Source organism: Lonchura striata, chromosome 4, assembly GCF_046129695.1.
Source record: "Lonchura striata isolate bLonStr1 chromosome 4, bLonStr1.mat, whole genome shotgun sequence".
NCBI lineage: Eukaryota > Metazoa > Chordata > Aves > Passeriformes > Estrildidae > Lonchura > Lonchura striata.
In genome coordinates, this window is record NC_134606.1 from 2,983,568 (window position 1) to 3,230,603 (window position 247,036).

Below are 247,036 nucleotides of genomic sequence, written 5' to 3' on the forward strand. Positions count from 1 at the left end.
CAGAGGGGATAAAGACCCCTGGGTAGTGCTGGGGTGGGGATCCAGAAGGGTTGAGCACCCCTGGGTGATGCTGGGGTGGGTTTGGGATGGAGACACAGGAGGGATGACCCAGCATCACTTTGGGGTGGGTTTGGGATGGAGATCCAGAGGGGATGAGCACCCCTGAATGGTGCTGGGGTGGGTTTGGGATGCAGATCCAGGGAGGATGAGCACCCCTGGGTGATGCTGGGGTGAGTTTGGGATGCAGATCCAGAGGGGATAAAGACCCCTGGGTAGTGCTGGGGTGGGGATCCAGAAGGGTTGAGCACCCCTGGGTGATGCTGGGGTGAGTTTGGGATGGAGACACAGGAGGGATGACCCAGCATCACTTTGGGGTGGGTTTAGGATTCAGATCCAGAGGGGATGAGCACCTCTGGGTGCCTTTGGGGCTGGAGAAGCTGGAGGGGCTCAACACCCCGGGGTGCTGCTGGGGTTTGGATCCAGCATGGGGTTTGATTAGGGGCAAGAAGGACCCCCCACCCCCAACCCCGGGCCCAGCCTCACCTGGGCGGTGCCGGTGGTGCCGGTGGTGCCGGTGCCGGTGGTGGCAGTGCCGGTGGTGGCAGTGCCGGTGGTGGCAGTGTCCGGCCGGGCAGGCTCCGCTATTTGAAGGGTTCGGTGACAGTGACGTCGGCCCGGCCACCGCTCCCACGGGGGACCGTGACCTCGCTGACGGCGTCGGCCTCCCCGTGCCAGCGTCCGGAGCCTCCTTCCCCCCAAATCCCCCCGGCACTGCCCTGAGACGCCTTTTTGGGGTCTCAGCCCCGCTGACCCCTCTGTCACCCAGGGCTGGGGACCCCCCAGAACGGGCTCATTCCCAATTTCCTGGCAGCTGGGAAAGGGATGGATCCACATTGTCCCTGTGCAGCTCCAGGGACGCTCTTGCTGAAAGGAGAGGAGCAAATTCCCCGTGCCTCAGTTTCCCTACCCCACCCCAGCCCTCATTTCCTCGGTTCAAATTTGTCACCCCCAAACTGGGGCTGGATGCTGGCAATGGCCATGGAGCCCAAAGCTCCCAGCTCAAGGGATGTGGCAGAGCTTGGGAAGGGGATTTAGGCAGGATCTGGCCCTGGAGTATCTCCAGCAGCTGCTCATCTCTCTGATATTTGCAGTTGGATGCAGGATGGGGCCGTGGCAGATGCTGTGGCAAAAGCTCAAGGCAGCTCCTGGCACCCCAAAATTTCCCAAAGCCTTCTGAGATCCTGGGAATGATGGAAAAAAAAGGGGGAAAATCTCATTAACAGCCCCAGGGAGCAGGGAGCACCCATTGGGCAGTGGGATGGAGGGACTTGTTGGGGTGGTGTGTGTTCCTCAGTGGAGCACCCGTGAGGACAAATGAAGCCTCCCTGTTCGAGGAGGGTCCCCATTGCTTTGGGGTCACCACATTTATTTCTGAGTGTGACTGACAGCCTTGCCCCAAAGCCTCCAAAATTTAGGAGCTGGAATTTATTAGCAATGGGGTGATGTTGGTGTGGGGATGATGGCAGCATTAAAGCAACTTTTGGGGGTGTTGTGGGTGGCTGAGGGTGTCCCCGTGCCTGTGTGCCTCCACTGAATCCCCCTGTGAACCCTGCCTGGATGGAAAAAGCTGAAAAAACTTGGATGCTCTGACTCATGGGCTGCTTTTACCCAGAATTTCCCAGATTTCAACCCCATATCCTGAGCTCAGGACATCCCTGTCAATATTCCTGGGCCCTGCCACCCACCCTGTGCTGCCCATCACTGGAGTGCAGAGAAACCCTTGGGGTGAAGCCTCTGCTCCAAACCAGTTCTCCCAGTGCCTGCAGTGGGGATGGAGCTCCCCCCATTAACCTGGGCATGGTGGCCCTGACTGCAGGAGGAACAAGGTGTTTCCTCAGGCACTGCTTCGTAAGGAAGAAAATAATAAAATCAACCATATTAACCTGCTTTTTTTCCCTAATATACAAGCGCTGCACCCCTGGTCCTCAGGATATTTCTTGACTCTTTGGGTTCTTCTTGAAAGAGAGCAGGCCTGGAGTAGGGATTTGGGAGAAATCCTTCCCTGTGAGGGTGGATTTGATTTCCCAGAGGAGCTGTGGCTGCCCCTGGATCCCTGGAAGTGCCCAAGGCCAGGCTGGACAGGGCTTGGAGCAATCTGGGATGGTGGAAGGTGTCCCTGCCATGGCGGGGGGTGGGATTGGATATTCCATGAGATCCCTTCTTCCCTAAACCATTCCCTCATGGTGTGATCTCTCAGGATGCCAGGAAAAAATCAAAAAATCATCTGACAATGCCTCCAGGAGCTGGGGATGGAGCTCACCTGCACAGAGCAGCAGCAGGGGTGCCAGGGATGGCCACTGTGATCCCCCTCAGCTCAGGGCCACAGGGCCAACCCCCATCCCTGCTCTAAAATCCAGCTCCAAACACACAGACATTTCCTTCTGGGAGCAAAAATCCTTTTGTTTTCCTGGGGTTTTCTTTTTTTGGGGTTGAAATCCCAACATTTGGGTGCTGCTGTGTGGGAATTACAGTTTCCAAACCAGCAGTACATGGTGGCCTGACCCTGAGAGAGGAAAGTTTTTAGCTTTTGGTACAAAAATGAGGGTATTTATATATAAACACACACACAGAATGAGTTGTTTTTTTTTTTTTTTTCTCCTTATTTTTTTTTAAGAGCTGACCAGCAGAAAAATGTGAAACCATTTCCCTGCAGGTTTGGAAAAGCTTGTGCTGGTGGGGGGGTTGTGGTGGGGTGGGTTTGGGTTTTCAGATGAGATCCAGGATATCTTTCTTTCATTTTTTTTTTTTTTAAAAAGCTTTACTCCCTCAAGAAAAAAAAAAAAAAAAAAAAGATTTACAAACAAAATAACAGCCTGTATCAACTCTCCAGAAGAGAGATGGTATGACAATATTAATCCAAACATCACGCTATTTAATTCCCCAATAAAACATTGGAAAAAAAGGAGCCAACAGTATCTGCACTAACACTTTGCTACATATAAAATCTCCAGCTAATATGAAGCTTATGGTACCAACCTCTAAAACAGTTAAGATATATACACATAGGTTTTTTTTTTTTGGGGGGGTATATTAACAAACAGAATATTACAAAATATTAAAGAAGGCAACTCTTCTGTCATTTGTTTCGGGGAGGGTGGGTGTGGATTTTTTTTTTTTGTTCCTGTTTTTTCTCTTCACTTGAAGTTGGCGTAGTCTGAGAAGGCGTCGATGTATTCCTGCACCACCTTGTAGCAGAATTCGTACTGTTCCTGTGGGATTTGGGAGAGAACGGTGTCACAGCAGGAAAATCCACACCTGAGACAGCACCTCGTGCTTGCTCAGGTGTCCAGAGCAGGTCCCACCTCCCTGTGACCCCCAGACCCCTGCTGGGGTACTCACGGCAAAAGAAACTCTGACTTCTCCTCTGCTCTCTGAGGTTCTGCTCGGATCCCAAAAGATTTTTCTTCTAAAACCTCACCCAGCCCCACCTGCTCCAACCCTACCAATGTGCAGGGTTCCACAGCCACCCCAGGACACTTTTCCAGGTGTTTCAGCCCATTAATGTATGGACTGTGGCTGAGGAGATCTCCAAGGAGGTTCCTACATCTTCTGTCAGTGCTTAGAGGGCACTTGATGCCGTAACAAGAGGAAGGGGAGACAGCTCCCGGCCCACCTTCATGGATCATGGATCCTAGAATGGTTTGGGTTGGAAGGAACCTTAAGGATGACCTTGTTCCAACCCCCTGCCACAGGCAGGGACACTTTCCACTGTCCCAGATGGTTCCAAGCCCCATCCAACCTGGCCTTGGGCACTTCCAGGGATGATGAACCCACATCTTCCCTCACTCCCTCTTTCATGGAGAGCAAAAACCTTGAACCAAAGAGGTTGTTGCTCAACACTGAGTCCCCAGCACATTCTTGCTGAGGATCTGGTGGGGCAGGAGGCACCTACCAGTGTCTGCACCATGTGTGGCCTCTGTAGTCTTAAACTCTTGACAGTCTGAAAGACATCGAGGATCGCCTCTGCCTTCACCCTCTCCAGGACAGTGCTCAGTGCACAGAAGGTGCCTGTTCTTCCTGCTCCAGCACTGGAAAGAGAAACCAGGGGGTGGGAATCCAGGGCTTCCCTCTGGCTGCCCTGGGACCCTGGCAGGGGTCAGGAACCCCCCTGGACAGAGCCCCCAGAGACACTGGCTGTGATCTCTGTCCATGGAAAAGAGTTTGCAATCTTACAGGATCAATTACCAGCTCTGAGTGTTTGATATCAGTAATAATTAAGTGTGGCACAGGTGGAAAAGTAAAATTTTAGGATTCTAGATGAGGGGTCCAAAGGGGACAAGATGGAGGAAATTGGGTGTGCCTTGTCCTTTTTCTCCTTCTTCATGCCCTCCATGTCTCACTGTGGTGTTGGCATTTTTCTGTTGGTTCAGGCTAGGGACACACTGTCCAACGTAGGTGACAGATATTGGCACGTTCTTGTAAATGCAGCCCAGGGAGTTTCTGGTATTTAATGTTTGTCACATCCCACTGAGGGCAGAGCCCCACATGCTGCCCTGCAGGACAGAGCTGGGCAGGGCAGCAGAACATGTTAGAGATAAACAGAATAAACAACCTGGAAACCAGCACAGACCAATTATGGCTTCTGCTTTGGCAGCGGGGCTGACAGACAGAGACTTTCTACAATCTGGGAATCATCAATACCACGGATTCTGACAGGAGGGTTGAGGGAAAACCCCTGCTGCCTTTGCCCACAGGACAATCCCCACGTGGGAAGAGCTGGAGAACGGGAGGAGCCAGCCCTGCCCCAGCCTCTCCCAGTTTATCCAGTTTGGGATCCTGACCATCTCCCAAGCTCCTGGTGGAGCAGATCCCCTGGCAGGGGTGGCCCAGCTGCCCCAGGCAGGCTTTACCTGCAGTGCACAGTGATGGGGTGGTTGCCAGACTGCTGCTGCTGCTTCTGCACCGCTGCAATGATGTTGATCATCCCCTTCCCATCCCCGGGGATCCCAACCTCTGGCCAGCCGTGGAAGTGGAACTGCCGGATCTGTCGGCTCTTGTTTTCCTGCGGGGAAGGCACAGCTCGAGGTCAGGCAGCTGCTGAGAGATCTGTACCAAGGAACCCACGGGCTGACAAGCCCTGCAGGAAAGCTGCTTGTGGAGGAGTGGCATTCCCAGGGCAAGGAGTGGGGAATGGGGAGCAGGAGGGAGGCTTGGTGGTGGTGAGGACAGCAGAGGGGACGGTCGAGGAGCGAGCAGCAGGACAGGGATGCAGGGATGAAAACCCTTTGGGACAACGGGGAGCTCATGGAGCTGAGGGAACACCAGCAGGGGCTCATTGCAGTGAAAGAGGAGCAGCCAGGGGTGCAGCCAGGCTCTTACCCTGGTGTTGGTCACCAGCAGGTCCCGCACTGTGTAGCTCTCACACTCCTCCTCCTTCTTCAGCTCCACCGTGATGTCTCCGTAGGACACGGAGCCGTCGGACGGCCAGTACTGGGCACACTTCTCCTGAGGAAGCATCACAGGAGGCCACAGGGTGAGGAGGTGGGTTTGGATAGAACAATCTCCTGGCAGCTGCCCAACACCAGGGTGGGATCCCAGAGACTGCACAAACTCCCAGAATCACAGACAGGTTTGGGCTGGAAGGGACTTTAAGGGTCATCCCATTCCAAACTCCTGCTGTAAATTCATTTAATTGCCTCCCTGATCCCAGGAGCTTACCTGGCCCCTCTCCTCCAGCTCTGTCAGCATCACTATGGAGCAGGATTTCCACTCCCAGATCATCCTCCAGAAGTCCTCTATCGTGTGCTGCAGAGGCCCTTGGCTGGCGATGTAGGAATCCTTCTGGCGATAACCCTGGAATTTGGGAACAGGGTCAGTGGACCAGCAGGAGGAATCCCTTGGACACAGCTGGTCTACCCAGCTCAGTTCAATTTTGGGAGGATTATCTCCCCTACACACACCTGGCTTTCTCCATTTGGGTTTCCAGCACACCTAAGCAATATTGCAAGCTCTGAGTGCTGGAGCAGAGCTTTGCCTTAGCTCCAATACTCCAGCTACGATTTTTATTGGGGATTTTTGGAAGAAGCAAGCAAAACTAAATGGCACTAGATGATCTTTAAGGTCCCTTCCAGCCCAGACCATTCTGTGATCTGTGAAAACCAGCAGGAAGGCTGGATGACTCTGGCTTTTGCACAGCCACAAAGAGTTTTTGTTTCCAAACCCCTCAAACTCCCCTGTGCCCTCCCTGCAGACTGTGACTGCAGATGCTTCGTCATTTGGAGTTTGTCATTTAAGCAAAGTTCAGCAGAGGCAGGAAATTGAATCCTCAGCCCAAATTGCTTACGTGCCACGGGCGCTTTCTGATCTGGATGCACAACAAGGCAGCTGCTCCTGGCTGCTCCTGCAGCCACAGCAGGGACTCAGCAAAGGAGATTTCAGGGAGCAATTAATTAAGGATGTTAGAACTGGGAATAAACTGGTTTTAGTGGGCAAACCCAGTGATTGCCTTTTTTGGGGAAAAAAAAAGAAAAAAAAAAGCCTTGTGTCATTAGAAGATGAAAACAGGAATTGGGCTGGAAAAGAACAGGGGCTGTGACTTGGCCAGCACTGGCATCACTGTGTGGAGATCAATACTCATCCGAAATGTCTCCCTGGAGTCAACAGGATTGCTCAGGAGAGGAGGATGTTCAATCACTTATCTCCCCCTCGGAGTGAGGACAGCACTTAACCTCCCTGCCCCTCCTCCTGCTGCCACCCAGACAGGTGTAATGGGATTGACCTGGCTCCTCTCCAAGGTTTTGGGATCTTGTCTTGCTTCCTGATCGAATCTGGGGGATGTTTTCTGACCAAATGGCCAGTGCTGTGTTATTCCCATGGATATGTGGATCCTTTCTCCACAGCCATCAGCAGAGCCCAGAGGGGCAGAAGTGAGCCCAGGATTTGGAGGCTCTGCTCAGGCTCTCCTCTCCCACAAGGAGCTGGATATACCTGGGGGTTTCTTGGAGAAAGAAACCAGCACCAGCTGGTGACACAAGGCAAAGTCACGTGGAGGCAGCTGTACAAAACCCATGAAAGGAGTGTTTGGGATAAATCCTTCCCAAAGGAAGCAGCACGAGGTGGTTTCCACTGGGAGAAGATGGAAAGAAGATTGGAGAAGACTCACATCAATGAAGGAAGCGTTCACATAGTCTGTGTTCTCTTCCCCTCTCTTCACTGGAATGATTACTCGGTTGAACTCATCTGGAACAGAACAAAATCACCTGAGATTTGGGATAATCTGCATGATCTTTAGCTGAGGAGTCACCAAGCCCCAGGTGGGAGACAGAGATGAGGGAAGAGGAGCACAGTGCACCTGGCTGGGACAAGGACAGTCAGCTCCACCCTCTGCCATGCCCTGGTTTGGGGCAGAGGAAGGGGATGCTGAGCTCTCCAGGGAAAGGACCTGCTCAGCACTGGATCCCTTCCCCTTGAGGCAGAGCAGAAACCAGCAGAGAGGGTCATACAGGGCTGGATGCCCATCTGGGTCCAGAGAAAATCTGAGTATCTTCAGGCATGGAGACTCCACAGCCGCCTTGGGCAACCTGTGTCACCACCTGGTGACCCCCAGAGCCAAAACGTCCTCCCTGATGTTCAGAGGGACCCTCCTGTGGTCAGTGTGTGCCCACAGCCCCTTGTCCTGTCCCTGGCCAGCACTGCCAAGAGCCTGGCTCTGTGCTCTCTGCACCCTCCCTGCAGGTGTTGATGGACAGGGATGAGGCCCCCAGAGCCTTCTCCTCTCCAGGCTGAGCATCCCAGCTCTCCCAGCCCTTGCTGGGAGCAGAGATGCTCCAGCCCCCGCCCTGGGCTCTCCCCAGTCTGTCCTTGTCCCTCTTGTGCTGGGGAGGCAGAGCTGGACCCAGTGCTGCAGGTGTGGCCTCAGCAGTGCTGAGCAGAGGGGCAGGATCCCCTCCCTGGACCTGCTGGAAGTGTTCTGTCTCACACAGCCCAGGCCACCACTGTCCCTTTTGTCACAAGGGCACTTGGCTGCCTCAGGCTCAGGCTGCAGTCTGTCAGGACCCCCAGGTCCTTTCCTGAAAGCTGCTTTTCCACCCAGCTGGGTGACCCCACTCCAGCCTGGTGCCTGGGCTTGTCCCTCCCCAGGGGCAGAACTTTGCCCTTTTCCTTGAACACCACAAGGTCCCTTTTTGTCCCATCTCATCAGCCCAATTCCTGTCCCCACACCCACCAGACACTCAGCCAAAGGAGCCTTACATGGAATTATCTGAAGCACCCTGTTCTTCTTCATGTTGGCTGGCAAATTGCCCGTTCTCATCTTGTCATTCTGGATTTTGATTGAAGTGAGCTTCTGCAGGGCAAGGAGCAAAGCAGAGGGGAGTTTCAGAGCCACCCAGTGCCAGGTGATCCCTGCACCCTCCCAGCAGCTCCTCCAGGACAGCAGCCACGCTGCTCACCTTGAACTCCTCTTCCAGCCCGTTGCTGCTGGTCCCTGGCACTTTGTTGTAGATCTTCTGGAGGTGGATCTCTAAGGAGGTCACCTCCAGCTCCGTGTCACCGTAGAGATAATGCTCCAGAAGTGCTTGGTATATGAACACATACTGCATCTGCAGAAGGAGTAAAAGGAAGTCTGAGTCTCTCTCAAATCTTCCTTTTTAAAACTGGTCTTGCTGCTCAGAACTACACCTCCCCCTCTAACCATAAAAGCTACTTTGCTTTTATTCTGCCATGTTCCATGCCCAGTGAACACATGCTGAGTACAAACCCACCACCTCTCTGCCCACCCTCTGAAACCCCAGAAAAGCGAGTGACAACCTTTTTGCTACCACATGGGGACTGTTTATTTATTTACCACACCAAGCAAAGCAGATGTGACATAAAATGTTCTCCAAACCTTGAGAAAAGGAGGCTCAGGGAATCTTCTGGCTCCACAAGATTCCCTGAAAGGAGGGGGCATCCAGGGGGCAGGATGAGAGGGAATGGCCTCAAGCGGTGCCAGGGGAGGGTCAGTTGGGATACTGGATAAATTTCTTCATGGAAAGAAGAAATTGCCCAGGGTTGTGGTGGAGTCCCCATCTCTGGGGGGGTTTTAAAGCCGTGTGGATGTGGCACTTGGGGACATGGGTCAGTGCTGACCTTGGCAGTGTTGAGGGAATGGCTGGACTCTATTTTAAGGATCCTTCCCAACCTAAACGATTTAATGATTCTACAAAGTGCATTCAAAAGAGCAGGACCCCGTGAAGGACTCACTTGATGCCGCATCACCCACAGAAAAGGAGGGATGCCACTCAACCCTCCCAGGGGCTTTGAGTGGGTGAAGGAAAGGCATGGCCAGGGGCAGGGCAGCAGCACACTCACATCTGTCTGTACCATCTGGCAGCGCTGGGCGCGGATGCGGCTGACGAAGCCGTACACGTCCACCTTCCTCTCCGTGTGCATCATGTCCAGCATGGCGTCGATGACGATGAAAGTGCCCGTGCGTCCCACCCCGGCGCTGCGGGACAAGGGGTCAGGGCAGATCTGGGAAGGAATTCTGCCCTAGGAGGGTGGGATGCTTCCCAGAGAAGCTGTGGCTGCCCCTGGATTCCTGGAAGCGCTCAATCCCAGGTTGGACAGGGCTTGGAGCAGCCCGGGGTAGTGGGAGGTGTCCCTGCCCAAGGCAGGGGGTTGGATTGGATTGTCTTCATGACCAGCAGACATGAAGGGAAGACAAAGCTCTTGGAATCAGCTGCTTCCCAAGAAGGCAAGAAAAATGAACTTGGGATGGTGCAAATGTGACCATCTCTGCCTTTATCGTGGGGCTTCTCCTCATTGCAATGTGGAAGCCCCTGTGGGTCCCCCAGTGCTGCTGCTGTGTCTGAACCCACTCCAGGTGAGGCCAATCTCCTTGGCCCTTGCTCCAGGCAATCTGGCAGCTCAGTACTGCCTTCTCCCAAAGAGGGATGTTATCTTCTCATGCCAGGGCAGTGGAGAGCCAAGGGAGAGCCACCAGAGCTCACCTTGGCTCACTCAGCATGCAGCCAACCCAAATGACCCCTCCAGATGGGCTGTAACACCCTAACATCACTGATTCCAAGAACTTCCTTCAATTAATTATTTCTTTTTGCATGTCCCCATGAGGAACATCCCCGTTTAACACAGGAAAGTCAAACAAAGCTAATGAAAAAATTTCCTTTTAAATAGGAGATGCTTTCCAGGTGACCCAAAGGTTGGCTGTGAGCAGGACTCACCTGCAGTGCACCACTATGGCTCCTGCATACTGGGGGTTGCAGGTCTTCACCTTCTTCAGGAATTTCAGCATCCCGATGGGGGTGAAGGGCACCCCGAAGTCGGGCCAGCTGGTGAAGTGGAACTGGGTCACCAGGCGCTGAGGCTTCTTGTTTGTGACATCTCCCACCTGCAGGGGAAAGGAGGACTCAGGTTAAGGAGAAATACTCAGGTTTCCCTTCTTCCCTCAAAATGAAGAGAGAGACGGAGCTGCAGACCTGAGATGGGGCTGGATGGCTTTAGAAGCAGCATCCACAGCTGAAAGGGCATGGGCTCAGGCTCTGGGACAAATCAGTCTCTGAAAATGTGACATTTTAACCACCCAGCACCACATCCCACATCCGAGGGCTATGAGATGCCAGCCTGTCCCTGCCTGTGGCATCCAGCCTGGCAGCAGCTGCCATATTTCATCCTCAGCAAGCCCAAACAGAAGCTCCTGCTCCATCCTTTCCCACTCTGGCCAGATCATCCTCGGATTAAAGGCAGGGGAGGAAAACAAACACATCCAGGCCATTGGAGTGAAGGATGAAGCTCAGGAGAATCCCCCTCAAAGTCCAGACAGGTTTTCAGGCACCAACTCATCCCTGCCTGCCTCTGAGAGAGGCAGGAAAACAAACAGAGTGACTAAAACACCCAGAGTCTCCTTGGAGGACAAGGAAATGTGGTGACAGATGGGAAAGCAATCAAACCCAACACATACAGCGCTGGATTTTGTCTCAGCTGAGGGGATAAATCTGATTATTTTCAGGCATTAAGTGTCTGTGGGTGAGAGCAGGGACCAACACTGCTAACAGCAAGTGCTGGAGTACTGCAGGATGGAATTTCAGCCTTGGCATCCCTCAGCTTCCTTGCTCTCAGCACAGCCACGCTGGTACCACTGGGAACAGGCTCTTGGGAGGAATAAATTCTTAACAACTCTGGTTAAAAATGGGTGCTGGGGGTCATTTCATCCCAACTTTGCTCTCACAGAGCTTTGGAGGAGTTGAGCCAACACCTTTGGGATGCCCAGTGTGGAGAAGGGAGGGCTGGGATGGGGCAGGAAGGGATGGGGGAGGTGATCCCTGGCACCTGCTGGATGCAGAACTTGCGCACGGTGTAATCCACCAGCACGGTCACGTCCTCCACGGAGACTCGGATGTTCCCGTAGGTCCAGCAGCCCTGATCTGGCCAGTACTGAGCACATTTACACTGTGGGGGGAGAAAAGAGGGGCAGGTGAGTTCTGGACACCCTCACAAGGCTGGGGATGGCTCCAGGACACACCCATAAGCACAGGATGAGCCCCAAACCCAAAATCTTCCAGAACACACCTCTTTCCTCTCCTTCAGGTTGGTCACCATGACAATTGTCGCTGTGTTTTGCTCCCAAATCATCCTCCAAAAATCATTCACTGTTTCTTCCTTTGGTCCTGAGGGGAAGGTAAAACAAAAAGTCCTCTTTGGGATCAACCTCTCACAATTTGGGGCCGAAACCCAGCGTGTGAGGTCGCACGTCACGGATGATCCAACACATTTTTTGCCAACAGGTCACAGGAGGTTGCTGTGGTGTCTGGGCATGCCTGATCCAAGGAATAATCCCATCACACAATAGCTGGAATTTCTGGACTTGTTTCATGGTCAGGAATCCCATATTTAGCTCAAGATGGGGAAACCAGACAAACACAGCATGGAGTTGCCCAAGGTCACCCAGGGAAATCATGGCTGTCCCAAAGTCTGCAGAAGTCCTGCCCTGGGATTTTGGGTTTCAGCCATGGGATCCCATCTCAGTGTGGCACAGGAATAGTTCCCTGCTGCCTGCCAGACACAAAGCTAACTCAGCCTACACTCCCTTGCCAAGCCTGAGGCTCAGGGTGAGCCAAGAGAACAGCAGAGCCAAAGCTTAACCTGAGCCTGGAAGTGCTGACAGACCTGATCCAGCCTCCTGCTCCAGCCAGAGCCAGGGAAACCTGCCAGGAATGCCCCGACCCACTGGCAAGAGCTGAGAGGAAATACAAAACACTCCCATGGGCAGGTAACATCCTGTTGCTGACACAATCCCCACCCTGTGAGTGGGAAGTTTGGTTTTAGGGATGTGTTTGGACTTCTGAAGATCATAAGGACATTTCTCTCCATCCCATCCCTGGGAGAGTTCAAGGGAGCTTGGAGCAATATGGGATAGTGGGAGGTGTCCCTGTCCATGGCAGTGGGGTGGAATGAGATGAGCTTTGAGGTCTTTTCCAGCCCAAACCATTCCATGATTCTGTGATTTGGGGAATTTAATTAAGCAGCTCCCTGGAAGAATTTCCAGAGGTCAGAACCCCCTCCAGCAATGGGATTGCACAGGTAGGACTTCTCTCTGCCCACCAAGACATCCAGCACTGCTCTTTGACTGGGAAAATAATTTTGGGAACAATCTGTGAAGCAGCCAGGCCTCCTTTTAACCAGGGGAGCCCTGCAAGGTGCTGTGCTGTAGGCAGAGGGCACAGCTCCACTGAGCAGAGGGACCCAGCCCAGCTGCCCCAAAAAGAGCAATGGGAATAGTCAAAAACTTACCTTGTGCAGCAATGAACTTGTTTTTCTCTTGGTACCCCTACAAGAAAAGAAGAAAAAGGAAGATAAATTAATGTTTCTCTAACATAAAAGTAATGAGATGCATTTACTTCAGGAACAGAGCTGGCATCTGCTCTGCTGCTCATTCTCCCTTGTGCAGACAAGGGGCTGCTGCCTCTGAGGGGAGAAATCAGCTCAAAGATGGGCTGAAATAATTGAAAATCCTTGTGCAAAGGGCTGTTTTCCCACAGGAACACTCCCCATGCTCACATAAAGCAGGAATGACCCCACTTGCTGGCACGAGGCACTGATGAAGTGGTACCTGACAGCCCTTCCACTGACCCTGCATCCAGAGCATCACGTGGAAATCAGCACTGATCCTTGGAAGAGGGGCTGTAGAACTCACAGGGATTGATTTTGTGTATTTGATTTACTGGGGAGGGAAGGAAAAAGCTCTTTTGAGTCTTGCTTTGCTTGATGTGCCTGCATCTCTCACATGACCCTTCCAGCTGATTGGAGCCACACGGTGACAGCCACAAAGGACCCATCTCCTCCCAGGGGCAGAGCAGGGAAATGCTGCTCCCATTTCAGCTGGATTCCTTCATTTCTTCTCCATCCCCTTCCCACATCCAGCCCTGCAAGCTGGGAAGCACTGATGACCAACTGGCCACACTCTTCCAAGGATTTAAAACTGTGTGGATGTGGCACTTGGGGACATGGCTTAGTGGTGGCCTGGCAGTGCTGGGGGACTTGTGGGTCTTAGAGGGCTTGTCCAGCCTCAAAGATTGTGTGATTCTTCAGCTGTTTGTTGCTCAGAAATGCCCAGCTCCAGCAGGAATGGTTCCCCAGCACTCTCCAAAGCAGCCTGCCTGGCTTTGCTCCTGGCAGGGATTTCCCCTTCATGTCGCAAAACTCACATTAATGAAGGAGGCGTTGATGTAGTCGGAGTCAGGGACCCCTTCCACAGGAGTCAGGTGAACCCTGGAATGATCATCTGGAGGGAAATTAAAACTCTGCATTAAAGACAACCCCCTCCACTCTGCTGGTACCTGGCATAGTGAGAATCCAGGAGCTGGAGTGGAGCCCACCCTCCTGGCTCTGCTGCAAAAACACCTTTATGCCCCCAAATTCCTCTTGTTTAAACCCAGAGAGGCCCTAGATCTTGTCCAAGGTAGTTTTTTTTCTACACAGTGCATATCTGAGGACACTCCAAGCATCCCACTGCCCAGTGCCCCCAGGCAAGAGTTGTCCCTTCTGGCATTTCCCAAACCTTTCACTCTGCACGGCCTCCTGGCCGCTGAGGGCTCCATGGACCTTCTCCTCACAGGTATCCAAAGCTAAAGCAGACACAGCCATCCACCTGGGAGGTGAAATGCCCTCATCTGTGCCCTTGCCCATCCCAAAACCAGGAATGGGGAGTGCTAGCAGGAGTCCCTGAGTGTTTCCCCCCCGTCTAACCAGCTCTGACACGTACAGGGCAAAATGTTCACATATCTGTTCTTCTCCTTGTTCTCCTCCTTGGAAGCAGCTTCACACGTGGCCTGTATGGGACACGCTGGGAGAGCCTGAAATGGCAGCAGAAAAAGGGTTTTCCATGATGTTTTCATGGCACAGCAGGAACAATGTGCTGGATAATGCCACCTCTGAGCATCCTGTCCCTCTGGACGTGTCCCCACCACCCACACCCCTCACCTCCACCCCAGCAGCAACTCTCAAAGTGACCATTTAAATATCTGGGCTGGACCAGAGAGAGGCAATCCCCTTGGAAAGATGAGGAAAAGGATCTGGAATCTCTTGCTCCATGGACACGAGGTGGCAGCAAAGCCTCCAGCTCCGAACCCACCCGGCAGCACCAAGGAACTCATTCCTGATTCCTGTCCACGGAGCCTCCTGTGAGATTCCCTCATTAACAGCGCTGCTAATTGTGACCTGATTAAGCCCCCACCTCCCCAGCCCACCCAGTGATGGCAGGAGCAGCCCCAGGGGGTCTTTGGTGGGGTGACAGGGGACACTGTCCCTGGGTTTCCCAGTGGATCACTGTTATTCCACATCCTCTTTGGACAGCAAAGAATGTTCTGGAGGTATCCACCATCCCTTCCTCCAGCTGACAGGATGGCAGGAAGTGTCCAGGGCAATCAGGTATTTATAACCCTTAAAATCTCCCTCCCTGGGCATTCATTGCACCTATTTGGTTTCATCACAGCATGGCCAGCAAAGGGATCAAATTTTGTAGCAGCTGGACAAAGCAGAGTGGCTTTTTTTTAATCTTCTCCTATCAGGACTTGGACCTGGGCTGGGAGCACAGGTCTGATGAGGAGCAGCTGAGGGAGCTGGGAAGGGGCTCAGCCTGGAGAAAAGGAGGCTCAGGGGGACCTTGTGGCTCTGCACAGCTCCTGACAGGAGGGGACAGCCGGGGGGTCGGGCTCTGCTCCCAGGGAACAGGGACAGGAGGAGAGGGAACGGCCTCAGGCTGGGCCAGGGGAGGTTCAGATTGGATATTTAGGAAAATATTTTCACAGAAAGAGCTGTCCAGCCCCAGCACAGGCTGCCTAGGGCAGTGGCAGAGTCACCATCCTTGAAAGTGTTAAAAAAAAAAAGTGTAGATGTGGCACTTGGGGACATGGTTTAGTGGTGGTATTGGCAGTGCTGGGTTAATGGTTGGACTCAATAATCTTAAAAGGGCTTTTCCAACCTTAATGAATCTATTCTATTCTATTCTATTCTATTCTATTCCATATTATATTCTATTTTTGTATATTCACAAGGCAAAACAGACCCGTTGTCACAAGCTGCAAAGCTCAGCAATGTCCAGAAGAGGTTGCAGCCATCCCTGAAGAAATGCTGTGGGCTTGTGGGACAAGCCCAATACCTGAACTCCTCACAGCTGAAGGCCAGCCTTTGTCCCATACTCTGTCACCATTGTGTTTCAGGGTCAGCAGCTCGCTGAAAGAAGATGGGCTCATTGCTGTTTCTCTGTCCAAGCTTTTTTTTTTTTTGTTTGTTTGTGGATTTAAGACCATGAGGACTGGGAGGTGGGGAGGCAGAGCTTGGGAAGCAACCAGCAAGCAGGTGAGCTCTGGATGACCCCAAGACCCAGCAAAACCTAACTCTGAAGAGATGCTTGCTAGAAACTGAGCGAGCGCGGGGGCGGACGGCTTATCAGAGACTCCAAGGACAGAATCAACCCTTCCTAAGAAACCCCCCAAAAAGCAGATCCTAAACCCCACGCTGAGGGCAGCCTGTGGGATTTGGGGGCAGCAGCAGAGGCACTCACGTTGAACTCCTCCCGGAAGAGCTTGTTGTCGTCGGCCATGCGCCGGTTGATCTCCTCCTCCAGCTTGTCCACGGGCAGCGGGGGGTACTTGCGGTTGGTGCTGGGGGAGCGGGCGAGCAGGGGCATACTCTGGGGCTCTGCAATGACACCCGGGGGGTCACAGGGGCCACCAGCTGTCCCCCGTGGCCAGCAGCGCCAGGGGAAGCACGGGGACCCCACGTGTCGCTGTTTTGTCCCCATGTGTCCTGTTTTTGTGCGCAGAACGGTTCGGGTTGGAGGGGAGCTTAAAGAGCTTCTTGGTCCCACAGCTTCCACCAGAGCAGGCTGCTCTGAGCAAGGTGGCACCTGGATTGTGGCAGCAGGGCCAGGGCAGTGCCTGTGCCCTGTGCTGGCATTGCTGGGGCAGCATCTCCAGTCCTGGGGAAACTTCTGGGCCTCTCACAACAAGATTTTGAGGGTGTCCAGAGAAGGGAATGGACATGGGGAAGGGGCTGGAGCACCAGGAGAGGCTGAGGGAGCTGGGAAGGGGCTCAGCCTGGAGAAAAGGAGGCTCAGGAGGGACCTTGTGGCTCTGCACAGCTCCTGACAGGAGGGGACAGCCGGGGGGTCAGGCTCTGCTCCAGGGAACAGGGACAGGAGGAGAGGGAACAGCCTCAGGCTGGGCCAGGGGAGGCTCAGGTTGGATATTTCTGAAAATTTCTTCATGGAAAGGGTTGCTCAGCCCAGGCACAGCTGCCCAGGGCAGTGTTGGAATCCCCATCCCTGGAGGGATTTAAAAGCCATGTGGATGTGGCCCTTGGGGACATGGGTCAGTGGTGGCCTTGGCAGGGCTGGGGGAATGGTTGGATTGAGTGATCTTAAAGGACATTTCCAATCCCAAAAAATCAGTGATCCTACAATGGTTAACACTCTGATCTACACTCTCCCAGAGGCAGGACAGGGCACTGAGGACCAAGTCAATGCTGGGGTTGGAGACCACCTGGCTCAGAATTCCAGCTTCTCCCTCTCTCCCATGGAAAGTCAGGCACCACCACTGTGAAACACTTCCCAGGAGGGCACAGCAAAGGCTGAGCTGCTGCTTGTGCTGCTCAGCAGAGCCCAGAAAGGCCACGGGAGGGTTACACCAACACAGCTGAGCGTTTATGAACTTCACACCTCCGTTTACAGCGATGTAAGACGGCAGGGAAGGCCTCAGCAGCCAACATAAAATCAAAAAGGTGATGAATTCCAGTTAGTGCTTCTCAGAAGGTGTTTGGTTTATGTGGAAGCAGTGCTGAAAAAGCATCTGAACTGAGTTTAAGAGGTCTCTTCAGGTCTTAATCAGTGCCTACACATGGATAGAGATGCCCAAATTCAGACCCCACCATGTCAGCTCTGGCTCACAGCTCAGGGGCAGAAGAATTTAGACATTACACAAAGCTTTAAAATTGCATGTTTAGGAGGTACAAAAATGTTTTTATAATGAAAATAGGTGTATTCCCTGTATTCTCCTGGAAATCTTAGTTTGGTGTCCAGAATTAGTGTGAAGATCTGAGTTTTAATCAGAGACCATCCTAATCTGAAAGAGCAGAAGAATGTTTAATTATTCCCCAGAGATGTGGTTTTTTTTTTTTCAAAAAAGGTTCTCATTTGAGTCAAAGAAACACTGTGTAAAATCAAGAGGAATGTGAGCAGTGATTTTGGAAGTGATCACCCATTTTAATATCAACCCCTTGAGGGCAAACACTGTGGAATGAAAGCTGGGAAATAAACCTTCATTCTACGAAAGTCTGCCAAAACCATGGAAAACATGGAAAACATGGAACAAAGGAGGTCAGGAAATAACAAAAACAGCAACACAACAGGAATTAAAAAAATATCTGCCTACAAACATAGGAGGTGGGAGAGACCAGGTGGACTCACCTGTGTCGTCCGTGCGGCCGTTGGACAGACGGAAGGAGTTGGAGTGGCTCCCTGCCTGCTTGTATTTCTTGAACCTGCCAGGGAGAATTGGGGTGGAAAAGTCAGTAAATATCCACCAGGAAACCCAGTTTCCCTCCTAGATAAGACCTAAGTAACAATGAATATTGACAAAAGGAGTAGGACACTAAAAGTGAGCAAAATTCTGAAATTCTCCAAAAGAAAGTTATTGGTTCAGCTTTTACCGATTTTTTACTTTGATCTAACAGCAGAAAAAAAAATGAAAAGAGCAGAAAAAACTTCTGGAAGTAGCAATATCTCACTCCTTCCTTATGATGGGGGAGAACTCTTTATCTAGTTTGCTCAAAGGATATATGCAAGACAAGTTTGATCCAGCTGCCTATTACTGTGTGAAAAAGAACAACAAATGATGTGGAGAAGGTCAAACAGGAATGCAAGGATGATTTTGATAACAGCACACTGACAACTTACTACAGGTGAGAATTTATGAACATAATCATAAATAACCATTTAGAAGCACCCAAAAAGCTTTCCCTTTTTTTTTTTTTTGGCCACGCTTTTCCAAGGCTTTATGAATGAGCTGGTGGGTCCAGGAGGCTGCAGGACCTCTGAAATCCTGCCTGTGAGCAGAGCTGTCCACTGAGCACATCTGGAACAGCTGCAGGAGCCCAGGGAGAGGTGGAAGGCAGGAGAAGCTGGAAGGGTGCTCTTTACAGAGGACACCCCAAGGAGTCCCTGCTCCCTGGGCTGACCCAGCAGAGCACATAAAGCCCAGGTTGATCTGTCCTGCAGCAAATCCCTGCTCCATGTGTTTTTAACTTGGAGCAGCTGCTCCATGTGCTCCCTTTGCCTGAAATTTGGGAGTTTTGCTGAATCACTGGGCAGAGAACACAAACCCTTTCTTTCAGGGCTGGAAGCCAGGTGGGAAGGACTCAAAACTCTGTTGCTGCTGCTGAACTCCTGAGGCAAAACTCTCCTCAGGTTCACTGCTGTGAGGGCAGGCCTGGAGCCAGGAGACAGAGGGAAGTTTTCCACTGCTAAGGAAATTGTTTTTTCTTTTTTTTTTTTTTCCTTTTTTTTTAAGACTTACTTAATCACCAAACTGGTGAGCAAATTGAAGTGTTTACTGCAGGTGAATAAAGACATTCTTAGTTATGCTTTCAGGAGCTGGGAATGCTTCATTTTAAGCAGGGCAGATGCTTGGATTCTAAAAAATGGCCCTAAGAAGGCTTTATTGTGTGGCAGCACATTTTTACAACATTATTGTGCTGTAATTTCAAGCACAGCATCACCTAAAGCTCCTCACAAGCTCCTGCCATTCACAGTGAAAGGTGCTCAGGGACCAAACAGAGTTTGGATGTTGGATCCAGCTTGCTATCGAGATGGGCATCAAGGAATAACACACTGAAAGCATTTTGTGTTCAGCCTCCCTGGATTACTCAGTCCATCATCTGCAGCCTCACAAGGAAACCTCACCTGCTTTTCCCCACACTGAAAAGGCTTCAATTCAACCTACCCTGCTAAATGTGACATTTTGAAAGGCAGGACAGGAATTCCCCACACGAGGAGCAGCTTTGCAGAGAAAGGAATGAGCATCATTCACCAGATAACCCCAAACATCATTTTCATTCATTGTCCTTACAGGTTTCTTTTCAAATCACCAGCTGTGTCAGCCTTTAGCTTGGGAAGACAGCACAAAAGGCTCATTCCTGCTCATTCAGGAATTGTTTCTGTCAAACAAGGGAATCCAGCATTAAAGCAGCTCTTACCTCAACATGTACAGAACAATAATAATAAATACTATGACTAGGAGGGAGGACAGGGCCACCATCACAGCTATAATGGGAGTCTCATCTGCAAGAGGAAGAGAAAGGTGTGGTTATGGACATTGGAAAACATCCCGAGCCATCATTTAACAGGGCAGAGTTCTACAATTTCTGCTTGAAAAACAATTCTGATGATGATATTAGTAATAAAAACATAATAAATAATAAATAGTATTAAGTGATGTTGCAATTTTCCAGACTGAGAGTGAAGCAGAAAAGGATGAGTGAGCACCACGTGCCTCAGACACTCCCAGGTCAGATTAAAACCTGAAACCACCACTCAGAGCACCTCAATCTTCTCCAAGAGTTGATCACTGTGAAATTGTGACCTTGGAGATGAAAACAGTGATGGGGAAAGTTTGGACTGGGCTATTTTGGGGTTCCTTCTGCATACCTGAATGTGCATGTGGTGGCCCAGCAGCCACCAGGAGAATTTTCCTCTGTCAGCTGGTGATCTACAAAACTTTCTGCTTGAGATTTAAGGGTCCAGAGAGAGGTTCCTAATAAGCCCATGAGTTTGGTGTAAAGAATGTTTGGTACATGATAAGGAACTTCATATTAAAATGGGTGAAAACTCTGCAATCTCTAAGATCCCAGATATACATTTTTAACCACCATTGATTTTGCTTCTAGATCTTCGTCAAACAGGACAAGAGAGCAAAGCTTCCTGCTGCACCTGGGATCTGAACACCTCCAAGGGGGAGATTTGGTGTGGACCAGGCTGCCAGAGAAGCTGTGGCTGCCCCTGGATCCCTGGAAGTGTCCAAGGCCAGGTTGGACAGGGCTTGGATAGTGGAAGTTCTCCAGGGTGGAAGTGGTTGAGTTTTAAGATCCTTTCCAACTCAACCATTCCATGATTCTGTAATTATAGAATAATTTGGGTTGGAAGTGACCTCCAAAGACCATCTAGTCCAACCTCCTACTCTTTCCTCCCTGGGAAATACAGAATTTAGAGAGCAGGAGAGGTCAGACACCACCTGGCCACCAATTTGTGACCCAATTTGGCTCCCTTGCAGAAGCTCCTCAAGGGCAGGTACCTCACAATTCCCTTGTAAAAACACTTGAATTAGTCTGAAACACCCCCATCCCTCCATGACCCACAGCAGATTTTACTTTTCCTTTAAATAAACCATTTCTGTCTCCTGCTGGAGGTCAGTGGTTGGTGCTGGCAAATCACCCAGCTGGGTTGGAAGCCAAGCAGCTCCAACCAGGGAGGAGAAGAAAAATGCCCTGAAGGGCATTTTTCAGATAAATGTGGATGCCAGCCATGCCAGATGGGGATATTTCCATTTTCCATCAGCTCCCTCCATCTGATGGGGCCACCACACTGTGTCTACACAGCCCCAAGGGGCTGCAGGGCACGACCCCTCTTCCCAAATTCTGTGCATCCATTTCACTGCAGATCCCTGCTCCACGTGTCTCAGCAATTTCAGCCAGCAGATTTCCTTAGCTGGGGTTTATTTTGTCCATCTCTGAGCTACCTAAGGGCACTCTTGACTGTATTTCTGTGTTTGTCCCTCTGTGGTGTGAGGTCTGGGAATGTTATTTCTATTAAAACATGATTTTTCTGTCATGATTTCAAGGCAATGGCCCTGTGTGGCAAAGAAAAAAATTGAATTATCCTGATTTTGCTTGTTTTTATCCTCATCTACTGCTCTAATGTGACAGCACCTCTCAAAAGGAAATTTTTGGGAATTTTGCCTCAATCTGTCTCCTGCAGAAAGGTGCAAAGATCATAGAATTATGGAATTGTTTGGGTTGGAAGGGACCTTAGAGATCATCCCATTCCACTGCCTGCCACAGGCAGGGACACCTTCCACCATCCCAGGCTGCTCCAAGCCTCATCCAAGCTGGCTTTGGACACTTCCAGGGATGGGGCTGCCACAAATCTCTGGACATCTTGTGGCAGGGCCTCACCACCCTCACAGCCAAGATTTTATTCTCATTATCTAATCTAAACCTACTCCCAGTTTGAAGCCGTATCCCCTTGCCCTATCTATGCTGTTAAAAATGCCTTATTTAATCTGATTTCCTAACTATATTTATAATAGTATTAGCAATATTCATATAAATCTTGTTGGGAAGTCAGATGTATTGCTATTTTTAAAAAAATTTGCTCTGATTGCACAATGGCAGAGAGAGCACAAAATCAGGCCTAAGCCAGGCCAGATCTGAGGGAATTGTTGAGCATTTCTGCAGAGGCTTAGCCACAATTTCAAACAAGTTCCTTCAGACCTGCATCCCTTTTATTCCCTCTGCTAAATGTGTGCTGGCAGTCAGTGCTCAGAGCATCTTCTGTTCCCTGGACCATCAGTGGGCTGGGTGAGCCAGGCACAGAGAGCAGCACCAGGCAGAGTTTGCAAAGCTGCACCACCCATCAGAGCCAGGATGAAAACACACAGAGGCAGCTGACTGCTCCTGGAGTGCTAAAGCCATCAGTAATTGCAAATATTCTGCTAGAGATGCCAGTTCTCAGAGCTGAGAGATGGGGAAATGTCCCTAAAGTGCTGTTCTCTTACAAGAAATGGATTTGTGTTACTGCTTGCCAACAGAATGAAGGAGAACAATAATTATTCCCATCATCTGCAGGATGGGTTTGGATCAAATCATGTAAGTCACAGTCAATAAAGGCAATTCAGCAGCAGAAAAAAAAAAATAAAAACCCAAAAGAAAATTTCCTGAATGGCTTCTTAGACTTTGGTCATCCAGCTCTAGGGACGTGCTGACATTCTCAGAGCAGGAACAATTCATACCTAACAGGACATGTACAAATTGGAATGGGATTATTTAATTCTAAAAATAAAATCCCAACAGAAATAAAGATATCAGTGTGTCACCAGCTCTTTTAAACAGCTTGGGAAGCTTCATAAAAACACATTTGGAAGTCCTAAGGAGAGTTCTCTAATAGCAGAATGCTTCTGGAATTGTTTTTACTGAGTAAAGAGCAATGAAATGTAACATTCTTACCTCTTCTGTCAGAGTTACCTGCAGAAAAAGAAAACAAAAGTCTCTTAGCAACAAAGGAACAAGACATTTTAGTAAGTCAGGAAGGATCAAAGACCAAGACAGGAACAAATTTAGTAACTCTCATCATCTGCCTGTAAAGCTTTCCTTTAAAACACTAGCTATAAAACCAGGATGTTAAAATGAATTCCTGAGTAAGGAAAAAGGAACAAATCCTGAGTTTTTCTCAGCAGAACAAGGAGCTGAAGCCAAGTTTAACATCAATAAACACAACTTACTGTTTAAACCATAAGCAGCAAGTCACTGGTGTAATTCATTAGCACTTAAATATCAAGAGATAACACTGGTGCATAATTTTAAGAGTGTGGCTGAGCCAAGAGTTCAATTAAGAGCAGCTGGGCTCAGGGATGGGGACGAGGATCATCCAAGGAAAGTCTCCACCTGCTGGGTTGGATGTCTCATCCAGAGGGCACCGGAACAAACCTGTGCCAGGAGAGCAGAGCCTGGCTCTGGCAGTGCTGCTGGCACAGGGCTGAGGACAATCCTGGTGGGTTTGCACAAGGAGGAACTGCCCCTACAACGTGTGCCCTTCTGCCCCAGTCCCCTTCTCCAGCACCACTTAATTCTTCCATGATAGCACCAACATTTCCTATTAAATCTAATGCCAAGGGCAGCCCTAAAACTGATTTTGTTCCTTGGCTGTGGGAATCCAGAGCTCCCCTCTGGCTGCCCTGGCACCCTGGCAGGGGTCAGGAACCCCCCTGGACAGAGCCCCCAGAGACACTGTCTGTGATCTCTGTCCATGGAAAAGAGTTTGCAATCTTACAGGATGAATTACCAGCTCTGAGTGTTTGATATCAGTAATAATTAAGTGTGGCACGGGTGCAAAAGTAAAATTTTAGGATTCTAGATTAGGGGTCCAAAGGGGACAAGATGGAGGAAATTGGGTGTGCCTTGTCCTTTTTCTCCTTCTCCATGCCCTCCATGTCTCACTGTGGTGTTGGCATTTTTCTGTTGGCTCAGGCTGGGGACACACTGTCCAACGTAGGTGACAGATATTGGCACGTTATTGTAAATCCAGCCCAGGGAGTTTCTGGTATTTAATGTTTGTCACATCCCACTGAGGGCAGAGCCCCACACGCTGCCCTGCAGGACAGAGCTGGGCAGGGCAGCAGAACATGTGAGAGAGAAACAGAATAAACAACCTGGAAACCAGCACAGACCAATTGTGGCTTCTGCTTTGGCAGCGGGGCTGACAGACAGAGACTTTCTACAACCTCAGAATCATCAATACCACCGATTCCAACACTGGCACATTATTTGAGATAAAGAAAGAATTAGGTTTGATCATTTGTTCATCAAGTGAGAAGCCACTTCTGGCCCTGATGGTGCAATGGCCAATGTGTCATGGCATACAGCACGGGAGTTCACCCAAACTGGCAACCCAAATCACAAAAAGGCAGTGGAGACACAAAAATGAATAAATTCAGCCCCCCATGAGCAGACATCATCTTACAAAATCCAGATATTAGCAGCACTGAAGGCTTTTGCCTCCATCTCTCCTATGTGTAGGCTACATTTATACCACACTTGTCCCTGTGTGTGAGGCTATGTCAGACTCCTTCACTCTGCAAAAAAGGATTTGGGTAGGGAAGGAAGCTGGATGAGCTCAGGGGTGGCAGAATAAAAGCTGGGTTGTGAACTTCCTTCAACCACATCCCTTCCTATGCTGGTGTCAAAGACAGCTTCACTGCAGCTTCCCAGGCTGTGGTTTCCAAAGATTCCCAGAGGAAGAGGACACACACATCTCACTGAGGTGCACGCACACCCAACAGCCAACATCCCTTGGGAAATTGGCTCTTGAGGAATAAACACTCGACACCTCCCTGCATTAACTCCACCATCAACTTGTTTCAGGGTTTTCTAATCCACAACCAAGTTACCAATCCTGTTTTTTCACTAAATCCCAAGCTCTAGCAGCATGCCATCTTCATTTTGCAAGCTGGAGACATGCAGTACCCAAACTGGGTCTCAAACAATACAAGGAGCCAACCATGGGTGAAGAGCCACAGCTCAGCAAAGATTTCTGGTCACCTCAGCCTCTTTTTACCTGATTTTTCCCTCTTAACCTGGACTCAGCAGCCAAAAAAATGCTTTAACGGGGTCACTTTCCTGATGTGCTAAGAGGGGAATGAGATCAGGATGTGTCGTAGTTTGACACAAAAAAAAAATTCTCAAAAAAAAAAAAAAGTCAATCCAGTCAAAAGTCAAAATTAAATATTAACACTTGAAATAACCAATTGAAAATAAACACGCCTCTGAGAACACAGAAAAATTAAAAGCAAAATTCCCAAAAAAACTCCCCCTCTTTAATTCCAATCAGAATACAGTACAAAACTCTCCCCTGCCCAGCCCATAGCTAAATAAGAGAGGAGAGCCATACAGCCCAGCTTAAAATAAGCCAAAAAAGAAAAAAAACTAAAAGCAAGCTAACCCCCTACTAATAAAAAAAGTAAAAAAATCGAAAATATCTACATTCCTCCCCAAAATCTCTCTCAAAAAAAACCAAACAAACAATTTATCAACAATACACCACAAAAAAAACTCACCAAAAAACCAACCAACCACCACCAACAACAAAACACAAAAAACCCAAACAAACAAACAAACAAAAACAAAAAAACAAAAAAAACCCCAAAACCCAAAAACCAGCCAATCAAAAAAGCCACAAATACCCAGCCATAAAAACAAAAAATCCAAACAAAAAAACCATCCAGGAAGTCGGGACTTTTAACTTTTAATAAAAAACTTTTAATAAAGTTTTTTCCCCCTTATTATTAAGCATAGGCCTACTTTACTCTATCCCCAATCACATTTCACAACATTCAATTAAAAAATTACGTTTCCATAAAAACACTAACATTATACCAATATCAAAACATAACAGGATGGCAACAGAGACAACTCATCTGGACCTTTCAAAGACTGAAGTTGCCCAAGTAATGGGGAAAATCACAAAATAGTTTGAGTTGGAAGCAAAGATCATCTAGTGCACATGTGGATATCTTTCACTAGAGATGATCTTGGCCCAAACCTTTGGTCAGACAAACCTCTTCTGACCTGGGCCATCCTGGGAGTCCTCTTGTTTTACATCACCACGGAATTGCCCCCAAAGTGGTTTTTTTTTTTTTTTACTCCATATGGCTCAGCCAGACAAAAGAAAAGCAAAGAAACAAAACCCAGAGGCAGGGTGGCCTGGAGAAGAAGAAGTGGAGGAGGTGCCTACCATTGTGGGAAGCAGAAGAGGTCTCCTGTGTTGTCACCACCATGCTGAAATTCCTCTCGGTCGTCTCTGCCTCCGTGCTGGGGACGGTGGCGTGTGGGGCCGAGGGCGTCGCGCTGGGGAGCAGGGATGGGGCTGGAGGCACAGGCACAGTTGTCCCCAGGGTGGAGGAGATGTTGAGGCTGCCAGTGGTGGCGTTGGGGGAGATCCTTGGGGATGTGGTTGGAAGAGGTTTTGGCGCTGTGGTAGGAACAGTCCCCGGAGTGCTCATGTTGAGTCTGTTTGTGTCGGGCGTGGTCCCATCCTCAGGACCTGCTGTAGGAGCTTTGGTGGGGCTCCTGGGGGAGGTGGACACTGTTGTGGGTGGCTCTGAGAAGGGAAAAGCACAGGGAGACCTCTGTGAGATTCTTTTCTGTGACACTGAGAGGTTTAGATGCTGAAGATTCATGTGATTGTAACAATAGGGATAAAACACCCAACAAATCCTGAGTGCAGGACAGGAAATGCTCTGCACAGAAGATACAAGTGTCCAAAAAATATAACCTGGGCAGGTGCTATTTATGGGGATGTACAAACATTAGAGACCCTGGAGGTGGGATCAATATCTGTCAGAGCTAAATCTATGAGCACCTGAAGCTCATTGCCCTCTCTCCAACATTTTATGTTACAACTATGTGGCAGGCAGAAGGAATGAGACACTGAGCACATTCAGTCTTTTGATCCTAAAGATGGGATAAAATAGAGATGAGGAGCACAATTTACCTGTTGTAATGTTGTTAGCACCTACACTTATCAGGCCACTTCCGAGCAAAAGGAGAAAGAACCACAAATCCATGTTGACCTGGGGAGGAAAGCACAGAACACTTATTTAAACCCTCGTGCAATATCATCCCAAAATATTCCAAAGTGGGGACGTTGCTGTGCATCTCCTAATGCTCAGAGGAAGGAGTGGAAGTGTGGGTGGAGTCCCTGCAGGCATCTGGATGGGAAGGATTTATGGGTGAGTTCATACAACCCCAAGGGGAAAGAACATGGAGAGATCCCACTCTGGTGGAGCAGCAAAAGTGTCCATGGATGAAGCAGAGAATGGATGAACTGTGGGAGAACATGAGAAGAACAAGCTAAGCACTAAAACCAAGTATCTGGTCTTAAAGGAGATTAATAAATAGTTCATACAGTGGTCTGCAAATGACTGTACTCTGAGCAAACCCAAAGGCAATTTTGCTGAAGACCATGGCAAAGAGCCTTGATCCCAAATGCCCCAGAAGTGGAGGCAGGAATGAAGGTGAGGTTAGCTCCCCCTGGCTCACTGACACCTGAAATGAACATTCAGCTCCATTCAAACCCTGTTGGACTCCCTGTGTATGTGGTCAGAACAAACACTCACAAATAATCCAAGAAGATCAGCAAGTTCAGGCTGCACGCCCATACTGTACGTGCTTCCCAGGAAACGTCCAGCAAAATTACAGGACGATGACATCAGTAAAATCATTTCCCCCAGCCCTTTCTAATACAAGATTTTGATGGTCATTTCTTTCCTCTGGAGACCTCAGAAAGCTCCTGAGAAATGGGTATCATTATCTCCTCCCAAACACCTATGGACCCAGAGGCTCAGAGATGTGAGACGTCATCGTGCTGGCCAGGACAGAGCCCAGAGCTGCCAAGTCCAGACCTGCACGTGGCCACGGGGCCTTCCAAGGATGGTCCAACACCTCTCCTCTGCTCTGAGCCCAGAGAGGGCTGGGACACAGCTCTGCTCCGTGCCATGGGCCAGCAGCTGCTGCACGACTCCCGTCCTTTAGGCTTTTGTCCTGTGTCCAGTTACGTCTCCAGGATCTCCCAGGAGAGAGCTGTGAGATCTCCCTGCCAAGTCAACCTGAAGCGCTGCCAAGAACGGGTTTTATTCCCTCCCCCTCTAATAGATCTTGTGTTGTTTGTGCTTCTTCTATTTATTTAAATCTGCTTCATCTAGACCCATCCCAAACTCCGGGCAGAAGGACAACGCTGAAGTCATCCACGCGCTGGAAATGGTATCAGCAGTACAAGATCCTCCCACCAGCACCACCTACTTACATGTTTTTCCTCCTCCTCCAAAAGAAAACCTGGCAAAAATCGACCTTACTCAGTGACCAAAAGGTCAGACAAACCCTGAACCAGAAGGAAACCAAGCTCTGGAGATAAGAGCTTTCCACAGGCTCTGTCCACGGCCAGCCCTGCTGCTGCAAGCAGGGCAGGGCTTTCTCCAAGGGTCCCACTGGTGTGAGCAGTCAGCATTCCAGAGGGTTTCATCGCCAGTTAAAATATCTGTCTGTATGAATTTGAACTGATTCAGTCCTCCTGTCACTGGTGAGAGCAGCACTGGTCCTGCAATGCCTCCCCCAGGCTGTGCTCCAGGGTGGGATGTCAGGAAAAACCCACAACCAGCAGTTTGATGGTTTGATGACATATTCCACTCATGGTGATTAATACGCCCCACTCAGCTTGGTCAGACACTTGCCAGAGTCTAAGACGAGCCTGGTCTACACAGGTTTGGCTTTGGGGAGAAAATTTATTATTTATAAGGAATAAATTCTTCCCTGTGAGGGTGGGCAGGCACAGGGTGCCAGAGAAGCTGTGGCTGCCCCTGGATCCCTGGCAGTGTCCCAAGGCCAGGTTGGACAGGGCTTGGAGCAACCTGGGATAGTGGAGGGTGTCTCTGTCTAGAGCAGTGGGGTGGAACTGAATGATCTTTAAGGTCCCTTCTCAACCCAAACAATTCCATAATTCTATGATCTTTGCACCTTTCTGCAGGAGAGGCATTGTCCAAGCATCCCACTGTGGAATCCCACAGAAATGAGGTGCTCATCCTGACAGGATCCACGTGCAAAAGTAGGAGGAAGTTAAACACACTCTGAAACTCCAGAGAATGGAAATGATGGCAGAGAGATGCTATGAAAACCTCACAAAGGCTGATGAAAGCACCAAGATCTCATCATCACAACCACTTCCCTCACTGGGAACCCATCCCTGCCACAGCATGGACACCATGGCAAGGGAAAGGGGAAGACTCGGCTCCTCTGTAAGAACTGCTAGGAAAAGTGACCACCTGCTGTGTTTTGATGAATATTTGCAGAGAAACACCATTCACTGAGGTGGATATGGCTCCTTTCTCTTCCCCCAACTTGCTTCTCAAAACAAGAGTTCCCCTTCATTTGGGATCCTGATCATTTGGAATCCCAATTCATTCTGAATTCTGTTTATTTGGGATCCCATTCACTTGGGATCTGCAATCATTTGGAATTCCCATTCATTTGTGGTTCTGTTAATTCATGATCCCACTCATTTGGAATCCCATTCATTTGGCATTCCCATTGATTCAGTATCCCATTAATTTAGGATCCCTATTCACACTGGGTCTTTGTTCATTTGGGATCCCACTCATTTAGGATCCCTGTTCATCTGGGATCCCACTCATCCCATTCCTGCTCCTGTTCTGGGCAAGCTGTGCCAGAGTCTCCCCACGTCCTCACCACACTTTCCCTTGGTATTAAAGCAGGACATGGAGGGTGGGAGCAAAGAAGGAAAAGCCACGAATTCCCTCTCTGCTCTCCATTATCGGGAGATAACCCACAGAGGACAAAGGAGTTTGGGCTTATTTCCATGAATCGTGATTGCTACACGGATGAGAGCTACAGGAGATTCCTGGACTGGCTGCAAAGCCCCTTTGGGATGCTCAGATGATCACAGAATGGTTTAGGTTGGAAAAGACCCTTAAGCTCATCAAGTCCAGCCATCGATGAGGGTCCCTCCTTCGCGGAGCTGACAGCACAGCTCTGGGATTACATCAGCGGGCAGGGAGCTCTAAACCCCCCTTGATTCTACATTTAATCAGTTCATTGATCCACGAGTGGATTGCAGGAGGAGGAAGGGCTTGGCAAAGGGAGATAATGCTGGATTTCCCCAAGCCTTGCCCTGCTTTTGTGAAGAAAGCTGGATGCGGGTGACCAGTGCAGAACCTGAGTTTTTATGGCTTTATCACTGTGACTGTCAGAAGGAACGGGATGCTGGGAGCATCCCAGCTTGTCGTGCACATCATCACCCAAAAATCCAAATCCCTGGAGCTGCTCTTGTGACCGGCAGTCAGCTGCTAGAGCTGCTTTATCACCTTAAAACAAGACCTGGAGCAGGGAGCAGGCAAAGAGCCCTGTGCCAGCCCAGCTCCCAGTTCCCTGCTCTAAAACACTCCTTATTCCCAAAAGCAGCATAAATAAACGCCAGCAGTTCATCGCTCCCCGCTCTTTAACATAAAAGGCCTCGAGAGTCCTACCCCAAAGCTGGAGAAACCCGAGTCTCCCTTCCCCCTCGGCTCCCCCTCCCTCCCTGCTGGTTTCGGAAACGGAGAGGAAATACTTGTAATGTTATCAACATAAACACAGCTCTTGGCCGGCTGCAACATCCTGCGAGCTCTGCAGAAAAACACCCTGACGTCAGGGCGCCGGCTCTGCCCGGGAGAAGGGAGCTGGAGCCTCTGGCACCGCTGCTCCGGAGGCTCGGGATGCTCGGCATCGTGGCTCCTTCCCTTCTCAAAGATCAGGCTTGGAAAACTTGGTAATTGCCACTGGTGTGCCCATAGATACTGTATATGTATGTATTATTTTTGTGTGTATAGATATAGGTATTGATATCAATATAGATATATATATAGATATAGATATATATAGATATATAGATATATATACATAGACATGGATATACTATATATAGATAGATATAGATATATAGATATAGATATAGATAGATATACATAGACATAGATGTAGATATAGATATAGATATAGGTATAGATATAGATATAGATATGGATATGGATATAGATATAGATATAGATATAGGTATAGATATAGATATAGGTATAGCTATAGATATAGGTATAGATATAGACAGATATAGATATAAATATAAATATAAATATAGATATAGATATAGATATAGATATAGATATGATAGATATAGACAGTGTATGTACACTGCATTCTTCCATAAACTGCTTGGGATCTTCCTTATAGGAAAGGCTGGATTTTAAGCTGCAGGATGTATGTTTTAAAAGAAGCAGATCTTGTCGAGATGATTGATGCCAGAGGAGGGAGAGAGAAAAAAAAATAAAGGAAATAATCTCTTTATAAAGTAATAAGTGGATTCAAAATGCCTGTGCTGGTGCTACAGGGGGAGGTCAGGCTGCAGGATCACCCCAGCATGCTTCCAGAATGCAAAGAATTAGAATTTATTGCTGCAGAAACTGCCCAGATCCAACCCGGATACAGCCATCCACAATCAAAGGCAGGATTTACCCCCACCTCTGACATATTCCTAATTCCTGGAAAATGAGGCAATCTTTTTCTGTGTGCACCGAAGAGACACAACCTGAATTCTAACCAGCTTTCCCTGGACCCCAGAAATCCCTGCTGTCATCAGGAGGATGCTGAAAGGCAGTGGCTCAACTGAGACTGCTTCGTGCTGGCTCCAACTGCAGTGAAAAATAAAAATAATTTTCATTTTTCCTTTTTATTTGTTGGCAGGGAGAGAGGGTGCAGAACTGGGAGCAAGGTTGGCTCTTTGAAGCAGCTCACAGTAGGGCGAGAACAAGCACGAGCATAAAGAAAGGGGAAAAAGGTCATTTTTTTTATTCTTTTTGGTGGCAGCAAGCCATCAGCACGGCTCAGCCACCCTGGAAAACAAACCTGCCATTCCCTCTCCTCCTCCCTGTTCCTTTTAAATCCTGTTTGTGGATTTCCAGCCTCCCACTGGAGCTGCCATCCACGGCAGAGGAGTTTGTCTGATAGCAGGGCAACTTCATCATAACACAAACCTCTCAATGAGATGCAGAGGATGCAAAAACACACATGGAATAGCTGAGGGCTGTGGCGAGTTGGCCATCGCAGGCAGAGAAGAATTGAATTTAGGGAGGAAAAAGGGTTTTGTTGCACTAAAACGCAGTGACTAATTCCTTGCATGTGTCTCCGAAGCCTAAGCGAGGCCTTTGATGTGTCACTGAACATTATCCCCCACCCTCTGCTGTTCCACTCTTCACCAGAAAAGATGAATCACAGCAGCCATTCACCCTTTCTGAAAATCCATTTAGTTTTCTTTCTCTCTTTTTTTTTTTCTTCTTTTAAATAAACAGGCAGCTTCCACATGAGTGACAGCCCCTGTACGGAGTGGGGCAGGAGGAGGAGGAGGATGAGCAGGGGCAGGGCCTGGGCTTTCTCCACCTGCTCAACCTTCCACAAATCACTGCTTTCCTGCACATCAGGATTTGCTCGTGGATAGTTTGGAAGGCACCTTAAAAACCATCCAGTTCCAACCTCCTGCTGTGACAACTTCTACTCAGCCCAGGTTGTTTCGAGCCCGGTCCAACCTGACCTTGGACACTTCCACGGATCCAGGAACAGCCACAGCTGCTCTGGGCAACCTGTATGAGGGCTTTAACAACCCCACATTAATGAATTTCTCCACCTAATTCTGCTTTCTGGTAGTGTGAAGCCATTTCACACTGTCCCACCACTCCAGGCCCTTTTTCAAAATCCCTTGCCAGCTCTCCTGGAGCCCCTTAAGTTTTGAAGGTCTCTCTGAATTCTTCTCTTCTCCAGGTGAACACCCCCAGCTCTCCCATTTATCTCCAGAGCAGAGGGGCTCCAGTTCTTGGAGCATTTTCATGTCTTTCAGTTCAACAGGTGAACACACACTCACCTTTCAAAGACAAATATCGTGACATGTGCAAGGAGGGAACCCAACCCTATTCCCACATGGATTTCTGGGCACCTGGAAATATCTGCCACTGTTAGGATAAAGTTAAAATCTGCTGGTCTGAACCAGGATCAGTCTTTCCTGTGGATATGAACCTGAGTGAGAGTTAATCCATCCTATGGTGATCCTCTCCCAAAGCCCACCCAGCACCTCCTTAGAGATCCACCTCCAGAAGATCTACAACAAAGTGCCAGGGACCAGCAGCAACGGGCTGGAAGAGGAGTTCAAGGTGAGCAGCGTGGCTGCTGTCCTGGAGGAGCTGCTGGGAGGGTGCAGGATCACCTGGCACTGGGTGGCTCTGAAACTCCCCTCTGCTTTGCTCCTTGCCCTGCAGAAGCTCACTTCAATCAAAATCCAGAATGACAAGATGAGAACGGGCAATTTGCCAGCCAACATGAAGAAGAACAGGGTGCTTCAGATAATTCCATGTAAGGCTCCTTTGGCTGAGTGTCTGGTGGGTGTGGGGACAGGAATTGGGCTGGAGAGATGGGACAAAAAGGGACCTTGTGGTGTTCAAGGAAAAGGGCAATGTTCTGCCCCTGGGGAGGGACAAGCCCAGGCACCAGGCTGGAGTGGGGTCACCCAGCTGGGTGGAAAAGCAGCTTTCAGGAAAGGACCTGGGGGTCCTGACAGACTGCAGCCTGAGCCTGAGGCAGCCAAGTGCCTTTGTGACAAAAGGGACAGTGGTGGCCTGGGCTGTGTGAGACAGAACACTTCCAGCAGGTCCAGGGAGGGGATCCTGCCCCTCTGCTCAGCACTGCTGAGGCCACACCTGCAGCACTGGGTCCAGCTCTGCCTCCCCAGCACAAGAGGGACAAGGACAGACTGGGGAGAGCCCAGGGCGGGGGCTGGAGCATCTCTGCTCCCAGCAAGGGCTGGGAGAGCTGGGATGCTCAGCCTGGAGAGGAGAAGGCTCTGGGGGCCTCATCCCTGTCCATCAACACCTGCAGGGAGGGTGCAGAGAGCACAGAGCCACGCTCTTGGCAGTGCTGGCCAGGGACAGGACAAGGGGCTGTGGGCACACACTGACCACAGGAGGGTCCCTCTGAACATCAGGGAGCACCTTTTGGCTCTGGGGGTCACCAGGTGCTGACACAAATTGCCAGGGATGTTGTGGATTCTCCTTCCATGGAAATATTCCAAATTTGTCCGGACACCGTCCTGTGCAGCCGGATCTGGCAGCTCTGCTGGTGCAGGAGGTTGGATCAGATGACTTCCAGAGGATCCTTCCAAAATCAATCACTGTGATTCTGTAACTGCCTGTCCTGCAAACTTTTCAAAAAGCAAAGCTGCAGGGATTGAAGCTCATAGTGGAGTCAGAAATCACCCAGCACTGAGAAGGAGATCCCTACACCATGCAGGATGTTGGAAGGGATTCACAAGGATCACCAAGTCCAACTCCTGATCCTGAACCCAAAAATCACACCATGTGCCTGAGAGCATCATCCAAACACTTCTGGAACTGAAAAATAAACTGACTAGGTTTTCAGCAAAAACAAAAACAAAAACAAAACAAAAAACCAGAGAAGAACAACAAATATGGATGTTTTTTGGACATGAAATAGTTCAACTTCCTACAAAGATGCAGAAATGGTGACAGTGGGTACCAGTCACTGCACCACAGAATGGTTTGGGTTAGAAGGGCCCCTAAGGATCATCCAGTTCTAACCCCCACAATTAATCCCCTGTAACTGGCACATCAGACCTCTCTCTTCTGTAATGTCTTGCTTTTAGGAAAGAATTCTATCCCTACATGTTTAAAAACAAGCAGCTACTAACAAAGAGCCTACAGACTTGATGGTGTCATACTAGAATCATGAAAGTAAAAGCCAAGGGATGAGGCTACATCCCTGGATGAAGCCAGGAGCAGATCTGTGGCACATCTAAGACCAAAGCCCTCAAAGATCCCTGCCCATGGAAGGGCACCCCTGCCACAGCCACCACCTGGAAACCGCCCAAGGTGCCTCGGAGGGAAAGAACAAATACAAATTATTTTCCTAATAATGATTTTCCTAGTAACTCTCATAATTAGGACAGGTTAAATTTGCCCTCAGCCACTCTTTTCTCCTGGCACCACATATGTGTGATCATGGGAATACATGCCAGTTGCTACTGCAGAATAAACTTGTGGGTGGCTTGGGGAACAAATTATGGAAGAGACAGAGGGGATGAAAAGCTTCCTGGGCCTGTAGCAATGGAGAATAACCAGCTGGAGAGGGTTTCCCAAAGGACACAGCATCAAGGAGGAACAGGTGAGTGCCAAGAGAAGGGGAAGTTTTGAGGAGGGAGCTGTCAGGGCACGGAGGAGGACCAAGTCCAAGCCTTGGCCAGGACGAAGATGCTGGGATGGAGGTGAGGGATGGAGTGCAGCAGGAGCTGTGCTGCCAAGGGGAAAGGGAGGTGAGAACTTCTCTGAGATGATTAACACAGACCTGTCAAAGAAACTCCCTCAGAGCTTATAAAAACCCCTGGCTGGTACAAGACCACTCTCCTGGTGTGCCTTCCCCACGGGATCAGCACTGCAGCTGCAGCACGGCACCGGGAAGTGGAGAACAACTGCCAGAGAGGCACGGGAGAAGCTGCCTCAACTCATTATTCAAAACCATTAATTAATAATCAAAACAAAAGAAGTCAAGGCACACAGGAACGTATTTCCTTAAATATCCCGTTCTAGGGTGTCCCCTCCTAAGTCCCAGGCGTGTACAAAGGAAACACGAGCACGGTTCACATTCCAGCTATGAAAAGGACAGCTTGATTTTGATGGAGGAGTCAGGATGAAGGATGGCTATTATCCAGCATGACAGCATCCCTACCTAGCAAAACGCCTTTCTGAGGGAGTGAACGGTGCGTGGGGAGGAGAAAGGAGGCTTAAAATAAAAGAAACCCCCACAAAGAGATAAAAAAATTAAAAAATTTAAAAGCCCAGCGTTTGGGCTCAGCCCTTTCTGCAGGACCGGGATGAAGTCCCAGCTCCACGGCAAGACTGAGCCGGGGTCGTTCAGGCGCTGAGGGCTCGGAGCATCCTACTTAAACAAAGGTGTCGGAGGGGGATCGCTCGCATGACAGCCTTCAAAAAAAAAAAAAAATCTCATGAGAGAGGCTCAGCCCCAATTCAAACGCATGCGTTGGGTCATGCAGCTGAATCTCCGTGGTTGTGCTTACCCTGAAATCCACCCGGGACACCTGTAGGTGCGGGGAGCAGCCAGCCCGTCCCACGGAGCAGCCCCCGGGGCTAAGAAAGTGCCGCGGAGCCGGGAAATCACCGCTTTTACCTGCGGAAATTCTGCACCGCTGCTCCGTTCAGCCCTGTTGCCACAGTAACACTTGTGGTGTAGCCGAGATCACTGATTATGAAACTAGGGAAAAAAAAAAAAAAAAAAAAAAAATCAGAGGCTGCTAATTAGGATATACTCCAGTTCTCCAAAAGCTCCATATTAATGACATTACGATTGCGAGCGCAGGGAAAACAGATGCCAGGAGGAATCACCTCGGTCAGCAGCACCCCGTGGCCAGCAGCTGCTTTTTTTTGGGTCTTTTTACAGACAGATCTTAAAAATTCAGCCTGCAAATTCCCTGTAAGATCGACTTGTTTTCCTCCTCTTTGAACAAACGTGCAAGACTCGGTGGAACAGTCTTTACTCTTTACATATATTTGCATGTATTACACTGGGAGGAAAAAAAAAGAAGGGTTGAGGATGAAGTACAAATGGTGACAGCCAGAGCGGGGCCAGAGATGCATCCCCTGCATCTCTCATTAACAGTGTTGCTCTGTTTTCCAGATAAACCAAAATCACGATTTTACCAGCGGCTGCGAGGGTTTATAAACAAGGTTTGCAAACGAGAGGATCTGGATTTGAAGCGTGTTCCTCCCTGACTTCTGTGAGTGCCAAAAGCATTGTGAGGCACGTCTTCTGCTGAAGGTTTCAAGCTGAAAAGTCTGACTGGAGCAGTTGTGCTGCCAGACACAACTGTTTTTCAGCACAATCCACAAATAAGACATTGGAGCGTGTTTCCAGGTGAAAGGAAAATGGCCTGACAGGTATTTCTGGAGCTGCAAGCCCAGGGAGATGCTGCCTTAAAAAGTCAGCTCATCAAAATGCCACGATTTTTCCATCTGCTCAGATGGCCAATCTAGTGAGCGGATGAAATGCTGCTGAACATGCAGGGCCAGGGAAAAGTGAGTTCATGGGTTTTAGAGAGTTTAGAAGAGCTTCCTATCCTGGAAGTGTGCAAGGCCAGGTTGGACAGGGCTTGGAGCAACCTGGGATTGTGGAAAATGTCCCTGCCCATGGCAGGGGGTGGAAAAAGATGGTCTTGAGGTCTTGAGCCCATCCCTGGCTTTGAGGACTTCCAGGGATGGGGCAGCCACAGCTTCTCTGGGCAACCCGTGCCAGTGTTTTACCACTCTCATTGTAATAAACATGTTCCTTACATCCAGGATTTGGAGAATAACTGGGAAACCCACCTCTTTATTCCCTGTTTTGAGGCAGGAAAATGAGATTATTTTTTTTTTTCTCCAGCAGCATCACCTAAAATGTTTAAAGCACTGAGTCCCCCACTCACAACTGCACAAAGCAGTTTCTTCTCCCACTCATCAGCAATACTGAGGAAGTGTTAGATGGAGTATTAATTTCCTATAAATGTGATTTATTAGCTGGAAACAATACAAGATACCCACTGACCACCACATACGAACAACTGGCCAAGCATGAGGGCACCCAGTTCTGGGCAGAATGGGATTGGCATGTTGCAGATAACAAATTAATACAACCAGTGGGATTCAGCTGCATTTGATGGTTTAGTTGGAGGCATTATTTCCAACCTTTTAATAGGCTTATTTACAGGAATTAGCCCTTTAATGCCCTGTGCTCGTGTATCCAGTGCAGTGTAAGCTGGCTGGATGCGACCACAGAGAGAACATCTGCTTTTGTGAGCACTTAGGGAAATTATTGCCAATTACAGGGACGGCAGGTGAGGGCAGCTGGGGAGGGAGGATCTGCCAGGAGGGATGAGGAGCCTTGCTGGAAGCTGGTGTGAGCAGGAAGTGCCCGTGGAACATCAATATCTCAGCAAAAAGGAGCTGTTGCCCAGAGTGCCACCAAGATACCCTCAGCAAGGAAAGGATTTCCAAGGCCTGGGGAGTTTAGGGTGATCCCTGTTCTCATTCACACTGTCAGCATTTTGAGCACATCAGTCTCCCAAATATTTATTCCCATCATACTGTGCTCCTGAAAGATGACCACACCCTGCTTGCCTCCAGTGGCTCTATTTCCACCTTTATCTTTCTTTCTTCTTCTCCATCTGTTTTCTATCAGTTTTTCTAATCTGCCTGTTCTTCTCCTTTCCATTTCCTATGCCCAAGAGACATTATTATTTAAAGCAAAGTGATGCTGCAAGCTCAGGTCATGGAGCCAAACCAAGCTGGGCACCTTCTATCATTGCTACTGGTGTAAACACTCATGTGAAAATGTATTTATAAGTGTGACCAGAAGGTCAAGGGAGACGACTCTGCCTCCAGTGCTGTGTCCAGGTCTGGAATCCTCAGTACAGGAAAGATGTGGAGTTAATGGAGCAAATCCAGAGGAATCCAGGAGATGCTCCAAGGGCTGGAGCCAGGCTGGGAGAGCTGGGAATGCTCACCTGGAAAAGGTTCTAGGGAGAGCTCAGAGCCCCTTGCAGGGCCTGAAGGGGCTCCAGGAGAGCTGGAGAGGGACTTGGGACAAGGGATGGAGGGACAGGACACAGGGAACGGCTCCCACTGACAGAGAACAGGGATGGATGGGATATTGGGAAGGAACTACTAACAAAGAGCCTACAGACTTGAGGGTCTCATACTAAAATCATGGAAGTAAAAGCCAAGGGATGAGGCTACATCCCTGGATGAAGCCAGGAGCAGATCTGTGGCACATCTAAGACCAAAGCCCTCAAAGATCCCTGCCCATGGAAGGGCACCCCTGCCACAGCCACCACCTGGAAACCGCCCAAGGTGCCTCGGAGGGAAAGAACAAATACAAATTATTTTTCTGTGAGGCCTCATCACCCTGTGAGGGTGCTGAGCCCTGGCACAGGGTGCCCAGAGAAGCTGTGGGTGCCCCATGATCCCTGGAAGTGCCCAAGGCCAGGCTGGATGGGGCTTGGAGCCACCTGGGACAGTGGAAGGTGTCCCTGCCCATGGCAGGGAGGGGAACTGGATGATCTTTAAGCTTCCCTCCAACCCAAACCATCCTGTGATTCTATATTTCTGAGATTTATACACCTATAAACCTATTATAAACCTAATATAATATAGCTACTACAAATTATATACTGATTTTGCTATAAACCTACCATAAACTCAGTATCACTGCAATAAACATATTTCCTGCTGACTCAAGATTGTAAGAACTACTCCTAAACACCATGGTAGGTACAAGCCCCTGCTGATACCAACACAAAACCTAATGTTCAGTGGTTCTGAAAAATATATAATTAAAATACAGCTTCTTATCTTTGAAGTGATTAACCAACATCCTGGGACGACTGACTTTTAGCCCTCCCATGTTATTCACAATTCATCCTCTATTTTCATCCCTCCAACAAAAGGCTGAACTCAACTGTATTATTGTCAGCCAGGGCTTTTATCTCCAGCCTTTGGAGCAGTCAAGGCATGGCACAGAACAATGGCTCTCACAGGAGAACAAATACAATCTGAACAAAAATACCCTGTTGCTAAGGTCTAAACCAGCCCTTTTTTTTTTTGGGCACAGCCTGCTAGCTGGGAATTCCAGAGCACCCTATATTAAAAAAAAAAAAAAGGAGAATTAGGACTCAGATAGGGAAAGTAACCTGACATTCAGCACTGCTGCGCTCTTCCCCCCAGGATGGCATTTAAAATTAGAGTATCACATAAAAACAAAGCTCATGGCTGGGAGGAAAGCTGAAGTTGGAGGAACAAGCCCAAAGGTCCATGGAGATGTTGGCCCACATGGCCACAGTGCAGATGTTGGGGAGGTCCAGATGGGATCTCCTCTCCAGGAAAGCCCTGGCACAAACCACAGCGATTTCTCTTGTGAAATCCACCCCAAAAGCAACCACAGGGCAGCTGAGTGTGGTTTCCACATCCTCAGCCAAGGGAGCAGCACCTGCTTCTGCTTTTGGAGCTCAGTAGAGAAATGCTCCTCGCCAGCAATGGCTGGGCAAGGAACTGGGTCTGGCTGTGGTGTCCTCCCCACCACACACACACGGGTTTTCATCAACAATGGGGCTCTGGGATCAGGAGTGACCCCAAGGGCAGGAAAAGCATGACTAACAGCCCTGGCAAGGTGGGATTTTGGGTGAGGGGACAGCAGAGCCATGGTGGTCCGCAGAGGCCACCAGCCTCCGTGACCAGCCCGTCTTCCTCCCCTCTAGATGGAGCTGCAGGAGAAGCCTGAGGTCCCCCCCAAAAGTGAAGGTGGATGCACCCCATCATCTCCAAGAACAGAACCACAGAATCATGGCATGGTTTGGGTTGGAAGGGATCTTACAGACCATCCACTTCCACCCTGGACACCTTTCACTATCCCAGGTTGCTCCAAGCCCTGTCCAACCTGGCATTGGGCACTTCCATGGATTCTGGGGCAGCCAGAGTTTCTCTGGTCACCCTGTGCCAGGGCCTGCCCACCCTCACAGGGAAGAATTTCTTCTCCATATCCAACCCTGCTCTTTGTAGGTTTGCAGCCGTTCCCCTTTGTCCTGTCACCTGCAGCTCAGTGCTAGAACAGAGAACAACAAATTCGAGGCAATTTCATCAAAGCCAGCAAATTACCAGTTCAATTATCCTGTCCTGCCGTGTACCAGTAAAAAACCCATCAATCAAAAAATACACAGCCCCCCAGAATAATGCTCCCATCCTCTGGTGAGGCAATTCTGTGCTGAAAACCTGCTCAAAAACCTGGAAGAGCTGCTGTGCCTGGGGGCACCACAGTGGCAGCAGCTGCCGGAAGGAACAGCTCCTCTGGAGTGTTTGGAGATTGTGTTTGCACTGGGGCCAAAAATGTTTTTGGACACACGTAGGTAGGGGTGAAGAGATGAATCTTGGCCATTCCAGGTGCAGAAGAAATACAGAGAGGGAATTTCAAGTTTTCTTGATGACAGCAGAGCCTGGACGCATTTGAAAGAGACAACAGAGTCAAGGTAATGCTGGAATTCAGTTTTTTATGACCCATTTTGCTTTTTTTTCCAATAAACAAGGTCTCTCTGAGCAGCCATTAAACATCACCATTTATCACGTAGATTTTAGTGATATGAAAATAAACATTAAGAGGCTACGACAGAGCTCAAATCCCCCTGAGTTAGGCACGTAAACCAACCAAAATGATGCTGAATTAAATTCATATCAATCCCATCCAGAAGGACAGAGCTCTCCACTCAGGTTAAATCATTCCAACAGCAATGAAGACGACAGCACCCGAGACATCCCCATCCTTGAAAGTCCTTGCTGTTCTTTTCAAAAGGCTTTGAAAAGCAGCTTTCCTACAAAAACACCCATTTCCAGCATGCCCTGGAGAGGAACATAATACACAGAAGGCTCCTCAGTGTTGCTGTTAAATAAGAGACCCCCCAAACCAGGCATGAAGTGGTACAGGAGCTCCCACACAACAGAAAAGGCTTTCTGTGCCTGCAGGGACACAACACAAACTCTGTTGCCCGACGCCAGGACGGTGTTTGGCTGCGGGAGGGCTCAGCCTGACCAACTCATCTCGTTTTTACAGAGTTGTGGCATGGCTTGGGTTGGAAGGGACCTTCAAGACTGTTCAGCTTCACCTCCCCGACACAGACAGGGACATCTCCTGCCAGACCAAGTTGCTCCAGCCTGGTTTTCAACGTTTCCAGGGATCCAGAGGCAGCCACGGCTTCTCTGGGCACTCTGAGCCAGGGTGCCACCCTCACAGGGAATGATTTATTCCCAATATCCCATCCATCCCTGCCCTCTGGCAGTGGGAAGCCATTCCCCGTGTCCTGTCCCTCCATCCCTTGTCCCAAGTCCCTCTCCAGCTCTCCTGGAGCCCCTTCAGGCCCTGCAAGGGGCTCTGAGCTCTCCCTGGAGCCTTCTCTTCTCTAGGTGAGCACCTTCAGCTCTTCCACGCTGGCTCCAGCCCTTGGAGCATCTCCTGGATTCCTCTGGATTTGCTCCAGCAGCTCCACATCTTTCCTGGACTAAGGATCTGGACCTCCTGGACACAGCACTGGAGGTTCAGCATCTTGAGAGCAGAGTAGAGAACAGAATTTCTTCCCCTGACCTGCTGGACACCCTTCTTTAGACACATCCCAGGGTACAGTTCTATTTCTGGGCTGTGAGCTGGCTCACTTTTCACCCACCAGCACCCCAAATCCTTCTGGGCAGGTCTGCTCTCAATCCTTTCATCTCCCAGTCTGTTCTGATCCTGGGAATGCCCCAAGCCAGGCACAGGACCTTACACTTGGCCTTGTTTGACCTCATGAGGATCACGAGGTGCCTCAGCATGGCATCCTGTCCCTCCTGTGCATCCCCTGCACCTCTCAGCTTGGTGCCATCACTTCTCACCCCATGCCATGCACCCTGAGGGATCCTGGCTCAAATACTCCTTGTTGCCCTTAGTTCAAACCAAATCCAGTCCCATCCTTCAGGGACACGCATCCCCAAGCCGTCCCAAATCAGACATTTCTGGATAATTATCTATGGGATTGGCTCGTCCTAAATGGGTGGTGTTGTACCCCAAGCCATCCTGTGCCTGCACAGCAGTGGGGGAAGATCTCCTGCAATCCTTCCATAACCAAATGCAGGGATGCTCCAAAGAGGAAGGAGAAAAGGAGAAGATGTCATTTTGGGAGGTGCAAAAGGCTTAAAACCAAAATCCTGCAGATGGAAAAGGGGCAACATGTAAAACATGGACAAAGCAATCAGTTCATTACAGGGTTTTTTTTTGGACACAGCAGTGCTGGGTTAATGGTTGGATTCAATGATCTGAGGTATTTTCCAACCTAAATTAGTGTATGATTCTATTTCTACCTTAATAACACCCTCATGTTAGGGCACTGTTCTCAAAGGAACCATCTCCATATAATTCAGAGATCGAGACATGATTTCCAGACGTGCCTTAACTTAAACATGAACCAAGCAGCCTCTACACTGTGGAGTACTTTCCTCTACTCCTCTCCCCCACAGCTTTACAGGCATCCCATGGGTTCTGGCTGTGATTTGTCTGCTTTTAAAACCCAAATTTGCCAGATGTTATGAGATCTCTTTATATCCTGTGTACATCCCTGATGCTCCGATGTACAAATGTGTGTACAATTCTACATTTGGATGCTGGCTGCTCCCCACCTCCCACTCTGGGAGCTGTAGGAAAAGCACACCTGGAGTCTTTGGAAAACACGGTGCCATCTTCATTCTCAGTTCATGTATTATCCCATGAGCAGTGCAAGGAAGGATCATATCTCCACCACCACTTTGCAGAGGATGAAGACAAAGGATGCCTGAGTGGAATTCTGACTGCTCCCAGCTCCAAAGCAGTGAAGATGACAGGTAGAGCTCAGCCTCTAAAGCAGATTTTGCACCATTGGAAAAGATTGGAAGGGGAAGGCACAGGGAAAAGCAGGGCAACCCCTGCTCTCTCCTGGTGGCCTTTCCTGGCAGCAGCAGAGCATTTCAGGTGTGGGATACTCTTAAACCACCTGGAGGAACCAGTTATTCATGGCAGAAGCTGAGACATTATTAAGAGTCAAGAAAGTGGGTGACTTTGAATCCTCGCTGGCGTGGACTGGAATTAAAATTAATGAGTTTGAAACGAAAGACCACCCATCCCAGCTCACACCCCAGCACACCTCTGGCTATGACATCAATGTAGGGCCAGAATCAATCCAACACCATCTTCCTCCTGACCTATCTGGACACAGAGATAAGATCCCCAAAATCACCTCACAATATCCAGCCTGGTGGCACTGCCATGGACTGTTTTTTATCCCCACCACTGATTCTCCCACTGCTCCTTGACGAGGACACAGGAGAAGCTGTAACCCATCTCTGAAAGCTGCTTCAGTACAAAGGGAAAGACCTGGAGGGAAGGGAAGAAAAGTTTCAGGTGATTTGGTTGAAGGATGCAGCTGTTGCTGAGCAGCTTTAACTCCTCTCATCCCAGATTAGCTCCTCAGAACTCACCAGGACCTTTCCAGATGTTCCACTTGCTGGAATGATGCCATGTTTGTGTGTCAGACTAAACATCTGTGCTTTTAAGCCTGGGATTTTCAGATCAGATCTATGTGTTTGGAGGGGAAAAATAACAACACAAACTGTCTGTAAGGGGAGTTCCATTGAACAGTGCCATCATTATTTCTTCCTCCCCATCCCCCACATGACCCTTCCTCCCTCCACAGGCAAAGCAGTTCAACAGATTTCAGGAAAATGTGGAGAAAAACAATATTGTACATTTTCTGTGGTCAGTCTTTTCCTGTTTAGTCAGAGAGAAGCTACCAGAAACACAGCCTGCAGTTGGCATCTTCCCCTCCTGCCTCACCACTTCAGGGGAGCACCAAGGTGGGATCTGGGTTTTGAGGACCAGCTGGGCAGCCCAGTATGACTGGGAAAGGTGCTGGTCTACCCCATGAGTGTGTGCACCACTCCTGCTCTTACAGGGCACTCACTGGAAGTGATGATGGGATCCCTCCAGTTTGGGCTTCTGGGGCTCCATAAATCTCCATCAGCTCCACTTTTCCACCCTCCCAGCTCTCCATCAGCCCTCACTGCTGAAGCAGCCTTTGGTCCCATCCCCACCCTCACTTGAAGACAAGAGTTAAATATTTCTGTGTTGACAGCTGGTTCTAATTTGGGGTCAGCTGTGGGGAACATGATCTGAGCTTCTGGCCTGATGCCCCATCAGAGAGACACCCAGTGTCCCACCATCAGCATCACCTCGTGCTTCAGCATCTCTGTCCTCTCCCTGAACCTCCCTCACAGGGAAGAATTTATTTCTAATATCCACCAAAACCTGTCCCTGCTGCCCAGCACCTCTCCAAACATTTCCCTGTGTCCCTCATGCTCCAACAGCATTTTCATGTGGGGCTTTTGCTTCTTGCCCATTTCTAAAGACCTGAAATATTACAAGAGCTGGGATGTGGAACACTAAAATTGGGGGTTTAAGAGCCTGGCAGGCAAAATCCATGAGTCACAAAGCACAGGAGCACTCGGGGACATCAAATTGCACAAGCCCTGCAGTAACCTGAGGACTCAGGGGGGTGGGAGGAGGGAAATCTGGCACCTCTTGCTCACACTGAGCAGGTCCCTGGAGCAAAGCATTCCCAGAACCACACCTAAAAGGTTCTGGGAATTCTCAGCTGCCATGAGTCAGGGAGCCAGCTTGGAAGCAGGTGACAAGCTGGGCAGCCAAGGACAGCGAGGTGTCCCAAATCTTTGCCACCACCTCCATCCTTCCTCGCTGTGCAGAAGCTTTGGTGTCAGGGAGCCAGATATTGTTTCAGCATGACAGAATAACAGCAACAGGTTTTTGTGTGTCTCACTGTGTACCCAGCCCAAGGAGCTGCCACTTGGGCTCTTTCCACTCTTTTTATAGAGGAAAGCAGCACCAGGATCAAAGGAGGCTGATGGGAAAGGGCAGGAATTGGAGAGGAGTTGGAGAAAACCAGTGAGGAGATGGGGCTGAGCAAAGTGAGGGGTTGTTCCTTTGTGCTGCAGCCTCTGGCTGTGTAATCTGAGTGGCAGCACAGGTTATGCTGAGTAGCAGAGGTAGGAGAGAAAACCACCTGTGCTCGGGTTGATGAAAATAAAAATGGGGGACTGCATGAAAGAGAGAGCTCCTGCTTCTCCTGAGTGTCACTGCTCTGAGCCATCCTCAGATGACCCCAGGTTGTACTGGGAGAGGAAAATCTGAGTTCAAATCTTAACCCTGGAAGTCCTTTGGTTGCACTAGATGGAAGAAGCTCTATTGGGAAGTGAGGCAAACACAATGAGATCTTAATTCCCTGCTGAACCAAGCCCTGGCATTTCCACAGAATGGACCAACAGAAGTGGTCTTTTTCCTTTCGTTTTCCTTTCTTTTTCCTTTCTTTTTCCTTGCTTTTCCCCAGCAAAATGAGAAGCATCTCCAACATTTGGCTATTCCATGCCTGCCAGGACATCTGTGGTTTGGGTGGAAGAACTAAAGGTTCCCATGTAACTCCTCAGTCTCCCCACACACCCATCTATCTCTGGGGTGGTTTGAGAGCAAAATCAATGTTAAGGCAGAGAAAAGTGGATTTTTTTTTTTTTATGGATCCTTTGCAGTGCTTTGATTCTGAGGGATCTTAAGAGCTCTGGGAGCACAGATCCCAGCTTGCTGCTCATTCCCATACTGAGGGAGAGAGGAAGTCTCTCAGGGATCTGCATCACCTGCTCATGGATGTTCAGAGTTTTTTTATTTACCTTGGGCCGTGTTATTCCAGTTCTTTTCAAGGAGAACTCCTCATGAAAGTCAGTTAAAGGCTGGGCCAGTCTGTATTTACTCTGGCACCTGATTGCCTTCCAGAGTCCTCCTATTTCCTCCCTGAGTAATTAATTAATAGCTTGTCAGTGAGGAGAGGAGTAATAAAGAACTTCACCCCATTATTCCCAAGTCTTTTGCCACTGTGGCCAAACCCTTGACCATGCCCAACATTTCAGTTTGTCACAGTATTGCAAAATACAGACGCTACCAATAAAAACCCTGAGATCCTTCTTTTGGGATGCTACAGGGATTAAGCTGCTTCCACAGATGAGATGCAAGGTCACCCAGAAGTGCTGGAGCTGATAAAGATCCCTAGGACTGCTTTGTAATCTCTGCCAAACAAGTCCAGTATATCAGAATAAGGTTCAGAAAGGTGAGACACCTGTTATACATCATTTCCAAAGCTCCTGTTGAGGAAAAAAAAAAAGACATCACTCCTTCAATCCCAAGCTCCACTAGCTTTTCATCCCAAATGCAGCACACCGAAACACGCCGCCGTTGCCCAACTGACCCATTTCTTTTTTTTCCTTCCCTTTATGAACTGGGTGAATAAGTACAAAACCATCTTATTTCCACTGAGAAAACACAATTCCCTCCGAGCAAGGTGCGAGCCCACCTCGCTCTCCCGACGGCGAGTCCCCTCCTGACCTATTTATGGAAGTGCAGCAGCGAGGATTTCAAGGATTTCGGCGTGACCCGCCCTGTAAAAGCCTAAAATTACACTGCCCTACAAAGAGCTGGGATAAATGGACCCCTCTAAGCAAAGGGGCTGCCAGGCTTTTATCTTCCCCCCATTGTTGGCCGACGCTGGAGCGGAATAATGAGACGATGCGGGGCTCGACGGGGCACGATTGGAAAACTCTGCCTTAGCAACTCAATTGTATTCCTGATGCCTGTGCTGGCTTTTATACACAGCCACTGGTTTGGAAAGCTGCTCCTGATTTCACATGTTCACTCCATAAAGCTGCATTTATGATTTTCTTCCATTTATTTTTGCCCGGTGTTATGGCAAAGGGAATTAGTTGTGGGGTTCGGGGCTGGGATGGAGAAGTGTCATCATAAAAAAGTCTGTGGGGGGATTGATCTGGTTGTATTTTTGTGCCCTTCATCCAGTCTAGACATGAAAGTCTCAGGATGCAGATGATTTCCACCTCTCTGCAGAAGCTGTGCCATGGTATTAAAAAAAGGGATGAAAGGAACAATAAGCACTGAGATGTGTCTAAAATTAGAGGTTTACAAAACAATCTGAGTTTATAATATCCCCAGTACAATAAAAGCCAAGAGCAAGCAGGCCAATTATTTAAAAACTGCAGGATAAAAGGAAACCTTGATCAAAACTGTTATCAGGGGAACAAATCTATCTTTATTGTGTTGCAGTTTCACTGCTGACTGAAATAACTTTTCTAAAATTGCCACTGTGCTGCTAAGAATTAGCTAAATAGAAACAACACACCAAAATCAAAACTGCCTTGCCCAAACCATCAACATGACAGCAGCCCACAGTTCTTCCCTATTTTCTGCCAAGGTTTAAATTCCAGTGTGGTTTTCCCTCTACGCACCTTCACTCATCACACAGAAAATGGATGAGTTGATTTCCATGTGATCTTCAGTTAAATTTGCATTTTGGGTCTCAAGTGGTAGCAAAGCTGCAGTTCCAGGATTTTAAGTGAATGGGTAAATGAAGAGGAAAACACCGAAATTGTGTTTGCTTTGGTGCTGTTATTATTTTTAATATTAATCTTAAACAAGGAGCAAAATTGATACAACAGCAGTGCCAGAAATATCCTCCTCCTTCTGCCAAGGGAGATGAAAATATCCTTTAAAATACTGGGGGGAAAATAATATTTACAAATCACTGCTGAGAGGAGGGATGCAGAACCGGCAGGGGATAGGAGATTATGCAGCATCCAACTCCTGCTGTCCCTGACCACTGGGAGAATTCAGAAGGAATTAAGAGTTGTCAAGGGGATAAAGTCAGTCTAGGAGGATGGACTTTTCCTTTGAAAAGCCATTTTTTCTGAGGGCAAACCAGATCCTTCAGAAATCTGACCTTGCTCTGGTGTAAGGGAGTGAATGTGCTCTGAGCACAGATCCTGGGGAGAGCTCCACAGCCTTTTCCTGAGGAGAGGACAGAGGAGCTGAGGTTCAATTCTTGCACGTGAAATAAGAAAATGTGAGCTCTGAATTAGAGAACCAAATACAGATGGGCACTGCAGTCCCCACAGCCTCAAAACCAGGCACGTGTGGAGTGTGCTCACATGCAGCCCCGTGTCTCCAGAGCAAACACAACCACGGAGATGGACTGGCTCAGCATCCCACTGCTCAACTGCACCACACAAGTCACTCCTTCATCCAGTGTCTATAATCCTCATCTTCCTTGCTCCAGCTCTCACTATCCCAAGAATCCACATCCTTGGGATAGAGAGAAGCCAAAGAAGAAACCAAACTCAATCCATCTCCTTCCTAAACTCTACACACAGTCCACTTACACACCTTTTCTCTCTTCCCACGTCCTACAGCTGTTTCCTCCATCACAACCATCCTTCCTAGATAAGGAATGATTCCCAGATCTCCCCACTTCTCCTTGGAAATCCATACCAAGTCACAGATCCTTGCTTTTCTTCCCATCAACAGGCACAGCACTCACCTTGGTAGATAAACAAGGTTGGTGGCATCAAGCTGTGATTCAGCCATGACACACCAACAACCAGCAGCCACAAAATTTAATGTTACAGCTGGGTCAAATCCTAACCTGCTTCACAAGGGTTTCTCACCACCAACCTGCACGACGGCCAAGGAGAAAAGAGAGGGGAAATAAAATGTTCATGGCCAGCTACAGGGTGCCCAGAGAAGCTGTGGATGCCCTTGCGATGCCTCAGGTTTTTGCTTTTATATCTTTCAGATTCTGTGCTGATTTAGTGTGTGGGTCTGGGCTTCATATGAGGGGAAGGTGAGCTCTTTTCACAGAGTAGGGGGACAAAACAATTCCTTCTCCAGCTGGGGACCAAGGACAAATGATCCAAATCTCAGCCCCCAAGAGCACAAACAATGTGGGCTGGAGAGAGAAAAACAAGAAGGATGGGACTGCCTGGGCTAAAGCTGGAATTGGGCAATGAACTCCAACGTGCAAATGGAGCAGAACTTATAAAAGTGAGACACCCCATGACTGGTTGTGCATTTTGTGACCATTTTGGTTCATCTTGCTGCCCAAGGTGGATCTATTGAGCCTTTTAATAAATCCCTGCTTTATTCTTTAGCTTTGTCCAGCCTCTGTTCTAGGTCAGCCTTCACAAGGCATCACCTGGATCCCTGGAAGTGTCCAAGGCCAGGCTGGAGCAGCCTGGGGTGGTGGAAGGTGCCCCTGGATGAGCTGAGCTTTAAAGCTCATTCAGTGATATTATGATAATACATTCTGCCCCAATTTCTTCCCCATTCCCAGAGCTCAGTCCCATGGAGGAAATAGGAAACAGGTTTTTTTTTGTTTTTGTTTTTGTTTTTGTTTTTGTTTTTGTTTTTGTTTTTTTGTGGGTGAAAGCCAAGAAAAAGCTGTTCAGATCTCAGGGAAAGCATTTTCAGTTCACAAGCTCCAGAGCTGACACCCATGGACACCAGAGAGTTTTGGGAGATGCCTCAGCTGCAGCTTCAGGGAAGGTGAAGAGCACTCCCTGCAAAGATGGTTACACCCTCCTAAGCCTACAAAGAGTCACAGCAGGGAATAAAAAGAATCTTTTTTAACAAAAAATATTTCAGAGTAGCAGAATCACAGCCCAGGACAACGGCAACCCTTTAAGCAGTGACAGATCTCTAAGGCCACCACACTCCTCAGCCCAGGGCCCTTCCCAGGAGGAAAGAAGTTTTTTTGTTTTTTTTTTTTTTTTTTTTTTTTTTTCCCCAGGAGGAAATGAAAACCACATGGACTGACCAGGGAAGGGATCAATTAGACCATCTGGTCCTACCCACCACACAGCAAAAACTTCTTCCTACAAGAAATTTCCCAAATTGCTCTATCCAGTCTTGCTTATAAAAGTCCAAAGCCATGGAGTTTCCAGCTCTTCTCCTGGGATATGATTTCTCCCTGCAGGAAGCCTTTCCTAGCAAGACTTTCCTTTTGAAAATGTCTTCATTTCAATTTGCTGCCCCCCCTCTCTCCCCTGCCTGTGTGCATTTGTGAACTACACTAATGAAACAGATTAATACCAAATATGAATTACAATTTAGGAATAAATTAGTTTATTTTCCTTTTATCCTCTAGCAAAACCCCTCAACATGTCAAAGGAAGTCTGACTCTTCCTGAAATCTTCCTTTTTAAATTGGTCCCACTGCTCATAATTACACCTCCCCTCTATCCATACAAGTTACTTTGCTTTTCTTTCCCTTTCTCCTTTTTTAGGGAGGAGGGAAAGAAGGCAGAGAAAAGAGTAAAAAAAGGGTGGGATATGGGGAGAGAGGAGAGGGACCCATCCCATCTGATCAACCTTAATTGCTTCCAACACTCCCCAAGTGTCTGAAAATGAAGGTGATGATATTGGTGTTGCCTGATGAACATTCCCAACTTCATTCCAGATGCAGGATCTGAGTTTACCCAATAATTGAGTTTTCTGCACCAGGAAACAGCTTCCACTTCCCAGAAATACCAAAGACAGAGGCTGAGCTGTGGCCAAATTGTGGGCAGCAGCTTAGAGAAAAAAGGACTAAGGGCTCAAATGCTGCTCCAAAAAAATGATTGCTCACAACTGTTGGGAAGGCTGCAAGAGACAAACAATGCCCCAAATATCCACCAGGTTGGAGGTTAAGCACATACTGATAAAGGGTGTCAAAAATGCAATGGCTTTGACTGAAAATGCCCTTAAAAAAGTACTAGATGGGAAAACTCTGCTCCAGCCACCATCCTATTTTCCCCAAAGGATTTCATACCCGTGTCTGGTAGTAAAAGCTATTCTAATTTATTACAAAAAAATGGTTATTTTGGCCTTGATCATCACTTCAACAAATAAAGACCCACTGGATCCAAGAGCCTGCTGCCACTTCAAGGTCCTCCCTCTGGGACAGGGACATCATTCACCAGCCCAGGTTACTCCAAGCCCCATCCAACCTGGCCTTGAGCACTTCCAGGGATGGGGAGATACAGGGATGGGGAATTAGAAGTCATTCAAGGCTGTCCCCATCCCACAGGTGCCCAGCTCAGCGTCACTTTTTAAAGATTTCCACTCCTGCCAGGAGTTTTGCTAGAGATCTTCATTCCCTCTTGTCCAAAAACATTCAACCATGTGTGTGAATCCTTGCCACAAAAGGATCTGAAGGCCTTTTTGGGAATTTTTTAGGTAGGAGGGTTGCTCCAGGTAGGAAAATGCATCGAGGAAGATGTGAGGGGAGCTCACACTGCAGAGGAACTCTCTGCTTGCTTCTGCAGCAAAATTTAATTCCCAGCCTTGTACAGCATGTTCTGATATTTAAAAAATACTCAGTCGACTTCCACATCTCCTGTGCCCTTTATTTTTCTGACAGCTTCTCCTGGATGGGAAATACAGGAAAATCCAAACTGCAGCAACAGAGCAAAGAGCCAGGAACCACTGCAGCCACTGACCCAGGGCCAACTTGGGGGTGTTTTTGTTGAAAACACAACTTTTAGAGAGCTGTAAGAATAAATATATATTCTAAACCCTCTAACACTTATTAGAGGTCTAAAAAAAAAAAAAAAAAAGCAGTTTTGGAAATAGGAAGTGCATATCCAAAGGGAAAGCCAGAGCACAGGGAGGCAGCCTGCCCTTCCCTGGCTGCACCTCTCCCTTTCTTGGCTGCAAGGAGCAGCAAGGAAGTGATTATAAAGCATTTATTTGCAAAATCACAGCCAATAAATCCAAGAGCAACAACACCCTCCCTCACACTGGTCCTTGGGTGGGGGGGAAATGAAGGAGAGCTGTAGGTCTGACCAGCAGGCAGGTGCATGGCAGGAGGGCTTCACTCCAAAGATTTTTGGGAAGAGTTCAAGCCTATAAAGTGGAATATTCACCCAGGTTTCCCTTCACCTCTGCTGTTTTGAAACCCTAGAAAATAAAAAGCCTTAGAAAGGCAATTACAGTTGTGGAATGAAAATGCCTGAAAAGGTTAAAAAGGAAAAAAAAAAAAGGACTGAGCTGTTGAATGAGGAAATGAGTAAGGGAGAGCAAGAGAAAATAAAACAGTACAGAAAAAGCCATCTAAATTCTCCTCCCCTTTCCTGGATACAAATACCATCACCAGAAAACCGTAGGAAGCGAATCTGACTGCTTTGAAAATCACTGAGGTCAAAAGCCTGACAGAAGAAAGGAAAAAGGATTAAACAAAGGGATGATATAATCTATCCAGCTATAATTCAAACCTTCGAGGTATAAATAGCTCCACTACAGGGCTCAAGTCAACCACTAATTTACACTGCAATCAGGAGGGGGAGGCAGATACCCATCCCCACAAGCAGATTAATCCTTAATTGCTCATTTTTGCATTTCTGACACCTTTCTTTGAAGTACCAAAGCTGGTAGCATCTCACAAAAGGCGCTGGAAATTGGAGAGATGAGCCTGAGTGCTGCTTGTTTGAATCTGTGGTATTGATGATTCTGAGGTTGTAGAAAGTCTCTGTCTTTCTGCCCCTCTGCCAAAGCAGAAGCCATAATTGGTCTGTGCTGGTTTCCAGGTTGTTTATTCTGTTTATCTCTCACATGTTCTGCTGCCCTGCCCAGCTCTGTCCTGCAGGGCAGCGTGTGGGGCTCTGCCCTCAGTGGGATGTGACAAACATTAAATACCAGAAACTCCCTGGGCTGCATTTACAATAACGTGCCAATATCTGTCACCTACGTTGGACAGTGTGTCCCCAGCCTGAACCAAGAGAAAAATGCCAACACCACAGTGAAACATGGAGGGCATGGAGAAGGAGAAAAAGGACAAGGCACACCCAATTTCCTCCATCTTGTCCCCTTTGGACCCCTAATCTAGAATCCTAAAATTTTACTTTTGCACCTGTGCCACACTTAATTATTACTTATATCAAACACTCAGAGCTTGTAATTCATCCTGTAAGATTGAAAACTCTTTTCCATGGACAGAGATCACAGCCAGTGTCTCTTGGGGCTCTGTCCAGGGGGTTCCTGACCCCTGCCAGGGTCCCAGGGCAGCCAGAGGGAAGCTCTGGATTCCCAGTTTGGGGCCCCATGCACAGTCTCAGATGCTGCCGTGGGTCCTCAGAGCAGAGAAGAAAGGAGATGGCCCCAATCCATGGGGATAAGAGAGGATCAAAGGAAGCATTTGCCAATTTGACACAAAGGGAAGCAGGACTGCACCATGGCTCGTGTTTCACAATGTTTTTCCAAGGCTTTAAGTGCAGATAAATACTTACTGGGATTGTCAAATACTTGTGAGCACTTCAATCACTTCAGAGGCTCTGTGAGTCCCTCTAGGAATAGTGGTGAGGATGGGGTGGGTGTGTGGTAAGAGCAGCAGGAACATCAGGATCATCAGCTGCTGGTGGCTTTCAGACAGGGACACCCAACCCCTTCCCCAGTCTTGTGTCCTTGATTCATCTTGATCCACGTGAGGAAGGCAATGACAGTGATGGGAAGGAAACTGTAGGGGAGTTTCTTCATCCCTGACACATCCTCTATGCAACTGCATCGATTTTTAGGGGAGAAATTCCTTCATTCTCCACCACATTGTCAGCTTCTGAAGCTGGGCTCAAGAGCACAACCCTTCCTGTCCCTGTGTGCATCCCGTGTTCCCAGGTGGAATGGCTGTGTCCAGACACCCCCTGCACGTGTTCCGTGGGTTAATTAACCACCCTGCCCCTGTTAATGACCCTCACAGCATCCCAGCCTATCTGAATTGAATGAAAATGCCAATCTAGAACCAGGATCACAGAATGGTTTGGGTTGGAAGGGATCTTAAAGCCCATCCAGTGCCACCCTGTGCCATGGGCAGGGACACCTTCCACCATCTCAGGTTGTTCCAAGCCCTGTCCAGCCTGGCCTTGGGCACTTCCAGGGATCCAGGGGCAGCCACAGCTTCTCTGGGCACCCTATGCCAGGGCTGCCCACCCTCCCAGGGAACAATTCATTTCCAGTATCCCACCCATCCCTCCCCTCTGGCAGTGAGAGCCATTCCCTGTGTCCTGTCCCTCCATCCTTTGCCCAAAATCCCTCTCCAGCTCTCCTGAAGCCCCTTCAGGCACTGAATCCCCCCTTCCCTGCTGCCCACAGTGTGGGATCAGCCAGGACATGTCCATCCTTTCACCCACCAACATCCCTAAAACTTCCAAGGCTGTCATATCCCATATCCCTGCTATTTTTTTTACTGATGAGAAGCATCCCATATAAAAATTCCTATCCTGTAACACATCAGACTTTGTTTAGCCAACAACTTTCTCCTAATACCATCCCATCAGTCACCAGCCTCGATTGTGCCCAACTTCTGCTACACAAGACTTTGACTTATTCCTTTTGGGAAGCATCCAGCTTGATCCAGGGGTGTTTTTGGTTTTTTTTTTCCTGGTGTCCCAGTGGGTTATTTCATTAGGTTGTGCCCCTGGAGATCTTATTCCAGGCTGAATGTGCAGCTAGTGGGAAGAAAGACTTCTTGATGATGCATTTTCCTACCAAAATAGAAGCAGCATCTTTAAACACAAACAGATTTCAGCTTCCAGCACGGCAGTCCCGGGGCAGGAGACTGAATCAGTTTTAACTACTGAAATCACACTGGGAAAAATTTGTGGAAAAAAAAAAAAAAAAAAAAAAAAAAAAAAAAAAAGCGTGGTTTCTGTATTACAGCAGCCACGTGCTCCAGATGGATTCAATGCCATGTAGGCTGGTGAGAAAAAAAATAACTTTGCTCCTCCCCCAAAACAGAAGCTGGGACAATTCAAAATTGGATCAAGCACAAAGCAAAAGTCACCAAATGCTTCAAAAGCATCAAATTGTACCAAATTCAGATGTTAAAGCATCACTGGAAAAAAAAAAAAATCCACAATGGCCTGTGGTATGAAACTCTGAAAATGTGTGTTAAAAATTGTGTAACAGGGAATTTTTCCATATTTTTCCTCCCAAGAATAAAGACTGGGATAAATCAACAGCTGAAAAGGCTGAAAGCCATCTTGCTGTGAGCCTTTGTTAATAAAAATCAGAGTATGGATGAAATCATTCAAGCTGAAAGGAAGTGCAAATGTTTTAAAAGGTATTTTCCTTTGAAAAGCAAAAATCTGCCTCACGGTGAAGAGAAGAAGAAAATCAGTTCATGACATTTCTTCCTTTTGTGACAGGGAAAATGTATTAAAATTATGATTGCTGCACAAGGAAATAAAGTCATTTAATTACAAGCAAGGCATGAAGAAGTGAGGAAGAATTTTTTTCTCCTGCTAAGGCTCAAACCCCAGGGCTGCCCCCATGAGATTACAAGGCAGGGATGCCCAGAGCACAGCGTGGGGACCAAAGGTGAGGCTGAGGGGAGACCCCCTTGGAGCAATTCTGTGTTAGGAATGAGAGATGCATTGGACTTTTTTTGGTCTTCAGCTTCTGTTCATTGTTATCTTATTAAAACTTTAGCACACTGTCTGTACTAGATTTAGTGTGTATGAAAAACAGCAAAAAAATGGCTAACAACTTTGTGTTGTAAGGTTTTTTTAAGTCTAATCAAAACTAAACTGCTTAATTAAGAAGTGACACAAATTATTTTTCTTTCTAACACAATAATTGACTCCTAAGGACTCGGAATGTGGATTTTTCTACTCAAGTGCAAGATACCACCTAAACCCAAGAAGAAAGAGGAAGAAGAAGAGAGAAGAGAAGAATTTGAGACAACACTTTATATCTTCTATCTTGAACCCACCTATAACATACTAAAAATCCTAAAACTTAAATTTCTCACCCATGTGACATACTAAATTACCCTCTACAATCTACTTCACACTTTGGTGGTTTCTAGTTTACCTTGAGGCTTTGGAAGTTTTCTCCATGAACAAGGGTCAAATTCAGAGTTTTCTTGGGAGTCAGGGCACCTCAGGGCATATGGAAATATTTCCCCTGCCCTGGGTTCCCACAGCTGAGCATCCTGTGTCCCATCACTTAACCAGCATTTCCAATTACAGATTCATCATGGACTTGAGCAAGCTGACAGCCCTTCCAAAAGCCCAGAAACAGCCTCTTTAAAAACAATGAAGACTCCTGAACACCTGCCTGAGGGATGAACAAACCGGTGTCTAGCAGATATTATCTTTTTTATTATTATTGTTATTATTTAAGAGCAAACAAACTTGAAGTGGGGAGTAGATGTTTTAAAGCACTTAATGCAGAGCTGGGTTGCCAGCCAACATCTCACTCAAACATCTTCCCAAATGGTACATTTCAGGATTCAAAGCACATAAAAATAAAGAAATAGATATTAAATGGGTTTTGATCAAGTCTCTGGCTGCTTGGGAAAAGGACTTTGAACAGATTGACCTCTAAAACAAAACAGCAGCTGGGAAGCACCTCCAGCAAAGCTGATCAAACTGGCTCAAAACCAGTGCCATACTGGGCTTCCCAATTTGCTGTGGACACCTGTGAGCATCCCTGGTGCAATATTTAGGGGTGGTTTCAACACCGCTCGTGGCACCTGAGGAGAAGAAAATTCATTTCCTGTGACCTGTCACTTGAGCAAACAAATCTCCACCTGCCCAAAGTGTGTCTGAGCTCCAGGACAGCCAAACTGAGCCTCTGGGAGGGGCTGGGGCAGCAGCACAATGTGGGGCTCCAGGTCTTCTTGCCCCCCAGCACCTGCAGGCTGCTGCAGGACCAGGGTTTTTCTTTCCTCTGCAGATGTGGTGAGCTGGCAGCAGCATACACTGATCCACTGCAGCTGGAGTTTCAGGATGGTTTTTTGACAGAAAATGATGTCTGTAAGGGACACCTGCTCTGAAAATGTGCCAAATTTTCACCCTCTCCACTGAGTGTTCATCCCAAGACAGACTGGGAAGAAGAAAATCCAGCCAACACCACCCTCCATGGGCATCCCCAGGTGTTTCAACCATTCCTGGGGCTCCCTGCACCTTCCAGTTTGGGAAGCATTAAAGCTCCAGCCCTTCCAAATAATTTCATTTTTGTTCAGATTTAACTTTTTCCTGATCTTGGTCATCACCTGTAATTCTGAGCTCATCTTTGGGATGAAGGCAGGGAGACACTGAACATCCAAAACATCCCAGCATTTCCACACACCTAAGTCTTCTGACATGGATTAAACCACCAACACAACGCGAATCCTCACCAACTTCTCTCCTGAAAAACCCAACTCAGCTCCCACATTACTGCACCAACTTTCTGCTGCTTAATCCCTTCAGCCATTTCCCCCTCCTGCAGAGCTCTCACCTCCCCACAAGTTTCCTCTGCAAGGAGGAACCTTAAATAACTAAACCCAAATGTGATGCAGCTGCAGAGAGACCTCCCTGCTCAGTCCCACCTGCATCTCAGAAACTCAGATGTCACTTTAGATGCCATAACATCCACTCATTTTGGGAGAGAAACAGCAATATTTAATCCTCAAAACTACCTCATCTCAAATACAAAATTTTTTGTGATATCATGGTCTTGTTGATTTTGCTAGCTGGTCTAGTGGATTTAGCTAGAACATGGCATGGGGTTGGATTAAATAATTTCTAAGACCTCTTTCAACCCAGAACATTCTGTGGTTCTGAGATTCTCATGACTTCTCCACCCCCTTGTACAAAAAGGGGCTCAGTATGGGCTGGAAGCAGCCCATACTAGTATTTTTTGTTTGTTTGCTTTTTAGTTTTTGGGTTCTTTTTAATTAAGGACCAAATCTAGTTGAATTTTGAACCTACAAACTTCTTCAAGAGCAACAGCAGCTTGACGTTGTGCTTCCTCAGAAGCTCAGATGTCATTTTAGATGCCATAACGTCCACTCATTTTGAGGGAGAAACAGCAACATTTCATCCTCAAAACTACCTCATCTCAAATACAAAGTTATATGTGATATCATGGTCTTGTTCACATGATCTTGCTGATTTTGCTAGCTGGTCTAGTGGAAGGTGTCCCTGCACATGGCACGGGGTTGGATTAAATGGTTTTTAAGATCTCTTTCAATCTAGAACATTTTGTGGTTCTGTGATTCTGTGACTTCTCCACCCCCTCGTACAAAACTGGAAGCAGCACATACTAATATTTTTTATTTGCTTGCTTTTTAGTTTTTTGAGTTTTTCTTAAATTAAGGATCAAGTCCAGTTGAATTTTGAACCTACAACAGCTTGACCTTGTGCTTCCTGAAAGCTCAGCCCAAGGTTAAGACCTGAAGTTGCCAAGAATCTGCTGAGTGAGGTGCAACCAAGCTGGGCACATTCCATGGGGGGAAAAAGAGCCATGAAGAGGTAAAACACAGTTTTATTGTAGCATAAACTCCATCTATATGTGAAGTGTTTCACTTTAAAGAGCTTCTCCCCTCCCTCCAGCTCTGCAAAGAGGGAACTGCTCACCAAGGCACGCAAACCACATCAAATTGAAGCAGAACCTGGCCAAGCAGCTCAGACACAGCCCCCATCCCACAAATGCTCTCTGCAGTAGAAAAAAATGTGGATTACAGTATTTCCTTCCCCAAATATTGTACATTTCACCTGGTACACCACCCACTTCCTGCACTACAACTTACACCTGGGTAAGAGAGGATGGGAAAAGGGAAAATGTCTTGCATAAGAATGGGCACCTATAAAATGCATTAAAAATCGAGTTTGGGCATTAAATTTCCTCAGCGATGGTCAACCAAAATCTGGTTTCTCTCTAAGGCTGTCCTCCTCCTCCTCCAGACCACCCTTCCAGATTCCCCAGGCAATAATTTACCTCCTTCCCCAGCCAGCTCATCCCTTGGCTCCACAGGTACCAGCCGTGCCCTCTCTCACCCCGAGTGTTGCTGTATTTTGATGAAGCTCAGAGAAAGTGGCGGAGTTTTTAAGAAAAAAAAATCTCACATTTTGTGTCAGAAAGGGAGGATTTACGCATCAAAAGCTTGTCTGGCTTCTGCTGCCAGGTATCACTTCTCATGAAATGCACCCACCTGAGGCCACCACAGCTCAGGGATCACTGCTGGAACCCTGGATGCTGAGAATTTTAGGCTGTCTGAGTTAAAAAGCACAGACCCTCAAGAAAACACTATATTTGAACTGAAGCTGTAGGAAAAGCTTCCAAAATTGATGAATAACACCAAGATTATAAGTGTGTAGTTTGAATAGAAGTGTGTTATACCACATAGTAGAAAGCTTAAAGTTGAAAGTTTTGAAATATAATAATTACATATAAAACTACAATAGAAGTTTTAAAGCAGTAATAGTCCTTTTTCTTCACCTTCATCTTCATAAATTTAAGCAATATTTTATAATTAAACAAAAAAGTCCACACTACAAGACATTGGTAATTAATTATTAACTTAAAAGTAAGAATAATTTAAGTGTCATTTCTTAATTAAATAGTTTTTCCTTTAAAAAGTTTTTAAGGAAATTAAATAGTTTTTCCTTAAAGAGAAAGACAAAACCATTTTATAATGGTTTAATTGCTACCAAATGGTTAGTAAATGGTTTAATTGTTAGTAAAATACTATAGAACTCAAAAGTTGTAAGACTGTAATATAAATAAAAATTAATAAACATCTGAATCCAAACACAAAATACCACCTCAAGACATTTAATACCAACCCTAACTTTAACAAAAAAACAAAAAAACAAAAAAACCACCACCCCAAAATAAAAACAAAAATCCCAAACAAACAAACAAAAAACCAAACAAAAAAAAAATCAACAGATCACAGCCCTGGGAAGGGAAATACACAAAATTATTAATTTTTCCAGCCTGCCTTATCTCCCTGTGGACATCCACATACAAAAATCCCCAACCCAGATACCTGCCTGCCCTCAGAATGACTCTGTGTGAAAAGGGAACAGGTCCCTGACCAAGCCCTGGTGGTTCTGCACCACCTCCATGTGTTTAATCCATCACAAATCCATCCAACCACCAGCTGGAGCTGCGAGGGGTCCACGTCTCCCTTGCCAAATTCCTGTGTAATTTTTCATTCTTTCTTCTTAATCGTTGCATAATCCAGGGCAGATTTGTGCAGCAATATGAAAGGAAAAGTCGCTGGTGCAGAGAGGAAAACACCGGCGACGGTGCCAGCCTGACAGGGGATTTCCACGCTCTGCTCTTGGGAAGGCCTGATAAGATGGATATATTTGTTTTAGCTTTCAGCAAGGAACCTCAAGGATTTGGATTACAAAATATTTCAATAACATCACGAGAACTGAGCTCTGGAAAAGGAGACAGGAGAAGTTAATGGTGTTAGCAACTGACCTGGCTAATCCCACTGCTGACCTGTGTCTGGCTGGGCAAACGTGCTCCTGAAACCTCCTTGTGGTCTTGGGGCAAGACACTGCAATTCCAATTGTACCATTCTTGGGTGCAAATCCAGAATTTCACAGATTTTGGTTTGTATCAGCTGGGACCAGATGTTCTCCTCTGGCCCCCCCACCTCCAGTGCTTGGTACTGTGAAAAAATGTCACCAAAGCAGCTGCACTTGTGTTTTACCAACAAACCCAAAGCACATCTGATTGAATTCCCTCTTTTTTTCTGTTGGAAGGGATCTTAAAGACAATTTAGTTCCACCATGGGATGAGATGCTCTCCACTAAACCAGGTTGCTCCAAACCCCATCCAGCCTTGAGCATTTTCAGGGATGGCACAGCCAATCTGCCCAAAATGAAGGATCTGTTTTATTGAAAATGTGAAATCAACTCAACCCTCCCACTAGACCAAACCCACTCAAAACAGGGATGTGTTTGGAGACATCAACATGAAAAAGATTTGCTCCTATAGGTGCAGGCCCACCAGTGTCAGCAGCAGCTGTGCTTAGCAGCAATTAATTAAATTAGCATGGCTTGATCTCACTGGAGACAAGTTGTTGAGGAAGCCCTCAAACTTAGCAAGAAAACACCACTAAAAACCTAACCTGCCTGCAGCTGCAACCCTCCTGAAAGTTGAACCTGTGGTTGCTACGCCCTGGCAACGTATTTGTGAGGCAACCACCCCTTTGGTGCAGTTTCCCATCTGTTCAGGCAACAGGTACATCAGTTACTGGTAGTATCGTTTTTTCAGGACTGAATTTCAATAAAAATCGCTCGTCTCAAAAAGATGTGAGAGCAGTTGATGTCTGTGCACTGATAGTTAGGCCTAATTAACATAAAAATGAGGCTTTCCTAATCACCTGCAAGAGGAAACCTGCTTGCAGAACAAGCTACTGGGAAAAAAAAAAAAAATTACTCCTCAGGGAGGCAGTTGTCAGAAATAAGGCGGAGGGTGGATGTGTTTATTTATACCCAGCAGCTCCAGGTAGGGGCTGCAGGTCCTGACACGTTGCCTGGTGTGGTTTCTGCAAGGAGTTTTCTCCTTCCTGTCCCCATTCCACGCTCAGCTTCAACCACCCAGTGCTGGAGGTGTGTGCTGGGAATGAGGTTTGCACTCTGTGCAGCAGTCCCTGCAAATCCCAGGGTATTTTTTAGGAAGCAGCAGGCCAGGTCAGCTCACCTCAGCAGTATCAAATTTTATGTAGAAGTTTGAAGCTTCACAGGAAAGAGGTGGGGAGAAGTGCCAGTGGGATTTAGGAGCACCATTCACTTGTGATTTATGATCTCTGGGCAAACTCTGTGTTTCCAGAACGTACTCCAAGGATCAGCCTGCCCATCACCAAGTCCCAAAATGTGACAGCAATCTTTAAAGGGTTCAGAAGCACTGCATCTGGTGGTGGCTTTGACCAAAACTGCAAATCCGAGTGGGGGAAAAAACCACTTAATGCCTTGGCCAATTAAAGCAGAATCCACCAGGATGAAGCAGTGCAGGGATGAGTCCTGACCCACCACCTCCTGTCTCATCTCATGATGTCTGCTCACAACTGTACGTGCCTGGGGAGAAGATGAAGCTGTGGCACTTTTTTGAGGAGCAATCCTTGAGGGAGAGGCTGTGGGAATGTGGAGGATACCCCTGGAGGGGAGCACCAGCAGCACCCCGGTGATAAATGAACCTTCAAGTTGCTGAGAGAACAAACACCAGAGGAAGGAGCCAACCACAATTACTGACTTATCTCTCAGGAAAGACATTTCAGTTATTGTGGGTAGCACCGAAAACAACAGCTCGGTGACGGGCGCTGCTGGAACCGGTGGAGGAAACCACATGGGCTGAGCTCTTCTGCAAATCCACGCCAGCGTGGCTCCCACCTCCCCAAAAACTGCTGGCAACACAGCTGGAGGAGGAGATGGACGGTGCAGAGGTTGTGGATGGCTTTGGATTGGGCTTTGTTGAAACAAGATCTGTGGTTTTAGCACTCCCCCTCTCAAAAACAGAGCACCCGGCACCGCAGTGCTGTCAAGGGAGCATCCCCTCCACACCCTGATGGTTTCAGCCCCTCTGAGCAGCTCTGGAAGTGTTTTGCACACTCAAAGGCAGCTCCACACAATGCCATGTTGCACACTCAAACGCAGCTCCACACAATGCCATGTTGCACACTCAAACGCAGCTCCACACAATGCCATGTCTCCATCACACTGAGCACCTCACTCTGATTGCTTTCAACACACACGGGTGCTTTTCCCAATTCAGGACCTCATAAATTTATGTTCCACCTGTCCCATTGCTCACACCTGCCCCCGATGCTCTGGAGGCAGAAGTTCCCCCAGCTTTCCCCACCAAACTCAATTTTACACAAAATAAATACATGACACAAAGTATTGTAGATGAACACACCAACGTATTTCCCTTAACCTTTTCTACTCTCTACAAAAAGGAAGTAAGAGAATTACAAGCAAATTTTTTTAATGCCATCAGATTTAGTCAAATTTAGTGAGGACACCAGATTTAGCATCAATGTAGAGTTCAGAATTACACAAAGAAACTTGATTTTGTATGTCAAACCTCAAGTCATCCAAAATTCCAGTAATTCTTTCCTTGCTTTTTCTATTCCTGTAAGACACCATAATTTTAAATATTGGATAATTTGAGTCTGCAGCTTGAAGGTTTCTCTAAGACACCAGCTCTTTTTGGAAATAGACTGAAGTCACTGTAGCTCATTTGCTTAATTAGTGATTTACAGAAAAATCTCTCTAGGAGATGGGGGAAACTTTTCAAATAAAAAGCTCCAAGTGCAGAATCAAGAGACCATTCCCAATGACTGTTTACTCCCATCTTGTACATAATTTTGAGCCACACTATATCAATCAGCAGCTGTGACTGATGCCATTACACTTCCTAAATAAAAAGTGAATTTTGCAAGGGGCCAAGCACAACTGCCCTGAGTTTTCCTAACAGGAGGATGTTGCTTTTACAAAATCATGCTGGGATGAGAAGCCAGCACACAGAATAAACACAAAAATCCCGACGCTGCTGCACAGCCCTGGAGGAGTTTTCCCCTTATTTCAGCACTTTGTTTTTATCACTGCAGCCTTCCTTCCCCCAAGCACTTGGCTTTTGCTGACCGCTGCACCCCGGCACACAAATCCTCCTCCAAAGAGGTGCTGGGGTACCATGGAGCAAGGGGAGAGGGTTTGCACAGATGTGCACGTTGCAAGGAACAATAATTCATGCAAATCCCTGCTCCAAGCAAATTCCACAGCAGCGCATCTTATCGTAAGCCAAACAAAAAGCAGGAATACGCTGGAGAACAGCAAACCCGCGTTCAAAGAATTTGCTCTTGTTGCAGCTTGAATTTCCCCCTCTCCTTCCAACAACTCTCTGCCGACACCAAAAACCAAGCAGCCATCAACTGAAGCCATTAATCAGAAGTGAAAACCCAAATTGTGAGAGGAAGCAAAGCTATGTTACAGTAGATATTTCGGAGTTTCTGTGGTGACTCCTAAAGGGGTGAAGACCCTCTTTGCTTCAGGAAGAGGCAGAGACCAGCAGGGATCATCTCTCCCTCCTGATGATGCCTCCAAGCACAACCACCATGGCAGAAACAACCCAGGAAGGCAAGAATTCAGGTGTAAAAGCAGCACAAAAACTATTTTGAAATCCATTTAACTCTGCTCACATTTGTATTTTCTCCTCCAAGTTTGTACAACTGTTTACTGCTTTTAAATCAGGGATTTTCCTCTGTTTCATCCATCAAGAATTGAGCACTCTCTTGCCACATTTGGAGATAGACCAGCTTTCCACAGACGCTCAAGATGATGAAAATATGTCTTTAGTTTGAGTTTTCTTCTCTTTTTTTCTGAGATTGCAAGTTAGAACCTAGATTCCAACCCAACCACTGGGTTTCAGCAGAACAAAAAAATCCCTGTGCTGAGTGCTCTCAAATAAGAGTCATGTCCCTTCCAACTCCACACCAACAGAGACCTTATTATCCTTTGGGGGAAGGAAGTCAGATTTTTTCCACTTAGTTACGTTCCCAGGTAGTTCTTAAATAAGATTTCCCTTCCATCTGTGTTTAAAGGGACACTTTAGCACAAGTTACTGCTTGGCCATAGCGCCATGGTTGTGTACAGCACCATTTTATTTCAAGGACAGGACAAATGAGAAGATGCCAAAATTAAGAGAGCCTTTTCCTACCTTAATTATCATCAGTCAATTGTCCACCTGCATGTCATTAGGAGCCCATAAAGGTTCTTCCAGTGCTGTCCCCTGGAAACAAACAAACAAAAAAAAGCTTTTAAAACCAAAGAGTTCAAATACATCAATATCTTAGGGAAACAGCATTTTTACTGCTGCCAGCAAGGCAATTCCACTTCATTTTACCAGATGCAAAATGCAATTTTTTATTATTGCTCAAGCTATGGACACGCTTGAAAAAATGAAAATAACTTTTAAGTAAAGAAAGCAAAATTGGGAGTTTCCAGAGTTAAAAGTGCTTTTGGGAAGAGGTGGCAGGAGGGAATTACAAGGGAATTAAAAGGCAGCAACAGCAGTTACAGATGAAGGGACTCTGATATTCCCACCTTGGCCTGATAGATGCACTACTTTTGGGTAAAAGCAAATAAAGTTTAGGAGCATCCAGAGCCAGAGGAAATAGGTAATTTCTGTCGTATTGAGGGCTCTCCTGAGGGTGTGTTTCCCCAGACATTGGGAAAAGCATTTCTGTGTGTTCATTTATTCCCATCCCAAGGCGAGGGGACAGAAAGCCACATGGAGGTCACCAGGATTTCTGGTGGCCACATACACGTGGGACAGCCACCAGCAACTTCCCCAAGCCCAAACCTCTCTGGATACAGACTTTGGCTGTAGGATCAAGTGTGATCCTATAGGGAACAGGCTGGAGACCTGCAGGGATGTTTGTGATGTTCTCACACTTGCACAAACCACCTCCCTCCCCACCAGCTCTCGGGTTTGGGTTCCTGGCTCCATCAGCACAGCCACAAGGGCTCACAGCTCACCTGCCATGTCCACACTGCTCCTGGCTCTTCCCCAGTTTTACCTGACCAGCCAAGTTGTCTCCACTCCCTCCATCTCAGTTCCCCTTCCCAGAATATTTTTTACCCACATCAGCTTTAAGGCAGCAGCAGGGCTCCTTGCAGGAGTCTGCAGAGCCAACCCCCAACTAATCCCATTTTCTGGGCTGCTGCTATAAAGTACAGAATTAGAGACCTGAGGCACTTGTAGATTTCGAGTTGAATACATTTAAACCAAATTAATTTTTTTTTTTCCTACTGACATCTTTCCTGCCCAGCCTTGGGCAGGATGTGACCCAGCCATCTGCTCCATCGGTGCCAGGAGCTGTGGAGCTCAGACATAATCCCTGGGTGATCTCCTCATTGTTTTTCATCCTGCTCAAGTGTTGACTCGAGCCCTTGTTCAATTAGACAAGCCTCAGCACTGCAATCAGATGGGCGCACGGGGCTGATTTTCTACCTCCACAGAGAAGCAAAAATCTGATTTAGTCGAGTGTGATAGAACTGGGAGCTTCAAAGCAACGAGACCTGGAGATCACGTCTGCTCTCAAACCTGCCAGAATTGCTGCTTAACCCGAGCAGACCACCAGCAACTTCCATTGTAAGAGAAGCTGAGACAGAGCAGATTAAAAGACATTGGATCTGCCAGGAAGGAGGAGAGCTGGGTTATTTTCCTGATCATTCTTCTTTAAGGGAACTGGAGAACAGCTGAGGCATCTGCTTTCTCTTGGTTCTGGCTCTAAATGAATGACCCCAGATATGTCAGACTCGTTGGTATTCCCACATACCACTTGCATTTTCTTCCTTAAGATGCAGCATTTCCCAACATCTCCCAGGAGAGCTGCTGTCCTAAGGGCAGAGGGGTCTGAGGGCTACAAGAATTCAGTCCAGCCTTCAGCCTGTCTTTTCCTCCCTTTGGTTAGCTTTGTGCATTTAAACAAAGCAGTAAATTTTATGGGACCGAGTCAGGAAGTTGGCATAAGCAAATATTGCTGACAATATTTTCATGGCCAATTTACTCCTTCATTCACAAGGCTGACAGATTCCAAACACAGCTTTTGCATGGTGCTAAGTGAAAGAGAATCACAGAGTTATGGAATGGTTTGGGTCAGAAGGGATCTCTGGAGATTATCAAGTCCAGTGTTGCTGCCGTGGGCAGGGACACCTTCCACTAGCCCAGGTTGCTCCAAACCTGTCCAACTTGGCTTTGGACATTTCCAGGGATGGGAAGGCACAATCTCTCTGTGCCAGGGCCTCATCACCCTCACAGCCAAGGATTTCTTCCTAATATCCCATCTAAATCCACTCTCCTACAGCTCAAGCTCATTGCCCCTCATCCCATCACTCCACGCTCTTGTCCAAAATCCCTCTCCAGCTCTGTTTTAGCCTCTCTAGATGCTGGGAAGTCTCCCCAAAGCCTTCTCTTCTCCAGCCCCCCACTGCTGCCACTACCACCATCTGAGAGTTCAAAGGGAATAAGCAATGAAGCCAAGTTTTCCCAAAACTTGGTGCTCACAGCTCCTGGTAAGACAAGAACAGCACCTCCCAAAAGACGCTGGGAGATAAAAACCAGCAAACGCAAAGGCACAACGGACACAAGAGAGCTCATAAATGTCAGAGGCACGTGTGTGAACGGGGTGTAGAGCCAGCTGTGCCTTCAGATGGCTCTAAAGATGGATTAGAGGGGAATTTGGGATGTGTGGCTTGCAGTGACTCACAGCCCTCATTCCCTGTGACAGGTACGGAGCACGGCTGGGCGGGCACCGGGGTATGGCAGAGTAGAAACATCTCATGTTGTACACGCTCACAGGAGTGTCTTACATCCACGTCTGTTCTTAGAAATTACTCACTGGCCTCAGGAACCAGTTTCTGTGCAGAGAGGAAGTGTGAGTGCCAAGGAGCAAGTGTGGCACAGGGCTGACTGAGAGTGTCCCACGTTTGGCTCCTGCAGCCCCACACAATCCTTTCCACTCCTCTGCCTTTTCCTGACCCCACTGCAGGGGTGTAATCCTCTTGCCAGATAACCCTCCCAAAAAGCTGCATCTGGAGGATCTGGTGCCATTAGCCGAGTGTGGAAAGCCATCCCTACAACCCACTGACTTCGGGAATACCATAATAATTCATAATTCTTATTTGTAGAACGTTTGTATGTATTTGGATGAAAGCATGTTACACCACTGCTGTTACACTACACCAATGGTAAAGAAGACTTGCTAGATATAGGAAGGAACTCCCATATTGTACCATGAAAATTCAATGTTCTAATCCTGGCAGCACTGGGAAGTCTAACACTGACCTGATCCAGGTATTTCTGACAATTCTGTTACACAAAGCTGCTTAAGAAAGATACTCCAGTTATGAAAAAGACCATTGGACTCAGAGTCAAGTGTGTTCCAGGATGGTTAGAATCGTGGAATATCCTGAGCTGGAAGGGACCCATCAGAATCGTTGAGTCCAGCTCCTAGCCCTGTGCAGAACACCCCAAGGATCCCATCCTGTGCCTGAGAGTGTTCTCCAAAAACTTCTCAAACTCAGGCAGGCTTGGTGCTGTGACAGCTTGTCCTGGTTTTGGCTGGGAGAGAGTTAATTTTTGGGATAGAATTCATTTTCTTCCCAGTAGCTGGTACAGTGCTTGGGATTTACGATGGGAGTATTGGTTAGCTCTGTGCATTTAAACAATGCAGTAAATTTTATGGGACCGAGTCAGGAAGTTGGCATAAGCAAATATTGCTGTCAATATTTTCATGGTCAATTTACTCCTTCATTCACAAGGCTGACAGATTCCAAGCACAGCTTTGGATGGTGCTAAGTGCAGGAAAATCACAGAATTTCACAGGTGATGGAAACCATGACAGATTAATAGGAACAAGATGATCTTTAAGATCCTTTCCAACTCAAACCAGTTTGTGTTTCTATGGAAAAAAAATCACCTCTTTCTTTTATCAAAATCAGGAATACAAGGTTACAATCTGAGAAGGGCTTTTTGGAAGAACCCTGCTGAGAAAGTGCTCTGGGAATTCAGATGATGACAGCAGTTTTGTTATTCGGGAATATTAATGGTATAAAACGTTCACAAACAAAAATCCTCAAAATCAGGGGTTGGCAAAGGTGGCCCACAGTTCCAGAGTCCTCCATCCCTTATTAAAATAATTAAAATAACAGGAAGGCAGGTATTATTTGTTGGCTAGACAGCCCCAAATCCTGCCGCCTGTTAATCCACCTGAAACCCAAGTGTATCAAGGCAAATTAAAGCTGCCTTTAATCCATGCAAATCTCAGCCCAGGAATCTTTTATTCTCTTACCTCCTGCCATGAGTTTAGCCCTGCCCTGCACCCCATTCATGCTCCCAGAACAAAACAACACAAACTTCAATATTTTAGTAATAGAAAGAAGGATTTTTTTGGACCTTTCACATATTTTGGGATGGATGCAGCTTTGTGCTTCATTGGCTGGGTGAGACCAAACCCTGTTCCACCTGTGCTTGGTTTAATCATATGTATCGACACACATAAATTAGGGCAATTTGTGCATAAATTAGGCAGCATCATTATGCTAATTGGGCTGGTATGATTGTGCTGAGAGTGTTTGCAATCTGCCACAGTCCTCTGGGACAGTGCTGTGAGGGAGCTGCTGCCTCTGAAAAGGCTGGAGCTCCTCAGGGATCCTGCTGGGGCAGGCACAGCCCCACAGCAACCCAAAACAAGAGGAGAAGGGGTGAGGAGAGCTGGTGTGATCCTCTGGAATGCTGCTTTCTGCTCTCTATTTCCTAAATATCACATCCTAAACTCCCCCTGATGCACGAAATAGGTGGAGTTATAGGTGGCTGTAGAGAGAGGCTGCTGGAAAACCACCCCCTGAGGTGTGTGTAAACCAAATAAAGAGCAGGAGACCCAAATCCCTTGCATTTTGCTGTATCAAATTTATGTGAAGAAACAAGTCATCCTCACAAAAACCAGAGCCACTCCACTGTACCTCTTCCAATTCCACCTGAATTGTAACAGAGGTAGGAATGGTTGCTGCGATCAGGGAGGTATCACAAGAGTAACTTGATGATCCCTGCCCTAAAAGAAAAAAAAAACAAACAAAAAAAAAACCCCTAAATCTTCCCAATTGAATGATCAAGGATACAAATAAACTGCAAAGTGACTGCTTTTCCTTCTGGAATTGTAGAATATCCAGTGTTGAGAACCAAAAGGATCATTGAGTCCAACTCCTGGCCCTGCACAGGACACCCCAAGAATCACAGGTTAAATCATTAAATCACCATACACAGGTAGGTCTACCTGGAGTAGGCAGCTATGAAGGGATTTTTATTAAGAGCTTCAGGGGCTGTTACCAAAACATGGAATTCTTTAGCTATCCCACAGAAATCCTGCAGCCAGGTTGGTGTTCTTGTCCAGAGAATGCCTCTGCTGCTGCTGGTGATGCTCAGCTCCAGCTCCATGGGCTGGTGTTGCACCACATCTCCCTCCTCCTTATGGATACCAGGGGATGCTCCCAAAGTCATCCAGTTTTCCTTCTAAAACTGGTCACTAATTTACCAAATGGGACCATTATGCTGAAAAATCCTCCCTGTGGGACTTGAGTTCTCTCTCTTCAGAGGAAATTCAAGCTTGGTTTATTCTCCAGGATCCAACCAGGAGTTTTTCCTCTGACAGTCATGCTGGCACTTTGCCTGGCCAAAAAACATACAGCAGAAGAGCAGGAAGCATTAAGCTACTACTACTAGAAGTGTTAAAAAAAAAATCAACTTTGAGCAAACCATCTGGTAACACTCACTGTGCCACAGGTGAGAGCAAACACAATACGCTCTGTACAGCACCAAAAAACCATCACTGCTCAGAAAATAAGGGTGTGAAACACCAAACCAGCCCAGGGAAGACTTGGAACAAGCTGCCCCATCCCTGGAAGTGTCCATGGACAGGCTGGACAGGGCTTGGAGCAACCTGGGATGGTGGAAGGTGTCCCAGCCTGTGGCAGGGGTTAGAACTGGATGATCTTCAATAAAGGTGGAAGGATGAAACACTAAAAGGGCAGAGCCACATGGGAATTGGGAGATGCTCCATAACCAGCTGGAGCAGGGAGCAGAACTGAGCTGTTTCAGCTGCAGGGAAAAGGAATTAGTGAGATACAAAGGGAAAAAATCTGTAGTCAGCTTCCTTCTGCTCTTCTGCTGCTCCCCTTGAGCATGAGTGGCTGGAGGGTGGCTTTTCCCCCCATCTATAAGCAGAACCTTCTCTAAGTAGTTTAGCAGTGAAAGCAAACTCCTCTTTCCCTCCCTGTGATGGAATATGGATACTGGCATGGGCAAACATCAGCATCCTAATACCCAGTAATTCCCAAGCCTTTCTGAACACCCACCATCTTATCAAAACAACAGCTTTAAAACCTCTTCTCTGCACTCTTTGGTGATAATTAGTTTTAGTCTGTCACCAGCAGATCAGTTTAGGATTGCAGCTAAGCCAAAGGGATATGAAAAGGTTTTGTGCAAAGCCTCTCCACACCAAATCAAGTTCGAAAAAGGGAAAGACAAAACACGAGCTGGCTGCACCAGCAGCTCCAACAGTTTCTGCTGCTCAGAAGGGAACACAGCAAGATTTAATAAACAAGCTCAATAAAGTTATTCTTCCCTGTTTTATTTCCCCTTAAAGCATCAGCCCAATTTGGTTTTGTTTCCATCACAAACAGCTCCTTTAATCGTTCCTGACGGGAGCACAACGCGGGGCCCCGGCGTGCGAAGCCTCCCCCAGCCCCTGCCAGCTCCCAGTTAATGGAGCTGCTCTGCCTCACCACAGCAATTCCTGTAATTCAAGTCTGGCAAACAATTCCTAGGCTGAAAATGGGACAGCATCCAGTCGTTATCTCCTTTCTTGTAGAAAAAGAACTTAAAAAAAAAAAAAAAATCCAGCGTTATTTACTCTACCTGCCTGTTTGCCGTGCTGGCAGTGCCACCATGCAGGTGTGACAGCAAGAAACGCTGGCAGTTCTTGCAGTTTTGCCTGTTGATGTCTCTCCTTTCATCCCAGCAAACAGCCTGTCAGAGCTAAAGGAGCAGCTGAGAGCAAGGAAAGCATCCGCTCTCTCCTGACAGCTGAACAAGCCAGCAGTTTTCAGGAGGAAAAGCTTTCCTACGCTTCTGAACCATGGCAACTCCTTCCAGAGCTGATCTTAAAAGTCTTTCCCAGCCTTAATGATTCTGTAAGTCCCATACTCTATAATTCTAATCTAATTAATTTTGGTCCTGGTCCTTCCATGTAGCCTCATTGGTGTTTCTAACCTCATTCATTTGTACCAATTCATCCTAGGATTTCCACCTCCGAAAAAAGTATTAACAACCAAAAACCCATCCGTTTTCTTACAGACACATTAACTGGACCAATCCCACCCTGGGTGCAGACACCAAGCCCTGGCCAAGCGCAGGAACTGTGCACAAATGGAGGTGAAAGGCTTTTGTTTGAATGGTTTCGCTCACCAGGACACACCTGATAAGAGCCTGCAGCAACGCCACACCCCGAGATAAACCCGGCGAGTCTCCCAAAGCCAGCTCTGCATCCCGGGCAAGGGCTGGGAAACAAACACCCAAAGAAAACACTCTGTGTGGAACAGGACCATTTCCCTTGGCAAACCTCTCTGCTTTCCTTTCCTCGCCCTCTCTGTGTGCACGGAGAAACCATTCCCTGGCTTTTTCCGAGCTACAGTCTAGGTCTGCTCCATGGATGGGATGCCTGAACCTGGAGCAGGAGCACCCCAAGATCTCCTGGTGCCTGTAAAATTTAGACCTTGCTGTCTTTTAGACTGGAATGTGCAAAGCTGTTTGAAAAGAGGCATCCTTTACAAATTAAAGTGATGCAGCTGGGAAGAAAAGAAATCCCAGGATGCAGAGGTGGCTGCTGGCCCTTAAGAGGCAGACTCTGGGAAACCAGTGGATGCACAACTGAACGTCAGAGGCTTTCACGAGTGAAGATCTGACAAACATTGGCTTACAGAATCGTGGAATGGTTTGGGTTGGAAGAGACATCAAAGATCATCCAGTTCCACCCCTTGCCATGGGCAAGGACACTTCCCACTATCCCAGGTTGCTCCACAGCTTCTCTGGGCAGCCTGTGCCAGGGCCTCAGCACCCTCAGAGTAAAGTATCTTTCACAATATCTAGTCTAAACCTACTCTGTGTCAGTATAAAGATCATTCCTCCTGTGCTGTCACTCCAGGCCCTTGCCCAAAGTCCCTCTCCAGCTCTCATGGAACCTCTTTAGGCACTGGAAGCTGCTGGAAAATCTCCCCTGAGCCTTCACTTCAACAGGCTGCCCAACCCCAGCTCTCCCAGCCTGTTTCCATAGGAACCCTGAGCCATATGGATGCAAGCAGATACTAAAACAAGCTGTGACCCTACCTGAGCACACCTTGGGAGGGGCACCTTGGTCTTCCCGAGCTCTCACCGGGGCCACCGGAGCTGCCCAACGTATCCCACGCAGGGCAACGTGCAGCCCAGCGACTGAGGTCTCATTTCTAAGCAAAACATTTGCAACCTTTCTATTCCTCTTCCTCTTTTGACTTCCTTAATGAATAAACAAAAGTATGAAGGGGGGAAGAAAACCCACTCGCACGACCAGTTGTCCTCTGCACAGCCCAGGGTCTGCTGGGAGCAGCTGGGAAGGAGGAGTGGACACGAGGTTTTGAGAAGTGCACTGGGGGCAGAACCTCACAAAATGCTTCAACTTCTTGGAAGAGACATCAAAGATCATCAGCAACTTCTGCTGATGGCTCAGGGCTGGTTTCATTGTTGGGAAGGTGTCTTAATCTGACCCACTCCATGAACAGAGCAGGTGGGACACACACCAAGAGTTTGCAAGAGGCTGTGCTGTGTCCTGTGCATTTTGGGAGTGGATGAATACAGTGGAACAGCCTGTCCAGAGAAGCTGTGGCTGCCCCTGGATCCCTGAAAGTGTCCAAGGCCAGGCTGGACAGGGCTTGGAGCAATCTGGGATAGTGGAAGGTGTTGCTGCCCATGCCAGGGTGTTGGGATGAGATGGTCTTCAACGTCCTTCCAACCCAAACCAATCCAAGACTTTATGATTTGTGCTTCCCTAGAAGTTTTGGGAAATAAGTCCCATATCCCTTCGTGCTTTTTGCTTGCCAAATGTCAAATTCAAGAATTTCCATGTCTGACCAAGGGACACATGAGTTGTCTCTAACCCACATCCCACCCGTGTTGCCACTCCCTGCTCTGCTCACCAGTGCAAATCACATCCTGGTTCCTGCTGGGAGAGGTTTCAGTTGGGTTTTCCTGCCCATCATTCCACCAGATCCCAGCCCACAGCCTGCCAAGCCCTGGGCAGAGATTTATCCACTTGAAAGCAAACAGGATCTGGTTTTAAGACAGATCCACATAATGCAGCAGTCAAGTGGAGGTTTTGGCTGGGATTTTTGTGCGTGAAGGAGTTGGGACAGGGATGGGAACAGGGAGTGACCATTCAGGAAGCAATCCAAGGATCAAGCTCCAGCAAGTTATAGCACTGGACAGCAACAGGATATTCTTCATTCCTCCCACAGATGGATTTCTGAGCTGTGGATTTAAATACAACATTGCTGTAGCCAGGATATTGTGCCTCCCTCCTTCGGACACAAGATGAGAGTTACAGCAGCTCAAAAAGCTGCTTCTTTCTGCCTGTCATTGACACCTGGGTTCCTCAGAACCCTTTTTGGTGGCCCCTTTCTGAGGGTCAGGTGTCTGCATCTCCAGATCTGTTATCAGTGCTGATCAGGACACCCTGTTACACACCTATGTTATCAGTGCTGATCAGGACACCCTGTTACACACCTATGCACTTCAACCCCATCCTGCTCCAGCTGAACCTCAAACAAACCTTCAGCAGATGATGATGGTGCAGAGTAAGGCTTTTAACAAAGATAAACTTGAGAAAAAAAAATATCAATACCAAAAAAACCAGAGCAGCAGAGACCAAATAAAATGGGTTTCACTTCTGCCACTGTCACTGCACCACTTCAGCGTGTTCATCAAAGAGTTTCATCTCCAGGCCTGACCATCAGGCTCCAAATTCATTGTCAAAGTAAAGTTTGTGAATAAATCCAGTCAATTTTATAGAATCATGTAATTATTTAGGTTGAAAAAAGCCTCTAAGAACATCAAGTTCATTCCCCCAGCAGTGCAAGGCCACCACTAAACCATGTCCCCAAGTGGCACATCCACTTGGCTTTTAAATTGCTCCAGGGATGGAGACTCCACCATGGCCCTGGGAAGCTGTGCCTGGGCTGGACAACCTTTTTGTGAGAAGAACTTTTCCCAGTATCCAACCTAAAGCTGGACACAACTCTCCCCACACATGACAGGGGTGTCCCTGTGGTACCTCCAGAGAAGGAAGGGATGGAGATCCTGCAGGACCAGGCTGTTCTCTGCTGTGGATTGCTCAGCACTTTGCACCAAACAATAATGTTGGCTCTGTTGTAGCTTTTAGGCTGGATGAAATTCAGAGCTTTGACAATCCCCCTGCCCCACAAACACCACTGAAGTCCTTGGGGACTCTGCAGGCATGAGGATCAGGAGAATTGTGGCACAAACCCTCATGGACATCAGGCCTGGAAGCACAAAGGGTGTTGTTACAATACAAAGGGGCTACAGGGCAAATTCCTGGAGGTGCAGGAGCCACCTCTTGGTCTACTCCACCCAGATTCCCAAAACCAGCAAGAGATCCAGGACTTGATTTTTTTCCTGCCAGAGGTTTTGATACCTCTTTTTGGGGGGGATACAGGACTAAACCTGCAGGATTCATCATACTGGCAGTAGGATCCTTCCAACTCTGCACAAGAGACCTACCACGGGAATTCTGTAACCTTGGGACGTACTGGAGATGGAAAGTGGAGCCAAAAAGTCACGGATGAGACCTCCTCATGGATGGAAAAGCTGTGACAGAGCTGTGGTGGCAGGTGTTGTGTGCAGCTGTGGAGCTTCCCTTTAATCCATCACGGTGATCCCCTGCAGGCTTCAGGCCACCACAGGTCTCAGTTCCCTTTGGGCGTTTCAGTTTTGTTTCACCAGTAAAGACCCTGCTCCAACAATAATTTTTTTGCTTTTCTGGAAGTCTGCCCACAGCTCTGTATTCTTTTTTAAAATACAAAATGTTGTTTTAAAAACTTTGTTGTTGTTTTGTTTTTTTTTAAATTAAATTTAAACCCACAGATTTTTGGTACAAATTCTCTCAGGTCCTTCCCTCAAGTGAAAGCCAAGTGTCCAGCCAGGACTGTGCTTTCCCACACAGATATTCTGTCCTACCTCAGCTACCAGGCCTTGTTTGAGATTATTAATTACCTAAACTTTAAAAAAATAATGAACAGTGAAGGTGCCAAGTACTCAGATCCCAAACAACGCAGGATCACAGAATATTTTGGGCTGGAAGGGATCTTAAAGCCCATCCCAGCTGTCACAGAATCCAGGATGGCATCAGAAGATCCTGCATGTGACATGTCCACCCTACCAGAAGCAGCAGCTGGAATATGCCAGGCTACAAGGAGACATCTAAATCTAACTCTTGAGGTACACAGCTGCTCCTCCAAAAATCCTGGATGCTTCACAAGCCTGAAGAAAAACAAAGAAATCCATCTGCCACCTCTTAGGAAAGGTACATGCTTCAGGTAGGGCAGTATCCTGGGAAAAAGGAGGTTAATTTTCTTTTTTCTTTTCCCACTATTGCCCTGCAGCAAGAACAAACCCAAATGGTTTTGCCCTAATTTATGCCTGTTTTCCTTACTATCCTAAACCTCCTCTATTCAAAGGAAGGTTTTGCTGCAGAAACTTTTACAGATGGTAAAATAAAAACAATCTTGTGAGCAGGCAGGGTTGCACTCTGCATCCATGTAAATCAACAGCAAAGCTTCCAGCATTTCCAGGGGACAGGTTTTGCCACAGCTCCAGCTGGGGCTCAGTGCACCTGTGCTCCCACAATACCACAACAAACCAAACTGGAGATGATCCCTTCTTTATCTCTGACACCTGAAGCTCTTTTTTGCCTTCTAATAAACGAGATAATGATGTTTGAGTGAGTTTGCCCCTGATCTAAACAGCTGTTTCTCCAGTGCTGTTGATATTCACAATGAACTGGAATTTTTCTCTCTGGATGCTGTTTATTCTGGTTGAATTTAGTTAGGAGAGTGCCATAAACTGAGAACAAGTAAACAGAATTGAAGTGCCAAGAAATTATGGGTATCAAATAGTTGGCCTCAAAGAGGAGGAATTTCTGGGATGAATAAAGGTAAAAACTGTGCTCTGAGGGAGATCCCTACTTCCACACAGTGGGGAAGCAGATGGGGAGGAAAGGATCTTCTTGAGCTGTGCAGAAATATCCTGGATTATCCCAAATGCCACACTGCAGCCATAAAAGCTTTCCAGGGGAATGAGTGAGTGGGTGATGGACACAGACATCCAAAGCTGTTGTTTTCCATTTAAACAGGAGAGTGAGGGTGGCTTGGAAACCCTACATGCTCCTAAGGAGTTAAAAAGTAGTTCTGGAGCCTGGCACAATTAACATTCTGGCAGAGTCTATTTAAATTGCAGGGAAAGTTGAGCTTGTCCAACTGGATAGTCAGAGTGCAGGTTCCCCCAAACAGGGCTTTGATTCTCCAACACAACACCCAAAATCCTCTCTGGCTTACATAAAACACATGTGGAATCACGCTCCCTGTTGCACAACACAGCTCCAGGGAGAATTCCAGGTATATAAGTACAAACTGGAGGTCATTGCTCTGTGAGGGCTGAGGATTTCTCTGAAAACAGAGGGAAGGACAGGGTGGTCCTGGTGGCAAAGCTGCCTTGAGAGCTACTGAGAGCAGCAGCACCTCCCAAGGACAGGGCAGGGGGGTTTCACTCAAGCACAGCAGTCCATGACAAAAAATATGAGCAAATATCTGAAAAAAACCCTAAATGGAAATAGTTTTTGTGATCCAAACAACCCCAACCCAATAGGATTCTTACTTTTTCTGTATCCTTGCATTCCCCATGCTGCTCTAACACTCCCAGTAATCACCACTGCCTCGGCATCTTTTCTGTTCTCAGGTCCACTGCTCTGTCAGCCTGGTTTGAAAATATGCTGCCAGGGTGAAATAAAACCTGACTGTGCTTTTCTCAGCCTGCAAAGGGCAGGTCAGCACGGGGAGGGGAGATCTCCCTGCAGCAAAAGGTGTTAGAGAATCATGGAATGGCTCGGGATGGAAGGCACCTGAAAGATCATCTCATTCCACTCCCCTGCCATGGGCAGGGACACTCCACTATCCCAGGTTGCTCCAAACTTCATCCAACCTGGCCTTGAACACTCCCAGGAATGGGGCAGCCTGTGCCAGAGCCTCACAATAGAGAATCTCCATTTAAAATCCAATCTAAATCTCTCCTCCTCTATTTTAAAACCACCCCCCTCTTTGTCCTATCACTATCTGCCTGTATAAAAAAATCACTTTCCCTCTTTAAGTCCCTTTAAGTACTAAAATGCCACATCCCCTGTGCAGAGACCACACATGGAGCTCCCAGTGATTCTGGAGGGGATCACACCCCACCCTGTCCCTCGTCCACAGAGCAAGGCTGCAGTTCAAAGCTGGCTTTATTAGACTGAGTCTGGAGAGAATGAATGGGATCCAGGATAAGAAAATTACTGAGCTCTGCTACAGATCAGAGATGCCAGATTAGAACCACAGAATGCCCTGAGTTGGAAGGGACCCAGGAGGATTATCGAGTCCAACTCCTCCAACAGGCAAAAATGGCAAAACTGACTGGAGGTGGGCAGCTCTGCACACCCCCAAAGCCAGCAGAGCAGACACAGACACATTCTGGAGCTTTGTCCTGCACACTCATTCTGAAAGCACTGCTGACTGACAGGGGCCAGCTCAATGGGCTGGCAGGAAGGCCAGGGGAGGAAAGGGCTGAGCACAGGGCTCAGCTTCCCTTCTGACAAGCAGAAAGCAGCACACACCAGCCACGCTGCACAAAGGCTTTTGTTTTACATCTCAAAACCAAGCCACTGTCCTGCTCTGGGACTGACAACTGCCCATGCAAGCAGCGGGGCTGGAACCCAAACCGTGTAAAAACCCAGATTTTTTGGGGTTTGACTCCCGAAAAATTCTTTTCTTCTTCTTTTTTTTTTAAAGAAATGAAGCTAAGAACATTACAGTTCAAAGCAAATGCCAGAAGGAAAAGCCTCCCCTGGATGCTGCTGGAGGTCAAAACCCAGTAAGTGACATTTGGTGATGCTGGATGGGGCTCGTCCTCATCACCCCATCCTCTCCCCAACCTCGCTGCTGCTTTCAGAGCATCCCAGAACGGTTTGGGTTGGAAGGGACCTCAAAGATCCTCCAATTCCAACCCCCTGCCATGGGCAGGGACTGTGTTTTGGAGAGGAACAGCCTCCCTGAGCCGGGCTCTGCAGTTTCCAGTAGCAACTGTGCCTAATCCAGCCCCGAGACAAAACTGCCGGCGCTCATTCATACCCACGGCACGTGCTGGGCAGACTCTGGGCATGGCCACAACTACTGCATGGGGGATTTCTTTCCCCTAGTTTAAGATCATTTTTTAAAATAAAATAAGCATATTTAAGTAAGTGTTTTGGTTTTTCTTTTAACAAATATAAAATTTTAATAGATGAGGTTGGGATCGGGTTGTGTAAGCTTTTCCCTCTGCACGTTCATGGTACAAAAAACATTTATTTAGTGCTTTATTTTCACAGTATTGGAGAAGTCAACAAAAAAAAATAAAGCTGGTTTGGTGGTGAAATTCTTGACTTAAAAAAAAAAATAATTATAAGAAAGAAGATACAAATCATATTGAAGAGGATTAAATTAGCAGTTGCTCTGCCCTGTATTCAGGTCACAGCACCAAAAAGATGCCTAATTATGAAAATAATGCTGGGATCCCATCACCTCTTAGGTACTGACAGCAAGTAATGTAAAGACTGAAGCAAAATTAAAAAAATAAATATTTTTCTATGAAAGTTTCAGAAGAGGCAACTCACCAGATACATGGGATAATGAACCAGGAAGAAATATCACTGAATTGCTAATACATCTTTTTGGTAACATCTTCAAAAAATTTCCTTTTCTAATTTTAATTTGAGATATGTGGTAGGTGCAAAAGCACAAATTTTAACTCTTTTTCTCTCTGGGCATATTTAGCTACCAGCACCAGGTGAGGAAGGGGGCTTTGAGCAGCTTTCCAGCATCTCCAAGGACATTGGGGAGAAGGGAGAGACCGGCTCTGACAGGGTGGGAGGACAGGAGGTGATGGGGAGAAGATGAATCGAGATGTTCAAGGTGCAGGGAGAAGCTTTTCCACCACGAGCTCAGCCAAGCTGGGTGCCCAGAGGTTGGGCAATTTCCATCCCTGGGGGTTTTTATTAAGGATAAAATCCTGGGCACAATCACAGAATCAAAAAGTTTGGAAAAGCCCTCCAAGATTACAGAATCCAACCATTCCCCCAGCACTGCCAAGGCCACCACTGACTCATGTCCCCAAGGGCCACATCCACATGGCTTTTAAACCCCTCCAGGGATGGGAACTCCACCACTGCCCTGGGAAGCTGTGCCTGGGCTGCACAGCCCTTTCCATGCAAAAATATCCAATTTAAGCCTCCCCTGGCCCAGCCTGAGGCCATTCCCTCTCCTTTCCCTGTTCCCTGGGAGCAGAGCCTGACCTTCCTGGCTGCCCCCTCCTGTCAGGAGTTGTGCAGAGCCACAAGGTCCCTGCAAACACACAGAAACCTGGAATTATCTTATTCTGTATAAAAACGTGTGTAAAAAGGAACAGAGGCCCCAGTATCTTGTTTGAGAGATAGCCCAACACCGTGATGTTAAAAACCTTCTAGAAAACAACCTCATCCCCTTTTTCTTTGTCACCCCTTCCTGAGTTTCCCCTCCAGATTCCAACAGTGCCTGTCCTTCGCCTCCCCAGCCAGCCTGGAGAGATGTTATTCTTACAAAAAATCCCAAAAACCCAAAAAAAACAACAAGAGGAAAAAAAAAAAAAACAACTCGATTATTTATGCTGCTCTTTGAACAACACAAGCTATTGTCAGGGAGTGTTTTACAGCTCTGAATGTCACATTGAGAGTCTGGTCATGCCAGGAGAAAAGCCTGCCACTGCCATGTCCAGGCTTAAATCCCTTTATTCAAGAAACCCTGAGCCCAGAACTGGGTAAAACCTAAAAGGAAGCTGGTGGGTGTGACAGCTGCGTTTTGTACAATGACATAAAAAGGAACAGGCAAAGCTGCTTGGGTGTTTTGTTTTGGGTTTTTTTTTTAGGTAAAAGGTAAAAAATCTCCAAGAAGCATTGTGCAGAATCAGGTGAGGCCGAGCTTGGGCTGGATGCTGCTCTGGAGGAATTGCACAGAGAAGCACGGGGGTGAGCAGAGCTGGAGAGTTTCCCAGCAGGACCCAGGGAGGTTTTGCTGTCGAGAAAACCATCCTGGCTGGACAAGAAACCCATTTCCTTCCCGACTGTGTCTGTGTGAAGGGAAACTGGGCTCTGGAGGCAAACAAAGCCCAGCCACCTTTGGCTGGGGAGCGCCCCAAAACCACTGAGCCATTACAAAAAAAAGACAAAAAAAAAAAAGTTAAAAAAAAACCCAGTCAGGACCTTTTCTGCAGTGTGTTACGTTATACAAGGCAAAACTGGACAGGTTGCAATCTTCCTCTGCCACACCCCAAATGCCAGGTTTCAGGTTACTTCACCTGCAGGAATTCACTAGGAAGCACAGCATTTCTACAGAACTCTTAGAGCCAAACTTTTATTCTGCAGCTCTTCCCAAAGTCCTGCAAAGAAAGCAAGTGTCATTTCCTTCTTCCTCCCACACCCCCGTGCGCTGACGAGGAATTATAACCCGTGTGAAATAATAAATATGGCCCAGCAAAAAAGGGAATGTGAGGGGCAGTAGGAAAGGCAGCGTTCCTGCATTAATCCAATCTATGGAATCCATCCTTCCAGCCTCCCACTCAGGAAACAGCTTTTCAACGCTGGCTATCAAAGCTCCTCCCAGATTTGGCATCTCTACCTCTTCTACCCTGCAGAACTCATTTTAAACACTGAGGGTTTGGGGATTTTTTTTAACCAATTTGTGGCTGTTTGCATCGTACTCGGCATCGGTACTCATGGTTTTTTTTGTTGCACATTTCATGGGTATATTTACTATCAGTAAACATCCCAGCAGTAATGCTGGATTTATCTCTTTGTCTTTCTGGTAACTCCCCCATAGCTGCACCCTCAAAGCCCAGAAATCCAGTTTGCCACCCTTCACAAGGAACCTCCAGGCATACTGGAGAGCTCTATGATTTATCTCCTCCACAATCTCAATTCACCATGAAAATATTTGGTGAAACCCATCAGCAGCTTCCCTGATACAAGTGCAGAGACTCTGCCACTACTTCTGCCCACACAATTTTCTCTAACATCCAAAAAAAGCGATGGACTGTGGGGTTTTTCAAATACAACCCTATGGTGCTCAGAACTCCTATTCCTCTTATCTTTGAGGTCCCCATGAATTTTCCAAGCAATGGCACCGCGCTGCTGCAAAGATCTCTTGATTTATGCAAAAAACTTGATCCCTTTTCTGCCCTTTTTATGAGCAAAGGGTTTCTCTTTTTCTCTGGATGTAGCCTGGTGATTTAAATGCACACTGCAAGCCCTGTGCACTGCAGTCCTTTGCTGAACGCTGCCACAGAACCTTTAGATTTCTGAGGATGAGAAGGATGTGGGGAATACAGACACCTACAACAAAGAGAGCTACAGGCAAACATCACCTTCAGACCTTCCTTTTTATGAGATACTGCCTTTTCATCCTCGATTTGAAGCGGCAGGAGCAGGGAGGGAGGCTTTGCTGAGGTCACTGGTGAGGCTGGTGGCACAGTGCCATGATGTGCTGTATCCATCGGGAACCGCTGCCTCCTGAGCCATGGGATGGAGAGAGAGGCTCTCAACAGCAGAAGGGAGTGATCTGCAGCAGGCAGGGAGTGTGGGGAGAGTGCTCAGGGAAGGGCAGGGAGGTACAAAGGACCTGCACCCTGCAGCCCTCACTGACCCCCTTCTGCACCTGCAGAGCTCCTGGGATGCAGTTGGGTTCTTCCACATTTCCCAGCAGCGTGAGGAAAGGGAGCCTGGGCTGAGCTCAGTAATTCCAGCCAGATCCCAGTGCCAAGAATTGCAGGGTGGTGCCAAGGCATTGATCAATGGCATTTTCTGGGCTCTCCAGCAGAAGAAAGCCATAGATCTATTAAAGCAAGTCCAGAGAAGGCCATGGAGATGCTCCAGGCTGGGAGAGCTGGGAGTGCTCACCTGGAGAAGGCTCCAGGGAGAGCTCAGAGCCCCTTGCAGGGCCTGAAGGGGCTCCAGGAGAGCTGGAGAGGGACTTGGGACAAGGGATGGAGGGACAGGACACAGGGAGTGGCTTCTGACTGCCAGAGGGCAGGATGGATGGGATATTGGGCAGGAATTGTTCCCTGTGAGGGTCGGGGGCCCTGGCACAGGGTGCTCAGAGAAGTTGTCCCTGGATCCCTGGAAGTGTCCAAGGCCAGGTTGGATGGGGTTGGAGTAAGCTGGGCTAGTGGAAGGTGTTCCTCACAGGGGCTTGGAACTGGATGGTCTTTAAGGTTCTTTCCCATCCAAGTGATTCTGTAACTGGAGCCACCTCATGCCCATGGCCAGGACAGATGGAAAGAGGAGCAGCCCTGAGACCACCCTGACCTGGGGTGTTGACAATCCCTTAACTCAAAGCCACTTGATTTGCCCCTGCTCACAACTTCTCCTCTCCTACATGAAAGATGTCCAGAGCAATCCCACTTAGGGAAGAGCTCCAGTTTCCTTCCAGGCACCCAGGCTGGAGAAATGGGAAGGATTTAAAGCAGATGACAGAGCTCTTAGAAGATGATCCTTTGGTCGTAGTGGTTTGGTGTTTTTAAGTCATGTGTTGATTTCCTCAAACAACTCTGGTGGCACAAAAATCACAAGAAGCCTCTTTGAGGGACAGTGCACTACTTCTAATCAAAATATTATTATTGAGCTAATAAAATACTGATCAAGAGATAACTTCATTTTCTCCCACTCAATCCTTCCCCATTGCCACTGGGGTTCATGCTGGCATATGTTATTTTCATGCAGGCAGAAGGTAATGATAGGAAAGCAATTACTGGGCAATGTTTTTAAAAATATAGTAAAATATTTATGAGCAATCTAATTTTTTTTTCATGCCTGGCTGCTCCATGCACTGGGTCTACAACTCCACCACATTTTGGATGTCTTTTCACAACAGACTGGAATCCAGACAGCAGAGCCTCCCAAAACCACGTTGAACAGCGTGGTTGGTAACTGTGTCCTTTGGAACAAAATCCTATGAGAATCCCAGAATTTTTTGGGTGGGAAGGACCTTAAAGCTCATCCAGTTCCACCCCCAGCCATGGGCAGGGACACCTTCCACCATCCCAGGGTGCTCCAAGCCCTGTCCAGCCTGGCCTTGGACTCTTTCAAAAATCCAGGGGCAGCCACAGCTTCTCTGGGCATCCTCTCCTGCTTTTTTAAGGGATTGATGGATTTGAAACCAACATGAAAACCAATTTTTTTTTTCCAAGGTATTTTATCACTAATCCCTGGATCTGGACCACAGGTTTCTTCCTGGTCTAAAAATGCAAAATTTTCAGATCCAGTCAAGCAAAACAGAGAAACTATTACACACAGAGGAAATTTCAGCAGGAACATTTTAAAGTTGTGTTGAGTGACAAGGAGGAGGTTGCTGACTCAAGATGTGTGAATATGGTGACCATAAACATCAGACCATGAGGTGCCTGTCATGGGGACAATTTAGAAAGAGAAACTGAAGTTCAGCTCCCGTGGGTGTTTAATTTTCAGATACAGAAAAAAAAGAAAAAAAAAGAATAAAGAAAGAAAAAAAAAGAAAAAAAAAAGAATATGCTAAATATTCCCTGTATAAAACTGACTTGAGTGAATGCTACACTACTTTGGCCCCACAAATGAATAAAAACTTAATTTTTATGCTTAGAACCAGAGATCCATTAAGGTTGGAAAAGCCCTCTGAGGTCATTGAGTCCACTGTTCCCCCAGCAGTGTCACATCCACAGGGCTTTTAGAGGCCCAGGGCTGGACCACCCTTTCCATGAAGGAATTTTCCTAATATCCAACCTGTCCCTTCCTTGAGCCACTGCCTGTCATGTGGCTCTTTGAGAAACTATTTCAACCCAACTCTCCCCACAAGCCTCATAAAAGGATTTCACTGCAACAAATGCCACTGCAAAGAACAAGAATTACTTAAAAATCCAAATAAAGCTCTTTTTTTTTTCTTTCCCATGTAATTGCAAATAACAAACATATCTGTGGTTCACAGAGGAGGCAATAAATTCAAGCTACAGTCACAAACCAGACCAGAAAAAGATACTTAAGTCATTCAATCCACCACCCTGGGATGGCTGTGGCCCCGTGGGATTCTGCTCAGTTTTGTGAAAGGCTTGGAGTCCTGAATGGAGGAAGCACAACACGAAGAGCTCTCTCTGAAGTGTTGTTTTTTTTTATTTTTATAAAATGAAGCCATCCCTCTGATGCTTCCTGAGCACAGCCTTGTTGGTCTGGCTGGAGAAAAGCAAATGATCTTCAGCAAATAAGCTTTTTATGTGTGAGAGGAGCACATCATAAATAAAAAGGAAGTTTGATCCCCGGCAAAATTTTGGTTGTGTGTGTTTCTTCTGTAACCACCCTGTGATGGCTGTGACATTTCAGGTTCTAGAAAAAGAGACAGGTATTTAATATCTTTTGTGAATCACAGAGTGGTTTGGGTTGGATGGGACCTTAAAGATCATCACAGGCAGGGACACCTTCCACTATCCCAAGTTGCTCCAAGCTCTGTCCAACCTGGCCTGGAACACTTTTTAACTTTAAGTTTATGCCAAAAGATGCACTTCAAGCCATTAGGAAGCTGAAGATTCCAAAATTTTAACTTCCTCACTGATTCTTCTGCTCTCACCAGACGCTGAAGAATAATTAAAACAAAAAAGCCAAAAAAAGCCAATATTTTTTCATTTTTCATTGAGCTGTACCCCTCAACCAATGCATTAGGTGCCTATTTCCATAGCTCTGGTGAACAAAACTATTTTAGGAATGATCACTAAACAAAACAAGTTGAGGGTTTGGCTGTTGCAGTGGCTTGGGGTTTTAATTTCTGGGGCTTTTTTATATTTTGAGGACAAGAGGAAGTGACCTCGAGTAGCATCAGGGGAGGTTTAAATTGGGTATGAGGGAAAATTTCTCCATAGAAAGGGTCATCCAGCCCTGGCAGAGCTGCCCAGGGCAGTGATGGATTCATCACTCTTGGAGAGATTTAAAAGCCAAGTGGATGTGGCACTTGGGGTCATGGGTTAGTGGTGGCCTTGGCAGTGCTGGGTTAAGGCATTCAATGATCTTAAAGGCATTTTCCAATCCAAACAATTATATAATTCTGTAATTCTATGAAGGAAAAAAAACCCTGGAACCACAAAGCCATGAACTCTGCACTAGTTTGCATTGCATGTCCAAAGAGACACGTTTTGGGAGAATTAAAGACATTTTGCCAGAGATGGGTTTGAACAAACACACAGTGAGTAATTCCTGTCCCTCAGCTGGGTGTAGGTCTGTAGAGACAGGTCTGGTTTCAGAGCAAGTCCAACCAATAGGACTTTCTAACATGGTAAAAGCAGGAGAAATCCCAAAAAACTTGACTGAATGAGCTTTTTCAGTGATCTGGGCTGTAGCTGGAGCCATCTCCCCACACCACAGATGTGACAGCACACAACAGAACAAATAATTCCAGTAACTCACTCCGAACCCAAGGACAGCACTGAGAGCCTAAATTAGCAACGTGAAAACCATTAACATGACCAATTAACCTCTGCCCCACCCTCCCCACGCCACATAAAAGCCAAATAACAATCCCCAAGATAACATTGTGTGTCAGAAATATCACACACAGGAATACAGCAGTGCCTGTGCTTGTTTCCTGGCCCGGGAAAGCTGCTATAATTGTAGTGCATTGTGCTCCTGGAGGATTTCGAGTTGGAAATTGGTTGCCAACAGTCCTGGTTTGCTGTTGGAATTTCCAATCAGGCTCCTAAAACTCTTTGGGTTCCCTGAGCAACGCCGTGTCAAGGTGCTGCTCTGAGTTCTGGTCTGCGTGGTCCAGAAGGAATTGAATTTTTCTTGGTGGAAATAAATCAAGATCATCCCAAGGATATAAAAGCTGGATGTGGAGAACACAAGCAAATCAAGCAGAATTTTTGTGTTTGTGATTTTTGATGCACATTTCATTGCTAAGGGAACCTAAACCAAAACCATCTTGGCTTTTGGAGGCTCCCCAGCTGAGCCAAGAGGACAGATATTCAGGAGACGATCTCATTTTAAGGAATTTCTTCATGGAAATGGTTGTTAAGCATTGTAGGTGGCTGCCCAGCAAGGTGGTGGGATCCCCATCCCTGGAGGTGTTCAAGGAATGAGGAATGACTGCACATGGCACTTGGTGCTCTGGTCTGGGTGACAAGGTGGGAATGGGTTGGACTCAATAATATTTGAGATCTTTTCCAGCCTAAATAATTCTGTGATTTTTCATTAACTCAGCTATTACATTACACATAATTCAGAGGTTTGGGTCTCCAACCTGGCCAGCCTCCAGGGAAATCTCAAAAATTCCCAGAAACCACCACACCCTCGTGCACAAGCCTTCAGTCCACGGCATCCTCCCCTCCTGGTGGAAGCTATCCTGGCAAGCAAAATTCTCCCAAGAAATCCCCTACCTCTTCCTAGAGAATTTAAACTGCCCAGATGACAAATTTGTGGAGTGTAGAGAATTCCTCTCTCCTAGCAAAGCCCAAAGGATGTGGCACCTGACAAACACACAGAATTTTGAAGTCCTGTCTTCATAAAGAGGTTTCATCTCAATGAAGCCTTCTCCAGTCAGTATTTCCAGGTACCACCACCAGCTTTTAGTTCTAAGTGCTTTTTTACCAAGCCCAGAAAAGGTTAAAAGTGACACTTTCACTCATTTTGGTCCCTTTGCAATCAAAATGAACAGATGTCAGTGACCCAAAGAAACAGTGCTGGAGAAAGGCTTCTCCAAAGGAAAACAACATTTTTGATGTCCCCAGTGATGCCAAAAGCTGATGGCATCTTAATTTTATCTTTGTGGTGACCTGTGGGCTTAGCCCACTCCTTAGTTTCACCCTCATTTTCTCTCCATGAAAAGCAACAATTTCCACTTCAATCCTTCCTACTACCTTCCTTAAAATCTTTTATAAACAAACATTTTCAAATACTTTTAATAATATATTTTGTAATAAGAATATTTTAATAAAAATAGATAAGAATTTTAAAATTAAAAATTAATTAAAATGATTTTATAAACTATAATAATTTTGGAGCTATTTCCTTGAAAGTTGGGCTTTTTCCCCCTGCCACTTGCCATGCCAGTTGTTTGCCAAGGACTCCACGATGCCCATCCCGAGAGGAAAACCATCCTCCCGGGAATTTTTCAAGGGTGAAGCTCAGCAGCAGCCAGACCCTGAACAATAAATATTTCCCTCATTAGTATGCTGAGCCACATTAGTTCTGCTGCTCACTGAGCCAAAGCATCAAAGTGGGGCTGAATCTTCAATTTCACACTTTGCAACGTGATGCATCAGATACTCCCAGGGCTCTGGGCGCCGAGGGGATTCACAAAGAGTTTGAGATGTGTGAGGTGCTGCTGGTAAATCTGCAAAATGTGAAAGAGGCAGCACGTGCCTCTGAGAGAATGGGGATGAAGTCATCCTACATAAAAAATTGGGGTTAAGGCAGCGGAAAGGCAAAGTGACTGCCCAGCATCGCACTCGAGGCTTTGGTAATACCATGACCTCAGCTGAGGAGTTGGCAACATCCTAAAAATCACACATGGATTACCTAAGAAGTAAATTTAGGCTGCAGAATTTGCATCAAGTCTGGGAAGTCTCAAGGTCTCTCCACCCAAACCCTCCTCCCCGCTCCCCTCCACTGCTACTCAGTTTTCACAGAATTTTCAAGATTTGAGGATTTTGAACTCAAATTGGGCTGGAAATGCTCAGAGGTTCTGGAGGTTATTTGGGATGGAGGGGCCTGTAAACACAGTCTGTGTCCTGTTACTGCTCTCCTGTCTTTAGGAAATGAGTTTTAAGAACACAACATGGTACTCATCGCTGCAAGAAAACTCTGATGCTGTCATGGCTACAGTTGTATCTGTGCTTACCAAATGCATTTCAGCTGATTCTTGCACTGAGAACTCTTTGTCCCTTATGAAAACAGAATTCCCCCAAAAAGACTCCATCAGCCCCGATGATTTGAACAGAGAAAGACCAACCAAGGCCAGGGAATGTTCCCCTGAACTCAATGTTGAAGCAAAAAGGCATCAGGGATGGCAGGAGACTCCCAAATACTCCAACTGGCAGCAGCATTCCTCAATACATGTGCAGCATTATGGTTTTAGAGGCTTTGGAGGCATTGCACGGATTAATCACACAGAGTAATGATCTCACAGAGAAGTGCTGAGCTGGAATTAGAGAGATTAATGCTCAGGTCCCAGCTCTAAAAGTTCTCACCCTTGGGGAAGTCAGATCAACTCCTGCATCTCGCCTCCCCACAAAACCTCCTTTGAATTACTGATTGCAGCACCAGAGTGAAGATGCCAGAGGGAAAGACCATTCCAAAGGCTTTTTAAAAAGTATTATTTTTTTTCCTTAATACCTGCTGTGAGGCACTGTCGTGTTTAATTCATGACTCTTTGAAGAAAGATTTGCCATCTTAAGGGAATAAAAACAAGTCTGTGTTATCTTTTTAAAAAAGTCATGTGTTTCTGCTGTTGGTAAAGTCCAGAACAAATACTCACATGGACCTCCCAAAAACTGCAAGTTCAGGTAATAATGAGTTGGATGGGACACGGTTACAATGTGCTTGGAGACCCAAAGGTTGGGTCAAGCAAAATTCTAAAGTTAGCAGAGTATTTTGTGACCCGAATTCCCTCAGGAACAGAAGGACCCAGCAAGAAATACTGTCCCATACAGCTTTATGTATTTTGTGACTCCCATTGCTGAATCCCTCAAGACTTTGGTTCTTCTGGAGTTAAAAGTTAGGCTCTTCCTTTAATTTTCCAAGCTCACATCATAGAAAATAAGACATTTAACTGTGACAATGGATTTCTACACCACCTCACCTGCAACCCCCTGAACATCCCACATCTGGCACTTCTTTGGTCACATCCCAATTCCTCTACAAACCAAAGAGATACCCAAGATTTCTTGAAACTTTCCATCACCCAAAACACAAAATTCACTTTTTCCCACCGCCCAAAACACAAAATTCAGGCCAGGTTTTGGTGAGGATGGGAAGAAATGGGCAAGTATGTAGGTGGAAAAAGAACAACAAAGTTCAGTCATGCACAAAATGTTTTTGTTTTGTTTTGTTTTTTTAAGTTTACCTCAAAATTTCTGTGAGGAATCTGCCATGAGACAATAGCTGTGTTTTGGTGGTGGCATCTGTGCTGTGCACAGCCCAATGGCCAGAGGTGACAGTCACAACTGAGACATCTCCAACCACAGACACCAAACATTCCTGCCCACACTGCACCTGAAATTGCACTGGGAGGCCTCAGAAATCCCACAGGATCCCAACCAATCTCCAGTTGCCTTGGAAGTGTAATTAACTGCAATTGCCTTTTTGATTTTATCTCCATTTTCTCAGGTTCTGGGCAATTTGGGAAAGCTCTCTGTGTACCTACAGGTGAGAATGCACACCAGTGCATGCACCTACTTGTCTGGAGCTACAACTTCCCAGAGGATCTGCTTTTCTCAGGGCCTCCTTGGAGAATGAAACTTAGGGGAAAAGCCCATCCTTTGGGAAATTCTCCTTCTTATCCCGTAAAGTCACTGATAAAAAGATTTCTACTCCTGCTGGTGATAAGAGCTCCAATCAAGGGAATGTTCAAGCTAAACTTGGCTCCACTAGGCTCAAGCTCTGTGCTTCCCACAAGGTTTTCTGACAAATTGCCCTCACTGGGATTTAAAAAAAAAGATGCTGACTTGGCCCTTGCAGTAAGAAAAGAGATTTTCCTTCCTTCTCCACATAATTTTTATAGTTTCCCCAAAAAAAAACCAAAAAAAAAACAAAAAAAAAAAAAAAAAACAAAAAAAAAAAAAAGAAGGGGAAAGTTTCACCTGGGTTAAGGAGTAATTGATACTCCAGGCTACAGCTTCATCCATTTTCAAAGAATCATAAAATCAGGGGATGGTTTCAGGGAATCCCCAGGCTGAATGGGGCTTGGAGCAACCTGATCTAGGGGAGGATGTCCCTGTGTTGGAAGCAGGTGGTCTCTAAGGTCCCTTCCAATCCAAACCATTTCATGATTTTATGAAAATTCTTGCCCCTGCAGGAAAGGTTCAGCACCAGTTTCATTCAAAAATACAGACTGGGTATAGTCAATGGCTTGGAGAAATCCATCCAAAATATTAGAGAGCTGTTTCAATCCAAAAAACTTTCCTAGTCAGTGGAAAATTCAGCTTTGCTGCAAAGTCAGATGGAAGTTTCTGAGCCAGCCCAGGCAGGAGTTTGCCCGTACAGCCCAAGGAGAAAGGACAAGAATGAGGCATCTGAGCACAGCCCTGCCAAAACCTCCCTGGTTTTATCATCCAGAGTTCAAACCCAGACCTCATGTCCTGCTGTTCACACTGCACACAGAAAGGTTTCCAAGAAATGTTGCTTGGCAGCAATCCCAAAAAAACCCAGCTTCCGACCCGCTGCTGGGAGCAAGGGTGGCTTCTCTGAGGATTTTGAAAGCTGAATTTCCAAAGATATTCCAGCATTTCTGAACAAGGCTCTTGATTTTCCCAAACAAAGCTATTTCTGTGGGCCTGGGCTGGTGGTCTGAGGATCTGGAGAAGATGATCCTGCCCACATTTCCCATCTCAGGTTTAGCATGGCATCAGGAATGCTTGTCCCACTACTCTTCCTGTAAACCTGCTGGGATTGTGAAAATAATTATGATGGAAAAAACTGGGTGAACCCAGATTTTAGAAGGAATTTCTTGACTATGAGAGTGTTGAGGCCCTGGCACAAGGTGCCCAGAGAAGCTGTGGTTGCCCCTGGATCCCTGGAAGTGCTCAAGGCCAGGCTGGATGGGGCTTGGAGCCCCCTGGGATGGTGGAAGGTGTCCCTGCCCATGGCAGGGAGTGGAATGAGATGACCAATAAAGAATCTTTCCAACCAAATATTCTTTAGTTCCCACTCATCCCTCTGGGACAGATAGCACCTTTTTGGTAGTGGGTCAGTTCCTACCTCCCACCCTCCTTCCTCTCCTATAGTAAGGTATTTTAAGCCAATTTTGATTTGAGAACACCATGATCTCTACTCAGAGCTGCCACCAGGATCCCAAGGTTTCCAATTGCACAAGAAGAACCTTTTAGGAGATAATCAACATTTCAGATCTAAATTCAGAGGTTCTCACCTGTGCTCTGCAAACACAGGCTCCCTGCTCTGCCTGCACTACTCTACTCTGCCTGAGGTGGAATAAATGTGTGACACTGCTGAAAGAGCTGACAAAAAGGAGACAGTAACTTGTGACAAGTGAATGTGACCCGTGCAAACAAAGCCCAGAAATCTGAGTGGGCAGCTTTGTATAGGCTTCATGCATCACTTTTCCCCTACACAATCCAAATCTGAATGCTCCGGCCCTGTGACACCGACCAGGAAGTGATGGATAAAGAAACACAAGCAGAAATGGGTGCAGAAGCTCTTCCAGCTCCCATCAGCTGTTTTATAACCCACTTTTCAGAGGGAGAAAAACCACTCAGCCCAAAATGTCTTTCCAGTAGCCCACAGGAAAGACTCTGAGTATGATGGACACCTCTGACACTCCATCTCTGAATCCCAGCTGGAATCCCACACTACCTGAGGCAGCTGACCAAGTCCACCTCAGGGTGGACTTTGCTGTCTTATTCCAAAAGGACTCTGTTAAAGAAGCTGCTGTTTTAATCCAAGTTTTAAAAGGAAGGTATTGTGGGACTATTTCACTTCAGCCAACAGAGTCACATCCACATGGGGCTTCATCAGGCAAGACAAAAGTCTCGCACACAAGCAATTCTGTTGGGACAATTTCACCTGGCCAGTCACAGCAGTGGCCACAGAGATCACCCCTTGGTCACTCCTCTTCATGTGGCTCCAGACATATCCTGCCAATCCCAGCAGCTTCAGGATTCCAGCTGGCCACTGAATTCCAACCCCAAAGAGCTCAGAAGCCATGATAGGCACATTCAAGATCTTGCTTCTCTAAAAAATCCTTTTCTTATAACTAGTAAAAACTTAAAAATAAATGGAATTTAGTCTATTAATGTTTATGCTGAGCATCATATATTAGTTACTTCTGAGACTTCAGTCTCATTGAATTTAATTCTTTTCTGGGATCAGCTATGGAGAAAGCAGGCACCAAAGACAAAGTCTTTCTCCTAGGACAGGGGGCCACTTCTCAGTAAATTATAATCATAGAATACCCTGAGTTGGAAGGGACCCTCAAGGATCATCCAAGTCCAACTCCTGGCCCTGGACAGGACAACCCTAATTCATTCAGCTGTTCACCTCAACATTTTCCCCAAATCAAAAAGTGAGCAAGAAAAACATTTTAAAAACCAACTTAAAAATACAGGTATCAAACCACAATGTGAAATTCAGTGAAGTACAGAGAGGAACACACACGAACAGATCTGAAACTCACTGCTAAATATCACACAGATTCCAAGGGAAGGATTTAGTCAGCCCTAGAAGTTAGGATTGGCTTCAGTTTGGCACTGAAGTATCAAGTCAGATTTGCAATGAGTTCAAAGAATTTTTATACAAAACCATAAATTGGTTATGTTTGTGAAGCAGGCAGTGTCGGCAGGACCTTGTGTGGAGGCTTTAAGGAAATATCAAACCACAAATACAAACTACTTCTCCAGACAGGGTGAACCTGTGAAAGCCACAGAAACAAGAAATGCTTTAGGAAAAGACCTTGTTTGTACAAATCCCCAGGTTTCACAGGCACATCTCCCTCTGCTACTCCAGCAGCACCATCCCAGCACTGAATCCACCTGGGCTGGAACGAGTCCTTCGAAACACCCAACAAGAAACCTTACAGTAGGGTTTTTATTTTTAATTTTTAAAAGCATTCCTCAATCTTTTCCACAGGTCAGACCAGGGGAAGAACTTTGACCAGAAAAACTTCCCACAAACTCCCTGATGGATGTTGGGTTTTAATTCAGCAGTGTCCTGAGTAACACTTCTTACTCTGGAACTTTCTTACTCCTTCCTTTCCTCAAAAAGACTCTAGGTTTTTTCTTTCTCCTCCTTTATAAATCACTCATGCAAGAATTCTGTGCCCATCTGCACTAAAGTAAGACTCTATTTCAGTCTAATACTAATTCAGTATACTTTAGTCTAATAACGGTTTGTCTAGACAAGAAAAAGAAACTTATTAAAAATTCTCTTCAAAATAGCACAAATATTGATGTCCAAACTCTACTCATGACACAACCCAAAAGTTTCATCAATGAAAGACTCTTTAAAGCAAATGGAGAGAAAACACTGGATCTATCCAAGTTTACACCAAAGCAAAGCCAACACTAAGAAGAGTGTTCACTAGGACTGAACAAGGAGTGCACACTTCTCCATGTAGGACGGAGGGCTGTGGATCCATGAGGAAGCTGGACACCCTGGAACCTCCAAAGGCTACACCAGCACCAGCTCCACAACCCAAATATCTCATCCATGCCTCTACTGTACCTTGAAAGGGACGTTCATTCACCTCTTCACCTCCCCGACGCGACGGCCAAAACTTTTTCTGGTTAATACCAAACCAGGAGGATGAGGAGCACACAATCAATCCTTGTTAAGGCTGATGATTATTCTCAATGCACCCTAGAAGAGAGCAACGCCCAGTGAGTGGCTTGTGCCAAGGTGAAACAGCCTTTTTCTGCCCCAAATGCTTGTGTTCTGTTGTGGATGACTGGGATTGTCCCATTAAATTGAGATTGTCCCAGCCATTATTGTAGTCCCCATATAAAATAAGTTTACCCCAGCCATTATTGTAGTCCCCATATAAAATAAGTTTATCCAAGTATTCCAAGCTGAGATGGAGGAAAACCAGCTTGCAGAAGACAGGGAGATGGTCAAGGAGAAGCCTGAAGACTACAGCTCATATTTCAGGGAATAACCCAAGTTTACACGGCCTGTTAATAGAGCAGCAATTAATTAACAACAAAAACGAGTCTTGAATTGTTCTGTTTTGCAGAGAAGACAGCAAAGAACACACACCACTTGGCCTGAAGCTGGAAAGATCTCCTTTTCTGCAAGATTTTACATCAAGATCTAGACTGCAGCCTTAAAACGCCCTTATTTTTGGAGAGGAAAGTGAAAGTTTGTGGGCAGGAGCCAGGCCAGCACCAGTGGAAAGAGAGGACAAACCTCTGGACAGCACAAACCCTTCTGGAGGCCTGGAACAGGGGAAGGTGCCTTCAAAGGCTCCTCTGCTCATGAAAACAGCCCCAAGGTGGAATTAGGAATGTATCAGTTAAAGCATCTACAGGAGTGAGAGTGGCTCCTCTGGAGCTGTGGGTACGCCGGCAAGGAGGAGAGGAAAACAATATTCCATCAGGCTGGGGGAAAGACTACTGAATTATTCCCTTGGCAACCAGCTTCACGGGACCTGGTTCTCTCCTCAGTTATTCATATTTGGCTCCTTGGTTACTCTGTAGGACTCCTCCAGTTTTAGATCTCATTTTCAAGTTGGTTACATCTTCCACATGCTGTGCAAAGCACAAACAGGCAAGGTGCATTTTTTAAGGTGAGTCTGAAACAGCTGAAAGCACCTGTACCGTGGGAACATCTGACAAAATCCAATGGAGCAATAGAAAAGCTGATGCTCTTTGTTCTAATGCTTTATTAGGGCATTAAAGCCTCACACAGAATGAGCACCCAAACCACCCACCCACGGCAAAAGCAGCAGGAGAACCAATACCTATGAGCTCCAGTTTCCAGGTATTCCTTAAGCATTTTGGTGAAGGTGATGGAGACTGCCAGGCTAGAGAGCACCATGAAAAAACCAATATCCTCACATCCAACATCCCTGGAAGTGTCCAAGGCCAGGCTGGATGGGGACTGGAACAATCTGGCTTAGTTGAAGGTGTCCCTGCCACTCGTCTTGGAATGAAACCATCTCAAAGGTCCCTTCCAACCCAACCATTCTGTGTTTCTATGGATTTATTTTAAATTGGAGAAAGGAGATGCTTTCTGCAGGCACAGGGAAGGAGCAGCAGAGCATCTGCTCCCTGGTGGTGCAGCAGTGCTCCCTGGACACCCACTCCACCGCTCTGCATTCCCCGAGAAATAACCCAGCCTGCTCAGGGCAATGTGGATTCCCAATCCGGCTCTGCAGCAAAACAGGCTCCCTCTAATTATCCCTCAGCCTGATGACATTTGAATGGTGGAACAGAAGCATGTCAGAGACACAAAATGAGAGAGTGTGAAAACAAGCCTGTCTCCTTTCTCTGTTCACACCGCAGGTCCCAAGCACAGGGACTCACTCCTGCCTGAGTCATTCCCAGCAACGCTTCCCAACCACAGAGAATTCCCACACAGGAGGCTTTTTTTTGCAAAATTATTTAAAAATGAGAGGGCAGCGAGAGCGACTCTGGGACTGGAAGGAGCAACAGTGTGATGAGAAGGATCAGTCATGCCTATGGAGCCTTATTAGAAGTAATTTATATGCAAGTAAAACAAATATCCCCCCCCACTTTTCCAGGAAAACGCCGAATTCCATACTGATTTACACGCTTTCCAATCTCATTGACTTCAGAGGGATTGCCTACAGTAGGAATCACTAGGCTGTGGCCTCCCAGCAATAGAGTAATCCTTTCATATTCCCCCTTCCCAAAGCCCCATCATCGGAGCAGGTGCTGCAGCTCAGGCCCCACGAGCCGAGTTCCAGCCCTGCGGCGACACTTCTCCTCTTCCTGCAAAAACCTGGGAAGGGGGGGAAAGGGAAATAAAAGTCTGATGATGGAAATGCCTCATAGAGCGTGGCTGAGCTGGGGGAGAGAGGCCCAAACCCTCCTTCCACCTAATTAAATCCAGATCCAAAAGCTGTTCTGATCCGAGTGCATTAACTATTTTTGTTAGGAAGGGCAGGGATAAATTAACTCCTAACTCTGGCCCTAATCTTTTTTTCATTGTTGTTTAAATTCTCCCACTTCCTACCATTTCAGCATTTCCTTGTGATAAAGAGGAGCTCTGACCTGCTGGCTCATCTGCCCCGTTTCTCCATGGCATCTGGGCAGATGCTCCCTCCAGCCAAGCTCTTAAAAATCATAGGACCTGCTTCTGCATTACAAACATCGGTGCAAAAGGCAACTGCTGACCCCATTCTTTTGTCACAGCTGTTATTTACACCACCAGCAGCACGTTGGAGAGATGATAATAAATGTTTAATGGTCCAGTAAACACCAAGGGCTTTATCTCTAGCCCATTTCCAAGCCTGATCAAATATAATAATCCTTTGTATGTCTGTCTGCCACTTCCCTGGCTTCCTATGGGATGGGAAGAGATGGACAGGGCTGATCAATATTCAGACATGATAAATATAGAGAAAAGGGGTTTAGTTATAGGGACATAAATGCTTTCCCTGCTTCCATATCAATTCTTTGCTCCCAGAAAGTCAAGACTATCCACCAACTTTTGTTGGACCTCAACTTCTATACAATACAGAAATGCAGGCAGCATGTGCCTCTAAGATTCAATGCAGCAGTTATAAATAACAACAATATTACACAGAGGAAGTGGGGAATATGTGGAAGGAAGTTGAGAGAAGAATCATCCACTTACAGACTGGGCAGATAAACCACTTCCTCAGATCTGAAATGGAAAATCTATTCCTCCTCCAATTATAGCTGTGGGTCCATTACTCAATATTCCCTCCCCATGCAAGTCTTATCTCACAGAGCCTCATCTCTCCCAGATGACACTGTAAATGAGTCATTTGACACATTAAAGTGAAGCAGTTAGGGTTTTATTATGCTATTACACATTGCCATTGTGACAAGCTTCCCTAAAGACTTGATCCTAAATCACAGTCCAGTTCTGGAGCTCTGGTCTGGGAAACTGATCCTAAGTCACATTCCAATTCTGGTTTGGGAAACTGGTCCTAAACCACATTCCAGTTCTGGTCTGGGAAATTGGTCCTAAATCACATTCCAGTTCTGGTCTGGGAAATTGGTCCTAAATCACAGTCCAGTTCTGGTTTGGGAAACTGATCCTAAATCACAGTCCAGTTCTTGTCTGAGAAACTGGTCCTAAATCACAGTCCGTTTCTGGTCTGAGAAACTGGTCCTAAATCACAGTCCGTTTCTGGTCTGAGAAACTGGTCCTAAATCACAGTCCGTTTCTGGTTTGGGAAGCTCACAGAAACCCAGAGATAAACACATGATAAAAAGCCACCTGGACTCTGCAGGTGAGATCTCCCCCATACAGGGTTGCACTTATTCAATACACAGGCTCCAGGACCCAGACCTGTTCCATAGCTCTCCAGACCATGTTCAAGGTTTGATTTCTTTCTTCCAACCTCCAAAAGAGCCCCAAAATCAAGTCCTGGCACTGGTGAGGTCTTCTGATACAGCCAAAGCCACCTGATTCCACCAACACCAGCACTTCTTGGCTCAGATGATGGGAGAGACCTGCTTCCCAGTTTGATCTGGTCAAACTGGAGGGTCTTCTAAGGCTGATCCATGCAGAAGATGAGGGATCAGGGTAGGATTATGTAAACTAAGGCTCCAGGCCAAAATAAAGGAGCCTGGAGGCAGGGCTGTCAGCAGGGCGTAGCTCAGCTGTGCCTCCACCACGCACCAGCCCTTCCCTCCCTCCCTCCCTGGGACATTTTCACTCAGCGTGGCCAGGAGACTCTTGCAGAGGGTGTTTGAACTCCCAGAGCTGCCAAAAATGTCCAATTAAAGCCCAGTGAGAGCTCATCATAAATGCACCCCAGTGAACCACAGCCCTGCTCGGCTGCCTTTCTGGGTGAACCCAAAAATCGTGAAAGCAAAGACCTCCCAGCAATTACACCCAAAAGGTTTCCTGTCTCTGCACAAATCTTTGTTTGCTTTGGGTTTTAGTGGTAGATGGGAACACAGACTACAACTTGTGGGAGATAGGTTACTGCTGCTAAAGCAAAGAGCTTTTTTCCTTCCCACCCCCACCCCCCCAAACAGACAGCGCATTAAAAATGCTGCTCTGAAACAGCTTGGTCCTGCATTCACAGATGGCAGCAAAAATTAGCATTATTTATCAGTGGCTTTAGTCACTTTTTAAAAGAAAAGAAGATAAAGGAAGACATGCACCTGAATTAAGATTCCTTGCCCTTTCTTTTGCAACTAATACTTTAAAATGCACCAGGGAAAGGACATTTTGTAGAGATTTAGGAAACCACACTTAAAAAAAACCCCACCAAACATTTATCCAAGAAGGAGAATGAAAACAAGCAGAACAATAAGAGTCACGGAAGTTTGCTCTGAGGAGACAGCTGGGAAGGTGAAAGGAGGAAGCAAGCAAAGAAAACACATAGCATAAAGATAGAAATTAATCCAAAACAGCAGGAGAAGAATTATTAAGCCATTTTACATTCTTACAGCAAAGGAGATGTGATCACACAGTGCTGTTCGGTGCCAAATGTAGCTGCATTTGTGCACGAGTCACACCCCTGCAGAGGGCTCAGCCCAGCCCTGCATCTCCTGAGGACCTTGAGCTGTGGCTCAGAATCAGTGGTGGAGGTGAGAAGAAGCTTCTGGAGATTGTCTGGTCCAACTCCTTGCTCAGCAGGGTCACACAGAGCCAGCTGCCCATGACTGTAGACAGATAAATGCTGAATATTCCCAAAGATGGAGAATCCACAACATCCCTGGGCAATTTGTGTCAGCACCTGGTGACCCCCAGAGCCAAAAGGTGCTCCCTGATGTTCAGAGGGACCCTCCTGTGGTCAGTGTGTGCCCACAGCCCCTTGTCCTGTCCCTGGCCAGCACTGCCAAGAGCCTGGCTCTGTGCTCTCTGCACCCTCCCTGCAGGTGTTGATGGACAGGGATGAGGCCCCCAGAGCCTTCTCCTCTCCAGGCTGAGCATCCCAGCTCCCCCAGCCCTTGCTGGGAGCAGAGATGCTCCAGCCCCCACCCTGGGCTCTCCCCAGTCTGTCCTTGTCCCTCTTGTGCTGGGGAGGCAGAGCTGGACCCAGTGCTGCAGGTGTGGCCTCAGCAGTGCTGAGCAGAGGGGCAGGATCCCCTCCCTGGACCTGCTGGAAGTGTTTTGTCTCACACAGCCCAGGCCACCACTGTCCTTTTTGGGCACTTTGCTCCCTCAGGGTGAATTTGATGTCCAGCAGGACACCCAGGTCCTTTCCTGTCCAGCTCCTTCCCAGCTGGGTGGGCCCAGCACAAATTTGTGAGGAATTGCAGGGAAACAGCAAATGCAGGAAAGAAAAACACTTGTAGGCCTCTACAAAAAAAAAAAATCTGCTGTCAGGCAGGGAAGCTCATCACCAAAGAGCTTAGTTCAGACGAAGGACAAATAAAAAAAGGCACAGAGAGCATCATATGATAAATAGGCATCATTTTCTCCAGCAGTGAAGCCTGTCCTCACTGCAAGAACTTGCCATTTCCTCCCAGCACAAATGGATTACTCATGGACAGAGAAGTTGGGAACAAAATTAACTCTTGGAGCTCAGCGTGTCCCAAGAGATGAGCTCAATCCCAGTCTGCTCCTTCCTCCACAGCACACAGACCAGGAGCCTGATGGCCTCTGATTGCTTCCATCACCACAATAATTGCTTTAATTTTTAGCTTCTTGATTTTGGCAGAGACTCTCTTAAAAGCCAAAGGAAAAACAATTAAGTGCGAGAATTAAGTGAAATAAGGTGCCAACAGGGTTTGGTGTCTGTCCCTCTTCCCTTAAGTGGGGTGGAAGATTAAATGCTCAGCACATGGGCTCCTGAGAAAGCCTCCAAAGGGAGGCACCCTCAGAAGAGATCCAAAAAGCCTTTTTCTTAATAGAAACCATCTAGAACTTGCCAAAAAAAACCCGAAATCCTGCAGGACTGGCGGGATGGAGCCTTGGCTTCAGCTCCCACGTGGGCTTAGCAGTACAAATCTACATCCCACACCCCAGGGAAAGCAACCCAAAGTCTATTCTGTCCTTCCTGTGGTGCTGAGCAGCCAAAATGAGAGTCACTCCTCCAGAAATGACAGAATGAGCTGATTTATGGACTTACCAAGGAGGGAAGTTCTGATCCTGAGGGAAGTCCTCTTTCTCAGGGTTTTCATGTGTTTTACATTAATTATTTATTAGACCTGAGGAATCCACGATGCTGAGCAGAGGGACAGGACACAATTCCTCCCCTTTCATGTTATCACCTGCTCAGGTTTGAGTGGCAAGGAGGGGTTCAGCACCTCTGCTCCACACAGCCAGACAGTGCTGCAGGTTTCTCACCAGGGATCAAAGCAATGGGAACCCAACACCTCCACCAGCAGCAGCTCCCAGTGTTGGCTGCCCAACGAGCTCAGAGCCCTGGGATCACAGTCCTCATCCTAATTTATTTTTTTAAAAGAATACAGTCATCAAAAATTGTCTCTTGCTCAAAGGCTAACAGCTGCATGACAGCCACATTCCAAGTTTTCTACTCATTCATGAATTCAAAAGTCAGGCTGAGCAGATGCACCATTAAGTCCAGTTTCCTTATTTTTGACAACACATGTAATTATCCCCAACTTCAGAGACACAAGCTACTCCTGGAGAAGTGACTTGTCAAACAAGGAGATGACAGAGGCAGCAACAGGAGCCCACTCACCCTGCCACTGGTCTCATGTCTCACAAAATAATTGCCTTCCCACCCAGAACTAAAGGTTACAACTACAGACAGAATGAGTCAAGCCAGAAAGACATATTTAAAAAATGGGGAAAAGATGGAACAAAAGAAGTTTTATGAAAACACACTGGCATGTGTAAGACAGGAGGGAGACCATTTCTGCATTGCACCTTGTTTGCTCATGCTTTGTCTCAGCTGCCAACCACAAATGAAATACCTCAGTTAAAACTTTGCTCATCTGGTACCTTTAATACTTACTCAGTCACTAGAAACTGAACATCTGTTTTGCTTTGAGGCTTTCAGCAGTGACTCAATGTTATCTGCAGTGTCGGACTGCTGAAGATGAGTATTCCTGAGGTTTTTTCCCCCCCCTCCATCCCACTCCTAGCAACAGGGCTTCTCGCTTTGGGGAGGATCAGCTGACAAAGTTGGGTTATAAAATCGTTAAAGCTTGACATGAGCTGATGAGGAAGCGCAGGGCACAGAGAAATTTCATCCTCAGCTGGAAACAACCCAGCTGAGATCTCCACCAGCGTGTACCTGGGTCCCACAGCTCCCTGGGATCGATACACCTTTGGCTCCCAGGCTCTGGAGAAGCAGCAACCTCCTGCTGTGTTTACAGCCAGCTCGATAAACACAACACAATTAAAATCCCTCCAGCAACCTCTCAGTGTGTGCATCCCTCCCCCCCGGGGCTGTGAGCAATCCCAAAGCTTTATCTGGGATTTAACCTCCGCTGGCTCCGGGCACTGCAGAGAGCTCAGCATCACCTCTGCATCAGCAGGGAAGTTCCCCAGGTGGAGGAGTAGCTCCGGGAAGAGGATGCAGCAGCAGGAAATATCCCAGCACCCAGGGACCCAATTAACTCGCTGGTAGAACACACCAGCATCCTATTAGCAGGGTACACGCTGTGCCTGCACAAAGGCATGCCACGCCTGGGAAAAGGACTTCAAGGATAACATATTCTGAGTGTGTGTGTGCCAGGGAAGAGCCTGGATATGGTCATCATTTAGTGCTGCTGTAAGAGAAGGGATCTGGGCAGTATCCAAGCCAGCCCATTGTTAAAAGTCATTTCCCTGCCATGAGCGCAGGGATGATCCTGCTGCTCCTTCAGTGAGGGGGAATTTTCCCTGGAAGGGCATCAGACAAAGCAAATCCATAGGTCTTCCCTTCACCTCGCCAAATGGTGGCCATAAAACAGACCCAGGTGTCAGAAAGGATACTCAGGTTGGCTTTATAGGGTTTTAGAGAATCACAGAATATCCACAGCTCAAAGGGACCCACCCAGGGATGACCGAATCCAACTCCTGTTTCACCATCTCCCACCTCAGAGATGGGCACACACACAATCACCCAGGCCCTAAAGGACCTCCAAGATAACTGAGTCCAATCTGTGACCTGTCACCACCCTGTCAACCAGATCAGAGCACTGAGTGCCACTTCCAGTCTTTCCTTAAGCACCTCCAAGGATAGGGACTCCATCACATCCCTAGGCAGTCCAGTTTAGTGTTTTAACACCTTTTTCTATGAGGAATTTCCTCCTAATGACCAACCTGAACCTCCACTGGGACCAGCTTGAGACTATAAGGGGTTCACTCAAAGGGTTTTATGACCCACTTCACCCTTACATACAGATAAAGGGCACTAATATTGAGGATTCAGATGTTAACCTGCTGGGAGATAAAGGTTCAAAGGGAAAGCTGAGAAAAATCCCTACTCCTGGCTCCTACCCCAGCACTTGAAAAGCCTTCTCCCTCTTTCAGTAAAATTTTAAAACTGAGTGTGCACAGGGACAGGCTGACACTGTCCCATCAGGCACAACAGATCCCATCTGAGATCTGCTTAATTCAGTATCTCCAACAGTGATCAGCAGCAGGTCTAGAGGCAAGGTTGGAGCCACACCAGTCTGTACCATTTTCTCCCCAGAACACTTCCCAGTCTTCAGCTCGGACTGTTTCTACCCAGGGATCTTTATACTTGCCTTCCACCAGTTCATCCAGTCACCCTCCTGATCCATGTCAGTTTTTAAGCATCCTACGGAAATTAGCAGCCATAGCTTTCCCAGAGAAGCTGTGGCTGCCCCTGGATCCCTGGAAGTGCCCAAGGCCAGGCTGGATGGGGCTTGGAACAACCTGGGATAGTGGAAGGTGTCCCTGCCCATAGCAGGGTTTGGGACAAGTTGATTTTTAAGGTCCCTTCCAACCCAAACCACTCTGTGGTTCTGTGATTAACATATGTGGAAATTCTTACAAACACTGACAGTACACAGGGGGAAGATGTGCTACCAGGACAGCACCATCAACTCCCAAAATTCTGATCCCCAGAGCTCACAGAACTCCTCTGAGACCTCTCCCCAAAGTTTTTACAGTGCTAACACACCACAGTGAACAAGTGCTGCCATGCACCTCTCAGGGATCCAAACTGGGCTCCTCATCAGAGGCTCTGCGGGCAGCGAAGCAGCAGAACTGGTTTGGAAAGGAGAAAAGGAAGGAAAACACAGATGACTCTGATAACATGTCTAATTAATAAAGCATGAACGAGACGGGCTGGTTCAGGCTGCGTGTCCCATCTGCTTCAGCTTCTGTCAGGATGGTTCCCATCCCCAAAAGCATCAGTTTCCATGCAGATATTCACACATGCCTACAAGACAAAGATGTGCCTTCAGCACCCCAGCACACAAGCTCTGCTCTGGCATTCCTGCACATCCCTGAGCTCCTTTCTTTAGGAAAAAGGGATGAACAATAAAAAATACGAGTGCCCAGCATGCAAACCGTAGTTTGGGACATCAAGGCCATATCCCAGAGACCAAACACTAGAGTTTGGTATGAGTTTGCCATAACTTCATGGTCATTAATTCTCTGTGACCTAACCTACCATTAAAGCTTTACCCCAAAATAGTTAATGTGTATTGTTCTGCTCCACTTTGAGCAGCTCTGCAATCAAGCTGTGTGAATTTCTACAGTGTAAATGCTGATTTATAAAGATTTATTTGAGGACCTGATAGCTCCCTAAGGCCAGCAGCTAGAGTTATGATTCTGGAAGTTGAGATTCCGACAAGGTCTTGATGTCTGCATCTTTCTGGTCCTCCTTTTGAAAAAAATAAGCAAAGAAGACACACACAGTAGTTTGAAACATCCAGACACTCTCACAAATGTGCACCCAGACCCTAAAAGCTTCAACAAAAGAAAAAAGAGAGAAACAAAAGGGAGCAACAGGAAACTGGTGGTAAGTGGTGCTGATAGTCTTGTGCTGTCCGAGGACAGGCTGACTCATTCTCCCCAGTTAAAAACCCAAACAACACCAACACCAGCCAGCCTGCTGGAGGTGGGAATTCATGGCTTTTTCAGGTTTCATTGCTATGGGTAGATTTAACAAAAATGGAAAGCTTTCAGAGAGGGTAAATCCTTCAGTGGCAGAGAGGAAGTTATAGTCAGTTCTGTATAAGCTCCTCCTGTATCACTTCATTCATGGCCACACCAGATGCTGGCACCTGCTCCTGAAAAACCAGCAAGAGTCAGGCCCTGAAAAGATAATCTGTTCCATTCTTTTTTAGAAAATGGGACTGAATAAGCAACGTTCTGTTGGGAAAGTCCACACCACACCTCTGATGACACAGAAGAAAGAAACCAGCCTGGCATTCCAGCCAGCCAAACGGGGAACAGCAAGGATTTATTAGAGGAAAACCTTGAGGAACTTGAATGCAAACAAGCTCATCTCCACCTGGGATGCCAAGATGCTTCCACTGCCTTCATACTCAGGAGCTGTGAACATCACAAAGATCTGATCTGCACTTGAGGAAGGACCAGGAGGACATGCCATGGCAGAAGCATCCCTCGCCCAAGCCACCGGGCTCCAAATGTGACTTCCTTCAACACTGCTACATCCAACCCCTGTAGCTTGCTCTAGCACAATTCCTGTCTCCACACACTTCAAAATCCAAGAGCAGTAAACAGTGGGGAGCTACTGCTTGTAAATCAGTTGCCACATCGAGGACGGTCACATATTGCAATGTCAGAGGAACAAGACGGCGATGGCGAAACCCTACAGCAGAGATTTGTTCTCCACACTCAGAAATAAATGCAGACAGCTCATGTGGGTGGCTGGAACTTCATCCCAAGAAAGCCAACCAACACAGGAAGCCTTAGTTTCACTGGAATAGTCAAGATTTCAGGCAAACTACTTAAAAGCAAGCAGTTCTCCTCAGGAAATGGACAATGAGTTGCTGGCAGCATCCTGGAAGCCTTTCCTCTGACAAAGAGCTGGTTACTGAGGAAGGCAGCTAACTCAGGTACAGGCACAAAATAAAAGGCAGAAGTTGAACTGGAACTTGCTGACTAAGCTGAGCTGGGTCAGGGGGGCAGGGGAGATCCGGGCAGCAGCCAGTGCTCTGGAATAGGCACGGAAACAAGTTTCCACGGGAGCATGCTGCTTTAAAGTCAGCTGTATGAGATCATCTTGTCCCCTTGAGTATGTTGTTTCCTAATATTTTGCCCAGACCAATCACAAATGGCAGAAGCAATGGCTGGGTCTGTTGGTTTGGGGTTGGTTTTTTTTTTTTTTGGACTACCCTTGAGTCCTCGCAGAGCCTGTGGAGGATGAGAATTGTAGACCCTGTTCTGTCTTTCACATTACAAATGCAATTACCTCTGCAGCCTGATTGCAGCATCCCCTGTCAGAGCGATTCTGCAAGAGGCTGAAAGAACAGCTTGCCTTTCAAAGGGAGTTAGGGACGTTCCTGCGAGTCCTTCCGTGCCCTCTGGTCACGTGCTGGTGAAATTTAAGCAAAGCATGTGCAGTCCCAAGGGAAGAGCATCCCTTGGAGAGAGCTGTTCTTACAGCCTTCAAAAAAAAGGATGTGATGAAATGTCCTTGCAAAGTACAAAATTTCCTGGGCAAAAATCCGATTCTTCTTGCTTTTCAATCCTCTTACCCACTGTGGGAATCCAGGGCTTCCCTCTGGCTGCCCTGGGACCCTGGCAGGGGTCAGGAACCCCCCTGGACAGAGCCCCCAGAGACACTGGCTGTGATCTCTGGCCATGGAAAAGAGTTTGCAATCTTACAGCATGAATTACCAGCTCTGAGTGTTTGATATAAGTAATAATTAAGTGTGGCACAGGTGCAAAAGTAAAATTTTAGGATTCTGGATAAGGGGTCCAAAGGGGACAAGATGGAGGAAATTGGGTGCGCCTTGTCCTTTTTCTCCTTCTTCATGCCCTCCATGTCTCACTGTGGTGTTGGCATTTTTCTGTTGGTTCAGGCTGGGGACACACTGTCCAACGTAGGTGACAGATATTGGCACGTTCTTGTAAATGCAGCCCAGGGAGTTTCTGGTATTTAATGTTTGTAACATCCCACTGAGGGCAGAGCCCCACACGCTGCCCTGCAGGACAGAGCTGGGCAGGGCAGCAGAACATGTGAGAGATAAACAGAATAAACAACCTGGAAACCAGCACAGACCAATTATGGCTTCTGCTTTGGCAGCGGGGCAGAAAGACAGAGACTTTTACAATCTCGGGATCATCAATACCTCAGATTCTGACAACCCAGATGATGAAGAAAAAAATTCACTGTAAGATGATTTTGAGATAGAAGGGACAGTTTGGAGATGGGCAGGCTTGTCCTACCTGGGTGCAAGAGGTAACATTAAGGTCAGCTGGACTCCTCTTTCTAAAGGCAGCAAGCATCTTGGATTTGTCTCTTGGATAACTGCAAGTGGAAATTAGCACTACAAGCTAGAAACATCTGGAGATAGGGTGTTAAACAAGATAGTGTTGGTGGGCCACATCTGGCTCCCACATTTTCCTTTCAGCCTAACCAGAGGCAGGAGTCAGGCACACAGGGCACCAAATGGAACTGGAAATTCTGTGCTGGATGATCTCACAGGCCACTGCCACCAGGTGACAGCTCCCTTTTCCTCACCTCCCACCTCAAGAACTCCCAGAACTGCCCGTGCCAGGCTCTGTGTCAGCCACAGTGGGACACAGCTCGTTTGCCAACCTGCCAAAACGCTGGCCAGGCCAGGGTGCCGCGCCAGAGCACGGCGTTCACGCCAAGGTAAGCAAGCTGAGCTGCCTTACTCACCACCAGACGTGGTCCAACACGTGCAGAAAGGAGGGAACAGAAAAATCAGCTCTCCAAAACAACACCAGCTCCATCTTACATCAGCTCACCCCTGCCATGAAACAACTTGTCAGCTCTTTGCACCTTCGTTTCTTTTCGGGATCGGGCCAGCATCACTCCCTGCTCAGCCAGGGACTAATGGAGGGGCCAGTGCTGCCACAGGGAACACCCAACTTGGATAAGACAGGGCTTGACCCCCTCAATTATTAAGCAGGAAATGGGAATTTTAAGTGCAGATGTTAATGGTGAAAGAGGCACAGCTGACAATAGGGTGAAAGGAAGGTTGGAAGACAAGATTGAAAGAGTTTGGATTGGATATTGGGCAGAAATTATTCCCTGTAAGGGTGGTAAGTATTGGCACAGGTTGTCCAGGCTGTTCCATGCCTGGAAGTGCCCAAGGCTAGGCTGAATGGGGTTTGAAGCAATCTGGTCTAGTGGAAGTTGTCACTGCTTGTGGCAGGGTGTTGGAATGGGATGGTCTTTAAAGGTCCCTTCTAACCCAAACCATTCAGTGATTCTGTGACTAAACCACTGAGTCCAGCTCACAGCACTTGAAATCAGAGATCACAAGATTTCACAGATTATTATTAAAGATGGAAGTCCCTGCAGGATGTTTTATTCTAGGAAAAAATTCAAGTGTTGCTACACAGCCCTACAGTGGGCTGAACGAGCCCCATTTTAAGGGAACAAATCCCTTTTGGGCCAAGCAATAGGGAACTGGAGTGGGAAGTGGTCAGCATCACTAGGCACATCAGACCTTTTCTCCAAGCATGAGACTTCAGGCTTAGAGCATCTCAAAAGCCAGCATTTCTCAACAATTGTGGAAGCACTGACTCCTCCTTTTATCTCACAGCTATCCCCTTTTCCCTGGGGACAGCAGGCAGCCTGGTGTGACACAATGGGAATAACCCCAGCCCTTCATCAGGCACCAAATCTGGGAGCAAGGCAGGCTTTGATAAATGGGAGGAGGATGGCCCATGAAGAAAGGTTCATGGAAGAGAGCTCACAGAAGACAGGAATATTAAATTTTCAACTCTGCAGCCAGGAAACCCTTAACAAATAGACATCTTTGCACTCAGAGCTGTTAAAAATCAACCCTACCCAGAGGAAAGAAAAATAACAGATGTGAGAATTAAGTGGGCAAGTGTTTGGTGTAAGTGTGATTTTGTCCACAAAGACCATTTAGGGGACAGGTTTTCAAAAGCAGAGGGTGTTTGTGGCTTTATGGCCAGGTTGGATGTGGGCTTGGAGCAACCTGGACTAGTGGAAGGTGTCCCTGCTGGTTGGAATGGATGCTCTTTAAGGTCTTTCCAACCCAAACCATTCCTTGAACAGCAGAAACACTTGGGAGCTCTCTGGCATGAAGCTCCCAAGGTGCCTGTTCAACATCACTGGGCTCTGACAAAATCCAGTACAGACAAGAAGGTTTTTCTCAAGTCATCATCTTTTTGTTGCTTCCAAAATTGAGACCTGCACGAGCTCAGTGCCTCCATCTGGCACATCTGCAGTGCTGGAGCTCAGGATGCTGCAATTCTGTGTGCCAGGGCACGGGGGAGAGAAGGGAGGGTTTGGCAGCTGAAGGCCAAGAGGGAAGGAAGAGATAATCCAAAAAGTAAGTAATGCATTTAGCTCCAGAATAGGATGGACCAAAATTGCTCCCAAAAATAAATTCAAGTGGCTCTTAGTAGCAAGAACAGATTTAACCACCACATTTATTTTCAGTTCTTCTCCACCAAACCATCATTCCCAATGTTCCCCAGGCCTCTGGTTTCTCTTTGGAGATATATCCAAGTAGCTCTGCAACCTGGGCATAGCTCAGAGCATATCTGGGGTCAGATCCAGGATGGAGATGACTGAGAATGTCTGAGGGAGAATGTAGTTCAAATGCTTTGAAAGCTTTGGAGTGTTTTAGTCAATGTTTTGACTGTTTCAAAGTAAAATCATGGCACAGCTTGTAAAATATATATGAAGTAAAACCATCAGCAACGAGAAAAAATTATTCTAACACAACATCCAACACCACAGTTTGACAGGGTCATTTGGAACTGCACATCAAGTGCACACAGGCAAATTTGGGTAGCCAGAGATGCTTCAGAACTGGCTGAAAAGCCACAGGAGGGTCACTGCAAGAGCTTCTTAGAGGAATGACACAAAATACCATCCTGTCTTTGGCTAAAGCCACTGTCACCTGAGAGCTGGCCCACGGAGGGAACTTGGTAGCCCAAGTCCAAAGGTGGGTTTGTGCCACAGCACCTGTCAGAGACCTCCCAAGCTTTGACATAGGATTGGTTCTCCAAAAATCCCACCAAAATTAATGAATCCAGTGAAACTCTGAATCTCCCCAGGGCAGAGCCTGCAGGACCTTAAATAAGGATTTCGATAAGGACAGGGAGAGACACGGAGGCCTGAGCTCTGCATTCCAGGTGCTCCCTTGGGAAGTGGTCACAGCATCCCAAAGGAGCTGAGCTGCCATTTGTCACCTCCACAGCAAAACAATCCTCATGGAAATGCCCTGTGCCAACAGCCCAGTCCTGCCAGAGAAGACAAGGAATGCTTGAAGAGGTCAGCAACAATTCCTGTAACAGGAAAAAAAGTGGAAGTGGGAATCCTGTTCCTATCCCTGGGTTTGGGATCTGATGGCAGCACTGGGAGCCTGCCTGAAATCCCATTCTGGAGGGGGCATGGAATGCACTGCCATGACCATCCAAGGGACTGGAAGCAGCTGAAGTGGCACAGAAAATGTTGGATGTGGGATGGGACAGTGACAGCCATGATGGGTGTGGCAGAGGTGACCTTTCCATGCTGGATTGAAAAGCCAGGAAAACAGCCGTGCACCCATGGAAGCTGGTAATGCTCTACCACCATGCCCTTCATTAGTTAATTACTGACATTTCTGCAATTCCACTGCCTGAATGAAGCAGCAGGGGAGGGAGAATTCAATAAAAAATATAAAGCAGCAATCTCAGCTGGGCAGTGATACCTTCTCTGGTACAGCTGGGTGGAATTTCAGGGTTTCAGGAACTCAAATTCCTTTAAATCCATGCCACTTTTCTTGGCCTGTGGGGCACTGAACAGCCCAAAATGAAATCCCCCTGCACACACACAGCGTCAGGAATTTCCTAAGAGGATGAATTCTTAAAAGCTTCAAAACACAATTTTAAAGTTTGTCTCCCAAACTGAGCCAAATTGTAGCTGGTGAGGTTTGCACCCTTCAAACACAAAAGAAGCTGTGGCTGCCCCTGGATCCCTGAAAGTGTCCAAGGCCAGGTTGGACACAGCTTGGAGCAACCTGGGATGGTGGAAGGTGTCCCTGCCCATGGCAGGGGTTGGAACCAGATGATCTTTAGGGTCCCTTCCAACTCAAACCATTGCATGATTCAGTAATTCTATGAAACTCTGGCATTCTGGGCAGCAAAAGGCAGGAACTTGTTTTGTGCAGCAGAGACAGTTTAATCTGATTAAACTCCAAGACTGGTGTTCTAGCCTGCTGTGCTGCCCAGAGGCTGCTGTCATGTCATCTCCAGTGAAGCCACAGTCACCAAGGCAGACCCCACCTCCCAAGGACCTCTTTCCACAGCAGCTAAACACACTTATCTCCAAAGACCCCACACTGGGAGCTCTGAAACCATCCTACAAAATAAAACCATTCCAAATAACCCGTGCCAAAGCAGCTGAGCAAGTATTGAGCAACTGCAAAGTTCCTGGCTTCCTAAAGACACTCATGATCTTGCAGTAACTTCCAAAAACCCCAGTGAATGGGTCAATTCCTGGGTTTGGATGTGGGGGAGCTCAGTTTTCCTGGCACTGCTGAGGCTGCCTGGCTGTCCAGGAGCCCTGGCTGAAGTTTCCAGCCAGTTATCATCAGACCTGGTGTGGCTCATCCCTGAAGCACTTTTTCCCCTCAGGACTTTCCACCTCTCCCATCCACTTGTGTACAGAGTTCCTCGTTCTCTGTTCACCAGTCAAACATGAGAAATTGTCAGAGGCCAAGTTCAGTTCTCAGCCTTGAAGTTCAAAAGAGGAGTTTGTTCAGTGGCTTTGCTCCAGGGGCCTTGGAGAGGGAATGGAAAGGGTTTTTTTTTTGGAGACCCTAATTACACACAGTGTAATTCCTCAGTGGAAGGCAGGCTCCAAACTCCGCCAGCATCTTGCCTGCAATTCCTCTTGCACTTGGGACTGAACCATTTTCAAAAATGATAAGCAGAAATGGCCTGGGTGATGAGTGAAGGGCTTTGTTCAAGTCTGCAGGGAACAAGAGCCATAAATCTTCTACCAGCTGCTGAGCTTGTGTCCCACAGGAACCAATAAATGTGGATCTGCAAGAGACTGAGCACCCTCAGACCCTCTTGATTTGGGCAATAGAGTTGGGGAAGGGTCTGGAGCACCAGGAGAGGCTGAGGGAGCTGGGAAGGGGCTCAGCCTGGAGCAAAGGAGGCTCAGGAGGGACCTTGTGGCTCTGCACAGCTCCTGACAGGAGGGGACAGCCGGGGGGTCGGGCTCTGCTCCAGGGAACAGGGACAGGAGGAGAGGGAACAGCCTCAGGCTGGGCTAGGGGAGGTTTAGATTGGACATTGAGGAAAATTTCTTCATGGAAAGAGCAGTCAGGCATTGGAACAGGTTGTCCAGGACAGTCCCATCCCAGGAGGGATTTAAAAGCCATGTGGATGTGGCACTTGAGGACATGGGTCAAGTGGTGGCCTTGGCAGTGCTGGGGGAATGGTTTGACTCAGTGATCATAGAGAGCTTTTCCAACCCAAACAATTCCATGATTCTATGACACACATGGGAATGCAAACCAAGCAGCACCTGGCAATATCCAGCCCAGCAAAGTGGTTCAACAAACACTGACATAAAGCTCCACCTGAAACACCCTCTCTGCTGGGCAGAGGGGCACTGCAGGGAACGCAGCAGCTTTGCAAAAAGAAAAGAGCTTGAAGGGGATGCAGCCCCTCCATGGAGAAACCACCACCTGTAGGGAACGCTGGGCTCCATGACGGCTTTGATGAATGGAGATGAGAGATCTCTGAAGGCTGCTCTTAGATTATCAGGTTTATTAGGAATGGTGAAAGGTCTTGCTTGGAGCTGCCAGACGAAGCACGTGGCAAGGCCTGAGGGATGAGGGAGGGGAGAGACAGGGTAGAGAGGATGCTCTAGGAGAGGGTGGAAGTTCCAAGAGAGCGGGGATTCCAAGAAAGGGGAGTTCCAAGAGGGGAAGATCCAAGAGAGGGGAAGTTCTAAGAGGCTGTCTGGCCCCTCAGAGACCCCTTATCAGGGGGCTTCAAGGTGGGCTGGAACAAGACTTGGGCCAATGGGGTCACAGACTCCTGATGCTTCAGGGGAGGGTTACAGGTGTGGGATGAGCCATACATTTTGGGGGTTGAGATGGAACAGTCCATTTGACTTTTGGACTTATCTGTAGGTAAGGGTATTGTCCAGCCAGTAGGGGTAGATTGTTTTCATCCTGGCTGTACTATTGTGAATCTTTTGCCAGGCAATTATATTTATCCATCCTTTCCAACAACCACCCTCCCAGCATGTGCCTGCTCTGGGGCCTGCTGCCAGCTCACCACAGCCTCCTCCTGCAGCAGCACCCCAGCGTTGGGAAACGGGGCAGCATCAGGTGCTCCATCCCATGCTGCTCACTCAGCTGTGCCAGAGAGGAAACAGGGACAGAGGGCTCCCAGGTTCCCCTTTTCTGGCTGCAAACAGGCCAAGCTCCAGCTGAGGATGCATCCTTTTAAAGCAGCTCCCTGCATTTCACAATTTATCTTCAAGTTTCTACAAGATGAGGGCAACATATGGGAAGTTACATAAACTCGAACAACCCCCACAGAACATCCTGGGGAAAAAAAAAGGCAAATACCTCTGCACAGACACAGAAATTGCTCTAAAACATTTTAAGGAGAGTGAGGAGTAAATCCTTCATGATGTCATGGATAAAACCTGGACACAAGAAGCAGTATCAGATACTCAGGTGCCTCCACAGCCTCTCCTGGTTGGATCAGATGATGTGTCACCTTTGTGGAACATGCACCTGCAGCACTGTTTTTGCACATTTATCATGGAAAGTTCCGCTGCAGCCCTGGCTCAGGGACATGAGATCCCACAAGGACCCTCACAACAGCCACCAAGAGGGATGAAGACACTTGGAGATCCTCCAAACCATCCTTAAAACTGATGGATCCAAGGTGGAAAATGCTCAGGCAACCACCAGGTTTGTCATCCTTTGAGGCTGAGGAGGAGATGAGAAAAGAGGATTGTACCTTTTATTCACCTCTCAGGAGAGCAGAGCACCTTAGCCCTTCCAAAGCTGCTTTTCTCTCTCAGCTAGCCTTTTTCCTGTTTTATTATCCCTGTTTTTATTCGTTTGGATTTGGATGCTGGGAGGCCAGACCTGCACAGCCAGAGGTGAAGCACAGCCCCAGTTCAAGCCCAAACAGCTGGGCCACAGATTTCACCTCCAGGTACCTGCTGGAGTCAAAAAATAACTCCCACACAACCACTGAAGGCCAAGACAGGTGTAGAAAGATGATAAATGATTTGGCTGAACACAACTCCCTGGCAGAAGGTTGGAGCCAGGTGGGGGTCATGCTCTGCTCCCAGGGAACAAGAGACAGGACAGAAGGAAATGGCCCTAAATTGCACCAGGGGAGGTTTAGATTGGATAGAAGGGAAAAATTCTTCATGGAAAGGGTTGTTAAGCACATTCCTAGATAAGATTAGAAAATAATTGAACCTCTCTAATCCCAGTCTCAGTATCTAAAGACAAGCTGCTGCCACCAAGTCATCCAAAGATGCCACCCAGCATTTCCACCCTGCCACCAGAATGAGGATGCAAATTCTACACAGCAACTGGGATTAAAAACATCTATCTGCGTGTAGCCAAATAGGTTTAAAGTGTCCTCAAGAGAAAATCTCGAGGATTATCCATGCTTTCCAATTTATTATTAATTTCTAGCTCATCTCCATTCATCTCTAATTCATCATTTAGGGCATGGCATTAGTGTCTGCTGTGGAAGGGGTATGAAACTGCAGCATTTGGACTAAAGTTGTACTTCTGAGATTTTAAGAGTGGCCAGTTTGCAAGAGAGTGAAATCCAGAGGCTCTGAGACACACCATGTGTTCAACAACACTGGCAAACACATGTGAATATATTTTATTTTCAGGCTTCTCAAACACATCCACATGAGCTTCGCTTCTGGAACATGAGTGAGATGATTATCTGCTGGTGTGATAAAAACATGATTCAAATTGTAAAGCAGCAGGAAAAGTTTTGCATGCTGGCCTGCCATACACTATCACCAGAAAAATTTATGGTACCTCTCGACCTGCAGGTCGAGAGCCAGGATATTCCTGTGCTGAACATGGTGCCTGGAACGGGAGGCTGTGCTTTCCCAGAGCGCTGCTGGAATCTTTATAAACCACTAAAATGCTTTTTAAAGAAAAAAACCAAAACCCCCCACACAAAAAGCAATTCCTGTTCTTCATATTTCTCCTCTTACTCAGTGAGATTTACTTATTTGAGGGTTTCAGCCTTCTAGAAAGCTCTTACAGCATAAGGATTGGGAGATCTGTCCCTTTTTCCTCCTGGTTGGCTGAGCAGCCACACCTGACTTCCTTCCTGGCTTTTTTTGCCACCTATTTCCCTGCCTTGGTTGGTCATTTCTTCCTTCAGCCCTGTTGCTCCTGTCCCTGGCCCAGGGCTGGTCTGCAGTGGGTATAGCTGAGATTTTTGGGGATGGGGTAAGAGATGCCTGGCTGGAAGCAAGCAGTACCTTGAGCAGGTTGCAATCACACTGGGGCCAGGAACAGATTTCCTGGCTGCAGAACCCTCTCTGACATGGACCATGACAGCATTTACTGACACAAATCAGCCCTGAGGTTGTGACTGAAGTGTTTGAAATCCCTGGAGGTTGAATTGCCACACTACCTCTAAAAATCCAGGTGGAAAGCAAGGGATGGAGCTCAGACAATGCCAGGGATTCGAGGAGGATCTGCTGCTTAATTGGCAAGTTCACCACTGCGGCCTGTTGGAATGAGGCCAGAGGAGGCCACCAAGATGATCAGATGGATTGAACAGTTCTGCTGTGGGGAAAGAGAGAGAACTGGGACTGTTCAGCCTGGAGAAAGATTTGGGATGACCTAACTGGGGCCCTCCAGTACCTGAAGGGAGCCTATAGGAAAGATGAAGAAAGACTGGAGCAACAGGAGAAGGGGGAATGGCTTCACACTGAAAGAAAGTAGGTTTAGATTAGATATTAGGAAGGGATTGTTCCCTGTGAGGGTGGGCAGGCCCTGGCACAGGGTGCCCAGAGCAGCTGTGGCTGCCCCTGGATCCCTGGAAGTGTCCAAGGCCAGGCTGGACAGGGCTTGGAGTCACCTGGGATGGTGGAAGGTGTCCCTGCCCATGGCAGGAGGTGGAATGAGATGATCTTTGAGGACCCTTCCAACCAAACCATCCTGTGATTCTGTGATTCTGTCATCAGTGAGGATGGTTGGGTGTCAGTTTTGGGAAGAACCTCTGTAAGTTCTCTTTTGGGCAGATGATCTCCAACTCCCTGGGGAAGAGCACGTGAGCACAGACCACCCTGCCCTCAGCAGTCACACCAGGAATTGCTGCTCTCCTCAGCCCTGGAGCAAGGGCACCATGATGGGGTGGAGCCCAAAGCCAGCTAAGCCCCTGGGGTTTAGATCATCAGAACAATCAGAGGTGATTGTGAAACATCAGGTGTGCTATGGGGAGGACAGTCATCCCAGGGGGCTGGTTCAATCCCGGAGCAATCCAGTGCTGATTGATTCACTGCTCAAACCTGGATCCAGCTTTCCTGTCACCTATTACTTAATACACAAAACCTACAAGCTCCAACAGGCCTGTTTTTCAGACAGGTATGCTGCTGCAGCACTTCCACAATGAGCCTACAACACACCTTGACTGATGGAGTTTGGAGTGTCAAGAAATGTCTTAAACCCCCAAGTTATGAATCCAGGACTTAAAACTCTCTGTCTAAGCAGCATCCATCAGCCAAGGTGTCTGGTGGTCAGGTATCAAGCCACTGAAAGCCCATTTTCTGCCAGCTGGGATTTCCAGGCTGGACATCTCCTATTTGCACTGCCTCCAGGACTCATCCTGAAGAGATGTTCACGGCCTCAGTGCTCACAACCCCATCAGCAAACACTGAACCTGCCAGAACCAAGACAGGCAGCTGGGAGACAGGCAGGGGAGAGGCAGCTTCCCACTGGAATTCATCTCATGCTTCCTGGGTAAAACCAAGAAGGATGCCTGCACCTTCCCTTCTTCAGACATGCAGGGATTTGGGGCAGGGAAGGGATTTGGCTGGTTTCCCTTCCCTCCACAAAGAAGGCAGAGCAGGGATATCTTCCTGGAAGGACCAGAAAATAGCTGTGGATCGAGTCAGACTGCGGGGCAGGATGAGGAAGTCCTCGTTATGGCAATAAAAAGGTCTCAAGTACTTGGCTGGGGCGCCAGGAATCCACCAGCAGGCCAGGCTGGCTCAGGAGCAGCTTTTCACATCAGTGCGGTGAGAACATTTCTGTTTATTTGTTCCTCAGCGTCAGCCAAGAAGGAAGGAGGTGCTGCTCCGTTCCCCCCCTCACCACACTTGTCCTCAGCTCCCTGCAGCAGCAGAAAGCTTAAAATTGGTGAAACCTGCACCTCCTGCTCCCTCCTACCACCCTGGAATGTTTGGTCTCATGGACAGGTTTTAATTTTGCTTCAGAGGAGGGATGGCATGGCACGACCTGACTCAGGCGGGGAAAGGCAGAGGTTATGCTCTTGTCTGCTCCTCTGAAGTCAGAGAACTCTTGTTTTCCATCCCAGGCCCAAATTAGTGCTAATTATCCCATGCAAAATGAAGTTGCTTCAACAGGAAGGAATTAGGACAACAAATTAATCTGGAATAAAGAGTCGCTGCTGCCTAAGCAAGTGATCTGTTTGTTTGCACAGAGAATAAAAGGAGCCTTCTCAAGGCCAGCTTGGACAGGGCTTGGAGCAACCTGGGCTAGTGAGAGGTGTCCTTGCCCATGGCCAGCCCAAACCATCCCCTGATTCTCTAATTCTTCCACAGGTCTCTTGGAGGAAAAAAAGTAGTCCTAATTTTAAAAATATTTCCAACCTCCATGCCTGTTACAGTAGACACCAGGATTTTCTGCATGACCAATATGCCAAAACCCAAGCCATACTCAGGTGTTTTGACTGCCACCATCAAAAGTGCAGTTGCCACAAAAACACAGAGGTACCACATAAGCAACCACAGCACAGTGGGTTTGAAAGCTGTGGCTGATGCTTTCGGCCAGGAGAGCTCAGATTTGGGGCAGGCACACACCCTCCTGCAGCCCAAAGGAGGGTTTCCCTCCATGGAGACACAGCCCTCAAACCTGCAGGACATGGGGCTGTGGAGGTGCACTATTTGAATGCCCTGGCATAGAATCACAGCATGGTTTGGGGTGGAAGGGAGCTTAAAGCTCATCTCATTCCAACCCCTAGCCATGGTAAGGAATACCTTCCACCATCCCAGGCTGCTCCAAGCCCTGTCCAGCCTGGCCTTGAGCATTTCCAGGGATGGAGCAGGCACAGCTGCTCTGGGCAACCTGTGCCAGGGTCTCACCACCCTCATGGGCAAAAATTTCTTTCAAATATGCTGTCTAACCCACCCTCTGCTAGTGGGAAGCCATTCCCCTTGTCCAGTCCCTCCATCCCTTGTCCCAAGTCCTTCTCCAGCTCTCCTGGAGCCCCTCTTCAGACCATAGAAGAGGCTCTGAGCTCTCCCTGGAGCCTTTTCTTCTCCAGGTGAGCAACCCCAGCTCTCTCAGCCTGGCTCCAGAGCAGAGAGGCTCCAGCCCACAGAGCTTCTTTATTGCTTCTTCTGGAATTACTCCAAGTCCTTGTTGTGCTGAGGACCCCAGCCTTGGACACAGCACACCCAACCATCACCTCCTCCCTGCACAAACCCAGCAATCCCCTTCCCAGAGGGGCAGCCCCCACCTTGCTGTACTACAACACCTCATGCTGCAGAAAAAACCCACGTAAGGCAACGTGGAGCAGCTGTGGAAAGCAGCACCACTCTCATGGGGAGTTCTAGGACCATGGTGGGAGCCTGGAAATGACATGAAAAACCTCCTAAAGGGGTTAGACAGACAAAAGAATGAATGAGCTGCCTCTGCACTAGTGTGTGGGCAGATGTATGTGACTGTGACAATGTCCATGGATCCCACAACTTGTTTCCCATGAGCTCTGGCCACACACAGAAGTTTCAAGTGCTGACAGGTACCACTGCTGACAGTCCAGCCACGTGAGCTGCATCAGAGAAAAAGGGTTTCCAGAGCATTTGGGAGTTTAATGAGAAACGAGCACTCGTGATGCAAGCCACTCTACCCACTTACAGAAACTGGAGACATCAGGAAGAACAGGATTGCACCAGCCTCTAGCGATATCCAGGACCAGCTGCTCCAGAGGAAGATGCGAGAAATCATCCTGGACAGCTCAGGAATCACTTGCTTATCACTAAATCTCTTCCTAAGCCCTTCAGATAGTGATTAAGCACAATGGTGCATACCCTATATATTAAATATTAATCCTCCCTAATGTGGCTGCTGATGTTCTGGTTATCCGATTCGGATAACCACACACCCCATTCCTTTTCCACCCCAAACCACGTAAACATGACAGTACAAAACCCAGCAGTATTCTGTGATCCAGCCAGAGCCTCCTTGGGCTCTGAGCCTTGAAGGAAACCAGCTGGATCCCACTGAAACCAGGGAGGAAAGAGTTAAGAGCAGGAGATGAATCAGCCCCTGCTCTAAATGCGGACATTTCACATTTCCTACCTCTCTGCTCAAGTGTCTCTTCCTGTCCACAGGCTTTGGGGATGCTTACAGACCTGGTCGCCTTCAAATGACTTCCACCACAAGGGGAAAGCCCGGGGATTTGTTTTATTTCCATAGGAAAATGAGATTTGTGAATGAACTCAGAGAGCAGCCGGGCCAGGGATGACCGACCTCCTGCCCGTGTCACACCAGGAGGGGAGGACCAGGCAGCAGCTGGTGCCACTCCTGACCCCATGGCAGCACTACAGGTGCTCTGCTCCACAGAAAATATCCCCCACACCATGCTCCCCAGTGTTTTGAGGCATCACACAGACCACAACAGTGACACTGGCTCAGCCAAGCACAGCAGAGGTCGCACAGCCTCTGGATTGGGATCCACCACCCTGCTGGAAACACAGAGGCTTGGAGCAGAACAGATGTAGGCTGGCAGCAGGAGGAGACAGGGAGAGGGAGAATTCAAGCTGCTCCTCCACGGGGATATTGATGTTGGACATGGAGCAGTGTCACGGAGCAGCACAGAGATGCAGTTATTAGTGAGGGATGTTTCAAGAAGGCAGGGCTGTGTCTCCTTAGTCTGGGAACAACACAGCAGCACCAGCAGCCTGGAAATGGGAAATATCTATTCCAGCACCCCCCAGGATCCTCCACTGCTTTCACAGAATCCCAGAGTCATTTAGGTTGGAAAAGACTTCCAAGATCATCACCTCACAAGTCCAAGCTGTGACCAATCCCCACCTTGCCACCAGAGCAGAGCACTGAGTGCCACATTCCTTCAACACCTCCAGGGACGATGACTCCACCACCTTCAGCCAGCTGTAACCAACCAGTTGCTTTAACCAACTGCTTTAATAAAGATCAGGCAAAAACCCTGGAGCTTCCCACAGGCACTCCCCCAAGAAACTCTCCAACAGGGATGAAAAGAAACACATGGAATGAGAAGGTGGCAGTGCCCACTTTCTGCCCAGCACAAAAACTGAGTCTCTGTCTCCCCAGCACCCCCAGGGCCTAGGGGAGCTGTGGTCCCTGTTCCCCAAAAAGCATCCTGGCTCTTCACCCAGCCACAGCAGAAGCCATCAGAGAGCTGGCAGTGCCATGATCATCCCTGTGATCCCATTTCTCCCCCCAGAGCTCCACACCAAGCCTGTTTCCCAATTTCTCTGGCAATAACAGCGTGAGTTTGCATCTGATGCTTGACAGACACAGACAAATCCTCTCTGCAAACCTGGCTGCAGCCCCCACCCCTGAGCACATCCTTCCCCTCCCTGCCACTGGCTGCTGCAGCAACAGGAATTAAAATAAAGATGAAAAACTCCTGTTGGGGCCGCAGTTTTATTTCCTGTCGTTTCTAGAACTCCTTGTACAGGAGGAAGAAATCCTTAAATATTTCCAAGCATCCTGCATGCTCACAGCAAGCTCCCCCCAGCCACGAGCAGGCAGAGAAGGGATGACTAATTTTTTTTTAGCATAAGACGCTGGGAGAGCGTCCTGTGAACAAGCTCAGTAAATTCCTGAGGCTCCCGGCAAGGACTCCACCACTCCTTGCGAAACTTCCCAGCTGGAACCGAAAAGGCAGAAACCATCGTTTTCTCTCCCTCGACAAACAGAGTTTGGGATTCCTTTCGCGACAGTATTTGGATTTTTAATGTCAGTCCATATTTAGCAGGAGAGGAAAAAAAGCCTCCCTTCCTTCCTGTCACATTTTCCACCCTCGATGACATCCAAGATCAGAAACAAGCAAGTGCTGGCCGAGGAGGGAGGATGCAGCTAGCCGAGCGTGGGAGAGCTTGGAGAGGGGCAGCACTGACATTCCCGTTTGGGATTCCCGTTTGGGATGCGAGGAGGGGACACACCCTTTGAGGAGCAGAAAGAGCCAGGGAGAAGGGGACAGAGCTCTGAAGGAAGGACAGAACCCTCAGACCCCACAGCAAAGATGGTGTCCCTTCCAGTGCTACAGCCTGGAGCATCTCTGAGAGGGATGGCCCAGGGGGCAGCCAGGACACAAGCCCCCAAGCTGGAATATCGGTCCCAAAAGAAGCTTTTGGCCACTGGCATGGCCTGGATTTGCCAAGGGGGACATGGTCTGACCGTGGGTCAGGAGTAGAAGCCCCAGAGTCCTGAGTGGAGGTGTCCAGGGAGCCTGGCCATCCTGCAGCAGGGTGGTGGTGGGTGGTGGCAGGAGATGGTGGCCATGGTGGCCCTGCCCTGCAGATGTTTTTTGGGTCTTGGATGGGTGTCCTCAGCTTGGACTTCCGTACCCAACCCCGTGGGTCACTGCAGACCCACAGGTGCAAGTTCACAGAATCATGGAATGGTTTGGGTGGGAAGGGACCTTAAAGCTCATCTTGTTCCATCCCCTGCCGCGGGCAGGGACACCTTCCACTAGCTCAGGTTGCTCAGAGCCCCATCCAACCTGGCATTAAACACTTCCAGGGATCCAGTGGCAGCCACAGCTTCTCTGAGCAACCTGTGCCAGGGCCTCACCACTTGCCTAGGGAAGAATTTCTTCCTAATATCTAATCTAACCATACTCTCTTTCAGTGTGCAGCTATTCCCTCTTATCCTGTCACCCCAGACTCTTGTAAAAAGTCTCTCTCCATTTTTCTTGCGGGCTCCCTTCGACTACTGAGAGGCCCCCATTAGGTGTCCCCGGACCCCTCTCTCCTCCAGGCTGGACAATCCCAATTCTCCCAGCCTTTCCTCGCCGGAGAGGTGCTGCATCCCTCCCATCAACTTGGTGGCCTCGTCTGGACTCGCTCCAAGGCAGCAAACCCAAGAGCCCCAGCCCGCGATCACTCGTAGAAATCACCATTCTCCCTGCCAGATACACCCCCAAAAATACAGACGCTAACCCCCCACTTCAGCGTGGGCAGGGTGGGGGCGACCCACCTCCACGGACGCGCGTGGGTCGCGCCCCCCGCCCCTTCCGCCACCCCCGGGCCCCCACAACAACCCGGTGCGCCCCCCCGGCGCTCCCCGCGACCCCGTCCCCGCTCACCTGCGCCCGCCGCTCCCTCGCCGCCTCCCGCCCGAACGGCTCCGCTGCGAGGCCGCCTCGGCCGCCCGTCACCATGGACGGCGCCGCGCGGGGAGGGCGCGGGGTGGGGGGGGCCGGGGGAGAAGGGGAGGGGGATATGAGGGAAGGGGAAGGGGTGCGGGAAGCCCCCGCCGCCCCTCGGGGCTCTCCCGGCGCTCAGCGGCGCCGCCGCCGCCGCCCGCCCGCTGCCGCCGCCATCGCGCGGCTCCGGGCCGGGGGCGTGGCCGGGGCGTGGCCATGGGCGTGGCCAGGCGGGCCCCGGGCGCGGGGTGGTGCCGCCCCCTGGTGGCGCGGAGGCGGCGCTGCGCCTTCGCCCCCGCTCCTCCGCTCTTCAGCTCCCGATTCCGCTTCCCAAAATTCCGGAGTGGGAAATTAATTAACTATTGACTGTTCATTAGGGAATTAATGACAAAGGAAAAGCTTTGGTGGGATACTACGGGAATGACGGAGAGAGACTCTTAGGAAGGAGGTGCGGAGACAGAACAAGGAGTAACGTGTACGAGTTGAAACAGGAGGAATTTATATTATTTATATTGGATATTATTATATCCACTAATATTGCTGTGACCGCGGCGAGAACAGGAACAGGTTGCCCAGAGAATTTGTGGTTGCCCCAAGGCTGCAAATTTTTAAACCCAGGTGGGATAAGGCCTTGAGCAACCTGGTCTAATGGGGGTTGTCTGTACCCATGGCACTCAGCTTGGGATGATTAAAGTCACTTCCAAACCTTTAACATTCTGCGATTCTATGATTATGATTGTACCATTCTGCGATTCTATGATTATGATTGTACAATTCTGCAACTCTGTGAACACGAATTACTGAGTGGCTTTTTTTTCATGTGGTAAATTTTATCATTATACTGATCTCTTCTTAATTATAGAAACAACCCAGAAATATGATCGATTTTTATGACTTAGAATGAGAAAAGCTGGATTCAATTAATTATAATCACAGAATGGTTTGGGTGGGAAGGGACCTTAAAGACCATCTCGTTCCACACCCTACCATGGGCCGGGACAACTTTCCGCTATCCCAGGTTGCTCCAAGCCCCATCACCTGTGGCCTTGGACACTTCCAGGGATGAGGATTTTCTGGATAAACTGTGCCACTGCTCACATGAAGGACCATATTCCAGCTCCCAGAATCACAGAAAACTGAGGTTCAAAGGGACGTCTGGAGATCATCCAGTCCAACCCCCTGTCAAGGCAGTGTCACCTGGAGCAGGTGACACAGGAATGTGTCCAGGTGGGTTTGGAAGGTCTCCAGAGAGGGAGACTCCATGGCCTGCCCGGGCAGTTATTCCAGTGCTCTGCTACCCAAAACATAAAGAAGTTCTTTGTCACATTGAGGTGAAGCTACCTGGGGCTCTGCCCCCAGGTAACAAACAACAGGATGAAGGGAAAATTGTTTCATGGAAGGTTTAGATTGGATTGTAGGGAAAATTTCTTTTTGGAAGGGGTTTTCAAGCACTGGAAAAAGCTGTCCAGGCCAGTGATGGTCAGCATCCCTGGAGAGATTTAGAAGCCATTTGGATGTGGCATTTGGGGATATGTGTTAATAATGGCCTTGGCAGTGCTGGGGGAATGGTTAGAATGGAATGGAATGGAATGGAATGGAATGGAATGGAATGGAATGGAATGGAATGGAATAGAATAGAATAGAATAGAATAGAATAGAATAGAATAGAATAGAATAGAATAGAATAGAATGGAAGAGAATGGAATCATCCATCTTCATTTTAATTTTGTTTTGTCAGTGGAGCAGCTTTGGGGTGTGAAACTTCTCCCGTTCCCCTAGTTTTCAGACATCTTTGTATTATTCCTTGTCCAGTCGCTGGGCATCACGGGAAAGAGTCTGGCACCATCCTGTGACCTTTGCTTGGAGATGTTTTTATGGATTGGTGAGATGGCTTTGGAGTCTCCTCTTCTCCGGACTCAGCAGGCCCTGCTGCCACAGTGTCCCCTGGCAGAGGGGGACAGTGTCCCCAGGCTGGCCACGCTCCGGGATCTCCGCTCCCGCTGTCCCGAGGGACTGGGAACCTGTCCATGCTCCTGTTGTGGGTTTGGGGTCCCAAATTGGGCAACTCCCTGGAGCAGTTCTGTGTCAGCAAAAGCAGACACACAGGACTTTTTCCGTCTTCATCTTCTGTTTATTGTTACCTGATCAAAACTTCAGCACGCTGTCTGCACCAGACCTTGCATGCTGGAAAACAGCACAAAAATGGCCAACAACCTCGTCTAATCAAAAGCTGCCCAATTAAGAAGTGACACCTAAATTATTTTCCTTTCTAACCCAATAACTGACCCCTAAAGACCCGCAATGTGGATTTTTCTACCCCATTACAAGATACCACCTAAACCCAAGAAGGAAGAGGAAGAAGAGAGGAGAGGAATTCGAGACAACACCCTATATCCTCCATCTTGAACCCATCTATAACACACTAAAAATCCTAACACCTAAATTCCTCACCCATGTGACATACTAAATTACCCTCTACAATCTACTTCACACTTTGGTGGTTTCTAGTTTACCTTGAGGCTTTGGAAGTTTTCTCCACGAATGAGGGTCACAGTCAGAGCTCCCCTGGGGGTCAGAACCCCTCAGGGCAGACAAGGGCAGTCCCCTGACGTGTCCCCACGCCCTGTCAATCACGGTGACGGGCGTGCGCCGCAGCCAATCAGCGGCGGCCGCGACGCGAGGGGGCGGGGCCGTGGCGGCGGCGGGCGCGCGGCGGCGGCGGGCGCAGGTGAGGGGCCCTGAGGGGCCGTGAGGGCGGCGGGGGGGGATGGCGGGACCGCACCGGCCCCCACGGCCGCCACAGCCCCGGCAGCCACCCCCGGCCGCCCTGACAGGGGGATCTGCGAGCGGAGAACCTCCCGGAGATCCCCCGGGGGTTGAAGGTCGCGCTGAGGGCGGCGGGGCCCTCCTGGTGTGGGCGCGCCTGCGGGCCGCTGTTCCCTGTGGAAGGAGCTCTGTGCCTTCCCCTTTGGTTTTTACATTGCTTATGCGGGATTCCAGCCATGGCCCCTGGCGCTTGTCTTGGCCGTGTCGCCTGTTTTTCCTTTGTCGTGACGCCCAACCCGCCGGGTGAATCCAAACAAGCAGAGTGGGAATAAACACGGCGTTTATGGTGGGAAGGAGCGAGGTGTGTGTGGAAGTGAAGCTGAGCGTTGAACTTAAAGCCGAGCGAACTTTGTGCGCGTGGTTTCCGACAGGATTTCCCGTCTCATCATGGCAGTGTTTGTGCCAGGGCACTGAGGCTCGCCAGCAGCCTCTGCTCACCCGAGGTCTCTGTCCCCCTGCAGGTGCTGAGCCACGATGGGTTTGGCTGAGGACAAAGTGTACACCCACATTACGAGAAACCTCAAGAAATTCAGCACTATCCGAGTGGCGTCGCTGGCCGATTCCCTGACCTGCCTGGTCGATTCTGACAGAGTAATTTCCTATTTTCCTGAGCTCTGCCAGGCTCCTTCCCCCATGGCAGCATAGAGTTATCTTACCTCTAAGCCAGACCCTCTCTTAGATACCCTGTGTGTTTTTCCTAGGATGAACTCCTTGCCCGGGAGGAGATGCGGGGCAACCAGGCAGCTGTCTTTAGATTCTATCAGCACTTGAGGTGCCGGAAGGGCTGGGTGCAGGATCTCATCCAGGCACTTCACCAGAATAACGCAGGGCACTTGGCTGATGAGCTGCAGGAAGTCTATGATACCTGGCAACCTCGACCTCGTATGTAGCCTCATCCTTCCTGGGTGTGCCCCGTGGGCTGCTGGAGGTGGGGACATGACATCTCTGTCCCTGCTTCAGCTTCCGAGGGTGCTGGAGGTGTGTGTGACTGTCCCAGGGATGTCCTTCACTGTGTGACATGTCTGAGGATGATTTGAAGGTGCTTGGGTTGGTGGTGGGCTGGGGTTCTCACCTGAGGGAAGATGGAAAGATAACAAAGGGGTGCTGTGGGCTTGGCTGATGTGGGGACAGAGCATGGACACACACACAGGGCTGCCTCAGCCCCGCACTTATCCTCTGCTTCCTCAGTTTTTTCCACAATGATCTGCCTGTCTCTTCCAGGTTCCTCAGCTCCTGCTGCTGCCTCCTCCCTTCCCAGTGATGCCCGTCCCACTGCCTCCTCCATCAGTGCCCAGACACCATCCCAGGGGCCAAATCCTGCCCCTTCGGCTGGGCGGCTACGCCCAGACCTGACCACTGGTGACCATCCACCTGTCCTTCCCAGTGCTGGCACCACCACAAGTACGGAGCTGGAGGCCAGAATGCCGGTGCAGGAATCGGTGAGCAGGGCACATGTTGGATGGGGACACCAAGATCCCTTTGAGACCTTTTCATTGGGTTTTGGGAACCTGTGGTAGGGCCAGGCTCCTTTAGGGCCACCCCGAGCAGCTGCTTGCTGCTGATCTCTGCTGCATCTGGTAATTTACTGCTGATATATGGCCCTGTAACTGCTCCCTCTCATGTCTCCCTCCATGGGAGCAGTGCAGGCTCTGCTTTGCCACCAATCCAGGCTTCTCTCCACAACCCCAGACCCTTGGGTGGGTCCCAAAGAGAGACCCCAGACCCCATTCATAACCAGCCTTGCAGGGGTCACTGCTCAGGCTTTAGAACACCGCTGTGAACCCCCTCAATCCCAGTGATTTAACACAACCCATTTCCTTCCAGCTCCCCAAAAAACTCCCGGAGCAAGAGAATCCCCGGCCGGTTCCACCTGAGAGCAAAGTCCACAGCGGAGTGAGCGGCGGGCACAGTGGAGAGGGGAATCTCTCGCACCCCTCCGGGACCGTGCCGGTGTCAGAGGGGACATCAGGGGTGGCCGTGCCACCGGCCGTGTCCCCAGAGCAGGGCCGGGACTGGCTGAGCCGCCGGCCGGTGTGTGTGGACAACGGATTTTTTGGGAATGCAAACCACCTGCACCGCGGCACGCCGGGCCTGGCCCTGGGCAGGTCTGTTCCATCGAGGGATGCAGGTGCCACTCAGAGCCCTGGGCAGGCCAGGAATGAGCCCGAAGAGAGCTCGGATATCTTCACAGAGTCACCACCAAGGCTGGAGGGAGCCACTCGTGGTGTGGGGCAGCAGCCCCCAAACTCGGTGCCAAAAAAGCAGCCTGTGCCAAGCTCTGGGCATGGTGAGCCCACGGGCAGCTTCGTGGATGTGCGCAGCCCCCTCCTCATACAGGAGCAGTTTGATGTGGAGAAGAAGCGGGTTGGGATGCTGCAAGAACACCCAGGGAGTGGAGGTGGGTTTCCCTCCTGGCAGAACCTGGCAGCCACTAGGGAGCAGGAGGTGCTGCTGAGAGCCCCTCACTGCAAGAAACTGGGATGCTGGAACACATCCAGAGATGGGAATGGGACTGGGAGGGCTCTAGAGCATAAGTCTGATGAGGAGCAGCTCTGAGAGCTCATTCTGGAGAAAAGGAGGTTCGGGGGAGACCTTCTCACTCTCTACAACTCCCTGAAAGGAGGGTGGAGAGCAGCTCTGAGAGCTCATTCTGGAGAAAAGGAGGTTCGGGGGAGACCTTCTCACTCTCTACAACTCCCTGAAAGGAGGGTGGAGCAGGGTGGGGATTGGGCTCTGCTCCCAGCTAACAATCAACAGGATGAAAGGAAAATTGTTTTGCGGGAGGTTTAGATTGGATAGTAGGGAAAATTTCTTTTTGAAGAGGTTGTCAAGCACTGGAAAAAACCGTCCAGGCCAGTGATGGTCAGCATCCCTGGAGAGATTCAGAAGACATTTGGATGTGGCATTTGGGGATATGGGTTAATGATGGCTTTGGCAGTGCTGGGGAAATGGTTAGAATAGAAATTGAATAGAATATTTAATTTGGAAGGAACCCAGAACAATCATTTCATCCATCTGCATTTTAATTTTGTTTTGTCAGTAGAGCAGCTTTAGGGTGTTAAACTTCTCCCCTTCCCCTAGTTTTCAGAGCTCTTTGTATCCTGAATGTGGGGGAATTTTAGCATCTCCTACCTGTGGGCATCATAGAATCAGGATAAAGCCCTGACCTCCACTCCAGGGTCTTGGAGTGGGGAAAAAAGACATCCAGCCCTCCCAGCCCTTTCCCCTCTGCCATGTGGGGTCAGCACCTCCTGGCTGGGTGGCCATGGAGTTTCAGGAGCCTTAAAAGCCTCTGATTGCCTTGGTGCTCTCCAGCCCTGCAGCCCACCCTGCATGAGTTACCTGCAGCTGCAGGGAAAGCTCAGGTGCCGCAGCAGAGCCAGAGTCAGGGCACTGGGTCCTGCTCCCTGTGCCACCCCCTCAGCTTGGGGACTGTCCTGTCGCAGTTTGCCCGAGGAAGAGCAAATCTCACCTTTTAGGCCCCCTGGTTAACACAAAATGCTTTATTTTCTCCCTGACAGGTGCTTCAATGGAAAGAACTACCCTGGGTGCTACCCCTGTGCCCAGAGACACTTTCCCATCCCGTGACACCTCGGTGAAGTCTCTTACGCAAGAGAAGAAGCTGCCCATTGGGAATGCAGCCAGCAGCACCCCCTCTGTGCCAACGAAGGAGAAAGTAAGTGACCTTTTCTCTTGCCACTTGGATTTCGTTCATGTCCTTGTGCACTCCCTGTGATTAGGAGACTTTCTGTTGCAGTGTCACACTGTGAGCTGGTGATGAGTTTATTCCAGGATTTTTTTTCCCCTCTGCTGTGTTCACATTACCATCCACACGCTGTATGGTGGAGCATGGGAGAAGAGAGCTAAACTCTGTTGGGCTTTGACTCCTTATTTCCCCACCTTACCTTGCCAGTCAGTTTTCTTGCTTCCAGGTGCTGTTTTCCACTGCTCTCCTCATTGCTTGGCTCCCCTTCCTTCCTGCATGCCTCTCTCCTTCACCTCCCTGTTACCTGTGACCCAACGTTAGTGCAGATGTGGGACTGTGTTGAAGTGGGTTTGTGTGGGACCTGTGTGCCCAAAACCAGGCCATTGGATGCTTCCTTTGACACCCAGCCCCTCTCCTTGTTTCCTAAAGGTGCTCCCGGCCTCAGCAAACCCTGTCCTGGGCACAGCTGTGGTAGGCAGTTCCGAAGGCATGGCTGGGAGATCAGCTTCCCGGGGGAGCTCTGCCACGAGCATCTGGGCACCTCACAGTGATGAGGAGAGGGAAGAGGAGCTCAACAAGCCAGGCGTCCTCATGTCCATGCCTCGGGGCAGCCCAGAGGTGGCTGGCAAATGCCCGAGCTCTCAGGAGCCCGGCAACCCCTGTTCCACCCTCTCCGGTAGCCTTGGCTTCAGCAGTGACCCAATCCTGGTGAGCAGGGATAGCCTGAGCTCAGGAGCAGCGTTCCACAGAGCCTCCTCAGTTCCTGCAGGCCCCAGAGAAAAGGAGGCATCTGGAGCAAGCAGAGACTCCTGTCCTGCTCCAAGCTGGGGCAGCACCTCCCTGGGCACCCACGAGGTCTGTGTGGATCATCACCCCAGCGTCCAGCTTGGAGCCGGCAACAACGGAGTCAGTCCCCTCGGAAGCTCCGTGAATTCCAGATCTGGCAGTGGCCGTGGCGCTGCCACCAGCTCACCTCAGGCCAGAGTCCCAAAGGGGGACAGCAGTGGCCTGTCCCTGCTCTACATCCTTCCAGCCGTCGGCATCATTTCTGCCGTGGCATTCGCGGTGTACGTCCGGCTGCGGAAATAGTGTGTGGGATGCCACGACGGTGATGCAGCCTGGGGGATTTCTCTGGCAACAGGATTTTGTCCAACGCATTTGAAGCCTGAACAGTAGCAAGGGGCAGTAGGGGCATTGTTATATCTTTTTCTGGGAGGTTCTGCTGGAAGAGGCCTTGGTACATGATGCTGTTGGGTTGGGTCCATTCCCTCCAATTTCCCAACCATCTTCTTTGCTGTAGCCTTCTGTTTTCCTCCACCCCTGGAGGAGAAGATTCTGCTCCAAAATGATCCATTGAGTCAAAAAGGAAAGCAGTCATGCTGATTCTTCATGTCTTGTTTGATCCCAGGAGCCCTCAGGGAAACATGTACTGGTGATCCAAAGGGTGACCTCCAGGTCTCTTTGTGCAGTGCAGCCAGGAGAGGTTGTGCAGGTATCTGATAACAGCAGAGCTGATTTTCTTGGCTCTGCTCGTCTTGGCTTGAAAATGTGTCCAAGGGTGGGTGCAGCAGCCTCCACTGGACGTCTCATGTTCAGTTTGCCTTACTTGGTGTTTCTGGCTCTGCTGCCTCTTCTGGGATTCCTTCCTGTAGTACTGACCCTGGGGATAAACATGAGGGTCAGGAAAGATCTGTGTTGAACCAGCATTATCAAGGATCAGCCTCACTTCACCCCCTCCAGGCAGGGAAGGGGGTTTCTGATTTAAGAGGAATGTTTCAGGTAATGCCAACTTCAAGCAGATTTGGTCCCACAAAAGGTTGTTGGGTGTCTTTGTTTTTTAGGCTGGATTTTTGGAGCTTGCTTGGAAGGGTGGATGGAGTTCTTGCCCCTCCTGATACCTGTTGCTATAGGGTAGGAGTATAGGAGTCTTCTGCACAGGCTGGGACACAAACAGGATCAACTGTGCACTGCAGGGAGGCCATACCAGAGTCTGAGATGCTCTGAGCTGTGGGGGAGATCTTCTAGCACCTTCCAGTATCTAAAGGGCTTGGAGCAAATTGCTCTTGGGGAAGGTGTCCATGCCCATGGCAGAGGGCTGGGATGACATGCTCATTAATGGCCCTTCCAACCCCAGCCATTCTGTGATACTTAAATACAGTGAAGCAGTGAAGAAGCAACAGCCTGGAGTAGTTACATTGCTCCAAGCCCCTTTCAGCTTGGCCTTGGACTCTTCCAGGGATGGGGCAGCCACAGCTGCTCTGGACAACCTATGTCAGTGTTTCACCACCCTCACAGGGAAGAATTTCTTCCTTGTATCCCATCTATCCCTGCCCTCTGACCCTGGGAAGCCATTTCCTTTTGTGCTGTCATTCCAGGTCCTTGTCCAAAGTCCCTCTCCAGCTCTCTTGTAGCCTGTTTAAATACTGGAAGCTGCTGGAAGGTCTTGCCCAAGTGTTCTCCAGTGGAACGCTCCCAACTCTCCCAGCCTGGCTCCAGGCAGAGGGGCTCAGTTCTGTGGCCTCCTCTGGACTCACTCCAGAGGCTCCACATCCTTAGGCTGGACACAGCACTGCAGGGGGAGTTTCACCCGAGCACAGCAGAGGAGCAAAATAATTTCCCTCATCCCCCTGTGTCCAGTAACTTATTCATCCTAAATTCCTGCCATCAGCACAACTTCCCAAAATCCACTCTTCCTGCTGGCAGGGAACTCAGCCCTCTGGGGCCTGGCTGCAGAGTGCAGCCATCTCACCTGGAGCTTGGCCTGTGGTGGGAAAGGTCTCTCAGCCCTTGATGGCTGCTCCACCCTCCCAATGGTTTCCTACTGCCCAAAAATCCAAGAAGTGCCTCCATAAAACTAAGGACAGCCAATAGATGCAAGAGGGAGGTGTTGACTGTGGTCTGTCAGGGCTTCTTTCCAGAAGAGCTTGAGGTGTTCATTCCATGCTCAGTGCCTGCTGCTGAAGGAGAAAGGGACAGTCCTTTAAACACAATCAGCCCCCTCTGTCAGGAGAGGGAATGTGGGGGCTGTTCTTCCCATTAAAAACAAAACAGTTGCCACTCCCTAACAGGAGAGACAGGAAGGGACTTGTCTTCTCCACACTTTCTGTAATTCAGGGCAGATCCACGAGATCCCAAACCAGCTGCATCCATACCAAGGCCATCTTCTCTGATGCTTTACTTGCCTGTGAAATTCTTCCCATGTTTTTCCATATATTTAAGCAACAGCTTGTATGCTTTGCTTTTTCATGTCAGATTGCTCGTGTGAAACAGCTGGTTTGTCACCACCTCGGAGTGGGGAAAGCACACGTTCAAGATTGCTGCTGTGAAGTGCCAGGATTTTCACAGTTGTTATGTAGCACTTTAAAGCCTCATTGGCAGGAGATGGTACAGGAGGGAGCTGTGTCCCAGCACATTTTTTACTAACAGGCTAAAAAGCCTTTTACTAACTATAATAAATTGGTTTGATGCTTCACTCTTGACTTGTTGTGATTTGTGGGACAAAGAGTGTGGGGTTGATGATGCTGTGGTGGAGGCAGTGCTCTGAAGGGCTCTGTTGGAAGTGACACTGAGAAGCCATTGGTGCCAGGAAGAGGTGATGAAGGGACACCTTCCAGATCTCATTTTGGAGCAATCACGGTCTAGAGGATGCCCACCATGGCAGGTCTTCCTGTTGCTGGTAGGATACCCAGGATGAAAATAGGGAAGGTGGATCCTGAGGCAGCAGACAGCTGAGCTGCACAAGTCAGGATGTTGTCACCAAAGAGGAACTGGACTGTTGCAGTATATGTCACAGTTGAGATGGCATGACACAGCTTGCCACCATACAATTTCAGAAGGCTTTAAGCATTTAGCCATACAGAATGGCACACATCATGGCACTTCAGAAGGCTGCAAGCATCTGCCCTTCTTGTTCTTTAGCCCAACCTTTTATACCCCTCATGTTCCTGCGTTGCACCTGTGTGCCCTCTGTTCCCTTTGGTGGTTGGTCAGTACAGCTCAGCACTCCGTGGCTCATTGTCTTCAATGTTCACCTCCTTCTCACAGCTGTACCCACTGTGGATGAGGCTCGGCCACAGCCCCACTCCTAATCACCACAAACTGTGTGCCTACACCTGACTACTTCTGGGAAGAGAAATGCACCAAGCATCTCCAAAGTGTTGCAAACTTGAAGGGTGAAACAGAGCCACAAGGAGCTGTGGCTGGAAGAGAAGGGACTGGATGTAGCCAGGTGGACACAGTGCACAGATGAGTGCTGAGCTTGGTACCCACCCAGGCCAAGATGGTGCTTTATTAATTATCCAGCTTTTCTGGAGGAATTCTGTCCTGGGATCCTGCCTTTTCCATGCTGGGCTGCCTTAGCCACTCTGGGTTCAGCTCTGGAGGTGGCTGCTCCCCAGATTTCCTCTTTTTGTGCCCTGAACAGCTCTGACTTGCAGAACAGAGGCACCAACATCCTCAAACCACCCTGTGTGCAGTCTGGGGACAAACAGGAAGCTTTTGGGAGGGAACAGCGCTTTCCTGTGCCCTCTCCATGCTCCCAAGGGCTCTGCTCTGTCCCAGCAGCTGAGACACCCCACAAGCTTCCAGCTCCAGCTGTTACAGCCCAGGTGTGTCCAACACAATCAGCAGCAGCTGAAAATACTCAAGAGCTTCGGGCAGCTCAGCCAGTCCTTTTATCACCCGAATGCAAACAACACTGCTCTGTGTTCAGAGAGCTCATCCTTTATCTCCTGTCACTGCCAACCCCGTTTATCCGTTTCTTCCACTCACCCAACAGGATATTAAAATACACCAACTGAATCTGACCGATCCCTTTGTCCCATTTTCACTCCAGCAACCAGAATTCAGCAAATTTTCACAGAAATTATCACACCTTTGTGGAATGTTGGTTGATGATCCCTCAGGTATTGAATTAATGCCTGAGGATTGTGGTGAGCCGGGATTACCTCGGGGCAGGTGAGGAGCACCGGGCTTGGTTTGAGAGATGACAATTAACATTCCACACGGGAATCTCCACAGCGGGAGCTGTTATGGCATCCTGTACTCTGGGAATCTGTGTTTTCCTTTTGAATTTTCATCCTGTTGGTTGTTGCTTACACCCCTCGGTTGTTCCGCCACCTGGGGTTTTCCTACTGCGCTTGTTGATAAACGCAGGATCATGGTTTAAAGAGCAGGGATGTATCCACACTAGAATTATGTCGGGATGTAAAGGAGAACTGAGGATTTTAAGATCTTCGGAGGAACTTCTTCCTTGTGAATGTGGTGAGACCCTGGCACAGGGTGCCCGGAGAAGCTGTGGCTGCCCCTGGATCCCGGGAAGTGCCCAAGGCCAGGCTGGATGGGGCTGGAGCACCCTGGGCTAGTGGAAGGTGCCCCTGCTCATGGCAGGGGGTGGAACGAGGCGGTCTTTAAGGTCCATTCAGGCCCGCCATAGTGGGTGGCAGACCCGCCCCACGTCAATATACATCGTTATCTGCATATGCAAATCAGATTAAAATAACCCCACCGCGCGACCCTGCCCAGCTGAGCCTACTGCGGTTCTTCCCTTCGCCCCCCCGAGTTGCCATAGTTACCCGGCTGTCAATCACCGCGCCTTTTCCCGCCCCACCCGGACAACTCTCTCGGTCATTGGGCATTTGCCTTGTCAATCTTGCCGCAGAGGAAGCCCATAGGCCAGAGCTGCCGCATATCGACCCGCCTCACCCAGGCGCACGCTTCCGATTGGCCAGCCGCTCTTGTCACTCTACGCGGCCGAGAGCAGGAGGCGGGCCCGGCTCCCCGCTGCCGAGCACTACCGCCCTCCCATTGGCGCATCCTCCTGTCGCTCTGCGCCGCGGGGGGCGCGGATTGGCGGCCGCCTCACGGGGTGTCCCGCCCCGCGGGGCCGTGCGACGCAGGCGCGCCGGGGGCGGTGGCTGCGGCGGTGGCGGCTGAGCGGGGCCGGAGCGGGGCCGGGCGGCCCATGGGGCCGGGCCGCGCTGCCGATGGAGCCGCCGCGCAGCTGCGGCGATGGCGCGGAGGACGAGAAGAAGCCGCGGCGGCGGGGCGGCGGCGCGGACGCCGGGCCCTCCCAGCTGCGGCGGCGGAGCAGCGGCGGCGCGGCGGGCGCGGACGGCGCGGCGGCTCCGCAGCCCCGCGAACGCGGCGGGTCGGTGAGCCGGCAGCGGCGGGACTCGGTCCGCAAGAATCGCCCGCGTGAGTGCGGGGGAGCGGGAGCGGCAGCGAGAGAAGCGGGGGGAGAGAGAGAAGCGGGGGGGTCTCGGAGGATGGGCGGGACTTATGGTAATGAGCGGAGTGGGCGGGGCTTCGGTGGGCGGGGCTTCGGGGCGTGGTCTGGGGAGGTGGGGCCGGGGGCGACACCGGGGAGGGATGGGGACACTGCGACAGCGCCGGGGGGCTGAGATGGGCACGGCGGGGACACGGTGGGCAGGGGTTGTACAGCGTGGGCAGGCTGGGGGCGACACGGTGGGGCGATGGCATGGGCACAGCGTGGCGGTCTGGAACACGATAAGGACACAGGGCGGTGGTGACTTGTCCAGCATGGCCGGTGTGGGGACAGCACGGAGGGACACGGTTGGTGATAATTGTCCAGCGTCATCGCTTGGGAACTGCACTATGGGGTGGTGGCGTGGGCACAGCATGGCTAGTTTGGGGACTGCACGGTGGGACAGGGACATGGGCTCGGCAGGTTGGGCTGAACTCCGAGAGCTCTAGGAGGTTTAGGGTGAAGTGACATCTACCTGGTGGGGCAGGACATGGGGCTGTGGCAGATGCTGAGGTTCCTGAATTGGGGACCTTGGATGGGAAGGCACCTGGTGACAGAAGATGAGGAAAAGGGTACAGCAGGACAGATGGAGGGATGAGGGTTGAGGTTGTGAGGCTGGACTGGTAACTGTGAAAGCAAAGCAATGAGAGAGCAAAAGGGATAGTTTAAATTTTGGGAGGGAAAAACCCAACAGGTTTGGCAGGAGCTGGATACAGATCAAACCAGGCTTTCTAAGGGAAAAAAAAATCCCTAGAACCATGTTTGTAAATGTCCTACTGGAAACAGCAAAATGGATGGCAGCCTTCATTTTGGGAGCAGCAGGAGCTGCTGTGCAGGTGCCGTGGCTGTCCCTGACTTCAGCCATATTTGAGGAATAACTGAGGGATTATTCCTTGACTTCTGCTGGAGTCCTTCCCCCTGGAAGGAAATTGCCATACCCTGAAAATGAATTAGCCTCGGTGCAATTCTTTGGTACCTGCACAGCTGTTAAAAAAGGTGTGAGTGAGGAATCTGGGCTGAAAACAGGGATCAGGATTCTGCTGCACCTCGGCTGTGCCTGGCAGTGCTGAGACACTGCTGGTACCATATTTATGGGAAGTTTTAAGTGTTCCTGCTCTTTTTTTTTTTGGTTGCTGGTGAAAATGGCAGCTTCCCTTCTGCCCTTAATGTGAAAAATAGGAATAGAGGACTGTGAGGCTGTTAATTAGAGACTTGTTAAAAGGCTGCAGGGACATGAATGAGATCTCTGGTATGAAAATGAGGGAGGACTCGGAGCTCTGCATTAGGTGATAATTCTCCTCTGCCTTGCTCGGCAGTTTCTGTGTCTTCTCTGGAAAATGTGGATTCAAGTTGGTTGCTGAGAGTGGCATGGGATACTTAAAGGAAAACAGGGATTTCAAAAAAGGGTTTGGATCGAGTCTGGAAAGTCAGCGTGGTGGGATTTGGGATTACAATGTAGTCTGACTTTCCTAAATTAATCTTGTGATAAGTGGAAGAGAAGTGTGCTGGAGCAAGTGTGTCCCTTAGCAGGGACAATGCCTGATGTCACAATCAGTCATGTTTTGGAGTTAAAATGCTCTATCCCACTTTAAGGAAGACTCAAGCTGAAATGAAAGGAAAGCACTTAATGGATGTGGGGTCCAAAATGTCCTACTTTAGCTCCCACTTGTCTGCTGCTGGCATGTGGCAAAGGAGCTGGGTGACCTTGAGGCTTGTCTTGCCTGGCTGTGCTGGCAGATGCCCTGGCAGATGAGCCCCACTTCCCCAGGAATGAAAGGATTTTGGCATCCTCGTGATCCTCCTTCCTCCTCAGCCCTCTGAGCCTGTAATGTACAGTCACTGCAGAAAGCAGGGAAGAGGATTGGATTTGGGATAGATCTGAAATAAACTCTGCACCCAAAATGCCAGCTGTGTGCCTTCATGCACCTTGGGCTTTTAAATTCCCTGGAAATTTGAATTTCCTGTTCGAAATTCATGTGGAAGTGGTGCTTGGGGACTTGGATTAGGTGTGAAGATGCCAGTGCTGTGTTAACACTTGGGATTGATCTTGGAGGTCTTTTCCAGCCTGAATGATTCTGTGGAATGTTTCCTGGTGCCCTCGAGGGGCTTTGCTGCAGAGGGAGAAGTGAAGGACACTGTTGCTGTCAGAAGGGACTGAGAAATGTCCCTGAAAACAGAGATTGTTGCAGCTTTGGAGTGTTCATTGGGAAGGGGAGTCTGACAGGGTTATTAGTGCAGGCAGACATGTCATACACAAAAACTTAATCAGTTTCAGGAACAATACAGGAAAATTCCCTCCTGGTACTGAATTATCAGTGTCACTATTGAAATCCATACTTAAACATTGGACTGGGAAGACTCCAGATGAGTAATGAGGATATTCCCTCCATGGTTCTTAAGGGAGCTGTGGCTGTGGGCAGGGTGAAGTGCCAGGCAGAAACCTGATGATGGTCATAATGAGTAGGGGAATGTTTTTTTAATGAATCTTTTTTATAAGAGAAAGAGATCAGTGTTTCAGTTCATCAACTTTCCCCCTTTCCCCCTTCCTCCACTCTCTCCCTGCTCATCCTGAAATCTTGGGGTATTCAACACACTGGTGAATTTAGGTTATTTTCCTAGTGAGCAAAATGTGCTTTTCCCTTCTGTAGCTTGTTTGTTTGTTCCCCGAGAAAATACTGTTTCTCTTCAACTGATGCCTTTTTTGGAAGTTCATGTATCTTCTGTCAGGATCATGCAAATACATAATGGACAGAGGACTTTAAATTTTCAATTTACAAACTATCCAAGAAAAGGTAAGAATAAAATGCTGTTTTGTCACCTCTTTGGTAGTACAAAATTTAAGCTTTGATGTTTAAATACCCTTTTCTGTTTTGGAATGGTGCATGAAATATGAATTCCTATCAGAACCTGTTTTTAGGGATGGGAGGAGATGTAGACTTAGTGTCACTTTATATTAAATGCTAATGAGTTGCATTTTTTTCTCAGCTGTAAAATTTCTAGCATGGTGTAACACTATTAAAATATAATGTTGAATATTTCAGAGTAAGCCTAGAGGTGCTGTCACACTTTGAACTAAATCATCAGACTAATCTGTTTAGCTCCTGATATAATAGGCTCAGAAGTTAAGGATCACTCTGAAATACAACTCGAGCTGCTTGTTTTGTGATGAAAATCCACCATGGAGATCTTTAATTATATCACCTCTTTCATCTTGACAGTTCTACAGCTTTCAGAATAAGTCTGTTGAGGGCTTTTTTATTTGCACAGTGTCCAGTTTTATGAAGTAATTTACATATCAGATAAAGGCAATTTCTTTTTATTGTCCTGAAGATCTTACAGTCTGACTGCAAAAGGGATTTGAAGGGAGGGTGGCAGCCCTTGCTGTGGGCACAAAAAGTATCCTGGAACTTTTCTGGGATTGTTTAGTCAGACCTGTGAGCCTCTAACTTTGTTGGCAGACAAGTCTTTTGTTTGATGCTGCATATCCATAGATCTGCTCCTGAGAACAAGGTTTGTTTTTAAGACAAAGAGCTGTCTATATGAAAATATATGGAGAGAGCTGCTTTTAAAATTGCTCAAGGAAAGCAAAACTTTGTCAGGCCAATGGTTTGGGTTGGGAGGGACCTTCAAGACCATCTTATTCCACCCCCTGCCAAGGGCAGGGACACCTTCCATCAGTACAAGTTGTCCCAGCCTGGCCTTGGACACTGCAGGAATGAGGCAGCCACAGCTTCTCTGCCCAGCTCACCGAGAATGAGCTTCATGGTCTTCATCCTCCAAAAAAGCACAGAGTTTCTGTAAAGAGACAGATTGCAGGAGGTTTGGAGCTGAGAGGTGAGGATTTCCTGCCTTTCCTGGAAATACCCAAACAACTAAACACTTCCCAGAAGGTGCTGGGCAGGAGGAGAGCCCAGAGGTCCATCGTTGCCATCCTTCCTGTTGGTCTGCAGCTGGTGAGAGCTTGGAAAGGAGACCGGTGAGGCTCTCCCCTCACAGAGAGCTCCAAGTAGCAGCAGGGAGGAGGTGATGAGAGGCAGAGTTTGCATCTCCTGCTGCTGTCTGGTTGTTCCAGCAGAACCTTCTGACTGAGCAAATTCACCCTCGGGGATGCCCAGAGAGCTCCCGAATGCCAGCAGTTCTCCTGCTGCTCCTGGAGATCTGCAGCAGCTCTCTTGGAAAAATTGCTTCAGAGGCTTAAAAGGGAGAAATCCATCTCTGGATGGCTTTCATCTGCTGGGGAAAAAAAAAAAAAAATCAGTGTTTCAGGAGAAAATCTTGGTGGCAGATGGTGATGGCGTTGATCCAGGAGAGCTTCCTCCTCCCTCCTTTGGATTTTTCTAGTTCTCAGACATGGAGGAGCTGTTGCTGCCCTGCATGTTCCCGTAAGTCTCAGGGAAAAATCCCCAGTTCTTCTTGTCTTTGGTATAGTTTCTTCCTCTTGTTTGTGTGCCATTCCCCTTTCCTACAAAAATGGGTTTATAGGGAAGTTTTGTCCCTGTAATGGATTGAGTTCTCCAACAGGTGTTACTGCATAGGGAATCCTTCACAGCCTGGGAAAGAAGTACTTAATTTTGAGCTCGCACACTTCTTCCTTGGATTCTTAACCTGTGGTTGGGATGTATATAATGAGGCCTCCATAATTAACAATCATTTGAGTAAGATAATTACCTTAATAGTCTGTCTCTTTGAGTTTATCCCTGGTGACTTAGGGAAGGTAGAGCCGAGCTGCTGGCAGATGGGGAGCACCAGCTGCTCCGTGTGGAGCCTTTCCAGCTGGTGCCACTGGGAGGTGTGAGCCAGCTCTGCTCGGAAGTTGTGTCCCACCTCAAGGGGTTGGATTTTCTTTTTAGGGCCAGTGCTGAGTGGTGGTAGTGACCCTTGAGCCCAGCCTGGCCTGCACTGACTCCAAGCTCTGCTGGCATCATTCCTGTTTTCCTGTTCCTGGTAAGACAGATAACTGGTGTGGTTTAACTCCATGCCTAAATGTTCTGCCCAAATAAAAACTAAATTTATGTATAATAAAAAATCAAAGGTCTTGGTGGTACTGGCTTTGGGATGAAATTTCCAAGGAGCTACTCTGCTTTTTAGGACCAGGAAAGCTGCCTAAACTGGTGGACCCAGTTGGTGTTTGCCCTGAAATCTGGAAGGTTTGTGTCGCTGAGTGTAGGAATTTGTGAGCTTCACTACCAACTTCAAAACAAATATGTTATTTTACTGAAGCTGTGCATGTGCTACCAGCTGAGTGCTCGGAGGTGGGAGCCTGTTGGCCTGTGATGGAGCAGCCCCTGTGGCATTTTCAGGCTTGTGGCTTCAGAGCACAGTGGTTTTGGATATTTGTCTTTCCTGCTGCACATCAGTGAGGCCATCTCTGAGTCCCCAGCCTCTGCTCTCTCCCCATTTTTAGCCCTGTGTAGCCTGGCAGAAAGAGTGTGGAGGAAGATTGTTGTCTAAATCTGATGGTGGGGATGCTTTAAAAAAAAACCCAGTGGACTTCAGAATGCAGAAATCAAATGGCATGTTCTGACAGGAACAAATGCATTCCAGAAATCACAGAATCATGGAATTGTTTGGGTGGGAAGGGACCTTAAAGACCATCTGCTTCCAGTCCCCCTGTCTTGGATACAGGAACACCTCCCACTATCCCAGGGCACTCCAAGCCCCATCCAGCCTGGCCTTGGGCACTTGCAGAGATCCAGGGGCAGCTTCTCTGTGCCAGGGCCTCACCATCCTCACAGAGATGAATTTCTTCCTAATATGTAAATGCTCCTTTTAGTTTAAAACCTTTTCCCTTTGTCTTACCACTCTCTGCCTGTGTAAAGTCTTTGGATTGCTTCCGCTCCCTCCCTCTGTTGTGCTGCCATTCAGATTCCTTTCCCTCTCATTCATGAAAAGTTATTTTTGTGTCTCTTCTTGTTTGAAGTAAATGCCTCCAAAATGGAGAGTGTGATTGGGGTTTGGATGTGTCTCCGAAAATAGAGTTTGCATCTTCTTTCAAAATTTCTTTGGTGATGGTTGGGGGTGGCCTCTATGGAAATACATAAAAATAACTTGGTGGATTAAAAATACTGTGGGGAGCTGCTGGTGCCAGCAGCTCCTGGGAGCTGGAAAGCTTTGGAAGGGCCTGTACAGCTACCAGATAAATCTGCCTAGGAGAAAATGTGTCCTCTGACTTGTCAAGCTGCTGCAATCTTCTCCTGCATGTGCAAAGTTTGTTCCTTGAAGAGCCTGGCACGAGGGATTCTTGCACTAAAGGGAGAGGAATGAGGGCTTCTCCATGTTCCACCCTTATCTGTTTGCAGATAAGGAATTTTACTAAAACCCAAGATCCTGTTTTCCAAAGTAATGTTGGTAACATCTATGCTGGAATGTGTCCAGAGAAGGGAACAGAGCTGGGGAAAAGTCTGGAGCCCCAGGAGCAGCTGAGGGAGCTGGGAAGGGGCTGAGCCTGGAGCAAAGGAGGCTCAGGAGGGACCTTGTGGCTCTGCACAGCTCCTGACAGGAGGGGACAGCCGGGGGGTCGGGCTCTGCTCCAGGGAACAGGGACAGGAGGAGAGGGAATGGCCTCAGGCTGGGCCAGGGGAGGTTTAAATTGGACATTTAGGAAAATTTCCACCCCAAAAGAGTGGTCAAGCATTGGAATAGGCTGCCCAGGGCAGCGTTGGAGTCTCCATCCCAGGATGGATGTAACAACTTGTGGATGTGGCACTTGGATGGATCAATGCTGCCTTGGCAGTGCTGGGTTAATGGTTGGGATTGTGGAGGTCTTTTCCAATGTTTATGATTCCATTATTTGGGTTTATTTTCTAAGAGCTCTTTTTTTCCTTCTGGAAACTACCATAAGGATTGAATGCTGCTCCCATATGCCCTAAGATGTGGCTACATTTTTCCCTTTGCTCTGGATCCTGTGCATCTCATTAGCCTCTCCTTTAGCTCATTAATAGTGATATTAATCTGTTCCAGTTCCCAGCTCTAATCGCAGATTCCATCAGATCAGGGGTTTCTCTTGATCTTTTCCAGGAAGCTCATTATCTAACACAGCTGTAAATGTTGCTGGGCCTGACACTAATGCATATTTTGTACCATGGGGGAATTTGACTAATAAAATAATCCAATTAGACATTTGTTTTTGTCTCCCTGCGGCATCTTAGATTGCTTGTCTACCTCAGCTCTGTGTTGTAATTAGGGAAGGTTTGTACATCCCTTTGATGTAAAAACACTGGTGTTATCCGTGGCTCTGGCTCTGGTTCAGAACATGGGAAAAGGAATAGCTGAGGATTAAACCTGCAGCAGGATCTGGCAGGGCTGTGGAAGCTGTCAGACCTGTGGGGAGGGATGTCAAGTGTTCGAGTGTTGTACAGCAAATATTCAAACACAAGGGATCTCTGAGGAGCTGAGCTCCTGTTGGAGGAGTCTCTTGTGAAAGACAGGATTCCTGAAAATGGAGAGATCACACGGGTCCCTAGAGAACTGCATTAATTAATTAAATGAAAACTGTTTTCAGTGGAATCACATAGGTGGGAAGGGACCTTAAAGACCATCAAGTTCAAAGGTGCTCATGCTATGGCTGTGCCACACCCTGTCTCATTTTCTCTTGTCTTCTCTCTCCAGTCTTTCCCTGGTTTGGCTTGGACATCGGAGGCACCTTGGTCAAACTGGTTTATTTTGAACCCAAGGACATCACGGCCGAAGAGGAAGAGGAAGAAGTGGAAAACCTCAAAAGCATCCGCAAATACCTGACATCAAACGTAGCCTATGGCTCCACAGGCATTCGGGATGTGCACCTTGAGCTCAAGGACCTTACCCTGTGTGGACGTAAAGGCAATCTGCACTTTATACGCTTTCCTACTCATGACATGCCTGCTTTTATCCAAATGGGAAGCGAAAAGCATTTCTCGAGCCTCCATACTACCTTATGTGCCACGGGAGGTGGAGCGTACAAATTTGAGCAGGACTTTCGCACAGTAGGCATTTTTGGCTTCTATACCATTAGGATCTGGTAGTGATGTTTCTTTGAAAGCTTAAAACTGGAAACTTTACTCTGCACGCTCTAAAATTTCTCTAAATCTTCGTTTTGGTGCTGTCTCTAACTCCAGTTAAACTTGGCATGTGGAGTCTCCAAATTAAAGCACTTCCTGCACTGAATGTAACTCTAGAATTGTTCAATAATGATCTTTCTTACACATCTTCCTCTCTGTTTTTAATCTCTTCTTATGCTAATCTCAGGGTTTTTTGTTTGTTTTTTTACTCATTTTCCTGCTTTATTTTCTTCCTTTGCTCACCTGGTTTCATTTCTAACACCTGTGTGAATGAGCTGGTTGAGGTTCAGGCATATTTGTTGTTAAATGTAACTGTCAGGAAGTTCATAGTTGGGCTTAGTCATCATCATGTGGCTTCATTCTAAGTGGGATCATTCTTCAAGGTGAAAAATGTGTGATAAATATTGTTTCAGTCAGGGCTTGGAAAAATGCAAATGAAGAGGCTTTTAGAGAATCATTAAGGGTGAAAACCCTCTAAGATCATCCAATCCAACCATTGCCCCAGCACTGCCAAGGCCACCACTGACCCATGTCCCCAAGTGCCACATCCACATGGCTTTTAAACCCCTCCAGGGATGGAGATTCTACCACTGTCCTGGGCAACACAACCATTTCTGTTAAGTTTTTCCTAATATCCAATTTTGTGTAGTGACGGCAGTGACACGAGAGGAAAACAATTTTATAACTTCCTAGCTTTTTTTTGATGCTCCTTTGGATGGATTTTGTGGGATATTTTGCTCAAACATTGCAAGTCCCTCCTCATTTTTCACACCAGTGCCTCAGCATCAGGGCCTAAATCAGGTGTGTGAGTTGCTGGAATTTTCTCAGTGTCCATCTGTAGATCCAGAATGTTTTCCCCTGTTCCTCACCTGAGGGCTGCTGTACTTAGAAGTCCCTGTGCTCTCCTGTGATCCATTCTCCCTCATCCTCTGCAGGGAGCAGGGACATAGCTGGATTGAGCTGGCAGTGAATGCATTTTTCCAGCCCTGAGCATAAATACTTCAAATCCCTGGCTAATCTTCAATATTCCTCTTTTTTCCTTCCCACCAGATGGGTGACCTTGAGCTTTGTAAGCTCGATGAGCTGGATTGCCTTGTTAAAGGAGTGCTGTACATCGACTCCGTGGGCTTCAATGGACACTCGGAGTGTTACTATTTTGAGAACCCCACGGATGCTGAGAGGTGCCAGAAGCTCCCTTTCAACCTGGAGAATCCCTATCCTCTCCTCTTGGTGAACATTGGCTCAGGGGTCAGCATTTTGGCTGTCTATTCCAAAGACAACTATAAACGGGTAACAGGCACCAGGTGAGCGCTGCGGGGTAAAGGGACTTGGATTTTAGAGTTTGGAGCACATTCCTGCTTTGTAAATGGCTTTTTCAGGGACAAGGTGCAATAAAGGTGGTGAGGGGAATGACCAAGCTCCTGCTCTTACTGCAGTTACTTCCTGCCAAAAAAGATTCCTCTTGGAAAAGAGGATCTGGATTTTATGGTTTAGTGTCTTTACAGCAGCCAGTCTCCATCAAAGCTGGTTTTTCAGTTGCTCTGCTGCAGGAATTTAAGGGCTTTATTTATTTCTTTTATGAGATCATGTAATTTGGGGTTCTTAACAACTCTTAGCATTGATCCAAGAAGTCAAGATTTCCATTCTGGCTTCTAAAAGTTGCTAGATTTTGGTGGAAGGGATAATGGAATAGCAGTCATTCCCCCATTATTGCCCATCTTAAAGATGTGGGTTTGTGTCCTGGCAAAACCATAGAGTTCTGTGGCTTTAAGCTTTCCTGGATTCCCCAAGACGTAATAGTAGTAATGATAATGATAGTAATTTTAAATTCCCTCAGTACATTTCTTACTCTTACAAGACGTTATTGGTAGCATCTGTGCCCTGTAAAGTGAACAAGACAGGGTTTTCCCCCCAACTTTTGGATATCTCTGCCCTGACACTCCAGTTATCCCTCAGGACTAACATTTATTTTAAGATTAATATTTCTGGATGCTGGGAAGAAAGTGGACAGTGTAACATAAAAAAATCGAGGTCTCATTTCAGAGGGTGGCCTGTGCAGAAGGCTGTGAGGGATTCCTTACAGCCTGTAGGGCACGTGAGAGAAACAGACTTGAAGGAAATGCTGCCTTTCCAAGATGGTTTTCCCTAAAAAAGAGGTCAGGAATGGGGTGACTTCAGCTAACTGGGATGCAGAATTGAACAATCTGAGCTTTCATTTTCATTTTGCTTTACTTGCAGCCTTGGAGGGGGAACCTTCTTTGGTCTCTGCTGCCTTCTGACGGGCTGCTCCACGTTCGAGGAGGCCCTGGAGATGGCATCCCACGGGGACAGCACCAAGGTGGACAAACTGGTGAGGGACATCTATGGAGGAGACTACGAGCGCTTCGGGCTGCCAGGCTGGGCTGTGGCATCCAGGTAATGCCCTGCCTGGGTCTCATTTGGGTTGTGTTTCCCCTGGAGATGCTGCAAGGATGAAAAACTGGATGTAGGTGCCTTTGGAGAGCAACCATTCCTAAGAGATCTAAGTTATGCACTGCAGTGCTTTTTGAAGTTAGAAATCAGTCCTTCAAGATGAATCACTTTGGTTAAATTAGCTGTCCCCATTTTCTCCTGGAATTCTGGTGGGACTTTTAACCCCAAATCTGTCTTTACAGCTTTGGAAATATGATGAGCAAGGAGAAGAGGGAATCTGTCAGCAAGGAGGACCTGGCCAGGGCCACTTTAATCACCATCACCAACAACATCGGCTCCATAGCACGGATGTGTGCCCTTAACGAGGTATTTTGGGAATCTCTTCCCTTGCTCCCTGCCTGAAACATCACCTGTGTGCTGCTGCCTGCTTGAGGAACGTGCCTCTCTCTGGGAGCAGCTTTGGGAAGCAGTGGGAGAGGAGGGATAGAGGGTGTAGAGTTTGGGTATCTTCTCCTGTGCTGTTTTTACGAGTTGCTCTGGATTTCTTGGCCAAGCCCCAGCACTGCCACGGCCTTTGCTGCATCTTTGTGCTTTCAGCTTCTTTACAGTGCTGCCTTGTTGCATTCATGTCAAGCAGCATTGTACAGGGCTATGAAAGAGCAGAGACATGCTCTGCACTCCATCCTGAGCCTGCTTCCACGGGATGGGCTGATGGAATCCAGCATCCTCCTGACTCCTCTGGCTCTGCAGCCAAAATGAGGCAAGACATGTCCTGAACGGCCTTGCTCATAAATATATCTGCTAATTCCTTGCTCTGGAGCTCAGCTGAATGAAAAGAGGATCCTGAATAATTCAGGGGAAGTGTTAATCAATGTGGGGAGGGAAGGAAAATCCACAGAAGGATACGAGTGCAGGGGCAGGTAAGACTTGATCTGATTCTTCAGAAAGAGGAGGAACTCAATTATTTTTGTATTGGAGAACAAGAAAGCTTCAGAGCTTGGATCAGAACTATTTTGAAATGGAAAAGTAAGGCTGGAGGTCTGGTTTAAATCCAGAATAATCACTACTGGGTTGGTCTTTTTCTTTCTTAAAAAATTGTGTTGGTTATGGACTCCTAATTAGTTCCCCCCACCCCAGTTTAACAGTAGAGTCACTCAGCTATTTCATAATGAATCAAACGCCAGAGCTGAGAGGAGGGGAGGCAGGTGGCACTTCATGATCAGTGTTCCCAGGTAGGATGAGGATTTTATAGGAAAATCAGCTATTCTCTCCAAATTCCTGAGGTAGAAAGGCTGTAGTTTGGCCTGGGAATTTCTGGAGGTGTCTGAGGAAGAGGGTAGCTTAAAATGGCCTGATCCTTCTTTCTGATGGAATTGTGTGTGGTGTTCTGCACATTCTGCCAGAGGCTTTCAGCAGGAACTTAATTCATAGAATTTCAGAGCCATTTAGGTTGGTGAACTCCTCTAAGACCATCCAGTCCAACCATTCCCCCAGTGTTGCCAAGGCCACCACTGACCATGTCCCAAAGTGCCAGATCCACATGGCTTCTAAATCCCTCCAGGATGGGGATTCACCCTGGGCAACTGTGCTAGGGCTGGACAACCCTTTCCAAGAAGAAATTTTCCTAAATATCCAATCCAAACCTCCCCTGGCCCAGCCTGAGGCTGTTCCCTCTCCTCCTGTCCCTGTTCCCTGGAGCAGAGCCCGACCCCCCGGCTGTCCCCTCCTGTCAGGAGCTGAGCAGAGCCACAAGGTCCCCCCTGAGCCTCCTTTGCTCCAGGCTGAGCCCCTTCCCAGCTCCCTCAGCTGCTCCAGACCCTTCCCCACGTGGCGTTTTTATCACTGCAAGCAGAAAATAGAATTTAACCTTAATACTCATTTTTTTTTCCTTCCCTTAACACTTGGCAGAACATCAACCGTGTGGTGTTCGTGGGCAACTTCCTTCGGATCAACACCATCTCCATGAGGCTCCTGGCCTACGCCCTGGACTACTGGTCAAAGGGACAGCTAAAAGCACTTTTCTTGGAACATGAGGTAATGTTCCTTTTTAAAATTTGTCTCATGGCAAAATACAAATCCTTGGAGCACTCTGGAAACAGCCATGTGGAGCTGTTGGGTGCACGCAGTACAGGAGCTCAGGGCTTTGCTACTACAGCCACAGCTTTATTTTATTTTATTTTATTTTTTAATTTAATTTAATTTTATTTTTAAATTTTTATTTTATTTTTGATTTTATTTTTGATTTTTTATTTTATTTTTAATTTTATTTTAAACATTTTATTTTTAATTTTTATTTTAATTTAATTTCATTTTTATTTTATCGTTATTTTGTTTTATTTTTATTTGCTATTTTATCATGAACCCTGTAGTTGTATCTTTCCCCTCTCCTTTATATGTTGTTAAAACTACACCGTGTGTTTCAATAGCCTGGAGAAAGGAGGGCTCCAGGGAGACTTTCCACTGCCTAAAGCAGCTCCAATAGAGCTGGAGAGGGACTTGGACAAGAGCCTGGAGTGACAGGACACAGGGAATGTCTTCCCACTGCCAGAGGGCAGGATTTGATGGGATATTGGGAAGGAATTTTTTCCTTTGAGGGTGATGAGGTTCTGGAATAGATTTCCCAGAGAAGCTGTGTCTGTCCCTGGATCCCTGGGAGTGTCCAAGGCCAGGCTGGACAGGGCTTGGAGCCACCTGGGCTGGTGGGAGGTGTCCCTGCCCGTGGCAGGGGTGGCACTGGGTATCCTGAAGGTCCTTTTGTTCCTGTGTCAGGTGAGTGCCCCTGGGTTTTCACCGATGTCCCCATCTGCTCCCCAGGGTTACTTCGGCGCAGTCGGCGCTCTCCTGGGACTCCTGGACTCAGCCTGACTCCGTGCAGGATCTGTGTTGGACCTTTGGATTCAGGGCACTCCCTGGGCCACCGAGCCCGTGGTTTGGGGGTCACTGAGCCCGTGGTTCGTGTCACAGCCCCCACTGAGACCGTCCCACTGTGGTGGCCCGTGGGGACAGCGTCGGGATGGGTGTCTGCAAGAGTTGAAATCCATCTGGGATTACAGCGCAGGTCTGTCCCAAAGGATGTGATTGGAATACACTGGCTGGACATGGGGGTGTCTGGGAAGGTCAGTGGGGCATTTCAGTCACATGGAATTGCCCTTTTTAGGGCAATTTTTTTAGTTTTACTCTGTGTTTAATGACGGTGACAAAACAGGGCGGGGGCACTCTGCTCCTTCCACTGGGATCCCTTGGAGTGCCAAGTGCCCAGTTCAGTTCTGTGTTCACAATCAGAGGTTCTCCATGTGCTGGAAAACGGTCTGGGAAAGGAGAAGAGCATCAGCACAGCCCTGGTGTGTGTGACTGACTCCATGTGGCCCCCTGGATCCACACTGGGACACAGCTGTGCTGTCAGCCAGGCTTTATTGATCCCTGTTCCACGTGTCCTTGTCTCTGTCCTAGGCATGGAAGGCACAGCACAGGTTGTGCCTCAGGGTGAGTCCCATTTCAGCCTCCAGCTCTCCTGCACTCCTCAGCACCCTTTGGGATGGTGTCAGTCAGCCTCCAGCCTTGAGATCTAAATTTGAGGGTGGAATAGAGATATTTGTTGTTTGTTTGTCTGGGGTTTTCTCTCTCTTACCGAACTCCACCAAAGAGACACTTCCTTCAGTCGCACTTGGATCTCTGTAATACTCCATGTTACATTTTTAATGGCTGCACTCCTGTCGTTTTGGGGGAATTCTCCCCTTTCCATGCATGCTCTACTCCCTCTTTTCCCTGTGCATGCTGCCACACAGCCTGAGAGCAGGATACTGCAGTGTGGAGCCCCCGTGGAAGTTGCATCCTGGGGATGGGGGGGTTGCAATGGATCCTGCACGCTCAATAAACGCTCTCTAAAAGCAATGAGGTATCTGCACCTTCCCTCGGGATGGGAGCTCATGGAGACACAGCTTTGGAAGTGCTCTGGCTTCCCAGCAAGGAGCTCCATGGAGCACAGGGAAAGCTCCTCAGATCCTTCAGATCAGGTCATGGTGTCAGGTTTATCCCAGGATATCAGAATGATCATCACCCTGACCCCAACACATCCTTCCAGTCCTGGTTGCTTCCCAGAGAAACCAGTTTGCAGCTCTCTGATCCCCCTGTGAGCCTGGCTGGAAGTGCTGAGCAGTCCGAGGTGGGTTCCTTGTGTGGCAACTCCCTCTGAAAAGGGAGGAACCTACAGATTGAGAGGGTGATTGCTTTGCTGTTTGTCTCTAAGCCTCAGCTGCCTGTGAGTTGGGATTGTGGACACAGCCAGGGATTTGATCTCAGTAAAATCAGGGAAAAAAGAACACAGGGCCCCTGTGCTGGCAGGGGAGGAGAACGTTTGTTTTTCCTGCAGCCTTACACAAGTTGCACTTGTGTCCTGCTCTGTGTTCCACACGGTGGGACTGGACAGCTGAGGGCTGGAGCAGGATCATGCAGCTCGGGGAATGGTTTGGGTTGGAAGGGACCTCAAAGCCCCTCTCATTGCACCCCCGCCATGGGCAGGGACACCTCCCACTAGCCCAGGGTGCTCCTGTCCAGCCTGGCCTTGGGCAGGGGCAGCCACAGCTTCTCTGTGCAGCATGTTTGGGATCAGCTGAATTCAAGTTTCATTTATTCTTCATTCCTTGTGAAATCACATAAAGGTTCCCAAACTCTCTGTTAAAAAATCTCCATTTCCAGAGTGCTGACTGAAGGGTTTTGGGACTCAGCTCCTGCTGTCCCACCTGAAATTTAACACAAATTTAACCTGGCTGGCCTTTCACCCACCCTCACAGCCAAAACTCATGGAAAAGGCACAGCAACTTTGGTTTTTTGGAATGTCTGTGTGCCTGGGACCTGTGTGGCTCCTTGATTTAACAGGTCAGCGATAGGCTGGGCTGGGGAGGGTGTGGGAATCCTTGAGATACACAGGGAACAGCCTGGCTTTTATTCAGCATGGCAGCCTTGGGAACAAAGGCTGCCTTGCCAGGTTCTGCTGTGGAGAGCTGGGGAATCTCTGCAGGGCTGGGAATTCCCAGCAGCAATCCCAGAGCCGGATCCACCCCAGTCCCTGCCCCGAACTGGTGTCCCTGGGCTCAGCATCCTGCAGGTTTTCCACTTCCTCACTCCGTCCATGTGTGTGTAAGTCCTCTGGATTTTGGAGTAGATCCAGCACGAGCTGATCCCTGCACCAAAGTTCCTGGCTTATTGTCTATTCCTTTTTTGTAAACGGCTTGATTTTTTTTCTTCTTATATAAAATATTACAGTTATTTTTTATATGCTTCAAACCCTTTGGTTTATGTCTCGTTCTTGGAGCTCCAGCACAGCGGGATGGATGTTGGTGGGAATGAGCAGGAATGTGCTGGGCAAATTGGGGTTGATCTCACTTGGGTTTTACCTTCTTGAAAACAACTGTGGGCAATCCTTGATTGTTGCTCCCTCCCTGCATGTTTCAAGTTCTGGGAACCAGTTGAATTTCAAAACATTTTAAAGGAGGGGGGATTCTTTTTTTAAAGAGCATTAATTATTCTGGGGAAATTGCAGCAGTTTTGGCTTTGATGAAAAATCAAATGAGGAGGGGAGAGCATCATTCCAGAGCAGGAGCTGTGGGGTAGAAGCACCAAAATTAACTGTTCTGTGCAGCTCGGTGGGAGATCCAGACTTTGTCCCAGCAGTGGGCGAGCTCATCATCCCAAAAATGGCTGTAAGGGCAGCACAGTCCCTGTGGATCCTTCAGGAGAAGGTGAACAGAACATTGAGGGAACATTCCCACTGCCAGAGGGCAGGGAGAGATGGGATAGTGGGAAGGAATTGTTCCCTGTGAGGGTGGGCAGGCCCTGGAATGGATTTCCCAGATTTGCCGTGGCTGCCCCTGGATCCCTGGGTTGTCCAAAGCCAGGCTGGACTGGGCTTGGAGCCACCTGGGAATTGGAACCTGTCCTTGACCACGGCGGGGGGGTGCAATGGGATGGGATTTGAAGTTCCTACTGGTCCGGAGGATTCCATGGTTCGGGTGATGTCCGGGTGGGATCCGGCAGCAGAGGGCAGCAGCCCCACAGCAGGGACGGGGACAGCGGGACAGGGACAGCGGGACACGCGGGGATCCCACCCGGGGGTGACCCCGCTCAGCCGCCCCCACGGGCACGACCCAACGGGGCTTCACCCACCTGGTCAAGCCTGGAGGAGGAGGAGGAGGAGTGGAACAAAAAATGAGCGGGAGGTCGGCATCGGGCTTGGGCTGGGATTTGGGATTTTGAGTTGGTTGGAGGAATTTCCCTAAGCAGGGAAGCTCCCTCACATCTGGATCCTGTAAAATCCCTCTGAGCTGGGGGTTTTGGGGTGCTCTGCAGCCAGCCTGTCCCCACGGGATGCTGTCCCCCCCAGGGAAGGGATGCTGCTGGGGCAAGGGGGCATGGACAACGTGAGCCCAACCCTAAACCCGCCCCTCTTCCAGCCCTGTGGTGCCTCCCCTGCTGGGGACATCGCCAGGGTGACAGGGAACAAGGGAGGGGGACAGCCCCCCTGCAAACACACCCCCACTTCCAAAACCTGCTTTTATTTACATTTCAAGTCAAATCACATGCAAACTCTTGGTTGTTTTTTTTTTTTTTTTTTTCCTTTCCTGGTTTTTCCTTAAGAAGAGTGTGATTAGCAAAAAAGATGCATTATTAGAATTTTCAAATAGCAATTAAATATACAAAAATAGAGCTTACAAAAAAACCAAACAAACAGAGAAAAAAAAAAACCAAAAACAAAACCAGCGAATGTTTTAAAAAATATTCTGCTGCAGAATTTGTAGTGTTCAAACACGTCTATGAGGCTCCACGCTCCATAAACAGTCCCGAGTTTTTTGGGAGGGGGGGACGGCACCAGGAGGCCCCCGGGGAAGCCGCTGCCGGGTAATACTGACACCCCCCTCCCCAAGGCTGGGAATGCGACTGCTGAGGATGGCAGGGACACCCAAAACCTGTGGGCGAGAGGCCGGGGGGCGGCCCGGCTCCCCCGGGCGCTGCTGCGGGGTTCGGGTGTTTTGGCAAAGGGAGCCGCTGCCCGGACACCCCCGGGATCCACGGGCTGTTCCCAAGGCCGGGATTTCTGCCGTGGCTCTCGCTGCTGCTGAGGCCAGGATGGTGCCCCTTTTACAGGGGCTCCAGGCCCCTGAGGTAGCCGAGGAGGAGCGGCAGCCACCCTCGATGGGTGGGGGGAATCCAAACCGGGGACACCCCACACAGCCACCGCCAGCGGGGTGACGCCGGGTGCCGAGGGGACACCCGACCGCAGCACGACCCCATTTCCCGCAAAGGCAAAGGAACCGAAGGCGAGGAGAGGAGGGAAGCAGGAACCGGCCGCGACGCCCCGAGCCCGCCCCGCGTCCCGGGCACGGGCGGTGCCGGAGCTCGGGGGCCGCGGCGCTGCTCCCGGAGCTCGCTGGCTGCCACCGCGGGGCTGGAGAAGGGAGGTGCTGGAAGAAGGATGTCGTGCCGAGGACGCCGAGTCCCCTCTTGGCTCTGGCGGAGGATCCCAGCCTTCATCCCGGCGGGATTCGGGGCTGCGCAGCTGCGGCCGAAGTGCTTTGGCGGAGTCCGAGCGCCGCGGGCGGGCGCGGGCCGGGCGCGGCCCGGGCGGGACTATACGATGTTCTGGGAGCCGGGCAGCGGCCCCTGCGGCGGGCCCGGGTCCGGCTTCCCGTGCAGCTGCGCCAGCTGCAGCACCGGCATGTTGCACAGGGGACACACCTTCCGCACCTCCAGCCACTTGATGAGGCACCTGCGGGACACCGGGGACACGGGGCGTCAGCGGGGACACGCCTGACGTGGGTGGGGACACCTGACATCAGTGGGGATACACCTGACATGGTGGGGATACACCTGACATGGTGGGGATACACCTGACATTGATGGGGATATGCTTGACATCACTGGGGACATGCCTGACATCATCGGGGACACACCTGACATCACTGGGGTCACATTGGGCATTGATGGAGACACACCTGACATCTCTGGGGTCACATCTGACATCACTGGGGACACCTGACATCACTGGAGTCACACCTGACATCATTTGGGTCACATCTGACATCACTGGGGACATGTCTGATGTCATTGGGGACATCTGAAATTGATGGGGACACACCTGACATCACTAGGGTCACATTTGACATTGATGGAGACACACCTGACATCTCTGGGGTCACATCTGACATCACTGGGGACACCTGAGATCACTGGGGAGACACCTGACATAATTGGGGACACATCTGACATCACTGGGGACACACCTGACATCATTTGGGTCACATCTGACATCACTGGGGACATGTCTGATGTCACTGGGGACACCTGACATTGATGGGGACACACCTGACATCACTGGGACATGCCTGATGTCAGTGGGGACACACCAGACATCCTTGGGGACAAGCCTGACATCACTGGGGTCACATTTGACATTGATGGAGACACACCTGACATCTCTGGGGTCACAAATGACATCTCTGGGGACACCTGAGATCACTGGGGAGACACCTGATATAATCGGGGACACATCTGACATCACTGGGGACACACCTGACATCTCTGGGGACACACCTGACATCACTGGGGACACACCTGACATCACTGGGGACACGCCTGGCATTGATGTGGAGCTGCAAAAATCCCCCCATGCCCCTTACCCAGCCCTGGAGCTTTGCTGCTGCCCAGTTTTTAATTCACCATTTGGGTGCTTTTATGTTTTATTGGGATTTTTTGGGATCTCTGTGTTGATATACAGGGATTTTGTATAGGTATGTTTTATATGTAATTTATATTTATATATAATATATATTTATAGCTTATATTTTGATATAGGTTGTATTATATTTATACAGAAATGCTAATTTATATTTATACTCATACTTACTTATACTTATATTTATAATAGGGATATAAAACAAGAAAAGACCCCCAAAATATATACACAAAAGGTGTCTGTGAAATTACAAACACAGAATCTGTAAATAAAACACCAGTAATCCACAATCATGTATATAATGTGTATGGATAAATAAAAATAAAAGTTACGTAAAGAACTCTGATACAATCATAATATTATGTATGTTATGAATTATATATAATTTATATAATATATAATATATAATATATATTATGTAATAGATATTATATATAGTATATACTGTATATTATATATATAAATGTATAAATTTGTAAAATATATATTATATAAAATATATATTATATAAAATATATATTTAAAATATAGAATATATTTAAATATAAATTATATATAAATAAGAAAAAAATATATAAAAATATAAACAAACATAAAATATATGTATAAAGAGAAATATATATATAAACAGAGAATATAAAAATGCCTGTAATATATAGTAGGATATTATGTAATTTTAGCATATAGAATATTATATAGTGCTGGTTTATTTTATTATTATTATTATTATTAACAATAATAATAATAATAATTTGTAGCAGGTTTGCATTTTATAAACCATGCCTATATATATTTATACATAAAAATATATTAATATATAAAATAAATATTAAAAAATAAATATAGAAAATGATAAATATAAGGAAATATATATAAAATAAATATATAAAAATAAATGTATATAAATATATACATTTAAATATTCAACATATATTTATATTTTAAGAAATTTGTATATATATATATATATATTATACATATATTAAAAATTTTTATATATATATGAGGGGCTTTTCCTGCCACTCCTGCCCCGGGATTGGGCTGGGATGACCCAAAACTTACTTCCTGTGGAAAGCATGTTTGCAGGGACAGATGCCCAGCTCGTCCTTGGGCTTGAACTCCTCCAGGCACACGGCACAGATCTGCAGGGTGTGGCATGCACAGGGAATGTCAGTGCTCAGGGATAAAACCATGGAATTATGGAATGGTTTGGGCTGGAAAGGACCTTAAAGATCACCCAGTGCCACCCCCCGCCATGGGTAGGGACATTTCCCACTATTCCACGTTGCTCCAAGCCTGGCCTTGGACACTTCCAGGGATCCAGGGGCAGCCCCAGCTTCTCTGGAACACTTGTGCCAGGCCCACCCCACCCTCACAGGGATGAAATTTCCCCATAAGCCTTCCCAAATTTTTCTGCCCAAGCTCCAGGATCACAGGCTGAGGCTCGGGTCTCCTTTGGGTGCTGGATGTGACCACCAAAGCTGGGATGTGCCGGAGGTTTTAGGGTGCAGGGGATGGATCCACACTGCAGCCTGGTCCCTGGGACTGCCTGCATTCCCTGGGATAGCTCTGGGAAAAGGAAAAGGCAATGGGATTGTTGCCATGCCTGTCCCAGGGCTGGGAAAGCTGGTGGCTCTTTCTTAGCCAAAACCTCCTTCACCCTGGCAGCCAACTCCTCCTGACTTGTTTTGGATATCCCAGGGGATTTTGGATATTCCTGGGTGGTTTTCCTAGCCTGGGATCTCTCAGTGCACCAGGGCCAGGTGCAGCTGTTGGGGTCACCCCTGAGGAACCCCCAGGGCCTGGGAGAGGCAGAATGATGGAAAAAAAAGGGGAAAACCAGACCCAGAGGCAGGCAGGGAAGAGCTGGGTGGGAGCTTTCCCTCCACAGAGCTCCGGGCAGCCGCCCCGTCATGCTGGAAAATTCCCACCCCGTCCTCTGCTTTCCAGAAACACTGACTGCAAATGCCAAAATACAAACGCCCCAACTGGGATCTTTCCAAGCTAAACCCTTCCAGGCTTTTCCAAATCCCAGGGAAGAGTTTGAACAGCTCTGTCCTCTTCCCCACAGAGGCCTCGTCCTCCCCAAAATCTGGGAGAGCTGCAGACAGCTGGGAACAGAGGTGGTGGAGGAGGAGGAGGGCTGAGCATTATTGAGGCCATTCCCAGCTCTGGCACATTCCCAAATCCCTCCTCCAAGCCATTTCTCACCCCAGGAAGTGCTTTGAAGCCTGTGCTCGACAAAAACCCCACTGCAGGTCGGTTTTTATAGGGAGTAAATCAGAAATAGGGACCAGCAGCAGAAGCTGCTCACAACCCCGGGGCCCTTGGGATTTACCCTGGGGGCTGTGGGGAGTGGAGGGTCAGGATAAAACGTGGGATAGGCTCTGCTCAGGGGATTAAAATAAAATAAAGAGTGGTTTAGAAACAACTGGAGCCGGTGCTGAGCAGACGAGCAGCCTCCTGGCCGGAGGTGGGTGGGCATTTTTGTTATCTCTAGTGGAATAAATAAATCCAGGCCGTGCTTTGAGGCGGGATTTGAGCAGATTCCTGCTCAAATTCATCAGGAAAAATGGGCTGTGAATAGAAAAGCTCAACCCCCAAAAGCCTGGAAGGCCATGGAGAGAAATGAAGGTGTCTGAGCCCTCAGGGGGTGGGCAGGGAGGAGCGGATCTGCCTCTTGCAGGAGCCGGGGGAGGGTGTTTATCCTGATTTCAGCTTTCCCTGCCCAGAGCTGTGCTGGAAGTTGTCACTCCCTGTGGTGGCCAGAGGGGCTGTCCCTGCTCAGGGACACTGTTTATGCAAGGCCCAGACTGCCTTGGCCTCCCCTTATCCACAGTTTCTTATCATTGTGATAAAAAGAACACAATAAACAATAATAACGATGCAGGAAAAGCCAAGGGGAGCCGGGAGGAGGGAGAGGGTTTAGGCCAGACTTTTGCAGAGGATCTTTCCCCATTTCCAAAGCCCAGCTGGCTGCATGCTCTGCTCCCAGTGGAGTTGAATTTGAGGGTTTGCCCCCTCCCCAGGGTGAGGAAGAGGAGGGAGAGGGAGCTTTTGTTGCCCCAGGATGTGCTCACCTCATGGAGGTTCAGCTCCTTCACCTTCTCCTTGAGTATGACCTGCAAGGCAAAGAGCTGGGGTCAGGACAGAGCTTCTGCCATCAGCATTCCCAGGAAAAATCTCCACAGAGGGACCCCACTGAGTGTCCCAGTAGAACTGGAAACCCCCCAGTAAACCCAGCACAGCCAGGGGAGCATGAGGGGCCTGTGCAGGGACAGGAGGAGGGGAAAGATAAAACCACAGGGACCAAATCCAGGAGGTTTCCTCCCAAATTTAACCCTCCTGGGTTACCACTTCATTTTCCCTCCATCCAAGCTGAGCACCTGGAGAGGACTATAAATGCAGGACAACTGTGTGCTTTCAGCCCAACTCCACCCAGCTTCCTGCATGGATCAAGGGGTCAGGGGCAGAAAATCCCACAAATCCTGGAGAAAACAGGATGTGGAAGCAGCAGCCTGACAGCCACCTCTGGGCTGTGTCTATTTTAGTAGGTAAGTGCAGGTGGGTGCAGGGAAGAGCTGGGCTTGCCATGGAGCTGCTCCCTGGAAAAGCCCTGTGGATTTAGGGATTTGGAGCAGCCAAGTTCACCCCTGGGAGCAGATCCAGACCCCATAAAATGTGAGTTTGGTGACTGGGGGAGCGATGGCATCACTGCTGTGCAGTGGGTGAGGATGGAGTGCTCCAGAGGTGGAGATGTTCCCACTGCTCAGGACCTCAGTGGAAAACTGGGAGACTTGTGGATGAGCAGGTGAGGGATGGTCCTGGGGGGCCCAGCTGGTAGGGGACAATAAAATCAGCAGGGACAGACTGGCCTAGGTGCTACAACTGCCTTTTGAGGGCCAGAAACCTCCCAAGGAGAGGAACAGCACGAGGAAAACTGATGGATTTGGCACTAGGGAGAAGGGAAGGGAATAAAAACTTAGAGGATCATCTCACCTGTTTGTAGGCGTAAAGCTCTTTGTGTGCCTGATGCCTGAGCCTGCAATGAAACCAGGGAGAAACATGAGGTGAAGCAATAAAAATCAGGATTATTGTAATACCTCAAGCATTCCACTTCCCTCCTTTCCAGCTTTAACATGTTATCTTTTACATTTTTGAATTCAGAAATGAGAATGGCCACAGGAAATGACATGTTTAGGCAACACCCAGCTTTCCCTGTCGCTGGCAGGGCAACGTCTCCATCCCAAAGCACACAACTCCTCCCCGATCCCTCTTTTGACCTCCCTGATTTTCCAAGCAGGCATCAACCACAAAGTTAAGACCAGAAAAAGTGGGTGAGGAAATCACAGTCTTCCATAAATCCCCTCAGTTTCCAACCACTTCTGCTGGCAACAACTCCCAACACGGAATGCAGCACCGTTTCTCAAGGCATGGGGGTTCAGACCTGAGGAAAGCCCTGCTCCCACTCCAGCAGGGACAGGGAAGGAGACTCCCTGCCCAGAGGTTTCCCACCAAAGCCCTCATCACGCTGCTTGGGTGACACTGGGTTCCTCAAACTCAGCTTTATCCTCAATTCTAAGATCAATCAAACCACATCCACTCCTGGAGCGAAGTGAGAGATGGAGATGAATGGGATAGGCCTGTTCCAAGAACACCTGATGCAGTGGGAAGTCCAGCAGGAACTTTAGGCCACGAGCAAAGTGCTGGTTCCATCCCCTCCCTCCACAGACTCCCCTCTCCAGAGTCAGAGCCAGCAGAGCACTCCATAGGCATCTGCTGGCTGGAGAAACCCATTATGGTCCTAAAATAAATACACTTAAAATTAAAATAACCAATATTGCCTCTCATTACCAGACATGGCATTTAATAAACTGCTTGGAAAACTCAGGAGGGAAATCCCTAGGGCTGAAGAGTTGGCCAAGGACTTTCAATACAGAGTCAATGTGTGGCTGCAGGGCTTGGAGAGCTGTAGGAATATTTTCCTCAGCCAGCCCCAAGTGATTTCAGATGGGAAACCCCCTTGCCTGGAATTTCTATTCTCCAAAAATATTCTGAGGGTGTCTGAAATCCCTGACTGCTTCAACCTGAGCTCTTGGGGGTTTTCCAACCCTGCCACGCTGCAGTGGGGGAGTTATAAAAATGGGATGGAAAAGGATTTCCTTATGTCTGACACCCTCCCCAAAAATGTCAAAAAACAGAAGTCGAGGGATGGGTAAAAATACACCTTAATGGTGCAAGGAGAGATGCAGAAAGTTGGTTCCTGAGTCCCAAATGTCACAGGGAGCCATCCCTCCTGCTCCAGCAATGCTGCCTTGGCAGGAACCCGCCTGCCACAGAAAACACTGGCAGGCGGGGAGGAGGAGGAGAGGAGGAGGAGGAGGAAGAGAAGGAGGAGGAAGAGAAGGAGGAGACGACTGGGGTCTCATCCCTCTGGCAGTGACCCTGAACAGAAACATGAGCAGAAGATGCAGGAACAATGGAGAGAACAGGATGAAACCAGCCCAGCCCGCAGGGAGCCGGTGGCTGGGAAGGCGGTTATGAAACACAGATGGGGAGAGCGAGGCGTGCGGCTGGAGACACAGGCAAGGGAAAACTCGCCTGGAATGGGAAGCACCATGGGAAGCTCCCTTTGTGTGGAGCACTGAGTGGCCACCAAGGGTCTGGCCCCCGTGAGCCAAAGCCACTGGAGCAGCTTGGACCAGTGGTGGGGAAGAAGCGACCAGCTGGCTGTGGATCTGCACAGCTCCGTGGATCTGCAATGCCTTGGGCTGGTGCTGAGCTAGACAGGGGGGTTTTCCCAAAAAAACTCCTCCCTGGAGGGTCTGGGGAGCAGCACGAGCACAGCTGGTGCTGAAGCGTGCGAGCTCAGCCTGCTCCTCCTTGCCCTCTGAGCCAGATGGATCCTGGTGGGATCTGGTCCAGCTGTGGTGAGGAGACCCTGGATCCTGGCAAGTGCTATTCCCTGTCGGAGCTGGCTCCATCCATCTCGAGTCAAGTGCTGTGACTCCCAAGGAATTCCTGGCAGATGTCTGACCAAGATAAGGGACCGCACAGTGCCTGGCTGCTGATCCTGTGTGCTGTCACCCTCCCTGAAGGAACAACCAGCTCTCCTGGGCTTGGGATCTCTTTCCACAGGAGTGGGAGTTCCCTGTTTCTCTGGGTGACTGAATCACATCTGCAAGTGAACAACAATGGGGATACAATGCAGAAGAAAAATTTTTTGCAGGTTTATCTCTGAGATTTCCGTATTAGATTCTTTATAGTAGAAGGAGTAGAAAAGTCCTGGGCACTGGCTTTTAATCCCATAATTGTGTTGCTGTCCCCAGCTCAGCCAGGCTCCTTGGGCTCTTCACGGCATCACAGAATTGTGTGGGTTGGAAAAGCTCTCTAAAATCATCCAGCCCAACCATTCTCCCAGCACTGCCAAGGCCACCACTGACCATGTCCCCAAGTGGCACATCCATATGGCTTCTAAATCCCTCCAGGGATGGGGACTCCAGCACTGTCCTGAGCAGCTGTGCCAGTGCCTGACCATCCTTCAGGCAAAGGAATGTTCTCAATATCCAATCCAAACCTCCCCTGGCCCAGCCTGAGGCTGTTCCCTCTCCTCCTGTCCCTGTTCCCTGGAGCAGAGCCCGACCCCCCGGCTGTCCCCTCCTGTCAGGAGCTGTGCAGAGCCACAAGGTCCCTCCTGAGCCTCCTTTGCTCCAGGCTGAGCCCCTTCCCAGCTCCCTCAGCCTCTCCTGGTGCTCCAGACCCTTCTCTACCTCCATTCCTTTATCTGACCACAAAATCCAACCACTGTGTTGGATCCTGGCAGGTCTGAATGATGAAGGGAACAAGCCTATAAAAAAAAGAGGCTTTTTAGGTGCTGTGTACCCTGAGCCTCCCAGAGACTTTGAGCTGCTGCAGGCTGGGCAGGGATGAGCCCTGGATGAGCCACAGCAAAGCTCAATTTGAGAGAGGATGCTGCAGACTTGATCCACAGCAAGGGTGGCATTCAGTTCAGCATCCTTCTGGACTGGGTTTTATGGGACCAAAGCAAACATGAGTATATCACTTTCATTAATTCTCCAGAGATCAGACACGACCACCTGCCTGCAAAATCTCATTTCTTTGTTCTTCCTTTTTGATCTGTAATTTTGCCGAGCAGAGGCAGCAGCCATGAGGGACCTGAGCTCTGACCAGAGTGGTCTGCAGCAGCAGAAGAGCTCAAGGTTCACCTGAACACTGCACAGGCAATGAAGATTTTTGTTGTGAAATTCCTACTGGACTCTTGCTTTGAGCCAATCCAATTAAAAAATGTCACTTTTCCTTCCCTTGGAGCGGGCAGCACAGCACAGCCTGTATTGACACAGCTGCAAAGCACAGCCCATGACCTCTCTTTCCCCAGAACATCTTTTATTTAATGCCATCAGCTGTGTGATTTGGGATGAATACACCTGATATTGGCTCTTCCACACTCATACCCAGGTGGGGATGTGGGGAGAGCAGCAGGGACTGCTCTGATCCAGAGCAGAAAATGAGAACCAGGGCCTGAGAATGGAGTCATAAGCCTTGCCTGGTGTTTGCCTAATATTTGGAGATGTGGCTATATGGGAAAGGAGGGAGAGGAAGGGGTGTGTTGATGCTGCACCTATGGGAAAGCCAGGAGCTGCTGTTACCAGCAAAGAACCCCCATGGATGGAAGCAGAGCCCTGGAGCTCTGGAGGAGACCACCCTGTCCTTCTGTTGGTCTCTCTGCCCTTGCAGGTGGGTGGTCCTCATCCTGTTGTCCACCTACAGCGCTTCCCAAACCCCACCAAAATTCAGACTGTTATATCCCAGATGAGCTGAGATTACAGAGCAGCTTCCGTGGAGGTGGATGCTCCTGGGACACTGGCACAGCTAAAACCCACAGCACAGCAAAACCCTCCCCAGTGCGGGCTGGAGGATCCTGTTTTGGCTCTGTTCTGCCAATAAAAGAGCTGAAGGAGGAGGGCTGAAGAGCCACTTGTAGAGTCTCTCTAGGGTTTTGGGCTATAAAGGGATCACTGGATGACCTAATCCAACTCCACATCTATCATGGGTTGCTAAATAGCACCTCAGGAACAGGAGCCAAAACGTCTCATCCGGAAAGGTCTTCGGTCTTGATTTAAGGACGTGAGGAGACGGAGGACTTGCCACTTCCTTGCTGGCTTCTCTCACCGGTTACTCACCCTCTCTCTCTTACAACACGCCTCCAGCTTCTAAATTTAAAGATTTTCTGGCTTGACCTTCCAGACATTACTCCTTGTTATTCCTTCTTTGGGGCATAACACACCCAGTGAGTGCCCAGGAAAATACTCTCAAAGGCCAAACACCTCTGCAATTTTCTAAGTGAGCCATATAGACCCAAGCTCCACCTGAGCAAAACAACTCCTTGAGCTCTCTGAACACCTCAGGTCTATTTTCATACACATTCAAAACGTAATTTTTATAATTGTGGGGAAAAAAAAATTAAAGATATGATGCCCAAGCAGCCCAAATCACCCCTCAGTAAACCTGGTTTTGGGCTCATCTGTGAGGTTTTGCTTCATACAGAACTGAAATTGGGTGGAAATTATCAAGTATTTAGAAGGTTGACATTGAAACCTCACTTCCCTGGTCTACAAGAGCAGGATAAAATATTTTCAACACCCTCTGGATAGAAAACCTGGTGGGACTGGCTGCTGTCGTGCAAAGAGAGACTGGGTACCTGTTTTTACAGGAACACAGGGAAGGGATGTGATGGAAGCACAGCTTGCAGGGTGCTGGGGCCAGCTGGAAAGACAGAGAGGAAGGAAAGGGGATGGAAAAGCTGGAGAGAAGAGCTCTGGGAATGCAGAATTTTGGCTACCATTGCTGGCAGAATGATGACCTCTGCTCCCAGGCACAGGTTGAAGCACAGCCAGCCACCCATCTTAGGTTATCAGCCCAACTCATCTCCATCACCACCTTGATTCTCAGGCACTGTGATTTTTCCCCACTTGCCTCATTTTCCCTCTGTCAGGAAGAGCTTTTCCTCTCAATTAGAAGCCCAACAATCTCCCCAATGGCCCATAAAATAATTAAAACAAGCCCCAAACTGGAACAACCTTTAACCCTGCCATCCTGCTCCCCTATTGCTCAGATTAGCACATCAACTCTGCATCATTAATCTCCAAACTGTGCTGTTGAAGGAGCAATTTGTGTTCAATAACCAACGGAGCAGGTATTAAACATTCCTCAGGCACGCAGGACACGAGTTACTCATTACAGAGGGAAATGTGTTGAAACATTAAGCAGAAAGCAGGGACCATGAAACATCCCTTTCCAGGTTTTCTGAGAAGCTGACCACAATTCCATACCTTTATTAGCAAATGTGTATCTCCTGGTTTTAAGTGGATAATGTGACTGCTTTGTGGCACATCAGGCTGACATAAGATGTGCCAAGGAAATTGGTGGTGCCAAGGAAATAAGGTGCTGCCATCCTCCTTTTGGGATGGAGGGATCACTGATGGGCCTGGAAGCAGGGAAGCTCTTGGGGAACATTCCCATACAATATTCCCTTACCTGATCAAGTAGCAACAGAAGAGCAAACTGAGGATGAAGACGAAGATGGCTGTGCCGAAAACCACGATGTATATGTTGAGAGGAAGGTTCTGGAACCCGATGTTCGGCATCCTGAAACTGTAATGCTGGAAGTCTGAGCTCATGGGTAGGCTGTGGAGACAGGGAGAAAACACATGGATGTGACATTCCTTAGGGATGCACTTTGCAGACCAGCAGTCCCCTGAATGGATATGGAGGGGGCTGGAGATGACTTCTCACTCATCCCCCCCATCTTTGCCCAAAACCAAGTTCCCATCTTGGTAACCCTGAAAACAAAGCAGGGCTGCATCAGCTGGGGCTGGGATTTTCCTTCTCTCACTGTTAGCTTCTCCTCCAGCTCTTTTCCTTTCACACATCATCCTTCAAGTTAAAACACTGGATGAGACTAACAGCAGGAATTGCATCGAAGCAGCCCCAGCTGCAGCCAGCATCCCTCAAACCCCACAGTAACTTGGTAAAAATACTGAAAGCAGCCAGGAAGCCTTGGAGCAAGGCAAGTTTGCCTTCCCTGCCTCTCCAGTGGTTTCTGACTCCTCATTCCATAGAAATCCCCCACCAAAGTCATCAAAGATGAAAAGGAAGAAGACAAGGACATTCCCAGGACACACAGCAGTGACGCTGAGAGAAATTATGGGGAGACTATGGACTCTGTAAAGGAGACTTTGTTTGTTTTCCCATCTGAGACAAAAGTTTGGTGGTTTAAGAGCACTTCTGCAGGTTTCAGCTTTACTCCTCAGCACAGCCCCAGGCTCCTTCCCCCCAGGAAAGCCCCGAGGCCAAGAGGAAGAGGCAGCAATTTTGGCTGTCATGTCCCACGTCTGGGACCCGTGACCAAAACCTCCCTCCCCTTGGAGAACCCCAATTAAACCCCGAGCAGCTGTCTGGGATAACGATTACAGCAAATCCTCTCCCCTAGGATTTTAATTGCTCTTATTTATTATCTCTTATCTTCCTATCATTCTCTGAACCGTTCGCCCTCAGATAATCACAACCGTTGCTGGCCAGGCATAAAGTTCCCCTGCCCCCAGCTTAGAAAAGGAAGTTAAAAATACACCTTGTTTTCCCTTCTGCCCACGGGAGAGCAACATGCAATGAAGTTTTACAAGCAAGGAAAGTACCTGCAGTCTGAGCCCTGTTTCCCAAATAAAATCACCGAGGGATAACAAAACCCTCCCCTGGAGCGGGGAGTTTTCCACGGCGCAGTAATTGCACAGCTCCTCATTTCCTCATTTTGCACAGGGTGGGAAGACAGTGGGGAAACCGCAGGATCTGAACCCGCACATGCCAGGGAGCGATGCTCCAAAATCCAAGTGTCCTCTGAGAGTCCCTTCAAGCAGCATCCTCACTCCCAAATCTCCTTTCCCCCCTTGAGGCCCTTTTTTTGCCAGACCCTGTGGGGCTTTCCTCTGACTTCCCACGGGGAGCAGACTCACCTCTCATCCCGGCCGCCTCACCGGGACTATCCCCTTGCTGAAGGCAACATCCCTGCCAGCCCCAAACACCCGCCCGGGAGCCTCCCTGCTCCGGCTGCTTTCAGTTTCCTCAGCTCGCTGGAAGTTTCGAGGAGATTTCTGGTAAAGCCTGGATTTGATTAAAGCCTCCAGAGACCAACACGCATGTTCAGAACCTCTCCTGGCCAACGTGGAAACGCTCCGAGAGCTCGGGGAGCCGGCACATCCCCCTGCCAGCGCTGGTGGGGATGGGATTTTATAGCCCAGCAACCACCCAGCAGCTCATGCTCCTCCACCGACGCCTGTTCCGCTCAGCTGAGCTGTTTTGCTTTGCAAATAAATTTTAAAAAGCCCAATCCAGCCCCCAAACCTTTGTTCCCAGCTCCGGCGGAGTTAATGCGCAGCTTGGCGGCGCAGGACTGGGTTTGGGTTTCAGTCCTGCTGGGTCAGAGGGATTTGGGATGGGTCAGGGGCTCCCCTCGGTCACGCTGGTGGCATGAGGATGTTGCTGACCCACCAGTGATTATCAGCTGATAATCACTGCCTTTGGCCAAGGCTGGCTGCCTCTAGTTCCTCAAACCACCCCAGAGAAAACTCCTCAGTCTGGGAAAGCTCCAGGTGACTTTTTTGCAAGGAAGGAGAAACAACTTTTGGAGTACAGGTAACAAAACCAACCAGCACTGGACTGTAGCTTTTCTTTCCTTTACAACTCTTTTAACTTGTGATGCTCTTCTCAGCAATCCCACTACGCCATTCTGTGGGTAAGGAACATCCAAGGCTGCATTTGGAGCAGCAAATCCCATCAAGCCAGAAAAATTCTTCATGCTTGTACACATCTGAGCTGTGCTGCTCTTGCACCAGTCCCCACATCCATGAGCACAGCTAGGAACCATCACAGCCCTCAGCAAATAAACAATCAGCAGAAACAGAGCTCACACCAACCCCCAGCATCCCACTATCCTCTCCAATGGAACCATTTCCCTAATATTTTGCTCCAAAAGGACGCCAGAAATGCAGCCATGACCTACCTGCCAGCCATGTCGTGGGGGCTCAGCCTCCTGGGGACAGCCTTTCTGTTCCCTGCGGTGCAAATCCAGGGAATCCCACACCAGATTCATCCAACCCCTGTGTGAAATAACCTTCTCCACCTTGGAGCTGCCCTGGTCCTCCCTCCCTCCTGCTGCAACAGCTGAGAAATGTTACAGCAAAAAACACTGAGGTTAAAGGGGAAAAATCAGTTGGTCTGCCCAGGATCCAGGAAACTGTTAATTTTAAAAGACTCCAGTGAAATCTGATGACTTCAAGCAGCCAAGCTGCTTTGGATTTTCAAGGGCGCAGCCAAAAGAAATAAAAAATGAGCCATAAAGAAGGATGAAAAGTTTCTGGTGCAGAACAAAAGCCTCCCTGTTGCTCTCTCCATAGTCAAGGCATCTCAGGGCAGGGAGATGATGCTTGTGGGGCATCCATGGCCCCCAGTAGGTCCCTGAAACCTCTCGGATGGGGGACACAGGCTGCACATAGAAAAGGGAGCACTGGCACAGCTTGTCCAGAGGAGCTGTCGCTACCCCTGCATCCCTGGAAGTGTTCAAGACCAGCGTGGATGGGGCTTGAAGCAACCTGGGATAGTAGAAGGTGCCCCAGCCCATGGCAGGGGTGTAGAACTGGATGGTCTTTAAGGTCCCTTCCAACCCCAATGTAATTCCATGATTCTGTGAAAAACAGCAAGGAACAATGGTTGCTTGTCCTGGGATGCAGAGAGCCACAAACGGCAGAACAACCTGAGCTCCACATCTCCTTCCTTACACCCTCCAATGACTCAGCAATGTGGGGCCAAGCAAATCCACGGTTTCTCCAAGGAGGACAAAACCCAGCTTTAATTAAAAGCCAAAGCGCTGGTTAATGGCCCATCGAGCAGCCAAGGAAGGGAGTGTCACAGGTCAGCGAGCTCCAGCCTGGCAGGGCTTTGATTACACTTGGGCTGTGAAAGGTAAACCTCACAGGGCCACGTCCCAAATTAATCCCCATTAGAGCCACAGCAAGCCCTTAATACTGGGGCCAACCTTGTACCCAGAGCATTCCTCAGGAGATCTCACAGGGATTAATAAAGGATGCAATTGTCTTCTCACAGGTAGAGAAACTGAGGCAGGGAGGAGGAGGGGAGCGAGGCAGAGCTGTGGTCCCTGAAGACAGGGGGTGACACCAGGGATGCCACTTTAAGCAATGTCATGGGCTGAAAGCTGCAGATTTTTTGCTTTCCTGCTGCTTTGCCACATGGATTTGAACTGTGTGTTCCTTCTTGGGCTTTTACTTATTAAAAGGAGCTGCTTGTTCTTTTCTAAAATAATTGATTATTATTTATTTATAACATTAGTGCATAAAGGGGCCATGCATGTGCTGTGCATCCTCACACCTAAATACAGCACACATGCTGGGTGGAGCGGTGGCTTCTGCCTCTGCTGTTGTAAATAAACTCCTGTTTTTAGAGGGATTTTCTTTATGTTTTCAAGACAAACAACCTTCTCCACAGGGGTTCAAAGCAAATTCAGACTGAATCTCCTCAGCCATTAGCTGGATGGAGCTGGTGGTCTGGGCATCCCACAGGACGGGCTGGCAAAGCCAACCCATCTCCAGGAAACACTGGGCTTCAAACACCCAGTGGAGCCAGACACAGGCAGGCCTGAAATCACAAATCTCAAGGAAAAGTGAATGCTAAGCCGTGGCCAAACTCCAAGCTGGAATATTTTATCGATGGGAAAGGTTTCAAGCGGGCGTGAACGGCGTCTCAAGTTTCAAAGGCGTTTCGCAACGTGTTTCAGACAGGTTTAACCAAAAGCCTTATTAACTGGTTGAAAGTTAAACTGGGAGCAGCTGACAAGACCTTTCTGAAACAGCCCAAGCTGTGTTGCAAAGCAGGGTATTCTTCCATGGAATGATTCTACAGGAGGAAGGTTATTTAATGGCTATGACTAGTGGGATAATATTTAAAAGAGAGATTCTTCCAGGTGTTAAGAAGCAGCAGCCAGAAACGCCCTCGTTTAACTTGCAGGCAAAAATTCCCCCTCGTGGACCCCAAAAGCAAAGCGAAGCCCTGACCTCAAGCAGCTGGAAGGAATTTCCTTCAGCTCCGTCTCTGGAGCTGGTCCAGCGCCAGGATCCGCAGCGTGGCGATGGGAAAATCACAGGCAGCTGCAGAGCCAAACCCAAACCAGCATCGCCGTCGCCCCAGAGATGCCACACAGCTGCACCACCTTTGCCTGGCATGGAGTGCGGGGAGCTCCAGCCAGAAGTGATGGCCTTTGCTGTCCAAAACTGAGGAACAACAGGACTGAGCATGGGGGGGGAAACAAAAACTCTTGGCATGATGCAATTTTAAAGAGCTACGATGCTACCATGGGGATGCCACATCCAGTGCCAGCTCCAAGCATCCAACCTGGCCCAGATCCTTCACTCCACAAAGCTGGCAGGGAATGGAGGAGCGTGAGGGATGGTGCAAGGCTTGGCAGGGTTGTTGATTAGGGAAGAAGGAACATCACAACAGGTCCCTCACACCGCAGGCAGAGCTGTACCGGGATCCAGCAAAGCTTGGCTGGGGTGATACAGCACCATCACAGCAACAGACAGAACTTCTGGGTGTCAAACAGTACAAAAAACCCATTTGTTTCACCCATTTTGGCTGCCTGCGGGCTTGGGGGTGCTGGTGGGTTTTTGTTGTGTGCCTGGATATTCAAGGAACCAAACTGACCTCCAAGCACAAGGCACTTTGGACCTTTGCTCCCTCCTCCCTGAGAGCGGATCCAATGCTTTTTTTGAACGGGAATCAGGAAATTTCCTGGCTGTGTTCCCCAGCTGGCTGACACCAAACACAAAACCTTAACCCTCTCCACTGCCTCTGGGCAGGGGACACAGCAAGTGATGTGACAACATGACAAAGCAATTGGAAAAAATAGGGAAGCCTAAGGAAAGCAACATCCGGCATCACGACTGTACTGTTGCAATTTCCCGCAAGTCCTTCTGATTCCAGACAGTTGAAGAAACAATTAATCCCAGAACTTTAAAACTGAAGAGAACCTTTAAGTGGGAAAATGTTTTTGCTACCACTAGCAGAGAAATGTGCAGAAATGGGTCAGCTGCAGCTCCCATCACCCATGGTAAAGTCAAGTTCTTTCTCCCAGCGCTGTTGGAAAAGCAAACCAGAGGTTTGCTCAGGGCTGATTTTGCAAGTTCCAGGAAAACAGGCAAAAATAAATAGAAAAAAAAATAAAATCAATAGCATGATTTAATACAGTCTGGAGGAGGGGGAAGCAGAGTTTGGAGGAGAGCTCTGCTTGAGCTCCCATAAGGAATGAGAGTTGGGAATCACTTCCCAGGAGGGTTTGAAGCAGAGCTGGCAGCGGCTCTCTTGGAAAGGCTCACACGAGCTGCCCAAGGACAGCTCAATTCACTGCTCAGAGATTAAATAACACTTGAAGCATTTTTCCCCTTTGGCCCTGGGGATTTGTAATTTTTTCTCCCCCTTTTCCTGGCACACAGTTCCAACGTCACGACCTGGTGAGCTCACTCTTCCTCCCAGAAGTGTGGTGGGAAAGGATGTGCTGCTGCCTCCTCCTGCCCCCAGCCCTCTTTGTACTCCTGAGGTGAAAAGAGGAAGCAGGAGCCACCACTTCTCTTGATGGGCTCATGGTGGAGGGACACACATTATTAAATCTGGGTGTATTTTAGCCCAAAAAGAGCAATGAGAGCAGAGGCAAGTGGGAATAATCTCCCACCTTCATTTGTGGTAGGTTTTCCTTGTTCACAGTGTTCCCCAATGAACACAAACTGGAAGCTCCATGAGAAACACTCAGCCTACGCAGCTGAAGGGTCAGAGCAGGGAAATTGGTGTTAAACACTCCAGAGAATTTGAAAATTCCTGGGTGATGACACAGAGCTGTGGGAAACAATGGGGACTCCCTAAATATCACATCTGTAGGAAAAAAAATCCCACTTTGATCAAGCAGTCTACAGGCTGAACCAAAACTAATCACTTTCCATGGAGCCAAAGAGCAACTTGCCCTCTGCACTCCAATACTGAGAAGCAGATGGATTAAACAACTTCCTAAACCCCTTTTTTCCCCCATTTCCTAAGCTCCTTTAATGAGAAAAAAAAAAACAAAAAACCAGTGCAACACACAGGGATCAATAATCCTACAAAATCCTGCTGGAGAGGAGCACCCTGAACCAGTGATGGGATCACAGCTGCCAGCAGCCATCCTACAAGGGCAGTCAGAGGAGCCAAGCACAGTTTGGGAACAGGAAGGCAGAATGATCTCGCTGACACCAAATAAGGTTGCTAGGTTATGGATTTTTGTGAGGGGGGGCATAATCTGAAAGGGGATCCAGATGGCTGTAAAGCCTTGTGGTGGAAAAGCAGCATGAGGCCAGAGAGGGAAGAATTCCTCTTTATACTGCTGCTGTCTGCTCCTGGATCCTGGGTTTCAGTCCTCAGGAATGCACTCTGTGGACCCTTTTTAATTGCATCATTTATATTTGAGGTAAAAATTAAGAAGAAGAGCCACTTTGATCCAGCCAAGGTTGTATTTTACAATCCTGACAGCCTGAAAAAGGCTTCAGGAAAACTCAGACAATCCCAAACCCAGCCTGCTGGGAATTCACACCAATGCCACGTCACTGCTGTTTCCAATTTTTCCTAATACTTCCAAAAAATGAGCTGCACAGACAGTCCACCCTTTCCTGGTTTTGACCCAAGTACTGGGATTTAGGGGAGCATTATTTTTTTTTTTATCATTCCTTCTCCCTTGCTAACAGAGACTGGAATGGTTTTGCAACACTTCATAGAGTCCAGTATAAAAACCTCCTGGGAGTTATATGGAAACAGGACAAAAACTGCTTCACCTCTATGGGACTGGCACAAGAAAGGTGGCTCCAAGGATGGAAAACCCCTCAAAATTTAGTTGGAAATGGAAAATGGAACTTTTCCACACCCAGACTTGCACAGCCAAGTGAGGTGCTTGGAGAGAAACATTCACCAACCAACAAATGTATCTCCTCCTCTGTCACAAAGTCTCAGCACCAAGGTTGATACCATGGGATATGATCCTTTTGCCCTATTCACCTGGAATCGTGGCCTGACCTTAGTGGGGTGCAGAAAATGAAGAGACCTTAGTGAAGCACTGGCACAGGTTGTTTAGACAGGTTGTGGATTCCCTACCCCTAGAAATCTTCAAGGCTATTTTGGAGCAACCTGGTCTAGTGGAAGGTGTTCCTGCTCATGGCAGGGTGGTGGAATGAGATGCTCTTGAAGGGCCTCTCCAACCTAAACCATTCCATGATTCTGTGATTCTAAAATCCAGGTGTACCCATACCCCAGGGGTCTGTAACCAGGAGGTGGATGGACAACCAGGTGTAAATTTCCAACATCATCTGCCCACACCCCTCCTTTGCCCAGGGATGCTGCTTCTTACAGGGGTTCCTCACAAACTGAGCCCTAAATAACAAAAAGCCCAATTTACAGCTGTGCTGCTGATGCAAAACTTGTTTTAAAGAAAAAAAAAAAAAAAAAGCAAAGCAAACCTAACACCTTTTGTGAGTTACTTAAAATTTACATTTTTCTTGCAACTGGCTGAACAAAACCTGCTAAATATTTTCTGAATGCTTCAAGGCTACAAAGCTAAAAACCACCAGTGGGAATTTCAGGTGTGTAACAGTTTGCTGGTGGATCTCCATGAATTCCCGGGTGCTGAATCGCCTGCTAGAAGGGAAAATATATGAGTGGCACTAAGGAGGTGGCTTAGCAACGAGCAGGCTGGCAGCTTTGAGTGGCTTTTTAAAGGTCAAGAGAGAACACGATGTCTGGAGCCCTCACGTTCCATTTTTTTTACTACAATTTAATGATATTTCTGGCCAGCCTGGTTATTAAATTGCCACCTCACACTGGCCAGCCACACATCTGTTAAACCCAGGCTTTAAATTAAGACCTTCCCCTCCTAAATATCCCCTTTCAACCCATTCCCACCTTCACCACCGTGGTGGGGGGGAAAAGCTTTGTCGGGATGAAACACAAGGAGAGGTCCCAACACAGAGGGGATTTTTGGGAGGTGCTGCTGAGCAGCATCATTGAAATTCAGTGGGAGAAGCCAGTTTTCCTCGGCTCTGTGGGGGCTGCCATGTTAAATCACATTTGGATTCACAGTACAAGGCTGCTAAAATACCACCACGGCGCCTATTGGCACATTTCAATGAAAACACCGTGGCCTCATTAGTAGAGTGGAAATTATGAGCTTGTCTTTGTATATATTTAAAAGCTTGCTTCTGAAACTCTACTGGGTTGGGGCCAGGAATTCCTGGCTCCGAGCTCCTACCACTCGGCAGTTCGGGATCTCTTTGCTCACACAGGTCAAGCGACCACGCAGCCATCGACCCGGGAGAAAAGGCATTTAAAACCTGCCCTGAGGGGAGAGGCAACAGGGTTTGAACTAAACCCTCCTCCCTGTCAGCTCCCTGTGAACTGGTTAGGGAGCAAGTCCTAATGAAAGTGCAGGTTGTAATTAAGAGGATGCAGGAATGTGGGTGTGTGGAGTTTCATCCTGCTCCCAGCTCTTGGGGTGAGAGCACCCCGTCGGCCCAGAAGCGCCGTTCCCCTCTGGGGATGGACCACAAAAGCCCAAATCCTTTGAAATGAGGGGGAAACTCGTGAAATAACATGTTTTTTCAGGACCTGGTCCTCTCAAGATGGGAATTTGCAAGTCTCTGTGAAGGAAAACTTTGGGCTCAGCTCCCTACTTACCTGCACGGGTGCCGCAACGCAGCCAAGCCACGCAAACCAAACGTATCTGCTTGAACAGCTACTGCGGTTTGGTACCAGGGATGCTGGAAGAAAAGAGAAAAATACCCTAAAAATTGCACAAAAGTCCAGAGGGAGCAAAGGAGAGGATGAAGACATGGTTTTTAAACGCTTGGATTCGCAGAGGGTCTCAGAAATTGCTTCAGCTCTTGGTAACAGCACAGAGATCCCCTTTTAAAACACGGCGATGACGTTATGTGGCATAGAAAGAATGGGGGGGAGGCTTGGCTAATCCTCACAATTTTATAAGCATCTGAGACACTAATCCCTTGATCTCATTGAAAGGGATTAGAATTACTCCCTTGCCAGGAAATTTAAGAAGTTTTCTACCAGATGTAAACAAAAGCATGGAGCAGCCTGCAGAGACGGCTGCCACACAGCGAGTCCTCACAGAGAAATCTGCATCAAGACTGGTTTTGGGGTGGAAAAGGGGGATTTCCAACCCAGTGCTGCAGAGGATTGTTTGGAATGATGTGGGTATCCAAGACAAGCCTGATCAGTCCATCCACAGTAGGACCAAGACAGGATCCCATCCCAGGCAAGCAACCTGCCAGGGCTTCACAACTCATCTTTGGGCTCCAACTCTTATGGAAATGGATGCTCCAGCTAAAAAAAAAATACATCCCATCCACCTGACTTATTCTGCATTGGCCTAGGAAGATGTCATTTTAATAATAAGAAAAAAGATAAAAATCTCTGAGCAACAAAACCTAAGTTGTGCCCAGCTATGCAGCAGCCTTCATCCACACAGCTCTGTGGTAAGGACCTGGGTTAATAAGGAAAATATAACATGGCACCCTCATGGAAACAGACTGGGATCTGCTGCTACCCTCACAGTGAGTGACTCATAATACTGAAGAATAATTTATTTGATTTAGAAGATGAAGCAGGCAATGTGCAATCTGGGGTTTGATATCAAGCAGTTTGCTACTAAATTGGATGTTCCAGCTCAGAACATCAATAGATAAATCAAACCTAAAGGAAGCAGAAAGGATTCAGGAGATCCTTTGGAGAAGAAAACCAACTTTTGTTAGAAAACAGATGCTTTCTAAGAAAGAAACTAAACTTTTGTCAGTGCTTACTTCTTTCCTCTTTTAAATTCCATCCAAAAAAGAAACCTAAAGAGGCTCAAGTTCCAACCTCAGTATAAACAAGGCCCCAATTTCATCAGCTTGTGTTAAAACCCTTCCTTTTGGAGGGTTTGCCTGAAAGGATGGCAGCAGTATCCCTCCTCTCCAGCCCATTTTTCTGCAGGACCATATAATTTTTTAGTCTTCAGGCACAAATTCTCTCTTGGCTTTGGGAGAATACCCACCATCCCCACTGCAGTCCCATCTCCCTGCAACACTCCCGCTCCCAGCTTTAGCATCGAAGGCTGGAATAAACCACCTGATGTCAGACTTGTCTGCAGCTCCATCCCTTTCCCCTGGCTGCAGCACATCCCGGGTCTTTCCCATCACCTCCTCGACCTGTTCCTCCCACTGCATCACTGGCAGCTGCCTGGGGAAGATGCTTCAGGAGGAGGAGGATATAAGGAGGAAGCCCCAAGGATGATCAGAAGCACACAGAAGCTCAGCATCCCTCAGGCAAAGCCACAGTTGAGAAAATGATCCATTTTTCCTACTTTTACTCCCAAAGTGCCGCCCCCAAACAACGCTCAGCACAACGGTGAGGGTGTTTTGGTGTGAATGCCAAGCAAGACTGGGGTGCTGGGCTCAGCTGACAGACACCCAACCCACAAGAGCACCACCAGACAGGCTCATTCCAATTCATTCAGCCCTCAAACCACCCAACAGCACACAATCCCATCCCACTTCAGATGGCCACCACGGCCACAGCCTCCAAAAGCCTTATCTTTTATCCCACACGCCAAGAGAGCAAAACACCTGGGTTGTCACCCAACACTTCCCAACTAAAAAGTGAAATTAAAACTCCCAACCCCGCAGCTTCGTTTGAGCAGAGCCAGGAAATTGCCTCGGGAGAAGCCCAGCCTGGCGGCGGGTTTTTACAGGGAACAATAGGAAAATGGGAGTCGTTAAAGCGCTGAGGAAATATTTGCCATCGTTAAAGTGCAGAGGAATTTGCCAGCTCGGGACAAAGCTCTGCCGATCCCTAAAATCCAAGAGGGAGGCACGATCCACTCGGGTGGATTTGCTGTAATTAAAGTTGACTGCTGGGAGACTCTGATCTCTCCAAGCCAGCTCGGATGGGCAATTTGGCTTCACCCACTTTCTTACCTGCCAGGCTGCTCCTCCTGGATTTCAATGGACCGATCGGGGAGCTGAAATGCTCTGGTTTCACGCCTGGGAAGCTGCACGGCCACGGAGCTCTTGTGTTTTCCCCAAAATACTCCCATAAACCAAGAAGCTGGGAAACCCACTCTACTGCACAGACCAGGAGAGGCTGGAAGCAGGAGGGCAGCTGCCTCCTGCTCAGCACTTTCAGTTTCTCTCTTCAAGCACTCTCCTGGCACAACTTCCTCTTAAAGCGCTTTGCGAGTGAAAAGCTGCATTAGTGGTGGGATTAATCCTCTGAGGGGATAATAAAATCACAGAATCATGGAATCATTTAGGTTGGAAAAGCCCTCTAAGGCCATCGAGTCCAACTGCTAACCCAGCACTGCCAAGGCCTTCACTAACCCATGTCCCCAAGTGCCACTTCTACACGGCTTTTAAATCCCTCTGGGAACGGTGACTTCAGCCACGAAAAAGTGGCTGTGACAAAGTCCAGAAAGACACACCCACAGCCCCTCCTTCACCCGCCAAAACAGGTGACCTTGTCACAGAAGGAGATCAGGTTGGTCAGGCAGGACCTGCATGTCACAAACTCACACTGGCTGCTCCAGATCCTCTCACTGTTGGTGCTGCGTGAAGGAACTCAGAGTGATCTGCTCCTGTCACTCACCTGACAGCCCTGTAGTTCCCAAAATCCTCCTTCCTGCCCTTATTGTAGCTGTGTATCACATCTGCTCACTTCCAGTCAGCTGGGACCTCCCAGTTAGCCAGGGCTGCTGGTAAATCATGGAAAGTTATCTCCATCCATTGCAGCAATCCATTTGTTTGAGTCATCCCACATGACTCTGTGCTGGCAACCATGTCACAGCTTTCCTGATGCACAGTAGTTTCCAGATCCTTCTCCTCTTGGTGACCATGGGTGTTGGTGCAGGTGCACTTCAGTTGGTGATCAATCCCATCAACTTTTTGGAGAAGTTCCAGTTTCTACGTGACCATTCTCAGGGGATTTCATGGTTTCCAACACATCAATAACCCTTGTGGCTGTGCTGCCACATGGATCTCCATCCCCTGCTTCCACGGAGACAGCACACTGAAGGACCTAGCTAGGACACTGTCCCTCAAACATTGGGATGGGCCTCCAGAATTCTCCTGCAAAGGCAAAGATCCTTTTCCCCCCTCAGCCAGGAGAACCCAAGTTCTTCAGCAGTCTTGGTGTCCTGCAAAGCAACCCAAAAACAAAACTAAAGCCAAAATAAGCCTGGAGAAGTCATTCTTACTTGTTCCTCTCACTCACAGTCCTGAAGATGAAACAGAAAAAGCAGGACATCCCTGCCTAGGCTTCCCACCACCCTGCCCTAGCTGGTCCTCCTGTTTCTCTGCTTTTTCCACAGCCTGATCCAGCTGCAGCTCCAGCATTGGAGCAATGTGAGACCTCACAGCCTTCACCTACACTGTGCCAGCTGCTTCTAGCTAATTTGGTCCATGAGCTCCTGCTGCCCATCCACTCACTGGCAGTAGAGCCAGGCTCGTCTCCTCTTGCCATCCCTTCAGCACTGCATCCGTCTGTGAGCAGGACACAGAAACCCTCCACATGTGGCTGGAACCCTTCAGGACTGTTTTTTGTTCTTTGGTGGAATTTAAACATGCCAGACAAGTACAAAAAATGACACATTCCCTGTGTGCTCCAGAGGGAACAGCATCCAAAAATGACGCAGCTCCAGCGCCACCGCAGTGATCCCGGGATGGAGGAACAGGCCCTGCTCCAGCTCACTGTCAATGTCAAGGCTCTCCCATCCTCCAGGACAGGAAGCAAATCACTGCCCATGGCTGTAGCAACACCACGTGGGCTGGGATCCTCTCCCGAAGCGTGTTTTCCATGGGATCGCTGGCATTCCTCAATGCCGGGGGGCCCGGGCGATGACTGGGCTCGCTGCAGTTGAGGCCGGTGTCACATCATCACTGATGCCGCTTTAGAGCCCTGTCAGCGGCTCGGGGTGGGGACACGGGCACACCGGGACGGCCACTCCCAAAACTGACTCTGAGCGGTTCCAGGGCAACAGTGACAGGGAAGGGAATGGCTGATCTTATCTTGTGTCAACAACACTCAGCTTCAGAGGGAATGATTACAGGAACAAAAACAAACAAACCCAGTTCGGGCACACCAAGCACTGCTGAGACGGGGGGGAGCTTCAACCCCAAAAAACACCCACCAGGCTTCCACACCAATATTCCAAATTGCCTGAGGACCACCAGAAGGATCTGCACCTCCTGCCACGGCCCCAAGGATGGGCTTGTTTGGGTTTACAGTGCAGGAGGAGCCTGGCAAGGTGAGGGAGGACCGTGTCTCAGCTCTGTCATCCCAAGGCAGAAGGCTCCAGGTGCAGGTGTTGGGAACAGGAAACGAGCACCAGCTGTACTTCTCTCCACCTTTTCCACATCCAAGTGTTGTTTTATGGCTGGGAGTGAATCACTCACAACACGTCTTCTGCCACACAGCCCAAGTGGAGGTGACAGCAGGTCACTGGGAGGGGTGACCCAAGGGGGGATGCATGGAGAGATGGTCCAGAAACACAAAAGCCCTCCTTGCAAAGCCAGGCGGCCTCCTGTAATCCCACATATCATTTAGTCCAGGAAGCAGCTGGAAGTTGGCTCTTCTTGGGTAGAACCTCCAGGATTGGTTCAGATCCAGAATCCTGAACAGCTCTGCTGCTTCCTTGCCATGGAATCCACCTCCTCTCCCTGCCTTTCCCTCAGGACAGGGCCAGAACCACTCTCCAGCCAAGAACAGTGGCAGCAACCAGCAGCCATCACTTTATTTCCCATGTGGCACACACAATATTCCTCATCTGAAGGTTCAACAGATCCCACAGCATTCAGAGCACGCTGACCCCAAGGTGTCCTTCACAGCTGGTTCATCACAGTTATCTCCAATCACATCTGGAGGCGACTGGATCTGAGCCTGGGATGCACAAGCAGTAAGTTCCAGCAGAGCTGACCCACCTCTACATCTTGTTCTCCCCAAATCTGAGACAGCCTTTGACCAAACAGCAATGCAGCAGACCTGGAGAGTCCAACCCAGCCTTGGTGAACAGAACAAAATTAGCAAACCTGAGCTGAGCAGTGGGGGAACAGAGGTTGTGGGAGGTTGTGGAGGGGATTTCCTTCAGCAGCAAGGCTGGGAGATGTGGGAAATCACCACCACACAGACCTCCAGCAGCTCCACCACCCGCTCAGGATCAGGACTGTCATCTGCCAGCATCAGCCCTGTGACTTGGTAATGGGATCACATCATTGCTTCTGTCTGCTTCTGGCACATAGTGATAGAAGCATTTATTTTCCCTTTTAAAATATGTTTTAAATACCTCAATTAGTGCATTTTAGGTTCCTTCCACATTGCCCCCAAGCAGTTCTTCTGTCAGGGGCTCTATCCTTCCACTGCTGATTATTAGTGGGGCACGGGATTGTTATTTTTCCAGGCCAGGGGCCAAATTTGTATTTAATTTTTGCTCCAGATGGCACACCACTCCAGATGCATCAGCTGGAGCATCGAACCTGTATGAATAAAGTAATAGAGCAAACAACATGATTTACTCAGGGGCCGTTTGACACGCTTAAGGTGCTTTGTGTACATCTGTCGTGCAAAAAAAAAAGGCATTCAAATGAATTCAGCTGATGGTTTCGCTATTAAACCCAACACCTGAGGGAAATGAAACAGCAGTAGGAATCTAAAAAATAATGATGATAATAATATTAGAACTTATATTTTGCTTTCTGTAAAGTCAAGGATATATTTTTTTTAAAAAGGTTGATTTCAGCAATCACTGCTGAGCACAGGCCTGGGTTTTGTTCATCTGCCTCTGTCCCTAAAGCTGCTGCTGGCAGTGGGTTTTGCAAAGCAGGATCAGAGTCCTCCCAGGAGAAGGGCTGGTGATCCCAGATTTCAGTGTGGTGATGAGAGCTTATGGCTCTGCTCACCCGAGGAGATGCAAGGAGGACACCAGAGGACAGCCACGAGATGTTCCAGTTATGCTTCTGGCAAATTCACCCCGTTCCCAGAAAGCTGCTGCATCCCTCTGGCACAGCCTGCAGCCAGGATGTGCTCCCTGCAAACTAAAGCACCCAAAATAACTCCGAATAGGGAAAAAGAAAATAAATAAAAAGAGAGACATTGAGTAGTCGGGTTTATCTGCCTGGGCACATGAATAGCCGCCGTGTAAAAACCAGCTGAGCCCGCAAACGCCTGGAAACAAAGGGATGGGGGGGAGGTGTCTTTTTGTGCTTGGCTTTGCTCCGTTCAGAGCATCCTTGGGCTGTGAGAGCCCGTCCTGGCGGCACCCGAAACAAAGGAAAGCCGGGAGCTGTAGGCAGAAGCCAGCTGGGGAAAACCGGGACGACGAGGAGGAGGAGGAGGAGGAGGAGGAGGAGGAGGAGGAGGCACCCGCATCGCCCTCCCCGGCAGCTGCGGAGCCGGGCTCGCGTGTTGCCGAACACGTTATCCATGGCAGGAAACTCGAGATCAAAGGCGAGGAGCGTGCCAGAGCAAGATGTCATCCAAGCCTCCTGCCAAAGGTGTGCACGGGAGGGGGGAAGCAAGCCCCAGACACACACGCTGGCACATCCGACGGAGCCGGCGCCGCTCGTGGGGTGACCCGAGACCCACGCGTGTTCTCCTCCGTGCACCCCGGCGAAGACAAAGACAGGCTGAAGTGAACAAACACAAAACAAAGCAAAACCCCAAACCGCAGGAGGTGCATTTTTACCCGTCGGTTTGCAGTCCCCAGGGTCCCACGCAGGTCCCCTGCCAAAGCGGCGGGCGAAGGGAGGGTACGGACGTGCCGGCACGGCAGGAACAGCAGCCCAGTGTAACTCCAAAAAAGCAGCTTTTCCCATTTCTGGGTGGCATTTTTTTTTTCTTTCTTTCTTTTTCGGTTTTCTTTTAAAGCAGAAGAAACCCGCAGCGTCCAGTCTCGGCCCCAGGAAAGCAAGGGGACGGGTCTGATTCCAAGCCAGCGGCTGCTGGGAACAGAGGTGACCTGGGGACCCTGAGCCGGGCGTGGGTGGGACCCCCAGGAGCTCCCCCTCATCAAGGGGTCCAGGCAGGATGGGGACTTGTCCCCTGTCCCTTTGTGCTGCCCCAGCCCCCTCCTCCATCCCTCCGGGGTGATGCAGTCCCAGCCCACGGCTCCAGCCTCTGGGCTGTCCCCTCTGCCCCCACAAGCGGGACCTTACGGCAGCCCTGTAGTGCTGCCAGACACTCCAAAAGCACAGCCCAGACCCATGAGAGTGCCCCCTTAGGGGTCTGCACGGATGTGGGGGCTGCTCCATTGCCCTGTGGAGGCCCCTGCCCCAGAGGTGACAGTGGAGCAGAGAGAGACAGTGAGACCCTGTCCCCGAGAAGGGGGTGCCCCTGCCCCACAGCGGGGATGGAGGGGGAGCCCTGTCCCATGGAACAGAGCAGAGACAGGATCCTGCCCCACAGAGGGCTGGAAAACAGCCCCACAGAACAAAGCGCAGGGAGAGGAGATGGGGCAGAGACATGTCCCTACAGAACAAGGCACAGGGAGAGAGGATGGGGCAGAGACATGTCCCTACAGAAGGGACCCGTCCCTACAGAACAAGGCACAGGGAGAGGTTGAAGGGCTGGAGGAGGGTCCCTTCCCTACAGAACAAGGCACAGGGAGAGGGGATGGAGCAGGGACCCCTCCCTACAGAACAAGGCACAGGGAGAGGGGATGGAGCAGGGACCCCTCCCTACAGAACAAGGCACACAAGGAGGCTCCTGCCCAAAGAGCAGCTGCAGGACAGACCCTGCCCCACAGACGGCTGCACAGGGAAGGCATCCCAGGCACACAGCGGGGATGGAGAGGGGTCCGTTCCCCACAGAAGAAGGCACAGGGAGGGGTCGCACCCCACACGGGGGTCCCGTTCCCCGCCCTCACTCACCCGCCGCCGCCGTCCCGCCGGGGCTCGCGCCGCCCGCACCGCCCGGCCCGGGCAGGACCCGGATGGAGCCGCCCCGCCCCGCAGCCGGGCACGGCTTCACCGCGGGCACCGCGCATGCGCGGGGCGCCCGCCGCGGGGACGGGGCGGGGCGAGGGGGACGTGAGGGGACGGGGGGACAGGAGGGGACAGGAGGGGACAGCGGGGGTGACAAGGAAAGCAGGTGGCAAGGCGTGACCGGAACGGGATGGGACAGGGGAAGGTGACGGGGAGGGGTCTGACAAGAGGTGATGAGGCGTGACAGCGGTGGCAGCGAAAGGAGGTGACGAGCGGTGGCACGGGGATGGGATGGGACAGACAGAGGTGGCGGAGGGGGGCAGGGGCAGGGAGTGACTGTGGGGGCATAAGGAGACAGTGGGGACCGGCAGTGACACTGGGCAGAGGGTGGCACCGGAGACGGGGATGGTGCTGTGAGGACTTGAAGTGACAGGGTGGCAGGGGGTGACACTGGGGACAGGGGACGGTGTAGCGGGGGGCTGTGGAGACAGGAGATGACTTTGGGGACGTGAAGTGGCAGTGGGGACAGGACGGGGTGGCAGCGGGTGCAGATGGGGACAGGGCCTGGCAGAGGGACGGGGTGAAGGCAGATGACAGGGGTTGGTGGCAGTGGGGACGGGGTGGCAGGAGGGGTGACGCAGAGGGGACAGGAGGTGGCACCGGCGGTGGTGTGCGGGTGGGCACTGTCCCGCTCTGCTCATGGCTGCCCGCACCCCTCCAGTTGTCCCCACCGCTGTCCCTTTGCCGTGGACATCACACATCACTTGTGGGGGAAATGACATCACCCGGGAGCTGGGATGTCACCCGGAGCCAGCGTCACGCGCTGGCCCGAGGATGTTCCAGGCGTGCAAGGGAAGCTGATCCTCTTTCCCCCCTCTTCCTTCCCTCTCCAGGCTGCACGGAGGGACCTGCGACAGCAGAGACACCGGGATGAGCATCCCGGGTGCTGTGACAGAACTGGGATGCTCTGACGCACATCCCGAGCGCTGTGACAGCAAGGACACCGGGATGAGCATCCCTGTGACAGCAAGGACACTGGGATGAGCATTCCCGGGTGTTGTGACAGCAGGGACACCAGGATGAGTATTCCTGTGACAGGATGGACATCGGGATGCGCATCCTGGGCGCTGTGACAGTAGGGACACTGGGATGAATATCCCTGTGACAGCAGGGACACCGGGATGAACATCCCGGGTGCTGTGACAGTAGGGACACCGGGATGAGTATTCCTGTGACAGGATGGACACCGGGATGAGCATCCCGGGTGTTGTGACAGCAGGGACACTGGGATGAGTATCCCTGTGACAGTAGGGACACTGGGATGAGTATCCTGGGTGCTGTGACAGAACTGGGATGCTCTGACGCACATCGCAAGTGCTGTGACAGTAGGGACACCGGGATGAGTATTCCTGTGACAGCAGGGACACTGGGATGAGCATCCTGGGTGTTGTGACAGCAGGGACACCGGGATGAGTATTCCTGTGACAGGATGGACACCGGGATGAGTATTTCTGTAACAGGATGGACATCGGGATGCGCATCCTGGGCGCTGTGACAGCAGGGACACCGGGATGCTCATCCCTGTGACAGTAGGGACACCGGGATGAGTATTCCTGTGACAGCAGGGACACCGGGATGAGCATCCCGGGCGCTGTGACAGTAGGGACACCGGGATGAGTATTCCTGTGACAGGATGGACACCGGGATGAGCATTCCCGGGTGTTGTGACAGCAGGGACACTGGGATGAGTATTCCTGTGACAGCAGGGACACCAGGATGAGCATCCTGGGCGCTGTGACAGCAGGGACACCGGGATGAGTATCCCTGTGACAGCAGGGACACCGGGATGAGCACCCCGTGCTCCCGGCGCTGCCATGGGAGGACTCGCCGGCCCTGACCTCGGGATTCCTGAGCGATGAGGCAGAAGCCGGACCCGCGGGATGTTTTCACTCGGGTGAAGCCTCATTCCCGCTGTGGGAATCCCCGCTCGGCATGGGAGGGATTCGCCTGGGCATGCTGGAGCTGGGAGTCCCGGTGTTGGGAAGAGACTGCGGAGCCCCGCGGGGACCCAGGACGGATTTGGGAAGCAAATGCGCTCGGAAATCGAGTTCTGCCGTTCCTCCCACGCCGCCCGGCCCTGGGCACTCCGGAGCTGCAGCTGCAGGGGAGGGAGCGCTGCGAGCCTCGTCCTTGGCACCGAGTCATGGAATTGTTTGGGTGGGAAGGGACCTTAGAGCTCATCTTGTTCCAACTCCCTTACCGTGGTCAGGGACAGCTTCCGCTAGATCAAGTTGTTCCTAACTTGGCCTTGGACACTCCCAGGGATCCAGGAGCAGCCACAGCTTCTCTGGGCAACTTGTGCCAGGGCCTCAGCACCCTCACAAGGAAGAATTTCTTCCTAATATCGATCTAACCCTGCCCTCTGTCATTGTGAAACCATTCCCCTTCTTCCTGGTGAGAAAAGTGCTGGCTCTTGTCCCAAGTCCCTCTCCAGCTCTCCTGGAGCCCCTTTAGGCCCTGCAAGGGGCTCTGAGTCTCCCTGGAGCTTTCTCCTCTCCAGGTGAGCACCCCCAGCTCTCCCAGCATGGCTCCAGATCAGAGGGGCTCCAGCCTTTGGAGCAGCTCTGTGGCCTCCTCTGGACTGGCTCCAGCAGCTCCAAATCCTTCTAAAGTTGGGAATCCCAGGGCTGGAGGCAGCTCTGCAGGTGGGGTCTCACCTGAGCAGGGCAGAGGGGCAAAATTTCACCCCCTTCCCCTGCTGCCCACGCTGGGGGATGAGCCCAGAACTTCCTGAGCTGCCAGCACACACAGCTGGGGCATGTCCAGCCTCTTTCCCTGGATGAGAGAAAATAAAAAACACCCAAAAATGGTCCCACAGCCCTCTGGACATGGGCAAGGCAGGGTGTCTGTTGTGCCTGTGCTGGCACAGGGCTCCTGGACCTCCTCATGCCCTGGACCTACTGCCAGTTACAGAGAGCAGCTCCTGTGGTGCACCACCCTCCCTGCCTCAGTTTCTCTTTGGGAAGCACTGCTGCCTGCATGGGAACATGGCCAAGGAAGACCCCTCAGTGGAAGGGGAAGGCTGGATGGGCAGAGTCCTTCCTGCCTGCGTGCTGGCAGAGGGAGGATGCAGGATGGGGGCACCCAAATTCAGCTGACTGGGGGCGTGGGGATGCACCCAATTCCCTCCCTGGCTGCAGAGGGAATCACACTGCTTGCTTTCTCCCTGCTCCTCATGTTCCTGCTACCATCACCTTGCTGTATGTATGAGAAAATCTTGTTTTTCCTACTCGATGAGTGAAGGAGCTCGGGATCCAGCCTGGCTGCATGCCTGGACCTTATGGAGATGGGGTGATAAGGGAGGGTGGGTCTGTCCCATGGGAAGGTGGAAGATGTCTCCTTTCTCCTCATTCCTCCCTGGCAGTGCTGGACTATTATCTATTGCCATCCCAATTCAAATGGGGTGACAAATGCAGGGATGGGACTGAAGTGTCCCTGGAAAGTAGGTGGAAGCTGGAGTGGTGGCAGCATCCCTGTCACCACCTCCCACAGCCTGTCAGGATCTCCTGCTCCTCTGAAAATTTCTTCTCTGAAAGGATGGTCAAGCCCTGAGAGGTCCTCAGGGCAGTTTGGAGTCCCCATCCCTGGAGGGATTTAAAAGCTGCGTGGATGTGGCACTTGGGGACGTGGGTCAGTGGTGGGATTGGCAGTGATGATCTTAGAGGGCTTTTCTGGCCTTAATGATTCCATGATTCTCTGATCTACCCCCACATCTTTTCTTTTGTGGTCAAGGGGACCTTCAGCATCACCAGCCTGGCCAAGCCCATCATAGAGGTGCTGTGGATGGTGGGCAGAAGAAGGGTTGGGCTCCTGCATCAGACCCTTCCTTGGTCCCATGGCATAGCACTGCCAGGTCCTGGACAGTCCCTCACTAGGAAAATACCCACTTCACCCTTCTGTTTTCTCACTCTTCTGGTTTTTTTTTTTTTTCTTTCTTCATCCATCCTGACTGCTCTCCTCATTCCTTTCCTCCCTTTCTCCTCTCCTTTTCTTTGATCTCTCTCAGGTGGCCGTGCTAGCTGATCCAAGAGGGACCTGTCCCCTCTCAGCCAAGGTCACTTGCTGGTTAACGGTTGGGCTGGATGACCTTAGGGCTCTTTCCCAACACCAGTGATTTTATGATTCTATAAATATCAGCGTGTGCCCATCCCATTTGTGCCCCTGCCCAGGACGTGGAGAGTCTTCCTTGCTCCCTCCCCGCTGCGGTGGCGTTGCTCGGGGTGCAGCCCTGCTTTCTCACACCTCTTCTCCACCCTTTCCAGGCTGCTTCTACCTCTGGCCAGCCCAATGCAGAGCAGGGTGGAGCGGCACAGACTCTTCCTCTTCCTCATAACAGCAATTACCTGGGAGCTTTGATTCATTAATGACTTTGTGAGTCATTAATGCTTTGGCAGGGTTTGCCCGGGGCTGACCCAGCTCCCACCTCCCTCCTTGGCCTTTGCATCCCACCCTGAGGATCATGCCCCGCTGAGCAAGTGGAGCAGGTGTTGCTCCTGGGTGGCAACCAAAACCCTGCAGCTCTTCCTCTTCCTCTTCATCAAGCTCCGAGGGGCTTGGCTGCAGCACAGGATCCTGCCTGCCCCAATAGGAAAGGGGAATTCAGGTAGTCACCGATTGCATCCAAGCTGGGAAGTAAATTGGGGTGGAGCCTGCTTGCAGGTGCTTGGAGATGAAATAGCACAACCTGTATCCATGTGGGTCCATCCTCTTCCTCCTGCTCCTGCCCCAAAAATGGGCCAGGGGAAAACAACCAACCCTGAACATCACCAGGCAATGCTGAAAGCTTCATTGAGGGGACTCAGAGCCACAGGCTGGGACTGATTCTGCTGGGAATGTCCCTGGCAGTTTGGGGTGTTTGGCACAGCCTGGAGCTGGGCTCAGAGCACTGTCAGGATGGAGATGAGGATTTTCCTACCATTGAGGTCATGAAAATTTTTCAATTGCCTTTTTCTGGAGCAGGGAGCATTTGCTGGAGGATGCAGGTGGTTCCTGAGAGGTGAGGAAGCAGTCAGAAATTCCCGTCAGGCAGCCAGACTTTTCCTCCCCCCATTAACACCACTGGGCTCTGCCTGCAGCCTCCTGCTCTGGGAAAAAGATCCTCATTGAGGCTGAGTGCCCTCGTCCTGGCAGGAGCCAGCACTCGCACAAGGATGGGCTTGCAGGGAAGAGCAGAAGATGGGTGGCAGATGGAAAAGTGAGCTCAGGTGGGAGCAGCCCCAGCGATGGGAAGATTGCAGAGAGGAGAGGGCAGGATTGCTCTCACCCTCAGTGATGTGTGGAGTGTGGAGGAATGATAAAGGAGGAGTGTCTTAAAATATCTATTAATAGTAGATGAGGAAATTTCCTAATGGGAAGTCAAACCAGTTTGTTGGACACACCGTGTCCATCAGCTGTGTGCACAGAAATGGGATGTCCCACTGCATCCACGCTGCCAAATCCATGTCCCTGGTGGGGCTGGCGCTTTAGAATGTCACTTAGAATGTCATTAGAATGTCACTTCAGGGACCAAACTAGAGCCAAGACTGAGGGAGGATAACCAGATTCCCCCTTATCCCTTAGGGATGCACCAACACCTCAACAACATGGGCAGGGAGTGAAACCAGCTGGGTCCTTGGGTCCAACAAAATCCACCAGAAATGGACAACATGGATGAGGACCATGAGTGCACAGTGGCATGGGAGCTCCTCCTGGCTCAGAGCCACGGCCCAGCTCTGCTGGTATCCAAGCCAGGGGAATGCTTTCCACATTATATTCTCTCCGTTTCCGGCAATTTGCTGCTTCGGGACTTCCTAAGCCAGAGGTTGTATCCGTGTCTTTCTGCTTTGCAGCACTTGATGGGCTTGTGGAGAGGGGGTGATCACATGTGTGGTGTTTCCTTGGGAAAAAAAAGAGTTCAAAAGGATGAGCAGGCATGGGAATAGGCATTTTCAGGGCAGCTGCGGTGCACCCCAGGGTTGATTCATGCTTTAAATATAATAAATCATGTGGATGGAGTGAGGTAAAACCCCCCTCTTCCTCCTCTCTGCTGATTGTAACGTGGAGGGCTGAGCAAGATTCAGCCCTGGGGCCAGAGGGTTTCCACATGAGGCTGCAATACAAAACATCTGGAGAACATCAGCCATAAAGAGACAGGAATGCTCCAAACTGGGAAGGGGTCCAAGCTGTCCCTTGCAGGCTCAGACAGTCACACACACAAACACACACTCACTGTCTTGTCCCAGAGCTCTGCCAGCCCTTGGGTTGGGTTTTTGTTAGGAACACGCTGTCCAGGAGCACTTGGAGTTTGCAGGTGGGATCCATCCCAGGCACATTTCTGGGGTGTGCTTGGGTAGGAGACTGTGCAGGAGCTGGAGCTGACAGCTCCAGTGATCTGCCACTGGCATCCTCCCAAGACTCAGCAGTTTCAGGGATTTTACTCCCCTCTGGGCAGCTGTGTTGGGGATACAAGGCAATTCCCACCTCACCAGGAGCAGCCACTTCCCTTTAACACATGGATTTACTTGTAGGGTGCAGTGATGGACAAAAAAGTTGGGTTTGGGGGTAATTTTCTTTTGGGATTTTTTTTTTTTCTTTCAGAAATAAGGTCTAGGAAACAAAGCAGGAGGAGGGGAGCAAGAGAGTCCAGACCAATTTTATTTTTGGATTTTTTTTTCTTTCAGAAATAGGGTCTAGGAAGCAAAGCAGGAGGAGGGGAGCAAGAGAGTCCAGACTAATTTTCTTGAACAGTGTCCCTTCCTCAGACTTCTTCCACAAATTGCTTTTGTTTGGGACCACACTTGATAAGCCAGGATTGATTTAAGATTAGGCTGGGAAAAGCCTTGCAGGAGCATCCACAGGACTCCTGGATAAGGCCAAGGACAGCTTTTAAATGGAGAAAATTTCCCAGGAGGTGAAAATTGGAGGAAATAGATGGTCTTAAACATCCCTTCCATCCCAAACCATTCCATGATTCCCTGAATCTGTAATTTGGGAGGATTGAGAGGGGAGCTCATGGGATGGACAGCAACTGGGTATAAAGAGCCACCATGCAGCAAATGAGATGACCAGAGATCTGATGGCTGCATGATTTTGGAGCTGAGGACATTGAATCTGGGGCCCACCACACCCTCCTGCCTCATGGGAAGAGTGGGTCCTGCATGATGGCAAATGCTTGTGAATAAATTAGATAGAATAGCTTCTATCTAAGATAAAGAGATAATACCACAAAAACAACCTAAAGAAAAATAAATCCTCTGGAGCTTCTGGCAGAAATCTCATCTCCAGCTCCATTCTCTTGGCTACCACTTGGCACAAGCCAGAGGGGCTGATTAACCTCTCTCTTGCACATCTGAAAATCCATGGACGTGCTCACCACTTGTGCACTGAAGAGAGCAGACACCGAGGCAACTCTTCTGAAGTTGTCTTTAACTTGGGAGAGAGGAAAGTCCCCACCCTTTGCACTGAATGTGGATTTACCTCCTGCAAGCACAGGCAGAGCCTGGACTCTTGATAGCATCTCACAGGGATGTAAACACAGGGAGCTGGCCAAGCCTTCCCGTGGAGCCGGCCCAACCTGGTTGGGAGAGCGAGGAGAAGGAAATGCTGAGTGCATCAGCAGTCACCCGAAAGGTGGGTGGCTTCTCTAAGCCTTCCTCCAAAGGTTTGTTGGTTTTTTTTGGCCAAGGTCTTGGCCTTTCTTGGAGCTCTTATGCCTTGTGGTTTCACAAGCTCACTGAGTCAGCGGATCCTGCCCATGGGTCACTTCTAAGAGTTTATTTCTTTTCCTCTGTGTCCACATTGAGCCACCAAACACCTGGAAAACGCAGTGCTGTGCTGGCAGCAGGATGATGAGGTGCTCACCCTGACCCACCTGGGTCTGTCTTTATCCCCCAAATGAGGGTTTGCAGCTCCCCACACCACCACTACCCTCTGGCACCCAGGTGAGGTGAGAAGGCACTTCCCATGTGCAGACAACAGCTATGGTGCTCCTGCAAAGCTGCCCTGGGAGCCACGGAGAGGAGCAGGTGGCTTTTTGGGAAGTTGGCATCAGTGTCACTCAGATATTTTTGAGGCTGAGCAGGTGGGAAGCGGCGCTGGATTTGCAATGTGAGCCTGGGCAGAGTAACCCAGATGTCACCCCTGTGACATCCCATCGCTGTGGGAAGCGATCCCAAGCCTGTCATGGAAGGAGGTTGGCTCCTTAATGGATTTAAAGCAGGCAGAGGAGGCAGTGGGTGAGGAGGGAAGGGTGGGATCCTCTGCTGGAGCTGTAATCAAGCAGTTGTACAAGGAGAGTGTGGATGGGAAGATTGGTGTCTGAGATGAGCTGGGCAATAAAGTGAGGGAAGATGCAAGATCCCACCTGCACCCCAAAATCCTCCATGCTTGCAGAGGAACAATGGCTGGGAGCCCTCTGGCCCAGTTGCATCCCCGTGCCTCAGTTTCCCCACTTGTAACATATGGATTAAAACCCTTGAGGGGGGTTTCCTTGCTCTTGAATGGGCTTGGGGCTCCATAAACAGGATGATGCCTACGGTGTTTTCTCCATTTTGCTATGAAATCCTCCTCAAACATCTCTCCATCAGGAGAAATTCCAGCCCATAACCATCTTCCCGAAACGAAAGCTGTGCAAGGAAAAGGCTTCACCTCTTCTCCCACCCTGGCAGGAGAGCAGCACGTGGCAGATCTCACAGGGCAGGTGTGGCACCAGCTCTCTTCCCATAAATCCTCTCTGTGTTTACTGTCTGGATAAACAGGGAACAACCAGGGCTCAGCAACTGGAGTCCTTCCTTGGCACAGGGAAAGCCAGCTCCTCACGTGTGCACACCCGTGGTGTCCCCGCCTGTCACAGGCTCACTGGGAGGTGATGCTCCACCACATCTCCTCTTCCTGGGCAGTGCTTGGGGCAGTCCAGATAAGCTGCTGCCTTTGTGAGGCTTGATCCTGCCCCAGGAGCGTTTGTTCCTGGGCCTCATGACATCCTGGAAGTGAACTAATCCTCTTTTGATAGCTGGGGAAACTGAGGCACAGCCCACTGGGGTGACCTGTTCTCTACCTGGGGCTATCTGCCTTTGCCATGTTGTCCTTCTGAGGGCACTGAGTGATGCTTTTTCACATTGCCCTTGGGAACAGAGGGGGAGAGATCAGCAGTTCCCATGGGAAATGTGTGGGACACCATCACACGGAGGAGAGAGAGCAGGAAGCTCTGGAAAACATTGCAGCTCCCCAAAAATCTGGATAACTCAAGGGCAGAGCCTTGGCTTGAGCTGAAGAGAATTAGTGCCTCTGCAGAGCAGACCTGCACTCAACACAAGGTTGTCCCAACGCCTTGGGCCTTGACCCAGAAAACTTGGGATGTGTCCCTAAAATTTTGGGGCTGGTGTTGGTCAGTGGCACTGGGTGACCTCGCTCAGTTGTTGGCCAAAGCCCTCCCTGAACCTGGCTGCAGAAGATGCTCTTTGCCAGCTGTCCCAAGCAGAGCCAGGAGAGCTCATTATGCCCCAAAGCCAGCAGCTTCTCCATGTGGCAGCAGGGATTCTTGAGCTGAGCATCCCTGGGGTTATTTACGATCTACAGAGAAGGCTGGTCAGGGAGGAGGCTCCTGACTCCATTCATGTGTCCCCTGCCTTGTTTTGTGTACGGGTGAGGAGCACTCGACCTGGGCTGTGCTTCATCTTCCTCTGGCTGGATGCCTTTCCCATAAAACAGGGGCACACTGCATCCAGCTGGCAAGCTGCTAGGGACCTTTGACTCAGCTGGACTTGGCTCCAGCTCTGAGGCTTCAGCCCAGCCCCTCCTGAAAACTGACCCTTGGCGCTGGAGGAATTTGCTGGATGGACCTCAGGCCTTGCAGTGCCTTTTTATAACTCTCTTTGGGTGGGGAAAGCTGATCTTTCCACGTGGAAATTCCCACTGGAGAGAAAAGAGGTCCAAATTCTCATCTGGATGGTCCATGGGAGGGGACAACAAGGCATGGGTGGGATGGATGGCCCAGGGGACATCAAGCTGGGGACCCCTCTGACGGCAGCACAGGGTGGGAGGCCAGTGCTTCTGCTTCCACCTTCCCATGGGAGGAACAACCTCTTCTCCAGAGCCATCCCTCCCACCTGTGCCCATGCCAGGATGGAGGCATGGCAGCAAGGAGGGAGCAGGGAGCTGGAATTTGGTGATCTATTTCCATCCCTGCCCTCGATGCGGCGCAGAGCCCTGGTGTTACACAACTGCTTGGAATCGAAACACTGACGTCAGAGACTTTAATTAGCAGCAAAAAAGTATTTCAGGGATGCTGTGGAAGGATTCTGTGACAGCAGGTTCCCCTCCCCAGGATTTGGATACATCTTGGCAGAGGAGAAGTGTCACCATGCCCCTCCAGCCCCAAAAAACAGCCAATGGTTCGTGGAGATGGTTCCCAAGGAGCACCCAAGGAGATTTATTCAATTTTTTTCCCAATCTCTGAGGTTTGTCTTGGTGTTTCCCAGAGCTAACAGCAGGTCTGTGCATTTTGTGGATAACACCAAGCTGGGCAGCAGGGTGGCCATTCAGCAGGATGAGGAGATGAGGCCCACAGGACCCTGCTGAAGTTCAGCAGAGGCTGATGTCACACCCTGGGACAGGCTGGACACCTGCAGAGAGGATCACTGCAATACCAAGCCTAGAGACCAGGTTCAATTTTGGGCTCTTCAGTCTGCGAGAGTTCTTGGAATGCTGGGACCAGCCCAGCAGATCCACCAGGAAGGGTGGGGTTCATTTTGGAATCTTTGTGGGAGGTGTGGGAATCCAGGGCTTCCCTCTGACTGCCCTGGAAGGTCTGGCACCCTGGCAGGGGTCAGGAACCCCCCTGGACAGAGCCCCCAGAGACACTGTCTGTGATCTCTGGCCATGGAAAAGAGTTTTCAATCTTACAGGATCAATTACCAGCTCTGAGTGTTTGATATCAGTAATAATTAAGTGTGGCACGGATGCAAAAGTAAAATTTTAGGATTCTAGATTAGGGGTCCAACAGGGACAAGATGGAGGAAATTGGGTGTGTCTTGTCCTTTTTCTCCTTCTTCATGCCCTCCATGTCTGACTGTGGTGTTGGCATTTTTCTGTTGGTTCAGGCTGGGGACACACTGTCCAACGTAGGTGACAGATATTGGCACGTTATTGTAAATGCAGCCCAGGGAGTTTCTGGTATTTAATGTTTGTAACATCCACTGAGGGCAGAGCCCCACACGCTGCCCTGCAGGACAGAGCTGGGCAGGGCAGCAGAACATGTGAGAGATTAACAGAATAAACAACCTGGAAACCAGCACAGACCAATTATGGCTTCTGCTTTGGCAGCAGGGCTGACAGACAGAGACTTTCTACAACCTCAGAATCATCAATACCACGGATTCTGACAGGAGGGAATGGGAAAGCCACAGATGACCTGTGAGAAGATGTCACCATCACTGCCAGTATTCACTGCAAGGAGACACGAGCAAATCCAGTTTATTTGCACACTAAGACTCATTTGCATATTGAGATAATGAATTCTTCCTGTTGTCCTGATTGCTTTGCTCAAACCCATGAAGAAATGGAGATTTTCTTCTCTGCTTGGAGCAAAACACTCGCCCCACTGGGCAGAATTCAGCCCCAGGGAAGCGGGGAGGTGGATTCCCAGTAGATTGTTGAGGATTTTGGACATTCATGAATGAGGCAGCCTCAAGTCTCACCCACTCACATCCATGATCTTATTTTGACACAGCTAATGATGTTTTATTCCCCAATGAGCTCTAGTTCAAAGCTCATCTCATTCTGCAGCTCGGCTTGGTTGTTACGCTTCCTCAGGAGAGGGAATATTCCTCCAAGCTGTGGCTCAGACAGGATATTTTGGGCATAATTTGGCTTCTACTTGGCATTCATTATTTCCAGATATTTGCCTTGAAAATCCCCTCAAGTGTGTCCTGGGGGAATGCTGCTGGGCTGCCTCCATCTCCTCGGCTCATCAGGCTTGGCTTTTTGCTGGAAATCATGATCCCATGGAGAGCCCAGAGGTCAGAACATCTGATGGTGGATGCAGGAAAACCAAGGAGGTGGCAGGAACACCCTGATAACAGGGCTCTGATCACCTTGTGGTCACAGAAACTGGAGAGGAGACGTAGTGAGATCTGGAAATACACTGGGTAACTCATCAAAACAGCCCTGATTCCCTGTAAAATCCCAATTTCCCATCTCCAAAGGGCCTGCCTTTGCTTGGGATGCGAAGCAGAGCTGAGGGCTGCGAACTTCCAGCTTGTGATTTGGACTGGAGTGAGTCGGGGTGGAAATCTCTGGGGCCCTGGAAGTGCTGGGATCTGCGTGCTGTCGGTTTGCAAAGCAGGATTTGGTGATTCCCAGCGTGGCCTGGGACACTGCCATCCTCTAGTGGCTGTATCCAGGAGCACAGGAATGCTGGAGTGGAGACATCTCCGGAGCCACGAGCACCAGGCAGGGCATGGGGCTCTTCCCTGGGGGGCTGGAGTGTGGGGTGGGGACGACTTTCATGGATGTTCCCATTTCTTCCAGCCCCAAAGAGAGTAGGGGCAGTTTTTCTGACTGGAAAAGGGCTTGGTGTCCACTCCCAGTGAGCTTTGTAAACTTGTATTTTTTTGTCAGTGACAGAAAGCTCCTCCATGGGCTTCGTGTCTTGGGTTTGCCCTACAAGGATGGATTCAATGATCCTCAGTGAGGGACTCAATGATCAATGGATTTGGGGGCAGCCTGATAACTCCACTCATCCAGATAAATTCTTTGGGAACGTCTGGAATGAAGAATTCTGTTAGGTGTGATTGCAAAATCCCATCTTTGGGAAATTTTTGTAGGTTGTGGTCTTGGCATCTTTGCCTTTTACTTCAGCCCCATCTTCAAAGTGTTCCAGAGTTGAAACTACTGCAGCTGTAGGGGTTGTGTAGTGTTGGGGAGGACAGGAAAGACCCATTTTTCCTCTTCAGTGAGGGATTTAGGACCAGGAAGAGGTCCCAGGATGGTTTGTGTGGGAGACGAGGAGATTTGGTGACTTCCAAATCATAGAATACCCTGAGCTGGACAGGACCCACCTGGATCATTGAGTCCAGCTCCTGGCCCTGCTTGGGGCAACCCAAAAAATCCCAGCCTGTGCCTGAGAGCATTCCCAATTGTTCTTGAGCTCTGGCAGCCTTGGGGCTGGGCCATTCCCTGGGAAAGCCTCTCTGGAAGGTCATGGCTTGGGTGGCTTCTGGGGTTCAGCAGAGGACAGCAAAAGCTCAGTGCAGGGAGGGGAGGGAGAGTGGCAGGAGGATGGGGCCACAGAAGAGAGATAACCACAGAAGGGAGCTCTAAAGCAAAGTTATATATATATATATATATATTATATATATATATTTATTTATTTATATATTTATAATTTATATATTTATATATGTATGTATATTTTTATAGTTTTATATGTTATATATTTAAATATTTATGCATATCTATGTATTTTTATTTATTTATTTACTTACTTACTTTCTTACTTTCTTACTTACTTATATTTAAAACAGGACCTGAAATGGGGCCCTGAGCCAAATCTCAGAACCCTGGTGAGGACATGAGCATCATAGGGCCTGTGATGAGGCTGGCACAGGATATTTGCTGTGAATCCTGGGAGTCTTTTCCCTGCCTTCCTCTCCCAGCCACGGTCCCGGGATGGGGATTGACAACAGAATTCCGGCATGGTTTGAGTTGGAAGGGATTTTATGGATAACCAGGTCTCCCCACCCCTGCCATGGGCAGGTTTAACCTTCCACTAGACCAGGTTGCTCCAAGCTCCATCCAACCTGGTCTTGCAGGGAAATGTTGCCAAATATCCTTTTGGATCCTTATCCTACTTCTGTATCACTCCCCTGTCCAAGAGTACAAAGGTTTGAAATCTCACTCAATTCTTGAAGTTTGGTGCAAACTTGAAATGCAGCTTAAAAATGTGGTGGAAATACATTTCTTTGCACAATAAACTGCATTTTTGTTACACTGCATCTTGCTCAACATGATCCTGGTCCATGAAAGGAGAGCTTAGAGGCCGAAGTAATAACATAAATTATGAAATTGATTAAGAAATTATCATAGCAACTAATTCAGAACTATATGCTAGTCACTCAGATGATGTGAGCTGTTACCTGGGATCCCTGGTGCTTTTTCTTACCACCCTGACTGGTATGAGTTGCCACAGAAATACTGCAGGAATGGATCTTCATGCAACAAAAATGCCTGGTCCCTTCAGCTGTACAGAGGAGCCTGAAAAGATGGTTCAAAGGCAAGAAAACAGACCAAAAAAAAAAAAAATCCCAGAAGAGATAGTTCAACATGCCAAAAATTCCTGAGTCAGTGTTCCAGAGGCCTGAACGTGCTGGCCTGTCCATGCTGCTGGTCCCAAATGAGATGTAAATATTCTTGGCCAAAGCAGGGTTTCAGGTTGCTCACAGCTTTTGCTGCCTCTGCAATTCTGATGTTCTGTGGTTTTGATGGAAATCTGCTTCCCTCCAGCTGCCTGCCTTTGGATTACATCTCCAGCTGCATTTCCCAGGGCCCTGAGCAGGACCAGAGCTCTGCAGTGATGTTCTCACGTGTGTTCAGTGGCTGAGCTGGCTGGAAACCCCAGGTCAGCCCGTGGCGTTTGGGATGTGCATCCTGGTGAGGCTTTTTGTGTCTTACTGGGGGTTTATGGGTCATGATCCTGCTTTTCACAGAGTAAAGAGGGCTGCTTTGTTAATGTGGGGCAAGCTCCCCAGGCAGAGCTTTGTTTCTGGAATTAATTTGGTTGTGCTGTACCCTTGCTATGTCCCAAAACATCCCTTTAATTCAGGAGGAGACCTGTTTTCTGCTGAGGATGACATTTTCTGTAGTCCTCGTGTGATTTCCCTGTGGTTCTGTTCACGGCTCAGACAGAGCATCACCTCTGGGAATCCTGGTGCCCCAGGAACTGCTGATGGCCTGGAGAACACCAAAGGCTCCTGCAGATACCAGAAAACTCTGAACTGGGTTAGTTTGCATCTCTATCCCTCCTCCCAGTGAGAGGACAATTGATGGCACTGTGATGCCTGCAGAGAAAGGGCTGAGAGGACCTTCTCTGACTGAGGTTGTGCTTGTAGGACTTTATCTGGAGCTTATGAAGGGGATCATGCCCTTTGTCTGAGTGGAAAGTGGGCTCCTCTGCTTTGTTTCTTTTCCCATTTTGATCATTCCATCCATCCATCCATCCATCCATCCATCCATCCATCCATCCATCCATCCATCCCTTCATCCATCCCTCCCTCCTTTCTGGTGCCCCAGGGCAGCTCTATTTCAGTGGCTGGTGAGGTGCTGCCTGTCTAAAGGGAGAGCTGGGATCTATCATTAACACACTCCTACTTTTTCTAAGTCTTTGCCTTTAATTACTGATAACTCTGCCAGACTCCCCTCTTTTTCCCCCAGGCTGCCTGGCTGGATGCCTCCAGGCTGAAGTGTTTTTGAAAAAAAATCAGCTAAAATAGTTCAGCATTTTGCAAGAATTAGATTAGGAAGAAAAAAATAAAAACCCAACTGTTTTGCTCCAGTTGGGTGGGAAGCTTCCAGCTGTTTTTTCTGCAGATGGTGTGCATCCAAAGGGGGTTCTGAAAGCCTGGGGCAGGGAAAATCCTTGAATTCACTGAACCAGCTGAGCCTGCCAGGGATGGGACTGTCCCTGAGCAGATCCTGTCCTTGTCTGGGAGCCACTCACCTCTGCTGGCCATGAGCCCACTGTGACTGCTCCTGGTAGAGCAAAGCTGCTCCTTCCTGCACTGCTCCATCAGGGAAAAGGGAGAAAGGGCTGTTGCAGCCTGCCCTTGGAGCTCTTTACATCTTCCTGAAATCCCTTAGCAGTCCCAGAGAAGTTTGTGTCACGTGCATTCCTTGGACCCAGCTCTTCCTCCCTCCCTAAAGATGGATTCAGTTGAGGCCAAATTGTCCTGGGGAGGTGCCATGGGGCACCTTGTGGAGCTGGGAGATTTAGCAGAGGACCTTAAAGGTGCTGAACCCAAGATGAACCCAAAATGGTCACAAAATGCATGAGCGCTCATGGGGGCTCTCACTTTTATAAGTTTTGGTCCATTTGCATCTTGGACTTAATTGTCCAATTACAGCTGTAGATTATGAAGTCTCATCCTTCTTGGTTTTCTCTCCTCAGCCTACATTGCTTGTGCTCTTGGGTCAGAGATTTGGATTGTTTGTCCTTGGTCCCCAGCTGGAGAAGGAATTGTTTTGTCTCCCTCTGGAACAGCAGGTGGGATATCCCAGTCCAACACCTCTGCCCCACTACAGAATTTGCCCAGCCCCGGTGTCCTAATCCACGTCCTGCAGGGGTAGCATGGGACTCTAATGCTGTGCCAGGATCAGTGCAGAGTCTGTGACCCTCACTGGAGCCTCGGGGTCTTTATTTTGCCTCCTTTTTTACATCTTGTTCCTCCTGCAAAGGGGGTGTTGGTGGATGAGAATCTGGACATGCCTCAGCCCCAGGCACTCCGCCCAAAGCCCTCCGTGTCCTCATCCCCAGCGTGGGCAGCAGGGGAGGGGGATTGTGCAGGTGAGACCCCACCTGCAGAGCTGCTCCAGCCCTGGGGCCAACAGCAGGAGGACGTGGAGCTGCTGGAGAGAGTCCAGAGGAGGCCATGGAGCTGCTCCAAGGGCTGGAGCCAGGCTGGGAGAGCTGGGAATGCTCACCTGGAGAAGAGAAGGCTCCAGGGAGAGCTCAGAGCCTTTTCCAGGGTCTAAAGGGGCTCCAGAAGAGCTGGAGAGGGACTGGGGACAAGGGATGGAGGGACAGGACACAGGGAATGGCTCCCACTGCCAGAGGGTGGGTTAGATGGGATATTAAGACAAAATTATTCCCTGTGAGGGTGGTAAGGCCCTGGCACAGGGTACCCAGAGAAGCTGTGGATGCTCCTGGATCCCTGGAAGTCTCCAAGGCCAGGTTGGACAGGACTTGGAGCCACCTGGGCTGGTGGAAGATATCCCTGAACATGGCTGGGGATTGGAACAAGATGGGCTTTAAAGGTCCTTCCATCCCAAACCATTCTGTGATTATCTGACTCCACCACACTCCTGTCCTTGCAGGGTGCTGGGCTCTAGGGGACAAGAGAAAGGCTGGGACACACTGTCCACCCCTCCTGTCCTGGGACATCTCTGTGGCACTTCTGGGGTGTCCCCAGGTGTCTGTCCCTGCAGCCTCCATCACGAGGGGCTCGTGCTCTGCAGGGCGTGCAGGCAGCTGTGCAAACAACCCCATCTGGCCCTCAGCTTACACCAAAAAATCAAAGGGAGTTTTGAGGCTGAGTCAAACAAAGTAAATAAACAGAAGAACCCCCTCCACTGAAAACACAGACTGGGAAAAAAAAAAAAAAAGAAAAAAAAAAGGAAATCTGACCCAAACCAAAAGAGTTATTTTGCTTTTGTTTCTAGCCCTAACCCTGTTTTGATTTAGTACTGCTGGTGTGAATAAGCTGTGGCAGATGTTGTCATTTTTTCATCTGTTGTGTATTTTTTCTTCTTTTATTTTCATCTGTCTAGAGAGATTTGCCAAATTCATGAGTTCTTCTGGCCACTTAAATCCACTTTTTTTTCCAGTGGAAAAGGCAGAATGAGCCAGACCCCGTGAGATGAAGGTGCAGTGGCTCCCGCAGGACCCTGGTGCAGGCACAGTCTGTAGTCCTGTCTCAGCTTTGGCCTCCAGATGCTGCCCTGGAAGGATTTGCATGTCCCTTTGTCCCTCTGTCCTGTCAGCCAGCCCCTTGCAGATGTGACCTGAGATTCTCCATGAATCCCAGCAGATATCCCTGATGGGTCACCCCCACCCAGATCCTGCTGGCACTGCCAGGCTTTGCCATTCCTGTTCTGGATTCAACTGATGCCTCAGGTTTTGGCTTTTCTATTTTTCACATTCTGTGCTGCTTTAGTGTGCAGTTCTGAGCCTCATATGAGGGGATGGTGAACTTTCCTCACAGAGCAGGGAGACAAAACAATTCCTTCTCCAGCTGGGGACCAAGGACAAACGATCCAAATCTCAAGAGCAAAAACAATGTGGGCTGAGGAAAGAAAAACAAGAAGGATGAGACTTCATAATCTACAGCTGTAATTGGACAATTTAATTGGACAATTAAGTCCAAGATGCAAATGGACCAAAACTTATAAAAGTGAGAGACCCCGTGAGCGCTCGTGCATTTTGTGACCATTTTGGGTTCATCTTGGGTTCATTTTAGGACCATTTTGGTTCACCTTGGGTGCAGCCCTGGCTGGGCTCTTGTGCTGCCCGAGGTGGATCCGTTGAGGCTTTTAAATAAATCCCTGCTTTATTCTTTATCTCTGTCTGGTCTCTGTTCTAGGTCAGTTTTCTCAAGGCATCACAGCTGAATTTGGTACTTCATGAGGCAGCACAGGTCACATGGGCTGAGGAGTGACCTCCTCCTCCTCTTTAGATGGTCTTGATGAAAGAAAACTCAAGAGAAAGGGTGAAGGGTGGATCAAGGTGTTTTTCAGGCTCATTGCTGTGGTGTGAGATAATAAATTAATAAATATATAATGTAATGTAATATAATGTAATGTAATGTAATGTAATGTAATATAATATAATATAATATAATATAATATAATATAATATAATATATTATATATTATGTGTTTGTGTTATATGTTATATGTTATATATGCATTACATAAAATATACTATATACTGTTGCTATATAATGTAGAATATACAATATATATCAGATATAATATACAATATATAAAATATATTATATATTATACAACATATATAATATATACTTGCATAATGTATAACATATAATATATAAAACAATAGATAATATACAATATATGTATATTATTTAATATATTTAATATAGAATTATTTAATTGATAATATTTTAATTTATTTTATGCATAATAATACATAATTTAATAATAAATACCACTTGGCCTTGCTAATGCATAGTAAAGTCTGGGACGAGCCGTGGTCATTTCAGTTTTGCAGCAGACGGAAGGAAGGAGGGAAGGAGGGAAGGAAGGAAGGAAGGAAGGAAGGAAGGAAGGAAGGAAGGAAGGAAGGAAGGAAGGAAGGAAGAGGATTTGGTAACAACAGGGAGCTCCTGAAGCCTTGGCCACGGCATTTGGCCTGACATTAATTAGGACTGGGCCTTCCTTTGGCAAAGGGAACAAATCCTCCTCCTTCCTCCAGCCCTGCTCTCCTGGGTTGTCCTGTGGTGCTTCAGGCTCAGGAGGAGAAGTGAAATGATGGGAAATATGGAAAAGAGTAGAATCATAAAATCAGAGAATCAGAGAATCACAGAATGGTTTGGGTTAGAAGAGACCTCAAAGATTTTTTGTTCCACCTTCCTGCCATGGGCAGGGCCACCTTCCACCATCCTAGGTCACTCCAAGCCCTGTCCAACCTGCTCTTGGGCACTTCCAGGGATCCAGGGGCAGCCACAGCTCCTCTGGGCACCCTGTGCCAGGGCCTCACCACCCTCACAGGGAATATCTTCATCCTAATATCCGATTTAAATATCTCCTTTTTTAGTTTAAAACCCTTCCCCTTGTCCCATCCTTACCTGTCCATGTAAAAAGTCACTCTCCTCCTTTTCCATAAGCCCTCTTTGGGTAGTAGAAGGTGCTAGAAGAATTCTCTGGAGCTTTCCCTTCTCCAGCCCTGCAGTAGGACAGCACAGATGAGCACAGGGGCTGTGGCAGATGTGAGGCAATTTGGTGAAAAAGCAGAAACCAAAATGAAACCACATCTGGAGAAGACCCTGCAGCACACCCAGCTGCCTCGCAGCCAGGAATGCGAAGTGTGGGGCAAGGAAGGGGTGGGAAAAAGGCACCAGGATTTTAAAAATAAAACTCTGACAGAGAAAGAAACTGAGGCAAGGTGCCCTGACTTGCTGGGTGGCTTTTTGCTGGGTATTGCAAATCCTGCTGGGTCAGGGTGTTCCTGGGGGAAGCTCCCTTCCAAGGAGGGCTGAGCTTTCTGCAGGGTTGGCAGGAGCCTCCAGGGATTCCAAGAAACTCTTGGATGAGGTGAGCAGTTTCTCAGCTCTGGGAGGAACTGCACGAGGGAGACATTACATGATTTGCTTTCCAGGCTCTTTTTTTTCTGGGAAAACCAACAGATTTTGGGGCAGTGGGAGCAGGTAGCAGAAGAAAATGACCTGGATGCATGGATCTGATTTTCCTGTCATGAAACCACATCAGAGTGTGCCCTCATAACCCAAGTGTTTCTGGGCTCCTGCTCCTCGTTTCTGGGTAAACAGGATGTTGATATAATTAGCTTTCCTGTCATCAAGCCTACAGTAGCTGTACAGTGGAAAAAACCCTCCTGGCAGTGTTGAGCCATTTTGCTATGGAAAGATCCAGTGTCTGATTTCAGTTCCCTCCTTCCTTCTCCTTCTACCTGTCCTGCAGGTAGGACATCCCAGAGGTCTCCTGCTTCATCTCTTTAACACTTTGCCTTCCTCCCCGTCACAGTTTGAGCCTGAGAGGTGGGAGAAAACACACTTGGAGTTTGGCACAAGGGAAAAAAGTTGGCTTGGAAGATGATTTCTGAGAGGGTGGGTTTGGGCTGTGTTTGGAGAGCAGCTCTGCCACGTGAGGAGCTGCCTCCAGCCTCTGCTGCAGACAAGGTGGGTGCTTGTGGGGCAGAGCAAACCTACACTCCCATTGCCATGGATTTATTTATATGGGGATGATGGGAGCAAAGGGTCCTGCAAATCCCCCCGATGCGGAAAAGAAACAGTCTGTGTGTCCTAAAGAAAAGGCTGAGCTTTGAATCTTTCCCCCAGCCCAAACTTTTGGTGTGATGACAACAGCGAATGCAGCAATAAACATTGAAATATGAAATAAATCAGCAAAACCAAACAAAAAAAACCCTCCTCCCACCTAAAATGTTGCATTTCAGGAGGATGCAAAATGGGGGGTGTGCAGCCCTCTGAGCTGGAAAAGGCAATGAACCCTCCTGAGATATATATCTATAAATTGTGTGATTTTGGGGGGAAAGGAATACAAGTCTGCCCAAATATTCATGATTGCCTGAAGCCTGAGGGCAGTGGGCAGAGCCCTGTGAGATGTACAGAGAGTGGGGATTTGCCCATATCTTCCAAATTATGTCCTGAGCTTCTAGCTCCACTTGGGCAGGAAAGGGACAAAACCAAGTGGAATGAAAGCTCCTGGGTGGCCTCAAAAACTCCCTTTGGGCCAGGAAGGAGCATCCCAACCCTTGACATGAGTCTCCACTGGTTGGGTTTAAACCTGTTGGAATTTGTGGTATTGATGATTTTGAGATTGTAAAAAGTTTCTTTTTGCCTCGTTGCTAAAGAAGAAGTCGTAATTTGTTTATGCTTGTTTTTAAGGTTGTTTATTCTTGTTTATTTATAACATGTTCTGCTGCCCTGCTGCAGGTTTGTCTTGCAGGGCAGTGTGTGGGGCTCTGCCCTCAGTGGGATGTTACAAATATTATATACTAGAAACTGCGTGTGCTATATTTATAATAATGTGCTAATATTTATCATCTATGTTGAATAGTGTGTTCTCATCCTAAACTAATAGAAAAATGCCAACATTGCAGTGAAACATGGAGGGCATGAAGAAGGAGAAAAAGGACAGGATACACCCAATTTCCTCCATCTTGTCCCCTTTAGACCCCTTATTTAGAATCGTAAAATTTTACTTTTGCACCTCTGCCACACTTAATTATTACTTATATCAAACACTCAGAGTAATTTTAATTCATCCTGTAAGATTGAAAACTCTTTTCCATGGACAGAGATCACAGCCAGTGTCTCTGGGGGCTCTGTCCAGGGGGGTTCCTGACCCCTGCCAGGGCAGCCAGAGGGAAGCCCTGGATTCCCACATAAACCCTGTAGGGTTTTATGTTCATGGCAATCATGGCATGGTGGGGATGGAGTCTGTGTGAGCCTGGATCTCACCTGGATGGGACCTTGGGTGGGCTCTGGGTCCCTCAGTTTCTGTTCAGAGTTTGGGTTTCAGAGGATTCACTGCCCTCAGGCCTCACCCTGCTGGGACAAGCAGGATGGCATCTTGCCTGGTAGGGGTGTTGTGGCACTGGGATTAATTCGTTCCTTCCTGGGCAGCAGCAATTCTCGAGGGGAACCATAGGGCTAAATTGCAGCAATCCCCACCCTGCCTGTGCTGAGGGTCTCGCTCCAGCCCCTGCTGTGCCACCTTCACTGCTGATGGGAAGTTCTGTGGAGTCTGTGCCCTCCACTGGGGCACTCCAGTACCCAAGGTCTGGCTCATCCTGCCTGTGGGGCAGAGGCTGAGGGACTGGAGGGGCTGTCCTGCCCTCACTTCACCCCAGCACGATGGAAACAGCGTGGGTTGTGCTGCTGCCTTGCAGGATCCTGCCCAAGCCTCAGCTCTGCCCACTCTGGAAACACGAGGAGACATCTGACCCTGACAGCTCAGTGCTCTCCCTCTTTATTTTCCTCCCAGAGACATCCCTCAGGGTTTTCCCAGGCTAGAAGAAAACCAAAGAGCCCTTGGATTACAAAACAGCACCACAGCCACATCTTTTCCCTGTGCTGTTTTTCTGCTCCCAGCCCTACCAAGTGCCCCCAGCAGTGTCAGACCAGCTGGAGCCACTGGCACTAAAAAACCCCCCAGGACCCAGCACCATCCATGGGCTCCCACCCAGACAAGACACTTGAGCTGGGCTCAGGAGCTGTGGGGCAGAAGCAGCAGCCGAATTTTTGGAGGTTCAAGGTTGGGGTGACCAGGAGGTCTCTGGATGACCAGGGGGTCTGCAGAGGCTTTGAAGCACAGCAGTGAGTGCAAACACAGCTGAGGGCAAACCTCATCACCCCACTCCTACATTGCCAGCTGAAGCTTGTGTCCTGGTGGGTCTTCCATCTTTACTAGAGGTTAAAATCTCCAGCTAGAAGCACTTGCTGAGCTGCTTCAGGTAAAATTTGGCCTTACCATCATCCATGTGTCCTTCTGAAATCAGGAGAGGAGCTCCTGAGGGCCCAATTCCTTCTCCATTTTCTGACCAAGCATCTTGCAGTGATCCCTAATGGAGGAAAGATTTGCTAAGCACTAGCTGCAACCAGGGAGGAGGGAGAACCATCTCAGCTCAGAATGATACCTGTGAAAAAGGGGAGGCAGGTGGAAGGAATCTTGTGACTGTAACAAAGGACAAAGTCTGGGCCAGCTCAGCAGGTCTCAGTGGGGTGGTGACCCTAATCTGTCTTTCAGCCTGGGTTTGCAACTCAAGCCAGACAAGCAGGGGGTCAAATCCAGAGCCTGTCTGCTGTGGAGACCCTGCTGAAAAGTCAGGACATTGCTTCTGGACAAGCTGCAGTTGCCAGCAGGATCTGCAGCAGTTCACACCACGAGGTACTCATTATTACCTCATTTAATTTGTTTTTCCTCCAAATAAAGTGGTAATGTGCTGGTCTGGAGGACATTTCCCTCCCATCCCACCAGAATTTGCCTTGAAGAGCTCTGAGTGCATAACCTCCAGAACATCCTGATCCAGAGGTTAATTCCATGTGGTGCCAGGACCACTGAAGAAAACTCAAACTTCCTCAAAAGGAACCTAGTTCCTCCTTCCCCCTGCATCACATCCATTGGTTGTGGAAACCAGAGGCACCATGTGTTCCAAAGGAATTCAGGCCAGGTCTGCACATCTGGGGATGATATTGTAAATATAGGTGAACTCAATGGGAAGAAATGACAATGTCTGACTTAATTTAGAAGGCTGCATTATTTCTTTATTATAACTATGCTAAAATACATTAATATTCTATATAAAAGGAGGATACTAAAACTACATACTACTTTCTCTGAGTCTAACTCTAACACAACTGGTGACCCTCTCTGGAGAGTCCAGCCCCAGGTGGGTTGGATTGGCCACCAGGCTCAAACAATCCTCACCAGAATCCAACCAAGCACTCACTCCAGGTAAACAATTCTCCAAACACATTCCACATAGGAAAACAAGGAGCAGAAATAGAAATTGTTTTCTCTTTCATTTCTCTCTGTGCACCTCTATGAAAAATCCTGAGAGGGAGAGAAATGTGCTTGCCACAGGATGACTCCACATGGACCAGGGTGAGGAGATAAAGTGTGGATCCACACAAGGGGAGCAGCCTGTTGCTGGTGTCATGCTGGGTCCTGAGCTGCCTTCTCTGATCAGAGAAGGGCAGGAGTTATCCTGGTCAGGGGTCACTGGGCCCTGAGCTCACATTCTGCTTTTTTCCTTACAAGATATCTCACTTTAGGGTTTTTAAAGCCACACAAGGTCCCTGAGATATTTGTTTCATACAATCTCAGAATGGTTTGGGTTGGAAGGCAATTAAAAGACCACCCAATTCCAACCCCCTGTCATGGGCAGGGACACCTTCCACTAGACCAGATTGCTCCAAACTCCATCCAACCTGGCCTTGGACACTTCCAGGGATGGAGAATCCACCTTACAGCTCAAAAGAGGGCTTGGGTTAGGGGATGGTGTCTTAGTTTGAAAAGACAGGTGTGGCAGCAGCTCTCTGGCCACAGAGAGCAGGCACAGACCTTCCCAGGCATTGTCCCAGGGAAGGCTGTGAGAAGATCAGAGAAAGGATGAGAAACAATTCTTATCTCCACTTGTTGTACCTGCTGTTGTGCACATGTGGAATGTGTCATGGAGATTTGTTTACCAAAGGGTGATTTCTTAATTGGACACAGGATGGCGTTTGGATGGATTGACCAACTAGGTCAAAGCTGTATCCGACTGGCTGTAAGGGTCACTGAGTTTCTTAATAAGTATAGAATAATAGAGGAGAAGATAATAAAGCAGTTGATCAGCCTGCTGCAATCATGGAGTCCATGCTAATTATTGCCCAGCTGGGGGCCTGTGGCGACAGACAGGTGTCTGCTAAGGAAAGCCTCCCCTGAAATGGAAAATGGAAACCCCCTCCCTCTGAGTTATTACAAATTTGAAATTAAGGAGTTCTTAGGCAAAGATATGGGAATAGGAATAACAGTTATTTACTAGGAAAATTAAAATAAGAATGCAGTAATACAAAACAACACTGCCAGAGTCAGAACAGGCCCTGCCCCCCTGTGTGTCAGGGAGGTGTCTCAGCCCCATCCCAGGGGGGCTCAGCCCTCCTGCAGTGCCAGCTGTGCTTCTGCTGGAGCAGGATCCTGCACAAGGGGGGAGTTTTCCTCTGGAGCTCCAGGGCTGGGGGAGATGGGCCTGGGCTCCTCTGGGAATGCAGGGGGAAGGAAGCTGCTCCTCTGGGAATGCAGGGGGAAGAAAGCTGCTCCTCTGGGAATGCAGGGGGAAGAAAGCTGCTCCTCTGGGAATGCAGTGGGGAGAAAGCTGCTCCTCTGGGAATGCAGCGGGAAGAAAGCTGCTCCTCTGGGAATGCAGGGGGCAAAGGCTTCTGTGCTGTTCCCAGGTCAGATTGTATCCAGGTAGGAATGTTTGGCTCCTCCCCTGGGCCGAGCATCTCCCCATGGGATGATGGAATTTTCTCAGCCATGCAGGGACACTCAGTGGCCCATTAACAGAAGATAATTAATAATTAATGGCCCATGAACAGCAGAGATCTGGAGGGAGGATTGGTTGTGGAAGAGATAAAGAAAACTGCCCAATGAACAGCAGAGAACTGCCCCACCTCTAACAGCAAATAGAATACACACCCCAGCCTAGGACAGACTGGGAGCTGGAACTTGCCAGAGCAATTTTTGCTCTGCCCCTTCCCAGTGCTGATGTGCATAAAATGTGAAATCACAACTCATTTCAATGCCATGAGCACTCCTGGGACAGCTCACACTGTCACAGCATTGGATTTGTGAACCGGCAGGAGGGTTTTGCTCACTGTAAAGTCCCCATTGCTCTCTCACATAAACCAAGACCTTCTGAAGGACTGAGCAGCCCCTTGGCAGTAATGGCACAGCCCATGATCCTTCCTGAGGGCACAGAAGCTTCACATGGATGCTTGCATGGGAACTGACCTTTCCTAAAGCTGAATTTAGAATCCCTTTTTAGTGTAAATGCATAAAAAGAAGGCAGCCTTCCTTCCTTGGGTGGGACTCTTTCCCTTCCAGCCACATGCCTTTGTGTGCCCGTGGGTATTAATGTTCACAAGAGATAATATCCCCAAAGCCACGGGCTGGCGTCAGAGCTGCATGATTTCCCTGCTGGCCTGCAGTAAAAACAGGCACTTTGGAAGGTAAAACCAGGATTTCTAACTTCCTTAACTTCCAGTCACATTCCCCAGCGATGAGATGATTTCCAGGGAGATGACACAGCTGTGTGGGCTGCTCTTCTGGGCTGAGGTGGCACCACTTGCTTGAGGGTCCTGAACCCATCACTGAGCACTGTGCAAGCCCTGGAGTTGGAAGGGGGTGATGCAGAAGGGAATCACCCCTAAAATACCTGAGATCAGCAGGAGAGGTGAAGGAGTATTTGTAATATGTGAAAACAAGGTATTTAAGCATTTCTGAGGGCTCCTGATGGGTTTTTTGGAGCTTGTGTCACATTTATGGCCCACTCACCTTTGCTGAGGTGTTCTGCTCATGTGTTCTGGATGAAAAGATGTGATCCCAGCTGTGATCCCAGCTGTAATCCACCAGGAAAGAGCTCCACAACCTGCCCACCTGCAGGTGTCTCTGCCTTCAGAGACATCCTCAGTGTCAGGGCTCTGAGAGCATGAATGAGCCTTAATGGCCAGGACCAGCTTCACCTGCAGCCTCCACACCAACCTTGGGCCCTGGAGCTCTATTTCAGCTCAGTTTGGGGCAGGCAGAATTGCTTGTGAAGAGTGTGGGTCTTGGGTTTATCTATGAGCTAGGTGTGGTGGGTTTTTTTTGGGTTTTTTTTTGTTTGTTTGTTTGTTTTTTTTGCTGTTTTTTATTTTTAATTTTTTTATTTTTCTTTCTTTTTCTTCCCCTCCACTCCTTCCTGTCTTGAGGTTTTGTTTTTCAGGTCTCTTGGATGTATTCCAGCCTTGACTGAAGTGCAAAATCCCCTGTTTTTTTTTTTTGTTTGTTTGTTTGCTGGCCACCACCAGCTCTGTGCCAGCATCTCTAAGCATCTCTCTGCAGGAACCAGGTGTGGGGTTTGGCCTGTGGGCTGGGGTACCTGTGGACAGGGGCACCAGCATGCTGGCTTTGGGTCCTGGTGGGTGTTCCATCTTTCCTAGAGGTGAAAATCTCCTGGGAAAACACCAGCTAGAAGCACTTCCTGAGCTGCTTCAGGTAAAATCTGAGGTAGGTGAAGATACAGTGGGAGATGGATCTATTCCCTTCAGGGTTTGGAGCTAGATGACCTTTAAGGTCCCTTCCAGCCCAACCCATTCTATGGTTCTGTGTTGTTCCTGGGGCTGAGCCTCTGCCCTGGCTGTGCCAAAATCTTGCATCAATATCCTGATAAGGTGTCTTCTTTTCTAGCATCCCGAGTGTTGTAACATCCAGCTGCTGGCTCTGCTCTGTGAGTGACAGCTGTGTGGGCCCATGTCCCAAAAATGTGTGAGGAGCCAAGGGAGGCTGGCCAAAAAACTGTCTCTGTGCTCCTCAGGGTGGGATCACGAGCACTGTAAGTTGGCCAAGTGCCACCCAGAGCTGAAGCAGGGCCATGCTCCTGTCACCAGCTGGCCCTGGCACAGCTGGCAGGTGCTCCTGGGCTTCCCCAGGGTGCTGGTTTTGCTTCAGGGTTTGTAATGGGAGCCAGCACAGCTAAATTTTGCCTGCTCTGGGGTCGAGTTCCTGAGAGGGATACGTGGCTCAGCCTGGAGCTGCTGGATGTGGGCACTGAGGAGTCAGAGCTTTGCAGTGGGGCAGTCAGAAAATCCCAGGGATTGAGGGCAGTGGGATTGGTGTCTCTTAGGATGTCTGACAGTCTTGTCCAAATGCTCCTTGAGTTTTGTCAGGCTTGGGGCTGTGGCCACGTCCCTGTGAAGCCTGTTCCAGTGCTCCAACCACCTTCTGGGTGAACACCCGTTTTTATGGTATCCAGCTGAATTTGCCTGACACAGCTTCACACTGTTCCCTCAGCTCCTGTCCCTGGTCACAGAGAGATCAGTGCCTGCCCTGCTGCTTCTCCTGAGAAAGCTGCAAACCACAATGAGATTTCACCTCAATCTCCTTTTCTTCAGGCTGGATAAGCCAAACACCCTCAGCCACTGCTCTTATGGCCCTTCCAGACCCTTCAGGTCTTCATGGCTCTCCTTTGGATGCTCTCTAATACGTGGATAACTTTGTATATTTCTGGATTCATGTCCTGCCTTTCAAGCCTGCATAAACCCTTCTATATCCCCCCTCTCTCCCCTCTAACACCACTGTGGGTGCTCTCCTTCACACACACCTCCCCTCCTGTGGGAATCCAGAGCTTCCCTCTGGCTGCTCTGGCTGCCCTGGGACCCTGGCAGGGGTCAGGAACCCCCTGGACAGAGCCCCCAGAGACACTGGCTGTGATCTCTGTCCATGGAAAAGAGTTTTCAATCTTACAGGATGAACCACCAGCTCTGAGTGTTTGATATAAGTAATAATTAAGTGTGGCACAGGTGCAAAAGTAAAATTTTAGGATTCTAGATTAGGGGTTCAAAGGGGACAAGATGGAGGAAATTGGGTGTGTCCTGTCCTTTTTCTCCTTCTCCATGCCCTCCATGTCTCACTGTGGTGTTGGCATTTTTCTGTTGGTTCAGGCTGGGGACACACTGTCCAACGTGGGTGACAGATATTGGCACGTTCTTGTAAATCCAGCCCAGGGAGTTTCTGGTATTTAATGTTTGTAACATCCCACTGAGGGCAGAGCCCCACACGCTGCCCTGCAGGACAGAGCTGGGCAGGGCAGCAGAACATGTTAGAGATAAACAGAATAAACAACCTGGAAACCAGCACAGACCAATTATGGCTTCTGCTTTGGCAGTGGGGCTGACAGACAGAGACTTTCTACAATCTTGGAATCATAAATACCATGGATTCTGACACCCTCCTATTTCAGGTGACTTAGTGTCACAGCAGGAGAGGTGGCTGCAGAACGTGCATCCAACGTGCAGTGGCCTAAAGAGGGAAAGCAGCTGTCCTTATCTTTAAAGTGCCATCCCTCACATGTGACACTGTCCTTCAAACCCCTTGGAAACCTGCAGACCCTGATTTCCTATGACATAATTCAGATTTAGTCCTAGAGCTGATTTGTCCCAGCAAAATCCAGTGTGTGAGCTTGTGTGCTTGAGCATCCAGGGTGAGGAGGGGGAATTTCACCAAATCAAAGTATCGCCCACAGTTTTAAATCTTTGTTTTACCTCAATGTAGAAATTTTTCCCCCTCTGTGTGAGTAGTCTGTCAAAGCTGAAACAATCCTGCAGGAGGAAATGTATTTCATAGAATCCCAGAATGCTTTGGGTTGGAAGGGACCTTAAAGATGATTTTGTTCCACACCTCTGCCATGGCAGAGACACCTTCCACTAAACCACATTGCTCCAAGCCCTGTCTGACCTGGTCTTGATTTATTGCGGAAATCAACTATAAATAATGAAATTGAATACCTCAAAAATCTTCAGAAACACTTTCAGCAGTGAATTCCACAGATGAACAAGAAGATTTAAGTAAAACCTTTTCTTTATTTTCTAAACTGAAGGGGTTTTTTTTCCCCCAGTTGCCTACAGGGACAAATTTGGAGGCACATCTGATGTGTCTCAGTCTTTTTACTGTTCTGGAGAAGCTGTCTGCTCCCTGGCCAGCAGGACCAGGGAAGGGATTCTTCCCCTGAACTTGGCACTGGTGAGGCCACACCTCGAGTTCTGTGTCCAGTTCTGGTCCCTCAGTTTGGGAAGGAATTTGAGATCCTGGAGTGTGTCCAGGGAAAAGCAACAAGGCTGGTGAGGGGCTGGGAACACAAAAATCCTGTGAGGAACAACTGCGGGAGCTGGGGGTGCTCAGCCTGGAGAAAAGGAGCCTCAGGGGTGACCTTGTCACTCTCTACAGCTCCTGAAAGGTGGCTGTGCTCAGCTGGGGTTGGGCTTTCTCCAGGCAGCACTGACAGAACCAGAGGACACAGCCTCAAGCTGCACTAAGGGAAATACAGGTTGGACATCAGGAAAAAGTTTTTTACAGAAAGGGTGATAGAGTTCTGGAATTCTCTGCCCAGGGAGGTGGTGGAGTCCCCATCCCTGGGTGTGTTTAACAAAGCCTGGATGTGGCACTGGGTGCCAGGGTTTAGGTGAGGTGTTGGGGCTGGGTTGGGCTTGATGATCTTGGAGGTCTCTTCCAACCTGGTCATTCAGTGTGTGAAACCACATTTTGGAACCTCTTGGTTTGCTGGGAGCCAATTTTCCCTAATATCTGACCTAAACCTCCTCTGGCCTAGTCTGAGGCTGTTCCCTCTCCTCCTGTCCCTGTTCCCTGGGACAAGATCCCAAATCCATCCCCCCTGGCTGTCTCCTCCTGTCAGGAGCTGTGCAGAGCCACAAGGTCCCTCCTGAGCCTCCTTTTCTCCAGGCTGAGCTCCTTTCCCAGCTCCCTCAGCTGCTCCAGACCCTTCCCCAGCTCTGTTCCCTTCCCTGGACACATTCCAGCCCCTCAATGTGATTTCCATGTTCTCAGCTGGTGATCCTCTTTCTGTGCCCTGGAGCATGAGGGCTGTGAGATGCTGCAGCTGCCTCAGAGCTGGAGTGACAGCAGATGCTGCTTGTGGAGACATCCAAATATTTAATTCTTTGTTGGAAACGATCATCTGTGGTGTCATTGTGAAGGTGGAGATCAAAGGAACACAATAAATGTGTCAAAACAAAACCAGAGATGAAGGGAAGCGGCCTGCAGAGGATAATTAGCAAACAAAGCACAGAGATTTTCTAATCTCTGGAAATTCCCTGTACTGTAAAACGTCACCAGGTGGAAGCCAGGGGCTATGGAATTGCTCATGGCAGATCTGCTCCCTTCCCTTGGGAGAGAAATGGGTTCACTGCTTCTTCAGGCCAGGAAAAACTGTTGGGGTTTGGAGTGTGCCTTCTGGGGTTTTTACTTTAGGAGTCCTAAAATCCTATTGATTTTTCTTTTTCCTTATTGATTCCCTTTGTGTGAATTTTTCAGAGTCTTATCCCACACTTGATCAATCACATCCTGCTGCTTCACAGGTGCCTGCTTTATCTCCACATGATTTCCTCTGCATGAGGGGTGCTGGCAGCACTTTTACACACCTTTTGTATTGGGTGTGGAGCAGGACTGTCCCCAACAGTGCCCACACCTGCATGTGGGGCTTTAATTCTACAATATCCTTCTGCCCTGAGCAGAAAATCACTTTTCTCTGGGATTCAGATTGGGATTTATCTGCTGCAATCCTCAATAGGCACCTTTCCTGGACTGGAAGGGGGTAGAAAGACAGAGAATACTAAACCAGCATATTGTCTTTCCTTTTAGAGGTAAGTTGAGCCATTTGGCAGTTTTAGAGGATATTTTTCCTGCCTGGGGAATTCTTTTTAGCCATGATGGAGAGGGACTCTAAAATGAATACAGGCCACAGTAGATTTTGGGGCTTGATCTGTCCCTTTGTGTTCTGAGTGAAGGATCCCAGGAAGAAAATCTCAGTGTCCTCAATCTGTGCCTGTTCCCTCTCTGTTTTTCCTATTTCAATGTTTTGTTCCCTTTTCCAAGGGATGTGGCTGTTTTTTCAGGCCCTGGTAGCTGGGGACTGAGCTGGGCTGTTTGTTTCAAGTAACACAAACCAGTTAAACAAAAAGCACCCTGTGGGACAAACAGCCCCTCTCTGCCTCCACAGGCTCGTTTGGGAGGGGAGCAGAGGAAATCTGGATCAAGTCCAGAGGGAGCATGGATGGAAATGGGTTCCATATCCGTGTCTCTCCAACTTTGTGTATTTCTAGATTCATGTCCTGCCTTCCAAGCCTGTATAAACCCTTCCAGATCCCCCCTCTCTCCCTTCTAACACCACTGAGGGTGCTCTTCTTCACACACACACCTCCCCTCCTGTTTCAGGTGACTTAGTGTCACAGCAGGAGAGGTGGCTGCAGAACGTGCATCCAACATGCAGTGGCCTAAAGAGGGAAAGCAGCTGTCCTTATCTTTAATGTGCCATCCCTCACGTGTGACACTGTCCTTCAAACCCCTTGGAAACCTGCAGACCCTGATTTCCTATGACATAATTCAGATTTAGTCCTAGAGTGTGGCAAGCACATTTCTCTCCCTCTCAGGATTTTTCATAGAGGTGCACAGAGAGAAATGAAAGAGAAAACAATTTCTATTTCTGCTCCTTGTTTTTCCTATGTGGAATGTGTTTGGAGAATTGTTTCCCTGGGGTGAGTGCTTGGTTGGATTCTGGTGAGGATTGTTTGAGTCTGGTGGCCAATCCAACACACCTGGGGCTGGACTCTCAAGAGAGGGTCATGAGTTGTATTAGAGTTAGACTCAGAGAAAGTAGTATGTAGTTTTAGTATCCTCCTTTTATATAGTATATTAATGTATTTTAGCATAGTTATAATAAAGAAATAATTCAGCCTTCTGAATTGAGTCAGACATCATCATTTCTTCCCATTGGGTTTGCCTGCATTTACAATACTAGAGCTGATTTGTCCCAGCAAAATCAAATGTGTGAGCTTGTGTGCCTGAGCACCCAGGGTGAGGAGGGGAATTTCACCAAATCAAAGCATCTCCCACAGTTTTAAATCTTTGTTTTACCCCCATGTAGAGTTTGAGATTAGATTTTGTAGATTTAGAGCTCTGGCATGAGCCAAGAGATCTGCACATGGCATCTGAGATCTGTCCTGCACTAGGGGTTCATTCCTACCCCAACCAGTCTGAAAACTCCATTTAAAAATGGGATGTTGGCCATTTGGGGGCTTTTCAAAGCCAGCTCCTCCTGCCTCTCTCCATTCTTGATGTGGGTACCTCTGAGGTCTGAGGGGGTGATGGAACCCAGGCCTGGTTCAGGGGCTCCGTGTGGTGGAAAAATCTCTCCTCCAGCCCGAGCTTCCAAAGAAAACTCAGCATTCTCTGTTGTCCAGTCTCAAGGTTGTTTATTGCAAATTATGTAAAAGATTTTCTTCTGGGGCTGCTGTGGTTTGCTCACAGCTCAGGCAGAGGCACACACACACCCTGACATCCTCTCTGACTCCTGACTGCTTCTTCTCTCCCCACCCAGGGCTGCTGCTGTCTTTTATATGGTACATTACGTGTTACATGTTTACAGTTTCTCCCAATGCCTATTACCTATATTAAATGGTGCTTTTCTATCTTTTATATGGTACATTATGTATTCCATGTTTACAGTTTTCCCCCAATGCCTATTACCTATATTAAACGGTGATTTTCTATCTTTTATATGGTACATTACGTATTACATGTTTACAGTTTTTTCCCAATGCCTATTACCTGTATTAAACAGTGATTTTCTATCTTTTATGTGGTACATTACGTGTTAAATATTTACAGTTTTTCCCCAATGCCTATTACCTATATTAAATGGTGCCTTTTGACTCTAAACCAATCTGTGAGTGCCAACATCACCAAGAACATGGAGGTAAGGAAGAAGAAAGAGGAAGGACAGGACCAGCCAAAAATCCCTGCATCTTAAAACTTCTGACCCCCATGTACAAAGTAAAATGCCCCCTTGTACAACACTAAAAAATCCTTCCCTCTACTTTGTTACTACTTCTACTATAATATCTAAACTTTTGTGACTTCTTGTTCTTCCTGCAAGGTTGGTAAATCATTCCATGGGTCAAATCCAAAATCGCAGCTGTTTCCTGCTGCCTGCCAGGGTCTCAAATGCTTCTGACTGGGGCCTGGAACCTCCAAAAGTGTCTGAGGGACATTTTGAGTTCCAGCAAGGGGGGAGGATTCACAGGAGATGATCCAAACCTGGCTGTTTTCAGGGTCACACCTCCCTGATCCACTCTGGGCACGGGGCAGGCTGTGAGGGTGGGCTCTGGGGCCCTTGCACCTGGCTCTTTGATCTCCTGCTCTCCAGGGAAGGGCTGCCAGGTGCTTTCCTGTGCTTTGCTGGGGCTTTGTTGCTGCCTGTCCCAAGGCTGAGCCCTTTGGGATGGTTCTTCACAGCTCTTTTCCCCCTGTGGTTCACCCTGCACTGCTGGGAGTCCCCTCACCCAGCCTGCAGGTCCCATTTAAGCATGGTGATGCCACCACAGATTCAGGAGGGTCCACAAATTGGGGTAAAAATCAGAATTATTTTTTTTTCCCATAGGAGAACAGGAGGTAGGGATGAAGAGCTGAGGTTCTCTCTGCAGCTCTGCTGGCTCAGCTGCAGGTGGATCTTGGCCATGGAGTTGATTTTGCTCAAGCAATTTTTGTCTATGCCTTGGGAGGAGGCGTCAGGGCCTGAGCAGGAGGGTTTGGTGGCCCAGGTCTCTGTTACAGCAGGTCTCTCTTATTCCATTAGGTACTGGTTTAGGGGCAGGGATGCTCATAAATGTCCTGAAAGCAAATGTGGGTTAATGCTCCAGGGAATGTGAGAGCTGGCTGGAGGCAAGGCCCACTTCTTGACAGCAGCTGGAAGTGATAGTGCTCACCACAACATCCTTGTCATGACAATAAAGGTTTGACTTTGAGCAATGAAACCAAGAATATTTGTAGCTGAAGACTGTCCTTAAATTGCCTCTCGAGGCCCTGTCTGGCTGCAGGTGTCAGGGAAGTACAGGATGTTTTGTGTAAGCTTGGCACACTCGGTTTCACCTAAAGGAAAGGCTTTGAGAGGCTTGGAGCAGAATCAAGACTTATTTTCTCCAAGGCACCTCTTGTGTAGGAATCCTTCCCTGGGAGGGTGCTGAGTCCTGGAATGGTTTTCCCAGAGAAGCTGTGGCTGCCCCTGGATCCCTGGCAGTGTCCAAGGCCAGGTTGGATGGGGTTTGAAGCAGCTTGGGCTACTGGAAGTTGTCCCTGCCATGGAGGATGGGAATGGAATGAATTTTAAAGTCCCTTGCAACCCAAACCATTCTGATTCTGTGATTCTGAGCTCTTCCACCAACCCTGTCCCTGTGCAAGCCAGACCTTGTTGCTGACTGTCAACTCTTCTGCTTATGGATATTAAGAGCCCAGCTTTGAGAAGCAAAGCTTCCTCCTGGAAGCACAGCCTGGTGACCAAGGGCAGCCAACACAAACACCTGGCAAGCTTCCCTGGCCAAGTTTCACACCTAGAATAAATCAAAATATCTTCCTTCCTGCTCAGGCAGCTCCCAAGGAGTTGTTTGCTCCTGCCACACACACTCTGCTCTTTCCAGGAGAAAACTTGCTCCCTCAGGAAAGTTCACAGCATGAAACCTTTTATTTTAGACTGGCTCCTTTGACAGAGAGCTGGGGACAGGGAGGGCTGGTCCCTCTCCTGTGCTGACTTAGCCTGGGAGATCTGTGCATCTCTCATTAATTAGGGCTTCCCAGTGAAAAAAAATATGGGAAAGCCTCACAGACAGGTCAGGGTGAGGAGAAACATCCTCCCACCTCCTTCACTGATGGAGTTTCTTTGGCTTTATGGAGCCTGGTGTTTGGTCATTGCCCAAAAATTTGGAGTTGGGTGGGAACGACCAGGTCCCCTCAGCTTGTCTCACTTCTGGTGTCCTCAGTCCAAACTTGCTGATTGAAGAGGGATAGAGCTGCCCTGATATGCCAAGGGGATACTCCTTGATTTTTTTGGTTATTTTTTTCCTTTTAAATAACCATTATTTGGGGGAGAGGGTGAGAACTATGGCCAGAAATTCAGATTTTTGGAACAACTCCATCAGGAAATAATCCTCTGTGCTCCAATGGAGGAAAATCTCATCATCTGCAGGACAAGGAGTGCCTCACCAATGCCTCCACCATCCCTGTGGCTTGTCTCTATCACCCCCATCCCACCCGGGTCATTCCAGCTGCTGAAGGGGAGTGCCAAGGGCTGTTGGGGATGTCCTGGCTGCTCCCTGGCTGCTGGCTCAGGAGGACACTCTGTAGGTGCTCAGGCAGGTGTCTCAGATACCCATGAATGTGGGAACTCAAAATGTCCCTCAGAACTTTTTAGAAGTTTCAAATCCCAATCAAAAACATTAAAAGCCCTGGCAGGCAGCTAAAAACAGTTATAATTTTAAGTTTAAACCATAAAATAATTTACCAAACTTACAATAAAAAACACCAAAAAGTCACAAAAGTTTAAATATTATAATAGTAATAATAATAATTACGAAGTAGAGGGAAGAATTTTTTAGTGCTATACAAGAAAGTTTTAGTTTTATACATAAGAGTCAAAAATCTTAAAATAAAAAAGTTTAGCCAATCCTATCCTTCCTCTTTCTTCTTTGTTATCTCCATGTTTTTAATAATATTAACATTCAAATATTAATTAAAAAACCCCACCGTTTAATAGAAATAATAAATATTAAAAAAACTATAAACATATAACACATAATATATGATATAAAAAATAACAACCAAAAAAACCCCAAAACAACAACAGCAAAAAAGTCAAGAATATATATACCTTTACCTAAACTACTAAACAAACCACAACAACCCAAAAAACCCAATCTTTTAAATACCTTACAATAAACAACCATAAAACCAAACAACATAAAACTACAAAACCTTTTTTTAAAAACATAAATGAAAAAAAAAGTTTTTCCACCACACAAAGCCACCTCACCACCTAAAGTAGTCTTCAACACATAAAGATGGAAAAGGTCTGCCAGGACTTCTTAGCTGGGAAAGAAAAGGGGAAACACAATCAATCCATCAATCCAATGGGACACGGGGTGGGAAGAATCAACTTGTCCATCCAGAAGTGATTTCTCAAAGGAATTTCTGGCTGAAGTTTCGGGAGGATTTTTGCTACACCAGGACTGTGTTCTGTGCATTTTGTGTTGCTGGGGAGGATTCTGTGTGCTGGTGGAACAGCACAAGGATCCCCTGGCTCAGCTTTCCATCATGAAAAATGGTGATTTCCCAAAAGTTTCCCCATAAACATTTCCAGGCAGCAACCTCTTTGTCAGCCCACTCAGACTTCAAAGAAGGAGGAAGACACAGTTGATGCAATGACATTTTTTGTTTTTTTGACCAACTCTGCACTTGGACAAGAAGCACCCTATTGTGTTCCTTTGGAAAAGGGTGACTGTGCTGCCCCAGGAGCACAGGGGCAGCATCCTGCTGCTTTTACAGCATTTTCACATCCTCAGGTGAAAGCTGACACAAGGCTGCCCTGTGATGTGATAGAGGAGGATTTTTATCCTGCTTCTCTTTTACCTAAATTTCCCTTCTTCTTTTAGTCTTTCTCCTGAATGACCTCGTGACTTAAGATCTTAAATTTGGAATTACCTTAAGAGCTACTTTTGTCTTCCATCTGCTCTATGGGGAGAGAGACAGCAATTCCATAGGAAGTCTCTTTTAGGATCAATTTCCTGTCAACAGCAACAGCAGAAAGCACTGAGAAGGAATTTTTTGTTTTGTTTTGTATTTTTAATCTGGCAATTTTTTCTCAATTTTAGAACAATGTATTCTTTGCCCTAGCTATTAGCCCAAGTGATTAACTCATTGGCAGTGATTTAGGACTCCTCTTAAGACATTCCCAGGGTTATTGGACTGACATCACCAAGTTGCTCCCACTTAAGAGCAGGCAGAGCCAGCACAGGAGTTGAGGAGCTGCTGCTGCTCCAGGCAGGCTTTGCTGGGATTCCAATGCTGTGAAATGCAGAGGCTGAATTTCCTCACCCATGGTCCAAGCTCTGGTGCTGGAGGATGAACTTGTGCTCCTGCAGTTTTAGATGCCTCCAGGAGCTGACAGCCCTCAGGCTGTGAGAGAAAAGTGAAGCATCCGAAATTTGGCTCCTCCTCACACTCCTGATAAGGGGCTCTGTAGTTGCTGTGAAAAGCAGGACTTGCTTTTCATTTCTCGTTCCAAATCTCTGTTCCTCTGAGCCTTCTGCCTTGTTCAGGATCATGAATCTCTCCTGTAGGCACATTTGCACCCTGCAGCTCTGGACACATCCCTCTCCCATCTCTGCAGCTCTTCCCCTGAGCTGGCATCTCTGATCTGAGCAGCTCCTGTGCTTCCAGATCAACCATTCCTCCTTTTCTGGGGGGCAAGTCCCACTTCCTCCCTGTTCCTTAGTGGCCACAGTCTGCAGGCAGGAGCAGATGCTGGAAAAAAGATGTTGAGGGATATCCAGATTCTTGGAAAGATGGATTCAAGGTCATGTTGAGTACAACTCTGCCCTTCAAACCCAGAGCTTTGCTGTCCTGCTCAGCTCTGGCAGCACAGCCCAGCCCAGCCCTAAAACAGGATGCCAGTTATTTTCTTTTTAGGGTGGACACCCTTGTCAAAACAAACCCTCTGAGATAAACCCTGCTGCCATTCACCTCTGGGGCACTGCTTCACACGGCCTGAGGTTACCAGGCCCAACCTGGCCATGGGTGGGAGATGACCCCAACATGGGCACATCCTGCAGCTGTCAGGTGATGGTTCCTCCATGTGCCTGCTGGGTGGACACCTCCCTTGCACCTCCACTCCATCCTCAGGGCAGCCAGGAAGCTGCTGGCATTGCTGCCAGTCCCTGAAGAAGAATTAAGGGGGGACTGGGTGACAGCCTGCATGTCCCCCTGCCTTCCCTCCGGGCTGTCCCTGCCACAGCTGGACCCTCCTGGCATCACCTCACTCCCTGTTAAACACATCTGGAACCAGCTGTGCCTCTGTGCAGCTCCATCCTCATGGCAGAGCCTGCGGGACACATTTTTAATTTGCCACTGCTCCCTTCCAGCCACCTTGTGCCTCGGTTTCTCCAAGTGTGATTTGGAGGTGGAGGTTGTCACCCCTCTGATCCTCAGCCTCCTGCTGTGTCACACACCCTGACAAGCACTTGGGGACAAGTGGCTGGAGGATTGTCACCACTGGGACAATGGCAGCTCCACCTGGGATGCACAACAAGCCAGCAGCTCATTTTTCTCACCTTCCCAATCGTGGTTGCCAGCTCAGAAGGTGTCTGGCATCCCCCCGTCTCCAAGGGCCAGGAAGGCAAATGCCAGGTTGATAAAATGCCTTGGTTCAGGAGATGCTGTGGAGATTTACACTCCAGCTGAGTCTGAAGGCAGAGGGTGCACTGGTTAATGCAACACCTCCAAAATAAACCAGGACAAGTCTCTTTTGATACCTCCTGCCCAGGATTTCTGCTCATCTGATCTGGGAATGGTCCCAGTGAGGGATGTGAACACAGAGCCAGTGAGGGAGATGCCAGAAGATCTTCCTGCACTCAGTGATGCAGTGAAGGCTTGTGTTAGGTCTTGGGTAAGCTTCACTCATTCTTCCCTAAAAATGCCTCCAAAGGATGGAAAATAAACCAAAAAAACTTTGAGTTGGTCTAGAATCTGTTCACATGGCTAGTGGAAGTGCCCTGGGATCTGCTGGCCTCCAGCTGTGGTGGGTCTCCTCCAGGACCTGGGACATCTGCAGATGTTTCAGGTGTCACCGGGGAGCCAGCTGCTCACTCCATCCGTCACAGAGCGACTGTGCTCTGTCCAAAATCCATCCCACTGCCTCCCCATGGCTGAAAACGCAGTTTGGGTCAGGCTGGAAGCAGCAGCAGCAGCAGCAGCAGCAGCAGCAGCAGCAGCAGCAGCAGAGGGAGCTGCTCGGCTGGTGGATGCTGGAAAAGTGATGCTCAGGAGGTGCTCTTGTTTCACCGAGAGCTCTTCAGGAGCTGACCTGCAAACACCGTGCCCTGCCGCCTTGGTGAAATGACCTTCTGTCCTGGCAAAATGGGAAAATGACCTTCTGTCCTGGCAAAACAGGAAAATGACCTTCTGTCCTGGCAAACCAGCCCGGCAGGCAGGGCTGGAGCTGCTGGGAGGCGGCAGAAGCCGAGCTGAGCTCCGTGAGAACAAAAAATCTATCAGCACTGCCCGTGCTGGGTAAATAACCCTGTCCCGAGTGGGTCCTCCCAAAGGGCAGCCTCGGAGCATCTTAGGGATCCATCCAGACTGGCTGCTTTCCCCAGAAAGTGGGGATTTGTCTCTGCTGCAAGAGAGGGATGCCTAAACTCCTCTACAGTGAGCTTTTTTCCTACTTCATTTAAAAAAGCATAAAGATGTCTCCTTTGCAAATAAAATATTTTCAGATTGTCCACTCAGGAAGCAGATTTTGGCAGAAATTTTCATGTCGCTGAAGGTTGCTTTGATTTTATTCCTATTGTGGTTTTGGATTATCATTTTTTTTTAAATAATCACTTATTTTAAATTATGGACTGGAAGGCTGGCTCCACAATTTAGAAAAATATTTGGTCATTCAAGGAAAAAAAAATAAAATCAGTCCCCTGGTTCACTATAAATCGGGGTGATCTTGGTAACTTTATAAAGCATCAATCATTGATAATCCATTAAATTCAAGTCCTTAAATGAATGACCATTTGGGATTTTGGGTACTTTAGGGCTTGGGTTGAGATCTTTGCTTGCCACAATTCCTTGTGGCTGTGGGTGAGAACTGCTCCATCTCCCCGTGGGCTTTTGGGAGGATTTGTCTGCTGGAGATGCTCAGGGGCCTCTGGAGCTCCCACCTGCAGCACGGCCACGTATGAAGGACATCCCCACGGTCACGTCCCCTGTCGTGGTGGCACACCCTGCCCTGTGGTGTCCCCCAGCTGTCCCATCTCCCTGCAGTTTGGCAAAGAGGTTCTGTTCCCAGGGTGGAATTTTCTTGGCTGAGGAGGCTGATGGAAATCTCTGACGCTCTGTATTTCCCACACACCTTACTCAATTTCTGTGCTTTTCGGGAGAACGTCTGGCCTGCTTAAACTTGACTCCCTTTTTGGGCTTTAAATATTGAGAGCAGATCAATATCTCATGAACTTCCTCGGTGAAGCTGAGTGAGATTTGCTGGGAGCTGTATCAGCCTCTTCCCCCTCTCCTCTCCTCATTCCCACTACAAGCTCATTAAGTCGTGCCACAGGCAGAGATCCTTCAAAAGCTGAAAGTGCTGTGGATGTTTCCTGAAGTGTCTCATTCAGAGCATGATGAGGTTTGAGTGCTTCTCCTAATGCAGGCACAATCCACAGTTACTGGTGTGCTCTTAACTAATAAACCTTCAGCTGCAGCCCAGAATAGCAAACTCTGTAATCATGGAAAATTGCTTTCTGATGGGTAAAAATGCACCAGCCTGGGGTGGAGATCTGCTTCCCTCCCCCCTTCCCCTCCTTTCTTAATGCACTGAGTAGGAAGATGGAGAGGGAAGCAGGAGCATCCATCCTCCCCCTCACTGTCACCATGGCTCTTTTGGCGTTTGGCTATCATTGCAAATTGACATTTTAGGATGGATGGGCAGGGACCCCTCCAGGTCACCACGAAAGCTGCCCCAGTCTGGGCTTCATCCAGGAGGCTGCTGAACCCTCCATGGTGGTGCCAAGTTAATTTTTCTCTGGAAAAAGGTGAATGCTCAAAATCCTGAGGAGAAGAAACCTGCACCACCAGGGAAGGGATGGTCTGGGGCTCATCCATGGTGTCTGAAGCATCTGTGCTTCACCAGGGGGCTGCAGAGAGAGCTGGGAGAGCTTGAGTGCATCCCAGCCAGAAACATCCCTCAGGATAACACCAGACTTTGGCTGGAGATGGGAGGAAAAGCTTTTCTGGTGGGTGGGGAATACTCCAGTGCCTCCAGCTGGAAGAGTGGTCTGCAAGAGGCAGCGAGGGAAGGAGCTGCAGAGAAATGCCTTGGGGGCACACCTGGCCTTGCAGGTGTCACATGTGGCTCAGCAGGTGACAAAATACCAAGGGTGTAAGGGCAGGAGAGGTCCCCTCTCACTGCCGGGGCAGGAGCATCCCCACCGTGCTCTTCCTGGGGGGTTTATGGCTCAGTGGGATGCTCAGGGAGCTCAGGTCAGCAGGCACTGCAGGACACCGAGAAATCCGGGGAGAATTCCAGAGCCGGGAGCACAGTAGGATCCCTCCCTCTTGTGCAGAGCAGGATGCACTCCCTGGAAAGGGACGGGGCTATCCTGATGTCACCCAAGGGTGACTGAGGAGGGAGGGCCAGGATGTTCCCTTGCTGGAGCCTGGCCTGGCTGAGGTCGGGTTTCCAGGAAGGATAATGTCCCTGGAGACATCTGCTGCGCTGTGGTGCAGGATAAACACAGCACATGCAACACAGGCACGTGGCACTCAGGGAGGATGCCCAGCAGCCACAGCTCATGTATTTCCAGCTCCAAAGTTGAACTCCAAATTCAGTGGGAAAACTGCCCCCCTCCCCAAAATCTTAGATCCACATTTCCCTCTGTGAGGTTTGGCCTTAATTAGGGTTTCTGTGTTCCTTCTGAATTATTCATGAATAATTATTTTTCTTCATACAGACTGGTTTGGTTATCCTGCCTCACCTCAGGCTGGCTCATCTAATTAATTGACACCTATGAGAATATGAGGCACAAAAATCCCTCCAAGCCTTTTCAAGAACTTCATCTCTAAATTCAAAGACTATTCAAGGACTCTATTAAGGGTCTGGCTACTAAATATTAATAGTCATAAAGTAATATTTATCCTTATCCTCTTCTACTCCACCCCTTCCTTTATGCTTCTCCTTCAGTAAATCAAGATGAGACCATCAATCAGCATTGCCAAAAACCTTCCTGGGGTGCCCTTCTTTGTAGCTTAGCTGGAATAAGTCATTGTCTGTGTTTCTAAGCACCTGATGAGCTTAACTACAGAAATGAAGGTGCTTTCCCAGCTGGTTTCTGGCTGAAAGGAGGAAGGATGATCTGGAGAAGGGCTCAGCCAAATTCACACACTCTCCACCAGGACCATGGCTAGAATAATGGGATTGTGGAATTTCCTGAGCTGGAAGGGACCCACAAGGATCACTGAGTCCAACTCCTGGCCCTGCACAGGTGAATCCCAGAAATCCCCCCCTGTTTCTGAGAGGGTTATCCAAATTCTTTTTAACTGTCAGGTTTGAGGCTGTGTCCATACCCTGGGGAGTTTATTCAGTGCCCACCTGTAGGAATCCAGAGCTTCCCTCTGGCTGCCCTGGCACCCTGGCAGGGGTCAGGAACCCCCCTGGACAGAGCCCCCAGAGACACTGGCTGTGATCTCTGGCCATGGAAAAGAGTTTGCAATCTTACAGGATGAATTACCAGCTCTGAGTGTTTGATATGAGTAATAATTAAGTGTGACACGGGTGCAAAAGTAAAATTTTAGGATTCTAGATTAGGGGTCCAAAAGGGACAAGATGGAGGAAATTGGGTGTGTCTTGTCCTTTTTCTCCTTCTTCATGCCCTCCATGTTTCACTGTGGTGTTGGCATTTTTCTGTTGGTTCAGGCTGGGGACACACTGTCCAACGTAGGTGACAGATATTGGCACGTTATTGTAAATCCAGCCCAGGGAGTTTCTGGTATTTAATGTTTGTCACATCCCACTGAGGGCAGAGCCCCACACGCTGCCCTGCAGGACAGAGCTGGGCAGGGCAGCAGAACATGTGAGAGATAAACAGAATAAACAACCTGGAAACCAGCACAGACCAATTATGGCTTCTGCTTTGGCAGTGGGGCAGAAAGACAGAGACTTTCTACAACCTCAGAATCATCAATACCACGGATTCTGACACCCACCCACCCTCTGGGTGGAGAAATATCCCCCTAACCCTTCCCTGACACATCTCCAGCTGTTCCTTGGGCCCTATCCCTGGTCACCAGAGAGCTCTAAGCCAGGAGGTCACCACTGAACCTCAAGGCTGTAGAAGGTTGAGGGTTGTCCCCATTTTTTGTGTGCCTTGTGCCATTGAGTGGTGGCCATGGATGCACTCAGAGGACACCGGGGGATGTCTGGCAGAGTCAACACCAGGCCACTGCATCCATGGCTTTTCCTGGTGCTGGTCCACCAAGGAGATGAGTTTGGATGGCATGACAGTGGTTCCAGGCCATGTACTGTGTCTTCCTTCCAAGGCAGAGCCATCAGGCCTGGAGAGCTGTGATCTGTGGGAAACAGCAGTAGGTCCAAGGATGAGTTGATGAGGTGTCAGATTAAGGTCAGGGCTAGCTGGGGAGGAGTGTTTCTTTCCCTCCATGGCAGCTGAGATGCTTGGGGGAATTGAAGAGGACACAGAAGCTGTGGGATGACGCGATGCTCTGAGGGCAGAGGTCCTGGACAAGGGGAAAATCTCCAGTGGCTGCAACTCCACCCACACTCAGTCTCTGCCTCTCTTCCTCTTGCTGTGTTTGGGCTGGAAAAAACCCTTTGAGTGCAAGAGGAACTTCTCAGCACCCTGCCAAGACCAGATCTGGGCCAGAACAGCAGCTGCATCATGGGGCCATTCCCACAGCATGATGTCCTGCACGGGATGGTCCTGGAGGGGGTTCCTTGGGCTCCAAGCTGAATGGCAGACCTGGCCAGGACCAACAGGAGCCCTCTCTGCAAAAGCTCTAGCTGCTTCAGCCCTCTGAGCAGCTAAAGAGTAAACAATGAAATGAAGTAGGCACAAACAAGCACAGAGACCACTATTCAAGGCTCTTTGATGCTTCTGGCCTCGGATTTGCAACAAAACCTTTTCTCAGCTGGCTCTGAAAAGGGAACCCACACAAGCTCCTTTTGCTATTCAGCCTAAACACAGGGCTGCTACTCATTCGAGCCCTCTGAATGTTCCCTCAGCTCCTGGGTTTCCTTGGGCTGTGCCAAGAGCACAACACTGAGGCCACTGGCTGTAGGTGGGCAGGAAACGTCAGCAGCGCAGCAAAGCATTTTCCAGAGCAGGGTAATCAGGGCACATCCCAACACTCTCATCCAGTTTCTTGCTGTGGAAAATGGGGAGAAGGGGTTGGGAGGACATCCTGGAGGCTGCTTGGTTTCCTCCTGTCATTGCTATTAGGGCTTTGGCTCAGTTTGCCAGATGAAGCCAAGCTGTTCATCTTTGTTCTGTTGCAGCAGGAGCATCACTTGTGGGAATCCAGAGCTTCCCTCTGGCTGCCCTGGGACCCTGGCAAGAGTCAGGAACCCCCCTGGACAGAGCCCCCAGAGACACTGGCTGTGATCTCTGTCCATGGAAAAGAGTTTTCAATCTTACAGGATGAATTACCAGCTCTGAGTGTTTGATATAAGTAATAATTAAGTGTGGCACGGGTGCAAAAGTAAAATTTTAGGATTCTAGATAAGGGATCCAAAGGGGACAAGATGGAGGAAATTGGGTGTGCCTTGTCCTTTTTCTCCTTCTTCATGCCCTCCATGTCTCACTGTGGTGTTGGCATTTTTCTGTTGGTTCAGGCTGGGGACACACTGTCCAACGTAGGTGACAGATATTGGCACGTTATTGTAAATCCAGCCCAGGGAGTTTCTGGTATTTAATGTTTGTCACATCCCACTGAGGGCAGAGCCCCACACGCTGCCCTGCAGGACAGAGCTGGGCAGGGCAGCAGAACATGTGAGAGATAAACAGAATAAACAACCTGGAAACCAGCACAGACCAATTATGGCTTCTGCTTTGGCAGCGGGGCAGAAAGACAGAGACTTTCTACAATCTCGGGATCATTAATAGCACGGATTCCGACAGCACTGAAACCTTTCACCTGAACCATCAAACATGGGCTGGGGGCTTGGCCAAAGCAGCTCCAGAGCCCAGCTCTTTGGAACCTGCCCACTGTTGTGCTGGCTTCATCTGACAGGGAGCACGGCTTCTTGGGAGGAAGGCATGGCACTGGGATCCTCTCCTTGGCTGTGCCTCAGTTTCCTTTCAGCCTCAATTGCTGCCTCACTGGGCTGCTGCACATTTCATGAACTGATCTAGTGGTGGAAACCCTGAAATCAGGCTCAGCCTCATGCTGACTATTAGTGCTGATGTGTTCCAAAACCAGGTGAGGTTTTCAGCTCCCCTGCATGCCCTGGGGAGATTTTGCTGCCTGGGTCCCCCCAGGGAAGAAGCTATGGAGTGATGTCCCCTGGGGCCATGGCAGAAAAAGAAATGGGATTTTATGCATTGCCTGTGTTTTCTGCTCTGCTCAGAAGGAGAATATTTTGGCCCATCTCCATGTTCCACCTTCAGCAACTCCTGGATGCAGCTCCAGAAACCTTTTGTGGATGCTTTGATTTTTAGCCCAAGGAGGACACAGCTTGTCCTCATGGCTGGGTCAAGGAGAAAGTGCCAGGTTGTCAGCCTGTGCTCCTCCTTTTCCTTGTCCCTGGAGTTTCTGTGCTTTCCCTTTTGTTACAAAAGAGGGGTTGCAACGCTCCTTTTGCCTTCCTGGAAACCTGTGATCTTCTCAGAGGTGTGTTGTCATGTAGGGATGGAATCATCCACAGTGGTATTTCTCCCAGCACTGAGGATTTTGCTCTGTTTCCTACTACAAAACAAGCTCCAGGTATCTTCACTTCTCCACTGTCCTGGCTCATTCCAAGGAAATTCCCTCAGGAAGCCCCTCCTGCCCTGTAAATGCATTTTCTTTTGATCCCTTCTTCTGCCAGGCATCACCACCTTACAGCACTGGTGCCAGTGCTGCTTGCATGTGATTTTAAATCCCATCTTAGCTAACAACACAGGGATTTGCATTTCCAGCTTGTGAGCATGGATCATGCTAGGAGGGCTGCTCAGGCCAGGAAATTCCTTGCATTTTTTTGGGGCAGTTTTCTCCTCTGTGCCTCCTTGCTGGAATGGGGTCTGGCACAGCTTTTGTTTGCTGCAGCTGCTGGAGAACAGAGCAATCGTGGTTCCTCTCCTTCGTGGGCGAAGCTCATTGTTTTGGAAGGAGGGCTGGCATTTTTAGAAACCTGCTGAATCGGCATCCTGGATCCCAGAGTGCTCTTGGGACAAAGCTCCATGGATGGAAGTGGATGCTGATATTTTGGCAGCTGAGTCAAGCCTCTAGATTCCAGATAATGAGGTTTTCACCTGAGAACCCCATTCCTGCTGATTCCAAAGGACTTTGCCCACTCCAAGCCCTGAAAGAGAGGAAGTGTTTCACGGGGCTGCTGACACATCTCAAGAGGCTTTTCCTACCTGTCTTAGTGCAAGTGACCCATCCCTTCTGCCATTGACTTTTAGGTGATCTTCAGCTCATTCACAAGGTGCATCCCCTTGGAAACCTCTGCCATCCCAGGAGATGCCAATACCTGTCCTGGTAGAGGTCTTTGGACAGTGATGGAGGGGAAAGATGAGCAGCACCGTGTGCCCTTGTGATGTTTGCATGCACAGAGGGCAGCAAGAAGTGAAAATTCACTTAAAATGTTGGGCGAGGCTTGTTTCATTCTGGTTCCCTTTGGCAGCTGGAGTGAGCTTGTCAGGGATAATAAGGATGATAAACGTTGCTAAGCAATAAGTGATTCCAGATCAGCTTCATCAGCTCAGCCCTGTGGGGAGGAAAAGGGATCTGAGCAGGGAAGAGCAGCAGAAAACACCTGGTAGGGGGATGGAAGACACAAGCAGCCCATGTCAGCTTGGGGACAAACCTGGCCCTGTTGGGAGAGGGAGGGCAGGGCCCAGATGGGCTGTGGTTGTGCTGGTCCCAGTTACAGCACCATGGAGAAGTGCAGGGTGACCAGTCCATGCTGACCAGTGCTGAGTGACCAGAGCAAGGGTGACCAGTCCATGCTGACCAGTGCTGAGTGACCAGAGCAAGGGTGACCAGTCCATGCTGACCACTACCATGGGCAGTTCCAGTCCTCCTCACAGGACTGTGCTCTGGTGTTACCATCCACGACCCTTCATGGATGAGGGGACAGAGCCTGCAGAAAGCAGAGGCCCAACAATGTCAGCACAGAGCTAGAGGATATCCAGAGAGCTTTTCCTGAGGACGAACAACACAGGAATTGACCTCTCCCTCTCCTGCTTCTCTGCTCCTCTTGGACAAGCCAACCAGCTCTTCCCACTGGATGTTCATTGCCCTGATTTTTAAAAGTGTTAAGTTTTTGTTTATAATTGTTTTTGTTTATAATTCTTTTGAAAGTTTTAAAGTTCTCAAAACTTCTACAGCCTTCTGATCTGTTTGCATATTTCTACTAAAGTTCTCACGCACTGTTCATGTAAATAATGATTGTCTTACATTCTTCTTTGTGGGAAGAGAGAAATAATAGACTGTTAGTTTGACCAGTGTGGTTGGAGAGGTGGTAATTCCATCCTCCAATACACGGTCACCTCTAGAATTCTATAAATACCAGATGTTCAAATAAAACTCTCTCTTTTTTCTCTTTTAAACTTACCAAGTGTCTGTGTACTCACTAACAACAGATGCTCCCACCTCGTGGGGCAGGGTTAGGGTTAGTGGGGGGGTCACACACACGTCCTTGAGAGCTCTGTGATAGCCCAAACGCCTCCCTGCCCTCTCCTGCACTGCCAGAACCCTCCAAGCTCCCAGTTTACATCCCAGGGGTCTTGCTGGAGGCTTGTTCAGCTGTGACAGAGATGTGTCTGTGCTCACTGGCTCCTTCCTGTGCAGGTTATGGGGGCAGGAGGGAGGACGGGTCAGGGATCTCCATCCCCATCCCCATCCCCATCCCAGGCACATTCCCTGCTGCTGAATCCCTTTCTCCAGGCCTTTCCTGCTTGGATAGGTTCACTCTCAGGTGAAACTGTCTCCAGCATGGATGAAGTGCCAGGAAATCCCATGATGGAATTAAGAACACAGGGGAAGCATCAGAACAGCCTTTGCTGTGCCATGGATTGGCGTTGTGTGCCGGAGGAGCTGAGCTGGGAAAGGTCTGGAGAAGGACCGTGAGGAAAGTGGAAGCAGGGAGTTCTAGTCCCATGAGGAATAGCCAGGTAAGTACTTCTTGTCTGTGAAAGATGGCTGTGGGAGGACACAAGAGCAGTTTGGAAACTCATGGATAGTCTGAAGAATGTGGATGAAGACTCTGCCCTATAAAGCTGAATAATTAGAGGTAATCACATGAAGCTGACGGGACAAACATTTTGAATTTCAGGAAATCCCAGAGATGATTCCCCCACCTTGCTGGTGTTTTGATTACTTGCCAGCTGTTAGAATGAGCCTGATGGTTGACAGGCATCCCATGCAGCATCCACCTGGCTTGGAAGTGCTCTTCCCAGTGGGAAATCCTTTGGGGATGGCTGCAGAGGACTTCACTGTCATTGTGCACACTGCCCCGTGTCACTCCTCCTCTGTCACAGTTTGGAGTGGGGCTCCAAAGCCTCTCCTCGCTCTCTGCAGTGACTCCTGGCTGCTGATGCTGCTGGTGAGGGAGGAATCAAACCCACAGGGCTCCACTTCATCCTGAGTGATGCAAGACACCCGAGTTCCTCATCCCCTCATGTCAGAATCTGTGGTATTGATGATTCTGAGGTTGTAGAAAGTCTCTGTCTGTCAGCCCCGCTGCCAAAGCAGAAGCCATAATTGGTCTGTGCTGGTTTCCAGGTTGTTTATTCTGTTTATCTCTCACATGTTCTGCTGCCCTGCCCAGCTCTGTCCTGCAGGGCAGCGTGTGGGGCTCTGCCCTCAGTGGGATGTTACAAACATTCAATACCAGAAACTCCCTGGGCTGCATTTACAAGAACGTGCCAGTATCTGTCACCTACGTTGGACAGTGTGTCCCCAGCCTGAACCAACAGAAAAATGCCAACACCACAGTGAGACATGGAGGGCATGAAGAAGGAGAAAAAGGACAAGGCACACCCAATTTCCTCCATCTTGTCCCCTTTGGACCCCTCATCTAGAATCCTAAAATTTTACTTTTGCACCCATGCCACACTTAATTATTACTGATATCAAACACTCAGAGCTTGTAATTCATCCTGTAAGATTGAAAACTCTTTTCCATGGACAGAGATCACAGCCAGTGTCTCTGGGGGCTCTGTCCAGGGGGTTCCTGACCCCTGCCAGGGTCCCAGACCTTCCAGGGCAGCCAGAGGGAAGCTCTGGATTCCCACAACCTCATGGCTGCTGACTTCCTTTTTGCCTTCCAGTTTGATTCCTGCTCTGCTTTGCCTGCTCACACAGGAGCAGCGTGTGTTTGTTTGCCATGTTTTCCACAGGGTGTTTTGTCTGAAAACCTCTGCACTCCTTTCCCTGGTTGATTTGGTACAGCTTTAATTTTGGTCCTAGCCCAGCACTGGGCAACCTTCACATTATCCTGGGGGCCAACACACACCGTGGGGGGAAGTTGTTAAGTGGACACCAAAGTTAAGGGAAAACCAAGCCCTGATTCCATGGGGTGCCCCCGTTGCCCTCATAGATCCTGGGGAGAGGAATGTTGTTCTCTGTGGTGCAATGTTTTATCATCCTGAGGGAGTGCAGGATATGGGAGCTCATCCCTGAGGAGCTGCATTGTGCCTTCCAGCCCAGCAAACTCTCCCCTGGGTGCTCATGCCCACCTAATTTGACCGGTGGCTGTATAAGTGTGGATGGGTTGATCTATATGGAGTTCTCCAGGAGAACAGGCAAAAATCATGGAATGGTTTGGGCTGGAAAGGACCTTAAAGACCATCACCTTCCCCTGGCTCAAGTTGCTCCAAGCCCTGTCCAACTTGGCCCTGAACACTTCCAGGGAGGGGGCACTCAACAGATTGATGTCACAAATCCACAGATGGATTCCACAGAAATGTCTGAGGATCAGAATATTCCATTTTAAAAAATCCCCCAAAACAGGAAAGAAAATGCACCCACACAAACCATGTGGGTTTTTCCCCTAAGAAGAGCATTTGATCTTTGCCTGGTCTCTTTGTGATGCTGGTGCCATGTGCTGACAAAGGTAAATGATCTGCTGAACCACAAATCAGGACAAACTCATGGGATCACTGTGGGAACCTCAATTTTTGTATTTTTTTCTTACACTTTTATGGCTTCTCTGGCCCCACATTGGGCTTCTCCCTGGGGGCTCCCCTGATGGGGGAAGCCCTCCTGGAGCAGTTCTGTGTCAGGAAAAGGAGACACACAGGACGTTTTTGGTCTTCAGCTTCTGTTTATTGTTATCTCATCAAAACTTCAGCACACTGTTGGCACCAGACTCTCTGCATGCAGGAAAAACAGCACAAAAATAGCCCCAGATGTACAATTTCAAGGTCTTTTAAGGCTTAACTAAAACTAAACTACCCAATTAAGAAATGGCACCTAGATTATTTTCTTTTTTAACCCAATAACTGATCCCTCCAGATCTGCAATGCAGGCTTTTCTGTCCAATTGCAAGATACCACCCAAACCCATGAAGAAGAAGGAAGAAGGTGAGAAAGAACAACTCGCTTCCACTCTAAAACCTCCATCTTGCTTTATATCCATTACTATATTCTAAAAACCTAAACTCTACATTTTCCCCCCTGTGATATTACACACTTCTAACCAACTACACACCCGTAATCCCAGTGCTATCAATCAATTTTGGAAGCCTTCTCCACAGCCTCAGGTCGAATGCAGTGCTCTCTTGTGAGTCTGTGCCTTTCTGCACAGAAAGTCTAAAACTCTCAGCATCCAAGATTCCAACACATTTTGAACGCACAGTCAGTGAACTCTTGCACTGAGCTGCTGCAAATGGTTGGCAGGAGGGAGCAAGATTTTCCACAAAGGTTTCTTTGTGCTCCTGAGTCGACCCCTTACCACAGAGGAATAAGCCATGGGTGTGCATGTAGGAGATGTCTCTGGGAAGGGGTGGTGGCCACTAGAGGGTGGCCATGCCATAGACAGCACTGCCCTTGGGGACAGTGACTTCTTGGGGCAGCTCCATGCTTCAGGAACCTCATCAGGAACCTCATCAGGATGAGCTGGCTGCTGGCTCTGGGTGTGCACCTGCCCAGGTACCACATTTCTGATCTGAGCGAGGCTTTGTACACCCTGATGGCTGATGGACAGGCGAGTGCTTTTCTTATCACGTGTCAGAGGAGGTGAAGAGGTGTCTGCATATCTGGGAAGGATGAGGAGAGGTGTGAGAATTGAGTGGTTCTCTAAGCAGGGCCATGAGTCTCCTGAACTTCTCAAGTCAGGGACACCACGGTGACATTTCCACCAGCTCGGAGCTGAAATGCCGGATTTCTAAGCACCAATTTTCATCTGCTTGCATCACAACCTGACTTCACACCCAGGCCAGTGCAAAGTCTGCCTTCTGGGTCATTGCTTGAAAGCCACGATGCTGTCAGGGAATTTAATGAGCCTCCACCCCTCAGTTATTGCAGGTCTCTAGGTGGGACTTGTACTGCTGCCTGTGAACACATTGCATAACCTGAAGGACATTGTCCTGTGGCTGGACGTGGCCATAGGCTAAGGCCATTGCTGAAAAGGGACAAAATAACTTCTCTCCTCAGTGCCTGGCTCTCTGCAGGTCCCTCAGGCCATCTCTCCAGCCCTGGCCACTTTCCAGCCTCCACTTCCCCTCCTCTGCTCTCCTGCTGTGGGATATCTCGTGATGGAGCTGATTTCCTCATTCATCCTCCCCCGTTCTGGCTCTCAACAGGAGCTCTCTGTTCCAAGGAGACTTTGGCAAACGAGCACATTTCTTCCTTTCCCTCCAACAGCCCTTTCCTGCCTCAGAAGTGTCCCCACCATCCTCCTCGCTCTGTCACCTGATGCTCCCTCTTGCTTTGGCTCTCTTTTTGCTAACCCTTCCACTGGCTTCTTGTTCTGCTCCTCGCAGAATCTGAAACAACCTTCAGATTCTAATCTTTCCCATCTGAAACAACTCTCCCTCGGCTCTGATTTCCTCCCTGGTTGCCACTTCTGTGCACACACCTTGCCAAGACCCAGCTCATGTCTTCACTAAAGCTTTGGCTCATGTCTGATGAGACCTCATGGATTTTGGGTTGTGCCCAGCATAGTTAATTTGTTCCTCCTGTGCTTTCTTGAAGCCTGAGGACACCACCGGGGCTGCTGACACAGTGAATTTGTCCCCTCCTGCTTACAGAGGTCTTATCCCAGCCCCTGGAATCCTGCTGTGTCCAAACCCTGGTGGTGTTTGCTGTGCTGTGTCCATCCCACCCTTCTGCACTCCCACAGCCCACGGCATCTGGAGCCTTCCTCACTACATGGATTCTTTGTGCCTTTCCCTACGGAATGGCTGATCCCAATTTCTGTTCAGCCCATGCTGTCTGCAGCCTTCTTGCAGCCCAGGGAGGAGAATTTATTTTAACCATCCTTATTCTTCTTAAGTATCTTCTTAAAGCGCTACAACACTGGGATGGCAACAAAATGGAAGGTTTGGGAAGACTCAGCATTGTCTCTTTTACTTCTTTATAATTGGTTTTATTCATATTGGTGTCTGCTGATGGTCTCTGACCATATGTAGTTGAGTCATGGACTTTTGGGGTTTTGAATGAACAGGAATTTGATTGAGCCTGGAATGACAAAATGAATTCAATCCAGACATCTCTTTCAGTGGAGCTAAGACATCAACAGCAAAAAGTTTTGTTTCCTGGGCTGTCCCAGGCAGTCAAATTATAGAATAGAGAATCATAGAATATTCCATGTTGGAGGGGACCCACAAGGATCAACAAAGTCCAACTCCTGACAGGCCAGGGTGTGGGATGCTGCCCAAAAGGACTCAAAGATGCTGGGAGACAGGTGAGTATTTGCATGGTAGGCAGGCTGTTATTGCCAGCCAGCACCAGCTGGTCCCACACAGGTTCTGCTGGTGATTTTGTAGCTCAGTTTGAGCCTCTTAAAAGCTTTTCTGCGTTCATGGAATGGGCTGGTTGTGTTTGTGCACCCCCACAGCGCTGAAACATTCTCTAGATACTCTGCTTTTAACAGAGAAGCAGAGAGAGGGGTGAAATGATCTCACACCAGCTCTGCAAGTTTGTGATTCCTGTGATTGGGGCAGAAAATACTCAACAAACTCTCTTACACTTCCCACGCTGTGGATTGAGATCAAGGTGCCTCCAGCCTTGGCTGTTAGAGGTTCCTGGTGTGTCCATGTTTATAAAATTAACCTGTCCCTCCAGGGCTGGCTCCTGTCCCTCCAGAGCTGGTTCCTGTCCCTCCAGGACTGGCTCCTGTCCCTCTGGGGCTGGTTCTTGTCCCTCCAGGACTGGTTCCTGTCCCTCCAGGGCTGGCTCCTGTCCCTCCAGGGCTGGCTCCTGTCCTCTGGGGCTGGTTCCTGTCCCTCCAGGACTGGTTCCTGTCCCTCCAGGGCTGGCTTCTGTCCCTCCAAGGATGGTTCCTGTCCCTCCAGGGCTGGCTCCTGTCCCTCCAGGGCTGGTTCTTGTCTCTCCAGGGCTGGCTCCTGTCCCTCCAGAGCTGGTTCCTGTCCCTCCAGGGCTGGCTCCTGTCCCTCTGGGGCTGGTCCCTGTCCCTCCAGGGATGCTTCATGTCCCTCCAGGGCTGGTTCCTGTCCTTCTGGGCTGGCTCCTGTCCCTCCAGGGCTGGTTTCTATCCCTCCAGAGCTGGTTCCTGTCCCTCCAGGGATGGTTCCTGTCCCTCTGGGGCTGGTTCCTGTCCCTCTGAGGCTGGTTTGACTTTGCAAACATCAGCAGACACGAGTGTTTGCCCAGTGAAACATGTGGGATCTGCTCTGCCCTGCTCTATCCCCTGGAGACGTCTCTTCCTTGGCAGCGTAGTGGCTGGAGAGACTTTGGAAAATGCAGCTTTCCAAGGCTGTTTGCTAATGCTGTGTGCTGACTCCAAAGTCCTGAGGGGAGCAGGAAGAAATGTGTCACCAGGGCTGGTAGAGCTGCTTTGGCCTGATGGGCTTCCATGTTCCAGACTGGGAGAGCTGGGGTTGTTCAGCCTGGAGAAGAGAAAGCTCCAGGGAGTCCTTCCAGCACCTTCCAGTGCCTAAAAGGCTGATGATGTAAAAGAGGGAGAGGAACTTTTAATACAGTAGATCCTAATAGGAAAGGGAGAGAGGTTTTAAACTGATTTAGATCAGATATTAGGAAAATAATGTTTCCTATGTGCATGGTGAGACCCTGCATAGGCTGCCCAGAGAAACTGTGGCTGCCCCATCCCTGGAAGTGTCGAAAGGCTTGGAGCAACCTGGGATAGTGGAAGGTGTTCCTGTTCATTTCAGGAGGTGGAACATTTTTTAAGGTGCCTCCAGCACAAACCATTCAATGATTCTAGAATTCCATGCTCCCATGTTGAGCAACCCCTTTGTTTTGAGCCTGCATAGGATAGGCAGACCCTCATGGAAAGAGACTTCAAGTTCTCATGCTTCCTTTGAGGGAGCATCTGAAAAATGGTCCCAGGCCTCAAAAGGTAGGAGAACACAAAGGGAACCTGGAAAAGACCCAGGAAACCCAGGTGCTCAAAGCTCATCAGGCTGGGAGGGAGATGTATCAGCAGGGTTGTGACAGAGGACTATAAATCACTGGGTGGTGTGGGAAGGGTGGACAGGAAGAAAATGTTCCCTGTCTCTATCTCTGCAAGAATTACAGGACATCAGATGAAACCAGAAATTGTAAATCCAAAACAAACAAGAGGAGGTGGCTCTTCCCCCAGTGTGTAATTAAGCTGTGGAACTCCTTGCAACAGGATGTTGTGGATGTCGAAAATCGATGGGGGTTCATGAAGCAACGAGATAAATTAATGGAAGAAAAAAAATCATTGTGAGTAATTAAAGACAAAATCGATCTCTATGGCACAGGAACCAACAAATTAGAAGCTGACTGGATATTTTGGGGAATTATCTTAATTATTTGCTGCACTGTGACAGTCTTCCCTAGATATACATTTCTGGCCGTGGCCAGAGAGAAGTCACTGGGGTAAATGGAACTTGCTGGCTGTTCTGCAGGTCCCACATTTTTGTGCCTACCTGGTGGTAGATTAGGGCTACCCATTTATTTCTTAGGTCTCAGGACTTGTGAGGATGCTGCAGGGGTTTTGCTGGCTTGTTGTGGGAGTTTCTCCTGTCTTCTCATGGATATAATGCTTAGATAAATTACAACACAGAGGTTTTTCACAGGTAGGGGTTTCAGTCACATCCACAGGGATCATAAAATGTCTCAGAAATTGTTTGTGTCCTTTACATTCCATGCTCCCCATGCTCTCCAAACATCCTGATACCAAGTCAAGGTGCTTGTTCCAGCTGCAGCTGCAGATCAGCTGTGGATCCTTTACAGTGGGACCCTGGATTCAATGGGAGCCATCCCAGTGTAACTGCACCTCTACTGGAGTTTGGTCACCTGCAACAAGGATGACTTTGAGCAACATTTCATCATTTTCCTGATCCTAATTCATAGGAGTAATCTCGAGTAATCTCTAAGCAAGGCTTAGACTAAACTTTGCTAATTCTACATATTTCTCCATTTGCCATTTTAAGCAAACATTTGTTTTCTAGCCAAAGCACATCAGAGAAGCTTCTGCTGCCTTTCCCCCAGCCTTGTGTAGACCAGCAGCATTGATCAGATCATGCAGCACCTTTGGGACCTGAAGGCACTTCCCTGCCCTTTTGTCTGCTTAGCCTGAGTGCCTCATGCCTTGCTTTCAGCTGGGATAGAGTTAATTTCCTCCTTAATAAGTGGTGCAGTGCTGTGTTTTGGGTTTGAATAACATTCCTCAGTATTATTAAAACACAAATATGCTCCCCCATCCCAATGCCCATCCCCATTTTTATCCCTGCCATCTTCTCTCTGTTTATTGACCACACAGAGATGCAATTATGGGAGTCGATCCACCTGAAAAATGTCTAAACATCAACACCATCCATGTGGTGATTTTATGGGTGGGGAAAGAGGAAGCAGCAATACTTTTGGCAGGTTTTTCTGCAAAGGCTCCATGCTGGGAAGCCTCAGACTCCAGGCATGTTGGCATTTGCACAATGCCATCATCAGGGGTGCTGGTTTTGTGACCTCCTGCTCCACATACCTTGAAACAGGACCTGTGCATTGGTCAAGAAGAACAGGGGCTTGAGGCAGGTTTTAATTTCCTTGTAAAACTGGCCTCTCAGGGTGAATACAGAGGAATCAGCAGGGATGGAAATCACCACCCAAATTTCAGGAGCTGACCAAAGCACGCTGGGCCCTGCCCTGTGCTAGGTGCTGTCTGTGGTCCTTGCTAGTACAGCTTGACTTGGTGACATTTAGAGACACAGAACATTCCCAGGGGATGACCTTTTGAGCAAAGAAAGAGGGTCCTGTGCTCGGGAAGCTCCAGGCTGCTGAGTTTGCCCATGCACAGCCTGGTGCTCCCAATTCCCACGGATCACAAGGCAAGGGGGAAGTCACGATGCCAGCACTAGTTTTTTTGACAGCTCCGATTCTCAGCCTTGATGCAGCTGCAAATTCACATCAGCTTCCCCATCTGGCTCCCCTCCACAGGGCCAAGGAGGTCTGGAACAAGCCAAAACGTGCATCTTGCTGACAAATCTCTGCCCTGTTCAGAGCCAAATGTGAGAGGTGACTTTGTCCCCAAGTTGGAACGCACATTTAGTAATCTGGTGACAGCCTTGCAGATTTGCAGCTGGAGAGTCTGAAGGCTGGAGGTGAAGGCACAAAGCACAGGCTGAAATTTGGAGGGCAGGAAGAGTTTTTTACAGTATTTGGTATCCATCATTGCATTGTGAGCCTGAATCTCTCTGATGCCTCTGGGCATCATCAGTCAAGCCACATCTGTGCAGAGCTGAAGGTGGCATTTCTTACATCCCAACTATTCCACTGGGACACCCCAGCTTCAGGTCCTTCTGTCCCTTAGGCTGGCAAAAAATCATTTTGATTCAGCAGTCTACTTCATGTTTACCTTCCCAAGAGCTAAAAGGAAGCATTTCTGCCCAAAACTCTCTGTGCTGCTCAGATCAGAAAGTTCCAACCCATTAACCTTTGTGGCAGGGCTGGTGTGGAAGCTGCAAATCCAGCAATCAGCCTGTTCAGAGCTAAAGGACCTTATTGGGATTCAGAGGTGTGAGGATCATAGGCCATTTTTATAACAGATGGAAATTCTGAGTAGCTGCACACTGCAGCAAATTATGTATTTACTCATAATCTATTACTGCTTGTCGATTTTAAAGTTGAGATATCAGAAGCCTTTGTAGAAGGAGAGGTGACCCAGTGTTCAAAGCTGTGAGTTTCTGTGTGTTCCAGACCCATTTCACCTGGCAGCAGAAAACACTCTGGAGGTTTTTGTGCTTTATCAGGATGTTGCCAACATAAACTGAGGGCTCAGGAGTCCAGGATTCTTCACCCTGATCAGATCTTGACTTCTCTTCAATTTGTACAATATGTTCAGCCAAGTGTCACTAAGGAAGCACCTGGGATTGATTTAATGAATTTTCTTATAGCAAGTTAAAACCATCCCTCGAGTCCATCCCAGTTTAGGTGTTCTGCTCAGTCCATGCCCAGGCAGGACACCTTAGGCTGAATGCCTGAAAAAAATCCTCTTCTTCTCCGAGCCCAATTTTAAGTTTGGATCAAACCAAGTCACCAGATTGACAAGAGAGGTTTGTGTAGGGCAGGAGGGACTCTGAATTGCTCTGAAATTGTGGTCCAAAGGCTGTCATGGTTTGTAGTTCTGACCTTTGCTACACTGTGCTCCAAATCTGCTCTGCTTTGGTGCCAAGGTGAGACCCAGACCCTTTGGACGGTGCAGATGTCGGTGTGTGTGCACAGGGTTGTAAAAACATTGATTCCTAACAAATTTGGCTGAACTGAGGTGGAGCTGAATGATGGTCATGCCTCTCAAGGTGGTGATTTCCTTTTGTTTTCTTTCAAAAGCCCGGGGAAGGATTTGTTTTCACACCTTAGCCAGAAGCCAGACCGCAGCACCCCGAGTCCTGCCAGGCCCTGCCAAGGCAGATGGTACTATTTGACCTTCTCCAGTCACTTCCATTTTCATCAGCAGCTTTGTAAATGTTTCTGGGCAAAGGAACATAATCTTTTTCTATGACACCTGCCAGGAAAATCCTCCTGGAGACAGCCCCACATTATGTGCCTGCTCCCCTGTGTGTGCTGGGCTCTGCCTTAGAAAAGGGATGAGTCTGTCAGGTTGTGCATCCTGGTTCTTCCTGGGGAGCCTCCTCAGCTACTGATTTCACCAAAGTCACTCCAAACACGGGGCTCCCGACCTCCCCAGCCTTTTCCTTTGGGCTTATCATACTCTGATGTAAACTGAATAACTCCTGCTTTATAAGGCAGTAGAAAGGCTTCAGATGAATATACATAAAAGCTTGAGTAAAATGTGCTTTGTGTTAAGTACTATTTAATATTTACATGCAAGGACTTTCCATCAGGATTATTTTCCATTACTTTGATCCCAAAATAGTTTGGGTTGGAAGGACCTTAAAGACAATCCAATTTCACCCCTTGCCACGGGCAGGGACACCTGCTAGACCAGGTTGCTCCAAGCCTCATCCAACCTGGCTTTGAACACTTCCAGGGATGGGGGGCCATACTTCTGGCCATATGAAATTCAGGAAGGGAATTTCATGTTGTCCAGGCTCAGAGGATGGGCTGAGATTTACTCCTGTGCTTGAGACACTGAATAATCAACCCCCTGCTCCTGCTGTGGTCTGTGTTGAGAAGGTCTCTGCAGTGTCCCAAGTGTGTCACATCTCTGGCTGGCTGCTTGCTTTGGTCTGAGTTTGTCCCTAAGGAGATGGAGGGGGAGGAAGAGGACTTTTCTCTTTCAACCCACTCACCCCTGGGACTGCTGCCTCTGCTGCTGAACCCAAACAGCAGCCAAAGGTCACAGCCTCAGTCCTCAAATATCCCAGAAGAGGAAGTGCTGTACATGCTGAAACTGTCTCCTCGACAAAACAGCAAGACCAAAGCTGCAGCTGGGGTTTAAACAGCCTGACCTTGAGTAGCACAGGCTTGCCAGCCTGAAGAGAAAGGTAAATGTGTGATCTGGGGTGGGAAGGCAATGGTGGAAAGTTTCCAGAAGGGTAAATCTCTCTGGATCCCAGTGAAAATTTCTTCACTGCAAGAGTGGCCAAGCATTGAAACAAGCTTCCCAGGACAGTGGTGGCGTTCCTGGAAGTGTTCAAAAACATGTAGGTGAGGCTGCTGGGACATGGGTTTGTGCTGGCCCTGGCAGTGTTGGGTTAAGAGCTGGATTCAATCTTAAAGGATTTTTCCAACTTAAATGATCCCGTGATTCTGTGGTGATGCTCCACATGGTGACAGCACAAGGAAAGGAGTGGAGGTGCCCTGCAGAGCACATCTGTGCCTCACATGGGCATGGTCAGGACCTCTGAGACAGCCAGGCTGGGTGGGGGTTAAGCCCCCAGCAGTGGATGTAGCTATTGGATCTGTCCTGGGGTCGGGAACCGATCCTTGGATTGAGACCAGCAACCCACTGGGTGTGGTGACAGCTGTGAGCTGCAGCTTGTAATGGGCACTGACACAATCCCTGATCATGGGGACGTGTCCTGGCACATGTTCTTCAGCTCTGGGCTCATGCTGGGGCTGAGGGGCTGCACACAGCCTGTGGCTTCATTCCATTCCTTCCTCGTTAGGGCATCTTGGCTTAAAGGATTCGAGTTGAAGCCTGGCTCTTGCCAACCTCCCGGGCTCTCCAGCACCACCCCAGCATTCCTGCACCATCTGCCATGCCCATATGCCCAAGGTTTTGTCCAAGGGCACTCTGCACATACCCTGGACACCACTCTTAGGGGGTTGAAGACAGCCCTCACAAGGTCTTTGAGCCGAAGAAATAACAATAATTTCATTTTGCACCCAAAAAGACCCAGAAAAGACATGCAGCAGTTCCAGTTCAGAGTGGACATGGTTAATCTATTCCAGGCAAGAATAGACAAGAGCCCACAGGGTTTAACCAGGAACTGCTTCCTGGGGAGGGTGACTCTGGCAGTGTGACCATAGTCCTGGTTAATGAGATCATTTGTAGCTGGTTCAAAAGGTGTGAAGGACCTGCTTGACCTTTTGTAGTGGAAAGAGTCCATGGCCTTGTTTTACACAGTGAAATGGGAAGGTCGGAGCCCTGGAGAAAGTAGCTAGAGGCAGGAAATGTGACTGGACATATGGACAGGTGCTGTAAGGACCTTGTTTGCGAAGAGAAGTTGGACCAGGGTAAGGGCCTGGCCTGGCCTGATTGATTTTAGGGTTTTTGTGTGCTGTCATGTGATGTGAGCAGCAGGAATAGGGGCAGGGCAGGGATTTTTAAGAGTAAAGGAAGGAGCAATGACTTCAACCAGTGCAAACGGATTTAGGTCTGTTTGGGTCATTGGGTTACCTGACTGATGGGGCAGGGAAGCTCCCTACAGCACAGTCCAACAGTTTAGGGATAATGTAAATTGGGATGAGTTTGTAGGTGCTCCAGGGACATGAACTGCCAAGATAATCTCATTATTTGACCAGGAGCTGCAGGAGAGACTTTTGGAGAAGTCTTGAGCTCATCAAGTCATCAGCCTGGGATCCTGACTGCAAATCAACAAGCCTGGTTCTCTGGGAGTATGGAGGAATTGGTTTGTGAGGAGCTCCTCACACCATCCCATGAACTGGCAGTCAGCTTCCTGACAGAAATTTGTCCTGTCCAGTGGTAACATGTCCCTGGCTTTGCTGTATCAGAAATTGAACCAATGCAATGTGTTTTCTGTGAAATGCCCAGCATTCCACAAATCTGCACATTCTGATGGGGGGAAAAAAAAAAAAGTATTTGCTTGGAAAATTCTGAAGCATCCTGACAGGCTCTGTGTGGTATTAAGAAACATGACAGCATTATGCTGTCCATCCCATCCCCTGGGTGTAACCTCATCCCAGACCTGAATAACCTGTCACTCTTGGATAAAGCCTCTGGCTCCCTGCCCTGGCTACACTGTCCCCACGGAGCTTGTTTCCATGGATTTCTGCCATGAATATGGCTTTATCTTAATCTCGTAAGGAAACAACTTTTGTGTGCACAATTCGCAAAAATATGGAAGAGGCCTGGCTTCATGTGTGACCTTTGTTATTTACCTTCCCTTGAAGCATTTGACCAACTTCCACTGGATTTCATGGCAAGAGCCACAGATACAAGCTGGTAGTTGATTTGCACCAGAGTGGGATCACAAGGCACAAATCCACATGGAATCATTAGGCATTGTCATCTTCGACATGTTGAACTATTGTTCATATTGAACTATTGTTCTCTCTCCACTTCTCTTTTTGTCCCTGCAGGGTGAGATTGAAGGGGCCAAGGAAGGTGCATACAGCTGGAAAAAGGAATTTGCAGTGTTATCTCCCTTTTGCCTTCTATATGGGGTTTGCAGTAGCTCTCCCCAACCCAAAGTCAGGCTGGGTCCCTTTGCTTTTCCCTCTGGATGTTTCTCTGTGGAGCAGAGCCCATGAAGCTGCTCTCCAGATCCTTCATTTGCCTCCAAAAGCCTCTGAGATTCAGCTGCTTTATAAAAGGAGGATAAGCTAATTTTTCGTGTTAATGTAGCATTTTTTACTTGGCTGTCCAGAAGCCTACAATGTGGAAACAACGAACATTCCTGCTGTAAAATTCATGTGATCCTCAAGGGATGGCAGGGAGGCTCCAGGAGTTTGCAAGTCATAAGTCAGCCCTTCAGGTGAAGGCTAGAAAATTCAATGGATTTTGGTGTGCATGAGACTCGATAAAATCTGGGTTTCTCCATTATTGAGCAACTGCAAGGGTGGGGTTTAGGGAGAGTTGTGAAGACTTGGGCACTCCTGATGACAAAGTGTGAGCTGGCAATGTCCCTTGTCCTAGAAACATCTCAGGTGGACAAAATGCATCAACACAGAAATGAGATGTTTTCTGGCATCTGATAAAACCTGTGAGCTCTGGCTTCCAGACCCTGCCCTGATTGTAAAATGGCCACAGCCACCACCAAAAGCAAGAGTCATGCATTGTCCACACGTACACAGGATGCCTGGAATAACCTCCAGGAATCATGTCCTACAGGGATGTGAAGATCATTCATTTGAGGATGGAGTCCACTCTGCTGGGAGTGTTTGGGCTGAACAACACCTCTTGTCCCACCTACATCCTGCAGGAATGAGAGACTCTGTAATGGAGCAGCAAGATCCATGCTGCCAGCCAGGGGGATCCTTGGAAAAAATCCAGGTGCTGCCAAGCTGCCCTCTGACTCTGCTCTTCTGGAGACACAACATCTCCTTGCACTCCTGGTTTGGAATAGGAGTTTCCTCCCCAGCCACCCAAATATGCAGCTGTGGTGCCAAAGAGGTTCTCGCAATCTCCTGTGTAACAGTGGTAGACGTGGGGAAGGTGATGATGTCAAGGGTGGTTGCTGCAGCAACCCCAACGTCAGGGTGTGTGCACCCTTTCCAAGAATGTGAGGTCACAGCTGAAGCCCTTGGATGGGGTGGGTGGAACACGAGGATCAAATCAATATTGAACCAGGAAAAGCAGGGAGGGGAAGGAGAAGTGTAGGAAAGAGCCACAAAAGGAATTTGAGGTGGACAATGGGAGTCCATGGAGAACAGTATGATTAAAGGCCTGATCTGGCTAATATGTGCCACCTCTGGGAGTGGCCACCAGCTGGCATTGACCACCAAACACTCTGTTTCTTGCTGACCTGGTTTGACCAAGCAGGGAGACCCCAATGATGGAGGGAAGGCCACGGGCTGCTCTTGCACTCCTGACCTACGTCAACAGCAAAATAGAGTCTGCCATGTAATGAGAAGAACTTTAATTTAAAAAAATCTGTGTGAGAGACTCGGGTCTCTATCTGGGGGTTCATGGTGAGGGTCCCATTGGAAAGCAGAGAATTACCATGGAGCAGTTCTCTTGGAGAGAGAGTTGGAGCTCTTGGAGAGAGCACCATGGTGCTCTCTTCTCCTGGCAGATTTGAATTTCCAAGTGCAGAATGTGGTGGGCACAGGACAGTCAGCACATGGTGATGGATATCATGATTATTGATAGATGGCATTATTATGGATTATTGTGTCTGCCCCATCCCTGGAAGTGCCCAAGGCCAGTCTGGACAGGGCTTGGAGCCACCTGGAATAATGGAAGGTGCCCCTGCCCATGGCAGGGGGTTGGAACTAGGTGTCCTTAAGGTGCCTTCCAACTTAAGCCATTCTGTGATTCTAAGATTCTGTGATCTCCTTGATGGGTTACCTCAGTGGCAGGTCTGCAGAAAGGTCTGGGGATCCAAAGGGATGAATCTTTAAGCTTCAGGACCCCACTGCACCCCCCTCTCCTGTGGGAAAATCACCCTGGTTGCCCTTAATGTGGTCATTATTGAGGTGTCAAAATACTCTTTTGCACCTGAGGAAGAACCAGGCACAGCACTTACAAAGCTGCATAATTCAAGACAATCTCCAGGTTCTCCCCTGGACTGCGGCTCAGAGGTGCTTTGCCTGAATTTAGCAATGCTCTCTGATGTGTGGGATTCAGTAAAAAATAAGGGCATATATCGAATTCCCTGAGTGCAACAAGGAGAGGGGTCAGCACCTCCCTGCTTCCCAACCTCACAGCTCGGTGCTGTGGAACAAGGATGTGTGTTGGAATGAGAGGGGTGGGCCAAAGGCCACCAGGCTCACCCTGACTTCAAATCCCTCCGTTCCCTTACAAGCCCAGGGAATCTCCAAAGGAATTCTCTGCCTTCCAAACACACAGGAGCAACAAACTGAAAGGCCTCTCTCTGAGTCTCTCCTGATTGAAAACTATGAGCCAGATAAACTGAATATTCTTCTTTTAATTTAATTTTAATAGCCAAAACACACTATGCAGGCAACAGATCTGATATTTCTTGGCTAGCAGGGATGATTAGATCTCTATAACTATATGCTATGAAGCGCTCCTGCTACAATAAATAAAGGTCAAAGGCAAGACACTTCCTGCTACTTTTGCTGACACGTGGCTGCCATTTAGTGATTCATAATCTCTACACACGGCTTGGCACACGCAAGGGATTTTTTTTTTTTTTTTTTTACAGGAGCTGTTTTCCACTTGTGCAAACACAACAAAGGATTTAAAGGGACCTGCTTTGAGCCACCTCCACCACCAACAAGGTTCAGCGAAAGGTAACAAAGATGAGCAGGACCATGGGCTGAAGGTTGAGCTATGCACAAGTGGGAGCTGATTCTCTGCTGGCTTTTAGGGGTCTTCTAGCTGGAAAAAATTTAAAGCTATGCCTGATTTTGATTTTTTTTTAATAGTTTTTTTCTTTCTGTATATCCCAGGACCTTGTGGAACTGCATAAATACTGATGTGTCTGAGTGGCAGATAACAAATGCTGGGAGATAAGAAAACCTGATGGTGTTTGGGTAGGATTGCCATGGGCTCTGGTCTTCTGGTCCCCAGGCTGGGATTCAGTTGTGACATGGACTCTGATGAGATAAATTTTATTATCTGGACAGGAAAAGGAAAAAATAGTACAGGAATTAAATGTTTTGCCTTGTTGTGTCTGACCTGTGGTTTGTACAATGTGTTGGTAGCAGGTGTACAGGGGCAAGTACAAAAAGATGTGAAATGCCCTTCATATTTAGGAAAAAATTGGGCATAAGCTGCTTGCTTCAT

The 247,036-nt window shown here is 48.8% G+C and overlaps 4 protein-coding genes and 1 long non-coding RNA gene across 13 annotated transcripts; 2 read left to right on the forward strand and 3 right to left on the reverse strand.

Moving 5' to 3' along the window:
* Positions 1 to 2,915: 2,915 nt before the first annotated feature.
* PTPRA (protein tyrosine phosphatase receptor type A) lies at positions 2,916 to 122,735 on the reverse strand. Of its 5 annotated transcripts, none has more exons than XM_077782693.1 (25): positions 122,629 to 122,735; positions 94,555 to 94,689; positions 64,893 to 64,964; positions 36,109 to 36,192; positions 26,816 to 26,894; positions 26,057 to 26,422; positions 22,774 to 22,791; positions 19,750 to 19,834; positions 17,963 to 18,036; positions 16,061 to 16,197; positions 14,261 to 14,351; positions 13,704 to 13,780; positions 12,790 to 12,826; positions 11,569 to 11,666; positions 11,329 to 11,448; positions 10,224 to 10,390; positions 9,352 to 9,487; positions 8,451 to 8,600; positions 8,251 to 8,344; positions 7,163 to 7,239; positions 5,719 to 5,853; positions 5,380 to 5,505; positions 4,911 to 5,062; positions 3,953 to 4,088; positions 2,916 to 3,269 (listed from the first exon to the last, which is right to left on the reverse strand). In XM_077782693.1, the coding sequence occupies exons 5-25, from the start codon at positions 26,886 to 26,888 to the stop codon at positions 3,195 to 3,197; spliced, it is 2,424 nt and encodes an 807-aa protein (XP_077638819.1). In that variant the 5' UTR covers positions 26,889 to 26,894; positions 36,109 to 36,192; positions 64,893 to 64,964; positions 94,555 to 94,689; positions 122,629 to 122,735; the 3' UTR covers positions 2,916 to 3,194. The 5 variants fall into 5 exon arrangements, with proteins under 5 accessions (XP_077638819.1, XP_077638818.1, XP_077638815.1 ...); XM_077782692.1 differs by having other exon boundaries at positions 35,999 to 36,192; XM_077782689.1 differs by lacking the exon at positions 36,109 to 36,192.
* Positions 122,736 to 124,393: 1,658 nt separating this feature from the next.
* LOC144246205 (uncharacterized) lies at positions 124,394 to 125,259 on the reverse strand. Its single transcript, XR_013339866.1, has 2 exons — positions 125,202 to 125,259; positions 124,394 to 124,872 (listed from the first exon to the last, which is right to left on the reverse strand). It is a non-coding gene; the product is annotated as an uncharacterized LOC144246205 (long non-coding RNA).
* Positions 125,260 to 125,373: 114 nt separating this feature from the next.
* MAVS (mitochondrial antiviral signaling protein) lies at positions 125,374 to 132,692 on the forward strand. Its single transcript, XM_021535766.2, has 7 exons — positions 125,374 to 125,416; positions 125,976 to 126,105; positions 126,216 to 126,396; positions 126,736 to 126,953; positions 127,339 to 127,912; positions 129,036 to 129,190; positions 129,650 to 132,692. The coding sequence occupies exons 2-7, from the start codon at positions 125,989 to 125,991 to the stop codon at positions 130,307 to 130,309; spliced, it is 1,905 nt and encodes a 634-aa protein (XP_021391441.2). The 5' UTR covers positions 125,374 to 125,416; positions 125,976 to 125,988; the 3' UTR covers positions 130,310 to 132,692.
* A 2,452-nt stretch (positions 132,693 to 135,144) lies between these two features.
* Positions 135,145 to 149,824, forward strand: PANK2 (pantothenate kinase 2). 3 transcript variants are annotated; one of them, XM_021535761.2, is made up of 7 exons: positions 135,145 to 135,415; positions 143,094 to 143,446; positions 144,572 to 144,825; positions 145,760 to 145,936; positions 146,176 to 146,299; positions 147,842 to 147,967; positions 148,748 to 149,824. In XM_021535761.2, the coding sequence occupies exons 1-7, from the start codon at positions 135,205 to 135,207 to the stop codon at positions 148,796 to 148,798; spliced, it is 1,296 nt and encodes a 431-aa protein (XP_021391436.1). In that variant the 5' UTR covers positions 135,145 to 135,204; the 3' UTR covers positions 148,799 to 149,824. The 3 variants fall into 3 exon arrangements, with proteins under 3 accessions (XP_021391436.1, XP_021391437.2, XP_021391439.1); XM_021535762.3 differs by lacking the exon at positions 135,145 to 135,415 and adding an exon at positions 136,292 to 138,277; XM_021535764.2 differs by lacking the exon at positions 135,145 to 135,415 and having other exon boundaries at positions 143,198 to 143,303.
* Positions 149,825 to 153,391: 3,567 nt separating this feature from the next.
* On the reverse strand, positions 153,392 to 181,790 carry RNF24 (ring finger protein 24). Of its 3 annotated transcripts, XM_077782695.1 has the most exons (7): positions 181,724 to 181,790; positions 173,490 to 173,572; positions 164,217 to 164,366; positions 158,661 to 158,703; positions 157,742 to 157,783; positions 155,724 to 155,803; positions 153,392 to 153,695 (listed from the first exon to the last, which is right to left on the reverse strand). In XM_077782695.1, exons 3-7 carry the CDS (start codon positions 164,357 to 164,359, stop codon positions 153,557 to 153,559), a joined length of 447 nt encoding a protein of 148 aa, XP_077638821.1. In that variant the 5' UTR covers positions 164,360 to 164,366; positions 173,490 to 173,572; positions 181,724 to 181,790; the 3' UTR covers positions 153,392 to 153,556. The 3 variants fall into 3 exon arrangements, with proteins under 3 accessions (XP_077638821.1, XP_077638820.1, XP_021391435.1); XM_077782694.1 differs by lacking the exon at positions 173,490 to 173,572 and having other exon boundaries at positions 181,724 to 181,786; XM_021535760.1 differs by lacking the exons at positions 173,490 to 173,572; positions 181,724 to 181,790 and adding an exon at positions 165,689 to 165,695.
* Between the last annotated feature and the right edge of the window lie 65,246 nt (positions 181,791 to 247,036).

What these genes read in the sequence shown, in the direction of transcription:
- PTPRA (XM_077782689.1), bottom strand. An exon ending in TGCTAACAACATTACAACAG is followed by an intron (nt 26,423 to 26,815) that starts GTAAATTGTGCT and finishes TTCCCTTCTCAG; the next exon opens with AGCCACCCACAACAGTGTCC. An exon ending in CGGCCGCACGGACGACACAG is followed by an intron (nt 16,198 to 17,962) that starts GTGAGTCCACCT and finishes GTGTCATTGCAG; the next exon opens with AGCCCCAGAGTATGCCCCTG.
- MAVS (XM_021535766.2), top strand. Translation starts at nt 125,989, where the DNA reads ATGGGTTTGGCTGAGGACAAAGTGTACACCCACATTACGAGAAACCTC. An exon ending in GCCTGGTCGATTCTGACAGA is followed by an intron (nt 126,106 to 126,215) that starts GTAATTTCCTAT and finishes TGTTTTTCCTAG; the next exon opens with GATGAACTCCTTGCCCGGGA. An exon ending in GAATGCCGGTGCAGGAATCG is followed by an intron (nt 126,954 to 127,338) that starts GTGAGCAGGGCA and finishes ATTTCCTTCCAG; the next exon opens with CTCCCCAAAAAACTCCCGGA.
- PANK2 (XM_021535761.2), top strand. Translation starts at nt 135,205, where the DNA reads ATGGAGCCGCCGCGCAGCTGCGGCGATGGCGCGGAGGACGAGAAGAAG. An exon ending in GGCTGGGCTGTGGCATCCAG is followed by an intron (nt 145,937 to 146,175) that starts GTAATGCCCTGC and finishes CTGTCTTTACAG; the next exon opens with CTTTGGAAATATGATGAGCA. An exon ending in GGATGTGTGCCCTTAACGAG is followed by an intron (nt 146,300 to 147,841) that starts GTATTTTGGGAA and finishes AACACTTGGCAG; the next exon opens with AACATCAACCGTGTGGTGTT.
- RNF24 (XM_077782695.1), bottom strand. Translation starts at nt 164,359, where the DNA reads ATGAGCTCAGACTTCCAGCATTACAGTTTCAGGATGCCGAACATCGGG. An exon ending in TTCTGTTGCTACTTGATCAG is followed by an intron (nt 158,704 to 164,216) that starts GTAAGGGAATAT and finishes GTTTCATTGCAG; the next exon opens with GCTCAGGCATCAGGCACACA. An exon ending in AAACATGCTTTCCACAGGAA is followed by an intron (nt 153,696 to 155,723) that starts GTAAGTTTTGGG and finishes GGTGTCCCGCAG; the next exon opens with GTGCCTCATCAAGTGGCTGG.